Source organism: Sus scrofa, chromosome 13, assembly GCF_000003025.6.
Source record: "Sus scrofa isolate TJ Tabasco breed Duroc chromosome 13, Sscrofa11.1, whole genome shotgun sequence".
Lineage (NCBI taxonomy): Eukaryota > Metazoa > Chordata > Mammalia > Artiodactyla > Suidae > Sus > Sus scrofa.
The window spans coordinates 134005069-134248861 of record NC_010455.5 but is presented as its reverse complement, the minus strand read 5'-3'; the positions used below and the strand labels follow the sequence as shown (position 1 = coordinate 134248861).

The 243793-nt window shown below is 46.0% G+C and overlaps 2 protein-coding genes, 1 long non-coding RNA gene and 3 pseudogenes across 38 annotated transcripts; 2 read left to right on the top strand and 4 right to left on the bottom strand.

Annotated features, from left to right (window-relative positions):
- MUC4 (mucin 4, cell surface associated) lies at positions 427-56450 on the bottom strand. 4 transcript variants are annotated; one of them, NM_001206344.1, is given in 25 exon segments: positions 427-1040; positions 2060-2222; positions 4961-5199; positions 5284-5348; positions 7101-7174; positions 7584-7766; positions 8967-9126; positions 11161-11342; positions 12955-13092; positions 14401-14634; positions 15014-15115; positions 16161-16328; positions 16760-16850; positions 17284-17492; positions 17874-17993; positions 19029-19154; positions 19337-19516; positions 20972-21060; positions 22604-22734; positions 23911-24066; positions 24811-24972; positions 25850-25983; positions 44007-44019; positions 53369-53378; positions 56243-56368. In NM_001206344.1, coding segments are annotated over 25 exon segments (3417 nt in total). In that variant the 5' UTR covers positions 56329-56368; the 3' UTR covers positions 427-838.
- On the top strand, positions 63233-124041 carry LOC100155748. Of its 2 annotated transcripts, none has more exons than XR_002337860.1 (3): positions 63233-63298; positions 76605-76743; positions 123930-124041. It is a non-coding gene; the product is annotated as an uncharacterized LOC100155748 (long non-coding RNA). The 2 variants fall into 2 exon arrangements; XR_002337862.1 differs by lacking the exon at positions 123930-124041 and adding an exon at positions 107302-107412.
- Positions 71393-72454, top strand: LOC110255276 (annotated as a pseudogene).
- Positions 124036-166596, bottom strand: TNK2 (tyrosine kinase non receptor 2). 32 transcript variants are annotated; one of them, XM_013982356.2, is made up of 16 exons: positions 166121-166596; positions 143332-143512; positions 142282-142352; positions 140170-140391; positions 138920-139072; positions 138160-138437; positions 136425-136551; positions 135901-136047; positions 135724-135818; positions 130642-130836; positions 129027-129118; positions 128407-128451; positions 126314-127659; positions 126119-126214; positions 125822-125949; positions 124036-124849 (listed from the first exon to the last, which is right to left on the bottom strand). In XM_013982356.2, exons 2-16 carry the CDS (start codon positions 143492-143494, stop codon positions 124843-124845), a joined length of 3165 nt encoding a protein of 1054 aa, XP_013837810.1. In that variant the 5' UTR covers positions 143495-143512; positions 166121-166596; the 3' UTR covers positions 124036-124842. The 32 variants fall into 32 exon arrangements, with proteins under 32 accessions (XP_013837810.1, XP_013837804.2, XP_013837803.1 ...); XM_013982350.2 differs by lacking the exon at positions 166121-166596 and adding an exon at positions 150211-150437 and having other exon boundaries at positions 125799-125949; XM_013982349.2 differs by lacking the exon at positions 166121-166596 and adding an exon at positions 150211-150437.
- LOC106505774 lies at positions 167549-201880 on the bottom strand (annotated as a pseudogene).
- LOC100512923 lies at positions 215851-217252 on the bottom strand (annotated as a pseudogene).

The following is a 243793-nucleotide window of genomic DNA, read 5'->3' as shown; positions in this document are numbered from 1 at the left end:
AGCAGCTGCAGCTCTGATTTGACCCCTAGCCTGGGAACCTCCATATCCCACAGGTGAGGCCCTAAAAAGCCAAAAAAAAAAAAAATTTATCCTCTTGAAACTGATGGGCAGAGACCAGCAAGCCAGGAGGGGTTACTGGGAGATGGTTGGGAAAACTCCATATGGGGGTGTCTTTATCATCCTCCTCAGAGGGCCAGGCCTTGGCTTGTGATGGGGGGAGTGGAAGAAAGTGAGATGGAGGAGGAAGCAAGGATCCAGGTCTGGGCTGGAGCAACCGAGCTTTCCAATATGCAGTAACTGAGAGCTGATGCAGGGCTGAATCCAGCTCACCTCCGCTCTTCTACCCGCTGTGCCAAGCCCTTCAGCCACCAGAGGAAAATCATGAATGAAATCCATGGCTTTGGGAGACACAAAAAGTCAGAGGGATTTTTAGTTAAATAGACTTTAATTAGAAGTAAACCAGAGAGTTTTGTGTGTAAATGTATTCTGGTTTTTAATTTAGAGCCATCACCCCTTCAACTCTGGTGTGTGCACATACGTGTTCTGTAGGTGTGTCTTCTTTGTGTGTCTGTGTGAGAACCTACCATTTATGTAGCAGGCCTATATGGCCTCTTCCTGTCAGCCTGTGTCTATTATACTGATAAGGTATGGCCTTGTTTTTATGACTGTTTTTATTCATTCCTGTTTTTCATTCTTCTTGAAGAATCCTGAACTGCCATCAGTCACTTTTCTCTTTCCAATCTGGACCAAACCAAGGCGCCTGAAAAAGTGTGTGCGGGTGGGACTGGGGTGGGCCCTGAGGTATCCTAGGACAGAGCCACCTGTGTGGGGCAAGGCCTCAGCTTTCAGGCCTCAGGTCTCCGTCCAGGGAGTAATGGGTCCCAGAGAAGTATCTGAAGTGCAGGAACACGAACAAGGCGACCCCCATCAGCAAGAGGGCGCCCAGAGCCCCAAAGAGGATTCCGAAGAAGGCGCCAAGTTTCATGCTCAGGTGCTCACAGCGCTGGCCCCAGGGCGTGTAGATGGAAAAGGGCACACAGCTGGAGACAGAGAGAGAGAGGACCGGTCAGCAGCGGGGTGTGGGGATGGGGAGGCTGGCCCTTAGCCTCCCCACCCCTGCTCTCAGCCCAGCCAGAGGAGATTTTTCTACAACAGGCTGGGTCCCTCTCTGGGGAAGGGATGGGGTCAGTCCCCCTGCAGGCAGGCAGGCAGCAAGCGGTGCTAAACCGAGGCCACTGAGCAACCTAGGTGGGCTGGTAGTGAATTCACTTGGGGTCAGCTCCACCCCTACAGCAGGGCATGGATGGGGGGTGGAGGTGGAGGCGGAGTTGGCCGCAGGTGAGCACACCTAGCTCCCAGAAAGCTGCACCCAGCCCCCAACGCTGTGCTCCACCCGCTGCCTTCTTAGACCTGGGAGGTGAGAGGGCTGAGCCCATCTGCGACTGTAGTAGGGCCATAGGTAGACGGAGGGCACCGATGTGACAAGAGCGCCAGGAGGCACTGCGCTTCTCCTTAGCATGCCCAGAACTTAGTGCCCTCCACTCACCGGAGCCCCTCAGACCAGTTGATGAACCAAGGGGACAGAGGGCACCAGTTTGAGAGGGCCTCCCCTTTCTGGGAATCTTAAGGTGGGCCAGGACAAGGCCTAGATACAGGACAGTGGGTTCCTTTTCCACAAGGAGATAGTAGGCTGTCCATGACCCGAGAAGCAAAATCAGGTGGAAGAGTTTGGCTTTGGAACCCACTATCCTGTAACTTAAATTACTGGGTACCGTAGTCAGATTCCTTATCATTTCTAAGTTGCGTTTTAAAATGGTCATATCTATCTATCCATTTGCTGGTTTGAGGTGCAAAGGTTATATAGCATCTTTATTCTCCACAAATGTAGGCACTCATATCTTCTTTTCCTCTGTCCCTTTTTCTCTGATCCCCTTTCTCTCGATTACAGAGGGAACCACCCTACATTTTCAGGCGCTGTGAGGTACCATGGCATTTCCAGACTCCTTGCAGCTTGGATTCTCTGGCACTGCCCTCCACCTCCTGCCCCCACCCTGCTCACCTGCATTGGGGCCCCTCGGGTAGGTGCTGGCACTGGCCTCCATTCTCACAGTAGCCCCTACTGCACGGGGACACACAGGTGAAGCCTCTCTCCGGGCTGAAAACCAGGTTGTAGTCCTTGTAGCCGTTACATTGGAAGTAATTTTTCAGTGTGCTCACATTCACTGTCAGATAGGACACAAGCAAAATGGAAACCAATGGATTTACACCAAATCTATACCTTTTCTGTCAAGAATTCCATTTTAGGCACTCATCCTGAGAAATAGTTGGAAATACACAAAAACTACATATATTCATGGAAATCCGTAGCAGCATGGTTTATAAGAGCAACAATAAGCAGAAGTGGCTTTGTTTTTTTTTTTAGGGCCACACTAGTGGCATATGGAAGTTCCCAGGCTAGGGGTTGAATTGGAGATGCAGCTGCCAGCCAAAGCCACAGCCACAGCCACAGCAATGCCAGATCTGAGCTGCATCTGCAACCTATACCACAGCTTGCTGCAATACTGGATCCCCAACCCACTGGGCGAGGCCAGGGATAGACCCCGAAACCTTTTGGATACTAGTCAGGTTCTTAACACGCTGAGCCACAACGAGAGCTCCCAGAAGTGGTTTTGTTAAATAAAGAATATTGTGCAATGGATGAGGACCACAGTATGAAAAGTGCATTGGTTAAGAGCATATGCTTTGAACTCTACTAGACCTGAGTTGAAATTCAAACTCTACTACTAACTAGTTGTGTTATTTTGGGGAAGTTTCTTAACTCTTTCAGCCTCAATTTCCTTATTTTTTTATTAAAAATCTTTATTGGAGTTCCCGTGGTGGCTCAGTGGTTAATGAATCCAACTGGGAACGATGGGGTTTCGGGTTCGATCCCTGGCCTTGCTCAGTGGGTTAAGGATTCGGCATTGCTGTGAGCTGTGGTGTAGATTGCAGACACGGCTCGGATCCTGCATTGCTGTGGCTCTGGTGTAGGCCGGCTCGGATCCTGCATTGCTGTGGCTCTGGTGTAGGCCGGCAGTTACAGCTCTGATTCAACCCCTAGCCTGGGAACCTCCATATGCCGAGGGAGTGGCCCAAATGGCAAAAAGAAAAAAAAATTTTTTTGTTTAAATTTTGGTCTGCCTATAGCATGTGGAAGTTCCTAGGCCAGGGATTGAACCTGCACCACAGCAGCAACCTAAGCCTCTACAGTGACTACACTGGATCCTTCACCTGCTATGCCACAAGAGAATTCCTTCAGTTTCTTTATTTCTTTATTTTATATTTTACGTTATTTTATAAGTTTCCTTATATTTTTTATTTTATATTTCCTTTTATTTTATTTATTTATTTTGCTTTTTAGGGTCACACCTGTGGCATATGGAAGTTCCCTGGCTAGGGGTTGAATAGGAGCTATAGCTGGCAGCCTATGCTACAGCCACAGCCACAGCAACACAGGATCCAAACGTGTCTGCGACCTACACCACAGCTCATGGCAACACCAGATCCTTAACCCACTGATGGAGGCCAGGAATCGAACCTGCATCCTCATGGATACTAGTTGGGCTTGTTACTGCTGAGCCACAATGGGAACTTCCTTCCTTATTTTTAAAAGGAAACTACCTTACTGTAAAGTTTAAATGAGGTAATATATGCACAGTATTTAGCACATAGTAAGCCTTCAGTTTAACAGTCACCATTCTATTTAAAATATTTAAAAATATTTAAAAACATTCTATTTAAAATATATTAAAACACACTATTTAAGACATAAAATAATATATCAAATCAGAATGTGAATACAATGTACAAGGTAATATGTTCACAGTTAAAGTAATGGAGAGGTTATCAAACATTAGGTATGATTTGATCCCTTTATTGATATATGAAGTGTCCTATGCATAAAAGAGAATTTAGCAGAGTATGTGCAAAGGGGATTTGTCTCTGGGGATTAGAATACAGGTGATTTTTTTTCTGTTAACTTCTGTGTCCTAAACACAAAACATATTGTACTTGCATAATAAAAATTGTGGGGGTTTTGTTGATTTGTTTTCTCTAAGAAAAGGCACAGTCAAGTCTGGAGTATTTATTCCCTTATCCCCAACACTGCCTCCCTACCACACATACCATAGTAGTTTGGAGGATTTCTCATTGTTGCCCCTGGAAGGGAGGGAGCTTAGCCTGGATTCTAGAAGAAGCTCTTGCTTGGCCCTAGGCTCAGGTAACACAGCACCTTCTGTGGCATTTGGCATGGCCACTGTCCTGTTCTCTGCCCCACTCATAAGACAGGGTGGGCTATTCCTTTCCTTCGCTGGCAAGTTTGCCAACCTACCTCATTCCCCTTCTGGGATAATTAGAGTCTGTCAGAGCTGAAAGGGACCTCAGACATCCCACCTCCTTTTCCAGATGAGCGTGTTGAGGCCTTGACTGGGGATGGACTTTTGCACAGGGTCACGCTCTTTCAAGGAGGTGATAGTTCTGCCCCTGGGCCAGGTCTCCAGCCTTCAACTTTATATCTCCAGGTGGAGGCAAAGGCAAAGGCAAAAACAATGTCCTTGTTTATATTTATAAAATAAATGTTAACCAAATCATTAACAATTTTATAGAAAGAAAACCATTAGCAGCAATGGTCAGGAAAGCAGCAGTTGGAGCAGTTGCTCTGTGAAACTGTACACGTGGGGATTCATCAAGCAGTACTTTGTGCTCCTGTTCCTGAATCTAGAAGGCTGGTGGGTAAAAGGTTCCCAATTTCTCTTAAAAATGACAAACAAAACCCCCCTAAATTTACTTCCTTCTTATCTGTGGCCTGCTGTAGAATACACTTCAGCCATGGGTTTGTGTGGGCCTGAGATCTGTGGCAGGCTCCCTCTGCTTACCCGCTCCCTCAGCTATCCTTGCTGCTGTCCAAGAGATAGTGACTCACCAGCCATCACACTGAGCACATCTCTCCTGGAGATGGGTTGGAAGACCACATTGTTCCTGGGCTCCTCACTTCTCTTCCACCTCCTCTGTGAGGCCTGGGATAAGAATGCCTCCACCACTGCGTCCAGCAGCCTGGTATTCAGGAAGTCAATGACAGGGCCCCCAGGGCGGTACTGGAACTCCGAGATGACTTTCCAGTATTGAAGGAAGTTTCCTGAGGCCGGTATTGCTGGGAGTTCACTGTGTGAGAGGGGCACAGTGAGGGGCCGAGGGGTGAGGGGTGTAGGGAAGGACCGGGGCCCAGGTGGGGGCAGTCCCACTTACACTCGTTCCACTTGTCTGTTCCGGAGAAAGGCCCGCACATCCAGGTTCCCCAGTCTATAAGCCACCTAGGGCAGAGGGTGGGGGTTGGGGTGGGGGTGGAAGTGGGGGTGAGGTCCAGTCCAGAGAGGAGACCTTTCCCACTTTTGTGTATGTATTCATCCGTGTTTCCTCCTCCTCCTTCTTATTCTTCTTTTTTTTTTGTCTTTTTTTTTAGGGCCACACCCATGGCATATGGAAAGTTCCCAGGCTAGGGGTTGAATCGGAGCTGCAGCTGTCAGTCTACACCACAGCTCACGGCAACGCCAGATCCTTAACCCACTGAGTGAGGCCAGGGATCAAACTCGCATCCTTATGGATACTAGTTCAGTTCGTTACCACTGAGCCACAATGGGAACACCCCTCCACCCCAGTTTCCTTCTTTGAATGTGAGCCCCAGGACCACCAGAATTTTTTTTTTTTTTTCGTCTTTTTGCCATTTCTTGGGCTGCTCCCGCAGCATATGGAGGTTCCCAGGCTAGGGGTCGAATGGGAGCTGTAGCCACTGGCCTACGCTAGAGCCACAGCAACGTGGGACCCGAGCCATGTCTGCAACCTACACCACAGCTCACGGCAATGCCGGATCCTTAACCCACTGAGCAAGGCCAGGGATCAAACCTACAACCCCATGGTTCTTAGTCGGACTTGTTAACCACTGAGCCATGATGGGAAATCTCAGAATGTTTCTTATCTATTTCTGCATCCCTGCCCCACAAGCCTCGACTGGTGACTGGCATGGGTCCCTACTTAATAGAAGTTTGTTGGTGAGTGTAGGACTTTACATAACCTCACCCCAGTTCCACTCACAAAGCGAGAATATGAAATGAACAGCCCCTACCTTGCCTCTGATCCCTGACTCACCCACTCACCCTCTCCCCATATCTGAATGAACATCAATTATATTTAGCCAGACCTGGGGGATGGTCAGATGTGTGCGTTGGGGTGGGGGGGGTGTGTGTGTCAGTGTGAGTTAGAAACAGCCCATACTCAAAGATCCATGTCAACAGCCTTTACCATAGAGATCCCAGAATGCTGCCCATACTCAAAGATCCATGTCAACAGCCTTTACCATAGAGATCCCAGAATGCTGCTGTTGTAGTAGTAGTAGCAGTAGCAGCAGAAACAATAGTTATTTTGGTAATTTTTGAATGTATTGTGTTTCAGGCACTGTGCTAAGTGCTTTACATATATTATCATTTCAACTTTGACACAACCCATTGACATGAGTACTATTATTACTTCTGTTTTTATATATGGGAGATCAAATAATTTGTCTAATGATCATACCTGCTCTAGTGAGTGGTACTGCCAGGATGTGAACCCAGGTAGGATTCTAGAGCCTCAGTAACTCAACAATTGTGCTACTTTGCCTGTGACTGCAGAATCAACAGGGGTGTGGGAGCCAAGAAGAAGGAGCCCCCAGTTCTCTTGGGGAATTCAGGGAAGGCTTCCTGGAGGTGAAATGCCCTCTTGTGTTTCTTCCATATAGTGCCCAAGAGCAGGTCTCGAGGGATGCTCAGAAGGAGAGGCGAGGCTGTGTTGACTTGCCCCCCTCTCCCTGCCCCCAGATTCTGTTCATTGTGAGATGGTCATTCACAGCCCTTTGGAGGTCTCTGTCCTGCGCCTCCCTGCCTCCCTCACCCCCACCCCCCTGGGGCAGGAGGCTCTAGCCACCTCTGGCAGTTGAGTCTAGATGGATGATGAGATGCAGAATGTACAAGCCATGGATAAGAATCTGCCAAGAACCGCCTCCCCACCCAGAGCTAGCCTGCAGCACTGACCGTGGCATTGACATCTGCTTGGGAGGCATTTTCTTTTTCACTGAGCAAGAGCTGGATGAGCCTTGGGGGAAGCTCTGGAGAGGGAAGAAGCAGATTCATAGTCACCTCACAGGTTTACCCAGACTTAGCCAAGGAGGACAGCCCAAGAAGACTGCCCTCTTCTACAGTCATAGAAGGTCACCAGAAGAATCAGAAATGGCCAGGTCTGCTGACCTCACCCTGTGATCAAGGCTGGCCTGACTCTTGTCTCGCTGAGCTGTGAGGTCCCCTTCAGTCTTTTCTCAGCAGACTGCTCAGACCTGTGGTTTGTGGTGTGACAGCTGCCCCCCACTCACTCCCACAGCCTACAACTTACGAGCACACGAGAGAGATTTGGAGTTCTGTCCTGTGAGTTTGAGGGACTGAGCCTGGCCCCCAGAGTCCCCCATCTTCCCCCAAGTTAAGAGACGTGTGGAGTGGGGATGGCAGGGCATCTGGCTGTACCTGGAAGGATGGTTGGAGTGAAATTTTTTCCAGCCAGGAAGCAGCGGGTGTCTTCCATGAAGGCTGGGGGGCAGGTGCAGGCGGGCTCGCAGGTCAGAGACTGGGAGATGTAGCAGCGACCCTGGTTGTAGCAGTAATTCTCAGGACAGGTCTTGTTCCAACAGTTGAAAAAGCTGTTGAGAGCTGCAGAGGGAACAGACAGTCTGCTACACCACACTGGCAGCCGCCAGCCAGAGAAAGCTGCTCCCAGGACAGGGTTGGCTTTTTCCCTGCAAAGCTCACTTAAACTGTGTTCTGCGGGTGGGCCACTCTGAACCCCAAACCATCTTTCTCCCTTTTCCAGACATTTCTTTGCCAGACAACCCTTTTTCCTCTGCCAGGTAGGGGTTCTCCCACTTCTGCTGAGGGAATGGAGTGTTGTTAGACCCTCCCCATCAGGAAAGGACCCAAAAGGCTGGGAGGAGAAAGGCCCACCAGCCTGCTTTCCTCACTTCCATCCCCTTTTTGGCCTTTATAAGGCTGTGCTTCTCCAATCTGGGCTGTGCTCAGAAGATGCAGTGGTTTCTAGATTTCATTTGAGTGTTTTAGGGGGCTCAGTGAAGATGTCACCATGATGCCACCCATGACTCCAGTGGCTCAGAGGTCAAGGAACAGATGGTGGATGGAGGACTCAAAGGGAAGACAAGGCATTCCTGCTGCTAGATGCCCATGGCAGACCCCCCCACCCCACCCTGCCGCCAGTGTCCTGACTGGAGAATGCAGAGGCCCTGGGCCTTGCATCTCTGGAAACCTCCAGGAGCCAGCTTACCTCTGGTCCCCTGGGTGCTGCTGGAAGTCCCCTCCTGTCTCCAGTCTTTTTTTTTTTTTTTTTTTTTTTTTGGTCTTTTTGCTATTTCTTTGGGCTGCTCTCGCGGCATATGGAGGTTCCCAGGCTAGGGGTCGAATCGGAGCTGCAGCCACTGGCCTACGCCAGAGCCACAGCAACGCAGGATCCGAGCCGCGTCTGCAACCTACACCACAGCTCACGGCAACGCTGGATCCTTAACCCACTGAGCAAGGACAGGGATCGAACCCGCAACCTCATGGTTCCTAGTCGGATTCGTTAACCACTGCGCCACGACGGAAACTCCCTGTCTCCAGTCTTTTGCCCTGGTTTCCCCCATCGTTGCCTTGGGACTGCTGTACTCTGGCCCCTCCCCCATGCCTGGACCATCTCTCCTCCTTTGGCCTCACACCCTCCCCTCCCCTGTTTACCTCCTTACCATAGCCCCCTTTATCGAACATTCTAAAGACTTGCTGGAAAGGGGGGAGAAATGGTTTTTCCTGGCTGTTTAGGCCCCATCCCCAGAACCTCCTCCTGCCAAGGCCCTGTCCCCAGCTCACGTGCACAGTGACGTCCATCCCCAGTCAGGGTTGTCGGGCAGGCCTCGCAGCCCTTCCCGGAAATGCACTTCACATTCGGGAAGCACGGCTCATCACAGGGGTCCTTGGAGTGGTTGCAGTAGCGGCCAAAGGTGTTCCCGTCACACTTGCAGCCGGCCATCTGGAATGGGTTGTTGATCACTGGGCCGCCAGGAAGCCGAACCATCAAGGGCTTCTGGGTGTAGCTATACCAACTCCTCTGGTCTGAGAACCCATGGACTCAGGTCCTTGTCTTCTGTCAGTATCACTGAGCACCTTTTGGATCAGACCCTGGGCCTCCACATCCCTGCCCAAAGGCCGATCATCCTCCAAGCTGGGTGGCCTCCCTGGGCCATCATTTCCCCGGAGCCCTCTGCCTGGCCCCTGCCCTGGGACCTCAAGCCTCTTCCCTCTCACACCTTCTCTCCTGGACTGAATTCCTTTCTAGAATAAGGCAGGGGCGAAATAAATAAATATTCTATTCTTTCTGGAGAGCTGTATCCCACACAAGCTGTAGTGTCCTGCTCTCCCTTCCCTTGCTGACTTCAAAGAAGACAGAGCCGCCTTCTTCTTCTTGTGTTTGTTTGTTTGTTTCTTTTCTTTTTTTTTTTTTCGTCTTTTTAGGGCTGCATCTGTGACATATGGAGGTTCCCAGGCTAGGGATCCAATCAGAGCTACAGCTGCGACCTACACCACAGCTCAGGGCAATGCTGGATCTTTAACCCCATTGAACAAGGCCAGGGATCGAAGCTGTGTCCTCTTGAATGCTAGTCAGACTCGTTTCTGCTGAGCCACAATGGGAACTCCAAGATAGAACCTTCTGAAAGAGCACATGGCCACCAGAGCAAGGGCACAGGGAGGGAAACCCTTCGGAAACTTTACCAAGCTCCGGGTCTCTCTAACTCCTCTACTGAGACGGCTCTGGAAAGCTCCCTGAAATGGAGCCCTTCAACACTTCCTACTGCCAAGAAGGGATATCTTGGGAAATCCAAAATAATGTATTGATTTTAATCCCTCCTTTCTCCACTCTGATTTTTTTTTCTTTTTCTGCCTCCTGGATTCCCCCACCTCTGTCCCTTTCAAGTCAGAATTCTGTGTTCATGTTTCATAAGGAGGGTGTGTGTGTATGTAAGGGGTTGAAGAATGGGGTGCAGTATTGCCAGTCAAAACCTGTCTTTTCCAGCTCCCCTTTCACAACAACAACAAATTTTTTTTTTTTTTTTTTTTTTTTTTTTTTTAAGAAGCAGGTAGGGGGAGTTCCTGCTGTAGTGCAGTGAGATAAGAATCTGGCTGCAGCAGCTTGGGTCACTGCAGAGGTGTGGGTTCAATCTCCAGACAGGCACAGTGAGTTAAAGGATTTGGTATTGCCGGAGCTGTGGCTCAGATTCAATCCCTGGCCCAGAAGTGTTTTTTTTTTTTTTTTTTTTTTTTTTAATGGTCACACCCATACACTGTGGGCATGGCCATTAAAAAAAAAAAAAAAGGCAGATAGGGCCAGATTCATGGACTTAGGCCAAGTATCTTGGCTAGAAACTTGAATGGAGAAGGATTTTCTCCAAACTGCCAAAGAGATGCTTCGTTTAGTTGGAAGAGAGTAAAAAGGAAAAATAGGATTTTACAGGTGTTAAAATCAGAGGGGGCCTGTACCTCTCTTCCCAAGATGACGATGAGGCCCCAAAGAAATGGCTGTGCACTGCTTCTAGGCACATGGGACCCTAAGCCACTTTAAAGGAGGTTTCCTGTATCCAAGTAAGGCCCAGAAGCCACAGAGCATCTCCCTACATCTGATGGGATGAAGAAGCTGTGATCCATGGAGACTCAGGCCCCCCAGGGGCCACATGGACCTCCTCCCACCCCACACTTCATTGTCTCGTTCCAGAACCATGGAGCTAGAAACCACTGAGCAACTCAAAGAAAGGCTGAGGTGGAAGTTTCCTGCTAGCTTGGCTGGATGGGAGCTGGGAGGTAAAAATTCAGTTGACCTATAAGCACTAAAGAAAGTCCTATTTCTTATGTTTGTGGCCCAAAATTGGTATCTGCCCTACTCACCTACCACAGCTCCACCCACCTCCCAACACACACATTAGGACAGAGGGGCTGAATGACAACATCCCTTCAATTCCCACTTCCCTTCCCTCAACACAGAGACCGACCTCCCACCCTCTCCCACACTCACCTCCAGGGAGGAATTGCCCACCCGATCGTTCTGGTTATATAAACACTGGCTCTCTGCCTGGCAAGTGCAGACCACCATTCTTGGCTTGAGTACAGATGACAAGTCATCCTTGGCACTTCTTGCCAGAATCTCCAGAGGACATGGTTTCAGTGACTGTGGTGTCCATAGCAACGTCCCATTCTCTGCCCCCAGGGAAGACAGATCATTTTGAGAGCTGGGAGCCTCATCTCCTCTGCTGCCTGACACATCCTGGCATCTAATACCCCAAGTGCTGATGCTGGACGTCCCCCACCCCTGTCAGACCACCCCTCCAATCTTACTAGGCATTTCCTTGAGCAAGGCTAGTTTCTAGTTTCTGTTGGATCACACTCCAACCTGGAGGTGGCACCAGCCCAACTAAGTGATTCTAGGGTAGAACTCCATGAGATGAAGGTGGTTGCCCCCCACCTCCCCAAAGCCCCCAAAGGGTAACCCTGCCTGGACCTGCACTAGGATGGGATATGGGGGGCGGGGAGCCATGGAGGGTGAAGGCCAGGATCTTCCCAACACTTACTCAGGCTACACTTCAGGCCAGACTGACCTCAGCTTCACAGCAGCCTCATCCCTCACCCACTTGCTCTCATTTCCTGGACCTTTGACCAGACCCCAGGCTACAGGGAAATACTGCTGTGTATCAATAAGGACTCTTCTGATTCAACCTGTCTTATGTTTTTCAAGAAAATAGGGAAGTCTCCTTAAAACAGTGGATTGAAAAGAGCTGATGGGTGGGAGCAGATGAGAGTCACTTCCAGGACCTCCCTCTTCAGGATAGGAGCCCAGTGGAGGAGTGAGTCTCCTGATGCCATTGATTAGGCACTAGGGAGCATGCCACATGGAGCACAGGGTGCAGACAATGCTGTCTCTTCTTATGCACAGAGAAAGAGAGGCAGAGAGGTGCTCAGAGCAAGGTCCCTAAGGGCTCTGGCTTAGCAAAGAGCAGTCACCAGCTTAATTAGGGCTGGCCCTAAAAGGCAAGCTGTAACCTGTGTGCTTTGACTCTTGACCCAGATCATGGTTCCCGTTCTGAAATGGGGTCTCCACACCATCACTGAGAGGGAAAGTGAAACTGCTTGGGCCCAGTACAGAAAAGCAGGCAAGGAGGGGCAAAGTTAGGTAAACATGGTTGACAAACATCAAAATTGTGAGAAAGTTACCAAATGAAGGTATTTGTATTTCTTTAAATCTTGTTCCATATGATATCCTTCTTTTAATAGATGTGCAAATATTTTAAATTAGTACTTTTTAATTGCTATATTTATTCTAGGAGTTCCCGTTGTGGCGCAGTGGAAACGAATCCAACTAGGAACCATGAGGTTGTGGGTTAGATCCCTGGCCTTGCTCAGTGGGTTAAGGATCCCATGTTGCTGTGGCTGTGGTGTAGGTTGGCAGCTACAGCTCTGATTTGACCCCTAGCCTGGAAACCTCCATATGCCACCAGTGCAGTCCTAAAAAGACAAAAAGACAAAAAAAAATTTATTCTAATAACTTGGTGATTGCATAAAGATGATTTTGCAATATTACAAGAATGAGAAGAAATGATCTTTGAATCAGCCTGGAGTCAGTCGAGCTAGCTGGCCAGATCACTATTAATCTCTGGGGGGAATCTATTTGATTTATATGGATCATTCCTGGGTAATGTTGGTCCTGATATTCCAATGAAAGGTGACATGAAGTTGCACAGAGTATAATAACGCAAAATTACCCAAAGCTTGACTCAGACCTCAACCACTAACTGCCCCAGCCGAGCATTCTTACCAGAGAGCTTGAAGTCAGTGCAGTTGTGTCTGAGAGTGAATGTGACGTTCTCAGAGCTGCTGGTGTAATTAACAAGGCTGGCCTGTCCCATATAGGTTTTCACCACATCAGGACCCTTGATGGAGGGCGGGTACTGATCTGAGACACAAAGAAGGGGTCAGGGTCTGGGGCAGGATATTTCCTGCCTTCTGGGCCTCCTTTCTCTCTCTCTAGTCTTCTCGCTTGTGTGAGGCATTCCCAGGGCTGGGACCCACCTCCAGAAGCAGGAAATAATCTATGCACCTGCTCTTGCATCTATGCAGAGCAGGTCATTGTTGTATTGCCCACCCAGCCAAATCTTTACTCTCTCTTTATTTTCTCCCCAAACAAGATTCATTTCAGGTTCTTTCCTGGTGAGAAAGTTATGCAGGGCATGGTATGAAGTGATCAGAGGACAGAGCTGTTCAGGCCATTGTGGAATTTTACCTTTGGAGGAGAGCTGGAAACACTGAGGGTTATATCTAGGTGGATATTACATTGTCAGGAAGTAGAAAGAGAGAGTAAAAGTTTTCCACTGGTCTCTGGATTTGGAGCCCTGGTATTTCCATTCTGTTGTTCATTCATTCATTCAGTTAGTCACTTAGCAAATATTTATTGAGCACCTACTCTATGGCTGGCATTGTTCTAGGTCGTAAGGGCATAGCAATGAACAAATAATAAAAAGACCTGCTACAATTAGAAAATACGTTAGATAGTTATAGATGCTAAAGAGAAAAAATAAATCAGGGAAGGCAAATAGGAAGTGTGAGTGAAGGTGAAACTTTAGACAAGTTAGCCAAGAAAGGCACTGCTGAGAGGGTGGCATTTAATAGAGACTTGAAGGAGGTGAGGAGCGACCTGTGGGTGTCTGGGGGAAGGTATTCTAGGCAAAGAGAACAGAACATGTGCAGAGTCTCAGAGTCGGGGGCGAGCCTGGCGTGTTTGAAGAACATGAAGAAGCAGTGGGGATGCAGTGGAGGGAGCGAGGTTCTAGAAGTTCTAGGAGAAGAGTGTGGAGAGGCAGTGGGGCTGGAGTGCACAGGGCTTTGATTTGAAGGTTGTCATAAGGATAGAGTGAGCTGGGGAGTCAGGGGAGGATTTGAGCAGAGGGACAACATGAGCAAAATAATCGGCTAAATTAAAAAATGTGTAGCTTAGAAGTTCTCTTGGTGGTGCAACAGGTTAAGGATCCTGCATTGTCACTGCAGCAGCTTGGGTCACTGCTGTGGGGCAGGTTCGATTCCCCGCTTGGGAACTTCCACATGCCATGGGTGTGGCCCCCCAAAAATTTATGTTATGTTTAGGAGGGGATTAAAATGTTGAATAACTTTAGGAAAAAAATGTGTAGCTTAAGGGGTGTCTTGGAAGAGGGGCTCCTCATCTGCCCCCTAACTCTGCACACACCTCCCCGAGCCTCACGCCACTCACTCAAGGTAGCATTCATTTGCTGGTAGCTTCGAAAGAGCCGCATAGTGTGCTCTCCAAGGTTTGCATTTTCTGTGGCCAGGGCATCATAGATGCATTGTTCATCTCCATTACACCTGGAAGTCAAACTTTTATTCAAGGACTTGTTTCCCCGAAGTTGTGAAAGGAAGACAGGGGTGAAGTTATAAGACACATGGTCATTCCTCTTGCCAAGGAGGCTGGTTCCGTTGATCTCCCCTAAAACACACAAGGCATGATGGTGGTGTTACCAGGGTGGGCCTCTGGCTGTATTTCTGTTGTGTCCACCCCTTACCCTTATATGGTTTGGGGTTGGGGCAGGGGACGTGGAGAGACAGAGTGACTTCCAGCTTCTGAGTCTGGAAATCCTCACTCTAGTGACTGAGGGCCACCCACCTCCCTTGTCCCCTCTCCCAGGTAGAGAGGCGCAGGTGGGTTGGGGACAGAGGGGACAAATCTGGGGGTAGCACCAGCATCTTTAGATCTCTTCCTTTCTACCCCTCTCTCACAAAGGACAGAGGTCTGGTTCCCACAGGCCTGAGGGAGACCATGCAGCAGCCCTGCCCATCTACCCGAGGACTCTGAGGACCAGACTCACAGGTCATTCCATACTGAAAAAGGGTCTCCTCGGAGCTCCGTGGGGAAAGAGTAGAGCCATTGGGCATCCTGAAGTCATCATCTGGGTTGCCGTTCCAGAACCCTGAGGGACAGAGCAGGCGTCAGCCATCCTGGGACTGTGGCTTTGCCCTTCCCTGGGAGCATCCGGCTGATCACATGGAGATGCGTGCAGGAGTAGGGGGCCTCCGTCCATTGTATCTCTTCTCCATTCAGTCCTCCAGGAGGAGGGGAACGGGCTGTCACCTCAGAACCCACCCCTCCGCTTCAGGAAAGAAGGAAATGAAGGAGGAAAGGAGAAAGAAGGGAGGGAATGCGGAGGATGGAGGGAGGGTGGGAGGTATAAAGCCAGAGTGGGGGGTGGGGTGGCTGCTGGTCCCATGATTCCCAGAGCCCATTCTTTTTTTTTTTTTTTTTAAATTAGCATATAGTTGATTTACAGTGTTGTGTCAATTTCTGCTGCTCAGCAAAGTGACCCAGTCACACATACATAGAAACAGTCTTTTCTCATACAATCTTCCATCATGGTCTACCCCAAGAGATTGGATATAGTTCCCTGTGCTGTACAGTAGGACCTCACTGCTTATCCATTCTGAATGTGATAGTTTACACCTACCAACTCAAACTCTCCATCCGTCCCCCTTCCTCCTCCCCGCCCCCGCCACCCAAGGCAGTCAGAGCCCATTCTTTTTTTTTTCTCTTTTTATGGCCACACCTGCAGTATATGGAAGTTCCCAGGCTAGGGGTTGAATAGAATAGGCGCTGCAGCTGCTTGTGGCAATGCCAGTCCTTAACTCACTGAGTGAGGCCAGGGTTCAAACCCGCATTCTCACAAGACAACACTGGGTCCTTAAACTGCTGAGCCACAATGGGAACTCCCAGAGCCCACTATTGATTCCTTCTTGGCTGCCCTGGAACCAGAGCTTCAGAAGGATGGGAAGTGAGCCTCAAAGGTAGCTGAAGGGGTCCCCCCTCCCTCCCTGCTGCTCTGTACCCTCAGGGCTCTGCTCCCAGGAGGCCGAAAAAGGAAACTCCACCCGGAGTATCCGCAGACCCACGGGAGGGGGAGCTGCCTGGAGGCTGGGGGTCTGAGCTGGTGCTGCAGAGGCAGGGGCCTGCCCGCTCCTTACCCATGAGGCCCTCTGTGTGGTTCTGATACTCCTTTGGGAGGCCGCAGGAGGCATGGAGGATTTGGGCGAGAGCGATCACTGAGATGGTCACCGCCCCATCAAAGCTGGCTGACACCGTGGAGCCATTGCGGATCATTATGACTCCAGAGGTGTTGAACATCTCCTGGCCTAAAAGGTGGGGAGGCAGATGATGAAACAGCCAGTGTTGGAGTCCTAGAGGCCCAAGACTTGGCAGTAGTGAAGGTTCAAGATGTGGAGAGGAGGCTGAGAGCAGCTGGGAGATGCCCTGCCAGGTCCTACACCAGTAGCCGCAAACCAAGCTCACAGGACACCCTCATGGCACCCCCCCCCCAACCAGTTCTCCCTGGCATGCCCAGAGAGGCCGTCACAGCCCTGGAGGAAGGAGAGAAGTGCGGAGGAAAAGCTCAATGCTCGGCTCCAGTGAAGAAGCTGCTCAGGCACAGCTGCTGGAAGGACAGCAGGGGTGGCGACCACTCTGCTCTGCCCGATGCTGCTGCCTCTCCACCCCAGCACCCTGCTCCCCAGTGACCCGACCCAGGGAAGCAGGAGAGGGCAGCTGACGGCCATCCCCAGCCTACCTTCGGCACCTGCATGGTTAGTCTCAAATGTTACAGTCTGGTTATTGAGCAGAACCTGGATTGTGTCATTGGGCTCAAGGAGCCATTGAACCTGGAAGGGAATTGGCAGAGGCCTAAGCCCGACCTGCAGGTGGGTCCAGAGGCCAAGGAAGAAGGCTTCCGAGAGCTTAGAGCCTGGGGCTTGGATGAAAGCAAAGGTGACTGGGAGTGTGACGATGAGGTGATGCTAGCCACTGTGTAAGAGGCCCTTGGCACGGGTTCTTAGATTAGCTTTTAAATCTCACAACAGCCCCGTGTGTAGGTAGTAGTATCGTCCCCATTTTACCCTAAGAAAAACTGGGAGGCACTGAAAAGTAGGTCCTTTCTTCAGTCTCACAGCTGGTGGAGCCAAGACCCTAATCCTATGTTTCCAGGGTTGACTCTGGACTGCTGTGCCAGCAGGATGCATCCTCCCTCACCTCTGCCCCCTGCCCTTCTTCCTTCTCTTTCTCCTCCTGGGACTCAATTGCCAGCTGAAGGCTCACCGTGATGGGGTCCAGGCTGCTGGAGCTGTATTCTGCAGCAAAGGCAATGAAGTTGGTGGCCCGGGCTGAGAGGGTCTGGGCAGTTCGACCCTGCAGCTGGAAGGAGGAGTTTCTGTCCTGGGCCCGGACCAGCAGGAAGTCCCCCAGCCCATTGAAGGTGTAATTGGCACCATCCAAGGTGGTGATGTGGGGGTCCCCAAACATCCAGGCTGGAAAAGAGGAGATACCACATTGGCAGAGTGGACCAGGGAAGGGCCTGGGATTCCTTACTGGCCCCAGACAGGATGTTTGCTCAGGAGACTCCAGCCTGGGGAGGTGCTCATGGAGCACAGACCCCTCCCCAGAATTCCTCCTGCCCTTGGGCGCCCCACCGCATCTTCATTTTCCCACCCCCAACACCTCCCCTCCCCCAAGGCCACATATAAAATTTCTCGTTTGCCATCTCCACACACTGGACCCATCTCCATCCTCCCGTGTGGCCACAGCCCTGCCCCAGGAAGCTTGTGCTGCCTTGGTCAGGTCCTGAGAGGCTACCCTTCCCCTGATGCTCTGTCTCTGCCCTGTCCCGGAGCCAGGCTCCAGCAGCTCACCAGGCCTCGGGGGCTGGTACCCACTGCAGCCGATTCGGGGCCGCATTAGCTCATACAGGGCACAGAAGGAGGGCTTGTCATTGAAGCGGCAGCACCAGTTCTGGGGCTCCAGTTCTTGGTCTGTGAAGAAGAGCAGCGTGTTGGGGGAGATGGAGAACCTGCAGGAAGTAGCACTGGGCAGTTCTGGCAGGATGAAACGGTGGCAAGGGTATGGTTTAGGAATCGGGCACACCTCAGTTCAGAACCCACCCTGCTCAATGACCTGAAGCCATTGACCAGTGACTGTCTCCCTTGTGGGTATTTGGAGCCATGTGTAGCAAAGCCCCTAGTGGGCCAGGCACAGGACCCTTCCTTTCTTTCTTTCTTTGTTGTCGTTGTTGTTGTCTTTTTAGAGCCGCACCTGCGGCATATAGAGGTTCCCAGGCTGGGGGTCAAATCGGAGCTGCAGCTGCAGGTCTACACCACAGCCACAGCAACACCAGATCCAAGTCGTGTCTGCGACCTACACCACAGCTTACAGCAACACCAGATTGTTAACCCACTGAGTGAGGCCAGGATTGAACCTGTGTCCTCATGGATACTAGTCAGGTTCATTACCACTGAACCACAGTGGGAACTCCCAGGGCCCTTCCTTTCTTGAAGGGTGGGGTGCTGAGTCTCAAAGTGCTGTGGGAGCAGGAGGGCATGGCTGGTGGTGTGGGGACTAAGGAGGCTGTGATTACAAGGAGGAGGTGAGAAGGACACGCATGACCCTGGCCCCCCAACGCTGTCCTCTCTAGCTGCTTTGGAGGGTCTCTGCAGGAGGCAACTCCAAGTCTTCCCCTGCACAGCTGCTAATCTGGGTTCCGATGGACAGGGCCAGACCAGGCCCCTTTCTTCCCTAGAAGATGCCCGACTCTGGGCTGGGGCTTTTGGCGAAGTGGAGATGGGACAAGAGGGACTCCATCATAAATCCCTAGGGTGTCAGCTGGAAGGGATGTTGGAAATTTCCTCATGTTACCAGATCAGGAAATTGAAGGCCAGAGGGGGAAGGTAGCTGGGAGGAAATGGGACAAGAGCCTTCCTTCTGTGGGTCTCACTGCTGGCTGGTCTCTGACAGGGAAGAACAGAAAGCTCCAGAAAAGCTGGGCTCAAGTTCTCTGTGGACACACATACCAAACTGCCAAGGACTCTGCAATCTCCAGCCTTCAAGAAGCTCTCCCCAGGGCCCGTAGCTGCAGCACACACTCCCACGCCAGGAGGAGAAGCTGCACAGCTGCCTGTTGACGATGCCCCACCAGCCTGCAACAAGCCAGACACACTCAGGCCCAGGATGCCTTTGGTGTGTGCATCAACGGTAGGGGGTGCTTCTGGGGAGGAACTGAGGGTGCCCTGGAAGAGACGGGTCAGGCAAGGCCAAAGGGAGGGTGGGCAGGCTTGTGAGGGACAGTGGGGCACCACAGGAGACAGGAAGGAGGTGTCACCTATGTTGATGGGCTGAAATCTTAAGTCCCATAGTCCCTGCTGCCAGGAGCAGGGGCAGGAGACCTGGTTCCAGCCCCAGCCGGACCAGTGAGACTGTCTCTTCAACCACCGCAGGCACCAGAGACGATAGTTGGGCTTGTCTTCCTTGTGTAGCTTATAGATCTGCAGCCCCCGGAGGCCTGGGGAGCAGAGGAAAAGGGGGTGATCTCAGGGCCTGGGCCACAGGCTCTGCTTTAGTTTTGGGAACAAACAAAACTCATAAATGCACCCTCTGTATGTCACTCCCCCTGCCCTGGACAGCTCTTCTAGGAATGGACCCAGTCAGACTGGCAGTAGTGCCTCCCCAAAGGCCCTTTGATGTGACATCCAAAACCTCAAGAGTTTGGATCTTACAGCGAAACCTTGAGACAAGTGCTGGGCAGGAGGGCCTCACCTGTAATCCAACTCAGAGCCAAACCCTGAGTGTGGGCTCCAGAGTCCAGTAAAATACAATAGGATATAATGTATTTGATTTTGACCCTGACCCCGTGTAAAAGAAAGTATCAAGCTAACTACAGTTTTGATGAGGTTTGGAAAAGAGTAATCATTGTTTATGATCATCTGTGCATTGTCTCCACTGTGGCCTGGTATCAGGGGAAACACACCAGATACTCTCCCCCAACACACACACACACACACACACACACACACACACTCCTATTGCATCCCCACGTCACAAGCAGATGCATCTGGATAGAGGGGCCTTACATGCACGCTCATGCACACACACACACACACACACACACACACACACACACACACACAAACACACTATCCTATTGCGCCCCCTACATCACAAACTGGATAGAAGGGCCCTAGTCTAATAGGACAGCTTTCTCCACAAGATGGCACCCATGATTTGACTTAACTTCTGTTTATCAGAAGTTGTTGCCACAGAGCAATCAGAACTGGATTAATGCTTCATACTTTACATGGCAGATTTTTAATGCCAGAATATCCTTTGTTCTGTCACATTTGGAAACTGAAATTTCTTTTCTTTAGGGGTCACCGGACAGTAATCAAATCATGGAGGAGGCCCGTGGGGCCTAGAGTACTGGCCTTCTTACCAGAGGGGGAGCTCTTTGACAGCAAACATAGTCTTTTTCATTTCTCATACTTCTGGCTCTTAGCACAGTGTCCTACACCCAGCAGGTACTCAATAAACGAAGACTGAATAGATGTCAGATCCCCTGGAGCTCCTCTTGGTAGATTCCATTGAAGAATGAAGTCTCATTACTGTTCTGGGACAGGACACTTGGAGAATTGTCCTAGCTGCCCATTCATTCCTCACCTCCTGCCATGCCCCTGTCCTCACTTCCAGGATCAGGGCCCCCACTCATAGCTCTCCTGTGTTTGGCTCCGCCCAGGGAGGAGAAGCAGCCTCAAATGACTTTGTGCTGTGTGAGGGCACGGGAGGTAACCACTCCCTGGGCAGTGCCACATCTGGATTGCACCATGGGAAGTCAGTTGTGCTGGAAACACCCTTTGGGATGGTGGAGATGCAAGGGAGCTGCCCTCTGGGACTGTCATGGCACATGGAGGGGAGGACAGAAGGGGACTTGGGTCCCTCAAGTGTGATAAGGTGGTGCTTTTACCTGATGTGGGATCCAGGAACTGGTCTGGACGATACTTCTCCCACACTGGCTGCAATGTCAGTTGGCTGTTTTTGAAATACCCATCTCCACTGTAGGCAAAAGGAAGAATCTTCAGCCACTGTCACACAGTTTTTCCTCTCAGTCAGCAAGTTACTCATTCATACAGCTGGTCAGTCAGCTGGTCACCCACTCAGTCCAGCCAGTCATTAGTTATCAGCTGTTCAGTCGTTTCGTCAGCCAGCCAGAATCATAGACCCGGTGCCAAGCAGGAGTGGGGAAGGGAGGCTTGGGGCAGGAATAGGAGACTCTAATTGATTCCACATCTGATGGTGAACTGTAGGAAACGGGTCATGAGACAGGGGTGTGAGAACAACAGGTCAGGCCCCCTTCCTGTTAGTTTCCCTTCAACTAGGAATTGGAGAAGGGGTGCTGCAGGGCACAGCTGGCTGTGAGGGTTAAAAGCCAGTCTCTCGGTCATGGATTCAACCCCCAGTTCCACTACTTAGTAGCTTGGTGATCATGGGCAAGTTAATTTAACCTCTTTGATTCTTAGTTTTCACCTCTGTGTCAAAGGGGTGACAGTATTGTGAAGATTCAAAGCAGTAACACTGGTAAATCCCTCAGCACTGAGTGAGGACCAGGCAATGGGTGTGCCCCACCCCCACCCCTGGAAGGAAGGAGCAAAGCCCACAGCCTCAGGGTGCACGCCTCAGAGCAGCCACTCCTGATCTTTTCTCCTCTCTGACACAGGACAGATGACGCACTTGGGTGTGACACCTTCCGTGGGTGCACTCAGAATGGTGTGAAATTCCTAGCTGGTCGGATAATTCTACTTCTTTTTCCTTCAGGGCTCATCACTAAGCAAGTGAAAGCAATGTAATTACAGGCGCAATCCTGAATACACTCTAAGAGAAAAACATTTGTAGCAATTAGCAGTAACAAATTACATGCGACCTTCACAGCCAGTGGCGCACATGGCAAGGTTGAGAACTGTTGTGTCAGAGACTGAGCCACCTCCTCCCTTGGGAACCCACGTCCCCATCCATCTCTCTGTTCTCCATCTTTGCCACTGACAGACGCTGCTGGTGCCTTGGGTGAGAGGTTAATTTCCAGCCAATCGAAAGTCAGGAAGGCAGATTTCAACCTTATATTTGGGTTCAGCTTCCCACTTTGCCACATCCCAGCTCTGTGACTTTGGGCAATGACTTATCTATTTGTACCTCAGTTTCTGTATCTGTAGAATGGGTAATAAAATAGATCTCCTTCATGGGGTTGTTGTAATATACAAAATAATGCATACTGAGTGCTGGTATAATAAATGTTGGCTGTTATTGTTAAGCTCTGAAAAGTCAAGTGAGGTCAGCTACTGTCAGTGGAAGTCCTAGAAGTCAAGGCTCTGGGGATTATTATCACATGCACGGAGACCTTGATAGGAAAGAGAACGGCAGAGTGAATAGGGGTCTTTTAATTTGAAACAGCAAGAAGTGGGAACTGGAGTCAGCGTGAATCAGAAGCATGGGCAGGGAGGATTTTGGCGTATCCTTGGGGAATGGAGTTCGTGTGCAGCTGCAAGCCCTGCTTTGCACCGCCTCCTGCTGTCTACTCAATGCAGACAGCCCCACTCTGTCCTACCTGGAGAAGCCCATGACGACGGGGTTGCCTAGGTGTTGGGTCACATCCCACTGCATGCCACCGCTTTGGTAGAGAAACAAGGCGTAGGACCTGCTCCCATCCGTGGAAAGGATGGCCTGGTAGGTGTTGGTCTGGGGATTGGTTGGAGACAAGCATAGGGATGCCCGTGAGAGATCTGGTATGTCCCATTACCTGTCACACAGCCTGGGCATGACACCCATATCACTGTTTCCTGGCCTACCCAGAGCTAAGGTGTGGGCTTAAAATATGGGCAAATTTGGAATTATGCAGAGATTTCACTCTGACTGTCCAAGCACCTGCCATGGTGGATTTGCCTTCTTTGGGACTTCTTCCCCAGGAAGGGAGCCAAAGGACTCTAGGCCAGAATTCAGTGAGAAGAGGGTTTGTATGAGAAAGCTTCAGCAACCTGAGTGATCAGCGGACGTTGGAGAGCTGGGGGAGGCCTAAGGAACTTCCTCAGGGATATTTAAGGATATTGTCCAAATGTCCCCTCCACCTGGATGACGTGGAGGACCACACAGGTGAGAGTGGAGGTTCTCTGAAGGCCGGGGCCAGCACTGTGCTTGTGCAAAGTAGGTAAGCAATGAGCTTGTTGAGCCAATGAAGAAATGAGTGACTTTAGACCAGACACAAGGAAGAACTTTGTGACTATCAGGGTGGTGAGGCCCCAGATAGGGGGGGACATGTGGTGTGCCTGCTTCCAGTGGATGCGTTTTGGTCAAGAGCTGGAGTGCAGAGTCAGAAAAACCTCTGTTTCAGGCCTGGCTTTGTCATTTGCTAGCTGGGTGACCTTGAAGCAAGTCACTTAACTTTTCTAACCATCATCTTCCTCATTTCGTTCTTTTAAAAAAATATGTATTTTGACTACCTGATTCACAGTTATATTTTCTGGCTATTTTCTTTCTATTTCTATTTATTTATTTAGGTTGTACCCTTGGCATTCAGAAAGTTGTCAGACCAGGGATCGAACCTGTGCCACGGCAGCAACCAGAGCCACAGCAGTGACAATGCCAGATCCTTAACCTGCTGAGCCACCAGGGCACTCCTCGTTTCTAATATGTGGATAAAAATATTAGGTTGAGCCATATAGAATTGCCAATTGCCAGCCATTTTTGACTTATGGACATTCCACGTTCTATGTTTCAACCTCCTAATACCCAGTGCTCTGGGCTAGTGTGAGGTTCTGTAAGAGTCCGAAAGGATTTTAGAAGAGTGGCCCCTGCCTAGGATTCTAGGATGTCTGACTTCCAGATGGTTCCCAGGGAGCTGCCCACTGGTCCACTCACCCTGAGGGTCTTCTGGGCAGGATAGGCAGGGGCGTGGACCCACGTGACCTTTAGTGTCCACCTGGCTTTGTAGTTCCAGGTGTTTGTTAACATTTTAATCCAATACTCCACCTCCCACACTAGCTGGTTGTATTCATCATAGAGCGTCTCATACTCCTAGAAAAGAAGGCAGATTCAGACAAGAAACAAGGATCCCAGCTCAACACTCCTGGGCGACCCCCCACTTTCTGCATGGTGATCCTGCTCATTTGAGTCTGCCCATATCTTCCATCCTCCCCCGTCCCAGGCCCACATTTTCACAGTTAGCACCTCTGACCTTAAGATCAAATCAGGTTCGGGCTGCAGGGAAACCTGGGGTATGTGGAGTGGAGAGTCGAGGCCAGTAACTTCTGGACTTGAACTTGTGCCTCGCTTAGCGCAGACTGGCTTGGATTGTGCAGCCACCTGTGCCCATCTGTACCACCCTGTATCCCACTGGAGGCTCTTTGAGGACAGGCACATGTTTCTCCATCTTTGGACCTTCTACAGTGCCTGGTCCTTGGCAGGGGCACGACGTACCTTTGCCTGTGGTAGCTTTCATTACACAATAGCTCCCACTGAATGGAATCATCAGCCCAGTGCAGGGGCCTTGCTTAACTCAGCCTTGTTAGGAGGGACCTTGCTACAACCTCATCCTAAAATCAAACGATGGATCCCCAATCCCCATCCCTGGCACCTTCAGTCTTCCCATGATTTTGTCCTCATCTGCTTCCTCCTCATCCTCACATTTAAGTTTTAGTCCCTGCCCACACTGAGCCTAGGCTCTGACAGCAGTAACACTTGCAAGGCCCTCCACACAGCCCTCTGTCTGTCCTTGCTGGCTGCTGGAGGACCCTGAATGCTGAGCTTTGAAAGGCCCACCTGGTAAAACGTGGTTCCTTGCCTGGAGAAATCAGCATCATCCCAGAATGGAGCCACCAGGGCCACAGGGTCCTGGCCTGTAAAGCCTCTGAGGGGAGGGTTGGAGTAGGAGAAAATCTGGTACTCTGACTCTGGGAAAATGATTTGGCCGTTATCTGTGAACTGAACACAAAAGTTCTCCTGGTTAGCATTCAGGGTGGGAGGTGGGGAAGGAGCCTCGGCTTGGGGCCAGCTCCTGGACTGATGCAAGACCCTGAAGGGCCCTGCTGGGTAGAACCAGAGAGATGCCAACAACCTCTGGAAGGTCTCATCCATCTCCCTGCATGCTGGGACAGCCTCTGTATATAGTTCTCACACAAATACTCTTCACCCTCAGCACATTTTTTTTATGTCCTGAGTCTTTCCTAAGGTGGTAGTTTTGTCCTGTCTCAGTGGCACCCGTCTAGAGACCAGCCCATCCCAGAGCAGAGTAAAGCCTCTCAGCCCACCCTGAAGCTTGTGCCACATCAATTAGGGCTAAAGGATACCCTGACCCCATTGCTGAGTCACCCTTTTGTAGTGTGTCCTGACCAGCCCTCTCGAGGGCCACGACTGCTGTTCTGCTCTCCCCCCAGAGACATGGGCTACTTGGACTAGGGAACCAGGAAACAATGAGAGACCGTGTGAACAGCATCATACAGGTTTCCCCAGCAGAGCTTCCTACTTGTAAAAAAGGACCCATGAAAACAGTGGAGAGCTTACTGGGCCCCAGGACCTCTCTACTGAGGTGGCCACACTTCTGTCCACGTGGGTAAGGGGCCTCGCCTAGCTCCCTGTCTTCCTCGGCTGGTGCCCATCGTTAAAGATGGTGCAAACTGAGGCAGCAACTGGGGCACAGCAGGTGCCTGACAAGCGTTGCTTCCGTTCTCCCTGTCAATCACAGTCACAGTTATGGCCATGATCACAGGGCCATCTCTGAGCCCTGGAGGGAGAAGAAAGGCCTGAGGAATGCAGGTCATGCCCCCCGCCCCCCGCCTTCGGGCTGCAGCCAAGGACTCACGTAGAGGCAATCCCGGAGAGAGGAACCGAGGGGGAAGCCAATCTGGGGCTTGAAGAGTGGCGAGGTTAAGTCCACCGTCCTTCTCACAAACTGCCAGTCTCCAGCCTGCGGCCCGTAGGGGAAGAGGGGAACGCCTGGGCCAGTACAAAGAGAAGCAGGAAGTTCTCATGGGCCCTGATGTCATTAGGGCTGGCAGGGGTCCCGCAAGAGTGTCCCCAAGCTGCTCCTCCACCCTTGGACCTGTTCGCTTAAGCAAGAGCCGTCAAGGACTTCTCTCTCCCCCTCTCCACTTGCATTTAACCCATCTCCTCTTTCACTCCCTTACATGGTACTCTCCGCCTTCCCCAGTTTGAAGAAAAACAGCTATCAGAACACCCCCACATTATTCTGCACCTATTACGGTACTCACAATTCTGTGAAATGTTAAAAGACAAAATGCCTCTAATGCAGTAAAGTAATTGCAAGATCGTTTCACAGAATGAGACTTGTTTCCTAAGATGTTATGTCTCTAGGTAAACTTGAAGACCGCCCCCGCCACACACACACACTGCCCCCTGCTAGAATTTGTCATAAGATCCCCTACCGAGGCCCTTGGGCTCCGGTTTGAGAAACTTTGTCCCAAACATTTCTCAAAGGGGCCTCCTCCTTTCCATACTGGCAGCCTTCGCCTGGTCTTGCTTGGAAAACCTCAGTGATATCTACCCTGCTGCCCTGGCCTCCTGCAAGTTCATCCTCCATCCCAGCCATGAGGACACTGTTCCTAAATGCAAATCTAGCCACATTCTCCCTGGTTCCTGTCATCTACAAGATTCCTTCACATAACAACCTTGCTTCTCAACACCTTTCACCTTACTGCTGGCAGCCCCAAATGCTATGGGGATCTCTGTCCCATGCAATACTAGGACTGCTCTTCCTGTCCGAGCCTTTATTCTAGCTATTCAGGCCCTCCTGCCTGCTTGGGGCACTTCCCCTCCCCGCAGATCCTATTCACCCTTTCCAGGGAGACTCCTTTTCACCTTGAACCCACACCCCAATATTCCCTTGGGGCCTTCCATTGTGTGTACCTAATACCCTGGGTTTATGCCTCTAATTGCACCTACTGAGGCAGCAAGGCTGTCTCACTAAACAGTGACTCAATCATTTTTTTATCTCCAGCTCTTAGCCTAGCACCATGTGCAAAGCCAGCCCTCAGCACCCAACACTGATGATGTCACATTGTTCACTGTAAGGCCTTTCTGACTCGAGAGTCTGTAAGCAAGCAGGCTGAGACAAAGCACTCAGTTACACCACCCCTATCAAGGGGACACAGAGAGCAGCTGGACTTGCCACACCCAGGGCAGTGGAGCGATCCACAGAACTGGTCCCCCTACCTCCCCACAAAGATCCTCATTGGTAGATCCAGTCCAGCTGCCACAACTATAACCTCCACATATAGCTCCATCCTCTTTGACCCAGGGTGAAGAGGACCCAGCTCTATGGATTCACTCACCTTTCTTCGGCTTGGGAGGGACTGGGGCAGCTGTTGAGCGAGTGCCTGTGGAAGTGTGAGCAGTGGAAGTTGTAAGAGCCTGGGAGGTGGTTGAGGGTAGAGATGCTGCTGTGCTTGTCTTGCTGTCTGTCTTCTGCAAGGTGGTGATTGTTCCTAGGCAGGCAGGGAGAGAAGACAGGAGTGAGTCTAACAGTCAGGGGGTAGCAGAGTTAAACAGAGTCATAGACTTTAGAACCTGGAAGAGACAGCTAGAAAACTGTCTTCTAGTCACACCAAAACCACTGCCTGAGGAGAAGCAGCTGCCACCTGGGGTAAAGAGGATGGTGAGGCTATCACCCACCAAACCCCAACTGATTTCATAACCTTCTGGACCTGACCTCCAGCCTGGAAGTGCTAATTGAATGTCCTCTCTCAAGCACTCTTCTGCACTGAATTGAGCCAAGTGGGCAAGTGCAAGAGACTAAGACCCCAGGGTTACGACCTACCTGATGTCCCAGCCTTCACTGTGGATCTTGAGGACACAGTGGATAAGGGAAAAGGGCTCATGAGAGACAGAGAAGTGGGGTGACCTGTGAATAGGGCAGTGGAGCTCAAGGTGACTTTGTGGCCAGGGGCTGATGCAGAAAAAGAAGAAATACTGGTTTATGTATGGAAACACGACACAGATATGGGGGTCGGTCTAAATGTGGCTGAAGTGGTTGTTTCACCTGAAGGGGATGTCTCCCGGGAAGCGCCTTCTGTAAGAGGGTGTCCACTTGTGGAAGATAAAGGTGTCGAGGAGCTCACAGCTGCGATGGCGCTGCTGTGGGTTTCTCTGGTGGTCTCCATGCTCTGAGTCTGGTGGACCAGAGAAGATGCTGCTGTCCCCTCAGCAGAGGTGGTGGAAGAGGGTGAGGTTGACTGGGGCCCTGGTCCAGTTGTCGCTGAGACTGATGAGGTGCCTGGAGTGATGGTTCTTGTGCCGGGTGGGGACGTGTCCCCTGGGCCTCCCACAGTGGTGTCGGTTGTAACTGGGGATGTGACCACCCGTGATGTTGTTGGGGGTGTGTTGCTTAGGCTGGAAGTGGGGAAGTGCCATCTGTAGAAGCAGGTGCTGTCGACACGGCTGATGTTGTTGCAGGTGTGGGGGTGGGTCTGGACGCGGATGAAGAGGTTGGGTCCCCCGAAGGGGATGTCTCCCGGGAAGCGCCTTCTGTAAGAGGGTGTCCACTTGTGGAAGATAAAGGTGTCGAGGAGCTCACAGCTGCGATGGCGCTGCTGTGGGTTTCTCTGGTGGTCTCCATGCTCTGAGTCTGGTGGACCAGAGAAGATGCTGCTGTCCCCTCAGCAGAGGTGGTGGAAGAGGGTGAGGTTGACTGGGGCCCTGGTCCAGTTGTCGCTGAGACTGAGGAGGTGCCTGGAGTGATGGTTCTTGTGCCGGGTGGGGACGTGTCCCCTGGGCCTCCCACAGTGGTGTCGGTTGTAACTGGGGATGTGACCACCCGTGATGTTGTTGGGGGTGTGTTGCTTAGGCTGGAAGTGGGGGAAGTGCCATCTGTAGAAGCAGGTGCTGTCGACACGGCTGATGTTGTTGCAGGTGTGGGGGTGGGTCTGGACGCGGATGAAGAGGTTGGGTCCCCGAAGGGGATGTCTCCCGGGAAGCGCCTTCTGTAAGAGGGTGTCCACTTGTGGAAGATAAAGGTGTCGAGGAGCTCACAGCTGCGATGGCGCTGCTGTGGGTTTCTCTGGTGGTCTCCATGCTCTGAGTCTGGTGGACCAGAGAAGATGCTGCTGTCCCCTCAGCAGAGGTGGTGGAAGAGGGTGAGGTTGACTGGGGCCCTGGTCCAGTTGTCGCTGAGACTGATGAGGTGCCTGGAGTGATGGTTCTTGTGCCGGGTGGGGACGTGTCCCCTGGGCCTCCCACAGTGGTGTCGGTTGTAACTGGGGATGTGACCACCCGTGATGTTGTTGGGGGTGTGTTGCTTAGGCTGGAAGTGGGGGAAGTGCCATCTGTAGAAGCAGGTGCTGTCGACACGGCTGATGTTGTTGCAGGTGTGGGGGTGGGTCTGGACGCGGATGAAGAGGTTGGGTCCCCCGAAGGGGATGTCTCCCGGGAAGCGCCTTCTGTAAGAGGGTGTCCACTTGTGGAAGATAAAGGTGTCGAGGAGCTCACAGCTGCGATGGCGCTGCTGTGGGTTTCTCTGGTGGTCTCCATGCTCTGAGTCTGGTGGACCAGAGAAGATGCTGCTGTCCCCTCAGCAGAGGTGGTGGAAGAGGGTGAGGTTGACTGGGGCCCTGGTCCAGTTGTCGCTGAGACTGATGAGGTGCCTGGAGTGATGGTTCTTGTGCCGGGTGGGGACGTGTCCCCTGGGCCTCCCACAGTGGTGTCGGTTGTAACTGGGGATGTGACCACCCGTGATGTTGTTGGGGGTGTGTTGCTTAGGCTGGAAGTGGGGGAAGTGCCATCTGTAGAAGCAGGTGCTGTCGACACAGCTGATGTTGTTGCAGGTGTGGGGGTGGGTCTGGACGCGGATGAAGAGGTTGGGTCCCCCGAAGGGGATGTCTCCCGGGAAGCGCCTTCTGTAAGAGGGTGTCCACTTGTGGAAGATAAAGGTGTCGAGGAGCTCACAGCTGCGATGGCGCTGCTGTGGGTTTCTCTGGTGGTCTCCATGCTCTGAGTCTGGTGGACCAGAGAAGATGCTGCTGTCCCCTCAGCAGAGGTGGTGGAAGAGGGTGAGGTTGACTGGGGCCCTGGTCCAGTTGTCGCTGAGACTGATGAGGTGCCTGGAGTGATGGTTCTTGTGCCGGGTGGGGACGTGTCCCCTGGGCCTCCCACAGTGGTGTCGGTTGTAACTGGGGATGTGACCACCCGTGATGTTGTTGGGGGTGTGTTGCTTAGGCTGGAAGTGGGGGAAGTGCCATCTGTAGAAGCAGGTGCTGTCGACACGGCTGATGTTGTTGCAGGTGTGGGGGTGGGTCTGGACGCGGATGAAGAGGTTGGGTCCCCCGAAGGGGATGTCTCCCGGGAAGCGCCTTCTGTAAGAGGGTGTCCACTTGTGGAAGATAAAGGTGTCGAGGAGCTCACAGCTGCGATGGCGCTGCTGTGGGTTTCTCTGGTGGTCTCCATGCTCTGAGTCTGGTGGACCAGAGAAGATGCTGCTGTCCCCTCAGCAGAGGTGGTGGAAGAGGGTGAGGTTGACTGGGGCCCTGGTCCAGTTGTCGCTGAGACTGATGAGGTGCCTGGAGTGATGGTTCTTGTGCCGGGTGGGGACGTGTCCCCTGGGCCTCCCACAGTGGTGTCGGTTGTAACTGGGGATGTGACCACCCGTGATGTTGTTGGGGGTGTGTTGCTTAGGCTGGAAGTGGGGGAAGTGCCATCTGTAGAAGCAGGTGCTGTCGACACGGCTGATGTTGTTGCAGGTGTGGGGGTGGGTCTGGACGCGGATGAAGAGGTTGGGTCCCCCGAAGGGGATGTCTCCCGGGAAGCGCCTTCTGTAAGAGGGTGTCCACTTGTGGAAGATAAAGGTGTCGAGGAGCTCACAGCTGCGATGGCGCTGCTGTGGGTTTCTCTGGTGGTCTCCATGCTCTGAGTCTGGTGGACCAGAGAAGATGCTGCTGTCCCCTCAGCAGAGGTGGTGGAAGAGGGTGAGGTTGACTGGGGCCCTGGTCCAGTTGTCGCTGAGACTGATGAGGTGCCTGGAGTGATGGTTCTTGTGCCGGGTGGGGACGTGTCCCCTGGGCCTCCCACAGTGGTGTCGGTTGTAACTGGGGATGTGACCACCCGTGATGTTGTTGGGGGTGTGTTGCTTAGGCTGGAAGTGGGGGAAGTGCCATCTGTAGAAGCAGGTGCTGTCGACACGGCTGATGTTGTTGCAGGTGTGGGGGTGGGTCTGGACGCGGATGAAGAGGTTGGGTCCCCCGAAGGGGATGTCTCCCGGGAAGCGCCTTCTGTAAGAGGGTGTCCACTTGTGGAAGATAAAGGTGTCGAGGAGCTCACAGCTGCGATGGCGCTGCTGTGGGTTTCTCTGGTGGTCTCCATGCTCTGAGTCTGGTGGACCAGAGAAGATGCTGCTGTCCCCTCAGCAGAGGTGGTGGAAGAGGGTGAGGTTGACTGGGGCCCTGGTCCAGTTGTCGCTGAGACTGATGAGGTGCCTGGAGTGATGGTTCTTGTGCCGGGTGGGGACGTGTCCCCTGGGCCTCCCACAGTGGTGTCGGTTGTAACTGGGGATGTGACCACCCGTGATGTTGTTGGGGGTGTGTTGCTTAGGCTGGAAGTGGGGGAAGTGCCATCTGTAGAAGCAGGTGCTGTCGACACGGCTGATGTTGTTGCAGGTGTGGGGTGGGTCTGGACGCGGATGAAGAGGTTGGGTCCCCCGAAGGGGATGTCTCCCGGGAAGCGCCTTCTGTAAGAGGGTGTCCACTTGTGGAAGATAAAGGTGTCGAGGAGCTCACAGCTGCGATGGCGCTGCTGTGGGTTTCTCTGGTGGTCTCCATGCTCTGAGTCTGGTGGACCAGAGAAGATGCTGCTGTCCCCTCAGCAGAGGTGGTGGAAGAGGGTGAGGTTGACTGGGGCCCTGGTCCAGTTGTCGCTGAGACTGATGAGGTGCCTGGAGTGATGGTTCTTGTGCCGGGTGGGGACGTGTCCCCTGGGCCTCCCACAGTGGTGTCGGTTGTAACTGGGGATGTGACCACCCGTGATGTTGTTGGGGGTGTGTTGCTTAGGCTGGAAGTGGGGGAAGTGCCATCTGTAGAAGCAGGTGCTGTCGACACGGCTGATGTTGTTGCAGGTGTGGGGGTGGGTCTGGACGCGGATGAAGAGGTTGGGTCCCCCGAAGGGGATGTCTCCCGGGAAGCGCCTTCTGTAAGAGGGTGTCCACTTGTGGAAGATAAAGGTGTCGAGGAGCTCACAGCTGCGATGGCGCTGCTGTGGGTTTCTCTGGTGGTCTCCATGCTCTGAGTCTGGTGGACCAGAGAAGATGCTGCTGTCCCCTCAGCAGAGGTGGTGGAAGAGGGTGAGGTTGACTGGGGCCCTGGTCCAGTTGTCGCTGAGACTGATGAGGTGCCTGGAGTGATGGTTCTTGTGCCGGGTGGGGACGTGTCCCCTGGGCCTCCCACAGTGGTGTCGGTTGTAACTGGGGATGTGACCACCCGTGATGTTGTTGGGGGTGTGTTGCTTAGGCTGGAAGTGGGGGAAGTGCCATCTGTAGAAGCAGGTGCTGTCGACACGGCTGATGTTGTTGCAGGTGTGGGGGTGGGTCTGGACGCGGATGAAGAGGTTGGGTCCCCCGAAGGGGATGTCTCCCGGGAAGCGCCTTCTGTAAGAGGGTGTCCACTTGTGGAAGATAAAGGTGTCGAGGAGCTCACAGCTGCGATGGCGCTGCTGTGGGTTTCTCTGGTGGTCTCCATGCTCTGAGTCTGGTGGACCAGAGAAGATGCTGCTGTCCCCTCAGCAGAGGTGGTGGAAGAGGGTGAGGTTGACTGGGGCCCTGGTCCAGTTGTCGCTGAGACTGATGAGGTGCCTGGAGTGATGGTTCTTGTGCCGGGTGGGGACGTGTCCCCTGGGCCTCCCACAGTGGTGTCGGTTGTAACTGGGGATGTGACCACCCGTGATGTTGTTGGGGGTGTGTTGCTTAGGCTGGAAGTGGGGGAAGTGCCATCTGTAGAAGCAGGTGCTGTCGACACGGCTGATGTTGTTGCAGGTGTGGGGGTGGGTCTGGACGCGGATGAAGAGGTTGGGTCCCCCGAAGGGGATGTCTCCCGGGAAGCGCCTTCTGTAAGAGGGTGTCCACTTGTGGAAGATAAAGGTGTCGAGGAGCTCACAGCTGCGATGGCGCTGCTGTGGGTTTCTCTGGTGGTCTCCATGCTCTGAGTCTGGTGGACCAGAGAAGATGCTGCTGTCCCCTCAGCAGAGGTGGTGGAAGAGGGTGAGGTTGACTGGGGCCCTGGTCCAGTTGTCGCTGAGACTGATGAGGTGCCTGGAGTGATGGTTCTTGTGCCGGGTGGGGACGTGTCCCCTGGGCCTCCCACAGTGGTGTCGGTTGTAACTGGGGATGTGACCACCCGTGATGTTGTTGGGGGTGTGTTGCTTAGGCTGGAAGTGGGGGAAGTGCCATCTGTAGAAGCAGGTGCTGTCGACACGGCTGATGTTGTTGCAGGTGTGGGGGTGGGTCTGGACGCGGATGAAGAGGTTGGGTCCCCCGAAGGGGATGTCTCCCGGGAAGCGCCTTCTGTAAGAGGGTGTCCACTTGTGGAAGATAAAGGTGTCGAGGAGCTCACAGCTGCGATGGCGCTGCTGTGGGTTTCTCTGGTGGTCTCCATGCTCTGAGTCTGGTGGACCAGAGAAGATGCTGCTGTCCCCTCAGCAGAGGTGGTGGAAGAGGGTGAGGTTGACTGGGGCCCTGGTCCAGTTGTCGCTGAGACTGATGAGGTGCCTGGAGTGATGGTTCTTGTGCCGGGTGGGGACGTGTCCCCTGGGCCTCCCACAGTGGTGTCGGTTGTAACTGGGGATGTGACCACCCGTGATGTTGTTGGGGGTGTGTTGCTTAGGCTGGAAGTGGGGGAAGTGCCATCTGTAGAAGCAGGTGCTGTCGACACGGCTGATGTTGTTGCAGGTGTGGGGGTGGGTCTGGACGCGGATGAAGAGGTTGGGTCCCCCGAAGGGGATGTCTCCCGGGAAGCGCCTTCTGTAAGAGGGTGTCCACTTGTGGAAGATAAAGGTGTCGAGGAGCTCACAGCTGCGATGGCGCTGCTGTGGGTTTCTCTGGTGGTCTCCATGCTCTGAGTCTGGTGGACCAGAGAAGATGCTGCTGTCCCCTCAGCAGAGGTGGTGGAAGAGGGTGAGGTTGACTGGGGCCCTGGTCCAGTTGTCGCTGAGACTGATGAGGTGCCTGGAGTGATGGTTCTTGTGCCGGGTGGGGACGTGTCCCCTGGGCCTCCCACAGTGGTGTCGGTTGTAACTGGGGATGTGACCACCCGTGATGTTGTTGGGGGTGTGTTGCTTAGGCTGGAAGTGGGGGAAGTGCCATCTGTAGAAGCAGGTGCTGTCGACACGGCTGATGTTGTTGCAGGTGTGGGGGTGGGTCTGGACGCGGATGAAGAGGTTGGGTCCCCCGAAGGGGATGTCTCCCGGGAAGCGCCTTCTGTAAGAGGGTGTCCACTTGTGGAAGATAAAGGTGTCGAGGAGCTCACAGCTGCGATGGCGCTGCTGTGGGTTTCTCTGGTGGTCTCCATGCTCTGAGTCTGGTGGACCAGAGAAGATGCTGCTGTCCCCTCAGCAGAGGTGGTGGAAGAGGGTGAGGTTGACTGGGGCCCTGGTCCAGTTGTCGCTGAGACTGATGAGGTGCCTGGAGTGATGGTTCTTGTGCCGGGTGGGGACGTGTCCCCTGGGCCTCCCACAGTGGTGTCGGTTGTAACTGGGGATGTGACCACCCGTGATGTTGTTGGGGGTGTGTTGCTTAGGCTGGAAGTGGGGGAAGTGCCATCTGTAGAAGCAGGTGCTGTCGACACGGCTGATGTTGTTGCAGGTGTGGGGGTGGGTCTGGACGCGGATGAAGAGGTTGGGTCCCCCGAAGGGGATGTCTCCCGGGAAGCGCCTTCTGTAAGAGGGTGTCCACTTGTGGAAGATAAAGGTGTCGAGGAGCTCACAGCTGCGATGGCGCTGCTGTGGGTTTCTCTGGTGGTCTCCATGCTCTGAGTCTGGTGGACCAGAGAAGATGCTGCTGTCCCCTCAGCAGAGGTGGTGGAAGAGGGTGAGGTTGACTGGGGCCCTGGTCCAGTTGTCGCTGAGACTGATGAGGTGCCTGGAGTGATGGTTCTTGTGCCGGGTGGGGACGTGTCCCCTGGGCCTCCCACAGTGGTGTCGGTTGTAACTGGGGATGTGACCACCCGTGATGTTGTTGGGGGTGTGTTGCTTAGGCTGGAAGTGGGGGAAGTGCCATCTGTAGAAGCAGGTGCTGTCGACACGGCTGATGTTGTTGCAGGTGTGGGGGTGGGTCTGGACGCGGATGAAGAGGTTGGGTCCCCCGAAGGGGATGTCTCCCGGGAAGCGCCTTCTGTAAGAGGGTGTCCACTTGTGGAAGATAAAGGTGTCGAGGAGCTCACAGCTGCGATGGCGCTGCTGTGGGTTTCTCTGGTGGTCTCCATGCTCTGAGTCTGGTGGACCAGAGAAGATGCTGCTGTCCCCTCAGCAGAGGTGGTGGAAGAGGGTGAGGTTGACTGGGGCCCTGGTCCAGTTGTCGCTGAGACTGATGAACTCACCATAGTTGATTTGTAAGTACCAGAATTTGAAGTTTCCCTCTTTTTTCTTTCAGTTTTGTTTGTTGATGTTACTTCTTTTGAGAGGTTTTCTTTTGTGGGAGTTATGTAGCTGATATTCGATGGGTATTTCTCCTCAGTAATAGTAGTTGTCATAGTGTTTCCACCTGTAGAGGATTAAAGATATGATGATGCATATGTTTCAATAGTGCCGTTAAATATAAGATACAAGGACTCGTTGACAAGACAGGTTCCTTCTGTGAAGTTGTAGCATTAAGAACACAATTTTGGAGTTCCCACTGTGGCACAGTGGTTAATGAACCTGACTAGGAACCATGAGGTTGTGGGTTCGATCCCTGGCCTCGCTCAGTGGGTTAAGGATCCGGCGTTGCCGTGAGCTGTGGTGTAGGTCGTAGATGTGGCTCAGATCCCATGTTGCTGTGGCTCTGGCGTAGGCCGGCAGCTGCAGCTCCAATTTGACTTCTAACCTGGGAAACTCCATATGCCGAGGGAGCGGCCCTAGAAAAGGAAAAAAACAAAAACAAAAACAAATAAACAAAACAAAACAAAAAAAACAGTATTTTGGAGTTCCCATCGTGGCGCAGTGCTTAACGAATCCGACTAGGAAGCATGAGGTTGCGGGTTCGATGCCTGGCCTTGCTCAGTGGGTTAAGGATCTGGCGTTGCCGTGAGCTGTGGTGTAGGTTGCAGACTCGGCTCGGATCCCGCGTTGCTGTGGCTCTGGTGTAGGCTGGCAGCTACAGCTCCGGTTAGACCCCTAGCCTGGGAACCTCCATATGCCATGGGAGTGGCCCAAGAAATGGCAAAAAGACAAAAACAAACAAACAAACAAAAAAAAACAAAACAAAACAAACAAAAAAAAGAACACAATTTTTTCCCGCGTGTACCACTGTATATCATGGTGGGTCAGAATAAGTGGCTGCAGGATTACCCCTGTCTAATATTTCTACGGCCACTGTGTAACCTCATCATAAATAATACTTCAGTGAATATCTTTGTGCTAATATGTTTTCAAGTGTCATTTATTGTGTGGGTATAATTGAAAATGACCCAGCACACTCCTACTTTCTCCATATAAGCCATATATGGAAGGCAAGATACAAGAGCTTCAGTCTCAAAACAGTTTTTTAATTAAAATACACAGACTGTCCTTTCAAGCAAAACATACACAAATTTTTATTAAGCAGGAATTGCTGGGAAATGTGGACAGCTGCATGCAAATCATGAAAATAAACTCAAAATGGCTTAAAGAGTTAAGTATAAGACAAGACACAATCAAACTCCTGGAAGAGAACATAGGCAAAACATTCTCTGACATCAACCTTACAAATGTTTTCTCAGGTCAGCCTCCGAAAGCAACAGAAATAAAAGCAAAAGTAAACCAATGACACCTAATCGAACTGACAAGCTTTTGCACAGCACAGGAAACCAAAAATAAAACAAAAAGGCAACTTACAGAATGGGAGAAAATAGTTTGAAATGATGCAGCTGATAAGGGCTTAATCTCTAGAATATATAAGCAACTTTTACAACTCAACAGCCAACAACCCAAGTGAAAAATGGGCAAAGGACCTGAATAGACATTTCCTCAAGAAAGAGATACAGATGGCCAACAAGCTCATGAAAAAATGCTCAACATCCTGATTATCAGAGAAATGCAAATCAAAACTACCATGAGCTACCACCTCACACCAGTAAGAATGGCCATCAGTAAGTCCACAAATAACAAACACTGGAGCGGTTGTGGAGAAAAGGGAACCTTCCTGCAGTGTTGGTGGGAATGTAAGCTGGTACAGTCACTATGGAGAACAGTATGGAGGTACCTTAGAAATCTATACATAGAACTACCATATGATCCAGCAATCCCACTCTTGGGCATACATCCAGACAAAACTTTCCTTAAAAAGGACACATGCACCCGCATGTTCACTGTGGCTCTATTCACAATAGTCAAGAGCTGGAAAAAACCCAAATGTCCATTGACAGACGATTGGATTAGGAAGATGTACATAAACACAGTAGAATACTACTCAGCCATAAAAAAGAACGAAATAATGCCATTTGCAGCAACATGGATGGAACTAGAGACTCTCATACTAAGTGAAGTCAGTCAGAAAGAGAAAGACAAATACCATATGATATCACTCATATCTGGTATCTAATATACAGCACAAATGAACCTTTCCACAGAAAAGAAAATCACAGACTTGGAGAATAGACTTGTGGTTGCCTGGGAGAGGGGGAGGGAGGGGGAGCTTGGGGTCCATGGATGCAAACTATTGCTCATGGAATGGATTTACAATGAGATCCTGCTGTGTAGCACTGAAAACTATGTCTAGATACTTAAAACACAGCACGACAATGGGAGAAAAATTATGTATACATGTATATGTAACTGGGTCCCCATGTTGTACAGTGGGAAAAAAAAAAAGTGTGTTGGGGGAAATAACAATAAAAAATAAATTTAAAAAATTCAGATTTTTGCATATCCTATACATACATTTCTCAAACACGTTTCTCACAGCCTTTTAATTTTCCTTAACCCAATGCATATCTCAATCAGTTTTCCCTCTCAACTCCTCTCCTAATGCCATCTCTAAAAATCCTTCAATTTTAACCCCTTGTGATAATCTTGTGATCTTCTTTCCTCCCTCATTTCTCTCTTGTACCCCATCTCAAATACCTAAGATTTTTGCTGACATATCAGGACCTTCTTTGAAGAGCAAGAAAAGGGAAATGTTGTGACTTTGTGTATAGAATGCCTGACCTGACTAGATGCATGCACTGCTTTAATAATTTATTCAAGACTTTTTTCTTTTTTTTCTGGCCATGGTGTGCAACAGTTGATATGGAATCTCAGTCCCAGACCATGGATTAAACACAGGCCACAGTGGTGGAAAGACTAATTTTAAACTATTTTAAGGTCTGGGGTGGGAAAGAGTGTTAACTCTTTCAACCTGAATTATTGCATTTTTATTTAAATTAAATTAAATTATACTTCTTTTTACAGCCACACCTGCAGCATATGGAAGTTCTCAGGCCAGGCGTCAAATCAGAGCTTCAGCTGCTGGCCTATGCCACAGCCACAGCAACGCCAGGTCTGCATCTTCGAATTGCACTGTAGCTTGTGGCAACACCAGATACTTAACCCACTGAGTGAGGCCAGGATCAAGCCCACATCCTCACAGACTCTATGCTGGGTTCTTAACCCACTGAGCCACAATGTGAACTCCTATAGCAATTTTAAAAATAAATGCAAATTAAATTTCTACCTTTAAATTTTTTATCTTTAACATTTGTCCCAATCTAGCAGAAATCTAGTGAATGAGTACACACATTCTAGCCCTGGTCACATCATAGCATGATGTTAATTTAATTGATCATACCCTTTCTTTTCCCATGTACTTGCCAGGCAGAGTGTTTAAATGCCAACCTGTTCTATTTGAATTGCTTGACTGCACTCACACTAGCTACAGATGAAGCCTCAGTCAGCCAGGAGACCATACCATCCTCCCAAACTTTAAGACCCTTGAGTCTTTGAAACAAAGAGGAAACCACAAAATCTTGTCTTTTTTTTTCCCTTAGGAATTTATTTTTTTGGCTTTTATTAGCTCCCTGGCTGTTCTTAAACAAATTTTAAGCTCCGTGATCACAACTAGTTGGAGGGAGGTCATCCCCAGAGAGACAACTCCCAGAGAAGAATTTATTTTAGTTTGAGTGCAATTCTGGGACTTGACTATAATCCCACCATTTTCTCTTCTTAAGAGAACAATTTCAGCTTTCGAGTGAGCGAGAGTGATTATGAATCAGCTATAATTTGTTAAAAAGAAAAGTGACTCACCTGCAGCTCTAATTTATTAAAAAGAAGTGACTCACCTACTATGTATTAATAGTAACTAATTACAGGTGACACGCTTCCTAGCTGGTATGAACAAATGCATGGATTGATCTGCAGAGCTGTTAGAAAGTCCTTGGGCTTTAACCCAAATAACACTGCTGTAACTTTAAAGGGGACTTTTTTTTATTCAGAATTATGAATAGATTTGTTTCTAGGACTCTAAGTCCTATACCTGCTCCCTCCTCAGTAAAGTTCATAAACTTCGTTTCTCTAGCTAAGGTTTAGATTGGAAGACATACAACGTGAAATTATTATTAAGCTTATTTCCTCTTCCTAAGAACATAAATAAAAGCAACGCTCTGTCTTCTGGCTTTGAGTCACCAGATAGAAGCTAGTTACATGCCAAACTTACTAATAAACTTATTATAGATTCTTGGCAATTAATATACTTTTGGAGCCTGCATCACCTCTGTTAAAATCAATATTAGCAGCAAAAGTTTCATGATTGCACAGTCCAAGTTTTTTAAAGTAAAGATTTGTATTTGTTTGTTCATAAAAGTAGTACAGCTCTACTCCCAGCAATATGGCAGAAGAGACAAACCTTTAACTAGAGAACATGCAAATGCCAGATAATGTGTAATAAATATTTTCTGAATGCTGAGCTGAGATCCGAAGAAAGAAAGGGAGACGCTCAGGAGTGAAGGAGTTGAAAACTAAGATGATAAGTAAGTGCTCTCATACAATTTGGAGATTTCTGAGATCTAGAGTTTGGCATTTTAATGGCTGCATGGAGAAAGGAAACAATCTTAGATCAGGACACTGTAGACTGAATATTTTCTGCATAAAGCTGGAAACCTCAGTGAAAAGGTGGTCTAGAAAAATCAAAAAGAAAAAAGAAAAAGGAGGAGTTCCCTGGTGGCTCAGTGGGTTAAGGATCCAGCGTTTTCACTGCTGGGGCTCTGGTTACTGCTGAGGCACAGGTTTTTTTTTTTTTGTTTTTCTTTCTTTCCTCTCTCTCTCTCTTTCTTTCTTTCTTTCTTTCTTTCTTTTTTTTGTCTTTTGTGTTTTTCCAGGGCTGCTCCCATGGCACATGGAGATTCCCAGGCTAGGGGTCCAATTGGAGCTGCAGCCGCTGGCCTATGCTACAGCTACAGCAATGCCAGATCTGAGCCGCATCTGTGACCTACACCACAGCTCACGGCAATGCTGGATCCCTAACCCACTGAGCAAAGCCAGAGATCAAACCTGCAACCTCATGGTTCCTAGTCGGATTCGTTAACCACTGAGCCACGACGGGAACTCCAGAAACCATACCTTTTTCAAAGTCTGTGAGTTAGCGTCTGTTCTGCAAAGAAGTTCACTGTGTCCCTTTTTAGATTCCACATGTAAGTGATAGCATATGATGTTGATGTCTCACTGTCTAACCACTTAGCATGATATTTCTAGGCCCATCCATGTTGCTGCAAATGCCATCATTTCTTTTGTGGCACAGGTTTGATCCCTGGCTCGGGATCAAACTTCCACATGCTGTGAGTGCAGCCAAAAACAAAAAACAAAACAACAACAACAGCAAAAAACAGAAAAAAGAAAGGAAAGCTGAATAAAAGATAAAATTAAGAATATAACTTAACTTGGTTTTTTGAAGATAAAATAGACATTCCTAACAGAAGAAAGGAAATAATAAAGATTAGAACAAAGATAAATGAAATAGAGAGTAGAAAAATAATAGAGAGAATCAAACCAAAAATTGGTTCTGTGAAAAGATCCAAAATTGACAAACTTTTAGCTAGATGGACTAAGAAAAAAAGACTCAAGTTATTAAAACCAGAAATGGAAATAGGAATATTACTACTGATTCTACAGAAATTAAAAGGATTATGAGATTACTATGAGCAGTTATATACCAACAAATTGCATAACCTAGATGAAATAATCTAGGTATGTTTCCTAGAAATGAATAAACAAAATACCAAGACTAAATCATGAAGAAGCAGAAAATCTAGAGATCTATAAACTTGTAAGGAGATTGAACCAGTAAAGAAAACCACTGGACCTGATGGCTTCATTGGTGAATTCTAAAGAACACTTAAAGAAGAACTAACATCAAACCTTCTCAAACTTTTCCAGTAAATAAAAGAGGAAGAAGCACTTTCTAACTCATTCTTTTAGGCCAGCATTATCCTGATACCCAACCCAGAAAAAGACACTATAAGAAACAAAAATTTTATCCCTTGTGACAATATTCCTTATGAGCAATGATGAAAAAATCCTCAACAAAATAGTGGGAAGCCAAATTCATCAGCATATTAAAAGGATCATACAGCATGACCAAATGAGACATTCCTGATATGCAATGATGATTCAACATACAAAACCTGATCAAAGTAATACACCAATTAACTAATGACGAGGGGAAAACAATGACATGATTATCTCAATTGATGCAGAAAAAGCATTTGACAAAATTCAATACTGTTTCATGATAAAAATATTCAACAAACTAGGAGTAGAAGGAAACGAACTACCTCAATATAATGAAAGTCATATATGAACAACCTACAGCAAATATACTCAATGGTGAGACACTGCAAACATTTTCTCTAAGATCAGAAACGAGGCAAGGATGCCCGCTTTCACACTTCTATTCACCATAGAACTGGGAGTTCTAGCCAAATTAATTATGCTATAAAAAGAAATAAATGTCATCCAAACTGGAAAGGAAGGAGTAAATTTTCTCTGTTTGCAGGTGAGGATGTGGAGAGTTTGGAACCCTTGTGCATTCTTGGTGGGAATGTAAAATGGTATAGTCCGTATGGCAGGAAGAGTATGGCAGTTCTTTTAAAATAGTTAAAAATTAAAAAAATAAAATAATTAAAAATAGGAGTTCTCAATGAGGTGCAGTGGGTTAAGAATCTGACTGCAGTGGCTTGGGTCATTGCAGAGGCATGGGTTGGATTCCTGGCCCTGGTGCAGTGGGTTAAAGGATCTAGTATTGCCACAGCTGTAGCATAGGTCTTTGGCTGTGCCTTGGATTCAATCCCTGGCCCAGGAACTTCCATATGCCATAAAAAAAAAATTAAAAATAGAATTACCGTATGATGCAGCAAGTCCACTTTTGTGTATATACCTGAAAGAATTGAAAGAACTAAAAATAGATAACTCCCTTAAACCGTTAAAAAATATCAATAAACATCATAGTAAACAGCATAATTAAAGATGAAACATTGACGATATTTCCTTTAAACATCAGAATGAATCCGAATGCCAGCAATGCCTACTTCTACTGGACATTAGGCTGAAGGTCTAGTCAGTGCAGTAAAATAAGAAAACTAAACAGAAGTATGACAGCATAGAGAAGTTCTTTTCGGTATGGAAGCTTGTGATTATTTGCAGATCATGTTACCATTTACATAGAAAGCCCCCTAAATTTATAAATTATTAGCAAAGTTTTACATATATGGTCAAAAAATTTTAAATAACTGCATTCTATACATCAGCAAAAAAACTTTTTTTTTTCTTTTTTGGCTGTCCTGCAGTATATGGAGTACTCGGGCCAGGGATCAGATCCAAGCCACAGTTGTGAGCCACAATGTCGCTGTGGAAATGCTGGATCATTTAACCCACTGTGCTGGGGCTGGGGATCGAATCTGCGTCCTGGCACTGCAGAGACGCCATCCATCTCATTGTGAAACAGCAGGAACTCCAGCAAAAAAAAAATTTAATGACATTGTTTGTGACAGTGATGAATATAGAGTACCTAAGAATAAGTCTAATAAAAGCTGTGCTTAATCCTTATGGACAAAGTTATACAACATTGAAATGATTAAAGAAGGTATACTCATGATGTAAAAATTGCAAAATATAGATCATTGAAGTACTCACTTCATAAAAATCTCACCCCCAGACGACCTCATTGTCAGGTGTCCTTCCAGGATTATTTCCTTTTTTTTTTTTTTTTTTTTTGTCTTTTTGCCTTTTTTTTTAGGGCTGCTCCCGAGGCATATGGAGGTTCCCAGGCTAGGGGTCTAATTGGAGCTGTAGCTGCCAAGCCTACGCCAGAGCCACAGCAACGCGGGATCCGAGCCGCTTCTGCAACCTACGTGATAGCTCAGGGCAGCGCTGGATCCTTAACCCACTGAGCGAGGCCAGGGACCAAACCCGCAACCTCATGGTTCCTAATCAGATTCATTAACCACTGAGCCACGACGGGAACTCCCAGGATTATTTTCTATGCTTACAAAAATACACAGTTTGAGTCATCTAGCATATATAATATGTGTACTTTTAAAAAACTTTACCTGATATCATAAGCATTTCTTCATGCTTTTACTCTTTGAACATATAATCTGAAGAAACAGATCTTTTCTGTCTTAGCTGGTAGTTCTTTCTCCTCCTCCTTTTGCAGGCATGGAAGAGCTGACTCAGAGGGATTAGGCCAGCTAAGGTCAACAGCAAGATCTTGGGTGTTGTATGTAAATACTGCTTGCTGAGCTCTGGAGGCCCCCTTTCCTAACAAGGCCATTCCATCAACCTGAAAACTTGTACTGTTCCTATTTCCACTTCCCTGTAAACAGCACCTGGGGCAGGTCTCTCTCCTAGAATACTGCCTTCATTGGCTCCTGTTATAACCACCTCTCTGTGAGATAATGAGAGTCAGGGATCATGCACACTTTACTGTTTATTTGCTTTCACTGTTTCCTTAATAAACCTTATTTATGTTTGTTCCATGTGCTGCTAGTATGTGGTGTGTGGGGGGGTGTGAGAGAGAGAGAGGGACAGAGATAGAGACAGAGAGAGACGGAGGGACAGAGAGAGAGAGAGAAAGTCTGTGCTCCTTATGGAACATTGGACATCGCCTTTTTACATGAAATGACATTCCCATAATTAACTTACTGTTGGACACTTTGGCTGTTTCCAGTGTGTTGCTGTTAGAAATAAAGCTTTGATGATTATCTTTCTGTATGATATTTTGTTTTATTTTCATTATTTCAGCTCATTTCCTCAACATAAATTTCTGTACGTGGAATTACTGGTTAACGCTGTTATAAAAGTCTTCGTGTCATTAAAACATCCTGCCAAATTTCTTTGTGGAAAAGTCGTGCCTATTTACAGGCCCACTGGCGGCATGTGGGAGAGCGCATGCTTCCCAATACCCTCTCCGTTGGAGAAAACCTTGGCTTGGTAGTACCGGTTTTCAATCTTGTCAAATGGGGTTGTGTCTCTTTGAACCTTTATTTAAAGAACTTGTTAACTGTGGGCTGAGGTGATTAGAGTCTCCTGCTCCAGTGGACAAGGAAGGGAGCCCCTTCACGCTGATGAACAAGTTTGTGCGGAGAAGTAGGTGCAGTCTTAACAAGTTTCTCAATCCGTTGAACTTGTTGTTAGAAGAGATTAGCATTGGTTACATCAAAGCCACAGTACTGTATTTGTCTTTCACCACCATTTAAACAATAAATCTTTTTTTTTTTTGTCTTTTTGCCTTTTCTAGGGCCACTCCCACAGCATATGGAGGTTCCCAGGCTAGGGGTCTCATCAGAGATGTAGCCGCTGGCCTACACCACAGCCACAGCAACGTGGGATCCAAGCCACATCTTCGACCCACACCACAGCTCAGGCAACACCAGATCCTTAACCCACTGAGCAAGGCCAGGGATCCAACCTGCAACTTCATGGTTCCTAGTCAGATTCGTTAACCACTGAGCCAGGACGGAACTCCTAAACAATAAATCTTAAGCCACAGATTATTCAGCTATATATGAAAACAGTTTGCAGATAACCCAATCTGCCGAACTTGAGTAGGTTATCCTTAGGCATGAGATCCTGTTTGTTGGGTGTGGTGAGAGCTATAGAGAAGGTCTTTTGGGGTAAGAAAATAGTTCTCAAAAGAAAGGGTGCATCCTAATCTCTGGAGGAGCTGGTAAGAATGCATTCTGGGTTCCAACACCTGTTCCCATTTCCCACATGTGGGGCGGGATCCAGGAATCTGCATTTCAACACGTGTCCAGGGTGACTCTGATCCAGGTGGTCTCTGGGCCACATTTTAAGAACCCCTGACTTAATATAAAATGATTTATCTGCTCTTAAAAAATTTTTGTAAGCCAAAACCATCTTACTGAAGTTGTAAGGCACAGATATTTGGGGTCTTGATCGAGCCTTGTTCTAAAGAATATCCCCAGCCTTATTCTTGCTGTTCAAGCTTTGTTGGAATGAACTGACCTTGCAGAGAGCTAAGGATTTGACTGTGAAGAGTTGGTATTTGAGAGAAATAGGTTTCTCCCTTCCCCTCCTCTCTCGTTCTCTCCTTTCTCTATGACACTTCATTGAAAAGACCAAAGCCATCTAACTTGATCTCCTTTGATGTCCTAGGACCCTCTCCACCAAGAAATGTCTCTGCCTTCTCCAGGCACATTATCCTGCCCCCAAAGAGGCTAAACCTTCACTGAAAGGCTGAGTATGTGTACACAAATGTACCTGCACAGTGACCTGTCTGTCCCCTCCTCCCTCCCTCCTTTGCCCATTGCTTCTCTCTGTCCTAGTGTCTCTTTCTACATTGCTCCTTCTCTTCTGCTGACAATCATGGCAAGGTTTTTCTTTTTCTTTTTTTTTTTTTTAGAAAAAGGTTTTTCTTTTTCTTTTTCCATACCCACGGCATATGGAAGTTCTCAGGCTAGAAGCTGAACCAGAGTTGCAGCTGCAGCCTGCATAACAGCTCAAGGCAATGCTGGATCCTTAATCCACTGAGTGAGGCCAGGAATCCAACCTGCATCCTCACGGATACTAGTTGGGTTTGTAACCCACTGAGCCACAACAGGAACCCCAAATCATGGCTAGGTTTTTCCTGATCTAAAGAAAAAGTCTCATCCACATCGTGTCCTCCATATCCCCATCTTGTTTAACTGAAAGCATCCTGAAAAAGGGGTCTACATTCTCCACTTCCTTTTTATCATCTACTCCTTACATCTCCTCCACCTCTATCACCTCACCAAAAATCCTTTCCCCCAAAGTTACCCCCAAACTCCTCCCTAAGCACCAAGACCAATTTCCTTCTCAGTTCCTATTCATTTCTGTAAAATTTGGCACCGTCCATTCAACATACATTTATTGAGCATCTACCTCAGTATTCTCTCCTTGACCTTCCCTTTGACACTGGCACAGGATTGCCCCCCTGGGAGCTGAAGGATGCTTCTCCCCGCCCCCGTCCCTGCCCAACACATTCCCTGTCCCTTCTGTACCCTTTGCCTCTTCTCTCCTCAGCTCCCAGATGAAGTCAGGCTTCTGGGGGCATCTCCTTCTCTCTCCTTTCACACTTTCTCTCTGGCTAAACTGCATCTACTTTCACACTTTACAAATACATAACTCTACCTATGGAGACCTGTTGTGTAGCACAGAGAATTCTACCCAATATTCTGTGATAATCTATGTGGAAAAAGAATCTGAAAGAGAATGGATGTGTGTATGTGGGTAACTGAATCACTTTGTTGTACAACAGAAATTATCACTTGTAAATCAACTATACTTCAATAGAATTTTTAAAAAACCCGCAAATACATACTTCTACCCTGACATGGCATCCCTTTTCCAGACTCACCCTTCCAGCCATTTCCTGGCTGGTCCGTCCAATGCAACATGACCAATGTGAACTTTCACATTGCTGCTTCTATCTTCTGGCTCTATGTTAATTGTAAGCCCAGCTCCCCAGATATTCAGGCCAGAAACACCTGAGTCATCTTTGATTCCTTCCTCTTCCTTGTTGCCAACAACAGAGTCTGGCATCAACTATAATTCCTCCCAATTATTTCTCCCCTATGGTCACCTGTTCATTTTGCTGTGTTATCCTCATTACTCTTAACTATTGCAGCTGCCTCTTAACCGCTCTTCTCAATTCCTTCATTTCCCATCCTGATGCTTGGCTTCCACCACTCCACTGATGGGCTGATTTTCTGCTATGGGGACCAGGAAGGAGAGTTTCTCCAATCGCCTCTGCAGCAGAGATAGCTTTAGAAAATGGCTGGATTGCCTGTCCTGGAAGGCAGCTGCTTGGATCCTAAGGGCCTGGGTCTACTTGTTTTATCAGAGCCATGGATACTGGTGGCTGGACTTGTCCCTGTCATCCCCTTACATCCGATAAAGAAACTTGGGTCCTGAAGCCTGTGTCCTCAGAGGGAGGCTATTTGGTGCTGGCTGACTTTCCTCTGGTTGCGGCTAAGAAGAGTGTTCGAGAGCTCTGTCAGTGGGTCTGTCTGCTCTGCTGAATGGTTTCTATAATAAAGAATGCCCGTTGCCAAGGCACTTCTACCCCATAGGCAGATTCTGCAAGAGACATTGTCTTTATTGCCAGTTCTCGAGTGTCAATTGACTTGTGATTAACTGACCCACACTGGTGGGAATAGGAATTTCTTTCATATTTCTCTCACCAGGTGTATTTTTTTCCACCGGACATATTTTGATGCTATAAATAACTAAAGTTTTGATACCTCATATTTGTATAGTGCGTCATAGCTTCTCTCAGTTAACAGCACCCCTGTTTCACAGATGAGGAAAGTGAGATTTGGAGAGGCTGAGTGACTTGCTCAACACTGCATACTTTTTAAGGGATGGGGCTGAAACTCAAAAGTAAGAGTCAAGACTTAGAAGGTGTGAGCTATTGCTCAGCTGTGACACTGTCACTGAGTGTATGGTCTATTCACAGTCTAGGCTCTTATAACCCTACCTCAGGAGGGCTAATTTAAGGAGTGGTGACTGATCTGCTCTGAGTTCTTGGCATGCCACATGCAGAGTGATCTGAGCCTGGGACAAGTCTGGCACATTTTCAGAGAGGCAAGTTACAGCAGGATATTTCTGCCAATTTTCCTGGTCTCTCCTTATCTGTGATGATATCAGTGAATTATGATGGCTGTTGACTCCTAATGGTGACAGGTGTGTGGTATCACCTAAAAAGGATTGTTTTAAAGAAGTCCTTCCAGAGGAGGAGCCTGAATCTGGGGAAGGTGAGGATACCTGGGCTTGCACTGAGGTGGGGCATTGCTCACTCCGAGTCCTGGAACCCCCCATGGATTTCTTCACTACCGCTGTGGCCAGAGGGCGCCCAGCAAGGCAGTTATTCTTCTCCCCTTGAACTATGTCTGGTGGGGGATGGCCAGCAGTGGTCCTAGTTCTTTCAGGGCTCCAGGGACAGCAAGTGTGATAGTGTGGATAGGCATCATTTTTCCTGTGTGGCCTTTGGGTGACTCCACAGGTATGAGGAGGTGATGGGCGTACTGATGACTCAGGTGCAGGAGTGGTGGCAGAAGGGGTGATGATAGAGGGAGATAGCGTACCCATGGAGCGGTGAAGCCACTCCCTGAAAACAAAGCCTGTGTTTTGCTTGTGTGCATTGTGAGCAGAAGCTTACACTTAGTGCCTGGTCTGTTTGTCTCGAGCTATTCCTGGAACTGGAGGTGAGGAACCCATAAGCCATATTACCTTCACAATTTTCACCTTCTGCTGTTATTTCCTGATTTGTGAGGCTCTTCGCCAGGCTCTGCCTAGGGCAGTGTGGAGCCAAGGAAATCACTCAACTGAAAAATTCACCTTGAAGAGAAAATTGACTCACAGATGGGTGGCAGGTGTCCCAAAAGATGTGAAGAAGTTGGAGGGAAGAGGCGGAATCACCGGCCTTGCCACCCTAAGTAGGGAACCCAAGGCCATTTGTGTGTATCTATTTCAGAATCAACACATCCCCCTATCCTCACTGGGATGCAGACTTGGTGCCTCTCACAAAGGAAGAAGGAACTTCCAGGAACTCTTGCTCACGTACAGCTTGGTCTGCACATCCCAGGATCAAGGATGAAGACTGTTGTCTTCTCAGAAATTCTTGGTGACCAAAGCCTGGCATTTCTGAGATGTTCCTGGGCTGTGAGTGGCTTCAGGCTTCTGCCCCTCTGTGATAAGGGCTGGGGAGCTGGAGATGTTCCAAGCTGCCCCTCGGGGATGATGATGGATGAGATGGCTGGTGGAGCACCAGCTGTAGGAACTGTGATGGGTGACAATGGCAGGGGAGTGGTGGTGGCTGTGCTTTGTATTCCTGCTGTTATCTTAGAGGAAACAGAAACTGTTGTATCTGCTGGGGTTTTTTCCTCCATTGTTCCTAGAACTCGAAGATGAGGAAAGATGCTAACTCAAAATGCCCTTAGGATAACTGATCTCATGATAGCTCCAGCACCTGGAAAGATGGCCAGCATCCAGGAATTATTGCATGGACATCTGTTGCATGAATGAGCTCAGGTGTGCCCACTCCCTGGTTCCTTCAGCTGAGGTTAGAAAGAAGGTGAAATGGCACCTATTTCTCCTATGACTATCATGGGGGTCCCAGGGCCAGGAGGAGGCCAACATGATGGCCACAGCCTGGGAGGTGTGAACACTCCTGTGGCAGAAGGTAGCCAGACTCCTGAGGGCCATCGAGGCCAGGAGGGTGTGCCTACATCAAAAGGGGCCAGGAGAGACAAGCTGCAAAACTTAGACGGTGGAGGCTGGAGATGGGAGGAGAGGAAGGCTTGGGGGAAAGAGACTTAGAGCTATGCTGCTGAGCAGATGATGGTCAAAGCTGAGTTGAGATGCTTCTTGACTTGGTTCTAGAGCATCTGGAGTTATCACCAGGGTTACCTTGGTGCAGCCACACCAGATGCTGGGAGAAATTGGGTCAAATGACCTGTGGTGATAGTCAAGGTGAAGAAATGGTTGGCCAAGAGGCATTGCTTGGGGTGTGACTTTGGTGGGTACAGTAGGAAGGGAGAGAGAAGATTCTTGCTTTGGAGCCAACTGTGAAGGGTGGATTCTAAATTATTTTCCTCAGTGTTGTTGACCTCATTTTTTCATGGTCAGCTCAAAGGAAGTGGTACCATTTACTGATGAGGAAAAGGAGGGGAGGCCTGAGAAAGCCTGTAATGACGTCAGTGACTTTTCTGATACCCTGGTTCCCTCAGAACACAGGTCAGCTGCGCTTTGACTTGGGGGAGAAAGGGATGAAATGGGAAAACGATATGGTTGTAACTGTTGTGATTTGGGGGTTTGTTTGGTTGTTTTAGCTGTGATTCCAGACAGACACAGTGCTTTTGATACCCCCTAACAAAGTCCTTTCTAAGACCGACATGGACAAGTCAACAGAGACAAGGCCACAGGGTGGTTAAGAGTGTGGGTTCCACAACTTACAGATATAGAAAACAAACTTTTTGTAACTAAAGGGGAAGGGGGGAAAAATTAGGCGTTTGGGTTTAGCAGATACAAACTACTATATGCAAAATAGATAAGCACAGAGAACTGTATTCAGTATACTGTAATAAGCCATAATGGAAAAGAAGATGAAAAAGAATAAGTATATATATATATATATATATATATAAATATATACTGAATCACTCTGCTGTACACCAGAAACTAATACAACATTGTAAATCAACTATACTTCAATTTTTTTGTCTTTTTTTTTTTTTTTTTTTTGTCTTTTTAGGGCCGCACTGGTGCAGCATGTGGAGGTTCCCAGGCTAGGGGTACAATCAGAGCTGCAGCTGCCAGCCTACGCCACAGCCACAGCAATGCCAGATCTCTGACCCACTGAGCAAGGCCAGGGATCAAACCTGCATCCTCACGGACGCTATTTGGGTTCGTTAACCTTGGAGCCACGACAGGAACTCCAACTATACTTCAATTAAAAAGAAAAAAAGACTCTGAGTTCCAGAGTCAAACTGACTAATGTTTGCTGTGCGACTTGGGCAAGTTACTTGACCTCTCTGAGGCTTGGGGTTTTTATCTATGAAAGTGAGATGATGGTAGATAATAGTCATACCAATGGGGTAGTGGATGTAAAATACTTAACTCAGTATCTAAGCTCAGTAAACAGCACTCTGTGCTGTCTGTTATCTTGGTCTCTACAAAGTGCTAAGATCCTGGCAAAGGCAGCCATCCTTCCAACTGTGTCCTTATTAAGGTAGAAGCTCTCCTGGCTGGTGTTTTTCCAGTTAAATATACCCCTCCCAGATCTCCACTGCTCCCACCAGGCCAAGCCACAGCACCTTTCGCCGGGACACAGTCCCCAGCCAGCTCCTAACTGGTTTTGGTTTCACTCTTGCCCCCCTTCCAATCCATTTCCTTCCACAGTATCCAGAGCAGCAAAGTGCAAACCTGGTCACATCACTCCTTTACCTAAAACCACTTACTGTCTGCCCATTTTAGCTCCTTAAAATCCACAATCCATTCCACAGCTTACAAGACCCTGCATCAGCTAGGCCTGCTCACCTCTTTCACGTCCTCCAAAAGGTCAGGCTCTTTCCTTACTCTGCACATCTCCCCCTGCCTGGCCCAGGCTCCCTCATGACCCCACCCCCTCTAATTTCCACCCCACCTGCTACTTAGTCTTGGAGTCTCAGCTCATAGGTACAACTCTTTCTCAGAGAGGCCTTCGAGGACTTACTCATCTAAATGAAGTCTCCATATTTTACTCTCACTATAACACTTCAACAAAACACCACATTTGTGGCTGGGAATTTTTCTGTAATTATTTTATGTCTCCTGAATGTTGGATCTCAGCTCCAGGAAGCTGGGCCCCATCTGTTCCATTTTTCACTGTGTTCACACAGCACTGCCCTAGAACAATGTCAGGCATATAGGAGACACTCTTTACAGAGTTGTTTCACTAACAAATGTATGGATAAATGAATGCATGAATGTGTGCTGCAAAACAAATGCAGTGACTGAAGATCAGGGGACTTGCCTTCTAGACCCAACTGCCCTATTTATGGGCCAGGAGACCCGACACAAGCTTTGGAGGCAGGAATCATGACTTCATCATTCTAGTGTCTCGGGTGCTTGGCATGAGTAGAAATTCAGCACGTGAACAAATAACTCCATAGTCTTTCCTATTCTTAATTTCCCCAAACCCAGTGTCAAACTCAAACTGTCATTTTAGTTGAGGGCATCTATATTGAGTGTAGATATCTCTACAGATCTTAAAAATGCATTCGTGGAAAAGAGCAGAAGCCAGCAACCGCCCCCCCCCCCACCTCATATGAGCGTGGCCATGACCGTGGAGGCCTCATGCGCAAATACGGATGCCCAGTTCCTGCAGCCACTTTGGAGTCTCAAGGAAAATGTTGAGTATTTAAACCTCTATGAAGTGCCAACAAATTGTGCTCATTTCAACCCAACTCCTTGGCTCTGTGCTGGGAAAGGGGACACAACAGTGACTAGATGTCTGCTTGCCATGAATTCAGCCTGGCAGAGGTGCAAAGGCTTGGAAATAGGAGGAGAGATGGCCTGGGAAGTCCTCAGGCCTGGCCTTGGGAGAGCGGCTTGGCCCACTCCACGGCGTGCCTCTTTGAAGCATTCGGCAGCACCTTGGAACCCAGTAGTAAACCATTTATTGAGCACATAAGCCCAGCTGCTTCTTGGCCTCTCCTGGCAATGAAGTCATAAATTGCAGGCAAGTCAAACTCTGCCAGGGCAGCCTCTGCCTCCAGAGCTGAGCCCAGAAACCAAAGGCATGGAGGAGATTGCTGCGCAAGGAGCCATGCAGCTGCAGTGCCCGAGAGCAGGGCCCCTGCCCCATGGTGGAGCTGGCGTTTGGCGTCGGTTCATGCGAGAAGCCACATTCTGAATAAACCAAGCTGGCCCTTGCAAAACCCTCAGGGAGACTGCGGGTGGCTTTTTAGAGCTGGGTAATCGTAGGATGATGGGAGTGTCTCTGATCCAACAGAGGTGCCCTTTCCATTCTGCCTCCATCACCCTCCTGCCCCCAGTCTTCCAGCTCTAAAATACAGTGGTCCCTTTCTCAAATAAGATGTTATAATTATCCTACTTTTATACCAGATACTACTTTGTTTTATCGTCACCACAACCCATGAAATAGCTCCTTTCCATCTGACTAATTTTGCCATCGAAGACACTGAGCTAAAGGTTTTTTTCTCACGTCCCCTGGGCTGGCAAGTGGCAACCTTAACTCGGAGTCTTCTGATTTGAAGTTCCTGCTTCCTTTCTTCCCCTCTCTCCTGCTCTTTGCCAAGCCATGGCCTCAATTTGATTGATTTTTCCTGTTAGGACCTCTTATTCAGGGTTTTTCTCCTTTTGGGTGTCCCGAAGCATAGAGAAGTTTTCCTGGGGTGGGGCAGCGTGGTGCAGATGGCCTGTGGAGAATCTGGGTGCCCTCAGTAGCAAGTTGAAGAGGCCTCTCCCAGACTGATAGACAAGTCAGAGGTTCTCTGAGAGAGGGGGAACAGGAGAGCCCTCACTCTGGGACCCTCTGTGACTGTGGATCCCCACTGCCTGCACTTGCTACAGCCTATCACCACCCAGGAGCTGCACAGGGTGGTGGCCCCTCAGTTACTGGGCTGCTGACAGTATTGGAGATGGAGGCTTATTTCAATTTATTTGGTCTCCTTGCCGGAGGGTGTGGAATCAGAGTTTCCAGGTTTCCTTCTGAGCCATTCCTGCCAGGAGCCACCAGTAGGTGCCAAGTCTTTGCTGGCTCCCTGTCCAGCCCACCTCTGTCCACCCTTCTTTTCCCCTCTCCCCTTCGAGATCCAGGGCTTCTTCCTAGGGAAGCCCTTACACGGCAGCACCTTTGTGGAAACCTGGGGTTTTTCCCTCCAACCTGCAGCAGAGAATCAGGCACCTGTTCCAGGGCTGACCCAGGCCTGGGCAAGGATGCTGGCAGCAAGTCTGGAAACAGACCCTAGGTTCGAACATAGGCAGGTACCCATAAGCTCCCTGTCAGGGATCCATGGGAATGGAACTGACCAGCTTCCCTTTCCCGGAACCCATACCCACCGCAGCAGATGTAGGGGGCTCACCGCCCATTCTATAGGGATGACTTTTCCCTCCAAGGTCCTCAGGGTTCTTGGCCACATCCCTTGGGCACACCTCTCATCCCACTCCCCTCTCCTTTCCTGGTCCTGCTGCACTCTGTGCCCCCTTTTTTAAAAATTATATTATTTTTATTTATTTATTTATTTATTTTTCCTTTTCTAGGGCCGCTCCCATGGCATATGGAGGTACCCAGGGTAGGGGTCTAATCGGAGCTGTAGCCACCGCCCTACGCCAGAGCCATAGCAACGTGGGATATGAGCCGTGTCTGCAACCTACACCACAGCTCACGGCAATACCAGATCCTTAACCCACTGAGCGAGGCCAGGGATCGAACCCACAACCTCATGGTTCCTGGTAGGATTCGTTAACCACTAAGCCACGACGGGAACTCCTACTCTGTGCCCTTTCACAAGGCACAGGACTCAGCTCCAGGGCACCTGTGAGGGGCTTCAGGACCATAACGGTTACTCCCTTCCACCTTCAAGGTCCTCCTCTTGCTCATACCCCATCGCTCCCTACTGCCTTCCCCTGGCCACTCCCATCCCAGTCCTTGCCCCTTTGGGCTCCTCTCCACACACTTCCTGGCTCCTCCTGGGCTTGACCACCCTAATGCAGGGCCAAGCGAGGAGCCAGTACTGAACAATTTTAGTGATAACGTTAAATCACAGAACATCAAAACCTAAGAATTTAGTAATCCAGAGGTCATGCAATCCACCACCCTGCTTTTTCCACAGGGGAACTGAGGCCTGGACAGAGGTGCGATAGAACCTGGTCATGGGACCAGATCCCTTAGTGGCAAAGCCAAGACTGTGCCCAAGGTCCCTAAATCCAAGCCACCTTCTCCTCATTGCCCATCGTCATGACTCCCACAGACACTCTTTAGTCTACATCTTTCTATTTTACCCCCAGGAATAGACCTGAGGGATTGGCTACTGCAGTTCTGAAGGCGCCTTCTGGCTTCCTTTTCCTCACTGTGCAATGAGTAGGGAGGAGGGGGTGGTTGGGTTCCAGGCTGGTGGAGGCGGTGGGTGTTCTGTTTGCCCTTGGCTGGGCCCTTAAACATTTCAAGGAAGGCAGAATCCTCCACGTCCCTGACATTGTGCCCCTTACTATCTGTAAGAGAGTGAATTTCTCTGACTCACTCCCCTGGAAATGATTCGCCAGGCCTGCTGAGGAGCCGGAGGAGCTGTGATTTTATCTTTGGTTTGGGTTCCTGACCGCTCACCCTCTCCTGGGCCCCCAGAGACTTCAGAAGACTCAGACATCCAGAAACATAGAATGAACCCCGGTCCTGGGGCCCAGGGCCGCAGCTTGGAAGGTGGCGGGGAGAGAACTGGAGGACCTCGGGGTGGGGGTGGGGGCTTCTCCAAAGGGGTCTTCCTTCTGGCTCTGCTCCCAGCTCCACACCCGGGGAGGAAGGGGATGTAGAGGAAGCCGAGGCCAACACTGGGGCTGCCAAGTTTCTGGTCCTGCCTTGTTTCTCCAAGCCCGGCCATTCTCTCCTCTCCTGCTCCCTTCCTTTCAGTTCTGCCTGTCTCCTCTGATTTCTTCCTCTCTCTGTATCAATTTTGCTTTGGTTCATCTGTTTCTCACCTGTCTTGACCTCTGACTCTACATCTGTCTATAAGTTTTTCTTCCCAGTTCTCTTCCCCAGCTTTCCTCTTTTTCTGCTTCATTCCCTCTCCTCAGTGCTCTCTCTTTCTAGTTTTGCCTACCCATCTCTTTCCACAAAATAAGCCCTGGTTGCCCTAATGGGGTTTCCCCAAACTAGGCCACTCCTGCACCCCGGCATCTCCCTGCTTCTCTCCAGTCTCTACCTTCTCCTCCTTCTATTTCTCTAGCGTCCCCCCACCCCGCCTTGTCCCATCTCTGTCCATTCACACCCCCCCCTTTCTCTTGATGCCAGGCCTCAGCTCCCCAGAGGCACTCTGTGAAGTCAGCCACCCTCACCCCCAGAAGGCTGCCCCGGGTACATCACTTACCCAGGACCTCTGGCCAAAGGAGGCAGGAACATAAGCAGCTCAGAAACACCCAGGGGACCCTCCTCTGGTGGACCCCCCTCATGGCTCCAGAAAGAGTCCCTCAAGCTCCCCCAGGGAGGCTCCTTAGGACTGAAGTGGTGGTGTGAGGAACACAGGTGAACCTGTCCCCACGGGCTGCTGGTCTGAAACAGGTGTATTTCCCTGAGGGGCCCAAGTACCTGGGAAGGAGGACAAAAGAAGGCGGGGCCTTGTGCCAATCACCCTTACGTGTCTTTTCTTTCCTCAATCTCCACCCCCTTCCCCCACCAGGAAAAAATAAAATAATAAAAATACCGATACACCCATTGCTCTGTTCCTAGTCAGCCTGTGCCAAGTTGGGGGAGGGATGGGAGAGGCATGCAGAGGAATAGAAACCAGGGCATCCTGGAAATGAGGGGCCTCCCTCGCGCCTGGGATCCTGGGCTGCCCCGTCAGACTGCCACAGAGGGAATAGCTGGGTCATTCCAGAAGAAAGGGCAGGGCAGCATGGGGAAGAAGGGGGTCAAGAGGGAGCAATTTGGGGGCTGTATGAAGAGGAGAAAGAGTGAAATCTGAGGAGACCCTAAGAGACATGGGAAGTGGGGGGAACAATGTAAGGCGAGGGGTGGAAATCAGAACCCCCCCACCCCCATACGCAACCTGTGGGATGGAGTGTGGGGCTCCGCTGAGTACAGGCTAGACCGTCACCGAATGGTGGATTTCCTCTTTCCAGTAGGGGGCGCAACAGGGCAGGGGCCAGAAAGCCGGAGGCAACCTGGGAAGTTGCTGAAGGGAACTGAGGTGGATAGTGGGGTTGAGAGCAGAAGTTGGGGAGGAGAAATTGTGACCCCACGAGGACGTAAGGGCTGCACCTGGAGACTTTGGAGCTCAGGTCACCCATTTTGATCTCTTGGGAATCACAGGCATAATCAGGAAGGAAGAGCAGGGCATGCAGGCAGAGTTTGAAGGGGAGAGAAGGAAGCTCGCTGGTGTGGCTTCGCAAAAGAGAACATCAGGGTGCCTCCCCGCCCTTTGCCACAGCTCTAACTCCTGCTTCTGGTTCCTCAGGACTGGCTTTGCCCAGCGTGGGGTCTGTGGAGTGACTGCTCCCAGAGCAGGATGCTCAGTCTCTCAGACACCACACAGCCCAGGATGAGGAATCGGCATTTCTGCATTCCCAGGCAGAGCCAGCCTTGCCCAAAGAGGTGTAGACGGCTGACTTGGGGTGCTGTCTCAGAGGACAAGGAAGGCTCCACCACCACCCTGTTGGCCACTTGCTTTCTGAAGCTGCAATTCCAATTATGGCTGAAGCCCTAAGCCTGGACTTCAGAGAGAAGTAGTGTGGTCCCCCGCCGCCCGGCTCAGTCCCCCCATCTCTAAATGGACGAGTTGATCCCATTGTTTCCTGGGTGCAGGAGTATCATAAAGTTAAGAGGAATTTTAAGCATAGAGCAGTGAGCCAGGATACAAGGAAGATACTACTGAAGAGAATTAACCTAGACACCAGGGCCAGCTTGGTCTTCTTTTCTTCCCCTCCCCCCAACTTTTTAGGGACACACTTAGCATATGGAAGTTCCCAGGCTAGGGGTGTAATTCAGAGCTGCAGCTGCTGGCCATAGCCACGGCCACGCAGGATCTGAGCTGCATCTGTGACCTACAGCACAGCTCATGGCAATGCTGGATCCCCACCCACCGAGCGAGTCCAGGGATTGAACCCACATTCTCATGTATACTAGTGGGATTCGTTTCTGCTGCGCCACAAGAGGAACTCCAGCTTGGCCTTCTTAATCATTTTTCTGAGTCTCTTCTTGCTCATGAGTTCTTTCTATTAACATTCTGTGTGTTTTGTTTGGTAATATTCTCTAGGCTACAGTTTTCTACCTGTAGAGGAGAAAAAAGGCATTCCAGGTTAGACCAAAGTAAGAGTTGGACATCTTGTCGACCTAACACAGCTAACTTCCCACTTTCCAATGCAAGGAAAGCCAGAGGTGCAGAGCATTCTCCAGAGGCCACTGTGGTAACCCAGGCTCCAGCTGGATATTAGGATACCTGAACCTGAATCCCAGCTCTGCCACCCAAGGCAAGTCACAGCCTGACCAGACATTGAGGGTGACCAGATATTGATGGGACACTCTGGCTAAACTGGCTTGTCAGGGCTCTTGCTGAAACTGGATTTTATGATGAATGCCACAGATGAGTCTAGGAGAAGGTTCAGAGACCAACTAAAGTTTGGTCAACAAAGACTTTTTGTCAGATAACACCTACCCAAACAGCTGGGAAAGTAAAATGAGCTCAAACAGGTAAAAATGCTTTATAACCATAAAGATACCTGCAGAGGGCACTTGGCCCCTTATTTCATCCTGATATCATCCCTGAAGAAAGTGAGAGAAGCAGGCGGTGGGGAAGGAAAAGAATTTCTAGGAGTTCCCACTGTGGCCCAGTGGGTTAAGGACCCCATGTTGTCTCAGTGAGGATGTGGGTTCAATCCTTGGCCTGGCTCAAAGGGTTAAGGATCTGGTCTTGTCACAGCATAGATTGCAGATGCTGCTCGGGTCTGGCGTTGCTGTGCTGTGGCTGTGGCATAGGTCACAGCTGCAGCTCTGATTCAACCCCTGGCCCGGGAACTTCCGTATACCACAGGTGTGGCCTAAAAAGAAAATAAATAAATAATTTTTAAAAAAGGATTTCCAGGCCCGTCTGCATACTGACGCCTTTCCTGCATCCCTTTTGGATTTTAGGATGTGGCAAGAGCGAATCTAATTCACCTTCTCCTTGCCCTCCTCCAGTTTCATTCTTATTTCCCACTTGAGCCCAGCTACTTCTCAGCTTGCCTATTTTCTAAAGTTGGGATGCCTCTCTTCATCTGTTTGTGCTTCCTTCTCCCCTCCCAAGGCATCTGATGGGGCCAGTGCAGGGTGAGCGAGAGGGGAGCAGATGGGTGGATACCCTGAGTCCTGTCTGGTGGATACCTCCTAGGCCTGCAGACTGCTGGGCTTACCCAGGGGCAGGAAACTGAAACCAAGTTTAAGTGAACATTCTGTGGGAGGTCAGAGAGCTCAGGCTGGACTTCAGGTACAAGTATGTTGAAGCGAAGATAAGAGTATGATCTTTTCACATGGAAGGAAGACACAGACGCGGTTGGACAGGCTAAGCCTGGGTTCTAGGTAGCTTAGAAGACAAATCTGAAAAGGAGGTTTCTCTTTTAAGCTAATTAAATGGGAGACTCTCATTTGGTGGGAGTGGGGGGAATAAAATTGCTTTCTTCCCTATAATTCCTACCCTGATAGACTATCACACTGCTAATAAAGTCATTCCTGGTCAAACTTAAGATACCTAGACTAAGATGGGGCAGGAAGTCAGATATTTATTAAGCCTGATGTATTAAGCCTTGAATTTAGACTTGTAACTAAAGTGCAAGGCCCTGTGTATGTCCCCGTAACCCAGCAAGGGACCCATCACCATCCCCACCCCACATCTGAGAAAACTGAGGTTCACGGAGATGAACATGCACTCTCGTCATTAATGAGTCACAGAAGGTCAGGGTTGGGTGATCACTGCAACCCTTGGGGAATGATAACTGCCTTGAATCACACTTGCCCTGGTGACACAGGGAGTCACATAGCTGGAATTCAAGACTAGGTCTGCCTAGCTCCAAAGTCAAAGTAAGGAATTAACATGCTCTGAGGGCTTATTCTATGCCAGTGGGCGCTCACATCCTAAACGGTGATTTCCCTAAGGCAGATGCAGAGCTAAGCCTTTAAGAATGGACTTGCTGTGGAGTTCCTGTTGTGGCTGGCTCCGTGGTAATGTACCCAGCAAGTATCCATGAGGATGCGGTTCGATCCTTGGCCTTGCTCAGTGGGTTAAGGACCCAGCATTGCTGTGGGCTGTGGTGTAGGTTGCAGACATGGCTCAGATCCTACGTTGCTGACACTGTGGTATAGGCTGGCCGCTGCATCTCCAATTCGACTCCTAGCCTGGGAACTTCCATATGCTGCAGGTGCAGCCCTAAAAAGACAAAAAAAAAAAAAAAAAAAAATGGACTTGCTGTCCAACTGCAAGGAGAGTGATTAGTTGGCATCCACTGGCTATTAGACAAGACCATGCTCTTCTCGCAGCACCCTCAGGCCAATGACCAAGCAAGGCAGTGGGGCAAGGACTTGGCTAGTTCTAGCCCCAATGGACTCCTCTAAGAGACAGTCTGCATCCCAGAGCACCCCAGAGAAGAGGTAGGGACTTTGTGGCTTTGTCAGCTGTGTCGGCTCCCTTTTCCAATCCTGTGCCCTCCCTTTTCCTTTCACAGATGTTATTCCCCAATAAATTTTCTGTTTCACTCCATCTCAGCATTCACTTCCAGAAGGATCTGACCGTGGATACCCACTTAGGAGAGGAGGACCATTTTACAGACATAAAGACTAACCGTCTGGTCTGGGTTTCAAACCCAGATCTGCACAACTCCACGTTCTCTGTCCACTGCTCCGCACTCAACAGTTTACCAAGTGGGGTGTGGGCTCGGTGGGCCAGGCTCCTGCTACACACAGTTCCTGGCCACGAGGAGTGCAAGATCTGCTTGCCATGACTCTCACGCTGCAAAAGACACAGGCAATAGGATTGACAGCGATGGGGTGGGGGGGGACTCCTCCGTGACTGGACCCGCAGTGGGAGTGTGCTACATGCTGGTGTCAGGCCACTGCACAGGAGGGGGCTCAAGTGATGAAGGGGAAGCTCTGCTCCTGAGGGGTGAAGGGGGGGCTGGTGTTTGGGCCACACAAAGGCCAAACAAAGGGCCTTGTCATTCTCCCAGGATTGAGTTTCAAGCCCCTTTCTCTAAAAGTGCCCTGCATTTTCACGCCAATTAGTTCATTTCTCTTCTCATTTTTCCTCTGAGGCAGAGGGGAGCTAATGCCTGCCTAAGCAACATCTTCCAGGCCTGGGGTCCCCAAGAGGAGAGGCCATGCTGGGTAGAGAGGCAGAGGTGAAGGTGCAGGATTGACATGAGGCCCAGGAATCTAAATGTATCCATTCACTCAACTTGAAGAAGACTCCAGCCTGGAAATTAGCAAAGTGCTCAGTCAAAAATCCAGCACCCAGGGGCCCAGATTCACTAGCTGTGACTATGGGTAGGCTTCCCTTTGCAAATTGGAAAGCAAAAAAGAATCTCAACATAATTTTAAAACTGGAAGAGACCTTGACAATCATGCAATCCACACTCCTCATTCTACCACAGACAAAGCACAGGGCTGGAGAGAAGGCAGTGTCCCAGGTCACACAGTTGGTCTGTGACAGATGTAGGCCTTGTTCCCACAGCTCCAGTGCTCATTCTGCTCTGCGCTGTGCCTCCCATGGTTATTAGGTTGTCTTTGCTCACCCTGAGTACCCTGTCAGAACTGCTGCCTCTAGCCTAGACTTCTGTCCATAGACAACACTCAGTTAGTGTTTCATGATGAGGCCTGAACGATGATGGCCTGCTTTCTCAGACAGGGTGGCCCATAGAGACCTCTAACACAGGGTTCTGACAGAGAGCCCAGCCTAGTCCTTACAGAATCTTTAAAAATAAATTTCACTACCATATGACCCAGTAATCCCACTCTTGGGTATATATGCGGACAAAAATTTCCTTAAAAAAGACACAGCACCCACATGTTCATTGCAGCTCTATTCACAATAGCCAAGACATGGAAACAACCCAAATGTCCATTGACAGATGATTGGATTAGGAAGATGTAGTGTATATACACAATGGAATACTTCTCAGCCATAAAAAAGAACAAAATAATGCCATTTGCAGCAACATGGATAGAACTAGAGACTCTCACACTGAGTGAAGTTAAGTCAGAAAGAGAAAGACAAATACTATATGATATCACTAGTATCACTTATATCTGGAATCTAATACACGGCACAAATGAACCTTTCCACAGAAAAGAAAATCATGAACTTGGATAATAGACTTGTCATTGCCAAGGAGGAGGGGGAGGGAGTGGGGTGGTTGGGGAGCTTGGGGTTAATAGATACAAACTATTGCCTTTGGAATGGATTAGCAATGAGATCCTGCTCTGTTGCATTGGGAACTCTGTCTAGTCACTTATGATGGAGCATGATATTGTGAGAAAATAGAATGTGTACATGTATGTATAACTGGGTCACAATGCTGTACAGTAGAAAAAATTGTATTGAGGAAATAACTATTAAAAAATAATAAAAAGTAAAAAAAAAAAAGTTCTCCATTGCTGTTTTTTTTCCCATTATGAAGATAAGACATGTTCATCATATGGAAAATACTTAAAAGCAGAGAGAAGAAAAACATCATCAATATGTTTGAAAAACCCCTCTTTTTTTCTTTTTTCCCATTTTTTTCTTTTTAGGGCTGCACCTGTAGCATATGGATGTTCCCAGGCTAGGGGTTGAATTGGAGCTGCAGCTGCAGGCCTATGCCACAGCCACAGCAACACGGGATTCAAGCCACATCTGTGACACAGAAGCTTGTGGCAATGCCAGATCCTTAACCCACTGAGCGAGGCCAGGGATTGAACCCACATCCTCACAGACACTGTGTCTGGTTCTTAACCCACTGAGCCACAACGGGAACTCCTAAAAAACCCCTCTTAATACATTGATAAATTTCTAGCCACTTCTCCAGGAATAACTCATAAAGTTGAATTCCTACTTTATCAGGTGGCTCTAAACCTAAACATTTCTTTTCATTACAAAATGCTTCATACACATATTTTAAAAGTCTGAATAATATTCCATTGAGTGGACTGCCATCATAATTTAATTACGTTGGACCCTTGGGTTATTTCCTATTACAAGTACCATAGAGATTGTGTATTCAAGTTCATTTCCTTTAGCTTGAATCAGGCCTGGCATGTTTTGCTACACTGCTCTGAACTTCCTTTTACAGCAGGAAGTCAATGAATGTGAATTAGCTAAGATGTGGGCGTATTCTTGGACACTGAGGGTCTATTAAATCTCTAAAGCTGACAGTCTAATGGCAGAGGTAAAACCTACCACAGAATAAGATCATTACTCAGGTAAGCTAAAAATGGTGGGTGGGTTAAGGATCCTGCAGGTAGATTGGGAAACAGGTGAGGTCCCTCAAGGATGCCTTCTGGGTGATGGTTCCCAGCCTGGATCCATAACCAGCTGCCAGACCTCTCATTTGAAAACCTGAGCCTTGATACATAGTCCAGGTGATATTCTAGAGAAAGTAATCCAGGAGGCATTTGAACGAGAAAAGGGTGGGGGAATTCAGCCAGAAGGTTAGAGCAGAAGAAAACGGAAACAGTCCTGGAGCAAAACCTAGCTGGGGAGAGTAAGGTCCTCTTCTTCTCCCTGGCTCCTTGGGGAGAGGAACCAGCTGAAGCCACAGGGCCAGGCTAAGGGGAGAAGGGGAGCAGAGCCAGGAAGCCCCAGCAAGCCCTCTGCCCAGGGTACAGTGAAGGCAACAGAACTCAGGGTCAGCCTGGCAATCCAACAGCCCTGTTGCTCTGTGAACCAGGGTCAGCCTGACACCAGAGATGCTGAGATGAACAAGATATAGCCCCTGCTCCCACAGGGTCACAATCCAGAGGGATCTAGACACGGCAGGAGTGGCATTTACTGCCAGGTCCTCTGGGTCTGTGGCCCTGAGGTTTGGGTGTATGTTAGGCAATGGAGCAAGGGCGCTGAGGACGATCCAAGAGGATCTCTCTTGTATGAAGTACAACAAACTTAGTGGCTTAAAAAAATAGAAATGTATTCTCTCCCGGCTCTGGGGGCCAGAAATCCTAAGTGAAGTGGGCGGGAGCACGCTTCCTCCAAAATCTCTAGGGAAGATGCCTTCCCTGCCTTCTCTCACATCTGGTGATGGCTGGCATCCTTGGCCTTTCTTGGCTTGCAGCTGCATCACTCCAGTTTCTGCCTCCATCATCACACGCCAGTATTCCCCCTGCGGGTCTGTGCCTGATTTCTCTTCTTATAAGGATAAGGACAAAAGTCATTGGAGTATTGCCCACGCTAAGCCAGTATGACTTTAACTGAATACCTCTGCGAAGACTCTCTTCCCTAATACGGTCACGTGCTGAGGTTCTTGGTGACATGAACTTGGGGGGACCGCTTATCCACCCCAATACAACCTCTTTGAAGAAGTTAGGGAAAGGTAAGCATGAGTCATCACAACAGATGACGGCCTCTACAGGGAAGCGGGCAGGTGAGCCTGCTCCCCGCCCCTGCCGCCCCCACTCCCCCCCTCCACCCCCCCTCCGCTCGCTCTCCCCGCCCCGCACCCAGGGCTGCCCCGGGAAATCCCCAAATGCCTGCTCTCGTCACCGCTGAGCCACCTGCCAGAGCTGGGTGACCAAGGGAAATGGGCTGGACTAATCCCTTGATCAAATTGCCAAAGGGAGGTGGAAGCTGAGCAGGCAGCGGACCCAGGAGCTCCCAGCCTGGTTGCCTCCTGCCATGCTGTGACCACCCTCCACTGCCCAGGGAAGTGGGGAGAGCAGGAGGGCAGGGCCCAGCTGGAGCCATAATTTCAGCCTTGTGCTTTCAGATGTGGACTTGCTACAGCTGAGTGAAGGTGTCACACTTCCTGGTTTCCTTCTGAACAAGAGGTGAGGGACGGGACAGTATATTTAAAAATAACCTCCCCTCCCCCCATCCTGGGGCATTCCACATCTGGGCTTGTTAGCCAACCCCCAACCCCCCAGAGTGACCACCCCCTCCCACCACTCTCCAAAGGGTGGGGAAGGACTGGACCCAGACATTTTCTCTTTCGCCTACGCCATCCAGACTCTCCCTTGATGGGAAAAAGTGACTTCTTACCTTGCCCTGCCCCTTTGAAATTACGTCTTCAGGCGCACTTGGAATGTTCTCGCTCCTCAGCCCTCAGGTCCTACCCTCCCCACCCCCAACCCCCCCCCACCCCCGCCGCCCCGAAAGCCCTGGAGCGCTGGGACGTGAGAGGGAGAGGGGGGCAAGAGGATTATGATTAATCAGTCTGTTCCCCACGCGGCTGCAAGGCAGGCCTGCAAGATGACGTTTTCCCTGAGATGAAGTCCAGCTTCTGTGGTCTAGAGATTGCTTTAGTTGTGAGGTACCAGGTCCAGAATAAACTGCCCAGGACCTGGTCCCAGGTCTGGGAGAGGAGCCTGAGGGAGGAGCCACCGGCTTGTTTTCCTCTGGGGAATGAGGGTGTGAGAAGGGCTGATGCTGAGCCCCGGGAGGCAGAGTGAGTGCTCCGGGGGAAAGAGCAAGGCCTTTGGAGTCACCAAGGGCAAGCTGCTTCCCAGATGAACCTCAGTCTCCCCATTTGCACAATGGGAATAATAATAATGCCTATGGGCTTAGCACATAGAAAGTTCTTAGCAAATGTTGGGGTCCCCTAACAACAAAGGTTAGTTAGGGCAAGTGGACAGAAAAAGAGCCAAAAAGTTATTTCAAGTGAGAATCTGGGGTTGTCCTCAGTAGAGAGGCCACCTCATGGAAGTGAGGGGGTATGATTCTTGCTGGGTGGAGAGTTCTGGAAGGAAGATGGGGGGAGGAGGTGGGCAGGCCCAGCCACAGGACTTGTGAGGTTACTGAGATCGTCAGCTGGGCTAGATCAAGTGAGCTGGTGTTGAACATAAGCAGATAAGCTCATTTTATGCACTGATTATTCATAAGTCAGTAAAGTCTTCAAGGATGTTGGTTTAAAGCCTGGTCTTTCTCCCTGGTCCCTTCTGGACTGGCCTGCACATCATCACTCGCAGTCTATTTACTGAGCTGAAAAGACAGACCTTCCTAATGTCCAAAGCTGTGAAGGGCCTGCTACAGGTTCATGAATTCAGGCAGAAGACAAGGAGACCAGTGGGTCAGAGACAAATGACTTTCTTAATCAAGGTGCACGAGGAGCCTAAACTTCACTTTCACATTGGCTTTCCTTGCCCCCAAAGTCCCACAGGGCAAAGCAGAGGCAGGGCCAAGTGGATTCTGGGACACAATGGATATGCATCATAGCTGAGAAACCCTGACCCAAGGAAACCCCAATCTTTTAAGGGGTTGCAAGAAAACCTGCCCAAACCTTTCCCCAGAGGTAGACTTTATTACATTGGACAGGAAATAAATTAGCCTTCTATTCCTGTCAGAGACACGACCTCTGTCTTCCTAGGCTGTTCACATTTTATAAATCTCCTTGAAGAAATAATGTAGAACAAAAGGCTCTCACTGCCTCTGCTCCAAGATTTGCAGAAATGCGAGAGACGGATAGAGAACTGACTCCCAACATCAGAGCCTGGGGGGTCAGGTGGGGTGGGGTGGGGTGGGGGGAGGGCACCCAAGTTCATCTGGCCCAGCTTGTTGGCTCTTTCCCCTGCCTTGGCTTTACTGGCGTGACTCATTCAAGTGTCACACATATACTCCCTTCCCCCAGGTCTCTGTGCCCAGCACAGAGTCTGACCCCTAATGATTCTCAATAAATGTTTGTCAAATGGATGAATAAATGACTGGGTCTTTATAGAATTTCTGCTTTACAGTGTGAAAATAGCTTAAACATTAAAGAAATCACAATAGGAATGAAACTAACATTTATCAAGTGCTTACTGCAGGCTGGCATAGTTAGTTCCACTATAACTGGAGCTGGCTTCATGGGTATGTCCCCGTGCAGCCAAACAGGATCTCAGGCTTAGGAGGGCGCTGAGCTTGTTTTAATGCTGTGCTGCCATTATTCTGAACTTCTTGTTCTTTTTATTTTTTTTTAATTTTTTTTTACAAGGGGCCCCACAAATTATGTAGCTAGTCCTGGCTGAACTCCTACATAGGCATTCCTAAAATTCACAGTGCTCTGTAAAATCCTGGAATAAACATCACAGGGCTTGTGGATAAAATGGGGTTGGGGCCCCACATTCAAAAACTGTGTCAATGACACACAAAAATTCACCTAGTTAAAATGGTAGCAGGGTTTTGCACATCAAATGATTAAGAAATACATTAGTACAACAATAAGTATGGCACTTTGCTTCAAGAAAGATCTGAAGTTGGCTCCTGGAAATGGGTGTTGGAAGGGATGTTGGCTCCTGGACCTGGGTAGCTGTGTGACAGTGGAGGGTAGGTGGTATCAGTTATCTGATACCAGATGTGGAAGGATGTGATGAGCTGAGATAACTCTGATGTCTGTGGCCTGGCTACGTGTGCGTTTTTTGTTTTGTTCTGTTTTGTTTTTTGTATTCCTAGGTGGCTTGGTGCGACTGGGTGCAGTTTTCTGCTTTCAGCTAGTGTTTCTTGAAGATGAAATCATTCATCAGCAAATGTGAAATTTGCAGTAGGTTCAAATTGTTCCCTCATCTATCAAATGCATTGGAACAAATTAGCATTTCTGAGACAAGCATTATAGCAGACTCGACTCTACTGTTCCGACCTTTGTGGGTATTGACCCACATAGCCGTCACAGTTCTAACCCAGGAGGTGGTTACTAGGAGAGATTCCCATGAGGGAGTAGAGATGACCCCTAAATGAGGGGCCTGGAGGATCTCACAGGGTCTGTCCCCCTATATACCTCATGCTAAACTCTCAAGCTTCCCTGAGAATCCACAATGCAAATTGCTGCTTTCCAAGGCCCAGCCAGCCTGCTTAGGGCCAATGGCCCAGCCACCTGCTTCTCAACTGACAAAGAAAATATAGCATCAAAATCTTAGTTCCCAGATGAATGTTTTCCTCTCCTCTCTTTTAAAAATTCTGTTTTGCTTTTGTTCACTGCCAACGGCCTATTGGTTGTTCTGCCTCATACATGTAAATAGATTATTTGTATGCAGATAACTACCTAAGTGTCTCTGAGTGGCTCAGAGGTTAAGTAACTTTTCCAGGATTTTGCAGCTAACCAGGACCAGAACCGGAATTAGAACCCAAGTCTGTCTCTCTCCAACACTTTTTGCTCTTTTTTTTTCACTCTTGCTACTCAGCTTCCCCCAATGGTGAAGCACAAGATTCCTCACAGAGTGGAAGAGAGTGTGCTGGTGGGGAGGTCAAGGCTGGAAAGGCAGGTGCAGGTTGGGTGTTTGCAAGAGGTCCATCCCTGGTGAGAAATAGCTGTCCCTGACCCAAGAAGCATGGCTTCAAAGGGCCTTTCCACCCTGAGTGGAGACCGGTCAGGGGTGGGGGTGAGGGCCCCAGGAGGAAAACAGGCCATATGGGGCAGAGATGGGGTGCCAGGCTTTGTGCCCAAGAAGGAGAGTGGGACTAGAAACCTCAGTTTACAGTTGGGGATTATAGGGATGAGTAATCCAGGACATAGAATATTCACAGTTGGATTTTCTCTTATGACCCTTCTGTTTAATTATATAGTCATAACCTGACCATGACCTAGACAGCGGCAGAGAAAATAAGAGATTGGAAAATGAGATAAGCCTCACCAACCATAAGGAGTTCTCACTTATCTGCTTCTGGAGCGTGCATGGTAGGGAGGAAAGCGGCAAAGAGGGCAGTGAGGAGAAAAGAATAACATGCAAAATCCAAACATCATCAGTTTTGGCTTTCAAAAGCATTTGACAGTATTTTAAAAGAAAGTTAACTCTGTCTGTAAAATGAAAGGTATAAATCAACTTGAAAAGAAAAAATGTTTGCAACATAGTTGAAAGATATCCTTAATATAAAAATGTTACATGTTTATATATTAAATATGTTTATACATATATATTTACTGTTTGCATATTAAATATTATATAATATATTTTTATTACAAAGTCACAATACTACTTTATTTTTTTTAAAATGTATTTACTTTTTAAATTTTTTTGATTTTTAGGGCCGCACCTGTGGCATATGGAGGTTCCCAGGCTGGGGGTCAAATCGAGCTACAGCTGCCAGCCTACACCACAGCCACAGCAACGCAGGATCCAAGCTGCATCTGCGAACTACACCATAACTCACAGCAACACTGGATCCTTAAGCTGCTGAGTGAGGCCAGGGATCGAACTCGCAACCTCATGGTTCCTAGTTGGATTCGTTTCCGCTGTGCCATGACAGGAACGCCCCACGATACTACTTTAAAATAAAATAAAGATGGGGGCAAAGGACATGAATAAACAAAGAAATACACAGAGATTTTCAATCCCACGAGTATTTGTTGTGGTCTCTGCACGTGGGTGGAAAAAGAATGTTCCAGATTTAAAGCAAGGTGTAGAAAAGACAAGTTTATTGAGGCAAGAGACACTGTCAACACAGTGGGCTGACTTCCTGGTAATCCAGGAGAGCCCACTCTGGTCACATTGTCCAGTCTGTTTTTACAGCCCAAAGACAAAGGAGTGCGAGGAGTGGTCTTGCTATACACCTGTAGACCTGCTGATTGGCTGGGGAAGGGTGGGGTCTTCTGTTACACTTGCTGCTTGGTTGGGGGCATATGTTGCCCCTATAGGTGCAGGGTAAAGAGTGGGCCACATACCCACATACCTAGTAGGGGGCAGGAAGGAATAGGCCAAGTTGCTGGGGTGGGGAGGTCCTGAGGAACATTGTAACAATTACAATGAGCCAGGTGGGATGATAAGGGTCGGGCAATTCTTATCTTGGTTGCAGGCTTTTGAGTTTTGGCTTTTGAGTTTTTTCTCCTTGGAGACATCTTGAATTCCCATAGTATTTAAAGAAATGCAAAATCAAAACAAGATATCATTTTTAAAAAAATCACATTTGTAAAGATTTAAAATAAATGACAATAACCAGGATTGATGAGTACACAGACACACATTCATAATTGCTCTTGGGATTATAAATTGGTATATTTCCGGAAAGGAATTTATTAATACAAAATGAAAATCTTAATATTTTACTTCCATTCTTCAAAATCCACTTCTCAGAATTTATCTAAAGGAAGGAAAAGTAATCAAAGACTTATGTCCACAGGAAAAACTGGAAACTGCCTAGTGGATAATCACCAGAATTTGGTTAAGTTCCTATGGATGCATTAGTGCAGTGGAATACAACACATTCACTAAAAATAACTTTGTGGAAGAATATACAGCAGTGAGGGAAAAATTCATAAGAGAGGAGTTTCCTGAAGGATCAGTGGGTTAAGGATTCAGCGTTGTCCCTGCTATGCCTCTGGTTACTGCTGTGGGGGTTTCTATACCAGGCCTGAGAACTTCTGCATGCTGCAGGAGTGGCCAAAAAAAAAAGTTCATAAAACAGTGTGAAGTAAAATGTTTACAAAATGGTTTAAGCCATGTGATCATGTGATCTCAAAAATTTTAAAAGAGCTATACACAATGAAAAAAAAAATAAGCCTAGCATTAAATATATCCAAATATTACTATTGGCATTCTCTGAGTGGCAGTGACTTTTACTCTTTTTGCTTGTTGATACATTCAACGGTATTAGTTTATAATAAAAGAGTAAATGTTTTGTGAGTTTTTAAGATGAAGATTTATCTTCCTAAATGAATTTTTCTCAGGTGGTTATCAACAGGAGTTTAAATTCCTTGAGAGGACAGCCACAGAATCCCAGACCTGATAAGACCTTCTGGCCAACTAGTGCAATGCTTTCCCTAGGCTTATGCTGATCACTGCCCAGTTGGGCCTCACGCCGGTGGAGTGGGTCAGCACTAGAACTTTAAAAAAACTGTGTGCATATATGTACAGAATTATAACATGAACTGTATTTTTATGTGGGTGGTAGTCTGGAAATAAAAAGTTTGAGACACACTACAGCAGTCCCACCAAGTGCCGCCCAGCCCGGCTGAGCCCTTCTAGTGATGGGGAACTCACTGCCTTTTGCTTGTTTTGACTGTACGTACTGTCAGGCAGCTTTCCCTATACTTAATGAGCTCTGGCTTCTTATCATGCCTGATCACTTCCAACTCCTTCCTCCTGGGCAGCACTTCAGAAGGCTGAAGGCAGCCACCAAGTCAGACCTGAGCCTGGGTCTGCCTGCCCCCACTCAAATCCGTAACCAGCCGCACTCCCAAGATCTAGAACCCTTGCCTTCCCTGGTTCTTCTTATGTCATCCTCTCCCAGCAATCCCTCCAATAACGTGACAGCACGTGCGCATGCGCACTCCCGTCCGCCGCACGCACGCACGCACGCATGCACGCACTTGCACACACACCCCACCTCCAGGACGGAGGCCCTCGTGCCAGGCCGTTCTGCTCATTAATTAATCCATAGAGTCATTCAGTATCTTTAAAGGAGCACCCACTGTGTGCCCAGCTCTGTGCCGGTTGCCGGAAAGAGACACCCCTCGCCTCCTGCCCCCAGAGAATAAGACCTGACGGAATAAGATCTTGCGGGCACAGCTCGGTCCGCCCCTCCACTAACACCTCAGCCGCTTGCTTCATGGGTCAATCCCTCCAGCACACGGACTCCAGGTAGCCACAGCTGCTCTCTGAGCCCTTCCGGCCTCTCGGGTCTCCTCGCCCGGCCTGACTCAGCCTGTGGAGATGATGGGCCGTGAGCACCTGGTGCAGGAAGCCCGGCTGGGGGAGCAGGAGGAATGCTACGACGACTGGGCTGCGGCCATGAGGAATATGACAGAGCTGAATGAGCCGCTGTTTGGTGAAGACAGAGACTGTCTCTCCGAGGCCTGCAAGAATGGAGTTGGGGCACGCCATTCTTCCTGAAGGGTCACGAGTAGCATTGAGCAGAAGACATCTGCAGATGGTCATGAGAAGACAGGGAAGGTCCATGCTTACCAGGAAGAAATAGAGAAGGAGTTGGAGGTGTTAGGTCAGGATGTGCGGAACCTGCTGGCTAATTACCTGATCAAGAACTGCAGTGAGACCTAGTATGAGAGCAACATGTCTTACCTGAAGATGAAAGGGGACTATTACGGCTGCCTGGCAGAAGTGGCCCCTGGAGAGAAGAGGGCGAGTGTCGTGGTGTCATCTGAGAAGGCCTGTTGCGAAGCCCATGAGAACAGCAAGGAGCACACGCAGCCCACTCATCCCATTAGGTTAGACCTGGCTCTTGACTACTTCGTTTTCTACTGTGAGAGCCAGAACACCCTGGAGCAAGCCTGCCACTTGCCCAAGATGGCTTTTGCCATCTTCGAGCTCAACACTCACCAAGGACTTCTATCTACCAGGACTCCACGCTCGTTGTGAAGCTCCTCCTTGATAACTTCATGCTCTGGACAAGCGATCAGCAAGACGACGACGGTGGACAAGGCAACGATTAAGGTAGCCAGGCAGCGCACGCTGATGCTACTACCGCAGGCTTTATTTTTTTTCCTCCAGGAGTTGGGGGTCCTGTGGGAGAGGGAAAGGGAGGGATGACCTTCCTACGGAAAAACGCATGACCTGTCCTATCTTTGACCATCTCTGACATTTTCACCAAAATACCACTAGTGGAAAGTCAAGGCTAGCTGTGCTGCTACTGGAACAGCAGCCTCAGACTGGCACATGGACTGATATGTAGATTAATGCACATGGAGCTGTCTTTAACTTATTGCTAGAAAATAGGGTTTGAAGATGAAAAGAAAACTTGTTTTTGTTTTTTAAGATGAAAAGAAAACTTAAATGGAGTGGCCCTCACTCAGTAAGTTCTATGGTTCTAGTAAGGATTTTTATGTACATATGTTCTTGTTTTTTGAGTTTTGGGTATTTCCTTCCTATTTCATCTGTTTTAGCTGTGCATTTTTTTTTCCAGGGTGTACTCTACCAGACATGAAACAGTTTAAATCCCAATCTGATAGACTTAGAACATATGATATATCTATCCTTATGGTTTAGGCCTTGCCAGTTTTCAGAAGTTTCTGATTAGTTGACAATATTAATACTAAATTGCAGTTTACAGTATTTCCACATTACAGCCATATGTAACATCAGACCATTGATTGTGTATTTTCTTTATCTTGGCTTTTACATCCTTATTCGGCTGTATCCAGGTTGGTTTTGCAGTTATCTATCTCCTAGGCCAAAGGGCTTGCCTGAAGAGAAGCAAAGCTGCTTTAGGTTTTGTTTAATAAGTGCTTGGCAGTAGCTGTTGGGTTTTTGCCCTTTCTTCTTGAGTTAAATCCACCGTAAAAATTATTGATCACTTTGATAGAAATGTTAAAATCCACAGAAATAGAGAAAAGTCTGTATGTCATCTATTGTATTGATATTATCAGAGAAATCCTGATTTTTAAGCTGCCACAGCTCCTTCTTTGGGGATTACACTGCCATTTCCTTCTTCACTTGAGTCGTCCCCACTCTACATTTTGCCACCGGCACTCATTCGGATGGGTTGAAAAGCCGTTGGGTTGTAGAAGCTAGTGGTCGTTTTGAGAAAGCGCATGATGCAGTGTATGAGAATTCAGGTGCTAGGAGCTTTCTGGTGGAAAAATTCTAAAGCTGAGTTCCCACTGTGGCTCAGCAGGTTAAGAACATAGTGTCCTTGAGGATGTGGATTTTGATCCCTGGGCAAGCTGCGGCGTGGGTCGCAGACGTGGCTTGGATCTTGCATTGCTGTGGCATAGGCCTCAGCTGCAGCTCTGATTTGATCCCTAGCCAGGGAACTTCCATATGGAAAGTTCCATATGGAACTTAAACGTGGAAAAATAAAAATCCTAAAGAAAGAGCTCTAGTCATAAACATTCTGCCCAACTTCAGGAACCTTGTAAGTGTATCAGTTTTTCCTTCCTGAAAACACTCCTTCCCCAGATAATCATTGTTCGGAAAGTCATTATCAGATGATAACATCAGATAATAAGTACTGAACTCCTCTTTGACACAAAAAAAGAAATCGAAAAGACCCAGCCACCTGCCGTGGGGAGCTCCTGTTCTGGTGGAGTAAGATGAGTCAGCACAGATCATCTTTGTCATGACTAAGCTGTGTTGCACCTGACGGCCATCTAGACTTACATGCCTGAGCAGAGAGATGCCAGCCTCTATGTATCATACTGGCAATGCCTGCTACCTGCCCACCAGCTCCTCTGGGCCTTGGCCAGCTCCCACATGAGGCTCGTTCTCCAGCAGGTAGCCCAAAGCCACACAAACCTCTGCCCTTCACATTCCCCCTTCCCACAGAGGCTCGAAAGCCTCCTGAGGACTGATAACCTGTGCCAGTCACCTCCTGCACAGGTGGGAGAATAAAACAGAACCATCCACTTGGAATTTACTTGCTTCTAAACGTAGAGCTCTATGCCAGCTATTTTGTGCTGGTTATCTGATTCGTCTGTTTTTTTTTTTTTTTTTTTTTACGGGCCGAACCCTCGGCCTATGGAAGTTCCTAAGCTGGGGGTCGAATTGGAGCTATAGCTTCTGACCTACGCCACAGCCACAGCAGTGTGGGATCCAAGCCTCCTCTGTGACCTACACCATAGCTCACGGCAACGCTGGATCCCTGACCCACTGAGTGAGGCCAGGGATCGAACGCGCATCCTCATGGATACTAGTCGGATTTGTTTCTGTTGCAGCACAGCAGGAACTCCTGTCTGGTCATTTTTTTTTTGAAGCTATGATTTACTAACTATACACTGTGTTTGGCATTTTGACGTATTCTCTCTAATCACTGAAACTTCCTAAAGTAGGTGTTATTATTCCTGTTTTATAGATAAGAAATTTAGACACAGATGTTAGTTTTTTGTACAAATACTGTCTACTGAGCACCAGTCTGTGCAAGGTATGAGGCTAGAAACAGAGTTACAGGCGATGGGGAGCGAGACTGCTAGTCTCTGCCCTCCTCAGTCTGGTCAAGAAGCAGATATTAAACAGAAAAGGCAAGCAAATAATTATAATTGTGATAAGTGCTTTGAAGGAACGTAGAGAGCATTCTAGGGACTAGAGCAGGAGCAGTTACTTGAGTGGGGCAGGGGACATGCAGGAGCTAAGGGAGGAGCAGGAATTAGCCAGGTAGGGGTGGGGCAAGACAGCTGTGAGCAGAGCAATGGCACATGCTAAGGCCTGGAGGTGGTTAGAAACCTGGCCTAATCAAGGATCTGTAGGTGGGTTCCCCCTGTGGCACAGTGGGTTAATGATCTGGTGGTGTCTCTGTGGCATCTTGGGTTTGATACCTGGCGCAGTGGGTTAAGGATTAGGCATTGCCGCAGGTGTGGCATAGGCTGCAGCTGCGACTCAGATTTGATCCATAGCCTGGGAACTTCCATACACCGTGGGTACAGCTGAAAAAGAAAAGAGGTAAAAAAAGAATTTACAAGAAGGCCAAAGAAGGCCAGAGAGATTGGGGCCAAGCCAGACAGATGAATGTAATGAAGCTAGAAAGCTGGGGAGGAGTCAGATCCTTCCCGTTTTCAAACTCTTCTGGCATAAGAATATCCTGGGGGAGCTGATTTCAAGGCTGGCTCTGGAGCCCACTCTCCACCAAGTCTCACCCAGAGCACCTGCACTTTGACTTATTTCCCTAAGTTATGCTGAGGCAGGTGGCCAGAAGAGGACACTTCAAGAAGTATAGATGTACATCTTATCACTCATTTGAAGGATCTGGGACTTTTCCTAAAGAGGTGAAGCTATTGAGACCAAGACCATGTGGCAGGCTACCTGGCACAGATTTGAACCCAGTTTCATCTGATTCCCAAACCGGGGGGACACTGTCTCTTCCTAAAGGGAAGGTGGTATCAGGTGGGTACACTGAGGGCTGGCGGAAGGATCCTCCAGATGAGGGAATGGTGTCAGCCAGAATCTTTGTGGCTCAGAAGTGGGTGAGGCAAGGCAGCCACAGAGCTGCTGGCCTGAGCAAAGACTAGATGCAGGTCTCCTTTCCCCAAAATCTCATAGGGGCCTTGCATGTTTCCACCCCAAGTGCTTTTTCATCTCAGTATCATTTTGGCTTTACAAATACTGTACCACTGTGAAGAAGAGTTTATTGGGACCATTTTCCATCTTTCCCAATGAATACACTGAAGTTTACCTAGATAAAGCCACTGTGAAAGAATTTCAATCTACAAGGGAACCTGAGGACATAGTGTGGAAAATCTCATGTGTATGCCCTCAGGAAAATAAAACTTAAGGACTGAGAGACTAATTTTTTATAAATGCCTGATTAACAGAAAACTAGTAATATTGGAATTTTCTTAAATAACAGTGAGTTAATCAGGGATTGCTTCATATCAGCCTTGGGCAATTCTGCTTATGGTTTCCAGAGTCATGAAGAAGAAATGACCCAGTTATGTTGGTCTTGCAAAATGAACTGCATTGAACTTTGTATGATGACTATTTTTTTATGTGTACCCAGGAAATTTTCAGAACTGATCTCTGTTTTTTTTTTTTTTTTCTTAGCAGACTCTGAATTCTTCCTTCTGTACATTCCCTGCTCATAAATACAGCCTACCCCAAACCCTTAGCCAGCTTGCCAGTAGCTTGCTATAGTTTGCATATCCTGAATTGCACTTCTTCTGCCATTCTGGAATAAACCCATCTTTTTGAAAAATTTGAGCTTGTCTCATTTTACATTTTCATTTAGGTCAATATTCCTTGGGGTCAGAGATGGAATCCAAAGGCAATGACTGCTGAAGGACTGTCACCCTTGGAATTCAGCCAGGTGCTTGAACTGAACCCCTTGTACTCATAATTTCCATGAGTTACTGATGGCTTCCAGTTTGGTGAGTCTCCCCTTGGTTAAACTCTCTGACTTTATTTGGGATGTATTCAAAGGCTCTGTCCTTTTTGGCAAGTGCTCATTTGTTTTCTTATTGGGATTATGCTAGAACTTTGGTATAATTCCTCTGGAATTCTTGAGAGCAAAAATGAATGAATGAATGAAGTAAATAATCATTGGGCACATGTCAAGCAAATAAACACTCCTAGAGCACCCCCCCCCCGCCCTTGTTATGAGAGACTTTGGTCTTGAAGCAAGATTCCCACGAGAGGATAAATTGGTCATGGACAAGCCAGGTTGACATTAGGTCATCTGCCAACCGCAATATAGTTTCTGTGCAACAAGGGACACCTGGTCACGGGTCGAACAACTAGGACAAAGGCCCTGCCAGGGGGGAAAATTTTTTAAAAAGGAAAGAATCCTATGAAAGGCACTATGTGAAACAAAATACAACTCCCAACCCTGAAACCACCTCCTTGAGGCTATTTAGGAATTTTCTTTTGCTCTGAAGAAAACCTCTGAGATCTGTGCTTCTAGTCATCTCAGTGTTCTAAAGGTGGCCCTCCTTCAGGAACTCTGGCTTGATTTATGTTCAAAAATTATGGTTTAGATGCATTTTCGATTAAAGGGACCAACCTTACTAAAGATAATTTAGAACTTCAGTGGCCAGCCTTAGATCCCCCCCAAACTTGTTTTTCTATAAATCGAATTGGAAGACCAAGGCAATAGAACTAAACAAACAAATGAAATAACTGTTTTATCTGATAACTGGAGGCTTCTAAAATATTCAGAATTCTAAAATTGCCTCTTTATAAAATACTATTTCTAAGTTAACAGAAGCACATAATCGAAAGATTTTTTTTCTAGGTTTATTTTTAAAATTTTTTATTGAGATATAGTTGATGTACAATATTATAGAAGTTACTGATGTATAACATAGTAATTCATGATTTTTTTTTTTTTTTTGTCTTTTCTAGGGCCGCTCCTGCGGCATATGGAGGTTCCCAGGCTAAGGGTCTAATCAGAGCTGTAGCCACCAGCCTACGCCAGAGCCACAGCTACACAGGATCCAAGCCGTGTCTGTGACCCACACCACAGCTCATGGCAACGCCGGATCCTTAACCCACTGAGCAAAGCCAGGGATCAGACCTTCAACCTCATGTTTCCTAGTCGGAGTTGTTAACCACTGAGCCATGACGGGAACTCCAGTAATTTACAATTTTTAAAGGTTATACTCTGTTTATAGTTACTGTAAGATAATTGACTGTATTCTCTGTGTTGTGCAGTATATCTTTGTAGCATATTTATTTTATATGTAATAGTTCGTATCTACTATACAAACTACTCTTACTTGCCCCTACTCCTATCTCTCCCCCTCCCCGCACCCCTGTAACCATTGCTTTATTCTCTATATCTGTGAGTCTGTTTCCTTTTGGTTATATTCAGGAGTTTGTTTTATTTTTCAGATTCCACATATGAGTGATATTATACAGTATTTGTCTTTCTCTGACTTACTTCCCTTAGCATAGTTTGTTTTTTGTTGTTGTTGTTGTTTTGGTTTTTAGGGCCACACCTGCAGCATATGGAGGTTCCCAGGCTAGAGGTCTGATCGGAGCTACAGTTGCCTACACCACAGCCACACCAGATCTGAGCTGTGTCTGCGACCTACACCACAGCTCACAGCAACACTGGATCCTTAACCCACTGAGTGAGGCCTGGGATTGAACCTGCAACCTCATGGTTCCTAGTCAGATTCATTTCCTCTGCGCCACTACGGGAACTCCCTTTAGCATAGATTTTTAAAAAGCATTTGAGGCTTCTTATTCAGCAGCACCAGCCAAGGTTTCCCCTAATCCCATTGCTCTACCTCCTCTATATCCACCTTTACCCTCTTCTAATCTCCTTCCTATAGCTGAACGCCCCTTCTTTTCTAGTGCTGAACCCTTACCAACTGAGCCTGTTAAAACTCTCCTTTTTATTTTTTTAAAAAGACATGATGCTAAATATATAATTTATTGTTATAAGGAAATATATAGTACTAATAGATTATATATTTCAATAGCATAAATGATCTCTACGTGATATAGACATTTGATAGAAGAAAACATTAAAAGGAAAATTAGAAGGGGGTTAATAGGATGAAAACAGGAAAATAATTTTTTTCAAACCATTGTAAAATATAAGAAAATAACTGTCTTATGTACAGCCATTTTAATGATTCCCTTGTTCATTTTTGCTGTGAAATGCACTGAAAATCTCAAAGTGAGTTATAGTTCATGTGTTACAAAGATTAAAATAATGATAAAACTAGAGAACAAAGAAAAAAGAGGTTAGGAAGATTAACACAAAGTAAACACCAAATAAAAGTCATTAACATTGAAAGGGAACATCGCAGATACTGAAAGTTATTGTTCTTAAAATTAAATGTTTTGTAAAATTTTTATTGTAGTTTATAATGTTATGTCAATTTTTGCTGTACAGCAAAGTGACCCAGTCATATGTGTGTGTGTATATATATATATAAAATGTATATATATATAATGTGTATATATATAATGTGTATATATATTATGTGTATATATATAATGTGTATATATATACATTTTCTCATATTATCTTCTATCACAAGTGATTGGATATAGTTCCCTGTGCTATACAGCAGACATCATTGCTTATCCATTCTAAATGTAATAGTTTGCATCTACTAACCCCAAATTCCCAGTCCATCCCGCTCCCTCCCCCTCCCTCTTGGCAGCCACAGGTCTGCTCTCCGTGTCTGTGAGTCTGTTTCTGTTCTGTAGATAGGTTCATTTGTGCCACATTTTAGATTCTACATATAAGTGATATCTATGTATGGCATTTGTCTTCCTTTTTCTAACTTACTTAGTATGAGAATCTCTAGTTGCATCCATGTTGCTGCAAATGGCATTATTTTGTTCTTTTTTATGGCTGAGTAATATTCCATTGTGTATATGTATCACACCTTCTTAATCCATTCATTTTTTGAGGGACATTTAGGTTGTTTCCATGTCTTGGCTATTGTGAATAGTTTTGTTATTAACATATGGGTTCATGTATCTTTAGAATTGTGGTTTTGTCCACATATATGCCCAGGAGTGGAATTGCTGGATCATACCATAGTTTTATACTGAGTTTTCTGAGAAACCTCCACACTGTTGTCCATAGTGGTTGTACCAGTTTCATTCCCACCAACAGCGTAAGAGGATTTTCTTTTCTTCACACCCTCTCCAGCATTTGTTATTCGTGGACTTATTAATGATGGCCATTCTGACTGTGTGAGGTGGCGCCTCATGGTAGTTTCGATTTGCACTTCTCTAATAATTAGTGATATTGAGCATTTTTTCATGTGCCTTCTGGCCATCAGTATGTCTTCTTTGGAGAAATGTCTATATTCAGGTTTTCTGCCCATTTTTCAATTGGGTTGTTTGCTTTTTTGCTGTTGAGTAATATGAGTTGTTTGTATATTTTAGAGATTAAGCCCTTGTCCGTTGCATTGTTTACAACTATTTTCTCCCATTCTATAGGTTGTCTTTTTTTTAAATGGTTTCCTTTGCTCTGCAAAAGCTTTTAAGTTTGATTGGGTTCCATTGGTTTATTTTTGTTTTTATTTCTATTGCCTTAGGAGACTGATCTAAAAAAAAGCATTTGTACTGTTGTCAGAGAATGTTTTGCATATGTTCTCTTCTAGGAGTTTTATATCTTGTCTTATGTTTAGGTCTTTAAGCCGTTTTGAGTTTATTCTTGGGGATGGTGTGAGAGTGTGGCTAGTTTCATTGATTTACATCCATCTGTCCAGTTTTCTCAGCACCACTGGCTGAAGAGACTGTCTTTTTCCTATTTGATATCCTTGCCTCCTTTGTTGAAGATTAATTGACCATAGGTATCTGGGTTTATTTCTGGGTTCTCTATTCTGTTCCATTGGTCTGTATTCTGTCTTGTTACCAGTACCACACTGTCTTGATTACTGTAGCTTTGTAATATTGTCTGAAGTCTGGGAAAGTTATGCTTTGTTTTTTTTTCCTTAGGCTTGCTTGGCAATTCGAGGTCCTTTATGGTTCCATATACATTTTTGGCTTCTTTGTTCTAGTTCTGTGAAAGATATGATGGGTAACTTGATAGGGATTGCAATAAATCTTTAGATTTCTTTAGGTAGTATGGCCATTTTAATGATGTTAATTCTTCCAATCTAGGAGCATGGAATATCTTTCCATTGCTTTGACTCCTCTTTAATTTTTTTGATTAATGTTTTGTAATTCTCAGTGTATAAGTCTTTCACCTCTTTGGTCAGGTTTATTCCTGGGTATTTAATTTTTTGGTGTGCAATTTTAAAAGGTATTTTTTATATTCCTTTTTCTGATATTTCATTGGTAGTATGTCTTTTATTTTTTATTTTTTTTTTTAGGGCCACACTTGCAGCATATGGAGATTTCCAGGCTAGAGGTCAAATCAGAGTTACAGCTGCTGGCCTATGCCACAGCTACAGCAATGCAGGATGCGAGCCTCAACTGCAGTCTGCACCATAGCTCATGGCAACACTAGCTCCTTAACCCACTGAGCGAGGCCAGGGATCGAACCTGCAACCTCATGGTTCCTAGTTGAATTCATTTCTGCAGCACCATGACAGGTACTCCAGAAGTGCAGCTGATTTCTGAATATTGATCTTGTTTATCCTACCACTTTGCTGAAATTGTTGATAAGTTCCAGTAGTTTTTGTGTGAAGTCCTTAGGGTTTTTCTATATGTAGTATTGTGTTATCTGCATATAGTGATGGTTTTACTACTTCTCTTCCAATTTGGATACCTTTTATTTTTATTTTTATTTATTTTTTGTCTTTTTGCCTTTTCTAGTGTTGCTCCCGTGGCATATGGAGGTTCCTAGGGTAGGGGTCTAATTGGAGCTACAGCCGCCGGCCTACGCCAGAGCCACAGCAATGCAGGATCTGAGCCGCATCTGCAACCTACACCACAGCTCATGGCAATACCGGATCCTTGACCCACTGAGCAATGCCAGGGATCAAATCTGCAACCTCATAGTTCCTAGTCAGATTCGTTAAACACTGAGCCACGATGGGAACTCCCAATTTGGATACCTTTTATTTCTTTTGTTTGTCTGATTGCTATGGCTAGGACTTCCAATACTATCCTGAATAAAAGTAGTGAGAGTGGGCATCCTTGTTTTGTTGCAAATTTGAGCAGAAAGGCTTTTAGCTTTTTTCTTTTGAGTATTATATTGGCAGTGGGTTTGTCATAAATGGCTTTTATTATGTTAAGATATGTTCCCTCTATACTGACTTTGGTAAGAATTTTTATCATCAATGGATGGTGGATTTTGTCAAATACTTTTTATGCATCTATTGAGAGGATCATGTTGTTTTTGAGTTTTGTTAATGTGGTGTAAGACAGTTGATTTGCATATGTTGAACCATCCTTCTGAACTTGATATAAATTCTACTTTGTTGTTGTGTGTGATCTTTTTTTTTTTTTTTTTTTTTTGTCTTTTTGTCTTTTGTCTTTTGTTGTTGTTGTTGTTGTTGTTGCTATTTCTTGGGCCGCTCCCGTGGCATATGGAGGTTCCCAGGCTAGGGGTTGAATCGGAGCTGTAGCCACCGGCCTACATCAGAGCCACAGCAACGCAGGATCCGAGCCTCGTCTGCAACCTACACCACAGCTCACGGCAACGCCGGATCGTTAACCCACTGAGCAAGGCCAGGGACTGAACCCGCAACCTCATGGTTCCTAGTCGGATTCGTTAACCACTGCGCCACGACGGGAACTCCTGTGTGATCTTTTTGATGTGTTGCTGGATTGGGTTAGCTAAAATTTAGTTGAGGGAGTTCCTATTGGGGCTCATGGGTTAAGAACCTGACTAGTGGGAGTTCCCATCATGGCTTAGCCCTGATGAACCCGACTAGGATCCATGAGGATGTGGCTCAGTCCCTGACCTCACTCAGTGGGTTAAGGATCAGGGATTGCCCTGAACTGTGGTGTAGGTTGTAGACGTGGCTTGGATCCAGAGTTACTATGATTGTGGCATTGGCTGGCAGCTCCAGCTCCAGTTTGACCTCTAGCACTTCCATATGCCGTGAATACGGTCTTAAAAAGACAAAAAACAAAAACAAAAACCTGACTAGTATCCATGAGGATGCAAGTTCAATCCCTGGCCTCACTTAGTGGGTTAATGATCCAGTAATGCCAGAAGCTGTGGTGTAGGTCGCAGATATGGCACAGATCTGGCATTGCTGTGGCCTAGGCTGATAGCTGCAGCTGTGATTCAACCCCTGGCTTGGGAACTTCCATATGCCACAGGTGCAGCCCTAAAAAGAAAAATTAAATAAATAAATAAAATTTTGTTGAGAATTTTTGCATCTATATTCATCAAGGATATTGGCCTATAATTTTTTCTTATGGTAGTATATTTGTCTGATTTTGCTATTACGGGGATGGTGGCTTCATAGAATGTCTTTGGGAGTGTTCCTTCATCTTCAGACTTTTGGGAAAATTTGGGAAGGATGGGTATAAATTCTTTTTTGTATGTTTGCTGGAATCGCCTGTGAAGCCATCTGGTCCTGGACTTCTGTTTACATATTGGTCTGTTCAAATGATCTGTTTCTTATTGATTCAGTTTTAGTGGGCTGTATGTTTCTAGTAAGTTGTCCATTTCTTCTGGGTTGTCAAATTTGTTGACATATAATTGTTTGTAGTATTTTCTTATGTTTTTTTGTATTTCTGCATATTAGTTGAGATTTTTCCTTTTTTATTTCTTAGTTTGTTTGGGTTCTCTCTCTCTTCTTGGTGAGTCTGGCCAGACGTTTGTTAATTTTGTTCACCTTGTCAAAGAACCAGCTATTGTTTTGTTTGTTTGTTTGTTTTCTAAGGCTGCACATGCAGCATATGGAAGTTCCCAAGCTAGGGGTCAAATCAGAGCTACGGCTACTGGCCTGTACCATAGCTCACAGCAATGCCAGATCTTTAACTCACTGAGCAAGGCCAGGAATTGAACCCACATCCTCATGGATGCTAGTCGGGTTCTTAAGCCACTGAGCCACAGCAGGAATTCCAACTAGCTCTTAGTTTTACTGATTTTTTTCTCTATTGTTTTTTCAAATCTCTATTTGATTGATTTCCTCTCTGATCTTTATAATTTCCTTCCTTCTGACTTTTAACATTTGTTCTTCTTTTTGTAATTCTTTTAGGTGGTAGGTTAAATTGTTGATTTGAGATTTTTCTCCTTTTTTGAGGAAGGCCTGTATCACTATGAACTTCCCTCCAAGAACTGCTTTTGGGGCATCCCAAAGATTTTGAATGGTTGTATTTTCATTGTCTCGAGATATTTTTAAATTTCCCTTTTGATTTCCTCATTGACCCATTGGTTTTTTAGTAGCATGTTGTTTAGTCTTAATGTAGTCAGTTTTTCTTATTTCTTTTCCTGTGGTTGATTTCTAGTTTCATGCCATTATGGTCAGAGAAGATGTTTAAAATGATTTCTATATTCTTACATTTGTTGAGGTTAGTTTTGTGCCCCAGTATGTGGTCAATCCTTGAGAATGTTCCATGTGCACTTGAAAAGAATGTATATTCTGGATTTTTGGATGTAACGCCCTGAAAATATCAATTAAGTTTAACTGTTCTATGGTGTCATTTAGGATCTCTGTAGCCTTGTTGATTTTCTGTCTAGAGGATCTGTCCATTGATGTGATTGGGTGTTAAAGTCTCCTACTATTGATTGTATTCCTATCAATTTCTTCTTTTATGTCTGTTAGTATTTATTGTATGTATTTGGGTGTATATAAGGAGCATATATATTGATGATTATAATATCCTCTTCTTGAATTGGATCCTTTTATCATAGTGTCTTTCTTTATCTTTATGGTTTTTGTTTTAAAGTATATTTTGTCTAATATGAATATTGTGACTTCACTTTCCTGTCATTTCCCATTTGCATGAAATACATTTTTCCATCCCCTCACTTTCAGTTTATGTGTCCTTTGCCCAGTGATGGGTCTCCCATAGACGGCATATTGTAGGATCTTTTTTTTTTTTTAATCCAATCTGTCACTCTATGTCTTTTGATTGAAGCATTCAGTCCATTGATATTTAAGGTAATTATTGATAAATATGTATTGTCATTTTAACTTTTTTTCCAGTTTCTCCTTTGTTCCTTTTTCTCTTTCTTTCTTTTTCTTTTTCTTTTTTTTTTTTTTTTGGTTGCATGATTTCTTTTTATTTTTTGCTTGTGTCATCTTCTTTTTAGTTTTTGTGAATGTATTTTTTTTTAAGGCCACCAGAGCTAAGTGTCAAATCAGAGCTGCAGTTGCTAGCCTACACTGCTACAGGAACTCCAGATCAGAGCCACATCTGTCACCTATCCACAGCTTGCAGATCCTTAACCCACTTGCCAGGCCAGGGATTGAGCCTGCATCCTCACAGACACTGTCAGATACTTAACCCACTGAGCCACAATAGGAATTTCATATTGTTTGGTTTTGATTTGTGATTGCTCTGTTTTTCAAGTATTTTAATCCCTTCCTATATTTGCTTACTTTAGACTGAGAGTCATATAAGCTCAAACACATTGTAAAAAAAAAAAAAAAAAAAGTCTAGATTTTCATACTCTCCTTACTCACATTTTGTGACTTCGATGTCCTTTTTTACATCTTCATATTTATCCTTTTGCTCCATATTTATCCTTGTGTTTATCATCACTTTCACAAATAGCTTCCTTTTTCTTTTTCATCTGTATACTGGCTTTTTTAAGTGATTACTTTCCAATTGTGATTTCCTCCATCCCATATCTTACTTCTTTCCTATTTAGAGTAGACCTTTCAATATTTCTTTTAGAGTGAGTTTAGTTTTTCTGTATTCTCTTAGTTTTTGTTTGAGAAATTGTTTCTCCTACTTTTTTTTTGTCTTTTTAGGGCTGTACCCATGACACATGGAGGTTCCCAGGCTATGGGTTGAATTGGAGCTGTAGCTGTGGGACTATATTACAGCCATAGCAACACAGGATCTGAACCGTGTCTGCAACCTACCCCACAGCTCACGGCTACGCTGAATCTTTAACCCATTGAGCAAGGCCAGGTATCGAACCTGCGTCCTCATGGATGCCAGTCAGATTCGTTTCCACTGAGCCATGATGGGAACTGCTATTTCTCCTATTTTAAATGATAACCTTGCTGGGTAGAGTATTCTAGGCTGCAAATTGTTCTCTTTTAAAACTTTGAATATATCTTGCCAGTCTCTTCTGGCCTGTAGCTTTTCTGCAGAGAAATCAGCTGATAGCCTTATGGGGGTCACCTTATAGTTAACTCTTTATTTTTATTTTGCTGCCTTTAGAATCTTCTTCTTTAGCTTTTGACATTTTTATTATGTCTTTGTGTAAGTATGTTTGGGTTCAACTTGTTTGGGGCTCTCTATGATTCCTGTACCTGGATATCCATTTCATCTTTAGATTTGGAAAGTTTTCAGCCATAATTTCTTCAACTGTGTTTCCAGTGCTTTTTTGTTCTTCTTCTCCTTCTGGAATCCCTATTATTCATAGATTGGCATGCCTTATATTAGCCCATAGGTCTCTTATATTGCTTTCGCTTTTTTTTTTTTTTTCATTTGGTTTTCTGTCTGCTGTCCTGATTGGGTGATTTCCATTATTCTATCTTCCAAGTCATTTATTTGTTCCTCTGTATTATTCATTCCTCTGTTCAGTGCCTTTAACTCAGCTTTCATCTCTGCAGATTAATTTTCTAACTTCTCTTGGCTCCTCCTAACAGTTTTTAGTTCCTTTTTAAAGTAATCTGCATTACTGTTAATATCAGTTTTTAATTCCTTCAGTATTTTCATTACCTCCTTTTTTGAATTTGCTCTCTGTTAGAGTACAGAGGTCTGTTTCATTATTTGCTCCTTCAGGGGAATTCTTTTAACTGAGAGTAGTTCCTATGCTTCTTCATTTTGCTTATATTTTTCTTACTCTGTGAATTTAAGGAAAACAATGATCTCTGGTTTTGAAGGCTGTTTATATGTGGGAGCATCCCTGGGTAGCTTTTGAGGGCTTACTTTTTTTTTTTTTTGACATGAGGGGTGCTTTTGTTTTGGATGTTTTCTGTCTCTTTCTTTAGTCTGTGTAAGCTGTTATCCTCTTCATAGGGGATGTGCCAGTGTACAGCCTGTGCATGCCCCCGGGGAGGCAGGGGCAATGGGTAACACCAATAGGCCTTTGGTTGCTGGTCCCTTGACAGTGGTGTGGACCTGTGGGGAGATGGGGGGAACAGGCTGCTCCTGGTTGCAGGGCCCCAGGTGGTGGAAGTTATCCTCAAGGAGGTGGGGGCAGCACACAGAGCCTCTGGCAGTAGTAAGACGGGGCATTTGCATTCCCAGGGGTGTGAAGGCAATGGGTGGCCCTTGGTGGTAGGGCTCCTTGCAGTGAACCCTAAAGGTGACGGGCCACAGGTGGTGCCTGTTCATAGGACCTTTAGTGGTGGTGAGCTGAGCCCACTTCAGGAGTCCAAGATGGCTGCAAAGGTTTGTACCTGCCCCCATAGCCTGAGCAAGAGGCATGTGCAGAGAAAGATGTTACTATGGAAGTCTTGCTTCCCCTCCTCTCACCCTTCCCAGCAAGGGCACCTTACTTCTCCTGCAGGTTCAGGCCTCCTCCCATGCTCCCTTGGCTGTGGTGTATTTCTCTCCAGTGCTCTCTGGCTGTTTCCGCACAGCCAACCCTAGTCCTCTTCCCAGAATTGACCTCTGTAGCCTGAGTCTCAGCACCCATCCTGCCCGAGTGTCTTAGGCTGTGGGCCTCAGCAGTAGAACCAATGGTCTATGCAGCTCTCTCTCTGCTTTTCCCTCCTCTGACCAGCTGCTGTACTTTTCTCTGAGGGTTTGAGGCTTCCCCTCTTTCCTGGCTGATCTCCCTGTCAGTTAGGTGGCCTTCCAGTGAGGAGTCCTTTCCTCTTTCACAGCTCCCTCTCTGGTCCTTTCTTGATTCCTTTTTCTTTTTTCCCTTCTCTCTCTCTTTTTTCCTTTTTATTCTTCCAGTAATGTGGAGGGTTTCTTGCCCCATTTGGAGGTCTGAGGTCTTCTGCCAGTGTTTAGTAGATGTTCTGTGCAAATTGTTCTACATGTCAGTGGGTTTTTTTTGCTTCTTAGGGTCACACTCGTGGCATATGGAAGTTTGGAAGTTCCTGGGCTAGGAGTTGAATCGAAGCTGCAGTTGGTGGCCTATGCCACAGCCACAGCAATGCCAGATCCAAACCGTGTCTGTGACTTACACCACAGCTGATGGCATTGCCAGATGCTTAATCCACTGAGTGAGGCCAGGGATCAAACCCGCATCCTCATGGATGCTAGTTGGGCTCATTATCACTGAACCATAACGGGAGCTCCTTGACAGATTTTTTTTAATGCGTTTGTGGGAATAGGTGAGCACTACATCTTACCCCTCTGCAGTCTTGATCCCACCTCTGAAAGGTCTTAATCAAAAGGGGGAAATGTGAAAGAACTTCAATCTAAAATGGAACTGGAGGATATTAAACAGAAAATACCATGCATGTGCTGTCAAGAAAACAAAACTTATGATAAACTGATTTTTTAAAATGCCTGGTTTACAGAAAACTGATTATATTGGAATTTTCTTAACAGAGTTGGCCAGGGGTTGCTTCATCTCATTCTTGTGATATTTTTCTTATGATTTCCAGAGAAATGAATAAGAAATGACCCAAGTCAGATTGGTCTCATAAAATGAGCTGAATTGAGCTTTGTATCATTGGACTGGCTTGTATTTTCAAATCTGGTCTCTGTTTGTTTTTTATTTTAATAAACTCTAACTGAATTCTTTCCTCTTTACATTCCTGCACATGTGTATCCTAAATTGTAATTCCTCTGCAATTTCTGAATAAACTCATCTTTTTGACAATTTTGAGCTTATCTCATTTTACCTTTTTATTTAGATTGACAACATTTATTTGACGGCCTATGTTAAGTCAATGAGTAGAAAAATGTGATGCAGGGGACTGGGGAGGGAGCAGGACTGGATTTGTCAGTGGGCAGTCAAGGTTGTCCTTGCAGTACCAGAGGCTATAAGATAGCAGCACCCCTGTTGTCATCAACCCCTTGGAGGCAGGAGGCAGAAAGAAATGAGCTCTGGGTTTTGATCACAGGGGCTGTCTGTGTGGGTGCTGCTTTGGTTCAGGAAGGCCATGGAGATACAAAAACCTGGACAGTCTCACCACTGTGTGACCTTGAGCAGCTGCTCCCACTTTGTACCTTGGGTTCCTGTTCATGAAATGTGGTTGGACTAGTCAGTTGCTGTGGTCCTTTTTAGCTCTGACACTGTGGGACTCTGAGTCTGTTTGGGTGGGTCCCTGATTCTGAAGGGTGCTGGCACCATGGATATTTGGGGCTGGGACAGTAGTGACCCCAGTGCCAAGAGGAACAAGGAAGTAAGGAAATGTGTAAGATTCAGTTTCAATCTGAACTGCTATGAGAACTGGGTGGGGAATGGGGTGCAGGGTGAGGATGTCACAGGCAGAGAGGGAATGGCTGTTCACTCAGGCTCCAAGGCCAGGCAGAGGAAATGGAATTGGCTATATGGTATCCTGACAGAGGTGGGGGCACAGGTCAGGGGGGTCCCTTAGAGAGGGGTCTTGCTAGTCTTCACAGGCTTACAAGAAGTTCCAAGTCAGAGGAGTAGGACCAGAGCAGTGGCTAATGAAAGGGAAGATGGGGCATGGGAGGCTTTAGCTTCTCAGTTCTGAGTTTTCATTTATTTTTTTTTCTATTTTTTTGTTTATTTGTTTGTTTGTTTTTTAAGAGCTGCGTCTGCAGCATATGGAAGTTCCCAGGCCAGGGGGTTGAATCAGAGCTTTAGCTACTCGCCTACACCACAGCCACAGCAATGCCAGATCCAAGCCGCGCCTGTGACCTACACCACAGCTCACAGCAACACAGGATCCTTAACCCACTGAGTGAGGCCAGGGATTGAACCCACGTCCTCATGGATATTAATCGGGATCATTACCACTAAGCCATGACAGGAACTCTAGTTCTGAGTTTTCTTGCCGTCACTTAGCACCCCAGTCAGGCCCTCACCATCTGCCTGCCCTTTCTCCCCAGGAGAGAGGAGATGCCTCCACCAGGGTTGGACTCCATGCTCTGTTCACCTGTGCAGAACTTCACTGCAGTTGTTCAGACACACAGCCATCTCTTAGCCTTCCCGGGCTATGAGATGCATCTCTTCCTGGCTTGCTCTCCTGGGTTCAGCTGGAAACTGCTCTGAACGCTGGCCCACAGCAGTCTAGTTTTTCCACCTTCCTGCTTTCCACACCGCTCCTCTCCCACTGCAGGGTTGGGTGCCTACTAGATCGCCTGTCCGTGTCTGATTGTGAACCTCCCTGACTTATCGCTCCTCTTCCTTGTCATCCTACCCCTCTTTCTCATGTCTCTCCTTCCTCATACACCTCAGGCCACTAGCTGGCCTTTGGCCATTGCTAAGATGGTCAACTCATGATGACCCCCTTTGGCCCTCAGCAAATTTAATGTTTATAAAAGACCCACATTTCCTAAAGCCCATAATTCTAGGGTTGAAAAAAGTACTCCATGGGAAGTGACAAGGAACCTACTGATCACTTTTGCTGGTCCCATCCTCTCAGCCCAGCAGCTAAGAGTAAGGTCTTGTCAGTGCTCCAGCCTGTGGGGAAATGTGTCCTGCTAACTATACCCAGTGGAGGACACCTAATATCTAAACCGGAATGCCAGTTAGTTAACTGAAAATACAAGATAGAACTCCCAAAGTGGCAGAATGCCGATGTCTGTTGATTTATTCTCCCCTGTTCTAGTCTGCTCATCTTCAGTGGGGGCCGTCCCTTTCCAGGGATTACAGTACTCGTGTCTGATGACAGGGCATTTCCTTTACAACTTCTGCGTGTCTGAAGACTCAAACTAAGAAGCCTGGTGAGCCTAGAATCAGAATTAACGGAGAGAGGAGTGTTAGGCTGTTAAGCGGAACACGCTTGCATGAACAACTTTCCAAAAACAGGGACTCTTAAGGCCAATTGTATTTGGCTGCAGACTTCACCCTGCTCTGGGGAAATCACAGTGTGTATTGGCCTATTCAAGGCTGTGAAATAAATAATGTTAAGAAATTTCCCAAATTTATTTTCTCCCATACTCCTGAATACCATCAGATAGCTAACACTGGGCTAGTGCTGGGGATGGTTTCTGGGAAGTAGAGAACTGTGTTCTTGTCCCCAGCCTCTCCCTCCCATCAGGCCTCCCCACCCAGTTCAGGCTCTTGGGTCCCCTTTCTTGCTGTCCTTGTTGACCAGCTTTTGCTGGCAAATTCTTTCTTTATCCATGTTGTTTGGCTTGTCAAGGATCTGACAGCTCTTCTATGCCTTGATGATAGCTTGGGAAGCCTTTTTATGTTTAAGATGACTCCTATACCAGCAACAGAAGATGAAAGTGCTATTTAGAAGATCAAGTTGAGGAGTTCCTGTCGTGGCACAGTGGTTAACGAATCCGACTAGGAACCATGAGGTTGTGGGTTTGGTCCCTGCCCTTGCTCAGTGGGTTAATGTTCTGGCGTGGCCGTGAGCTGTGGTGTAGGTTGCAGATGCGGCTCGGATCCCGCATTGCTGTGGCTCTGGCATAGGCTGGTGGCTACAGCTCTGATTCGACCCCTAGCCTGGGAATCTCCATATGCTGCGGGAGTGGCCCAAGAAATAGCAAAAAAAAAAAAAAAGAACAAGTTGAAGGAATTCAAGAAAAAAAAAACAAAAAACTGCAGGTGCACTGAGCTATTAAAGGAGCAGCTGTTCTTGAGGGATTCAGAAACATAGGCATGCACCTGGGGTGAGTTTGGGGATGAGGTCTGGGGAGACCAGAATTGCTCTGATTTATACAGTGAAGAGAATCTGGAGTGTCAGGGGTGGTCTTAGAGGGAGCGGTGAGGAAAAGCCTTAGAAAAGGAGAGGAAGCCGGATTTCACAACTAAAATTATGGAATGTCTAGTAAAATTTGAATTTTGCGTGAATAACAGCTAATTTAAAAAATATATCTCATGCAGTATTTGGGACATACTTATACTAAAGATTATTTGTTGTTCATGTGAAATTCAAACTTAACCAAACATCTGTATTTTATCTGGCCACTCTGTGCAGCAGGAAGGGGAAGCCTGGGTAGCTGGGGGTGAGGAGCTGGGAGCAGGCCTGGGGCAGGTGACAGGAAGACTTCCTGCCCCTCTGTGACAGCCCAACTGTTTGCTGAGTAGAGTGGCCAGTGACCTCGAGACCACAGTCAGTGTTCTGCCTCAAGGGGGCACCTCAGGGCAGTGGGGCATGGGGCCAGGATGAAGGAGAGGAAGGCTGTGTCTCACATTTTGGTTGGCACAGAGAGAAAAGCAGACCTGCTTTGTGCAGGGTAGAGCCCAAGAAGCCACCAGGCAGGAAATTGGAGCAGGGGGTCAGAGGAGGGGAAGCTGGCACAAGAGCGTCTCTGCCAACCCCTCACCGCCAGAGGGTTCTCATTGTCTGGGAAGAGCACTGAACTCGAGAGAGGTGGGACAGGATTTGATCCAACCTCATCTGTAGACTCCAAGGAAAGGATGATCCCAGTTGACATTTGGACCACGTGTATTTGAACATGTACACATGTGGATGTGTCCGAGTATATGATCTTGCCTATTACATGTTAGATTTTTTCCTTTTTTAGTACACGTTAGTTTTGTTAGTCTAATTCTTAGAATCCTAGAGATACTTTATTGTTTCCTTAGAAGGGACCTCAAATACTGGTTATTTCAGTACCCTCATGGTAGACATGAGGAAACTGAGGCCAGAGGAGTGAAACGGTTTGTCCAGAGTTATACAGCTGAGTTGGAACTAGAACCTCCTGTGGTAACCGCAGCTCTTTCTACTTTTCTAGATTCTCTCTCCACATTCAAAGGAGTTAACATTTCTGTGCCTTGGTTTCCTCATCTATAAAATGGGGACAAAAAATAGTATCTCGTAGGGTTATTGTGAGGACTAACTAAAATGATATGTGATTAGAAGTGTCTTCCATTGTTGCTTGTCATCTGTCGACACCTGTGTTGTTTTAGTCCTCTGAAAAGCTGATGCTATGACAGGATTAGACATACAAAAGATGAACAGGAGGAAACACCTCTGAAAGAAAGGGAGTATATTAGTTATCTATTACTTCAGAACAGATTACTCCAAAACCTAGTGGCTTAAAACAACAAACCTGTTATTTCAAGCAGTTTCTAAGGGTTGAGAATCTGGAGAGACTTAGCTAGGTGATTCTGGCTCAGGGCCTCCTGGTAGGTTGCAGGTGAGCTGTCAACCAGGCAGCGGTCAGCTAAAGGCTTACAAGCTCACTCGGGTGGCTGTTGGCTGGGGCTTGAGCTCCTTGCTTCACAGGCTGGAGCATCTTAACAACACGGCAGCTGGCCTTCCGCGTAGTGAGAGACCTGAGAGGGGGGAGAGATCTACCAAGACAGAAGCTGCACTGCCTTTTCTTATTTTATCTCAGAAGTGACATTCTATCACCGTAGTCTACTGGTCACACAGACCGACCCTGGTACAATGCGGGAAGGGGCTGCATGGAAAGGTGGGAGAGATCGCTGGGCGCCTCCTTGGAGACTGGCTACCACAGGGAGGGAACCAGAGAGGGTGAGAGCAGCCTTCATACCACACAGGGCAGGGAAAGAAGGAAGGAGGACTTGGTAAGAAGAGTCTTAGGTTTCAGCCCAGTTCTGAGAAGGTTCCCATCAGGGCAACAGGGTGTCCTCCAGCCAGTAACCCATTGGAGAAGTCCCATGGTTTGGGGGATGTGCCTGCATTATGCCCTCACTGCGCTCAGGCATTGGTTGGGAGTAGCCCAGGGTGGGGGGAGGGGAGGAATGATCTCTAGGCAAAGGTAATGGTAGATGCAGAGGGGCAGCAGCTGGGTTGTCAGTCATTTATAACCTTGCAGCAGGAGATTTGAGCAGTGCATTTTCATGGTTGTCACAACACCACCCCTGCCCCACAGTACATAAATACAATCAAAGAAGCTATTCTTCAAAAGATATTATGTGTGGTGGGCCCAGGGAGTTGTGAGGCTAAGCACCCATAAATCAGTTAGTGATTTTCTTTTCAGTGAACAAATATCTTCTAAGTTTCGACTCTGCCTAGGCCTGGAACGACAGTCTCTGTCCTCCTGGTGTTCCCAACTGAGCCAGCCTGACAGGGAAGCACATACCTCAGGGGCCTTCCTGTAGGAGGTGACACCTTAGCTGAATCTTTAAGATTGTAGGGATTAGCCAGGCAAAGAAAAGAGAGGGCTCTCTGGCAGAGAGAGCGCAGGGTGAGGCCTGTGTAGTCCTGACAGTAAGGACAGTCTGCAAGTCCCTTCACCAGAGGCACATACCTGTCAGGTCTTAGGGAGTGTAAGGCCAGGTGGGTGGATAGTGTTGCTGACTATAGCACAGCCAGTGGGTCAGTGTGACGCAGGTGCTCACAGCCAGAGAAGCAGGGCCAAGAGTGAGATCTGAGGGGTGAGCTGAGGCCAACAAGAAAACAAAACTCAAGAGCAGAAGCTGGGAAGTTACATGGAGGTGGATCAAGGCAGGCTACAAGTGATGGGAAATTGTGGGGGTCCAGTGGCCTGTGGGGCCAACAGCATGGGACACATGGAGCACCAGCCTGCAGAGGCACACAAGCCAGGAAGCCACCAAGCAAGAGAAGTGAGGGGGATGTCAGAGGCAACCGGGATAGGACTGGAACTGGGGAGGAGCTGAGGCTGGCACTAACACTCAGCAGTGTCCCACTGGGAGGACCAAACATGAGAGTAGGTGCGCATAAAAAAAATTGTGTCGATTTGTCCTGAGTGCCCAGAGTGACAAACCAACATTTAAAGAAGGCTTGAGAGAAGGCGAAAGGGAAGGGGGAAAGATGGCTCTGAGGATGTACCAGAGGAGGAAGGCCATGGAGATGGCACAAGCCCACGTAATGGGGCAGGAGAGGCAGAGGGGGTGGAAATGAGGGAGAAAGGACACAGAGGAAGACACTGAACAAGAGCAAGGGTCGAATTAAAATTGGAAATAGGTTGGTTGTCAAGAACTTCTGTGCTGAAGTTCTTTTTGTTTAATGTTTTCATTGCATTTTTGTTTTTGTTTTTGTTTTCGTCTATCTTTTTAGGGCCGCACCCAAGGCATATGGAGGTTCCCAGGATAGGGGTCTAATCAGAAGTGTAGCCTCCGGGCCATGCCAGAGCCACAGCAACGCAGGATCCTAGCCAAGTCTGTGACCTGTGCCACAGCTCACGGCAATGCCAGATCCTTAACCCACTGAGCGAGGCCAGGGATCAAACCTGTATCTTCATGGATGCTAGTTGGGTTCACTAACGGCTGAGCCATGATGGGAACTCCCTCATTGCTTTTTTAAAATAAATTTTCTTGGAGTATAAGTGATTCACAATATTATGTTAATTTCAGGTGTACAGCAAAGTAGCTCAGCCATACATATACATATATTCATTCTTTTTTAGATTCTTTTCCCATATAGGCTACCCAGAATATTGAATAGATTTCCTCGAGCTATATAGTAGGTCCTTGTTACCAACAGATTCTGTATATAGTTGTGTGTATATGCCAGTTCTAACCTCCCAATCAATCCCTCCCCTTCAGTGTTTCCTCTTTGGTAACCATAAAATTGGTTTCAAAATCTTTGAGTCTGTTTCTGTTTGAATAAATTCTTTTATGTCATTTTTATTAGATTCTTCTTATTAGTGATCTCATATGATATTTGTCTGACTTATTTCACTTAGTATGATAATCTTTAGGTTGATCCATGTTCCTACAAATGGCATTACTTCATTCTTTTTTATGGCCTAGTAGTATTCCATTGTATATATGTACCATATCTTCTTTATCCATTCCTCTGTTGATGGGCATTTAGGTTGCTTACATACTTGGCTATTGTAAATAGTGCTTCGTTGAATATAGGGGTATATATATCTTTTTGAATTACAGTTTTCTCCAGATATATGCCCAGGAGTGGGATTGCTGGATCATATGGTAGTTTTATATTTAGTTTTTTAAGGTACTGCTACACTGCTCTCCATAGTGGTTCCACCAATCTACATTCCCACCAGCAATGTAGGAGGATTCCTTTTCTCCATACCCCTTCTCCAGGATTTATTGTTTGTAGACTTTTTTTTTTTTTTTTTTTTTTTTTTGTCTTTTTAAGGCTGCTCCTGCAGCATATGGAAGTTGCCTGGCTAGGAGTTGAGTTGGAGCTGTGGCTGCAGGCCACAGCCACAGCCACAGCCCGTGCCAGATCCGAGCTGCATCTGCAACCTGCACCATAGCTCAGGGCAACTCTGGATCCGTAACCCACTGAGCGAGGACAGGGATCAAACTTGCATCCTCACAGGTATTAGTTGGGTTCATTACTGCTGAGCCACAATGGGAACTCCTATTTGTAGACTTTTTTTAATGATGATTTTTATTTTTTCCATTATAGCTGGTTTACAGTGTTCTGTCAGTTTTCTACTGTATAGCAAGATGACCCAGTCACACATACATGTATACATTATTTTTTCTCACATTATCATGCTCCATCATAAGTGACTAGATATAGTTCCCAGTGCTGTATAGCAGGATCTCATTGCTTATCCATGTAGACTTTTTAATGAGGGCCATTCTGACTGGTGTGAGGTGATATCTCATTGCAGTTTTGATTGCATTTCTCTAATTAGTGATGTTGAGCATCTCTTCATGTGTTTTTTTTTTTTGGCCATCTGTATGTCTTCTTTGGAGAAATGTCTATTTAGGTCTTCTAACCATTTTTTGGTTGGGTTGATTTTTATTTAATATAAAGCTGTATGAGATGTTTATATACTTTGGAGATGAAGCGCTTGTTAGTCACTTTGTTTGCAAAGATTTCGTCCCATTCGGTGCGCAAAAGTTTTTGGCCTTGGAGTCACATCACGTCCAGGAGGGAGCTTCCCCTCCTCTACTCTTTTCTGACTAGGATCTGGGAAGGAGGGATTGAGGGTGGGAAGCAAGGGGCAGTTATAGACTATTCACTGGAAACAAAAAATTTTTTGAAAAAATTTCACAAAATTTCAAAATTTTTTGAAAAAATGAGCAATTTGTTTCAGGAGATAGTGATTTGAAGATGCTTTCAGGGAAATTGATAAATTTCACAAATGTTTGACTGAAATGTGAAGGATTGGCTCACAATGGCCCACAGATCAAATACCACTGATGCCTATTTTTGTAAATAAAGTTTATTGGAACACAGCCATGGCCATTTGTTTTCATATTGTCAGTGGCTGCTTTCATGTTACAATGGCAGAATTGAGTAGCTGTGACAGAGACTCTATGGTACCCTCCAGAAAATGTTTGCCAACCTCTGCTCTGTATAATTGAATTAGAATAAATTAAAAGTTAGATGAAGGGTATCTATGCAATAATTTATTTTTAATCAGAAAAGATACTCTAGGCAATCATTGTGTACTTATAATCATAAAAATAGTTGCAGTTATACCCTACCAATTGATAACTAAAAAAATAAAATAAGCGTATTATTTAAAATTTTGAGGTTAGTATTTTACAGTCTTTGGGTTATATGTTTCATTTTTCTAGTGATTCTCTTTTTTCTGATGTTTTCCTTCCAGTTTTATTGAGACCTATTTGACATACAGCATTGTACAAGTTTAGAGTGTATAGCATGATGATTTGACTTATAAAAATGGTTACCACAATAACCTGAGGAGTATTCATCATCTCAGATAATAAAGAGAAAGAAAAAATATTTTTTCCTTGTGATGAGAACTCTTAGGATTTACTCTCTTAACTTTCATATACAGCATACAGCAGCATTAATTATATTTATAATAATGTATATCATATCCCTAGTCCTTATTTATCTTAAAACTGGAAGAACCGGAAGTTTGTACCTTTCGGCTCCCTTCCTTCACTTCTCCTTTCTTGCACCCCTCATCCTCCTACCTCTCTTGTACCCCGTGAACCTCCTACCTACATCTCTGGTGACCATAAATCTGATCTCTTTCTGTGAATTTATCTGTTTTTGAAGTATGGTTGTCCCACAACACTGTATTAGTTCCTAGTGCACAACATTGTGATTCCTTATTTTTATACATTTCAAAATGATCCTTAAAACAAGTCTATCTGTCACCATTCAAAGATGTTACATGATTATTGATGATATTCCCCACACTATACATTTCATTCCTAGGACTCATTTATTTTGTAACTAGTTTATACCATCTCTCGCATCTATTTCTCTCATCCCCCTACACCCCTCCATTCTGGCAGCCACCTGTTTGTTCACTGTGTCTGTGACTCTGTTTCTGGTTTTTTTTTTTTTTTTTTTTTTTTGTCTTTTTGCTATTTCTTGGGCCGCTCCCACGGCATATGGAGGTTCCCAGGCTAGGGGTCGAATCAGAGCTGTAGCCGCCGGCCTACGCCAGAGCCACAGCAACGCAGGATCCGAGCCGCGTCTGCAACCTACACCACAGCTCACGGCAATGCCGGATCGTTAACCCACTGAGCAAGGGCAGGGACCGAACCCTCAACCTCATGGTTCCTAGTCGGATTCGTTAACCACTGCGCCACGATGGGAACTCCTGTTTGCTCTTTTTTTTGTTGTTTTTTGATTCCACAAATAAGTAAAATCATAGTTATTTGTCTGATTTATTTCACTTAGTGTAATACCTTCTAGGTCCATCAGTGTGGTTGCAAATGATAAGATTTTATTCTTTTTATGGCTGAGTAATATGCCATTGTATATGTATATACCACATCTTCTTTATCCATTCATATATATGGATATGGATATATATTTGGCCACACCTACAGCATGTGGAGGTTCCCAGGCCAATGATCAAACCTACACCACAGTAGTGACCCAAGCTGCAGGACAACACTGGATCCTTAACCTAGTGTGCCACAAGAAAACTCCTATCCATTCATCTGTTGATGGTCCCTTCCTTACTTTCTGCATTTCTGTAAGATGCTCCAGTTCATCTTTTATATTTCTTGCCTGAGTCCTAGAATTACTCATTTCTCCAAGGAGCCCAGGATCCTTTGTATTGGAGAATGGCTTAAAATTAAAATCTTGACACTGTTGTTTCTCGTGGAGGTACATGTTAACAATTTTGAAGTAAACTGGAATCGAACAATTAAGTACATGCAGATGACAGCAAACAAGTACCTCCCTGTTGGAGTGGGAGGTTACAGGTAAGCAGGGAGGAAGCTAGATTTATCTGTGTGGAATGGACCGGAGTTGGAGACATCAGTGTGAACTCATGTTTAGCTTAATATATAGGTACAGATGATTTATTAAAAATATTTATAAACATGTGTATGTATATAGGTTAGCATATACATATATTTCCTTGCTCTGTCAGCTAAGAGACACCATGGTAGCAATGACTCAAATGCCACATCTCCCTCCGGGGCAGTTCCCCTGGTGTGTCTCAGACACTCCAGATTCACCTCTCCCAAACCAGTCATTGTATCTCGAACCTGCTCTTTTTCTTTTAATTTTTTTGTTAAGATAAAATCACATAAAATTCATCATTTTAACCAATTTAAAGTGTACAATTCAGTGGTTTTAGTATATTTACCATGTTGTGCAACCATCACCACTAATTTTGAAGCATATTTATCACCTGGTAAAACAACCCTGTACCCATCAAGGAGCGACTCCCCATTTTTTTCTCCCCCAACCTCCAATAACCATTTGTCTCTATGCACTTGCCTATTCTCTGGCATTTCGCATAAATGAAACTACATAATATGTGGTCCTCTATATCTGACTTCTTTCACTTAGTTTAAATTTTCAGTGTTCATCCAATGTTGTAGCATTTATCAGTACTTCATTTCTTTCTGTGGTTGAATGATATTCCACTGTGTGTGTGTGTGTGTGTGTGTATAGTTCCTTTATCACAAACCTGCTCCTGTGCCTGTCTTGTGTACTTAGAGAGTAGCACCCTTCATCCTGTGTTCCAGACAAAAAATTGGGATGTCTCCCATAATCTTTTTCTCTTCATTTGCCCTCATAATCCAGTCAGACTAGGTAGAAATCTTGTCAGTCCTGTCCCTCTCTAAATATCTCCTGCCCTCCCTTCCTCCATCATGGGCCCTACCCCAGGTGAGGACTTCCTCTTCTCTCACCAGATGACTGCCACACATCTGCCTCCAGCTCTGGCCCTTCTCTCCATTCTCTCCATTGTGGTGGGAGTGGTCCTTATGCTCAGAGCTGATCATGCCTCTGTCCTGCCTGCAATCCTTCCATGCCTGCACACTGCTCTCAGGATAAAGTCCAAATTTCTCGTTATGGCTTACAAATCCCTCCAGGACATGTGCTCTGCCTGGCTGTCAGCCTCATCTTGCATTCTGCAGTCTTCCAACTCAACTCTGTCCTGAGCCAGCCAGGCTGTCCGCCAAACAAGTGGGAGCACATCAATCAAGACTCCTTTTGGTGGTCACATTCTCTCTTAATCACTTGCCCCCCTTTCCAAACTGGACTAGACCCCTTCCAGTCCTCCCAAGACAGTTAGAACACTGGGTTTCACTCACATTTACCTCTCTCTCAGAATGGCCACATGGCTGACCCGTTCTCCTTCCAATCTCTACTCAGTGTCACCTCCACAGAGAGGCCTTCCTTTATGACATCATGCTACCACCCACCCCTGTCACTCTATCACATTTCATTTCTAGCATTTATAACTACCTGTAGACTTTTTAATTTGCTTGTTTATTACCTATTCGACACTAAAATATAAGCTCCCTGAGAGCAGTAATCTTATATCTTATTTACCTCTGAACCCCAACCTCGGAACAAGGCCCTGACACACAAAAAGGACTCAATACATCTTCAAGGTAAAATAGTTTTTATTTTTAAAAACGCAATCTGAAGACTCCTTGCAGAAATTAAAGGCCTCGAATCCCCGCAAAGCACAGCTATCCTTGACTGCCTCCTCCTTTAGGAAGTGCTTTTCATTCTCTGACCTCTGTGGTCCCAGGCCGTCCTGGCTCTTCTCTCACTCTGACTGGTCCTTTGTGTACTTGTTTCCCGTTTCCTCCTCCTCTTCATTCCCCTCCCAACTTTGAGCTGTCCTCCACACCCGAGTCTTAGTTCTCTCCAGCATACGACACAACCCCTCAGTAGCATCTGGGTCTCTGTGTGGAGTGGACAGTTCACCCGTCCATACCTCTGACCCTAAGTCCTCCCACCACCTGTAGCCTGCAAGGTCCCACTTGGAATTCCTTTTGTGCCTTTAAACTGTGTAATGACAGTCTTCCAGCTCGGAGCAGTGAATTCCTGAGGATTTTGTAATCTCTGCAAACATACCATGTCAAAACCTCATTACAATAAATCAGTTCTACTCTAATAAAAAAATTTTTTAAAAAACCTCATTACAGTATCTTTACGCAGTTGTATACCATGTGGCCCTTGGAAGGAATGAGAGAGCTCTATATGTATTGATTTGGAACAGTTTCTACAACATGGAAAAAAACAATATGTGCAGTCGTGTGCAGGGCGGTGCTATCCAGGAGAAATATAATGCAAACCACACATGCAATTTTAAATTTTCTAATAGCCACATTAAAGTAAAAAGCAGGTGAAATTAATTTTAACGATACAGTTTATTTAACTCAGTAATGTGCAAACAGGATCATTTCAACATATCAATATGAAAAATTATTAATGAGATATTTAATGTTTTTTCTCATACTATGGCTTTGAAATTCAGTGTACTTTATACTTACTATACATCTCAATTTGGTCTTGCCAGCTTTCAGGTGCTCAGTAACCATGTGTGGCTGTTGGCTGCCCTATTGGACCCTGCAGGTGTCCCCCTTGAAGAGTATGTGCATGGCCAGCACACAGCACATGCCAGAGAAGCATATGCTCTATGGGATATTGGTGACTGGCTGTGGGTCACAGGATATGTTGAAGTTACCTCTCTGAAGTGCATATTCTAGATCCTTTCCGTGCCCCTGCTTAGACTTCTTTTTCAAAAGGACTGCCATTCTGCACAAAGACTCTGCCATTTTTGCCCAGAGGCCATGTCGCTCCCAAGAAGGAAACCAGCTCCTCTCATTCCAACTCTACTTTCACCATCCTTTGTGCAGGCCCTCTAGATAAACTTGGTCAAAACCAGTCAGTCAGTCCATCAGTCATTGAACATTCATTGTGTGTTTGCTATGTGCCAGTTGCTTGCCAGGCCCTGGAACGTGACGTAAACCTGCTCCTGCCGTCATGGAGCTCCCAGGCCAGTGGGTAATCTCTCTGCATCCTTCCTCACCCACCCCTTCCTTCTCACCCGCAGCTCCCTCCTTCCTCTCCCTGGGCCTCAGATCTCTCTCCTGGCACCCATGGGCAATGACAGGGGGCTCAAACCACACCCCTTTGAGCTTGGTTTCCATTTCACAGGTCAGCCTGGTCTTGGTCTTCCTGGGGAGTTTTCTGTGCATTAGTCACTGTGCTCAGAGAGCACAGGATGGCAAGATGCTGAGGTCATGAGGAGGACAGGAGGAAGTCTGTCAAGGCAAGAACTTGGCCTGGGGGTCTGCTCTGGAATGACCAAGTCCAGGCTGTCCTGGAGAGACAGCAGAGACCTCCAGGTCTAGTTGAGACTGGATCTGGGTGTGGGGTCCAGCAGGGCACACAGCCAGAGGAGGGAAGTACTGGCTCTGAGGTGTCCTGTCCTGCACTGCCTCTCTCCTCCCCTTCAAGCCTCCATACCTCCTGCTCAGCACCGTGGCTCAGGCCCTCACATCTGCTCCCTGGGGCCCTGCAGGACCCTCTTTCCTCATCATCTCTCTAGGCTCCTCAACTCCAGTTTCCCCACCACCACACCGCCCTTTGCATGGCCCTCCTTGGTGGCTCCCACTGCTGCCAAGTAGCTCTCCAGAGCATGTTGCCCCAGACTCTGGGTTTGACCACAGTCGTACCTTCTGAGATGTTTCTCCTGCTGACCCATGAACAGTGGGGCAGCGCAGACCACTGTTCTCACCCCAGCTCACACTCTTCCTGGGAGAGGCTCTTTAGCAAGATGGAGAGGGCAAAATAGAGGTGTTCTCAGCATAAGAGTACACCAAAGTGGGTGGGAGAAGAAAACTTTTTTGGTTTTGTGGATGTACCTTTCTGAGGCTGGACATGGCGAGCTGTTTTCTTTCTTTTCTCCTTCTCCTACACACTCCTGAAGTCTCCTTACCAACTCTAGGAGGAGGAAAATCTGACAGAATCAAGCCCCTGGGTTGATGGAAGTGTGTGTGTGTGTATCCTTGGGGTCAGAGCAGAAAATCCCCAGTGCCCTCAACTCCCAGACAGTGGCTGACTGTGGCAGGGATATTAACCCATTCCTGAGAGACACAGGTCTAGGATTCCCTGAAGGCTTTGTCCACGCTTCTGTAGGCTGTTGGGCCAGGTGTCTAGGATGCCCCACTCGGCCTTTCCCCCACTTCACTCAGGTTCAGACTGCATGGTGGCCTGGAGACTCTCCCAGCATCTCCAGCTCCCTCATTATTTTCTCTCACAGTCACTTCCCCAAATAAAGTCCCTGGGTGTTTGATCCCTACCCTTGGTGACTGCTTCTTGTAGGTTCTTGGAATCACACAATAGGGCTGTACATTTTTTCACACACCCTCAAGCCCAGCCAAACCCAACTCACTGAAGAAGTGGAACAGGATTCTACCAACAGGGTGCATAGATTTACAGAGAGAGTGCCTCTCAGCCCTCCTGCACCAGGTGGCTGGGGAGAGCCTTCTTGCTCCCATCTTGGCCCCTCCGTGACTCTGTCGGCTCCCACTTATACCTGCCCAATGTAGCTGTCCTTCAGAGCCTCACTCAGGGTCAAGTTAATTCCAGGTGGAAGGCATGGCATCTGAGCTAGATATCAGGGCAATCTCCACTCCACACCTGAGGTCAGGAGTGGGGGTGGGAGGGACCCACAGAGACACTCTCACCGACACCTCCCTGATCTGGGCCTGCTGGTGTCTTTGGGGGTCTCTTTGTGGTATATGGGGGTGGACAGCCACTTAGGGTGCTTTTTTTGAAAATTTCAACTTTATTTGGCCAGTGTGTTCAATAGTGTGGCAGAAATGCCTGAAGAACTGTGAACATGTGAGGTTCAGCTCAAGCATCCTTGGCTGTCTCTTAGCCTAGAAATGGAGGATCATGGTTTTGCCTGGTGCACACCTCAAGCCACCTGTGGGTCACAACGCAATGAGGCTCAGGGAAGGAGGGGACTGCCTGGCCTATGATGACATCTTCCCACCCAGGCTCTGAAGGCATTTCAGGTGGGGTTCCCCGGGGAAGCCCAGCTGCTCTCAGCCTCAGGTTCCTATAGTTGCCCTGCATCCAGATGAAGGGTTTATTTTGTGTTATAAGCAAACCTGGTCATGCCGTGTTAACTATACAACTCTTGATAGACTAAACACCTGCAAAGCAACCTATAGGGAGAAACATGGACTTTGGTGACAGGCAGACCTGGGTTCAACTTTGCTCCCCCAGTTACTAGCTGCGTGAATATGGACAAGTTGCTCAGCATCTCTGAGCTTGATTTTCTTAGTGAAGGAGAGGGAATAGTAACACTTACCTCCTAAGGTTATTGGGAGGAGTGGATGAATAGCATGTAAAGTTCTAAGCCCAGGGTTTTCTCTTGGGGAGCAGTGAGGACAGTAATGACCCCTAGGGGACAGTTTGGGAAGTACCGGGGTGTTTTCAGTGGTCACTGTGCCAGAGGCCACCGGTGTAAAAGTCAAGGGCCAGGGATCTCCTACCCTCCACGGGCAGTAATGCACAATGAGGAAATGTCCTCTATTCTTCATGGTGAAGGAGGGTTTTTTGCACAATTTTAAGATACACAGAATTTTCCAGGAGTTCAACTACTAGGTGAATTGAGGAATTTTATGTGTTTTATTTGGCATTTTACATAGCGTTATTCACCAGTTTAGAAAATCTCACCACCGACAGCACCACCACTTGTCTTTGAGTGACTGTGAGATTCATACGTGTCAGTGCACATTTATAATCACACCTGACCCATGTGATGTCTCTTAGCGATGTGTTCGACTCCATGCACATGCATCCCCAAGGGACGGAGCTCAGGTGCAGGTTGGGATTCCAGCAGGTCTGAGGTAGGAACTGAGATCTGTGTGTCTTACAAGCCCCCAGGTACTGCAAGGTCCTGTGCATTCATACCTGAGCAGTCACATACAGGGAACATGCTTTATTATAAATTCTACTTCCTCCTTTGTGTGACAGTTGGGGCATTGTCTTAGGTTGAGTTTCCCAGGAAACACCCCAAGAGGGAGACTCCTGTGCGGTGGTTACCTGGGGCGTGCTGTTGGAAACCCCTGTGAGGGGTGGGAAAGGCAGGGTTGGGCAGAGGGAGCTGAGTTTCGAGGCAGTTACAGCAGTGGCCTCATCAGATCCCTTGAGGAACCTGAGACCTGGCTGGCCCTTTAGAGCTGTCTCAAACTGACACAGGCGCTGAGCTGCCATGCTGACTGAAGGGTCTGGTTCCCTGTTTGCCTATCCTTTAATTCATTCATTTGCTCATTCATTTATTCATTAAATTCCTACTGAGTGCCTGAACCCACTTGGGGCCTCTTTCCTTCTGTGACTGTCCCTCTACCATGCCCCTGCCCCCAGGCCCTCACTGACTCCTTCCTGGGAGAGATGTGCAGAGACCAGGGCCAGGGAGTCTCTGGGTGTCAAGGAAGGGAGGGGCTGGCCCCGAGCAGAAGACCAAGTGCTCCCTCCACAGCAGCCTTTTCTGCCCGCAGTTGCACTGGCCCTTCCTAGGGGCAGTCCCCACTCAGTCTCAGCCCCAGAGCCCCTAGGAGAACCAGGTGAGGGCCCAGGTTGGGGGACAGAGTAGTTATTTTCTGTACAAAAGGATGTGTGCAAACTTTTCTGTGTTTTTACAACTGGGAACCTAGAAGCCTGGGTTTCCTTCCAGACTCCTCCACTGACCATCTGGGGAATCAGAATCCATCAACCCTGAATAAATAGCCTAACCTGCTAAAAACTACAGTTATTGCAAGGGGTTGTTTCATAATGTTGTTTTCCTCTGAGTATAAAATCATACACACATGCATACATGGTACAGAAAATCAAAAAACTGAAAAAAATATTAAGAAGAACTGAAGATCAATTTTGTTACCCACAGTCAGGCACTGCTAATTCAGCATGGATAACCTGGGTTCTTTTCTCTGCGGAGTCAGAGTCAGTAACCTCTACCATTATGGGTGCCTATTATTAAGGCCTTAGCATTTATTCAAGGAACATGTGTTTCAGCAGCATTACTTTCCACTGACTAGGAGAGAGTATCCCATTGCAGTGCCCTCTTTTGCATCCCTATTCTCCAGCTTCTTCAACCAGCAAAAGGAGAAACAGCCATCTTTGCCAAGTGCTTTACATTCTTTTTCTCATTGAAGCCTTACAACCACCTTAAAATTTATGTTTTATTATGCCCATTTTATGGATGAAGAAACTAAGGTTCAAACAAACAAAATAATTCACCAGGGGTAGCCAGTAGAGAACCCAAAACTCTGGGTTCCAAAGCTCATGCCCTTTGCACAGCAGCGTGCAGCCTGCCAGAAGGCCTCTGGGACTCTCCAGGCTGGAGAAGAAGAGGCCAAGGGAAGATTCAGGAAACCATGTGGAGGTTTAGTTGGAGGAGCTACTACCCGTGCTGAGAAAAAGGCTGAGCACATGGTCAGAGGCATGGCTGAGCGTCCCTCAGTGGTGAGCCGACACCCTTATAATCTAGGATCTGTCCTGGCACACATTTGAGAGTGAAAAGGGATGCTGTTAGCCATACACGGGAGCAATGAGCATGAATGGACTGCTCCAGAGAAACCTAGAGGGATGGTCACTTTGCTCAGTGCAGGCAGAGGGTGGCAGAAGGACTCTCTAAGGGGATTTCTCAGAGTGGCCAGAATGTACAAGCTTATCCTCTGGGCAGCAGGAGAGGTTCTGGGGAGTCACGTGGTTTTGACTCTCACACTCCTCAACCACACTGGGTGTTTATGCAGCTGGTTGCTGTGTGGGATCTGGGGTCACCCAGATCAGCATTTGGGTTCCAGTACCATCTCCTTCTATGCCTTTGGGAAAGTTACCTAACCTCTCTGAGCCTCAGTTTCCTTGACTGTAAAATTCTAATAAATCCTAGTCCATTGTATGATACAAGATAAGGTCTGTGAAAGTGCCGACTGCTTAATAGGTGCTCAATAAAAATAGTGCCAGCCTCTGAAGTGGGGTTAGTCTGTGAGTGGGACTGGGGGTGTCAGGGTGATGTTAAAAAAAGTGTCAAGGCCAATAGCACTTTTCTAAGCCAGGGTAAATCTCTATGGTTTTCTCCTGTATGTACACCCTCAGAAGCACTGGCCTTGGAGGCCAATCCTCGTTTTGTTCTGAGGCCTGCGATTTGATACTATGAGAAGTAAATGGGAGCAGGTGGATAGGGAAGAAAACCAGAACCTGGAGTAACATCAAACCAGCAGTGAGTTTTCCTTTTTTCTCCTCTAGCATCTCCAGGCCTGGACTAGGACAGCGGACTTGGATCTGTGGTCAGAAGGAGTGCCAAAGAAGCCCTCTGCTTCTGATCAAAGAAGCAAAAACGGCTCCTATGGGTTAGAGTGAGTGGAGGATGGTTCCTACATTTTCTGTTTTTTTTTTTTTTTTTTTTTTCATTCTCTTCCACCTCAGTTCCCCAACAAACCTGCAGCAGTAGCCACAACAGCTGGATAAGCACCTAAAGCTCCAAGAGAGAGAACTCATCTCTCTGACCAGAGAATCTGCTTTCCCCACCTCTCCTTTTTCTCTGTGCGTGGTCAGAGGCAGTTGCCGCATAGGAAGTGTAGGGTAGAGCAGGGAAGCTAAAGCCCTTGAAGGCCAGAGAACCTGAAGGGGGCCTCTGGGAACCAGAAAGTACCAAGGAGATTGTGAGGAGGAGGGGGCTCCAGAATTTGATTCTGTACAGTTATAAAGGGACTCCTGGGCTCATGTCCAAACTGCGCATGCCTGTATCTGTCCCTAAACAGCACACCAAAGGAAAGGGGCAGTCTGCCAGCCAGGTCCCAAACTGGCCACTGGATGATGGATGATGCACATATGGGCAGATCTGAACAGCACTACAAGGCCCTAGCAAAGATTTGAACTGATACTGGAACTGCAGCTCACAGGAGGCAAGCCAGAACTTGCAGTTGTAAATCAATTGCCTGTTAAAACAAACAAAACATTCTCCATAGGTCTCACAACATAATATTCAACCAAAACAAAAAATTCACTGGAGGGATACACTAGGAGGGGCCATAGGCCATGGACTCCACAGGCAGCCCGAGATTTCTGGTGGGGTGGGGCAGTAGAGCCAGTAAGAAACCAAGTGGCTTTGGCTCCAGAACCATCTGTGCTGCTGCCCTGAGGGCTGCATATGTCTAAATCTGTCCAGTCCTTCCTAGACCAGCCACTAGCTCCCACTCAGATCCTGGTTGTGCTTGCCCTCCAGTCCTCCACTATATTTGCTTAACCACCTCCCCTAAGAGCCCCCTCCTTGGAGTTCCCGTCGTGGCGCAGTGGTTAACGAATCCGACTAGGAACCATGAGGTTGCAGGTTCCACCCCTGGCCTCGCTCAGTGGGTTAAGGGTCCAGCATTGCCATGAGCCGTGGTGTAGGTTGCAGATGCGGCTCAGATCTGGCATTGCTGTGGCTCTGGCGTAGGCTGGCGGCTACAGCTCCGATTAGACCCCTAGCCTGGGAACCTCCATATGCTGTGGGAGCAGCCCAAGAAATGGCAAAAAGACAAAAAAAAAAAAAAAGAGCCCCCTCCTTGTATAAGCTCCCTGTGGGAAGGGACTGGTGGTTTTCCTCTCTTCATGATGCTCTGCACACAGTGGAAGCACAGGAGGACTTATCTCCAGCTAGGACTCTGCCGGGAGAAGCAAAAGTTAACAGGTAATAAGATCTCAAAGCTGGAACCCCTGACATGTTGACTCCCTCACAATTGCTCACTGCCATTTCAAGATGAGAAACCAATGCTCCTGAGACATTAAAAGCCAGGAATTTATTGAATGTGAGTAGCAGAGCTGAGGTTCAGAGGAGGGCTTCTGCTTGTAACCTTCAGCTCTTTAGACAGAGAAAGCAAGAGGGACAAGGAGAGGAACACACACAGCAGCTGTGAGCAGAGTTAAAGCATCTGCCTTCTCCTCCCAGGGACAGAACATAGACTAACAGTTAGGGATGAGGAGCCTCTCAAAGGTGCGCCACTATGAACCCTAGGTTGTAATAGAACTGCACTGATGTGGCTGTGTTACAGGCCGGCAGCTGCAGCTCTGATTTGACCCCTAGCCTGGGAACTTCTATATGCTGCAGGTGTGGCCATAAAAAGAAAAAAAAATGCTGTTATGATTAAATTCCTTGTATATATTTTTTCCAAATTTTTACTTTTTATTTATTTTATTAAAATATGGTTCATTTACAATGTTTCTTCAATTTCTGTTGCAGAGTGATGCAGTCACACACAATTGCCTGTGCTGTACAGTAGGAACCCATTGCCCCTCAATTCTAAATGTTAGTTTGTATCCACCAACCCCAAACTTGCTGTCCATCCCGAATTTTTTTTATTGAAGTATAGTTGATTTACACTGCTGTGCCAGTTTCTGCTATACAGCAAGTTGATCCAGTTAAACACACACACACACACATATATATTTTCCCTTTCTTGTACTATATTCTATCATAGTCTGTCCCAAAGACTGGATAGTTCTCTATGTTACACAGTAGGACCTCATTGCTTATCCATTCTAAATGTAATAGTTTGCATCTACTAACTCCAAACTTCCTGTCCATGCCACTCCCTCCCTCCTCCCCCTTGGCAACCACAAGTCTGTTTTCTATTTGAGTCTGTTTCTCTTTTGTAGATAGGTTCATTTGTGCCATATTTTATTTTATTTTATTTTATTATTTATTTTTGTCTTTTTAGGGTTGCACCTGCAGCATATGGAGGTTTCCAGGCTACGGGTAGAATTGGAGCTGTAGCCACCAGCCTACGCCACAGCCACAGCAACATGGGCTCCAAGCCACATCTGCGATCTACACCACAGCTCACGGCAATGCCGGATCCTTGACCCACTGAGCGAGGGCCAGGGATCGAACCCAAAACCTCATGGTTCCTAGTCAGATTTGTTTCCGTTGTGCCTCGACAGGAACTCCTGTGCTATATTTTAGATTCCACATATAAATGATAGCACATGGTATTTATCTTTCTCTTTCTGATTTACTTCACTTAGTATGAGAGTTTCCAGTTGCATCCATGTTGCTGCAAATGGCATTATTTCATTTTTAATGACTGAGTAGTATTCCATTGCATTTTTATACCAAATTTTCTTTTTTTATTTTATAATGATTTTTATTTTTTCCATTATAGCTGGTTTATAGTGTTCTGTCAAATTTCTACTGTACAGAAGGTGACTCAGTCACACATACACATATACATTCTTTTTCCTCACATTATCCTGCTCTACCATAAGTGACTAGATATAGTTCCAGTGCTATATATAACAGGATCTCCTTGCTTATCCATTCCAAAGGCAATAGTTTGCATCTGTTAATCCCAAATTCCCAGTCCATCTCACTCCCTCCCCCACCACCTCCCCCACTCCCTCCCCCTTAGCAACCAGAAGTCTGTTCTCCATGTCTATTATTTTCTTTTCTGTGGAAAGGTTCATTTGTGCCATATATTAGATTCCAGATATAAGTGATATCATATCATATAAGTGGTATTTGTCTTTCTCTTTCTGACTTACTTCACTTAGTATGAGAGTTCCTAGTTCCATCCATCAAGTTGCTGCAAATGGCTTTATTTTGTTCTTTACATACCAAATTTTCTTAATCATTCATCTGTTGATGGACATTTAGGTTGCTTCCATGTCTTGGCTATGGTGAATAGTGCTGCTATGAACATAGGGTTGGATGTATCTTTTAGAATTGTGGTTTGTCCGGATATATGCCCAGGAGTGGGATTGCTGGGTCATATGGTAGTTTTATATTGTTTTCCGTGGAACCTCCATACTGTTCTCCATAGTGGTTGTATCAGTTTGCATTCCCACCAACAATGTACAGGGGTTCCCTTTTTTCTACACCCTCTCCAGCATTTGTTATTTGCGGACTTGTTAATGATGGCCATTCTGACCGGTGTGAGGTAGTACCTAATGGTAGTTTTAATTCTCATTTCTCTAATAATTAGCAGTGTTGAGCATTTTTTCATGTGCCTACTGTCCATCTGTATATCTTCTTTGGAGAACTGTCTATTTAGGTCTTTTGCCCATTTTTTGATTGTTTTTTTTTTTCTGTTTCTTTCTTTCTAGTCATATGAGCTATTTGTGTATTTTGGGAGATTAAGCTGTTGTTGGTTGCATGGTTTGCAACTATTTTCTCCCATTCCCTAGGTTGTCTTTTCATTGTTTTCTTTTTTTTTTTTTAATGGTTTCCTTTGCTGTGCAAAAACTTGTAAGTTTGTTTAGGTCCCATTTATTTATTTGTTTTTATTTCCATTGCCTTGGGAGACTGACCTAAGAAAACATCTGTAAGGTTGATGCCAGAGAATGTTTTGCCTATGTTGTTGTCTAGGAGTTTTATGGTGTCTTATTTTAAGTCTTTAAGCCATTTTGAATTTGTTTTTGTGTGTGCTGTGAGGATGTGTTCTAGTTTCATTGATTTACATGCTGCTGTCCAGTTTTCCAAGTACTGCTTCCTAAAGAAAGTTTTTCTCATTTTATATTCTTGCCTTCTTTGTCAAAGATTAATTGACCCTAGGTGTCTGGGCTTATTTCTGGGTTCTCTGTTCAATTGATCTATATGTCTGTTTTTATACCAGTACCATACTGTCTTGATTACTATAGCTTTGTAATATTGTCTGGAGTCTGGGAGAGTTATGCCTCCTGCTTTGATTTGGTTTTTTCCTTAGGCTTGCTTTGGTAATTCTGGGTCTTTTATGATTCCATATAAAATTTCGAATTATTTGACATAGTTCTATGAAAATATCATAGGTAATTTGATAGGGATCACAGTAAATCTTTAGATTTCTTTGGGTAGTATGCCCATTTTAATAATATTAATTCTTCCAATCCAGGAACATGGCGTATTTTTCCATTTCTTTGAATCCTCTTCAATTTCCTTGATTATTGTTTTACAGTTCTCAGTGTATAAGACTTTCACCTCTTTGGTCAGGTTTATTCCTAGGTATATTTTTGAGGGTATGGTTTTAAAAGGTATTTTTAATATTCCTTTTCTAATATTTCCCTGTTTGTATACAGAAATGCAACCAATTTCTGAATGTTAATTTTGTATCCTGCTACTTTGCTGAATTCATTGATCAATTTGAATAGTTTTTGTGTGGAATCCTTAGGGTTTTCTGTATATACTGTCATGTCATCTGTGTAGAGTAACAATTTTACCTCTTCTTTTCCCACTTGGAAACCTTTTATTTCTTTTGTTTGTCTTATTGCTGTGGGTAGAACTTCCAGTGCTGTGTTGAACAAAAGTGGTGAGAGTGGGCATCCTTGTCTTGTTGCAGATTTTAGTGGGAATGCTTCAACTTTTCTTGTTAAGTCTTATATTAGCTGTGAGTTTGTCATAAATGGCTTTTATTATGTTAAGATATGTTCCCTCCATACCCACTTTGTTAAGAGTTTTTATCATAAACGGATGTTGGATTTTTTTTTTTTTTTTTTGTCTTTTTGCCTTTTTTCTAGGGACGCTTCTGCGGCATATGGAGGTTCCCAGGCTAGGGGTCAAATTGGAGCTGTAGCCACTGGCCTACACCAGAGCCACAGCAGTGCAGGATCCGAGCCATGTCTGTGACGTACACCACAGCTCACGGCAACGCTGGATCCTTAACCCACTGAGCAAGGCCAGGGATCGAACCCATAACCTCACGGTTCCTAGTCGGGTTCGTTAACCACTGCGCCATGATGGGAACTCCGGATGTTGGATTTTTGTCAAATGCCTTCTCTGTATCTATTGAGATGATCATGTGGTTTTTGACTTCTCTTTTGTTAATGTGGTGTATGATGTTGACTGATTTGCATATGTTGAACCATCCTTGTGAACTTGGGATGAATTCCACTAGGTTGTGGTATATGGTCTTTTTGATGTGTTTTTTGATTCGTTAGCTAAACTTTTGTTGAGAATTTTTGCATATATGTTCATCAAAGATATTGGCCTGTATTTTCCTTTTTGGTAGTAACTTTGTCTGATTTTGGTATTAGGATGATAGTGGCTTCATAGGATGTCTGTGGGAGTGTTCCTTCTTCAGTCTTTTGGAAAAGTTTAAGAAAGATGGATACGGGTATCTTTGTATGCTTGGTAGAATTCACCTGTGAAGCCATCTGATATTGGACTTTTGTTTGTAGGGAGTGTTTTTATGACATTTCATTTCATTCATTTCATTCAATTTCGTTTCTAGTGATTGGTCTACAGATGATCTATTTCTTCTTGATTCAGTTTTGATGGGCTGTATGTTTCTAGAAGTTGTCCATTTCTTCTAAGTTGTCACATTTGTTGGCATATAATTGTTCTCTTATGGGCTTTTGTATTTCTGCCAGTGTCATTTCTTTTTTTGTTTATTTGGTTCTCTCTCTCTTCTTGGTGAGTATGGCCAGAGGTTTTTCAGGTTTTTTTACCCTTTCAAAGAACCAGCTCTTGGTTTTATTGATTTTTTTTTTTTTTTTTTTTTTTTTGGCTATTTCTTGGGCCGCTACTGCGGCACATGGAGGTTCCCAGGCTAGGGGTCCAATCGGAGCTGCAGCCACCGGCCTACGCCAGAGCCACAGCAACGCGGGATCCGAGCCGCATCTGCAACCTACACCACAGCTCACGGCAACGCCGGATCATCAACCCACTGAGCAAGGGCAGGGACCGAACCCGCAACCTCATGGTTCCTAGTCGGATTCGTTAACCACTGCACCACAACGGGAACTCCTGATTTTTTTTTCTAATGTTTTTCAATCTCTATTTGATTGATTTCCTTTCTGATATTTATAATTTCCTTCCTTCCACTGACTTTAGGGTTTTTTTGTTCTTCTTTTTCTAATTCTTTTAGGTGGTGGTTAGATTGTTGATTAGAGGTTTTTCTTATTTTTTGAGGAAGGCCTGTATTTTATGATATCTAGGACCTGTTTTTATGACATCCCATAGATGTTGTATGGTTATGTTTTCATTATCATTTGTCTCCAGATATTTTGTAATTTTCTTTTTTATTTTCTCTTTGACCCATTGGTTTTTTTAGTAGCATGTTGTTTAGTCTTCATGTAATCAGTTTTTTCTCATTTCTTTTCCTGCAGTTGATTTCTCATTTCATGCCATTGTGGTCAGAGAAGCTGCTTGAAAGTATTTCTATACTCTTAAATTTGTTGAGGTTAGTTTTGGGCCCCAGTATGTAGTCAGTCCTAGAGATTGTTCCCTGTGCACTTGAAAAGAACGTGTATTCTGATTTTTTTGTATGTAATGTCTTGAAAATATCAATTAAGTCTAACTGTTTTATTGTCATTTAGGATCTCTGTTGCTTTGTTGATTTTCTGTCTGGAATATGGAAGATCTGTCTTCCATTGAAGTGAGTTGGGTGTAAAGTCTCCTACTATTATTGTATTCCATTATTTTATATATATGATTTTTATATACATTATTTATATATATATGATTTACTGATTTTGATTTTTTTAGGGCTGCACCCACAGCATTCATTTTATTCTCATCAATTTCTCCTTTTATGTCTATTAATATTTCTTGTATGTATTTGGGTGCCCCTATAGTAGGGGCATATATATTGATGAGTTAATAGCCTCTTCTTGAATTGATCCTTTTATCATTAAATAGTGTCCTTCTTTGTCTTTCTTATGGCTTCTTAAAACAGAAGTCCATTTTGTCTGATACAGTATTGCAACTCCTGCTTTCCTATCATTTCCATTCGCATGAAATATCTTTTCCATCCCCTCACTTCAGTTTATATGTGTCCTTTGCCCTCTTATAGGCAGCATATCATAGGCTCTTTTTTTTTTTAATCCAGTTCTGCAAATCTCTGTCTTTTGATTGGAGCATTCGGTCCATTGACATTTAAGGTAATTATTGTTAAATATGTATTTACTGCCTTTTTTTTTTTTTATTTTATGTACAATCAGGTCATCCTTATTATACATTGCATTCAGTTTTAAACCCTGTTTCCCAGTTGATTCTATGTTTCTTCTTTGTTTCTTTCTTTTTCTTTTTTGGTGGGATGATTTCCTTTTATTTTATGCTTGTGTCCTCTTCTTTTTAGTTTTTATGAATGCATTGTTTGGTTTTGATTTGTAATTGCCTCTTTTTTTCAAGTATATTAACCTTTCCTATTTCTGCTTGCTTTAGGTTGATAGTCATATAGGCTCAAACACGTTCTAAAAAAGAGGCTAGATTTCTTACTCTCCTTCCCCACATTTTGATGTCCTTTTTTTGTCTTCATGTTTATCCTTTTGCTGTTCCTTGTGTTTATTATTGCTTTCACAAATAGGTGGGCTTTCCCCCTTTTTAATCTGTATGCTGGCTAATTTAAGTGATTGCTTTTCAGTTTGTGATTTCCTCCATCTCATATTTTCTTGCTTGTTTCCTATTTAGAGACCTTTCAGTATTTCTTTTAGAGTGAATTTAGTATCGATGTATTCTCTTAGTTTTCTGTTTGTCTGAGAAATTCTTTATTTTTCTTTCTATTTTAAATGATAATCTTGTTGAGTAGAGTAGTCTAGGCTGCAAATTTTTCCCTTTTAGAACTTTGAATACATCTTGCCACCATCTTCTGGCCTGTAGCATTTCTGCAGATAAATCAACTGATAGCCTTTTGGGGGTTCCCTTATAATTAAGTCTTTGTTTTTCTCTTGCTGCCTTTAGAATCCTCCTCTTATCTTGAACTTTTGCCGTTTTTATTACAATATGTCTTGGTTTCAGCTTGTTTGGGGCCCTCTCTTCTTCCTGTATCTTGATATGTTTCCTTCTTTAGATTTGGAAAGGTTTCAGACACAATTTCTTCAAATATATTTTCAATCCCCCTTCTTTTCCATCTTCTCCTGGAATTCCTATTATGTGTAGTTTGGCCCCCTTTATATTATCCCATAGGTCTCTTATATTGCTTTCATTTTTTTTATTTTGTTTTCTGTCTGCTGTCCTGATTGGGTGATTTTCATTATTCTATCTTCTAAGTCTCTTATTTGTGATTCCACATTATTCATTCTGCTCTTCAATGTCTTTAAGTCAGACTTCATCTCTGCAAATGAAATTCCTAATTTTTCTTGGCTCCTCCCTATAGTTTCTAGTCCCCTCCCCTTTTTTTTTGCATTTTAGGGCTGCACCCGCAGCATATAGGAGTTCCCAGGCTAGGGGTCATATTGAAGCTACAGCTGCTGGGCTACACCACAGCCACAGCAATGCAGGATCCGAACCACATCTGTGACCTACACCACAGCTCACAGCAATGCTGGGTCCATAACCCACTGAGTGAGGCCAGGGATTGAACCTGCATGCTCATGCATACTAGTTGGATTCAGTTCTACTGCACCACAATGGGAACTCCCTCTGATTTCTTTTTAAAGTAATCTGCATTACTGTTGATATCTGTTCTTATTTCCTTCAGTATTTTCATTACCTCCTTTTTGAACTTGATACCTGTTAGACTGCCGAGGTCTGTTTCCTTGTTTGCTCCTTCAGGGGAATCCTGTTCTTTTAACTGGGAGTGGTTCCTATGCTTCTTCATTTTGCTTATATTTTTCTTACTCTGTGAATTTAGGGAAAACAATTATCTACTGTAGTCTTGGAGGGCTATTTATATACGGAGTGCTTCTGGGTAGCTTGTGAGGGCTTACTATTTTTTTGCCGTGAGAGCTGCTTTTGGTTTGGATGCTTGCTGTCTCAGTGTGTGCCGATTGTTATCCCCTTAATAGGGGGTGTGCAGATGCATGGCCTGCCTGTGCTGAGGTGGGTGCAGAGGGACGCCCTGCATGTGGTACCTGATTACCACGTCCTTGGCAGTGGTGGGGATCCATGGGGAGGTGGGAGATGCAGGCTGTTCCTGGTTGCAGAGCCCTCTGTGGTGGCAGTGACTCTGAGGGAAGTAGGGCCCACACCCAGAGCCCTTGGTGTGGCCACAGCAGGATGTGTGCATTCACAGGGAGGTGAGAACAACAGTTGGTGTTCGGTTGCAGAGTCCTCCATGGCAGTGACCCCTGAGGTGACTGGGGCTACAGGTGGTGCCTGTTCTTGGGACCCTTAGTGGTGGCAGGCCTTAGCCACCTCTGGAGTTTGAGATGACTGCAGTGGTTTGCACCTACTCCTATAGTCCACATAAGAGGCACCCTGCTGCCTGAGAGCCCATTTGTGTGTAGAGAAAATTCCCATGCTGGTCCTGCCCCTCTGCCTCTTATCCTCCCAAAAAGTGGTGCCTTGCTTCTCTCATGGTCCCAGGCTTCCTCACACTGTGTCACACCACTCCCTACCCCACTCAGGCTGTTTCCACACAGCTAACTCTAGTCCTCTCCCCGATAGCCCTAGTGTCGGTGCCCAGCCCCTTCCCGAATGTCTCAGGCTGTAGTGTGCTAGGTGGTGGTACAGGTGGTCTCTGCCATTCGCTCTCTGCCTTGCCCTCTTCAGACCCGCTGCTGCTCTTTTCTCTGAGGCGTTGAGCCTCCCCCTCTGTCCCAGCTGATCTCCCTATCAGTTAGGTGGCTTCCCAGGCCCCAGATTTCTTTTAACAGCTCCCTCTTAGGAGTTCTGGTCCTGTCCTGATTCCTTTTTTTTCTCTTTTCTCTCTCTTTTCCCCCCTCTTGTTCTACCCAGTTATTTGGAGGGTTTCTTGCCCTTTTGGCAGTCTGAGGTCTTAGGCCAGTTCAGTAGATGTTCAGTGAAAATTGTTCCACATGTAGATGGTTATTTTTGATGTGTTTGTGGAGAAGGTGAGTTCCACGTCCTACTCCTCCACCATCCTGACCCTGCTCCCTGTGTTTATTTGTATTGAAGTATAGTTGATTTACAGTGTGTATTAATTTCTGCTATACACCAAAGTGATCCCATTATATTTATGTGTATACACACACATACTCTTTTTAAAATGTCCTTTTCCATTATGATTTATCATAGGACATTGAATATAGTTCTCTGTGCTGTATAGTAGGACTTTGTTGATATATATGTTTAAATGATTAATTGTTTATTCAAGAGGGGGATGTTACAGTGGCGATGGTTCATCAGGAAGGATGCATAGGGAGGACATCCCCTTCTGGGAGAGGATCAGGGGTCCTTGGACCCAGGCATGGCCACCCAGGGCCCACCAGCTCTTTGGGATTAGAGTGGAGCTGCCTTACTTCCAGGCTTTACACTCTTGATCATGTGATAGGCTCCCCTGGGAATGCTGGTGAATGGAGATTCCAGTTCAGGAGGTCCAGGGTAGGGCCTGGCTTCTACATTTCTAGCAGGTTCCCAGATGGTGCTAACACTGCTCTTCCTACCTCATGCCACCCTTTAAGTAGCAAGGATAATGATACCTTAGGATAAAGGGTGAACACACAAGATGCAGCCTGTGGTGAGGCTAGTGATGATGGGACTAGAGATGTTTCCCTCAGAATTTGGTCTAGTGGTTTGTAAAGCTCCACCTTGTCTCTCCCTCACAAAGGGCAGCAGCAATTCTCTCTACCTGGTGCCAGAGCCATAGAGGAGGAAACCATGCATTCTGGGAGCCATCCTGGTAGTGGCAGCAAGAACCAAGGGAGAAAACTCCAAAGAGACAGCTTCAGAGAAGATAGTTGGGACAGTGAAAATGTCCCTACCTGAAGAGTGCATATATTTTTGTTTAGCTTTTTATCCTGGAACAGTTCATTCACCCTCTTAAGTAGAATGAGCCCTCATATTCCATCCCCAGCTCCAACAATTATCAACTCATGGCCTATCTCTTTCAACCATCTGGACTATTCTCAACAGGTCACTTCATTCAGAAGTATTTTTAAACAAAGCTCCAAAATATAAGCCCTCTCTTTAAAAACATAGGTTTTGGAGTTCCTGTTGTGGCTCTGTGGTTAACAATCCAACTGGGAACCATGAGGTTGTGGGTTCCATCCCTGGCCTCGCTCAGTGGGTTAACGATCCGGCGTTGCCGTGAGCTGTGGTGTAGGTTGCAGACGTGGCTCGGATCCCATGTTGCTGTGGCTCTGGCATAGGCTGGCGGCTGCAGCTCCGATTTGACCCCTAGCCTGGGAACCTCCATATGCCACAGAAGCGGCCCTAGAAAAGACAAAAAACAAAAACAAAAAACAAAAAAAAATAGGTTTTTTTTAAATAAGGGAGACAAATCTTTCTGAAAAGCCATTTAGCAATATCTATAATTTGTCACAAAACAAAAATGTTAACAAAATAATGTGTTAATAGAGAATTTTTATATTTAATTTTGATAGAATGAAAAAACGCAGTGTTTAAGTATCCTTTGAGAAAATGAATTTAAAGATACAGAAAACTGTTTGTGGGAGTTCCCATTGTGGCACAGCACGCTAATTATCCAGCTTGTCTCTCTGAGGGTGCCGGTTTGATCCCTGGCCTGGCACAGTGGGTTAAGGATCCAGTGTTGCTACATCTGTGGCTCAGATTTGATCCCTGGCCCAGAAACTTCCATATGCCACGAGGTTGGCTGAAAAAGAGGACGGCTTATGGTATCAAACGTTAAGTAAAAAAGGCAGGTATATAACAGTACAAGCCAAATTACCTTATTTTTATAAAACCACAATAAAGACAATATATATGCACAGGAAAAAAAAACTGGAAGAAAATACATCAAAATTTCGAGTGGCTTTCCGGGTAATTTTAATTTTCTCATGCTTTTCTGAAGTCTTAGTTCAACAATGCACACATATGACAATCATAAAAACAACATTAAAAAATACAGTGAGGGGAGTTCCCGTCGTGGCGCAGTGGTTAACGAATCCGACTAGGAACCATGAGGTTGCGGGTTCGGTCCCTGCCCTTGCTCAGTGGGTTAACGATCCGGCGTTGCCGTGAGCTGTGGTGTAGGTTGCAGACGTGGCTCGGATCCTGCGTTGCTGTGGCTCTGGCGTAGGCCGGTGGCTACAGCTCCGATTCAACCCCTAGCCTGGGAACCTCCATATGCCACGGGAGCGGCCCAAGAAATAGCAACAACAACAACAAAAGACAAAAAAAATAAAATAAAAATAAATAAATAAAATAAAATACAGTGAGGGTAGGGGCTTCCCAAAGGGCACCTGCATCCTTCTCAGAGTTTTCCTTGAGCCCCCAGCATCCTTCCAGGTAGCCCAGAGTTTCTTTCCTTGGTTACAGGTAGGCTCCTTCAAAGCCCCCACTTGGTCCCTTTTCCTGGCATTTAATCCTAGGTGGCCGCTGTTTGGCTCCAGATGTTGGGTAAACTGTTCTTTCCCTTGAAGCTTTTCTGGAATGAGCCCTTTAAGCACCCAAGAACCTGGGCCAGGACCTTTTGGACCTAATTGATTTATTGGGCAATGTCTATACAATCTTATCCCTCTGTCCCCTTATCATGACATTTAGCCCAAGAGACTGTAATGTCACATATTGCCAATAGGTGGTGCTCCCCAACACAAAAGCACTCTTGCCCAGGCGTTATGAAGATAGATTTCAGGCATCATGGTTTACACAATAATTTCTTGAGATGGTGTGCGGACATAGCATTGCTATGTAAGGGCACGGAGACAAATTTACCACCTACCATTTCCTCTACCGTCACCACCAAGAATAGCCATTCCAACACCAAAAATGTAGGAAGACAAAACGATCTCAGAATAAAGATAGTCCTTGCAATTTTAAGAAAAACCCAGTTTCTTGGTTCTTATCATTTCACCACAAGCCAGTGAAAATTCGACCCTAGTCCAGCACTGGCCCTGGACTGGCTTTCAGGAACCCCTGCTTTACCCAAGGATTCCAGGAATTAGTGGTCCCTCTATTCCCAAAGTTCAGATTTCTGTAAAAGTTAATTTGCTTCAGATTAAGAACACCTTTATTTTCCCAGTGTGCAGTAAGGCACATATGCTAGATCTTCCCTCCACTTGTAATTGCACTGGAGAGGCAAGCCACTTTTAAGCACAGCCATCTCTCTTCAAAACACAGGTCCAACCACATTATTCCTCTGCTGCTGCTTCTCTGCCATCTCCCTTTGTCTATAAATTAGGTAACTCAGCATTTCACACCAGCGGCTTCATGATCCAGGCCTGCCTCACTCACCAGGATCACACGAAAGCTCCCTGCAACCACTCCAGATGCTTAACAGAAGGACTGGTGCTAGCCTTGCCAACTTGAGTACCCAGGACAGGCCAGTTTGTCTCCACACCTTTACATGTGCAGTTCCCCACACCCGCCATGCTTTCATACTGCCTCACCTTCCCGGCACATGCCTGTTCTTCTCCATCAGGTCAGCACAGTGTCACCTTCTCTGGGGAGCCACCTCCTCTGATCCCAAGGCACTTGGCACATAATGATCTGAGAGCACTCATCATCTTGCTGCAGTATCATAATCCCCTGGGACATAGACATTGTTCAACTTGTATCCCCTCTTCAGGGCTTGACACAAAGAAGGTACCCAATGAATTCTTACTGAGTTATTGATTCTCCATGTTGGCAAACAAACCTGGGTCGACTTTTTAGTATTTTCCCTTACCATCTTTTCACTAAACCTAGGAGATGCTGGCAGAGCTGGCAGGCTGATGAGGAGTGAGAAAAACAGCAAGAAACCCTAGGGTTTAGGGAACTGTGTGTTTGACAAGAAAAGTACCTTGGGTCTCCTGACCCCCTGAGAAACCCCCAGATACTTCCATATCCCACTTACAAAAAATATTTTTGAAATGTGTTAGCTCTGCTTTCGTCCACCAAAAAATGACTTTTTTTGGCCATGCCTGCAGCATTCTCAAGTTCCCAGACCAGGAATCAAACCCAAGCCACAGCAGGGACAATGCCAGATCCCTAACCCACTGTGCCACCAGGGAACTCCCCCAGTGACATTTTTTTTAATGGGGTAAAAAATGCCCATGATCTATAAATAGGAATGACTTTGTAGCAAAAGAACAAATTGTTTCCACAAAGGGGGTGGGTCAGAAAAGAAGACAGTTGTACACACAGAACTGTTCTGTGTATAATGTAAACTACTGATTGGTAGGGACAGGCAGGAACATGAAGAAATAGAACGTATTATGATTATAATTTATTGGGTGCTTATCATGGCCCATGCACTTAGCAAAATGTTTTACCTATGTGACCTCACTTAATCCTCACAACCATTCTATAAATACTCTCCCCCAGTTTACAGGCTCAGAAAGGTTAAGAAACTTTCCCAAGAATAGAATCCAGGTCTAATAGCAATGCCCAAAGGTAACTTAATACTTTGCCCATTCTATATCACATTTGACTGATTTTTAAAAATTGCAGCTAAATAGAATTTAATTCCTGCCTGATGAACAGTGTACACAAAACACATTTGGATCTGAAGGCTAAAGTCCTCCCAAGCCTCAGGACCACCATGTAGGCCAGCTTTGAGCCCCAGATACTGAGAGCAACCCAGACCCATCCTGAATGGTCTTTGTTTTTTTTTTTGTCTTTTGCTATTTCTTGGGCCGCTCCCTCGGCATATGGAGGTTCCCAGGCGAGGGGTCGGATCGGAGCTGTAGCTGCCGGCCTATGCCAGAGCCACAGCAACGTGGGATCCGAGCCATGTCTGTGACCTTCACTACAGCTCACAGCAGCACCGGATCCTTAACCCACTGAGCAAGGGCAGGGACCGAACCCGCAACCTCATGGTTCCTAGTCGGATTCGTTAACCACTGTGCCACGACGGGAACTTCTGGTCTTTGTTTTTAATAAACCCAAGCTGTTAGCATCCTTTCTTATGATTTATCTCTTTTCCTAAAGTTCAGATGATATGGCAAAGCACAAAAGGCTAAATGTCTTGATCCAGTAAATTCCTAAAAACCAGTAAGAAATGGATTATTAATTTAACTTTTTAGTAGGTCAGGGCTATCAATAGGTATCTCATAGAAAGGAAATATAAATAGCACAACATTTTTAAAAAAACGTTCATTCATTCATTAGAGGGATGCAGATTAAAAACTACAGACACACCATTTTCCACCTGTCAGACTATCAAAAGTCAGAAAGTTCTGGTACCATGTGGAAAGCTCTCACATACTCTGGTGGCTGTGATACTGGGAACAGCCTCCTCCATGGGGAGAAAGTTGGCAGGATCCCTTATTACTACACACTCTGACTCAGGAGCACCAGTTCTGGGAACTCATCCTTCAGATTGCCTTCCAAATGAAGTATAACCCACATCTGCCATTTATTGCTGAAATGGCTGTAACTGCAGAGGACTGGAAACCACCAAATATCCATCAAAAGAGGCCTGGTTAAATAGGTTATAGTACATCCATATCCATGCAACCCTAAACAAGAATGGGGAAGATCTTCCAGTATGGCTACAGAGCTCTTCAAAATACTGTAGGTGTGGAGTTCCCGTCGTGGAACAGTAGAACGAATCCGACTAGGAACGATGAGGTTGAGGGTTCGATCCCTGGCCTTGCTCAGTGGGTTAAGGATCTGGCGTTGCCCTGAGCTGTGATGTACGTCGCAGACGCGGCTTGGATCCTGTGTTTCTGTGGCTGTGGTGCAGCCGGCAGTTGTAGCTCCGATTTGACCCCTCGCCTGCGACCCTCCATAAGCTGTGGGTGCGGCCCTATAAAGCAAAAATAAATAAATTAATTACTATAAACAGAATACTGTAGATGAAAAAAAATAAGAAACATACGAGAAACTGATGAGAAACAGCCTCTGGAGAGGGGAGCTAGCAGCTGGAATGGGAAATGTCACTGTATAGTTTTTGGTACTTTTTGAATTTTGAATCACATGAATTATTAGAAAAAGAAAATACTTATACATATTCAGGCCTTTCATGTTATGGCTTAACTCCAGTTAATTGTGCTAGTGTACTCTGTCATGCAGTATATCCTGCCTCAGGGAAACTCCAGAGCGAAAACCTGGGGATTCTGAGTCCATGACTCCATCAGGCCCTCTGCCAGCCCCTTACGGTAAACTAGGCATGCAATCCCTCCCTCTGTCTATACAGGTGGTGCTACAGAGCCTGCTGTCCAGGACAAATGGCAGTGGGCTGGGGAGCCCAGGAGCCTCAGGTGACTGGACAAGAAGGAAAGAAACAGGCAGACACAAGTAAGTAACATAAAATAGAAACTAACTTTATTTCTCTGGGAGAAGCAGATATTCATGGCTGGGGCAGCAACTTTGGCGACAAAGACTGGTGGGAAAACATGTAACAGCACAGGGGAAAAGCTGGGTCAAGAGGAAGCACTGGTGTCCCTCTGGGGCAGCTGCCCCCTTGGTCTCCTTCCAACCCTGGGGCCTTGGGCCCTGGTCCCTGCCAGAGAATGATCTGGCACCCTTTCTCTGTTACCTGAGCCACCTCAGGCTATCTCCAGGCACAAGATCCTAAAACCAGCCATACCAATCCCATACCATGTCCATAGTTAGGCCACAAGTCACATTCTGTCTGACAACCCCTCTGCCTGCCAGGGGCTCCCTGGAAAAGGCCCAGCCCTGGGCCTGGTACTGGCCCACTTTTCTGTGTGGCCAACACATCCTTCTTGCCCCGGATCAAGCCTGGCGTCCTCGCCAGCAGGGCTTGGTGACATACTCCAGCCACAGGCCCCACCAGGGACTGAAGCCAGAGGCAGGTCAGCTGCAGGGTCTGCTGAGGCTGCCCCCAGGCCTGCCTTCTAGAGGCTCCTTCTTGTACCTCAGCAGGGGGGCACTGAGGGCTCTGAGGTTGTAGGGACAGCGCCAGGTGAGGAAGGGACAGGCAAGGCAGGGTTCCCAGCCTCCTGCTGCCTTAGCCTCACTCTGCCACTGGGAGCAGCAGGTACAGCAGGTCCTTCAGACCTAGGCAGGGCATCTCCCTGCCCTTGTGAGATGGACAGGCTCAAGTGATTTCTTCAGGGCAGAGACCCTCTGGCTTTCCAGATATCTCAGCGCCTAAAGGAGGGAAACAACCAGAAAGCCCTCCATCAACAGGGGGATAGTGCAACAATCTTGGGTGTGAGAGGGCCTCTCAGTGCCAGCCAAATTCTATCGAAAACTGGCGGTTCTAGGCAATGATTTTAGAATTTATCATCCTAGAATGCCTTCTTTACTTTGATAAACTGAAAATAAGAGAATAACATTATAAATTATTATGCACAATGTTAGCAGTAACTAATCTGTAGTTACTGATGCAGATTCATAAGAATAACCATGAGATAATGGCTAACTTCAGTGATGGTCTCCCTTGGGCCAAACATTTGCAGTGTGGTGTCAGATGCCACCCTCATTCACTCCTCTAACCACTTCTGTGAGGTAGGCACTATCATTTACACACATTTTACAGATGAGGACCCTGAGAGATCAGGAAAGTAGCATTAGCTGATGCCACGTGGGAGCAGAAGGCTGGTCCTAACTCAGGCTGTCTGCCGCCAGAGGACTCTGAAAGCCCACACCCTGCTGGTGCCTCCCGGGGGGATTTCACCACTTTCTGACTTGATAAAACATTCATTTTTATGTATTTATATTCTATATTCCATATGTTATTTACATTATATATTTTGTTATATATAAATATATGAATTTTTATAGCAAAGTAATAGGATTTTTTAAATTAGACATTTCAAAAGGCATTAGAACCCTGTTATTTTAAAGTGAAATAGGAAATGAAGACGGAAGCCATTTCTGTTTAAATCAGTGAGTCCTACCTATACTGCTGCTCACTGGAGCCGCTCTCAGGAAGCAAGCCCCTGCACCCAAGAGAGGCTCCAGTTCCTTTTACCATTACTGTTTCTGCAAAGAACTGCCCATCCTGGGATCAGGCCCCTCCCTCCTCCTGGCTGGGGACCCCTGAGTCTCTGGCCTTGACACCCTCAGGGACAGGAGGTGGCAGGTGCAGGCTCACTTGTGGAGGGTGGGGCTGCTCACTTGTGGTGGGCGGAGCCGCAGGAGCCCAGCAGGTGACAGCCCGCCTGCTCCAGGTTCCAGTCGAACATCTCCAGCACTTTGTGGCACTCGCCTCGGGGCCGCAGACCCAACCCAAATAGCTGCTCCACCTGAAGAGCAGAAGGTGGTGCCATGGGACACGCTGGGGCTGCGGGGCGCCAGACAAGGGCAGGGCCGAGGAGAGCCAGGGAGCGGGGTCGGGAGGGGGTGAGTGGGAGGAGAGCTGCAGACCCAGTCTTCAGGGTCCCTGAAAGCCAGAGCAGGCAGGAGGTATGGTACCTTCAGATACTGGGCAGCCCTCTGCACGCTCCAGCTGTGGCTCTGCAAGGCCGCCTGGCACTCCTCTGTGGTCACCCCATGCACCATGGCCTGTAGCTGGGCACACCCACCCACCGTCAACACGACTCAGGCCCCTTCTGCTGGGTCCCTTGGGCCCCTGACCCTCCTCACCCTGCAGCCAGGCCCACTACTCACCATCTGGATCTTGTCTGCTGGGCATCCAGCCTCTGGCCCTTCCCCGGGGCAGACCCTCTGTGGCAGACGAGCAGTGGCCCTCAGGGCTGGTGGCCGGGCCCCTGGGTTGCTGTTGTTGGTGGAGAAGTTGGCCTTGGGGTCCGGGGCCGCCTGTGGCATTGGTCGAACAGTGGCAGTGGGGGCAGCAGGGGCTGGGGTGCTGGGAGGGGGCAGCAGCAGGGGCACAGGCATCGGGTCTGCCTCTTCAGGGCTCTGGGCCTCACGTAAGAAGCGCTGGTAGCGCTCCAGGTAGGGTGGGCGCTCAGGTAGCAGGTAGTAGTGGGTGCTGCTGACCTTCTTGCCATCTCGGACAATGGGTAAGATGCAGGGGCCGGCCCGGGGGCCAGGTGCCTGGATCACCTGGGGTGTGGCATACTTGGGGTCTGAGGCAAAGCTTTGGGTGGTGGGCATGGTCTTCCCAGGTGAGCTTGAGAGCCGGGGTGGCAGCGGGGAGCTGCCAGGTGGCACCAGGGGACTAGGGGTCCTTGAGCCTTGTGGGGACAGGGGCTCCCGCGGAGGCACCCGGGGAGGGGAGGCAGGTCCAGGCCACCGCCCCATCTCCTCCTCACTTGAGGGGGCTGGAGACAGCTCACCACGAGGGCGTGTGGGCCTTGGGGGGATGGGTACCCGAGGGGGCACCTGGGGCTTGTCATCAGCCCCAGGGCTGGGCAAGGGGACAAGAGAGCTGGCAGGGACCTGTAGTTGCCGCATGCACTCCTGCTGCAGTGCCTGGAAGATCTCTGCTGTCTGGGCTGAGTTGGGTGGCTTGCCCCCACCCTGGGGTGGGAGGAACAGATTGTCCTCCAGGGGAGGGAGGAGCTGTGCCGGCTCAGGCACGAAGGCATAATTGGTCTCACCCTGGCTGGACCCAGCAGAGACCTCTGCACCCACCAGGGTGCTGTTGATGGAGCAGACCTCAAAGTCATCCTCATCTTGGGCCACGTCATCATAGGCGGGAGGTGGGGGCAGCGGGCGTGCATCCCAGTCCACCACAGGCGTGGGATGCAGGGGCCGGGGCAGTGCCCGCGTGGGGCTCTGCGGCGGGGTCTTATCCAGCAAGGAACAGGCGTCCATGGCCAGCTGCGCCAGTGAGGGTGCACAGGGGCGAGGGGCCGGGGCTACAGGCTCCTCGCTGAAGTCAATGAGCGTGATCTCACCGCTGCCACGGCCTGCCTTGGTACCCGGCACCCGGGCTGAGGGCTTCGCTAGCCACAGCCCACGGGGCAGCCCTGGCTTCCGCAGGCTCAGCCTCTTCAAGTCACTTGACAGGGGGTCTTGGTCTTCACTCACAGGGTCGTAGGTTGGTTCTGCGATGGAAGGGAGGCCCCAACAGGGAGGCAGGGTTAGGTGGGGGGATAGGAAAAGGTGGGGTGTGGGGAAGGCATCCAGGTATCCCCCACCAGCTCCCCACTCCCAGTTCCCCTGGAGGTCAGCCCTCAGCTGCCAGTGTTCTCTATGCTCACAGACCCTTCTCAAACAGGAGGGCAGAACCTACTCTGGATACTGGCAGCCCTCTAGGGGGTCTGGTGAGCTCCTGCCTCCATCTCCGCTAGAGCAGGGAACACCGCACACCTGCCAGCCTCTGACACCCCCTGTCAGCACAAGACCCCAAACACCCCTGCTCCTGAGCCCTAGTTAGTAATCCCTACCCGATTACGGCACACCGTTAGTGCAGGCAGGGGACCGTGGGCAGTCTCCCACCATCAAGAGCAACGGGAGCTATATCCTTAAGAGAGGACGGAGCTCCTGATCAACTGGCACGAGAGCCCACACAGCCTCTGCAGGTCCCACAGGAAGTGAGGCAGGGCCAGGCAACAGTGGACAGAGGCGAAGTGGGCGCCAGGATCATACACTTGTTCCAGAAGCCCAGACGTTTGGGGGTGGGGGGAGAGGCAGGCATGCCGGGCCAGGTCAGCAGCAAAAGCTCACAGCACACACCCGCTTCCCCTCCCAGCCAGCCGGCTGGCCAGGGCTCTGTACCTTCCAGGAGGAGAGGAATGAGAAGTGAGAGGGGGCGGGACGGGGGCCAAGGCACCGAGAGCAGCCCCACTTACTCTGAGTGAAGATGGCAGGCTGAGGAGGGCGAGGTGGAGGCTCCCCTGTAAGAAAGGCCATGCGGAGAGTAGAGGGGGAGAGCAGGAGAGACAGGACAAGGGAAGGGAGACAGCCAGACGAGAGGGCAGAGTGTGGAGAGAGAGGGAGAGAGAGAGAGAGATGTGAATAGGGGCGAGTGCAGTACAAACTCGGCAGCAATGGGAAGCAGTGGGGCGGCAGGATGGGAAAACTGTGTTCCGGAGCGACAGGCCTGGGATCCGGGAGATGGATGAGGCTCTGGGCCAAGATGGAGCCCGTGGGGTGGTTTTGGCTCAGGAGAGGCGAGCAGAATTAGGGGGAGTGAGGAGAGCCAGGATCTGAGCAGGGCGGGGAGGGGAGGGAGGAGGGAAGCCGAGCGGGCAGGCCAGCGCAGGAGTGCCCAGGGTGCCCACTTCGGCGGATACAGCTGCCTCTCCTTGTCCGCCCCACCCCCAGCCTGAGCAAGGGACACAGCTGTCCCCCTGCTGCCCCGACCCAACCGTCCCAGAGCAGGAACAGTCGGCTCAGGGTTGCCTGAGGAGACAGCACCCCTTCCTAGCAGCTGATGGACTAGGGGACCCAGGGGTGTGGAGACCCTTACTTTTCACCCTGCCCAGGTGCTGGGGGGGTCTGGAGGCGCTTAGTTCCACGCTCAGCAGGTCGGGAGGGTCCATGGGGTTTCCCAGATAGAGTCTGTGAGGAGAGAACTGAGTCAGAGGTGGGGAAGAGTGTGGTGTTGGCAGTGACACCCTGGAGAAGGTGCTGGGCCTGTTCCTGTAGGGTCAGGCAGAAGACAGAACCATTTCATCCAAGCCCTTTGCAAGCATGGTTCTGCGGCACAGGACTTCCCCCTCCCAGGAGCTCCCTTCTGTAGATCTAGCTGTGACTGGGAGGGGTACCATGTGGAGGGAGAGGGGGCAGAGAAAGAACGAACTGATCGCAGGTTGAAAAGCCTGGGACTGTAGGGGCTCCAAGAATACCCTACAAGGGCAGAGCTGGCCCTCTACAACTCCCACGGCACCCCAACCCACGCCTGGCAGCCACCACCTGCTGGCACACTCTCTTGTCTCCCACCAGGCCTGTGGCATCTGGGCCACACTGCCCCAGTCAGGATCGTAGGAGGCATCCTTCTGTCCCACTGCCAGGAGGGGAGTAGGGGCTGGGCCACTGCCTCACTCCCAATTCACCTGCAACCCTTGTGCTGACTGTTAGGATCTATAGGACTTAGTCACTGGGGCTGATTGAAGCTGGGAGGAATGGGGCTGGGCTGGCCACCGCACGCCAGGAGAGGGCAGAGGGCACCGGCCTCCTGGAAGGGCGTCTGTGCTCGCTGCCCTCACCTGGCTCTTAGGAGGCAGCCATGGGCACCCTCCCAGGGCTTAGTGCTCTGGTGTGCGGGGGCAGGGATGCAGGGCCTGCTGCACCAAGTCCCTCAGGGCAGAAGTGTGTCAGAAGTTAGAGGAGAAAACGCTGCTGCCGAGAGCCCTGTGGGGCTGGCAGAAGCTTGGAGGCCCTGAGGGAGGAGCTCTGGGTGGCTCCCTGGGGCGGGACACCCAGGAAGTGACTAATTCTCCTGTGTGCTATCCCTAGATACCCCAAAGATGTCATCCTTTCACTTAAAGGAGACTGAACCCCCCCACCCCATGTCCAGACTGAGCAGACAGGCAGGGTGCAGAGCTGCTGCCTAAATCCCCTCTGAAGTTTCCCCACAGGGAGCTTTTTCTGGGCCTTGTGCCCCTGGGCCTGAGCCAGCAGCTCTGGGACTCTGGTACTACCAGCCGGAAAAGGGAAGCTGCCTAAATGCTGGGAGTCATGAGAAACTTTCCTACCTAACTACTTCCAAAGCCTGTTTCCTAGTCCATTTTCCTAAGACCAGTGTGCTAGGGGGCCTTTCCACCCAAAGAAAGAGTGGGCCCATCCTTTGAAGCTCCAACCCCAGTTCTGCCTACAAGGAAAAGCTGCTGGATGAGAGACCCTTGGCCCAGAGTTAGGACAAGGACCTTGGAAGCCTGTTTCCTAGTCCATTTTCCTAAGACCAGTGTGCTAGGGGGCCTTTCCACCAAAAGAAAGAGTGGGCCCACCCTTTGAAGCTCCAACCCCAGTTCTGCCTACAAGGAAAAGCTGCTGGATGAGAGACCCTTGGCCCAGAGTTAGGACAAGGACCTTGGAGGCCTGGAGAGCCTGCGTGCCTGAGGAGGAGCCCTGCTGGTACTCACTCATCAATCTTGTCGGGAAAGCCCCAGCAGTGGCGGGGGTCGCTGTCGCCATGCCCTGTGTGGATGAAGCTATTCTGCAAGGGCTGGCTGATGTCCTGGGCTGAAAGGCCAGCCACGGAGGTCACCACGTTGCGAGGGAAGGGCCCCACGCACAGCGTCCGCGTGTTCTGCCCACGCCACCAGTAATTCTCAGCCCTGCTCAACAGAAGAGACATGGTGAACCAGGGTGTTGTAGGATGGCCCCAAGGATTGGGACCCTTTTCATATCAAGCTCTCTAAGCCATCATATCTGACCATCTTGGCAGAAGGGAACACGAGGGCTAAGGCCCCCGGATCAGAGTAGGCTCCCATGCCTGCCTCCTCCCAACCGCCCCCCAGGACCCCCAGGTTCCCCAGTACAGGGCTTGGCATTTGCACACAGCCTTACCCTGAACCACCTTGGTGGGTCAGACAGCTTTTCCTACAGTTTACAAATAAGGAAACATGTTCAAACAAGTGAAATGAGTTGCCTAGTTACCAGAAAGAGTGCAGCAGACCCAGGATTCAAACCCACTTGTCTGTCTGTGAAACCAGCACCCTTTTCACAATACTGCCTCACCTCCCTCCCCCCGCAAGGCCTAAGCCCTGATCCTCTCCTGGCCACCCAATCTCACTCTTCAGCTCAGTTCCAGAGGTTCTGAGCTGTAAGGGTCCAAGGGAACACTATGGCCTTAGCACTAGGCTTGGGGCCAAGCCCTCCAACCAGTCTATCTCCTGCAAGCAGCCCTTCATGGGTTTGGAAGCACCTGGGGCAACCCAGCTGTCACATTACCAGCTTACGTATCTCTAGTGCCTTCCACCACCTCCAGGCACCATCGAGGCCCCTGCTCCCCGCCCCGTCCAGGTCCCTCCCATCCACCTCCTTGGGAGGAGAGCTCTACTCTTGTATTAAACAAAGGGTCAAGAAGAGAACTCAGCCCCCCAGTGTGGCTGGAATATGGGACCACCAGCCCCTGGCTCTGATCTCATATGCAAAATCTGTTGACACAGCCTAAGTCTGAGCCTGGGGTTGGGGTGGGAGCCAGGCCAGGTGAGCATGAAAGAACAGAGCGCCCTCCTGGATGCTTTGAATGCCAAAAAGCCAAGAGGCCACAAGGATCCTATGTCTGCCGCTGGGATCACTCACACCTGAGGACAGGTACAGACTCTGGGCTAAGGCAGGGGTGATGCAGCCTCGTGCTGCTGTGGCGGATACCTGTGGCACCAAGCTACATGCTCCTGACCCGTACATCACCTGTCCAAACAGGAGTGTAAAGAAAGGCTTCCTCTAAACTGCAGCCAGACAGAGGAGGCTAGAAGCAGCAGGGAGTCTCCAACACCTGGATCCTCCTCTGTGAGGTGATGTGGCCACTGGGGCAGCATGACCCCCTAACAGCCTGTTTCAGAGACTAAATGTTGAACCCCAGGAGCACAGCAATCCTTGGGGAGCCAAGAGGTGTGGCAGGGGAGGGCTGGGAGCCCAACCTCATTGTCAACAAGGCTGCTGACCGGCCACCACAGACACTGCAACCCTGTGATTACCACCCTGCCCTCTGGGTGGGAAGGGCAAGAAAGGAAGGAAGAAGAGAGGACAACACCCAGGAAGGGACAAAGCCCATCCAAAAATAGGGCCATTCCAAGGAGAGAAACGCCTCCCCACCCTCCACCCCCAGGCTGGCCGAGGCCAAGGAGGCAGGGTGGGGAGTGCCTGGCACCCGGACCCTGCTGCTGCTGCTCTCCCCCAACACCCACAGGCCCCCTGGGGCTGGCATGCCCCTCCAGGGACAGCCTCAGACACCAAGCCCATGGCTGGACGCTGGACTCTGCTCTCCACACCTCTTCCGAGATGCTCATTAACTGAGGTGGAGAAGCCGAGCAGAGTGGAACAGACTCACGTCCAAGGCCAGGATTACACTGTGATGGTGCCCTCCCAGTGGATTCCAAGCAAGGCCAGATGGGCAGGAGGTCACTCCTTCCACTCCTTCCCCTCCCCCAACACAGCCAAGGCCCTCACTCACAAGCCTCCTTTGGACCCCCTTCTGGGATCAGGATCAGAGCCAAGCCCACCTCCCTTTGTTATAGGTGACCAAAGCAAGAGCCAGGTCTAGAAGAAAGGATTCCCTTTATCACTGCTGGGAGTCCTGACACCAAGTCATAAAAAATGCTTTGCTACTAGAGGAGGGGGAGCTGGGAGTACAGTGTATGTATCAGAAAGAAAGACCTCCTTGGAAACAACATCCCAGGCATGGAAGCAGCATCCTCCCAGCAAGGGTCAAACATAACCCCAAGATGGCCAGTGCTACGTGTATCATGCTGTCCACCGGTCTCCTTCCAAGGCTCAGGGGGTAGAGGTACCTGCAGCCCAGAGAGGACCAGGCCAGCCCTTTTCCCAGCCTGCTCTGGCCCTATCTCCCTTCCCCCTCCAAGAACAGCCCAGAGTCTCCATGGCAACAGGAGAGCACAGTCCCTGATCAAAAACAGGCTTCTCCTGCAGGTGCCTGTCAGCATCCTGGGACAGGCAAGATGTGAAGCACCTCCTGGGAAACCAGGACCTGGGTTAAAAATCACCTATGGCTGCCCCAGCACTACTGGGGACTAGTCCCTGGAAACCTCAGCACCCCCACTCCCAAGTCCTGGCCAAGGTTGTCCACAAATGGCTGACAAAGGTGGATGAAACATACTGCTCAAAATACCACCCCACGCACTTCTCTCTGGGTGTTCCTGGGAGCCTCTGGCCTTGAGGAAAAACACACACCCTTTGTTTCCCCCTCCCCCACCTACCACAGGAAGCAGAGGCTCCAGGGATCAGGCCCGGCCAAGGACCTGCATGCACATGGATTTCAAAACTCCTGTCCTCCTTAACCAGTTTGTGAAAACAGAATATCAAAGTGCTGTCAGCCATCCCAGCCTCCAAATAAGAGCCTCCTGGAAAAAGGTCAGTCATCACTGGTCTCACAGCCTAGACAGAGCCTCGCAAGCTTGGCTCACAGAATATCTAGTGTCCTCTCTCTGTCCACTGCCTGGTACTGCAAGAAGCACTGAGTCTGAAGAAGGGGGCTCTCTTGGACTAAGAGCTTCCACAAGAAAGAATCACAAAAAGAGCACAGATATAAGAGAGCCAAGAACCAAGCTAAAGGAAAACAGAACCAGCCTGAGACCCACACATACGAACCCAGACCCAAAGGAACACCCACGAACAGACAGCCCATCACCCGGAGACATGGAGACGGAGCAGGACAAACAAACACACTTCAAGCACTGAGGAAGCAAGGCGGCAGTTGGAGCTCTGGTACCACCAACACGGAGGCCCACTCCCAAAGCCCCAGCGGCTGTCGTGCCTCCTGCCCCTCACCTTCCACCTCCTGAGCCGCTCCAGGCACCAAGGGCAGGCACTGTGGTCCAAGTTGGTGGCCCTGGAGGAGGAGCCCAGTGAGCCCACACTGGCAGGTGGCAGCCGTGGAGCCAGCAGCTGGGCCAACCCCTGCCTGTGACGCAGAGCAGGGCAGGGCCTGCCCACAGTGGCCTGCCAGGAGGAGTGGCTTCCCTGATGCCCCTGTTCCTCGCCTTGCTCCAGCGGTGACCCAGGCCACCAGCTGGGGACACATGCCCCAGAAACACATGAAGCCTCTGAGCCACACCCTGCACACAGACCCCCACTGAGAGTAAAGGAAGGGGGAATGGAAGGGCCTGGGGCCTCAGGTCCAAGGCCCTCTGGCTCAGGGAGGTGGGAGTGGTTAGAGGCTCAGGCTCTAGCTGAAGGTCCTGCCATGTGCCCCCCAAAGAGCCCTCACCCTAATCTTCCTACTTCCAGAAAGCTCCCAGCCTGCCCTGCCTGCAGTCCTTTCCCTGGCCCCTCAGCTCCAAACCACAGACTGCACCTCCTCCCTGTCCTCCAGGCGTCTCTCCTTCTAGAAGCTGTTTTTGGCCACCACCACTAACTCCCCCTTAGCTCCCCCTCCCAACTTCTTGGTCTGTCATCCTTATTTACAGATCCTGGGCCCAGAGGTGAGGGGAGCCCTGGCCTAGGGAGGAGGTGCTGGGGCCACGGCGGGTGCAGGCCATGCTGCTTACCAGTCAGCTCCAGGGCCTGCTCCATCACTCTGACTCAGACCCAGGGGTGCTTCCTCTCATCGAACCCCTTGAAGCACAAGCTTTAACCAAAGGTCCCAGAACCCCAAACCCCAAACCTCAAGTCCAGGTAGAAAGGGCTCAGTGTCCCCCATCCCTGCCTGGCTCTGAGTCAGAGGAGTGGGGAGTGCAGGGAATTTCCTTGCCCTCGATCCTCTTCCTGGTCCTCCAAGCCCACCCCCTACCCCAAAGGCACCTCTAGCCCGCCTCAACCCATTCCTTAGACACCCTGGGGATCAGATAACAGGGTGGGGTGAACAGTGGGTGAGGTCTCCACAGCAGGCAGGCCAGAACTGCGGGGCTCAGATAGGAGATGTGACCCAGGAGATGCTACCAGCAGGCAGAGGAGGGTTGCCAGGTGAGGGGAGGGAGGGGTCAGGAATGGAGGCCCTGCTGAGGGCAGCCTCAGGACCAAGGGGCCAGAATGGGAGGCCCAGCAGAGGATGGAGGGGAGTCCTGGGAGGGAGCAGTGGGGCTCAGTGGGAGGGCAGAAGCTGCCACGAAGAGGCAGGGTGGCTCTGGGCTACTGAAGGGCACCCAGGTGGGCGTCCAGAGTCCTTACCCGAGGGGGAGGAGGAAGAAGGGCACGGAGAAGATGACTCTCCGGAGTCCCAGAGTCCCCGCTTGGCCCAGAGGCCAGGCTGCTCTACTTCCTACCTGGCCGTAAAGGCAGTTTGGCCCTGACCCACACACCCAGGCTGGAGCCTCGTGGGGAAAGGGTGACAGGAGGCGCTGGGCAGGGAAAATCCCCTCTGAGCAGCGGCAGCTGCATACTTGACCCCAAGCACTCGGGAGTGGACCCAGGCCTGCCCGCCCCTCTCGCTGTGGGAGCCTGTGGGTTGCCCTGGAGACCCGGGAGGCAGAAGGGCTCTTGGCCCTGGGCCCCTCCAGCCTGCGCCCTTCGAAGCGGTGCCGGCGCAGCCCCGCGCTCCCTACCTCCCCTCGATGACGGTTATGACGTCATTCATCTGGATATGCAGCTTGTCCGGTTCCTCAAAGTCCTGAAGGGCCCGCATATCCGTGGGCTGTGCCTGGAGGCAGAGACAGGTCACTGCCTGTTCTGGGATGACCCCACTCTGCTCCCCCTGCCCCCACAGGCAGACCGGCCTTCACCTCCAGCAGGAAGTCCCTCAGGGCCACAAAGGTGGGTCTGTCCTCCGGCTTGTGAGCCCAGCACTGGACCATGACATTGTAGACGTCCTGGGGGCAGTCCTCAGGCCGGGGCAGACGCTCCCCTTCTTTGTCAATCTTATGCAGGATCTGGTGGTGGGATGGTGCAGTTTGAGGACAAGCAGAGCACCCAGCTCTTCACTCCCCACCGTCCCCCCAGCCCACAGAACAGCTGGAACTGCAGGCTGCCATGCCTGCACCCCAAAGAAGAGCTCTGCCTCTGCCCCAGGTCTCTGACCCTTACCCCCAGGTCTGGGGCCTCCAGAATGGGGCCACAGCAAAGGCAAGACTTCAAGCAAGGCCCAGGCCAGCCCACTCCTAACCACTGCGAGCCCATCTTTGCTCAGCTGTCTGAGGAGTCAGGCAGACACAGGCTATGGCAGACAGGGACACCAACAGCTAAGAGCCAGTTCCAGAAGGGCCAGGTTGGGATCCAGGGTCCAGATCACCCCCCAGGGCCCTCTCACCTGACTGCCATTGAGGCCAATCCAGGGCTCCTGGCCGTAGGTAAACATCTCCCACAGCGTTACCCCAAACATCCAGGTGTCGCTAGCGTGGGAGAAGGTGCGAGTCTTCAGGCTCTCAGGGGCACACCTGGCAGAGACAGGGGTCAAAGAGCTGGCCTCTCGGAGCCCCCTGCCCCCTGTACCAAGCGTGGTGTTGCCCCACATGCCCAAATTCACAGTTAAGTCCTGGGGACATGGTGTGAAGTGAACAGGGCAGGACTTCTCGCTCTGGGTGCAACAGACTCAGACAGCTTCACCCCCACTCAGCCTGGGCTGGGAGGAGGGAGAAGAAGGGCAGAGGCTCCTGGAGAGGTAAGGTGGGGTGGGGGCAGGGATGAGATCTTAGGCTGTTTTCTAATCGTGGGAGGATGACCATTTCCAGATTTGGGGCAGGATCCTAGGACTTGGGTCATTTCAGCAGGATGGTGTGGGTGGGAAATTTGGATAAGGCCTGGGAAAGAACCAAAACGGGTGAGAACAATCAAAGTGGCTTCCCCCCACACTCCCCATGGGGCTCCCTCTTGGGTGAGGAAGACAAATGCCACTGCAGTGAAGCTGGCAAAGGGTATGCACTCCAGAGGAGGCTGAGGCACAAGGAGTGAGGAGGAAGCCGTCCTAGATGGAGAAGCAAGGATCTCTCGTGGGACTGGAGAGTTGGCCTTGCCATTCAGAGGGGGTGGAACCAAGAGAAATGAACTCTCTAAGCCCTGTTCCTCATCTGCCCAATGGGAATAACAGTAATCTGCTCATTTCATGGGGCTTACAGGGGCTGCATTTGAAAAGGTGACCTTGGAGTTCCTGTTGTGGCGCAGTGGAAATGAATCCGACTAGGAACCTTGAGGTTGCGGGTTTGATCCCTGGCCTTGCTCAAGTGGGTTAAGGATCCGGCGTTGCCATGAGCTGTGGTGTAGGTTGAGATGTGGCTTGGATCTGGTGTGGCTGTGGCAGAGGCCAGCAGCTGTAGCTCCAATTGGACCCCTAGCCTGGGAACCTCCATAAGCCATGGGTGCAGCCCTAAAAAACAAAAACAAAAAAAGTGACCTTATAATTGACCGTTCAGACCAGCATGCTTGAGTATGAAAGGGGGTGCTATTAATGACTCCAGGACATGAGGCATAATCCAGGATGTATGGTCACCCTAGGTCTAAAGTCAGTCAATTAGGGTGACCGTACATCCTAGATTAGAAGGGTTTCTGACAAGCAGAGCTGGACCAACTCCTCCCACCCCAAAGCAAGGAGACCACGCTGCTTTGGGTGCCTCTGACAGCAGAGACCACGATGGTCTCGGCACGTGATCAGCTCACACAGGGGCTGGCACAGCGCCCTGTACTTCGCCACGTGCAAATGAACACTCTCATCAGTCTGCAAGGCCCTGCCTGCCCCCAGCTCTGCCTGGAACATGCTTACTACGCAGCCTCTGCCTGGCTCACTTCTGATACTTCAGGAGCTTAATACTGGGTCCTCCGGGAAGCTTTCATGTGTCCCCATAGCACTTAGCCCCATGTTCCCAGCACCTGGCACACAGGCCCTCAAGAAGTCCTGGGTGGATAAGTGAATGGCTGGGCCCTCAAGAACAGTACCCCCAAGCCCAGAAGGGACAAGAAGGCCCCAGAGGCTCTGAGGCCTTGGGTGTACAGGGACTAGGTGGGGCAGGGTGGGGTCCAGGCCCCGGAAGCTAGCAGCGCCTGCCCCTCACCAGGCAAAGGGCACCTTGCGATGCTCCTGCATGACGTAGTGGTCGTCATTCTGGGGTAGTGCTCGCATCAGCCCGAAGTCCCCGATCTTGACCAGGTCACGGGTGGCCAACAGCAGGTTGCGGGCGGCCAGGTCACGGTGAATAAAGCGCTTGGACTCCAGGTAGCCCATGCCCTCAGCCACCTGCACAGCATAGCGACTCAGAGTACCTAGGAGGAAGTGGCCCTGGTGCTTGCGCAGCCGGTCCAACAACGATCCCAGAGGTGCCAGCTCTGTCACCTGAGGGCACAGAGGAAGGAGGAATAAGCTTGGCTGTGCCCTGCCCCTCCCTCACAGCCCTCCCCTGCCGCCGAGGCCTGCCAGAGCCCTGCTGCACACTCCTTCCTGGCCTGTCCCAGGACCTCCAGGAGTCCTACAGCTTCCCAAGCCTCTTCCTCCAGGCAACATGGGAAACTGAGGCCCAGAGAAGCAACCCATAGAGGCTCAGATTAGCAATGCCAAAAATTAAACTCGGGCCAGCCCCTCCGGTGGGTGCAACTCTCAGCCAGTGAACACAAGCCAAACCCAGAGGTGGATGTGAGTTCCAGCAGACACAGTACCAGGGTAGGCCTGAGAACCCCTCTGCCACATGAGGTGAGAGACCAAAGCAGGACCGGAAGACCTCTAACCCTTGTCAGGACGGAGGGAGTAACCGCAGCACAGGCAGGAGGCGGGACCCAGTGGTCCAAGACCACAGGCCCCTCCCAGCCCAAAGCACTCACCATCTTCATGGGTGGTGTGAGCACCACACCGTAGAGGCGAATCAGGTTTCGGTGGTCAAGCGAGTGCATGGCGTTGACCTCCCGGATAAAGTCGTCCATGGCCTCTGGCTGGCTCAGCACATCGGGCTTCAGGCACTTCACAGCTACACTCACCTGGCCGGAGCAGGGGTTGCAGGGAGTTAGGACAGGCCCGCCCCACAACACTCTGGGCCAGCCTGCTCCTCTCCAGCTGGGCTCAAACATCTCTGCCTCAGCTCTGCTCATCCAGGTGGGTGAGCGTGTCCCAGGTGCCCGTGGCCTGGCTGAGGGAGGGCAGCGGCTGACCCACAAGGGTCATGAGCTGGGTCTCCCCTTCCTGAGGACATGCCCAGGTTAAGTGGTAACCAGAAGGCAAGAGATGACCGGTATGATGATGGAATGTTAAAATGTCACAATAAAAAAATGTTGTGGCATAGAAGGAAAATGCTTTAAAATGTAATACCATAAAACATCTATGGTGACAGGAATCAAAATAGTGGCTTCCCTTGAAGGAAAGGGATACTCAGTAGAAGAGACCTGAGGGCGCTTTTGGGGGGCTGGGGGTGCTCTCTGTATCCTGACCTGGGCCGTGGTCACACGGGCCCATGCATATGTGAAAATGCACTGAGTGGTACACTCAAGAACTGTGTGCTTTACTGCACACATGCTGTCTAGCCCTCTGAGGAAAACTGTTTAAATAGAATACATTAAGACGAAAGGGCGAGAGTTAAAAAGTTGTGTCCAAAATTTCCGTCTAAAAGAACTTCAACAAAATACCTGAGGGAGGAAGAAGGCAGAAATGCTAACTTTGCTTCTCTGAGCAGTGGGATTACAGGCATTTTTTTTTTCTTACTTTTAAAATAGCTTCCTAACTTTTATGATAAGTAAATCAGTTTTTTTTTTTTTCAGCCACACCCTTGGGATATGTAAGTTCCCAGGCCAGGGATGGAACTGGAGCCACAGCTGTGACCTGTGCCACAGCTGCAGCAACACTGGACCCTTAACCCACTGTGTCATAGTGGGAACTCCAGTAAATTAGTTTTGTAATTGAAAAAAGAAGTGTATATATGCAGTTAAACCTGAGCATGGACTCCAGGGAGAGCTACTCTTGACCTGTCCCCAGCCCCCTTCACATCCCAACAGAGGAACAGATCCACCTTAAGGGGCAGGGCAGGGCAGGGCCTCTCAGGAGCCTGCCCCTCTGCACGCATCACAGGACCCAGAGAGCTCACCGTCTTCCCCGACGGGGCGTCCCACTCGCCCCTGCGCACCACGCCAAAGGAGCCATCTCCTAGCTTCTCGAAGAGATGCAGGTCCTTCTCCCCAATGAGGCAGGTGAGGCTCTGCAGGGACCCCTCCCCTGCTGGGCCTCCCGGGGTGGGCGAGGTCTTCCGGAAGGTGCTCTGAGAGTGATGAGGGGGGAACTCAGCCTCCAGCCGCTTTCCACTGAACACCTGTTTGAAGGCAGCCAGGGGCCAGATGGAACCCTGAGGCCCCAGAGCTAGCCGCTCAGTCCTGCCCCACTGGGTCCTCGGCTAGGCCGCCAGATAGGTCCTGGCTTTGCTAAATTTCCAGGGGGCGGCCTGCCTGGAGCTCTATGCCCCCTCCTGACCACACTTCAAATGAGAACCCACAGCCTCAGTGTGGCCTCAGGATATGTGCCAGAAATGGACTGCCAGGCATATAGCTTGTGGCTGCTGTGGCTCCACACCCAGCTGTGGGGTCACAGAGAGCCCAGAGCCACTCCAGGCACCACCTCCTGCCTCACCCATCCCTCTCTGTACCCCCTTCCCCAGCACAGACTCCAGCCCCTCATTCCAGCAGATGGGCAAGAGCCTGAGGGGCCCTCACAAACACCTCCTGTCCATTTTTAGCCCTGGCCCCTTCTCTGGGTTGCCCATTTGGCGCTGTCTGTCTCCACCCTCCCCAGGGAGTCGGCTGCCCTTCATCCTGCCAGGGGAGAGGATAATTTGAGCCTGAAGTTGGACCGTGAGTATGTGTAGGGGGTGCAGATGCAGCAAGGCCGTGCTGGGGAAGGGCCTGTAAAGACAGCTGGGCTTCTGGAGGGAGGCCTAAAGCTGAGGGCTCAGAAAGAAGGCAGGTTGGAGGGGATTCTGCAACTTGGGCTGGAGAGGGAAGGGGCCAAAGGTCAAGGGACAGAAGGGAAGCCCTGAGAGTCAGTGTCCCATCAGTTTGACCTGCCCCCCCGATTAGGACTTGCAAAGCCTTGACCTCAGGCTGCAGAACCTGCCCAGTTGGGCCCCTGGCCTATAAGCTTGGCAGAGGCTTGTCTCTTTGGGGCAGGGGGCTGTCTAGTCTGAGGGCTTCTTCTGGCCGCTGCTCTGTCCTCCCTCCCAGCAACTGGAATTGCTTACACTTGGAAAGCAAAGTTCAGCTGACAAGGTCCTGCACAGCCTTTTCCTCCAGGGACCCTCCCCATGGCCCTGTGAGGTGAGCTGGGCAAGTATGGCCAGCATCATTTTACTGACAACATCCTCAAGTCTGGAGAGGTTCACCAACTGGCCCTGGGACCTCCTCAGAGTCAGTGGTAGATCCCAGACCCCTGAATCCCTCCCACTGCACAGCTCTTGCTGCATGCCTTCACCCACCCCAACACACCACTCATCCTTCCTTAAAACCTGGGCAAGGGACCAGGACAGTGTCCCCAGAAAAGGCCACAGGATCCCAAGAGACAGCTCCTTTGCCAGATCACAGCCAGGAAATCTCTGCTGCCCAATCCCAGTCCAGCTGTTCTGCCCGGACCGTCCCCCACCCCAGCCCAGAGGCCAGAAGTGGGGAGGGAAGGCCCGGCTGGTTCACTTCCTCTGCATTGTCTTCCAGACAATGGGCAAAGTTCCACTGAGTCAGAACAGGGACTCAACCACTCCACAGACCCAAATTAGGGCAAGGGGGGTGGGGGCAGGCTGTGGGGAAGGAAGCTGTCCGTGGGGCCCAGTTGGCCAGAGAAACCCTCCACAGACAGGGAGGTGGGGGAGGAGGGAAGCAAAGATGTCCTAGGTCCAGACAGTCTCACCGCCCTACAGTGGTCACCGGCCCCAGCAGACAGGGCAGGGGCTCAAGTTACGGCGCACTTGTCAACTAGTGCCTGTTCCATGCCCCCCTCCACCACCGCTCAGCGGGAGGGGACGCAAAGCCACTGCTGTACACAGGCCACTGGTGCCGTCTCTGGCGGAGACAGATGCTTAGCCAGGCAGCTCTACAAGTGCCCTGTCGGATGCTAAGACCCGGAGGGGGGAGGTCTGTACAAAGTGCGAGATCCTGCTATGGGGGATAGGGGAGGCCCCCCACGGGTGCCCCTCCCACCTCACTCCCCACCCACCCACCTTGCTCATCCAGGACCTGCGTTTGCATGCAGCCTTGCGCCTCTTCACAGCCTCCCACAGCCGCCGCTGGCCTGCGGGAAGGAAGGGGACCGTGCTGCTCAGGTGCTCACACCCCCACGGAGGCTGCTGCCCATCATGGGCTTCCTTGGTCTCCCTGGGGGGGGGGAGTCCGCTACCACACACTGCCTGGCACAATGCCACCAAAGAAATGCACCATCCCCACAACCGGGGGCCGCCATGAACCAGATGGTCCCTGCAATCCACTTCTAGGCAGTGCTTATTGAACTGGATGGAGATGTTTAATCACCACAATTGAACAGGAGTGTTCTTATGCCAACTCTCAAGAAAAAGAAAGAAATCGAGGCAATGGACAGAATTTTCCCAATTTTGAATTTTTCCTCCCATAAAATTGCATGATGTTACTGGCATCAGATACCGACTCTCTAGGCTAAAAGCAGCATAAGTCAGTGTCTAATGTAGCACGTTATTATTTAACTGTTTTAGGCTGAATGCACTAAAAAGTTTCTTCTAATATTCCAAGGAACACTAGGACCTCTAGATGCTACAGCCACTACTTTTAGGATAAATACGTAGAAAAGAAATGAGTTCAACTTATAGAACAGATCTTTGTGAGAGAGACAGAGACAGAGAGATAGGAGAAAAGCAGCAAACCGGCTGAGGATTTTTATCGTCCCTTCTCTACACAGACCTCTGGACACTGACCCCTCTGGGATGGAATGGTGAACAGAACAGACTCAATTTACATTTAAAAAGGAGGAGGAGACGGGAGAAATACATCCTACAGACGTCTGCACAAACAAAACGGAGTGTGTAGTTAGCCCTGGCTAGACTCCGCAAACTCCGCTCCCCCCTCACAGCTGCAAACTGTTCTCACGCTCACTGTGCGCAGCCTCTACTGATGCCCCACTGCCCGCCGCGGGGGCTCTCGGACAGGCAGGCAGAGTTCTCGGCCCTGCCACCCCACCGGTCCTGAGGACAGAGGAAATGGTCAGTGGGGCGCGCAGAGGCGAGGCCAGCGCCCCCACCTACCAGGCCGGCCCATGCCAATCTTCTCCAGGTCCTCATTCTTGACGTACTCAAAGTGGGACAGGCGGGTAACGTTGAGGTCGTCACGGAGCCGCAGGAAATACTGTTGCAGCTGCACCTCGGACAGCAGCTCCAGCAGCCAGCCTGTGCCCTCCTCCGGCTGCATGCTGCTGCTCCCCAGCCTCTGTGGGGACAAGAAAGCGGCTCAGGGACCACAGGATGCAGGGAGGTAACAGGTGACCCTGCCTTAAGCGCTGCCTCCCCCCCCCCAATCCTACTATGTTGCTGCAAAGAAGGACTCAAACCACCTTCTTGCTCTCCAAAGCATATGTACAAAATAGCCTGTACCCACCTGGTCCCGCTTCCTGTGGCAACAAGGGTAGAATTAGGGCAGCTGGGATACAGCCCAGGCACTGGAGGGGGTGGTCTTAGCCCCCAAATCTGTCATCCATGGCTCGTAGCCAGAGATCAAATTCTGTTGTCAGGTTCCCCACTGGCTTTTTTTTTAAATTATAGTTGATTTACCATGTTCTATCAATTTCTGCTGTACAGCCACCCCCACTGGCTCTTAAACTCTCCTGGTGTCACAAAGCTTTTGAGAATCTGATGGAAACTATCAGTTGTGCCTCCAGGAAAATACATATTCTCATTCATAAAGTTTTATTAAAAAAATATGTGGGGGTGCAGTGTCCTTTGAGACCCATCCTGAGTGCCCCAGACCTGACCGACCCCACAGGGATTAGATGAGCTCGAGCAGCATTCCTCCCGATGCCTGACATGGCAGGGGTCTCTCCTCCAGCCCAAAGACCCTTCCACAGGCCGCCACCCCAGCACCTCCAGGACCACACCTACAGGAGGGTAAAAAGAGAGGGAGGGGTGGAGGCTGGGGCAGGCTTTCAGATGGGCCGAGGAAGCAGCACTGCTCAGCTGCAGTCAGCGTTTCTCACAACAGACCGTGGAACAGTGCTATTGTCAAAGCTTTCAATTTTTTCAAGAAATAACAAAAACTTAAATCTATGTGTGAAATCTCACCATTAAAAATTTTTTGAGGAGTTCCCATAGTGGCTCAGTGGTTAACAAACCCACTAATATCCATGAGGAACGTGGGTTTGATTCCTGGCCTCTCTCAGGTGGGTTAAGGATTCTGGCGTTGCTGTGAACTGGGGTGTTGGTTACAGACTCGGCTCAGATCTGGCGTGGCTGTGGCTGTGTCACAGGCCAGCAGCTACGGCTCTCTCCCCTAGCCTGGGAACCTCCATATGCTGTAGGTGTGGCACTAAAAAGACAAAAAAAAAAAAAAAAAAAAAAAAAAAAAAAAAATTTGAAAAGGTAACATGCACATAGTGAAATATTCCAAAGGTACACAGAAGCCATAAAGTCTCATTCCCTCTACTACACAGCCACCTCACTCCCCATCCCCAAAGCCAGCTGCCATTAATGACTTTTACACATCCCTCCAGACATGTCTTCCCCACACACATACTCACCCATTACCCACACCATTCTGTTCCTTGTTTATACTAGACATTTGATCCTTCTGACTTCTGAGCTATGTTCACTAATTCAAGTTTGAAATACACACACGCGTGCACATGTGTACACTGTGCTGGCCAAACAAAACTATGTGCAGGCCATCATCAGCCAATGGGCTACCGGTAAGTGAGCTTGACCTGCACCCTCTGGGGCCCAGAGAAAGAGGCTGGCGGCCCCCTCAAAGCTAGGCAGCCTGACTCAACAAATGCCAAAACCATCCTTGTCCCAGTAAGACCCCTCAGGGCTGAGGGCTTGGCCAGCCCCTGACCCATGTGCAGTCCCCACTGAAGAAGACAGGCTTGAGGGAAAAGGCCAGTTACACCGTGATCCCCTCCTCCCAACTCAGCAGCAGCCTTGTCCCCCAACTCTCATCACAGGCTGCACTAAGTGAAGCAGCTCATAGCCTGGGCCCAGCTTCAGCCTCCTGCCCCCTCAGTTCCCAGGGGTGCTGCCAACCCAGTGCCAGGAGCTCAGACTTTCCCAGGAGGCTCAGGGCAGTACAAAGAGTGACAAATGGGAATGAGACACCCTCGGTTCAAACCCTGGCTCCTCCACTAAGGTGGCTGGGCCAGAAGGGGGTTTCCAAACTTTAAGCCATAATTCTTCATCCGATGGTTCTCACAAGGGCTGTACAGTCCCCCGGGGCATTTTTAGTTATCGCAACGTTGGGGGACCATGAGTGGCATTGAGTGGATGGTTAAGGGACTCACACACTATCCCAAATCTCACACAACATAATTCATGCGGTGAGAAATTTGTTTATCATCATCTGAACTGAGAAGTGCCCTCCACTTTACACGTGAACCAGAAAATATTCCTGCAGTTTTCACACACACTGAATTTTCCTGGATTGGAACTACTGTGCAATTGGAACGGAGGGAAAACTGGCTTTTTGCTTTGCTTAGGACTTAGCAGAAAGTTGTCCACTATTCAGGAATGTGTCACTGAAGGCAGCCCACCCTTATTATTTCAAAACTCTCCTCTCAGTCAGCATTTGTAGATGTTGTCTTCATGGTGATTCCACCTGAGGTCTTAGCATCTGACTACTTCATAATGTTAAAGTGTAGTGACGTGTTAGAATACATGAAGTGTTAAATTTATTTCCTTTTATTTCTCCTTTAAATTACATGAGGCGTTATGTTGACTATACACACACACAAAGTAAACAGGTTATATTTCTATTAATTTTATTTAAGAAGAATATAAACAACTCTGATATTTCAACTACAGTTAACTATGTGCTGGGCGCAGTTCTAGGCACTTAGCTGCCTTAACTCATCCCCAACAAAGCCTTGTTACAAACAAGGGGGTGTGGGCTTAAGAGGGCAGGGCACTCCCGCTTTCCAGAAGAAAGCCCCAGAGTTGCCCTGTGAAAATCACCAACCTAGGCAGCATCTCTCCGCCGCATGACCAGCTATCACGTCCACCATCACTCTCCCTGGAGCAAGGTGATCCCACCCCCTACCCAGCTCAGCCCAAGAAGGAGCTGGTCACCAGGGCAAGAGGTCTGAAGACCCCCCACTGCTTCGTCCTCAGCCAAGTCCAGGCTCCAGGCCCCTCATTCCCACCACCCCCATCCCCACCCCTGGGGCTAGGAGGCAGCCACTCCTGCGAAGGGCTCAAAGCCCTCCTGCCATGTGTGGAGGGGCCTGGGGGAGACCCAGAGGCACCTCCCCTGAACAAGCTGCTTAAATAGCACCATCTGGCCTGTTCCTTTCCTCTGAGACACCAGCTAACAAATCTCCCAGCTCGGCTGAGTTCTCCCCTCCCTGCTCCTCAAGCCCAGGAACAGGGCTGCTCTGCGTAGGGGTGCGTGTGGGAAGACCAGCTAGAACACTGGGATCCCAGTGACAAGAAAGCAGCCTGGCTCCCAGTCCCGTCTCTACCAACAGCCCAAGGCGACCCTGGACCAGTCCCCCCGCCCCCAGCCCGTGTATTTGTTGCTGAAGCCCAGAGCGCCCCTGCGGCTTCCCCCAGCCCTGCCCGTCCGCACACCTGTGTCTGACACGTGGGGCTCTCGTGGCTGGCACGCACACTTCCCGCACGCGATTTTCTGACACACGTGCCACCAAGAACACAGCCGCCACTGGAGCGAGGAGGCCCTGCACCCCTGTGGAGCCTGCACTCAGCCGTCCCCAGCCCTGCTCTCCAGCCCTCAGAGAAAGGCTGGCTGCGAGGAGCTGACTCAGTCCCGGTCAGTTGGACTCCCGCCCCCAACCCCCCACTCACTGTGTACAGTCTCCGCCGGAGTCTGGCCAGAAGAGGGAAGGAGAGCTCTAGGCCAGGGAACCGACGAGCTGCTGGCATCTCCGCGGAGCTGGACCCTCTGGTGGGGTCACAGAGGGGCTGTGGCCCGAGAAGTGGGGAGACCGGGATAGGGGACAGTGGTCTCAGCTCCTGAATTCAGGTTCTTCCCAGAAATGAGGCTGGGCAGAAGTCTGCCCCAGAGGTCCCCCAAATCCCACACCAGGGGTGGGAAATGGGACAGAAGAATAGGGCGCTCCCCCTTTCTCTCCTCCACAGCTGTTGTCACAGCTGGCGAGCCTGGCAGGAGCGAGTTAGTCTTCTCTCGGTTGGCTGCAGTCTGGGCTCTCTGTCCTGCTTCTCTGTCTTCTCTCCAGTGCAGTGGTCACAGCTCCAGCCCTACTCCCTGGCTCCCCCCACCCGACTGCCCGCCCTCCCTCCTCCCTCCAGGCTGCCTCCCTCCCTCCCCAGCTGAGCAGCTCTGACACTGGCTGAAAAAGGACCTTTCTGAATCACTGCCAAGAGCTCGGCAAGAATGGGGGGAGACTCTTCCTTCCAGCTACCCCCACTGCCCCCGCCACCACCTCCCCATACACAAGGCCCCTGTCTCTGGCTTCCACCCCAGCCCCCATGGTTGCAGACAACTCCTGGGATTTTAGGGTGGGGGCTATGTCAATCAAGCGGCAATATACAAAGAGGGGTTGCATGCCTCTATGTGTTTGTCTGGGCTCCGAGGGCTAGTGCACAGTCTGAGTTGGGGGCTTGGACACCAGAGAGTCATTCCTAGACCTTGCAGGCCGACCCTTCAGAGACCCTCCCCCTTCTCCTAGTCTCAGCCTTGGCTGGGCGTCTCCTGGCTCAGGCCCTAATGTGGCCCTGTTACCCTGGTGCCCGACGGAAATAGGAGTCCGGCAGCCTGCCAGAGCAGGGCAGTCCAGCCAAGAGTGAGGGGGGTGAGGAATCTCCCCCTCCCCTAGGGATGCCTTGTCTGCTGCCCACAACGCCCAGGGTGCCTCCCCCCTAAACCAGCTGGCCAGATCCAAAGCCCCCTCAAAACAAACAAATATGCCCCTAAACATTGCAATGTCCCCACCTTAAAGCTATAGGATTCCAGGCTATAGGATGTCTCCTGAATAGCACCTACACACAAAGACAACGGCCCAGCTAAAGAGAACTGGAAACACTCCACAAGCCCCTGTGGGCCCCCCCCACGTTCCTAGAGCTGACAATTGATCCCTCTGCCCCTTCTCAAGGGCGCCAGCTGCTCTCACACCCCCCTCACTACAGCCCCCAGACACACCTGACAGCTGCAGGAAGTCCTCTCAGGCTCCCTCAGCCCCCCTCCTGGTCATGCCCAGGGAGCCCCTGTTTCTTACACACTGCTCTCTTGTCCCTATCCAGCTGGCCACCAGCTCTGGCAGTCCCAGCTGGCTGGTGCAGTAGGCAGCTGGGGTGAGAATTTTGGGGAGTCAGCATCCCAGGCTCTTTCTAGGGCCTCCTCTCAGTCCTTGACCTCCCTGGCAGGGAGGTGCCTGAAGGGACAGCCGTTTCCTAATGTGCCCTGGGGGTGGGAGGGGGGACACCCCCAGCAGTCAGTCTCTCCTTCCTATCCCTGTCAGCTGCCACCACCCAAAGCTTGTGAGGTCAGCCAGGTGCAGCCTCCTTTCGGTTCCAGTGAATCACCAGTCTAAGAGCGAAATCAGAGCTAATGGACAGAATGAGGTCAGGCTGAGGTCACACTGGAGCTGACTTTCCTCCCAATCCCTGGGCACAATGCCCACAGCACAGAGATGCCCACTGCCTATTCCTACCAAGCACCACCCCGAAGGAGACTCAGGGACCTGGCTTCAGGGGACAATTTAAGCAAGTTTACCCCCTCTACCAAGTTGGGGGATGGGGGCTAATGGATTAGAATAGCCAGATTGAAAATTACAGCCACCCCCAGAAAGATGTGCCCCCAATTCATCAGAACCTCATGCCTGACTTTTCCCTTGGATGTCAGATCAGAACAAGCCTCAGCAGCTTGCTCAGCAATCCAGCTGTGGGAGGCTGTGAAGAAAAGCAAGGCATGGTCAGGGTCAGAGAGCTCAGGCCAGCTCCTGACCCCCTTCTCCCAGCCCTGGAAAACAGCGGCCTTTCTCCCCACTTTAACCTATCAGTGACTGCCCTCTACTGGCCAAGAGAGAAAATGTTTGATGTCCAAGGGGAAGGGAAGCAACCCCATAAACAGGGTGATCCAAAGCAAACAGGGACATTTGCCTTAATATGCAGATTCATAAAGCTGGTAAAAGGAAAAGTCCAGGGCACAGGCACTCAGTGCCCATAGAAGACTAAACCCACATCCTGGCACTGCTTCCGGGGCTCCGAGCCATGCAGCATTGAAGCAAGCCCAAAGGGCAGCTTAACTGGGTCCCAGGGGACTCTGAGACACAGAAGCAGATGTCAGCATCAGAAAATCACCCCACTGACTCTCGCCCCACCTAACCCCACACACAAACACACGATCCTTCTTTACCCAGCCTCCCAGCCCCCAGGATCTGTCCTGGAGACCAGGATCATAGCCATCCCTCACTTCTCAGAGGCTGCCCTCAGCGCACCGGCAGACGATGAGGTGGGTCTAGGGCCCGGCTACCTGGCTATCCCCCAGGTTTCCCCTATTACCTGCGGTCCCTCATCTGCCCCAGTCAGGCGCTGATATGCAGATCTCTCCCCCATGGAACCCAAACTCCCTCCGTTAGGGCCAGGGAGGGGAACAGAGCCCTCCGCAGCCCCCGCCCCTCCAGCGCTCTGGCAGCGTCACTGCCCTGCGTCCTGAGGGGCCGGGCCTCTGAGCATCCTCCAGAAGAGCAGGAGCTGTTAAAGCGCCTCAACTGCGGAAGGCCCGGTGTCCTCCCCGCACGCACTCCACAGCCTGCATCTACCACCTGCAGCCAGAGCGGAAAGGGGGGGGGGTCGCAGTCTCTCTTGCGGGGCCTGCGGCTGCCCCTCCCCCAATCCCGCGCTCAGCCTCCATTCCAAGGAGCCGCCTCTCCGCAGAGCAGCGCCACCTGCTGCCCGACCCCCGCTCCCCGCGAGCGCCAGGTGTTGGACCCCACCTTCACTAACCAGAGCCACAGCTCCTCTTGGTCTCTGGCCACGGATCAGATCCTGGGGTTTAAGGGCCCCCATATTCCATGATAAGAGGGTCCATACAAGAAGCTCACAGAAGAGAAGCCCCCATCCTGATTCCACCTGAGACCTCTCCCTCCATAAGTGGGGCCTGAAGCCTTTCCTTCCACCAGCCCAGCATCCACCAGACTCCAAAAAGGCGTCCACCTGCCGGCTCTCGGGGCTCCGCTCCAATAAACTTGCCCAGCACCGCCCCCCCCCCCCCCAGCAGAGTGGAAGCCACGCCTCCAGCATCCGACCCAGGAGGGAGACCGCAGCCCGCCCAGCCAGCAGCAGCAGCCCTTGCCTCTCGCGGTGACATCTCCCAGCCTTCGTCAGCCCCGCCCCGCCCCCAAGACTGCGGAGGCCCTGCGCACCAGATCAAACTCAGGGACAAGCAGAGTAAGGGGGCTGACCTCGCCAGCCTCAGAAGTGTGCCTCCAGGACACACACCTCTCCCTGGAGGAGCTGCTTCAACACGTGTCCACAAAGGGCTGTCACCCAGAGCCAGAGTGAGGACATTGCTAGTGGAGGAAGTCCCACTGCGGAGGCTCTTCCTCTCCCTCCAGCCCCCAGGGCCCCAAGGTGCCACAAGCACATCCTCTCATTCTGATGGCATCTGAAGCATCCACTGACTCCTCAGTACCAGGTATTTAGAGCTGAGCTCGTAGCACCCTCACCCCTTGGGGGTTTGGGGCAGAGGAGAAGGGAGATGCTGAGACACCTCCTGCCCTCTTCCCTGCCCCCACACTCAACGGCAAGCTTGAGGAAAGAGACCCTGGGAGGGGCACTAGGTGAGTTCCCATTAAGGCTCACCCTCTTCAAAAGCTCCTTCTCCACCATGAACAGAGCTGGGCTAGGGGATGACCTTGCCAGGCAGGGTGTCTATTCTATGCAGAAGCTCCTCTGCATCTCACTGCAGCTATAGCAGAAACTTGTTTGGGGAGCAGCTGCAGAACCCACAATCAGGAGGCTGCGGAGAAAGACAGGCTGCAAATGCCAGGCCCACCCATTCCTTCTTCTCTTGGCTGGATAAAGGGTCTGATCCAAACCAGTCCCCCCTCCTGCTTTCTCCCTACCTCCTCCCTCTGTAAGCCCCAGTGCCTCCTAATGCCATCCTTCCACAGGACATTCACAAGATCCTAACCGCCTCTAGGATTTGGGGAATCATATACACCCACATGTACACCCTCTAGTCTACAACTTGCCCCTTCTCTCTAAAGGAGCCTGTAATGGCCAGGAACCAGCCTGCCTCTGCTGTCCACTCCCCTCCCCCAGGCTCTCCAACAGCATCAGTGAAGTGACAAATCCACACTGAGGAGCAGACGTGACATGTAATTTCCGGCCAAGAGGATTTTTCCAAAACAATCTACCGTATTTTCGGGAATATATGCCAACCCCACCTCCAGGCCAGTCTTCTCCCACCTCTGCCCTCCCTTTTCTCCAAAACCTGTAGGGAAAACAACATGTTGGGGAGGAGTCGGTGGGGGGGGTGGGGGGGGGCAGGGGGAGCTTATGGCTCCTCTCCCAACCAGAGGATTATCTTGCCTCCACATGAGGACCCCATCAAGCCCCGTCAACCTCAACTCACCCCTCTGTGCGCAGGGCTCATGCTTCAGGACCAAGGCCAGGCTGGTTCTCCTTGGGACCTCATCCCAGAAGGCACTGCACTAGCTAATCCCACACCTTCAGGTCATCCCAGGTCTGAAATCACACTGGTCTGGGGAGGAGGCTGGCCAGGGGCCAAGGGAGAGAACAGGGTGATTCAGACACACACCATGGCTGTCCACACCCTCTCCATCTCCAGGACACAGAGGCCCACTCCCTTTCAGGGGACCTTAGCAGCTGAGGTCTTGAGGACAGTCAAGGCTGAGGCACATTTGCCAGCAGTGCCAAGTCTAACCCTGAAAGCTCTTCCCCTTCTCCGTAACTATTGTTTTACTTAAGGCTTTGGAACTCGCCCTTCCTTCTCTCCCTCTCTGGGTGTTGCCTCCCTCCTCCCAGGGCTCGTTACCTCCAAGTGCTGTCCGTCTCCATACCTGAGCTCCTGAAGCTCCAGACCCACATTTCCAGACATTTCCAGCCAGTTCTGCCAGGAGGAGGATGCCCAGGTACCACAAATTCTGCGTATCCACACTGAGCTCATTACCCTCTGCTTAAACCTAGCTAATGTGTGCTCCTGTGCCAGACTGAAAACACTACAAGCCAACACCAGCCACCTAGGCTAGAAACCTCCCCCCTGGTTCCCCAATGATAACTCCCTACTTTCCCCACTGGGCCGGCCCCCCAAATCTTGCCTTTTCTGCCTCCCCACTACCCCTCCCATCAAAACCATTGGGACAAGAGTCAGACAGACCTGGGCTGAAATCACGGCTGTACACTCTCCAGTCAGATGACTTCGGGGCAAATGACTTAACCACTAAGCCTCAATTTCCTCATCTCTAGAATGGGGGTAAATAATAAAGTACAAATTCAATGAGATCATGAATCAAGCAGCACAGCATCTGGCACAGCTGTTTATCGCTGTCATCTGAACACAGACCTTCAGTTCCTCTCCTGCTCATGCCCTTCGGCAACTCCTCAGTGAGCCAAAGACAAGGCCCTTCAGCACCACCTTTGCCTGTTTACCCACCCTCAGCTCTTTTCATATCCTTCAAATGTCTCCACACTCCAACCACGTCAAATACTCGCACCTCCCTAGACACACCCTCTTCTTTCACTTTAGCGTCCTGGGGCCTTTCTTTGTGATCCTCTTCCTCTTGGTCTGCATGATGACCTAGGCATCCTTCAGACCCAAAGAAATATTAGCTCCTTTGTAAATTCCCGTTTCCTAGTCCCAAATGGTTCTTTCTGCCATGTTTTCCATGTTATTTTGTTAAAGTATGTTTGAAAACAAGAGGAGTATAAACGCATGACTGTACTTGTGGAGAACAGCCAAAAGAATGAAAAAAAATTTAATTACCCGTCGTGCTCTGATCCTTAAAGGATCACTATTTCTGTAGCACTCTGTATTAATACATAATTCTACTGTATTCACCTCTACTGTGGTCTGTAAATGACTGTCTGGTTATATCTGTCACCTAGAAGGCAGAATGTGGCAAGGCACCTGGTCGAGAGAGTTTGCTAAAACGGACATCAAGCCTTTGTGATGGACACTGGAGAATGGAGGCCTGTCTCATTTCCAGTGAGCTGGTGACTACCAGGAATAAGCCTGAATGCCTTCCTTAGTCCTGGTTTTGCTCCCCGCCCCCCCCATTATTCCTTATCTGGAAAAGCAAGCACATTCATGGGGAGAGGGGCTGCCAATCTCGTTACAGCTACCCCTGTCTGAGACCCACTGAGCTATTTCAGCCCTGGGGACAACATGGCCAGTCCCTCAGGGCAGAAGAAAAGCTCTGACTCTGCCTTCTCCAGGAAGGCTGCCTTGATGGAGGGAGAGCTAGGGTACAGGATACCACAGAGTGGAAGGGAAGGAGGGCTGGCTTGTCAGGCACCCCAGCCTTACAGAGAAAGGAGAGCACAGTGAGAGAGAGTGAAGAGGAGTGGGAAGGAGGGGCAGACCCACCAGAAACAGGGACCCTCCTATGCCTCATCTCCTTTGACGCCAACAGAGAAGGAGGTTTAACTTTCAGAGAGCAAAGAACCTGACTCGACAACACAGGCCTCACTGAACCTAACATCTCCCCACATCTACCAACTTGGTCTTGCAAGTATTCTGCAGCTGTTTCGTGCTCCACCCGCTAAAGACTGGCGTGCCGGCCCTGACACCCAGAGACAGGACACTGACAGCCCTAACACATTCCTGGAGCATCCCGCCCCCGCACATAAACACCACTCATGGATGACAGAGGGTCAATTCCTGCAGCTGCCTGGGTCCTGTGCACATGCGCTCCACACGTGCCTGAGTGTCAGGGCTGGGATGCAGGGTACGCAGTGCACCACCTCTCACCAACCCTGTGGCCCAAGCATCGTCACAGCACCAGGGCCCGGCAAAGACTCCCGGGAAGGGAGGGAGGATGTGGTGTGGCTTCCAGCAGCCGGCCACTCCTGGAGCTCTTCCAGGGCCCGGGCAGAGGCCGCCCAGCAGGTCACCCTGCCTGCAGCTCAGGCCTCGCTCCACCCCCATCCCCTCAGCCTAGAGCTGAAGGGGCCTATTGTTGGGCCCTGGAGGTGGGGTGGGGAAGGAAGCCAGAGCTGTGATTTGGACAGCATTTACTCTTCGAGAGGGACTGCTCATCCCCTTGGGACCTAGTCCTCACCAGAACCCCGGAGCTAGGAACAGCCAGCACAGGGTGGGCCCCTGGGCCAGGGAGAGGGAGGGTCCAAACTGGCACTGAGAGAGAGGTCAGAGACTTCAAAATATTTAAGATATCTCAAATGCCACCTATTTTGGCGATAAAGACACTGAGACCTTGAAAGGGAAGACATGCCTGGTCTGAGGCACCTAAGAAGCTGTCAGAGGGAATGGATCCCTGGGAGCCAGGAGAGATCAACAGCTCAGAGCAGTGGTGATTCCTCTCTGGCCAGGGAGGGGCAGCCCTGCCAAAGTCAGGGACTAACAAAGGTTGGGGGCCTGAGAGGAGAACCTGTCTCAGCAGGAGACACAACATCCAGGGGAGAGGCGGAGACAGGAACCACCCAGAGTTTTCACATCCAGATGCTGAAGGGAGAGCCCAGGCCCCACCTCTCAGCCCACCCTCCTCTTCAGTCACTCACAATGCGACTATGAGCTCACCCTGTAGGGTCTGCAGGAATATGGGGGAGAAGCCACAATCCGGGTCCTCAAAACAACAACACGCGAGTTCTTTACTAAAAGCTTTATCTTTATTGCCTGCTTAAACTCCCCCCCCCACTAACCTACATTATCCCCATTTTTCAGATAAGGAAACTGAGGCTCTGGAGAGGTGGCCAGGGTCACCTAGAGAGCAAGAGGTGAACCAGATTTCAGCCCACATACAACTGGACACTAAATTCTTCGACTCGAGGATTCAGGCTCATGGAGGCAGAACTGGAGTCTTATTTGTTAAATACATACTGGATACTGAATGAACTCATGGAGTCCAGAGGTTTCAGGAAAAGAGAGCACACAGGCACATAATGTCACTCTTTTCAAAGCCCCACCAAAGCTACGATTCCCAAAAGAGCCATGCTGTGAATGGCACAAGTCCCTAAGGATGGGAAGAAGAGTAGAGGAGAAAACCACAACGAAGCTTTGGAAGCTGGAAAGCAGATGAGCCAGTGACAACAGAGACCTGAGAAAATCCCCAAACCCAAAGTGAAAAGCTCCTGTCTGGCCCCACAGGATCCTTAAAAGGCCTTGGGAACTAGCAGCCTCAGAAACCTCTAGAAAAACTGGTGACAAGAGATAAGCGCTAAAAATACACGGGATTAGTCAAAAGCTATTTAAGAAGCAGTAAGACCCCACCCCACCCCACCCCGGATTCCCTCCCCAATACTAAGCCCCTGGGTGGCTGCCCCAGTACCACCTGGCAAAAGCAGGATTTGCCTTCAGGGGTAAACCGCAGGCCTCTGCACTGGCACTAGAGGCGTAGCTGAGAACAGGGTGCCACGTCCCCAACAAGGAAAGCACGCACTGATGGGGAGATCCCTGTCCCCTTCTTGATTCCCTCCAGGAACATGGAGCCTGGACTCCATTTCCCGGCAGAAGACAAGAATGTCCTTTCTGGGGACTCTGATCAGGCCAAGAAAGATATAAAGTAACCAATACCGGGAGTTCCCAACAATCGGCCCAGCCAGGTCACCAAACAAAGAAGCTCTGTCAATAAGGCCACCCAGTGCTGTGATCTCTCACCCTCACTCAAGAGCAGAGGACAAAAAATGAGCAGATACTCAAGGAACAAAAGAGAGTGTAAAACACAGAAAGAAAGCAACTGAGAGGAAATACACTATGCAGGAGAAAAAAAAATTCAGATAGAAAATCATTAATATCCTCAGAGAGACAAGACGCTGTGTCTACAAAGTAAGAACAGGATACTATCATTTTTTTTGTCTTTTTTTTTTGTCCTTTTAGGGCTGCACTGGTGGCATATGGAGATTCCCAGGCTAGGGGTCCAATCAGAGCTACAGCCACCAGCCTACACCACAGCCACAGCAATGCCAGATCCGAGCTGCGTCTGCAACCTACACCACGGCTCATGGCAAAGCCAGATCCTTAGCCCACTGAACAAGGCCAGGCATCAAACCCGCTACCTCATGGTTCCTAGTCAGATTCGTTTCCGCTGTGCCACAATGGGAACTCCAGATATTGTCATTTTTAAATGGGAGAGAAAAAATTACAAACATGAGAGGAGACATAAAAAATTCAACAGACCTATTGGCACCCCACTAGGCCAAGTCTAGCCCGAAGCAGGTGTTCATAAATATTTGTTGAATGGATCGATGAGACAGCATTTCCCAAACTTTAATGCCCTACAGATCACCTGGGGAAATCTTGTTAAAAATGCAGATTCTGGCTCCATAGATATGGGTAGGGCCCAAGTCCCGCCTTTCTAACAAGTTCCTGAGGCACCATACTGGTCCTGAGACCACATTCTGAGAAGCAAGGGTCTCTGCTAAACTCTGGAGCAGTGGTTCTTTGTCCTGGTTATGCGTTCAAATCACCTGGCAGGAAGGAAAGGTCAGTGTGTGGACCCCACCCACTGAGATTCTAATGAACTTGGTTTAAGTGAGACTCAGACATCAAGCCTTGAAATCTCTTCAGAAGAATCCAGACCAGAATTGAGAACTGTTGCTCTGGAGAAACCCTGTCATGGCTGTAACTGGGCCAATCACTGGTCCTGGCCAGAATAGTCCTGTTTTCAAATATTCTCTCTCATTGTCAATACTGACCACTCTTTCAGAAGGCCCTTCTCATCATGGCCATGAGCATCAGTTTATGGGACGACTTATTACACAGAGGATAATTCTCAGGGCTAAGTCCCATCAATGTCAGTGGATGGAGCAATCATTCTACTAAATAGCCAAGAAACTCATGCCGAGAATTTTTTCCTTATTAAATTCACACGCTTATTCTTAGTTTTTCTAATTAAAAAATGTAGACCTTAAAACTTTAGCAGTCCTCTAAAAAAAAAAAAAAGAAGAATTTTTTAGTGAAATATGGATATTTCCCTAGCCAGAAATCCTAACCCATTTTCCCAATGTTTCTGTTAAAACTTGAGTTTAGCAGTTTTGTGTCTATCTCATCCATGCCACACATGGGATAAAATAGTACCAACATTTACTGCTATTAAAATTGCTAAAAATCACCACAGAAGGAATGGAGGATAAAATTCAGGGAATCCTCCACACAAAAAGCCCACAATAAGCTATAGAATTGGAAAATCATTAGGAAAGAGATTACTGAAGAAAAGAAGCTACAAACTCTTCAACAAGGGTGCAATACGAGTCCCATACGAAGGATTCAGAATGATTTTAGACTTCGGTGTTAACTCTGGAGCCTAAGAGCAATGTCCTTAAGATTCTGAAGGAAAGCCATTTTCAGCCCAGATCTCTATATTCAGCTAATTAACTGACTACCAGACTGGCAAGGCTCAAAATAATCTATCACCCTTTCACCCTCTCTCTCTGGAAGCTATTAAAGGATGTGCTCTACCAGACTTGAGAATAAACCAACAAAGGGGATGACAGGGGCTGCCACGCAGAAGGGGAAACAGGGGCTGCCACGCAGAAGGCAGTGAAGAAAACATCCACGATACTGATGGGAGATCCCAGGAGGACAGCTAAGCATCAGTGATAGAGAGCAATTAGCCCATGCAGCTGCAGGGCACAAGGCTCTGAAAGAGACTTCTTCAGAAAGATGAATTTGACAAGATGAACTGACACCCTGAGAAATTCAGACAGTTACTGGAGAGTAGGACTAATTCAACAGCACACAGAAAACTAAGCAAATGAAAAAAGCAACTCCAAGAAGAAGAAAAAGGTGTGCAGGAAAGGAAAAATCATCACAGTTTACTACACTATAATAATATAAACAACAAGCAGTAGACTAAGTTAAACACGAGACACATCCAGAGCAGATGGACTGGAAGGCGGGAACAGTACCAGGGTAGGAATGAGGGAATTAAAGTAAAATCCTCACCTTTGGCCAACATCACACAGACGAGACTTACCCTCCTGACTACGACAACAACAACAACAAATGGACAAAATACACAAAATGGTTTGGAAGCCACCAGACATCAAGATATAAAGGATAGTGATAGCTATGAGACAGGAAACAAAGGAGGTCAGCCTTACGGTTGCGTGTCCAGGCTACAGAACGGAAGGGAATCAGATGGAACCCAAAAGACTCTGAGATGAGAAGATGGAGCTGAGACTCGGGCAATTCAGGTGGTCAGAATTCATAGAACAGAGCACCACAGAGGTCTGTAAAAGCTCTCCCTCGAGCAGCCCACTGAGTCCTAATCACCACATGAAATGTACAGAAACTAGCCAGGGCTGGGGAAAAGAACCACCCAAAAGGATTAGATGTAATAGTGCCTGGTACTCATAGGGCTGGGAAAAGTGGCACTGGTTTGAATAAGCAGGTGGGGCTTGCCTCGGCAGTAAAGGATTATTAGCCCTAGACTGAGCATGGCTCTGGTCTCATCTAACAAACCTCAAAGATGAGACCCAAGAGGCTCAAACTGTTCCCAAGTCACTTCGCTGCATTCCAGAACAAAACTCAAGAATATTTACAGGAATGCAACTAATGAAGTAAAATGCATTGTCTAGCATCCAAAAAAAAAAGCACTAGGCACAAAAAAAAAAAAAAAAAGCAAGAAACTGATACATGAGGAGGTAAAGCAAATCAAAACCAACCCAGAACTGACACAGACATAAGAATTAGTATAACTACATTTATAAGACTATAGCTGAACTTTTAGAATAAAAACTAGACTGTAAGAAATGAAAAAAAAATAAAGTGAATGAAATTAGTCAGATTAGACAGTGCAGAGGAAAAACTGGGCAAATCTGAAGACAAAGTAATAGCACTATTGCTGTAGTCATATTACACTATCCAAAATGAAACACAGAGGAAAAAAAGATTCTTTTTTTAAATGAAAAAAGCTTCAGTGTGCAGTGGGACAATTTTAAGTCACCTAATATATGTATAATGGATTTCCCAAGAAAAGGACAGTTGGGAACAGAAAACATATTAAGAAATAATGACTGAAGTTTTCCCAAATTTGATGAAAACTTAAGAGCTCACAGATTCAAGAAGCTCAAGGACTCCAAACACAAGACACATGAAGAAAGCTACACCATTGCACATCATAATCAAATTGCCCCAGATCAGTGATAACATCTTAAAAAGTAGTTGGGGAGGGCATAGGAGACATGCTACCTACAGGGAACAAAAATAAAGATGACAACAGATTTCTTGTAGGAACAATTAAAATAATAGGACAGTAGCACATCATTAAAGCTAATCTCGAATTCTATTCCAATGGAAATACCTTTTTAAAATAAAGACTAAATACTATGGAAAAGAGTATGGAGGTTCCGCAGAAAACTCAGTATAGAACTACCATGTGATCCAGCAATCCCACTCCTGGACATACATCCAGGCAAAACTTTCATTCGAAAAAATACCTGAACCCCATGTTCATAGCAGCACTACTCACAACAGCCAAGACATGGAAACAACCTAAATGTCCATCAATGGATGAATGGATTAAGAAGATGTGCTACATAATACACAATGGAATACTAGTCAGCCATAAAAAAAGAATGAAATAATGCCATCTGCAGCAACATGGATGCAGTTAAGACATTCTCATACTAAGTGAAGTCAGAGAGAAAAAAAATACCATATGGAATCACTTATATGTGGAATCTAAAATATGGCACAGATGAACCTATCTACAAAACAGAAACTGACTCACAGACATAGAGAACAGATTTGTGGTTGCTGGGGGTGGGTGGGGGAGGGAGTGAGATGAACTGGGAGTTTGGGGTTAGTAGATGCAAACTATTACATTCAGAATGGATAAGTGATGAGGTCCTGCTATATAGCACAGGGAACTGTATCCAATCACTTGCGATAGAAAGTGATGGAAGATAATATTAGAAAAAGAATGTATATGTATGTATGACTGGGTCACTCAGCTGTACAGCAGAAACTGACAGAACACTATAAATCAATGATAATAAACTTTTAAAAATATACAGAAGTTGAAAGAATTCAGGATCAGCAGACCTGAACTATAATAAAGTTAAAGGAAGTCCTTCAGACAGAAAAAAAATAATAGCACATAGAAATAATACATAAAGAAATGAACAGCACTGGAAATGACAACTATATGGGTAAACAGCTATGATATTTTTCTTACTATTTTAATTACTTTAAAAGATAAATTGCTTAACAAAAAGCATACCAATGTAGCATGGGGTTTATAGCAATGTATAATTTTTGTAATAATTGCATAAAGGAGAAAAATGAAAATATACTATCTTAAGGTTCTTCACACACTTGAACACAGACTATGATAATTAAAGATGTATGTTATGAGTCCTACAGACATTACAAGAAAACTATCCTCATGAACACAGATGCGAAAGTTCATAAATTCTTTTTTTTTTTTTCTGTCTTTTTAGGGCCACACCTGCAGCATATGGAGGTTCCCAGGATAGGGGTTGAGTCGGAGCTACAGTTGCTGGCCTATACCACAGCCACAGCAATGGCTGATCCAAGCCGCATCTGCAACCTACACCACAGCCCACGGCAATGCTGGATCCTTAACTCACTGAGCGAGGCCAGGGTTGGAACCCGCAACCTCATGTTTCCTAGTCAGATTCATTTCCACTAAGCCATGATGGGAACTCCGAAAGTTCTTAAACTCTTTAGCAAACAGAATCCAACAATATACATAAAGAATAATAATCGTGGAGTTCCCGCTGTGGCACACTGGGTTAAGAATCTGACTGCAGCAGCTCAGGTCGCTGTGGAGGCAAGGGTTTGATCCCTGGCCCTGTGCAGTGGGTTAAAGGATCCGTTGTTGCCGCAGCTGTGGCTCGGATTCAACCCCTGGCCCAAGAACTTCCATATGCCAAGGGTGCAGCCATTTAAAAAAAAAAAGGAATAATAATAATCATGATCCAATTGTTTCAGGAATGCAAAGTTGGGTTAGCATTTGAAATAAATCTATCAATGTAATTCAACATGTTAACAAAGAAAAAAGGAAATCCTATGATCATTATGATAAACAGGAAAAAAACATTTGACGAAAGCCAACACCCATTTCTATTAAAAATCTCAGTAAAATAGGGACAGAATGGAGCTTCTTCAACTTGATAAAGATCCTTTATGAAAACCTATAGCTAAATCACTCAAAACGGTAAAATACTGAATGTCTTCCCCCTAAGGTCAGGAATGAGGTATCTAATCCTCTATTCAACATACACCAGAGAGTTAACGAGCGCAGTCAGGCAGAAAATGAATAACAGACATAAAGATCGGACAGGAAGAAGTAAAACTGTCCACTAGCAGATGACATGACAGTCTAAGCATAAAATCCAATGGAAATTACAAAAAAAGCTACTAGAACACGTATGTTTAGCAAGGTGGGAGAATATAAGGTCAATACACAAAAGTCAACTGTATTTATATGTATATAACAACAAACAACTGGAAATTGAGATTTAAAAAAAACAACACCATCTTCCAGCAACATTATTGGCAACGGCAAAATAGTACTAGCAACCATAGATGAATGAAAACATGGTATATTCATACTGTCGATTACTATTCAGCCTTAAAAAAAAGGACATTCTGAGACACGGCCACAACATGGATGAACCCCTTGAATACTTTATGGTAAGTGAAAAAAGCCAGTCACAAAAGACAAATACTGTATGAGTCTACTCCCATGAGGTATTTAGAGTAGTCAATTTCATAGAGCAGTGGAATGTGGTTGCTAGGGGCTGGGGTACAAGGCAGAATGGGGATTTATTGCTTAACAGGCACAGAGTTTCAGTTTTGCAAGATTAAAAAAAGTTCTGGATGATGATGACTGTTGCATAACAACATGAATGTACCTAACACTAGTGAACTAAACACTTGAAAAAATGGTAAATTTTATGCTGTGTCTATTTTACAATTAAGGTAGGTAAATTCTTTTAAAAAAAAAAAAACCCCGAATTCCATTAAAAACACCATTTACAATAGGCATCAAAAAAATGCAATACTTAAGGATATATCTGACAAAAGATATAAAAGATCTGTACACTGTAAACTATAAAATGTCAATGAAATTCTTAAAAATTGAAATAAATACAGAAATACACATTCATGGGTCAGGTTCAATACTGCTAAGATGTCAGTTTCCCCAGACTGATCTATAGAGTCAATGCAATCTCAGTTAAAATCCCAGCAGGCTTTTTTTGTAGAAACTAAAAAACTGATTAAAATGCACATGGAAGGACAACAAACCTAGAATAACTCGAGTGGCTTTGTAAAGGAAGAACAAGTTCAAGATCTTCCCATGATTTCAAGACTTACTATAAAATCTACAGTGATCAAGATAGTGTAGTCCTGGGATAAAGACAGACAACAGATCAATGGAATGAAACAAAGTCCAGAGTTAGATCTACACAAGTTCAAATGATTTTTGACAAAGGTACAAAGGCAATTCCATGGAGAAACAAGCCTATTCAAAAAATTCTGCTGGAACAACCGGACCACCACATGCAAAAAACTGAGCTTTGATTCATACTTTACACCACACACTAACCCAAGAATTAACCCAAAATAGATCGTAGACCTAAAAATGTAAAACCCATAACTATAAAAGTTATAGAGCAAAACCACTGTGTTTTGTGTTAGGCAGAGTTCTCAAACACCAAAAGCACAATCCACAAAAGAATGAGTTGGTAAAACGGAGCTCATTAAAATTAAAACTTCTGCTATCCAAAAAACACTGTTAAGAGAATTAAAATGCAAGCCAGAGTCTTGAAGAAAATATGTGCAAATCACATATCCCATGGAAGGCTTGTATCCAGAATACAAAAGAACTCTCAAAACTTAGTATGGAGAAAAAAAAAACACACACACAATTAAAAAAATGGGTAAACAATTTGAACAGACACATCACCAAAGATATACAGATGGCAAATAAGCACATGAAAAGATGCTCAACATTGTCTCTACAGAAATGCAAATTAAAACCAAAACAGATACCATTACAGACCTACTAGGATGTCTAAACTTAAAGAGACTGATCATACCAAGTCCTGACCAAGGAGTGAACGGCCTGGAACTTTCATACACAGCTGGTGGGTACATAAAATGGTACAACCACTTTGGAAAACAGTCCAGCAGTTTGTTAAAAACTAAATGTACACTTACTATATGACCCAACTATTCCAGTCCAAGGATTTAATCCAAGAAAAATAAAAGCCTATGTCCATACAAAGACTGACACAAATATTCAAGGTAGTTTTCCATGTAATAACCAAAAACTGAAAACAACCCATTAAAAGGTGAATGGATATACAGACTGTAGAATGTACATACAAGAGAATACTACTCAGCAATAAAAATGAATAAGCAGTTGTTACACAACATGCATGAATCTCAAAATAATTGTGCTGAGTGAAAAAAAAAAAAAAACAAACAGACAAGAGCACATGCTGTATGATTCCAGCTACATAAATTTGAGATAATGCAAACTCATGTATAGTGACAGAAAGCAGACCACTGTTACCTGGGGAAGGGGGGTGTGCAAAGGAGGAGTAAGATGGCGGGATTACAAAGAGGCACAAAAAACTTTGGAGGGTTTAGGAATAGTGGGTATGTTCCTTATCCTGATTGTGGTAGTAGTTTCACAAGTATACACATATGTTTCATTATGTTTTAAATATGTTCCATTTACCATATATCAGTATACCTCAATAAAGCTGTTATGAAAAACAAAAAAGCAGAGTTCCTTTTGTGGCTCAGCAGTAATGAACCTGAGTAGTATCCATGAGGTTGCAGGTTCGATCCATGGCCTCGCTCAGTGGATTAAGGATGGTGCTGCCAAGAACTGTGGTCAGACATGGTTTGGATCTGGTGTTGCTGTGGCTGTGGCAGGCCAGCAGCTGCAGCTCTGATTCAACCCCTAGTCGGGAACTTCCATATGCCGCACTTGCGGCCCCAAGTTTAAAAAACAAAACAAAACAAAAAATCATCTTCCAGATTAGAGCAAAGGGCAGGAGGATAATCATGGGCTTAAGAGCCAGAGGAAAAGGTCTGGGGGCACCGACCCCTCCTCCCCATTATCTGCCAGCCTCAGCTCCCAGGAAGGTGGACACTAGGCTGGCAAAGCAGGGTCTGAGCCCCCTGCACTCAGGACAGTGGAGGGAAAACCACAGTCCACCTCACAGATAAGGAAACTGAAGCCCAGAGACATTACCCTGCCTTAGAAGGTTACACAGCTACTAAGTGGTCTAAATCCAGATCTGCCAAAGTCCTCCTTCTCTTCATCTACCACAAATTCAAGAACCAACCTGAAATAGGGTGAAGATGCGTGCTGTGTTCAAAACAATTCTCTCCACTGAAGCCCAAGTGCCAGAACAAGTCTGGCCATCCCAGAAGAGCCAGACACCGTGGACACAGCAGCTGAACTTCCGGTGCCTGAGTGTTTGGCGTGGCAGGATGACAGGCAGGCGTGGGAAGAAGCTGTCGGTCAAGTTTGCGTATGCATGGGAAGCAGGCTAACCGGCTCCTCCAGCAGAGTCGCCACAGCTGCCTGCCTAGAATGCCACCACCACTGTCTCTGGCCCGAGAGAAAAGGACCAGCTCCACCCAGTCCAGCTGGGACAGGGGTCTGGGTCCATCTGACTCAGAGCCACTCCTTGGGCTGGGGGAGAGATGGGTCTCAGCTAAGGCCCTGAGACAGAGAGCAACTCTGCACCCACTCCTCCCGCAGGGCTAGAGAAGCAAGAACCCAGACAGGGCCAGGTAAGAGGTGAACAGCCCTAGGAAGATGAGGCCCACAAGTGGCCGACCAAGCCCATATGGGGCAGGAGCGAACAGGCTTGGCATCCAGGCCATGAGGGTCAAGAGGAAGCCAAATTTAGCCCCCACTCCTGTAAGCCCCACCTCTAAGCTGGGCTGGGAGCTGGCCCTGGCTGGTAAGGAACCCATAATGCCACAGCTGTCCATGTGGCCACCTCTACGGGGGTGGGCTGGGTCTGAGCCACAGAGGATGCCCAGAGTTGAGCACTGCAGATACCCTTTCCTCTCCCACACTTTCAGGTTGTGGTCCTCACCACCAGCAGCTCTTCGCCCTTTGGCCCACTATTCATCCTTGGCTCTGGGCCCTCAGTATTAATCAAATGTGACAAGAGGTGTGGCGGGAGCAGGTCAGGCTCGTGCCCAAGTCACTGGCTGCCACACTCATATCTCAGCTCACGTGGCCGACAGGGTTACAAGATAAGGTCCTCATAATGCAATGCTGCCCCTTCCCTTTTTTGGAACGTGTTTTGAGGACCTGAGGCAGCCTGTGCTGATTGCACCACCCCAGCTATGGCATGGAGGCACCCCTACCTCCACTGGTAGACTGGTGAAGGGGTGACTACCTCCTCTACAGCCTCAGCCTGGGGCTACTCCTCTCTTCCTCTGCCCAGGCCTGGCAGCCACCCAGACAGTCTCGCCACCAGTCTAGACTCTAAGGAAATGTCCCATCACTCCAGTTGGCATATACAGTACTGGGGGGAGGGGTCCTGCCTTGCTGTTGAAAACTGCACTGCTTCCTTCCTTGCCAGGTTTAAACACCGAGAAATAAAAAAAGGCAGTTTGGAGACCACGTTCTCCTGAGATAACTGCAGCCCCCTCCTTCCAAACACAATAATTCCAGCTGAGAAGAGAACTGGGCTTCCTTACCTGCTGCCTTCCACTGGCTCTCTTCAGACACAGCTTCTATGATGACCCGGCTGAGGCAGAAAAGGACCCAGCAGGACACTGCCTGCTATCCGACAGTGGCTTCCAAAGCTCCGAGGTTCTGCTGCCCACTCCCCAAACCCCTACATTCTTCGCTCACTTCGGCCCTGCCCGACCCTGGTGCTGAGCAGCCAGCCTCTGGGTTACCACCTCTCCTCCTCCTGCGCCTCCGGATTCTGTGTCCCTCAGGGGGCTCTTCTCCCTCCTGAGACCCCTTTCCGTCCAAGTATGTTTCCTGGACAGCCCGCACCACCTGCCCCTCCTGCACCCCAGGCAGCCAATTTGCTTCCTGCACCCCGAGGCGTCCCTCTCCCTCAGGCCCCCGGGGCCCCACTGGCCGGGCCCTCCCCACCACCTCCAGTCTCCTGCGTCGTGCCGGGGCTGCTCCGAGGACCACTGCCTCCCGTCTGAGATGCCCGCAGCTCTCCCAGTTCTGCTCCCCCAGCTCTCCGGAACTTTCAAGCTCCTCTCTGCGCTCCCAGGAGCGGTCCCCGAACTCGGACAGCTGCTCGGGCTGCTGCAGCAGCCTGCGTGGGCTCCCCTCCCCCCGTTCCTGCACCCCGGTGCGGGCCTCCCCCCGCTCCTGCACTGCGGGGCTGCCTCCCCCCTTCTCCTGGTGTTGCTTGCGGGGCCCCAGCCCCTCCTCCTGCACCACAGGCCAGCTCGCGGAGCCCGTCCACCGCGGAGGGTTCCTCCAGTCCGCGCCGTCCGGCGGCCCCCACACCACCCCAGGCTGGGCTCGTGGCCCCGGCCGCCCCGCTCCTGCACCCCCGGGCCCACCCCGCCCTCCTCCTGCACGACCGGACCCACGCCCCCCTGCTCCTCCACGCCGAGCTTCAGCCCGCGAAGCTGCTGCGGGCCCCAGCTAAGAACCCCGACCCGCTGCGGCTGTTGCTCCGGCAGCGCCGGGCTAAGCCCGCCGCGCTCCTCCTGCGCGCCCCGCCTGGGACCCCCCGCTGGCACTGCCCAGCGCACTCGCCTGCCCCCCAGAGGCCGCGCGGTCCCGCCCCTCCAGATGGTGCTGCCCTCCGCGCCCGCTTACAACGGCCCCCACCCGCCTCCTTCCGCCCCGTCCCCCGGGGAGGGGGCTGCGGGGCCGCGTTCTCTCCCGCTCAGCTCCCACGTCCCGGTCCCGGCCCCCAGCCCTAGCTTTTGGGCGTCAACGTCCGCCCGCCGGGCGCAGCGCCCTGCGCCGGCCCCCGCAGGTGCTGCGGCCCCGCGCGCCGGCCCGAGAGCCAGGAGCGCCCGCCCTCCTGCCGGAGTTCCTGGAGCCCGCCTGCGCCTGCGCCGCCCCAGGGGGGCGGAGCCCCGAAGGGTTGGCCCTCCCCCTTAAGGGGCCCTGTCCAGTTTACGCCTCCCTCTCCCCGGTCCCTAGTCCGCTCCCGCTCCCGCTTCATCCCTCCAGAGGTCCTGCTTGAACCTTCCTGTGGAGCAGAGGGAGAAGAGGTGAAGGGAGGAGTTCGCATTGAGAGATGTAGTCAACCAGGCCTATCGGAGGAGCACTGAAATAGGAGTCTCGAATTCTAAGTAGTTCAGCTACTGCTGAGTTGCCATTTGACAGTATAAAAAATTACTTCCCTCTGGCATCAGTTGCCTTGTTTTCCAAAATGAGAAGGCTGGATTGAAGAGTTTCCAGGGTCCCAATCCAGTGAGTGTTTTACTGCAGAGAACTCTAGTCCTAATCTCTCAGCAGCAGCCCAGAGGCTTATGAACCTGGGCTGGCCCTACTCTTTCCCTGGGGCCCAGGGAGAGGCCTATAACAGGCTTAGGCCTGGGGCACTTCCTGTTGGGTATACAGGTAGAAAGAGTCCCAGGCAAAGGGGGACTTCCTCCCTCCTCACTGTGTCCTCTTGGGCCTATGCCCTGAAAGGAGGAGAAAATTCAGAGCTCCTCTCTGGGAGAGTGAGAGTGCAGCCTGCAGGCTCAGATCCTAGCACAGCTGGAGGTGGTGAAGCTTCGAACCCAAAGGCTTAGGGCAACTTGGCCCTGTTATTATTTGTACCTTATCTATAAAATGGGTATAATAAACACCTCCAGAAAGGACTGTCCCATATATCAAATATCAGACAGCTGTGTGAGGGTGACACATTCTGCACTCCTGTTTTCCAGCATTTGGTCCAAGCGCCCTGACCTGACCACAGTAGAGCACTTAAAAGGGGGTGGGTTCCAGACAGCCGGGGGAGGGGGTAGGGGGGCTGGACTGGGTGGATTTGGACCATGGCATCTTGCCCTATGAGGTAGGCAAGGCACCTTTCTACCAAATCCTCTGATAACTGTGTATAAGGGTTGCCCTTCACGGTGGAGCCAGGGCCAGTGAGCAGGAGGTTGAATACACCCCACCTGAGCCCAGAGTCTATGGCGAGCAGGACTCTGCAGGTAATAGAACTGAGGCTCTACATAATTAAGTAATACCTGGTAGTAGTGAAACCAGGATTCAGATCAAGTTTTCTGACTCCCAAGTCTGCTCTAACCACTAAGGCACAACAAAGCAACACCAAACCCAGGAGCTTTGGGAAGCATCAGATCTGACTAGATTTGGGGGATAATAGATGCAAACAACTGATTTGGAGCAAGTTTCTCAGCTGGTAAATCAGGCTCTAAATCAAACAAAGCAAGGAGTCCGAGTGCTGGTCGGGGTGATTCTCTTAGGAGAATTGACTCTGGGCCATAGACTCTGGGCTCAGGTGGGGTGTATTCAACCTCCTGCTCACTGGCCCTGGCTCCACCGTGAAGGGCAACCCTTATACACAGCTCCCCATTCTCCCATCCCCCCTCCAGTTGCTCAGACCCGAGCCTCTGACATCCCTAGTGCAGGATTATCTGGAGCTTTAGACTCACAGGAAAGAGGTCTTCTGCTTCCTTCCTCCATCCTGCCTGATCCCAACTCCTGGACCTTCTCCCCACCCCAACCACAACCACCACTCTGTGCACTGGGGCAGTGATGGGAGTTGTCCCAGAGGATGTCTCTTCTCTGCACTGTCTGTGACTCTGGTACTAGGAGCCGGGAGACAGCTCTCCCCTAAGGGGGCTGACAGCAGAATGGAAGAAGTGAGATGCAGTCTAGAACAAGGCTCAGGAGATTCAGGAGGTGGCTGCAAGGATAACCCCAACCCTCCAACGTGCCTGTGCCAGTCTCTTCCCAGATGTGGAACTTGAAGAGAGCTGCCGACAGCCGAGTGACTCTGCGGGGAGAAGGGCTTGTCAGGTCTAGTTCTAAGCAGAGGCGGTGGCCCGAGCTGCTTGAGGGAGGCCGGTGGCGATGCCCTTAAGAATCTCACCTGTGAGATGGTTGAACGTAGGGTAAACGGGAGGGCAAGGAAGGCAGGTGTGGGTGGTGAAGGCAGCCTGGCTCATAGCTGCCAGCAGGTGCTTGGCCAATAGTGGTGGATATGGCAGAGTGATTGCGCTGAAGGTATTCTGGTTCTGTTTTGTTTTTTTAAATGTTTTTAAAGCTACCATTGCAACCTATTAGGAGGCGAACTGAATTTAGTGGGTTTTAACCGGATTTTTTTTTTTTAAGGAAAGAAAACAACAATAGAAAGTAGCCGAATATAATTTTTTGAATTTTTCATTGAAGTGTAATGTATATCCAAAGATGTACAAAGATGGGCATTTTTTGTCTATTTGGGGTCTGCACCCGCGGCACATGGAGGTCCCCAGGTTAGGGGTTGAATCGGAGCTACAGCTGCCCGCCTACACCACAGCCATAGCCACGCCACATCTGAGCTGCCTCTGCGACCTGCACCGCAGCTCATGGCCACGCTGGATCCTTAACCCACTGAGTGAGGCCAGGGATCGAAACTGCGTCCTCATGGATACTAGTCAGATTCTTTCCACTGAGCCATGACGGGAACTGCCAAGATGGGCATTTTACAGAGTGCATATACTCAGCATCCAGATCAAGAAACACCAAAACCAGCATCCAGAAGTTCTCCCAAATCTGTTTTAAACTAGACTTTATTAATCTTTGAGCATGCCCTTCATATTTATGATTCACTTTTAATTTTCAGACAACCCTCCCCTCTTCCCACCCCAGAATGTAAACTGTACAACAACAGGGAGTTCTGTCTGAGAACCGACTAGCACAGGCATCTAGAACAATGCCCAGCACACAGTAGGTGCCAACAACATCTACTGAATGGATAAGAGTGCATCACAGATAGTGGAACCAAGCGGGGCTAGAGAGCCTTCCCCGGACAGACCCCCTCCACCCTACCATATCTTCTACCTGCCTCTTGTCTGCAGACGAATTTCAGCCTCCTAGGCCTTCCCCAGTTTCCAAAGAATAAGTTTAATTTGAGAAGTGGAAAAAATGCAGAAAGAAAGAAAACAGTCATGCAAGACAGAATAGTATTAGTTGAACCACCAAAGTCAAAGACCTTTAGTTCCTCCTCAAGACCTATAGATAATAACCTGAGCCATAGCCTTTGAGCTGTTTTGCAGACTGAAAGCCCCACCAGGTGGAAGAAGTTAACTCTCTGCCACCGACAAGCAGGTAGACACTCACCCCAGACCAGCTGAAACCAGAAGGTTGATGATGTTGACTCCCAATTACATCACCACCGACCAATCAGAAGGATGTCCACGAGCTGATCACGCACACGGCAACCCCGCCCCCAACTCTGTCTTGAAAAACCTTTCCCTGAAAGCCATCAGAGAGTAGGGTCTTTTAAGCACTCTGTGGGGGCTCCTTGCTTGGCACCCATCAATCAAGGCTGCGCTTTCTCTCACTCCAACCCAGCGTCCGTAGGTTGGCTTTACTGTGCATGGGTGAAGGGACCCAAGTTTGGTCCAGTAATTAGTAAAGATCTGGTTTTTGTGATATTTTTGTTTCACTATATAAAATGTGGGCACCCTACGTCTCGATATAAAATCTGTTTCTTTCTCTAGGTCTTAAGCTAAAACTTCTGAAGGCCCGTTGTCCAACTGGAGAAAGTTGTGGAAGCTGTGGTTCAAGCCAGGGCAATGAGCATGAGTGAAGCAGAACAATAAATAGGCTGACTAGACCAGACCAGCGCTTCTCAGCCTTCAGCATGCCACTGAACGACTGGGGCATCTTGTTGAAAGGGAGGTTCTGATTCAGCAAGCGGAGAAGGGGATGCTGAGATTCTGTGTTCCTGTCAAGTCCCTATGCTTTGAGTAGCAAGGCTTTGAATCCAAGAGATTCTCAATAATGCTGCACAGGAGAATCACGTGGGAGGCTTTTAAAAACCCTGCTACCCAGGCCCCACACCAGAACAATTTAATTGGAATCTCTGGGGTGGGGCTCAGCATCTGCAGTTCTTAAAAGCTCCCCAGGTGATTGCAATGTGCAACCGGAAATGGCAGCTGCAGGTTCCCCGGAGTAACCTTAGTGCAGAGAACAGTGCCTGAGCTGAGGTGGGAGGGAAGTGAGGTGTGGCGTCAGGGACTGGTGTCTGAGGAAAGATTTGACCAAGGGCAAAAGATTTCCTAGGACAAGACAATTTGCCTCTTAGTGGAGGTGAAGGGAGGGGTCTCTGATGGAATTCCTAGGCATGGGGCTATCTGCTAACCCAGGTCACATGTCCTGCCAGGACCTAGAACAGACCGTGCCTTCACCCTAATGAAACAAGTTAGAGCTCCCAGGAGCTTACTGGCAGCAGGGTTGCGGGTGGGGGTGGCTGGGCTCACATGCCCCGGCAGTTCAGACAGTTTCAAAACCTTCCTAGGGCGTTCCGAGAAGGTGCTGCCAGCTGCTCCCACGCGCCTCCCCCCTCTGCCCAGCCGGAGAAAGGGCCAGTGAGCCAAGAGATTACAAGCCCTTGGATCAACATGAGCGCTTCAGCATAAAGCGCCAGCGCCCTGGGTTCTGACGCCCCCTGGTGGACATCTAGAGTTGACATCGGTAACGGACAAACACGACCCTGTCCAGGTACACTTTTTTTAAATATAATTTTTAAAGGTTCCTTTACATTTACAGTTATTACAGAGTATCACTATATTCTTCATATTTACAATACACCCTTGAGCCTATATTACATCTAGTAGTTTGTACCTCCCTTTCCCCCACCTCTGAATTACCCCTCCCCCTCCTTGGGTTCTGTATAACCATTAGTTCTGTGTATCTGTGCGTTGGCTTCTTTTTTGTTTTATTCACTAGATGTATTTTTTAGATTTCCGCACGTAAGTGATATCATGCAGTATTTGTCTTTATCCATTTATTTGTTGATGAAGGTATTTTTTCCTTTTTTCGGCCTTGCAAAATTGGTAATTTATTATTAGTTTATTGACTATAGTTGGTTTACAACGTTAGTCTCCAGTGTGCATGCAGCAAAGTGATTCAGCTATACATACACATGCATTCTTTTTCAGGTTCTTTTCCATTCCAGTTTATACAGAATATTGAGTATAGCTCCCTGTGCTACACAGTAGGACCTGTTTATCCATTCTATACATAGTAATTTGTATCTGCTAATCCCAAACTCCCAATCCATCCCTTCCCCTACCCTTTCCCCTTTGATAACCATAAATTTGTTTTCTGTGTCTGTGAGTCTATTTCTGTTTCCTAAGTTCATTTGTACCATATTTACAGATTCCACATATAAGTGATACCATATGATATTTGTCTTTCTCTGACTTATTTTACTTAGTATGATAATCTCTATGTCCATCCATGTGTTACAAATTGTATTATTTCATTCTTTTTACTAATGAATAGTACTCCAGTGTGTGTGTATGTGTGTGTGTATACCACAACTTCTTTATCCATTCCTTAGTATGACAATCTCTAAGTCCATCCATGTTGTTACAAATGGCATTATTTCATTCCTTTTACTACTGAATAGTACTCCATTGTGTGTGTGCATGTGTGTGTGTGTGTGTGTGTGTGTGTATACCACAACTTCTTTATCCATTCCTCTGTTGATGGACATTTATGTTGCTTCCATGTCTTGGCTATTGTGAACAGTGCTGCTATGAATGTAGGGGTGCATGTATCTTTTCAAAAAAATTTTTAGGGCAGCACCCATGGCATACAGAAGTCCCCATGCTAGGGGTCAAATTGGAGCTACAATTGCTAGCCTACACCACAGCCAGATTGGAGCTGCGTCTGTGACCTATACCACAGCTCATAGCAACGCCAAATCCTTAACCCAGTGAGTGGGGCCAGGGATGAAACCTGCATCCTCATGGACACTAGTCGGGTTCATTACCACTGAGCTACAACAGGAACTCTGCCTCTATCTTTTCAAATTAGAGTTTTTGTCTTTTCCAGATGTATGCCCAGAGTGGAATTACTAGATCATATGATAACTTTATTTTTAGTTTTTTAAGAAACCTCCTTACTGTTTTATATAATGGCTGCACCAATTTACATTCCCACCAACAGTGTAGGAAGGTTCCCTTTTTGCCAAGCTCTCTCTAGCATTTATTTGTGGACTTTTTGATGCTGGCCATTCTGATTGATAGGAGGTGGTACCTCATAGTTTTGATTTGCATTTCTCTAATAATTAGCAATGTGGAGCATCTTTTCATGTGGTTATTGGCCAACTGTATGTCTTCTTTGGAGAAATGTCTATTTAGGCTTTATGCCTATTTTTGGAGAATAGGGTTGTTTGGATTTTTTGTTATTGAGTTGTATGAGCCATTTGTATATTTTGGAAATTAAGCCCTTCTTGGTAGCATCATTTGCAAATATTTTCCTATTCTGTAAGTTGTCTTTTCATTTTGTATATGGTTTCCTTTACTGTTCAAAATGTTATAATTTGATTAGGTCCCAGTTGTTTATTTTTGCTTTTATTTTTATTGCATTGGGGACTGACCTGAGAAAATACTGCTGCAATTAATGTCAGAGAACGTTTTGCCTATGTTCTCTGAGAGTTTTATGGTGTCATGTCTTTAAGCTGTTTTGAGTTTTTGGTTTTTGGTGTTTTTTGGCCCCTTTCTCGCCATACTCACAGATATGGAAGTTCCTGGGCCAGGGATAGGATCCGGTGGCTATGCTGGATCCTTAACCCACTGAATTAGGTCCAGGATCAAACCGTCATCACCACAGAGACAACACCAGATCTTTAACACTCTGTACCACAGCAGGAAATCAAGAGTTTATTTTTGAGTATGGTGAGAGAGTGTGTTCCATATTCACTAATTTACATGCTGCTGTCCTGCTTTACCAACAACAGTTGCTGAAGAGACTGTCTTTTCTCCATTGTGTATTGCCTCTTGGTTTAAGATTGATTGACCGTAAGTGTGCAGATTGATTTTGGGCTCTCTATTCTGTTCCATTGATCCATATGTCTGTTTTTGTGCCAACACCACACTGTTTTGATTACTGTAGCTTTGTAGTACTGTCTGAAGTCTGGGAGTGTTATGCCTCCAGCTTTCTTTTTCTTCAGGATCGCTTTGGCAATCCTGGGTCTTTCATAGGTCCATATACATTTTACAGTTATTCTAGTTCTGTGAAAAATGTCATGGGTGATTCGATGGGGGTTGCATTAAATCTGTAGATTGCTTTGGGTAATGTGGCCGTTTTAACAATATTTATTCTTTTTTGTAACTGATTGCTTTATTGTCAGTTTTTTTATGTCATGCATTTAAAAATACTAATATTTTAATATTTTTCTTTGTTTAAAACAGAGGGACTGTTAAAACAATTTTATTGGAGTATAGTTCACTTACTATGTTGTGTTAGTTTCAGGTGTACAGCCAAGTGCATCAGTTACGCATATACACATATCCATTCCTTTTCATATGCTTTTCCCATATAGGTCACCACAGAGTATTGGGTAGCTTTTCCTGTGCTATACAGTAGGTCCTTGCTACTAATCCATCTTCTCTATAGTAGTGTGTATATAGTTCCAACCTCCCAATTTATCCCTTCCCACAACTTTTCCCCTTTGGTAACCATGTTTGGTTTTGAAATCTTTTGAGTCTGTTTCCGTTTTGTGAAAAGTTCTTTTTGTATCATTTTTATTAGACTTCACATATTAGCGATCTCATAGGATATTTGTCTTTCTCTGTCTGATTTGCTTCACTTAGTATGATAATTTCCAGGTCCATCCATGCACAGAAATAAACTTGAAGTGGATTAAACACCTAAATGTAAGGCCAGATACTGTAGAACTCTTAGAGGAAAACGTAGGCAGAACAGTCTTTGACATAAATTGCAGCAATATCTTTTTTGATCCACCTCCTAGAGTAATGAAAATAGAAACCATAAAAAAAAAAGACAACCCACAGGATGGGAGAAAAATTTGCAAACACTATTTATTCTTGATGGGAGACTCTGATCTGTCACGTGTTCAAACCATTGTCAGGTACAGTCATGGAAACCATGGCCCAATATGCATAATCAAGAAACCGCTAGTGAGGGAGGCAAGACTAAACAAGTAAAGGACTGGCTCCTTTTATTCTTTATCTGCTTCTTTATATCCCCAAATGCGATTCCCACCCTGGGACTCACTGTGCTAAGTTTGAAATGAGCAGCTGGGGCCTATTGAGATATTTTTTCACTTAACGATTTTATTTTTATTTTTAATTTATAATTTTTTGTTTTTGTTTTGTTTTTATGGCCAAACCTGTGGCATATGGAAGTTCCCTGGCCAGGGATTGAATCTGAGCCTCAGCTGCAACAACACCAGATCCTTTAACCACTGTGCTAGCCTAAGGATCGAACCTGTGCCTCCTCAGCAACCTGAGCTGCTACTGTTGGATTCTTAACCCACTGCTCCATAGGGGGAACTCCTGTTTTTTCACTCTTGGACCTCCCTGCTGCTCCTCTCTCCTTTGTTTTAATCTCTCCATTGGTAGTATAGACATAGCAGAATCCTTACCTGACTCTTCTTCCTCCTTCTGCTCCAGTGATGACCATCCCAGGGAAGCTCATACCTGTGGCTCTTTTTGGCCACCTCTCTAGCTTGGTCAGCTCATTTGCACTCACTGCCACCAACCTGCCCCCTCCCACCAACACACTTAGGCTCACAGGATGAGGCTCCCTGCCCTCCTGAGCCACAGTGGTCACACACTACTAGTCACTTCCTTTTGGTCACACCAATCTGAAGAAGTAGCAACAGAAACCAAACTCTCAAGTCCAGCCCTCTCCCCTGGACTCCTTGGCTCTCTCATTTGCCCAGGAACTGGATTCAGCTTCTGGTCCCCTCCTTCCCCATCCCCTCCTTTGGCACTGGCCCTGTACACAGACTCGGACAGCACAGGGCTCCATCCTCCTGCCTCCTCCCCTGACTCACTTCCTGCCTTTTTACCACACCGGTTCCTCCTGTAAATGGTGACTCCGCCCCCCTTTAAATGCCACACACCAAACTGAATTTACTTCTTTGTAAGATGGGACAAATCCTTTCATCATCGGGCCTCTGTTTCTCCCTGCACTGGGAGATTTTAAGGATTAGACTAGATAATGCTGTGATGTTTATGCCCTTGAATTGTTTTAGCTGTCAGTGTTCTTTAGATGACCTCCCTGACTTCAGTCTCTGTGCCTCCTTGTTAATTCCCCATTAATCTTCCTAAAACATCAATCCACCATGTCACTCCCTTCCTCAAGACTTAAATTTGCTCTCTAGTTCTCCTTAGCTGTTCCGTACCTAGGAACCTAGGTACCTCGCTGTTCCCTACCTAGGAAGGGTGGAAAATTGGGTCCAGAGGGGCCAACAAGCTGAAACTAGATATCAAGATAGGTCTGGGGGTTAGAACTCAAGGAAATTCTGTTTCTGGAGGACAAGGCCGTCAGTATGTAGAAATTGGAAAGCCGCCAGGTAGCAGAAATAAGTCACCATCAGCAAGGATACTGATGTATAGCTACTGCAATAGTGGGCTCTTTTTTTTTTTTTCCCCCTCCACATCAAAACTCTCAAATGCTATCTTTAAAAATTCTGAAAACTGAAGTAATTCTATTTTAAAAGTCAGAAGACATCTGCAGTTGTTGAGAGAGAAAAGCAAGTGATGGATCCACTTTGGCAAATGGAATGCAGGATTGTAAAGGGGCCCTAAAAGAATAGGCTTGAATCTGGGTTTGGAGGAGGAAACTTACATTCCCAGCGGGAGAGGGAGTTTATGTTGGAGCTAGAAATGATCTTGGAGAACATCAGGCCTCCCCGCCTCATTTAGAAAGGAGAAAACTGAGGTCCCGAGAGGTATAGCCAGTAAGCCAAGGATGTCCAGCAATTTAAGGGTGGCGTTGAATTGGATTAAATCTCCATGACCCAGATACACATCCAGGGCTCCTACTCTAGCTTTCCCCCCACCCCATCTCCCTAACCTCTCCAGCACATACATGTGTATACGATACCAAAGCTGGGCTGCAAAAGAAGAGAGTAAAAATATTTGAGTGAGTCCTGAGGATTTATAGAAAGACATATTTGGGCCATCCAAGCAATATAACATGCTTGGTTGTGATTGATGAGAAAGCACCTTAGCGAATTAGTTGAGAGGACCAGCCGGACATGGTGGAAAGCTGGGGCTAAGTTCGGGGTGGGTTAGACCGTCAGGCCTCCTTACTTCCAGCTCAAATGTGCGTGAATGCGCCCACACATGCTTTCCCCCTGAATACTCATGGCCTGCGTGGATAATAGCCAGACACACTTTGAGCTGATGAGGTTCCCGGTCCTTTGTGTGAGCACTTGACACAGGATAGACCCTTCAGCAGCAAGAGGAGCAGGAAACCGGTCAGGAATTAGAGAAGTGAGAAGGGGCCACAGGAATGATGGTGCATCAGAAAGGTGTTACAAGATCTCTTTAGGTATTAGTGAAGCCCTTTATGCATGGAGAAAATATTCTTATTAGTTTGTCAGTTACCCTGTGATTTGGTTTGGGTTTTTGGTTTGTTTGTTTGTTTGCTATGCACCAATGTGTATGAAATCAGTTTATCAATCTTTTCCCAAATGACAGCTAGGGGTTCTTTGGTCTTGCTTCGAAAGGCCTTCCCTCCCCCCAAATCATTCTAAAATTCTCTTGTATTTTCTTCTATAGTGTTTTATGGTTCCTTCTTATTGTTTTATTTATTTTTTCTTTTTATAGTCACACCTGCGGCATATGGAAGCTCCCAGGCTAGGGGTCGAATAGGAGTTGTAGCTGCCAGCCTACACTACAGCCACAGCAGCGCCACATCAGAGGCACATCTGTGACCTACTCCCCAGCTCATGGCAACACCAGATCCTTAACCCATGGAATGGGGCCAGGTTTGTTACTGCTGAGTCACAACGGGGACACCTATTGTTTTGTTTTAAATCTTTAATTCATATGAAATTTATTTTGTAAGAATAGAAGAATCTATTTTATTTTTCTATATGGCTACAGTCAGCTCTGCTTTATTTTAGGGTTAGAAACTCAGAAGCACTTAAAAATTTTTTTAATTGAAGTGTAATTGATTTACAATGTTGTGTTAGTTTCAGGTGTACAACAAAGTGATTTAAGTTATATATATATGTATATATAAAATCTCCTTCAGATTCTTTTCCATTGTAGGTTATTGTAAGGTACTCAGTATAGCATAGTTTCCTAGGTTATGCAGTAGGTCCTTGTTGTTTATTTTATATATAGTGGTATGTATCTGTTAATCCCAAACTCCTACTTTATCCCTGCCTCCCCTTTTCCCTTTTGGTAACCATAAATTTGTTTTCTATGTCTATGAATCTATTTCTCTTTGATAAGTAAGTTCCTTTTTTTTTTTTTTTTCCTGGCCATACCTGAAGCATATGGAAGTTCCCAGGCCAGGGATCGAATCCAAGCCCCAGCTGTGACCTGCGCCACAGCTGCAGCAACACCAGATCTTTAACCCACTGCACCAGGCCAGGGGTTGAACCTGAGCCACCCCAGAGACAATGCTGGATGTTAACCCACTGCCCCACAGTGGGAACTCTGGTAAATAAGTTCATTTGTATCATATTTTAGATTTACATATAAATGATACCATAGGTTATTTGTCTTTCTCTTTCTTACTTAGTATGATAATCTCTAGGTCCATCCATGTTGCTGCAAAGGACATTGTTTCGTTCTTTTTTTATGGTTGAGTAATATTCCATTGTGTGTGCATAAGTATGTGTGTGCATATAATACACACACACACAACACACACACCCCGTTGTCTTTATCCATTCATCTATCAGTGGACATTTAGGTTGCTTCCATGTCTTGGCTATTGTAAATAGTGCTGCTATGAATATTGGGGGTACATATATCTTTTTGAATTAGAGTTTCTTCCTTTCTGGGTATATGCCCATGAGTGGGATTGCTGGATCCTATAGTACTTTATTTTTGTTTTTTTAGGGAATCTCCAAGTGTTTTCCACAATGGCTGCACCAATTTTCATTCCAACAGTATAGAAGGGTTCCCTTTTCTCTAGACCCTTTCCAGCATTTATTATTGTAGACTGTTTGGTGATGGCTGTTCTGACTGATGTGAGATGACACTGCATTGTAGTTTTGATTTGCATTTCTCTAATAATTAGCAATGTTGAGCATCTTTTCAAGTGCCTGCTGGCCATCGCTCAGAAGCACTTTCTAATCATTATAGAGGGGAAGATGACACCATAGTTGACAGAAACCAGAAGCTACACTGAGGTCTACACAGTGTTCGAGAGCAAAAGGGTTTACTCAAATTGGACAGAAATACTAAATTCAGGATATGCAAGTTGGTGAATAGTCTTTGCCAAGAACCTTTAGCTCTGCAGATTCGTTTCTGCATTCCACCTACTCAGAAGACAAGACATGTACTATCCAGAGAGGCTGAGAGGAGCTGCAGTTGGGGACACCAAGCACACCTCAGTGGGAGTGAGGCAAACTATTCAAAGTTGAATGAGTATGTGCAGATGGAATGGTCATGCACCAGCAGTCCCTTCTTGGGACTTGGAATGCTAGGAACCAGGCTGATTGCAGTCCTGATAAAAAGGAAGTTTCCCTAGAAACTCCTCTCTGAAGAAACGGACTAGATATAGAAATTAGTCTTACAGATAGTACCCTATGGGAGATACCCCAGTGAAATGTCAGGGTCCCTGCCTGACAAGTGCCACACATGCACACGTAGTATGCTTTACTGTCTTTCTCTTAAGTATAAACAGACCCCCTACAAGTCACACCATATATTTGGGGAATACTTCAATGTGAAAGATTTGAAAAGAGTTCAGAGGACGCAGGAGAAGAAATTTAAAAATACAATAGTATTTCATTAGTTAAAACAATGCATCTGTGAAACAAGAACATGAGGCTAAGGAAAAACTCTTTGGAGAGCAAGTCGTTTTTGGAAATTTTAAAATGTCATATCAAGAAATTCAATGGGTGGGTTTAAAAATAAAGTTGAGGAAATTTCCCAGGAAGTAGATCAAAAAGTCAAGGAGAAAAGCCATAGTCAGTAATATTCCATCATCGGTCTGGAAAAAAACATTTTGTTGCTTTAAATGGATTAAAGTTACTTATTTGCAAGCAGAAAAATAAATGTTTTTTTTTTTTGTTTGTTTGTTTTTTTTGCTATTTCTTGGGCCACTCCTGCGGCATATGGAGATTCCCAGGCTAGGGGTTCAGTCAGAGCTGTAGCCACCGGCCCACACCAGAGCCACAGCAACGTGGGATCCGAGCCGCGTCTGCAACCTACACCACAGCTCACAGCAACGCCGGATCGTCAACCCACTGAGCAAGGGCAGGGACCAAACCTGCAACCTCATGGTTCCTAGTCGGATTCGTTAACCACTGCACCACGACAGGAACTCCAAAAATAAATGTTTGAATAGCAGATAAAGCCAAGGAGATAGAAAGTTGCAGAGGAAAGGTAACATTATTGAATCAGTCCAGAAGTCCAGTATCCAAGTAAAGAGTTCCAGTAGGACAAAATAATGGAAGAGAGGAAGTTATCACATGAAAAAATGTCCCCCAAATAAAAGCCATATTTTTAAAATTTATTTTCTATTGAAGTATAGTTGATTTACAATGTTGTGTTACTTTCTACTACACAGCAAAGTGATTTGATCATACATATATATGCATTCCTTGTCATATACTTTTCCATTGTGGTTTATCATAGAATACTGAATATAGTTTTCTGTGCTATATAGAAGGAACTTGTTGTTTCAAATAAACTCCTTTTTGAACATTTTTTAAAGTTTGTTGAAGTATAGTTGACTTAGCAGTGTTATGATCATTTCTGCTGTACCACAAAGTGATTCAGTTATACATGTATGTACATCTATTCTCTTTCAAATTCTATTCCCATGTAGATGATCACAGAATATTGGGTCGAGTTCCCCGTGCTATACAGCAGGTTCCTGTTGGCCAATCATTGCATATACCTCAGTATGCATACGCCAGTTCTAAACCCCTAGTCCATTCCTTCCCCCATCCCCATCTGTTCCCTTTGTTAGCCATAAATTTGTTTTCAAAGTTGGTGTGTCTGTTTCTGTTCTGCAATAAGTTCATTTGCATCCCTTTTTTTTAAAGATTGCACATATTTGTGATATCATACAATGTTTGTCTTTCACTGTCTAACTTCACTTATTATGATAATCTCTGGGTCCATCCATGTTGCTGCAAATGGCATTACGTCATTCTTTTTTTATGGTTGAGTAATATTCCATTATATATATGTACCACATCATCTTGGTTCCTATATATAAAATGGAATATATATGGACATTTAGGGTGCTTCCATGTCTTGGCTACTGTAAATAGTGCTGCAGTGAACATTGGGGTGCATGTATCTTTTTGAAATATGGTTTTTCTCCAGATAGGTGCCCAGGAATAGGATAGCTAGATCATCTGGTAGTTCTATTTTTAGTTTCTTGAGGAACTTCCATACTGCTTTCCATAGTGGTCATACCAATTTACATTACCACCAGCAGTGTAGGAAGGTTCCCTTTTCTTCACACCCTCTCCAGCATTTGTTATCTTGTAGAGTTATTAACAATGGCCATTCTGACTGGTGTGAGGTGGTACCTCATTGTAGTTTTGATTTGAATTTCTCTAATAATTAGGGATGTTGAGCACCTTTTCACATGCTTGTTGGTCATCTGAATGTCTTCTTTGGAGAAATGTCTATTTAGGTCTTCTGCCCATTTTTGATTATTTTTTTTTTTTGATAGAAGGTCTGTGAGATGTTTGTATATTTTCAAAATTAATCCCTTGTAAGTCATTTGCAAACATTTTCTCCCATTCTGTGGCTTGTCTTTTCATTTTGTTGATGGTTTCCTTCGCTGTGCAAAACTTTTAAGTTTAATTAGGACCCATTTATTTATTTTTGATTTTACTTTCATTACTCTAGGAGGTGGATCTGAGAAGATATTGCTGCAACATATGTCAGAGAGTGTTCAGCCTCTTTTCTTCTAAGAGTTTTATTGTATCTGGCCTTAATGTTTAGGTCTTTAATCCATTTTGAGTTTATTTTTCTGTATGGTGTTAGAGAATGTTCTAATATCATTCTTTTACATTTTGCTGTCCAGTTTTCCAGCACCACTTACTGAAAAAACTGTCTTTTCTATTGTATATTGCCTCCTTTGTCATAGATTAGTTGACCATAGGTTCATGGCTTTATTTCTGAGCTTCTATCCTGTTCTACCAATTTATATTTCTGTTTTTGTGCCAGTACCATACTGTTTTGATGACTGTAGCTTTGTAGTATAGTGTGAAGTCAGGGAATGTGATTCCTTCAGCTCTGTTTTTTCTCAGGATTGCTTCAGCTATTATAGGTCTTTAGTGTTTCCACAAATATTTTAAAATTTTTGTTCTAGTTCTGTGAAAAATATTATTGGAAATTTGATAGGGATTGCATTGAATCTGTAGATTGCCTTGGGTAGTATAGTCATTTTGACAATATTGATTCTTAGAGTTTCCATTGTAGCTCATGGGATTAAGGACCCAACATAGTGTTCATGAGGATGGGGGTTTGATCCCTGGTCTTGCTCAGTGGGTTAAGGATCTGGCATTGCTGTAGGCTGCAGCATAGGTTGCAGATACAGCTTGGATCCTATGTTGCTATGGCTGTGGTACAGGCTGGCAGCTGCAGCTGCAATTCAACCCCTAGCCCTGGAACTTCCATATGCTGCAGATGCAGCCATAAAAAGAAAAATTAAAAAAACAGTATTGATTATTCCAATCCAAGAGCAGGGTATCTTTCCACCTGTTTGTATCATCTTTGATATTTTTTCATCAGCATCTTACAGTTTTCAGAGTACAGGTCTTTTTTTCTCTTTAGGTGGGTTTATTCCTAGGTATTTTATTCTTTTTGATGCAGTGGTAAATGGGATTTTTTCCTCAATTTCTTTTTTCAGTCTTTCATTGTTCATATATAGAAATGCAGTTGATTTCTGTGTGTTAATTTTGTATCCTGAAACTTTCTTGAATTCATTGATGAGCTCTAACAGTTTTCTGGTGGAATCTTTAGGATATTCTGTGTATAGTATCACATCATCTGCACATAGTGATAGTTTTACTTCTTCCTTTCCAATTTGTATTCATTTTATTTCTTTTTCTTCTCTTATTGCCATGGCTAGGAATTCCAAAACTGTGTTAAATAGAAGTGGTTAGAATGGACAGCTTGTCTTGTTCCTTATCTTAGCAGAAATTCTTTCAGCTTTTCACCATTGAAAATGATGTTAGCTTTGGATTTGTCATATATGGGCTTTGTTATGTTGACATAGGTTCTGTCTATGCCCACTTTCTGGAGGGTTTTCATCAGAAATGGGTGTTGGATTTTTGTCAAAACTTTTCCTGCATCTATTGAGGTGATCATATGGCTTTTATTCTTTAGTTTGTTGATATGGTGTATCACACTGATTGATTTGTGGATACTGAAGAATTCTTTTATCCCTGGGATAAATCCCATTTGCTCATGATGTATGATCCTTTTAATATATTGTTGGATACAGTTTGCTGGTATTTGGTTGAGAATGTTTGCATCTATATTCATCAGTGATATTGGCCTGTAATTAATTTTTTATGATATCGTTGTTTGCTTTTTGTATCAGTGTGGTGGTAGCTCATAGAATGAGTTTGGGAGTATTCCTTCCCATGCAATTTTTTGGAATAGTTTCAGAAGGATAGGTGTTAATTCTTCCCTGAATGTTTGATAGAATTCTTCTGTGAAGACAATTGGTCCTGGACTTTTGTTTTTTAGAAGTTTTTAAATCACAGTTTCAATTTGAGTACTTGTAATTGGTCTGTTCATATTTTCTAATTTTCCTGGTTCAGTCTTAGAAGGTTCGTCCTTTTAAAGAACCTGTCCATTTCTTCAAGGTTGTCCATTTTATTGGCACCTAGTTGCTGGTAGTAGTCTCTTATGATCCTTTGTACTTCCTTTTTTTTTTCCTTTTGTCCTTTTAGGGCTTCACCTGTGGCATATGGAATTTCCCAGGATAGGGGTTGAATTGGAGCTGTAGCTCCTAGCCTACACCACAGCCACAGCAACGTGGGATCCAAGCCATGTCTGCAACCTATACCACAGCTCATGGCAATGCTGGATCCTTAACCCATTGAGCGAGGTCAGGGATTGAACCCGCATCCTCATGGATACTAGTTGGGTTTGTTAACCACTGAGCCATGACAGGTACTCTGATCCTTTGTATTTCTGTGGTGTCAGCTCTAATTTTTCTTTTTTTCATTTCTTATTTTATTGAAATGAGCCATCTCTTTTTTCTTGATGAGTCTGAAGGTTTATCAATTTTGTTGATCTTGTTGAAGAATCATCTTTTGTTTCATTGATCTTTTTTTATTGTTTTCTATTTCATTTATTTCTGCTCTGATCTTTATGATTTCTTTACTTCTAATTTGGGTTTTGTCTATTCTTCTCTCCTTGCTTTAGGTGTAGGTTTAGGTTGTTTGAGGGTTTTTTTGTTTCCTGTGATAAGATTGTATTGCTATAAACTTCCTCTCAAAATTGCTTTTGCTGTCTCCCATAGGTTTTGGATTGTTGAATCTTCATTGTTATTTGTCTCTAAATATTTTTAGAGTTTCTCTCTGATTTCTTCAGTGATCCATTGGTTGTTTAGTAGCATATTGTTTGGCTTCCAGGAGTCTGTGTTTTTTGCTGTTTTTTTTTTTTTCCTTGTAGTTGATTTCTAGTTTCATAGTGTTGTGTTGGAAGAGATACTTGATATAACTTCAGTTTTTAAAAAAATTTACTGGAGTTCCCGTCGTGGCGCAGTGGTTAATGAATCCACTAGGAACCATGAGGTTGCGGGTTTGGTCCCTGCCCCTGCTCAGTGGGTTAACGATCCAGCGTTGCCATGAGCTGTGGTGTAGGTTGCAGACGTGGCTCGGATCCTGCGTTGTTGTGGCTCTGGCGTAGGCCAGTGGCTACAGCTCCAATCCGACCCCTAGCCTGGGACCTCCATCTGCCGCGGGAGCGGCCCAAAGAAATAGCAAAAAAAGACAAAAAAAAAAATTTACTGAGGCTTGATCTGTGGCCCAAGATGTGATCTATCCTGAAGAATATTCCATGTGCACTTGAGGAGAATGTATATCCTGCTTCTTTTGATTGGAATGTCCTATAAATATCAATTAAGTCTTGTCTAGAATATCATTTAAGTCCTGTGTTTCCTTGTTGATTGGGGGGTGATCTGGTATTAAAGTTTCACACACTTTTAAAAAATTTTAGTTTATTATTATTATTTATTATTATTATTTTGTCTTTTAAGGGCCTCCCCATGGCTGTGGAAGTCCCAGGCTAGGGGTCTAATTGGAGCCATAGCCACTGGCCTATGCCACAGCCATAGCAAGGCCAGATCCAAGCCACATCTGTGACCTACACCCCAGCTTGCAGCAATGCTGGATCCTTAACTCACTGAGCAAGGCTAGGGATCACACCTGTACCCTCATGGATACTAGTCAGTTTCCCAAACTGCTGACACACAATGGAAACTTCCTAAAGTTCCCCCACTCTTACTGTGTTACTGTCAATTTCTTCTTTTTATGGCTCTTAGCATTTGCCTTATATATTGTGGTGTTCCTATGTTTTGTGTATATATATTTACAATTGCTATATCTTTTTCTTGTACTGATCCTTTGATCACTAGGTAGTGTCCTTCTTTGTCTCTTGTGACCTTCTTTATTTTATTTTAAAGTCTATTTTGTCTGATATCGCTATTGCTACTCCAGCCTTCTTTTGATTTCCATTTGCATTGAATATCTTCTTTCACCCCCACCCCAACTTTCAGTTTGTATGTCTCCTTAGATCTGAGTTCAGTCTCTTGTAAACAGAATATATATATAGGTCTTGTTTTTGTATCCATTCATCCAGTCTTTTGGTTGGAACATTTAATCCATTTATATTTAGTGTAATTATGGATATGTATGTACTTATTGCCATTTTCTTAATTGTTTTGAATTTGTTATTTTAGGCCTTTTTTCTTCCCTTCCTCTTCTTTTTTTTGTTTTTTTGTTTTGTTTTTTGTCTATTTGTTTTGTTTTCTTTTTAGGGCAACACCTGCAGCATATGGAAGTTCCTGGGCTGGGGGTTGAATTGGGGCTGCAGCTGCTAGCCTATGCCACAGCAACATTGGATCTGAGCTGCATCTGTGACCTATACTGCTGCTTATGCTGGATCCTTAACCCACTCAGCGAGGCCAGGGATCAAACCCCCATCCTCATGGACACTATGTTAAGTTCTTTGCCCACTGAGCCACAACAGCAACTCCAGTGTTCTCTTCTCTTGTGATTTGCTGACTACTTTTAGTATTGTGATTTATTAACTATCTTTTGGTTTGATCTTTCTTGCATATATGTATGTCTATCATAGTTCTTTGGTTTACAGTTACCATTAGATTTTGTTATAGCAGTCTCTATATAGACACAGAATTTTTTTGGTTGCTGCTCTCTTAATTTGAAATGCATTTTCAGGAGTTCCCATCATGGCGCAGTGGTTAACGAATCCGACTAGGAACCATGAGGTTGCGGGTTCGATCCCTGCCCTTGCTCAGTGGGTTAACAATCCGGCGTTGCCATGAGCTATGGTGTAGGTCGCAGACGCGGCTCGGATCCTGCGTTGCTGTGGCTCTGACGTAGGCTGGCAGCTATAGCTCCGATTCGACCCCTAGCCTGGGAACCTCCATATGCCGTGAGAGCGGCCCACGAAATAGCAAAAAAAAAAAAAAAAAAAAAAAAGAAATGCATTTTCAGTGTTGTGCATATGTCCTCTCCTCTTCTCACTCTTGCTAGTTTTGAAATCATATTTGTCAGTGGGTGATTTCCTACTTTTATTTTTGCCTTTACTAGTAAGCCTTCTCATTTATAATTTTCTTGTTTCTAGTTATAGTTATGGCCTTTTCTTTTCCACCTAGAGAAGTTCCTTTACCATTTGTTGTAGAGCTGGTTTGGTGGTACTGAACTCTTAGCTTTTGCTTGTCTGAAAAGCTTTTGATTTCTCCATCAAATCTGAATGAGCACCTTGCTGTGTAACATATTCTTAATTGAAGTTTCCTCCTTTTCATCACCTTAAATATATCCTGCCACTCCCTCTGGCTTGCCAAGTTTCTGCTGAAAAACAAGCTGTTATCCTTATGGGGATTCCCCTGTATGTTATTTGTTGCTTTTTAATATTTTTTCTTTGTATTTTAATTTGCCAGTTTGATTAGTATGTGTCTTGCTGGGTTTCTCCTTGGATTTATCCTGTATGGGATCCTCTGTGTTTCCTCAACTTGAGTGAGTGTTTCCTTTTGCATATTGAGAAAGTTTTCAGCTATATTCTCTTCAGATATTTTCTCTAGCTCTTTCTCACTTCTTCTTCTTGGACCCCTGTTATACAAACATTGGTGTGTTTAATGTTGTCCTAGAGGTAGACTTCTTAAAACCATGTGTAAGTGTTATTTTGATAAAAATAGAAATTTAATAGAAAAATAAATCTCTTCACCTTGATATAACTGGCATTAGCATTGAATAAACACCATTGTGGATATCTTTCTGCATGTATACAGGTAGAAGAATGGATTGGTAGGATATAAGGTAGCTAAGGTGAATTAGAAATATACAGTTTTATAAAAATGGTTTTGAGAAAAGATAAATCCCAGTTACACTAAATCTCATTTTCTATCCCCTTCTGGAAGCTTAAAGAACTCAGCTGATGTCCTGTAGATAATGGAGAATGCAGGGACTATTCTGTGACTCACACCTGAAGAGGCAGGATTGCAGAGCAAGTAAATGGCAACAGGAGCCAGGGGTAGAGCCTATTCAGAGGGAGCTGAACTTGAGTTGTCTTGCTTGTTTCCTTGTCCAAGAGGCCCAGGAGCAGGAGGGCCAAGGACTAAGGAAGAGACATTGCCTGCATCAGAGTGCCATAGTTAGAGGGCTCCATCAGGAAAGCTCTCTGAGGAATGTGCAAAAGCCTCCCACCTCCCCCACCACCACCATGAAAAGACTGTTGGCATTTGCACATCTGCCACCCTGAGGGGGAGCCAACACAGCACATTACAACTGCTCTAGTTAAGTAAGACTTTTTGCTCCCTTTCCCTTGTCCCCTGCATCTCTGATGGAGCCAGAGGCAGCAAAGTGAGTCAGATGGAGACATAACAAAGAAGCCAAGGACACCTTGGGAATGAGATCTTAGTTTTGTTATTGCACTGGACTTAAAAACCTCCAAAAGAAGATAATAGTTTTTGTTGGTAACCGTACATACCTGGAAAAGGTATGACATCTATCTAAGATACTCTAAAGGCAAGGAGGGAAATTTATCATAGAAAAGAACTTTTCTATGATAAATAACTCTGCTTTCTGGCTGCACTATGAGTCCATCTCATTTAGCTATAAGTTATGTATAACTGTAAATACATGGTATATTCTTTTCTAATGTTCTATCATGCAAATGGCTTTTTAGTTTGATGTGTTCTTGAGATCTATCCTCGTTCAAACATATAGATGTAATTTTAAAATCTGTGCATATGCCATTGAATGAAAACATAATTTTCTCAGTCTTCTATTCATGGACATTTGAGATGTTTCCAATTTTTTTTTTCTATTGCTAACAATGCTGTGAGGAACATCTTGTATACACACATCTTCTTGTGCAAACATGGAAGACTCTCTCTTAGGTACATAGCTGGCAGCGGCATTGCTAGGTCAAGGGTATGAAGGGCATTTTCAAATTTCCTGTGCAATGCAAAACTCCTTTTCACTTATCACTCTGTCAGGCTTAGAAGCTTGTGGACAATTCCCACCCTCTGAGACTATCTGAGAGTGGTATGATTTTTTCTGTCAGAAACATTAAGGGCCATTGTAATTGTTACTTCATATACTTCTTCCCACAGCCTGAGACCACTGAATTGGCATTGAGAATAGAATGCCATACCCAGGCCAGTTCACACTGTTAAAGGGTTTTTACCAGAGTTTACACCACCTCGTCGGGGATGAGTGAGGGCTGCAGGCCTCTAAACCATTGTATGCAGTAACAAACATTATTTCTGATCATTAGTCCCAACGTTCCTATTCTTATTTCTCTTTTCCTAGAAGAGGGGAAATTTTTCTCTTCTCCATGATGAACTCAGCATTTTGATAACTCATCATTTTGCCTTATGGAGAGGGAGGACAGGACCTTCTTGGTACCTTGCATTCATCTCCAGAATTTTTTTTGTCAACTTGAAGACCACTGCAGGATGATTACAGCATCAAATTGTACCTGCTTGTTTAGTTGCTGCTGGTAAATCTCTTTTGCTGGTTATTACCTACCTCCTCATCCCCTTCCAACTTTGTGGGTATTAGTAAAGGACCTAATTTTTCACCTCTCCATATTGTTGATAAAAAAATCAAATAACAATCAAGCTAAGATAATTTTATTCAAGCCAAACTGAAGACTATAACCCAGGAGACAGAAGCCCAGAAGCTCTGAAAACTGTTCTGCTGGTCAGGAGTTAGAGATGCAGTTTTTTATACATTCTTTTGGTGTGTGTGTGTGTCTACTTAGGGCCTTAGCCGCAATATATGGAAGTTCCCAGCCTACACCACAGCCACAGCAACATGGGATCTGAGCTATGTCTGCAACCTACACCATAGTTCATGGCAACACTGGTCCTTAACCCACGGAGCAAGGATAGGGATCAAACCTGCAACCTCATGGATACTGGTCGGGCTCATCACTGTTGAGCCACAACGGGAATTCCTATACATTCTTTTTTTTCCATTTTTTTACAGTTTTATTGAAGTATAGTTGATTTTAAGTTTTTGTACATTCTTGAGATACAAAGTTTATTTTTCATATTGACAGGTTAGCATTGTTTATGAAGTTCATCAAAGATGTTTTTGTCAGATAAACATGTACAGAGTAAGCCTTTAGGTCAATGCCATTCTCTGTTTGGTGTGAAAAAGAAATATTAATCTTAAAAATTACAATACTGGCATCTGAAGATATGGAAACAACCTAAATGGCCACTGACAAATGAATGGATTAAGAAGATGCGGTATAGGAGTTCCCGTTGTGGCTCAGTGGTTAAGGAATCCGACTAGGAACCATGAAGTTGTGGGTTTGATCCCTGGCCTTTCTCAGTGGGTTAAGAAGCTGTGGTGTAGGTTACAGATGTGGCTCAGATCCCAAGTTGCTGTGGCTCTGGTGTAGGCTGGTGGCTGCAGCTCTAATTCAACCCCTAGCCTGGGAACCTCCATATGCCGTGGGAACGGCCCAAGAAATCATAAAAAAAAAAAAAAAAGATGTGGTACAGGAGTTTCCGTGGTGGCTCAGTGGTAACAAACCCAACTGGGACATGTAAGGACATGGGTTCAATCCCTGGCCTTGCTCAGTGGGTTAAGGATCTGGTGGTGGTGTGAGCTGTGGTGTAGGTTGCAGTGCAGCTTGGATCTGGTGTTGCTGTGGCTTTGGTGTAGGCCGGCAGCTATAGCTCTGATTTGACCCCTAGCCTTTTCATGGCTGCACTTCCATATGCTGCAGGTGTTGCCCTAAAAAGACAAAAAAAAAAAAAAAAAAAGAAAAGATGTGGTACACATACACAATGGAGTACTACTCAGCCATAAAAAGAACAAAATAATGCCAGTTGCAGCCACATGGATGGAACTAGAGATTCTCATACTAAGTGAAGTAAGTCAGAAAGAGAAAGACAGATAACATATGATATCACTTACATGTCAAATCTAAAATATGGCTCAAATAAACCTATCTACAGAATAGAAATAGACCCACAGACATAGAGAACAGACTTGTGGTTGCTGAGGGAGAGGGAGTGGGATGGACTGGGAGTTGGGGGTTAGTAGTTACAAACTATTTTATTTATAATGGATAAGCAATGAGGTCCTGCTGTATAGCACAGGGAACTATATCCAATCACTTGTGATAGAACATGATGGAAGATAGTATGAGGAAAAAAATTATATAGATGTATGACTAGGTCACTGCTGTACAGCAGAAATTGACAGAACATTGTAAATCAACTGCACTTTAATAAAAAAAATTTTAAAGACCCCAAAAATACGATAATGGCATCTAAAGAAAGGGGTTATTTCTTTCAAAGCTTGATCCTCCTGCTTTGAACAGGTCTGGTTATTACATAATGTGCATGCACACTGCACACTGTGAGAGGCCCATCACAAAAGGGGGCACATTGGAGTATTGGTATGTGTTTTTCAATTCTGACTTGGTTTGATTGTTCTGCCACAGAGAAATTTATTATTTTTCCTCCATCAGTCTTAACCTGGATTCCCTCTGCATTTTAAATATGTACCCAGACACTTGATAACTCCTTGTTTCCAACAATGTGTATGTAAAATGCTTCATCCACGAATGGAAACATTAGCGACACATAACAGAAGGCTCATTTCTGTCACGTAGGAGAACTAGTCTATCAAGAAATTCAAGAACCCAACAGAAAAGTATAAAAAAGAAAAAAGTTTTATACCTTGATTTGGGTGATGATTACTCAAATGTATACATTTTTCTTTTTTAAAATTTATTGAAATATAGTTGATTTACAGTGTTGTGTTAATTTCTGCTGTATAGCACAGTGATTCAAATGTACACACACATTCTTTGTCATATCTTTTTCCATTATAGGTTATCACAGAATACTGAATACAGTTCCCTGTGTTATACAGGAGGACCCTGTTGTTTATCCATTCTGCATATAATAGTTTGCATCTGCTAATCCCAAACTCCCACTACATCCCTCCCTCACCCCCTCTCCCCTTTGGCAACCATAGTCTCTATGTCTATGAGTCTGTTTCTATTTTGTAGATAAGTTCATTTATGCAGTATTTGAGATTCCACATATAGGTGATATCATATGGTATTTGTCTTTCTAACTTCCCTTAGTATGAGAATCTCTAATTCCATCCATGTTGCTACAGATGGCTTTATTTCATTCTTTTAATGGCTGAGTAATATTCCATTGTATAGGGAGTTCCCATTGTGGCTCCCCAAGTTATGAACCCTACTAGTGTCCATGAGAATGTGGACACAATTCCTGGCCTTGCTCGGTGGGTTAAGAATTCAGCATTGCCTGTGTGCTGTGGTGTAGGTTGCAGAATTGGCTCAGATCCTGAGTGGCTGTGGCACAGGCCAGCAGCTGTAGCTCCAATTCAAACACTAGTCTGGGAACTTCCATATGCTGCAGGTGCAACCCTAAAAAGCAAAAACAAACAAAAACAAAAAATCTATTGTATATATATACACCATATTTTCTTTATCCATTGATCTGTTAATGTACATTTAAGGTGTTTCCATGTCTTAGCTACCATGAATAATCCTGCTATTAATATAGGGGTGCAATATCTCTTTGGATTATAGCTTTCTCCAGGCATATGCTTAGGGTTGGGTTGCTGGATCACATGGTAGCTCCGATTTTAGTTTTTTGAGGAACCTCCATTCAGCTAATTGGTGTATTTGGCTGCACCAATTTACATTCCTACCAGCAGTGTAGGAGGCTTTGCTATTCTTCACACCCTCTCCAGCATTTATTATTTGTAGACTTTCTGATGATGGCCGTTCTGACTGATGTGAGGTGGTACTTCATTGTAGTCTTTTTTTTTTTTTTTTTTTTGCTATTTCTCAGACCACTCCCGCAGCATATGGAGGTTCCCAGGCTAGTGGTTGAATCGGAGCTGCAGCCACTGGCCTACGCCAGAACCACAGCAACGCTGGATCCGAGCTGCGTCTGCAACCTACACCACAGCTCACGGCAATGCCGGATCGTTAACCCACTGAGCAAGGGCAGGGACCGAACCCACAACCTCATGGTTCCTAGTCGGATTCGTCAACCACTGCGCCACGACGGGAACTCCTCATTGTAGTCTTGATTTGCATTTCTCTAGTAATTAGCAGTGTGGAGCATCTTTTCATGTGCTTCTTGGCCATCTGTATGTCTTCTTTGGGGAAATACCTGTTTAGGTCTTCTATCAATTTTTTTAGTTGGGTTGGTTGTGGGTTTGTTTTGTTGAGCTGTATCAGCTGTTTGTATATTTTGGAATTTAAGCCTTTGTTAATTGCATCATTCTCAAATATTCTTTCCCAGTCCATAAATTTCCTTTTCATTTTGTTTATGGTTTCCCTTGCTTTGCAAAAGCTTGTAAATTTGTAAATATCATGTTTACTTTTGCTTTTATTTTTATTGCCTTGGGATACAGACCTTAGAAAACATTGGTACAATTTTTTTTTTGTCTTTTTGCCATTTCTAGGGCCGCTCCCTCGGCATATGGAGATTCCCAGGCTAGGGGTCGAATCGGAGCCATAGCCAATGGGCCTATGCCAGAGCCACAGCAACTCGGGATCCGAGCCGTGTCTGCAACCTACACCACAGCTCACGGCAACGTCGGATCCTTAACCCACTGGGCAAGGCCAGGGATTGAACCCGCAACCTCATGGTTCCTAGTTGGATTCATTAACCGTGGGGAGCCACGACGGGAACTCCAGAAGACATTGGTACAAGTTATGTCAGAGAATGTTTTGCCTGTGTTCTCTTCTGGGAGTTTTATGGTGTCATGTCTTATATTTAAGTCTTAAAGCCATTTTGAGCTATTTTTGTGTATGGAGTGAGGTTGTGTTTTAACCTCTTTGATTTGCATGTGGCTGTCCAACTTTCCCAACAACACTTGCTGAAGAGACTGTCTTTTCTCCATTGTATATTTTTGCCTCCTTTGTCAAAGATTAATTGTCTGTAGGTGTGTGGCCTTGTTTCTGGCCTCTCTATTCTATTCTTTTGATCCATATACCTGTTTTTGTGCCAATAATAATCTGGGTTTTTTTTTTGGCCACTCCCACAGTATGCTGAAGTTCCAGGATGAGGGATCAAACCTATGCTACAGCAGTGGCAATGTCAAATCTTTAACCTGCGGAGCTACCAGGAAATCCAATACCATGCTGTTTTGATTACTATAGCTTTGTAGTATTATCTGAAGTCTGGGAGGGTTATCCACTCCTGCATTGTACTTTTTCCTCAGGACTGCTTTGGCAATGCTGGGTCTTTTATGGCTCCATATAAATTTTAAGACTATTTATTCTAGTGCTGTGAAAATTTTGATAATGTAGATTGCAGTAAATCTATAAATTGCTTTGGGTAGTATGAACATTTTAACAATATTGGTTCTTGCAATCCAATAACATAAGATATCCATTTCTTTGAATCATCTTCAGTTTCCTTTATTAACGTTTTATAGTTCTCAGCATATAAGTCTTTTACCTCCTTTGGTTTATACCTAAGTATTTTTTATGTGATTTTAAAAGGGATTGTTTGTTTACATTCCCTTTCTGATATTTCATTGTTAGTGTAAATAAATGCAACAAATTTCTCTCTGTTAACTTATATCCTGCTACTTCGTTGAATTCATTTATCAGTTCTGGTAGGTTTTTTTTTTTTTTTTTTTTTTTTGGTCTTTTGTCTTTTTAGGGCTGCACCCACAGCATATGGAGGTTCCCAGGATAGGGGTCTAATTGGAGCTATTGCTTATGCCAGAGCCACAGCAACGCCATATCTGAGCTGCCTCTACAACCTACACCACAGCTCATGGCAATGCTGGACCCTTAACCCACTGAGCGAGGCCAGGGGTGGGATCTACAACTTCATGGTTCCTAGTCAGATTTGTTTCTGCTGCACCATGATGGAAACTCCCAGTTCTGGTAGTTTTTGTGTGAAGTCTTAAGGGTTTTCTATATATAATACCATGTCATCTGCATATAATGACATTTTTACCTCTTCCCTTCCAATTTGGATACATTTTATTTCTTTTCTGATGGCTGTGGCTAGGACTTCCAAAACTATGTTTAATGGAAGTGATAAAAGTAGACATCCTTGTCTTGTTGCAGATTTTAGCAGGAAGACTTTCATCTTTTCACCCTTGAATATTATATTGGCTGTGGGTTTGTCATAAATAGCTTTTATTTTGTTATGTTCCCATTATACCCACTTTTGGAAGAGTTCTTATGATGAAAGAATGAAATTTTATCAAACACTTTTTCTGCCAAGAAAACCAGGGGTTTTTGTCTTTTCTTCTGTCGATGTTGATGTATCACATTGATTTTGCACATGTCGAACCATTCTTCTGACTCTGGGATAAATCCAACTTGGTCAGGGTGTATAATCTTTTCTCTTTGTTGTGGATTCAGTTGGATAATATTTTGTTGAGAGTTTTTGCATCCGTATTCATCAAAGTTATTGATTTGCAATTTCCTTTTTTGCAGTGTCTTTGTCTGGTTTTGTATTAGGGTGATGGTGGTTCTATAGAATGTCTTTGGGAATGTTCTCTCCTCTTCAGTATTGTGAAAAAGTTTGAGAAGGATCCATAAAAGCTGTTCTTTGTATGTTTGGTAAATATTGGCTGTGAAGCCATCTGGTCTTGAACTTTAGTTTATTGGGAGTTTTTAAATTACAAATTGTATTTCACTTATAGTGATCGATCTAAGTAATCTATTTATTTTTGAGTTTTGGTGGGCTGTATGTTTCTAAAAACTTGTCCATTTCTTCTAGGTTGTCAAATTTATTTGCATATAAATATCCATAGTATTCTCCTATTTTTTTGTTTATTTCTCTCTCTTTTCTTATTGGTGAGCCTGGCCAGAAGTTTGTCAATTTTCTTTACCCTTTCAAGGAACCAGCTCTCCATTTTTGGTTTTTTTTTTTTTTTTCTATTTTTTTTAAATCTCTTATTTCCTTTCTGATATTTGTTTTTTCCTTTCTGCTGCTGATGTTAGGTTTTCTTCTTCTTTTTCTAATTCTTTTAGGTGGTAAGTTAGGCTCCTCCTTTTTCCTGGCTCCTTTTTATAGTTTCTAGTTCCTTTTTACAGTAATGGGCATTTCTATTAAGCCTTTCTTAATTCCTTTAGTATTTTCATTATCTCCTTTTTTTTTTTTTTTTTTTTTTTTTTTTTTTTTTTTTTTTTTTGCTATTTCTTTGGGCTGCTCCTGCGGCATATGGAGGTTCCCAGGCTAGGGGTCGAATCGGAGCTGTAGCCACTGGCCTACGCCAGAGCCACAGCAACGCAGGATCCGAGCCGCGTCTGCAACCTACACCACAGCTCACAGCAACGCCAGATCGTTAACCCACTGAGCAAGGGCAGAGACCATACCCGCAACCTCATGGTTCCTAGTCGGATTTGTTAACCACTGCGCCACGACGGGAACTCCCCATTATCTCCTTTTTGAACTTGGTGTCTGTTAGACTGAGAGGACTGTTTCATTGTCCTTTCAGGGAAATTCTCTTGATCTTTTAATTGGTAGTGGTTCCTCTGCTTCTTCATTTTATTTCTATTTTTTTTACTGAGTTTGGAATGAACAATCTACTGTGGTCTTGGAGGGCCTTTTTGTTTGTTTGTTTGTTTTTGTTCGTTTTTTTTTTTCATTTGTTTGTTTCTTTGTGAGACCATCCCTGTGTAGCCTGCATGGGTTTAATATTTCTGGTGCAAGGGCTGTTTTTGGTATGGATGCCTGCTGTCTTTTTCCTCAGTGTGTGCTGGCCATTATCCCTTTGATAGGGGGGTGTGACTAGTGTTGAGGTGACCAAAGCCTGTACTGGTTGATAAGTTGAGCCTCTGTTTCCCAGCCCTCTCAAGGGCAGGGTCTGCTCTCTAGTTGTTGGAGTAGAAGTCCCCAGATCCATTTCTGAGCTGCAGTGTGAGGTAGTTGGGATTGGAGCCTCCAGGGGAGAGAAACCAGTAGGTAATTCTCCACAGAAGCTGCCTACCAAGAAATGCCATCTTTTGTGTCACCTGCCACCTATTTTTGGGCTCACAAAGTACATTGCTGTTGGCACTGCCCTCGATCCCACCTCCACTGTGAGAATTTGTGCAATTGGCCCTGTGTCCCTCAGGCACTATGTTCACAAATCCACCAGAGCAGATGCTCCAGGAAGACCCACTGAAGTCAGGTACCAGGACTGCAGTAGTCACACACCTGGACCTGCTGTGTGAGCTATGGAAGCAGCCCATACCCCTGCCCAGATTTCATGTACACATGCTCCCAAAGCCCATAGCTCCCAAAGCCAGGCCATCCATGGCCTCATCCTTTGTCCACTAGGATGTTCTGCAAGTTCTGAGTTTACAAAGCTGGTGATGGTGTAAATCTGCACAACTGTGGGAAGAGGGCTCAGATTTCAGCCCTGCCTCTGAGTGTGGGCAGCCTCTTGGTGCACTCTCAGAGCCTGTGGAGGTGGCACTGAGTCAGCTGAGGTGGGCAAAGAAAGAGGCTGCTATGGTGGGCCTCCCCCTTCCATTGCTGGTGCGTGCATTAACAATGGAGTTTCGATGGCAGGGCACAACCACTGTGAGCACCCCAAAAGTGAGGCTATGGTGGGCCCACCCTTCCCTTGTGAGTTCCTTAACAAAGGTGCTTCATGTCTATCCCAGGCCTGAGCCTCCAGCATCAACCCCAGCTGCGGTCCATACCATGCTTCAGCCCCTTCAGGCTCTGTCCTCACAGCCAACCCCAGTCCTCTCCCTGAGTCTGTCCTCTGAAGTCTGAGTTTCGGTACCCAGCACCCACATCTCAAGCTGGAGAGTGCAGGGCAGTGTGGCCCAGACCGGCTGTCTGTGTAGGTCTTTCTGTTCTGCCTACTGCAAACCAGCTGCCATGCCCACCTCTGATCCTCTGGGGCTCTCTTTCTGTCCTGGCTGATCTCTCTCCTCGCCTCTGGGTGAAGTGGCTTCCCAGGGTGCAGGAACCTTTCTTTTTAACAGCTTCCTCACAGGGGTGCAAGTCCCTCCTGATTCCACTTTTCTGTCTTCTACGCAGTTATGTGGAGAGCTTTCTTGAGAATTTGGGTATTTGTGAGATTCTGCCAGGGTTCAGTAGAATGTATTCTGTGAGGATTGTTCCACACGTAGATGTGTTTTTTGATGTATTTGTGGGAGGAGGGGAGCTCCATATCCTTCTAGTCCACCATCTTGATTTGGGTCTTCCAAATGTATACATTTTCCAAGACTCATCAAATTGTATGCTTAAGATCTGTTTGTTTTATTGTATGTAAATATACTTCTATTTCTTTCTTTCTTTTATGGCTGCACCTGCAGCATGTGGAAGTTCCTGGGCCAGGGATTGAATCTGAGACACAGCTGCAACCTACTTTGCAGCTCTGGCAATACTGGGTCATTTAACCCACTGCACTGGGCTAGGGAGGAGGGAACTCGCACCTCCGCAGCAACCTGAGCCACTGCAGTCAGATTCTTAACCCACTGCACTACAGCAGGAACTCCCAATTTCTTTTTTTTAGTGTGGCAAGGTGAAAGCATATAGGCAGAGTAGTGGCACATAGTATATGCTTAATAAACATCAGTTTTCTGGCCATCTGTATGTCTTCTTTGGAGAATTGTCTGTTTATATCTTTTGCCCATTTTTTAATGGGGTTGTTATTTTTTTGGCATTGAGCTGTAGGAGGTGTTTATAAATTTTGGAGATTAATCCCTTGTCAGTTGATTAATTTGCAAATATTTTCTCCCATTCCATGGGTTGTGTTTTTGTTTTGTTTAGGGTTTCCTTTGCTGTGCAGAAACTTTTAAGTTTAATTAAGTCCCATTTGTTTATTTTTGTTTTTACTGTCATTACTCTAAGAGGTGGATCTGAGAAGATGTTGCTGTCATTTATGTCAGAGAGTGTTTGGCCTATTTTTCCTCTAAGAGTTTTATAGTGTCTGGTCTTATATCTAGGCCTTTAATCCATTTTGAGTTTATTTTTGTGTATGGTGTTAGGAAGTGTTCTAATTTCATTCTTTTCCATGTGGCTGTCCAGTTTTCCCAGCACCACTTACTGAAGGGGCTGTCTTTTCTCCATTGTACATTCTTGCCTCCTTAGTCATAGATTAGTTGACTGTAGGTGTGTGGGTTTAATTCTGGGCTTTCTATCCTGTTCCACTGATCTATATGTCTGTCTTTGTGCCAGTACCATATGGGTTTGTTTTTTTTTTTAATTTTTATTTATTTATTTATTTATTTATTTTGTCTTTTTGCTATTTCTTTGGGCCGCTCCTGCGGCATATGGAGGTTCCCAAGCTAGGGGTCGAATCGGAGCTGTAGCCCCCGGCCTACGCCAAAGCCACAGCAACGCGGGATCCGAGCCGCGTCTGCAACCTACACCACAGCTCACGGCAACGCCGGATCATTAACCCACTGAGCAAGGTCAGGGATTGAACCCGCAACCTCATGGTTCCTAGTCGGATTCGTTAACCACTGCGCCACGACGGGAACTCTCCATATGGTTTTGATGACTCTTGCTTTGTAGTATAGTCTGAAGTCCAGGAGCCTGATTCTTCCAGCTCCATTTTTCTTTTTCTTTCTTTTTTTTTTTTTTATGACTTTCTCTTTTTTTTTTTTTTTTTTTTTTTTTTTTTTGTCTTTTTGCCATTTCTTGGGCCACTCCTGCGGCATATGGAGGTTCCAAGGCTAGGGGTCGAATCGGAGCTGTAGCCACCGGCCTACACTAGAGCCACAGCAACGTGGGATCCGAGCCACGTCTGTAGCCTACACCACAGCCCATGGCAACGCTGGATCATCAACCCACTGAGCAAGGGCAGGGACCGAACCCGCAACCTCATGGTTTCTAGTCGGATTCGTTAACCACTGCGCCATGACGGGAATTCCCCATTTTTCTTTTCCAGGATATCTTTGGCTATTCTGGGTCTTTTGTGCTTCCAAGCAAATTTTAAAATATTTTGTTCTAGTTCTGTGAAAAATGTCCTTGGTAATTTGACGGGGATTGCATTGAATCTGTAGATTGCCTTGGGTAGTATAGTCATTTTGATAATATTGACTCTTCCAATAATCCAAGAGCATGGTATGTCTTTGCATCTGTTTGTGTCGTCTTTGATTTCTTTCATCAGCATCTTATAGTTTTCAGAGTTCAGGTCTTTTGTCTCTTTGGGTAGGTTTACTCCTAGGAAAAAACACATGAAAAGATGTTCAATATCACTCATCATTAGAGAAATGCAAATCAAAACCACTCTGAGGTATCACCTTATACCAGCCAGAATGGCCATCATCAGAAAGTCTATAAACAATAAGTGCTGGAGAAGGTGTGGAGAAAAAGGAACCCTGCTACACTGTTGGTGGGATTGTAAATTGGGGCAACCACTCTGGAAAACAGTATGGAGATTTCTCAGAAAACTAAAAATAGAACTACCATTTGATCCAGCAATCCAACTTCTGGGCATCTATCCAGAGAAAACCACGACTCGCAAAGACACATATACTCCAATGTTCATTGCAGCACTATTTGCAATAGCCAAGACATGGCTACTAAATGTCCATCAACAGAGGAGTGGATCAAGAAGATGTGGTACATAGACACAATGGGATATCACTCAGCCATTAAAAGGAACAGAATAATGGCATTTTTAGCAACATGGATGGACTTAGAAATTATCATGCTAAGTGAAGTCAGTCAGACAATGAGACACCAACATCAAATGCTATCACTGACATGTGGAATCTGAAAAAAGGACACAATGAACTTCTTTGCAGAAGAGGTACTGACTCACAGACTTGGAAAACTTATGGTTTCCAAAGGAGACAGGTCGGGGGGTGGGGGGACGCGCTGGGGGTTTGGGACGGAAATGCTATAAAATTGGGTTGTGATGATCATTGATCATTGTACAACTGTAAATGTAATAAATTCAATGAAAATAAGAAATTCCAAGCTAAATAAATAAATAAACATCAGTTTTCTTCCTTCCAGCTAAAGGAAGTTACAAAAACAGAGTCCTAGGCATTTTGAGGAATAGCAAGTAATAAAGTAATAATAGTACAGTCTCTCTATGTGCATTGTTTCACTTTAATCCTCGATAAAATTTTGTTTTGTTTTTTATTTTTATTTGGATTTTTTTTTGGTGGAATTTATTCCCAGGCCGTATGTTTTTGTTGAGTTTCTTCTGGGATATCTTCTTCTGTCTAACCTTCTCTTCTGGCTTAGGAACAGTCTGCTCTTTTTCAGTTAAGTATCATCTCAATGTGGCAGGGAGAGCTCACGTAAGGGTTGATCTGACTGTGAGCTCTGTAAGTCCTGCACTGCATCTTGGGGGCTTGTTCACCTGGATGTGCTCAATGACCAGAGAATCTACCTCTAAGCCCTTAAGTTCAGCATTACTCTCTCCATTTTTGAGCATGTGCAATAAAAATCAGCCCTCTTTTTGGGCTTCCCAAGTCTGTGTCCAGCCCCACTGTTTGGTCTGGGCACACCTACTAGTCCTACCATTGTAATGACAGAATGGCACACATTTCTTCTCTAAAGTTACACCCTTCAGATACTTGGTGGATTTTTGGGTATGCATACGCCTAATGGCCTGGGCAGGTTTACAAGTGTTCTTAAAGTGAACATGAAGATTTGAACCTCTTTTTTTTTTTTCTTTTTCTTTTTAGGTCCACATATGTGGTATATGGAATTTTCTAGGCTTGGGGTCTAATCAGAGCTGCAGCTGCCAGCCTATGCCACGGCAATGCCAGATCCGAGCCGCCTGTGCAACCTACACCACAGCTCACAGCAACACTGGATCCTTAACCCACTGAGCAGGGCCAGGGATCGAATTGGCACCCTTCTGGATACTAGTCAGGTTCATTACCACTGAGCCACAATAGGAAATCGAAGATTTGACCCTCTTGATTTGCATCATTTTGTGGGGTTTTCTGGGTCAAGTGAATAGCGAACCATTTTTTAGAGGTCTCCTCAGGCCGCTTACCTGAAAAGAAAAATGATTTTTTAAAGAAGTTGTTATTGGAGTTCCTGTCATGGCTCAGTGGTTAACTAACCCAACTAACATCCATGGGGATGTGGGTTCAATCCCTGGCCTCACTCAGTGGGTTGAGGATCTGGCATTGCCATGAGCTGTGGTGTGGGTTGCAAACTCAACTCAGATCCTGTGTTGCTGTGGTGTAGGCCTTCGGCTACAGCTCCAAGTGGACCCCTAGCCTAGGAACCTCCATGTGCTGCGGGTGTGGCCCTAAAAGACAAAAGACAAAAAAAAGGGAGTTGTTATTCATTTAGTAGTTATTGACTCTCTGCTATGTGCTGAGCACTGAGAATCTAGGAGTGAGCAAGTCGGGCAGAGTGGCTGTTTCTAGGAAACTTGACTTGTCTATTCTATAAATGAAGAAACCAAGAGAACTTAAGTAAATTGCCCAAGGATACACAATGATTGTGTGGCAAAGTCATTGCTTTTAAACTAAGTTCTGTATAACCTTATAACCTCAGAGTTTTCTTTCTCTTTTTCTTTTTTCTTTTTTTTTTTTCTTAGGGCTGCACATGAATGTTCCCAGGCTAGGGATCAGATTAGAGCCACAGCCACAGCAATGCAGGGCCCAAGCCAAGTCTGTAAGCTACACCACAGCTTATGGCAACGCTGAATCCTTAACCCACTGAGGCCAGGGATTGAACACACGTCCTCATGGATACTAGTCGGGTTTGTTAGTGCTGAGCCACGATGGGAACTCCTGCATTTTTTTTAACTGAATATTGTACATCTTGAAATCATAATCACTTTTTCCCAGTTTTATTGAGATATAATTGGAGTTCCCATTGTGGCTCAGCAGGTTACAAACCTAACTAGCATCCATGAGCATGCCGGGTCAATCCCTGGCCTCACTCAGTAGTGGGTTAGGGATCCAGCATTGCCATTAGCTATAGTGAAGATCACAGATGCCGCTTGGATCCTGAATTGCTGTGGCTGTGGTGTAGTCTGGCAGCTGCAGCTTCAATTCAACCCCTATCCTGAGAACTTCCATATGCCACAGGTGCAGCCCTTAAAAAAAAGAGAGAGAGGAGTTCCCGTCGTGGCGCAGTGGTTAATGAATCCGACTAGGAATCATGAGGTTGCGGGTTCGGTCCCTGCCCTTGCTCAGTGGGTTAAGGATCCAGCGTTGCCGTGAGCTATGGTGTAGGTCGCAGACGCGGCTCGGATCCCGAGTTGCTGTGGCTCTGGCGCAGGCCAGTGGCTACAGCTCCGATTTGACTCCATATGTCATGGAAGCAGCCCAAAGAAATAGCAAAAAGACAGAAAAAAAAAAAAAAGAGATAATTGACATACATCACTGTGCAAGTTTAGGGTGTCCAACATAATGAAATGGTGACCCCAGTAGGTTTAGTGAGCATACATCATCTCACATAGATATAACATTAAAGAAGTAGAGGTTTCTTTCCTCGTGATGAGAACTCTTAGGATTTACTCTCTTAGCAACTTCTTTTTATAGAGTATAGCAGTATCAGTTATCTTTATCAAGTTGTATATTGTATTCCTAGTACTTTTTTATCTTAGAACCAGAAGTTTGTACCTTTTGACTGCCTTTATCTCATTCCCCCACTCTCTAGCCCCTGCCTCTGGTAGCTCCAAATATGATCTCTTTTTCTATGAGTTCGTTTTTGAAGTATAATTGACCTACAGCACTATGCTAGTTCCTGATACACTAAATAGTGATTCAGTGTTTCTAGATGTTTCAAAATGATCATGACAGTAGGTCTGGCTGTCACCTGTCATCATACAAAGACATCATGTAGTTATTGACCATATTCACCACACTGTACATTTCACTCCTGTGACTCATTAATTTTGTAACTAAAGGTTTTGCCTCTTAATCTTCCTCACCTATTTCACTCTTCCTCCAAACTCCTCCACTCTGGCAGCCACCTTTTTGTTCTCTGTATCAATGAGTCTGCTTCTGTTTGGTTATGTTTGTTCATTTGTTTAGGTTTTCAGATCCCACATATAAGTGAAATTATACCATATCTGTCTTTTTCTGTCCGATTTATTTCACTTAGCATTATGCCTTCTAGATCTATCCATGTTGCTGCAAATGGCATGATTTTGTTCTTTTTATGGCTGAGTAGTACTCAGAGCTTGTAATCTTTTTTTTTTTTTTTTTTTTTTTGTCTTTTTGCCATTTCTTGGGCGACTCCTGCGGCATATGGAGGTTCCCAGGCTAGGGGTCGAACTGGAGCTGTAGCTGCTGGCCTACGCCACAGCCACAGCAATTCGGGATCCGAGCCGTGTCTGCAACCTACACCACAGCTCACGGCAATGCCGGATCCTTAACCCACTGAGCAAGGCCAGGGATCGAACCCGCAACCTTATGGTTCCTAGTCGGATTCGTTAACCACTGAGCCACGACGGGAACTCCCAGAGCTTGTATTCTTAAACATTCTGGTAAAGCAGTGGTATTTGCTAAATACTCCATCTGTTCCTCCATGTGTTAGAGAGTCCTTGCAGTTAGTCAGGGCCATGGGCCAGTTCTGGCCAGTGAATCATGAGATATGACATACATCACTTATCAGGCTGAGGTGGTAAAAAGTTCTCAGTGATTCTCCAGTTGCTCCTTTTAAGACGGTGACTGAGAATACTTGTGTTTCAGATGCAGCTGTCAGAAAATGGTGGAGCTTTGGTTGTCAAAAATGCAGACTGACAGTTTGGAAAAGAGCTACTACCAACCCACTGTAGAATAGGCGGCATGAATAAACAATAGTCTTTTTGTTGTGTTTGAGAATACAATGGATTGATGAGCTTAGGGAGAAAATGAGAACTCATTCCTATGTTACTTGTAGGAATAGAAGATGGCCCAGTATCTTGGTGATCAACCTAACAATCACCTACCAAAAGTTTAAGAGCATGAGCCGTTTGATCTAAAAGTTTTATTTCTAGGTATTTATCCTACAGATAAATCTTCTGGTTGTCCATAAAAGTAGATAGATGAAAGATAGATTCCCAGTAAGGATAATATGCAGCAGCAAAACAGTAGAACTAAGATGTTCCTTAGAAAGGAACTGATTAAAAAGGCATGGCCTAGGAGTTCCTGGTGGCCTAGTGGTTAAGGATCTGGCATCGTCACTGCTGTGGCTTGGGTCAGTGGCATGGCATAATTCAGTCCCTGGCCCGTGAACTTCTACATGCCATAAGCATGCCTAAAAATCCTATATATAGTGTATAATATATAGGATCCTTTAAAAATACTTTAGAAGATATATAATATATATGCTTTTTAAAGAATAATTTATTTGTATAGATGTGGATTATTCAAGATCTATAGTTAAGTGAACAGAGCAAGATACTGTGGTGTCCATTGTGCATTTTTATTTTACAGATTTATTGAGGTATAATAAATGTATACTATACTGCACAATTTAAAGTATATAACCTGATGAATCTGACATAAGTCTAAGTTATGAAACCATCTCCACGATCACATTTCCACCATCCCCAAAAGTTTCTTCAGAGCCCCTGGCAATCCTTCTCTTCCACTACTACCACCCCCATGCATCCTCTAATTCTTCCACACTATCCCCAAACAGCCAGTGATTTTTTTTTCTGTCGTTATCAATTAGTTGGCATTTTTTCAGAATTTTATTTAAATGGGGTCAGTCATTCTTTTTAAACTAAGTAGTAGTTCATTGTATAGCTATAATACATTGTTAGAGTTATTTCCACCTTGGAGTTACTACAAATAAAACTTCCAAGAACCTCTGAATACAAGCCTTTGTGTGGTGACATGTTTTCATTTCTCTTAGGTAGACCTAGGAGTCACATTGTGGGTGTTTATTTAACTTATAAAGAAATTGACAAACTGTTTGCCAAAGTAATAGTAACATTTTATGTTCCCATCAGCAGCATGGAAAGTTCCAGTTGCTCAACACCTCACCCTCACATGGTATAGTTGGTCTTTTACATTTCAGCCATTTTTGGTGAACATGTGGAGAGATCTCACTGTGATGTTTATTTGCATTTTCCTGGTGACTAATGATGTTGAGCATCTTTTCATGTGCTTATTCACCAGTTCTGTGTCTTTTTTTGTGAAGAATCTCTTCATGTCTTTTGTCCATTAAGAAAATTGGATTGTCTTACTATTATTGAGCTATAGGAGCTCTTCATATCCAAAGTCTTTTATCAAATAAATGATTGGCAAAGGTTTAGTTCCAATCTGTGGTCTGCCTTTTTGTTTTTTTAAATACTATTTTTTGAAAAACAAAACTTCTAAATGTTGATAAAGTCCAATTGATTAACTTTTCTTTCTGTGTCAGGCTTCCTATATTCTTTCTCCTTTGCCTGCCTCAAGGTTTTTCTCCTTTGCATTTTTCCCTAGAACTTGTAGGATTTTATATTTTGCAAGTATGTCTATGATCCATTTTGAATTCATTTTTGTCTGTGGTATGAAGCAAGGATCACTGTTCATTTTTTTCCTTGTGTGGATATCCAGCACCATTTGTCAGAAAGACCTGTCTTTGCCTAGTTGAATTACCTTAGCACCTTTGTCAAAAATAAGTTGTCTGTATATGGGGATAAGTTTATATCTGAACTCTAATCTGTATATCTGCCTTTATATTTTATTTTATTTTTTTTTTTGTCTTTTGTCTTTTTGTCTGTTGTTGTTGTTGCTATTTCTTGGGCCGCTCCCGCGGCATATGGAGGTTCCCAGGCTAGGGGTTGAATCGGAGCTGTAGCCACCAGCCTACGCCAGAGCCACAGCAACGCGGGATCCGAGCCGCGTCTGCAACCTACACCACAGCTCACGGCAACGCCGGATCGTTAACCCACTGAGCAAGGGCAGGGACTGAACCCTCAACCTTATGGTTCCTAGTCGGATTCATTAACCACTGCGCCATGATGGGAACTCCTGTATATCTTCCTTTTTGCTTGTCTTAACTCCTACAGGTAGGTCTTGAAATCAGGTTGGGCAATGGCTCCAACTTTCTTCTTCTTCTTGTTATTCTTATTGTTCTAAGTCTCCTTCTCCTCCTCCTTTACTATGTATGGTTCCTGGAAATATTGCAGTACCAAATCAAGGAGTCAGGTCAACACATAGATAGAAGCTCTTGTTCTATCTCCTTGCCCACAAAACACATTTAATATCTCACCCTGGGTGGAGGACATATCAGATATCAAACTAATAATAGCAGATACTACACTTGAACTTAGCCAAAAGGCTAAGAAGAGACTCTTTTAAAAAATGGCTTCTCATAGTTACTGTTGTGGCTCAGCGAGTTAAGAACCCAACATAGTGTCCATGAGAATGCCAGTCAATCCCTGGCCTTACAGTTAAGGATACAGCGTTGCTACAAGCTGCAGTGAAGGTCACAGATGTGGCTTGGATCTGGCGTGGCTATGGCTTGTGGCATAGCCTGGGAGCTGCAGCTTCAATTCCATCCCTAGCACAGAAACTTCCATATGACACAGGTGTGGCTGTAAAAAGAAAAAAAAATAAATATTGCTTCTCTAGGTGCTCTATATTTCCATTTTTTTTTCTTTTTTTTTTTTTCTTTTCCCACTGTACAGCAAGGGGGTCAGGTTATCCTTACATGTATACATTGCAATTACAGTTTTTCCCCCACCCTTTCTTCTGTTGCAACATGAGTATCTAGACATAGTTCTCAATGCTATTCAGTGGGATCTCCTTGTAAATCTATTCTAGGTTGTGTCTGATAAGCCCAAGCTCCCGATCCCTCCCACTCCCTCCCCCTCCCATCAGGCAGCCACAAGTCTCTTCTCCAAGTCCATGATTTTCTTTTCTGAGGAGATGTTCATTTGTGCTGGATATTAGATTCCAGTTATAAGTGATATCATATGGTATTTGTCTTTGTCTTTCTGGCTCATTTCACTCAGTATGAGATTCTCTAGTTCCATCCATGTTGCTACAAATGGCATTATGTCATCCTTTTTTATGGCTGAGTAGTATTCCATTGTGTATATATACCACTTCTTCCGAATCCAATCATCTGTCGATGGACATTTGGGTTGTTTCCATGTCCTGGCTCTTGTGAATAGTGCTGCAATGAACATGTGGGTGCATGTGTCTCTTTTAAGTAGAGCTTTGTCCGGATAGATGCCCAAGAATGGGATTGCAGGGTCATATGGAAGTTCTATGTATAGATTTCTAAGGTATCTCCAAACTGTTCTCCATAGTGGCTGTACCAGTTTACATTCCCACCAGCAGTGCAGGAGGGTTCCCTTTTCTCCACAGCCCCTCCAGCACTTGTTATTTGTGGATTTATTAACGATGGCCATTCTGACTGGTGTGAGGTGGTATCTCATGGTAGTTTTGATTTGCATTTCTCTTATAATCAGCGATGTTGAGCATTTTTTCATGTGTTTGTTGGCCATCTGTATATCTTCTTTGGAGAAATGTCTATTCAGGTCTTTTGCCCATTTTTCCATTGATTGATTGGCTTTTTTGCTGTTGGCTTGTATAAGTTGCTTATATATTCTAGAGATTAAGCCCTTGTCGGTTGCATCATTTGAAACTATTTTCTCCCATTCTGTAAGTTGTCTTTTTGTTTTCTTTTTGGTTTCCTTTGCTGTGCAAAAGCTTTTCAGTTTGATGAGGCCCCATGGGTTTATTTTTGCTCTTATTTCTATTGCTTTGGGAGACTGACCTGAGAAAATATTCATGATGTTGATGTCAGAGAGTGTTTTGCCTACATTTTCTTCTAGGAGTTTGATGGTGTCCTGTCGTATATTTAAGTCTTTCAGCCATTTGGAGTTTATTTTTGTGCATGGTGTGAGGGTGTGTTCTAGTTTCATTGCTTTGCATGCAGCTGTCCAGGTTTCCCAGCAATGCTTGCTGAATAGACTTTCCTTTTCCCATTTTATGTTCTTGCCTCCCTTGTCAAAGATTAATTGACCATAGGTGTCAGGGTTTATTTCCGGATTCTCTATTCTGTTCCATTGGTCTGTCTGTCTGTTTTGATACCAGTACCACACTGTTTTGATGACTGTGGCTTTGTAGTATTTCTTGAAGTCTGGGAGAGTGATGCCTCCTGCTTGGTTTTTGTTTCTCAGGATTGCTTTGGCGATTCTGGGTCTTTTGTGGTTCCATATAAATGTTTGGATTGTTTGTTCTAGTTCTGTGAAAAATGTCATGGGTAATTTGATAGGGATTGCATTGAATCTGTAGATTGCTTTGGGTAGGATGGCCATTTTCACAATATTGATTTTTCCAATCCGGGAACATGGAATATCTTTCCATTTCTTTACATCTTCTTTGATTTCTTTGATTAAAGTTTTATAGTTCTCGGCATATAGGTCCTTTACCTCTTTGGTCAGGTGTATTCCGAGGTATTTGATTTTGTGTGGTACAATTTTAAAAGGTATCGTATTTTTGTATTCCTTTTCTAATGTTTCATTGCTGGTATACAGAAATGCAACTGACTTCTGAATGTTAATCTTATATCCTGCCACTTTGCTGAATTTATTAATCAGTTCAAGGAGTTTTGGGGTTGAGTCCTTAGGGTTTTCTAGGTATAGAATCATGTCATCTGCATACAGTGACAGTTTGATCTCTTCTCTTCCTATATGGATGCCTTTTATTTCTTTTGTTTGTCTAATTGCTGTGGCTAAGACTTCCAAAACTATGTTGAAGTGCAGTGGTGAGAGTGGGCATCCCTGTCTTGTTCCAGATTTGAGTGAGAAGGCTTTCAGTTTTTCCCCATTGAGGATTATATTTGCTGTGGGTTTATCATAAATGGCTTTGATGATATTCAGGAATGTTCCCTCTATACCCACTTTGGCGAGGGTCTTGATCATGAATGGATGTTGAACTTTGTCAAATGTTTTTTCTGCATCTATTGAGATGATCATATGATTTTTGACTTTTTTTTTTGTTAATGTGGTGTATGATGCTGATCGATTTGCGTATGTTGAACCATCCTTGTGAACCTGGGATGAACCCAACCTGGTCATGGTGTATAATTTTTTTGGTATGTTGTTGGATTCGGTTGGCTAAGATTTTGTTGAGAATTTTTGCATCTATATTCATCAATGATATTGGCCGATAGTTTTCTTTTTTGGTGGTATCTCTGCCTGGTTTTGGAATGAGGGTGATGGTGGCATCATAGAATGTCTTTGGGAGTATTCCTTCTTCTTCAACCTTTTGAAAGAGTTTAAGGAGGATGGGCACCAATTCCTCTTTATATGTTTGATAGAATTCACCTGTGAAGCCATCTGGTCCTGGACTTTTATTTGTAGGGAGTGATTTTATGACCTCTTCAATTTCATTTCTAGTGATCGGTCTGTTCAGTTGGTCTGTTTCTGCTTGATTCAGTTTTGGCAGGCTGTAAAATTGTCCATTTCTTCCAGATTGTCAAACTTGTTGCCATATAGTTGTTCATAGTATTCTCTTATGGTTTTTTGTATTTCTGCTGTATCCATTGTGATTTCTCCTTTTTCATTTATAATTTTGGTTATTTGGGTTCTTTCTCTCCTCTTTTTAGTGAGTCTGGCCAGGGGTTTATCAATTTTGTTCACCTTTTCAAAGAACCAGCTCTTGGTTTTATTAATTTTCTCTATTGTTTTTTGAGTCTCTATTTTATTGATTTCTTCTTTGATCTTTATAATTTCCTTCCTTCTGCTGACTTTAGGACTTTTTTGTTCTTCTTTTTCTTTTTTTTTTTTTTTTTTTTTTTTTTTTTTTGTCTTTTGTCTTTTTTTTTGTCTTTTGTTGTTGTTGTTGTTGCTATTTCTTGGGCCGCTCCCGCGGCATATGGAAGTTCCCAGGCTAGGGGTTGAATCGGAGCTGTAGCCACTGGCCTACGCCAGAGCCACAGCAACGCAGGATCCGAGCCGCGTCTGCGACCTACACCACAGCTCACGGCAACGCCGGATCGTCAACCCACTGAGCAAGGGCAGGGACCGAACCCGCAACCTCATGGTTCCTAGTCGGATTCGTTAACCACTGCGCCACGACGGGAACTCCTTGTTCTTCTTTTTCTAATTCGTTTAGGTGGAGGGTTAAGTTGTCAATTTGGGATCTTTCTTCTTTTTTGAGAAAGGCCTGTATTGCTATAAATTTCCCTCTGAGCACTGCTTTCGCAGCATCCTATAGATTTGGAGAGGTTGTGTCTTCATTATCATTTGTTTCAAGGTAGTTTTTAATTTCCTTCTTGATTTCCTCATTGACCCATTGGTTTTTTAGTAGCATGTTGTTTAGTCTCCATGGAGTAGGTTTTTTCTCTTTGCTTTTCCCATGGTTGATTTCTTATTTCATGGCATTGTGGTCAGAGAAGATACTTGAGATAATTTCTATGCTCCTAAATTTATTGAGATTCGCTTTATGTCCCAATATGTGGTCGATTCTTGAGAATGTTCCATGAGCATTTGAGAAGAATGTGTATTCTGCTTTTTTTGGATGTAGTGTCCTGAAGATATCAATTAAGTCTAACTTTTCTATTGTTTCCTTTAGGATCTCTGTTGCTTTATTGGTTTTCTGTCTAGAGGATCTGTCCATTGATGTGAGGGGGGTATTTAGGTCTCCTACTATGATTGTATTCTCATCAATATCTCCCTTTATGTCTGTTAATATTTGTTGTTTGTATCTGGGTGCTCCTATGTTTGGGGCATATATGTTGATGATAGTAACATCCTCTCCTTGGATGGATCCCTTAATCATTAAATAGTGTCCTTCTTTGTCTTTCTTTATGTCTTTTGTTTTAAAGTCTATTTTGTCTGATATGAGCGTTGCGACTCCTGCTTTTCTGTCATGTCTATTGGCGTGAAATACTTTTCCCCACCCTTTCACTTTCAATCTATATGTATCTTTTGTCCTAAGGTGAGTTTCTTGTAGGCAGCATATTGAAGGTTTTTGCCTTTTTATCCACTCAGCCACTCTGTGTCTTTTGATTGGGGCATTCAGTCCATTGACATTTAAGGTGATAATTGATAGATGATTATTTATTGCCATTTGAACCTCATGTTCCAGTTGATTCTATGGTTCTCCATTCTTCCTTTTTTTTTTTTTTTTTTTTGGTTGGATGGTCTCCTGTTATTATCTGCTTGAGTGTATTTTTTTTTTCATTTTTTGCAAATGCAATATTTGGTTTTGACTTGTGGTTGCCCTGTTTTTTAAGTATGCTAACCCCTTCCCATAATTGTGTGTTTTAGCCTGATGGTCCTGTAAGTTCAAACACTTCATTACTATATTAAAATTAAGAAGAGAGACATACATACAAACAAAAAGGGTTATTTACCTCCTAACATCCCTTGCCCACATTTTATGGTTTTGATGACTCTTTTATTTTTTTCTTTTTAATTTTATTTTGTTTGAAGCATGTTCATGATTAAATCTGTATGCTGGCTTATTTGAGTGACTGCTCTCTGATTGCGGTTTCCTCAGTCCTAGTTCTTCCTCTTCTTCTTCTTCTTCTTCTTTTTTTTTCTTTTCTTTTTTCTTCCCTTTCCTTCCTTCCTTTTTGGTTTAGAGAAGCCCTTTCAATATTTCCTTTAACCTGGGTTTTGTGTTGCTGTATTCTTTAAGTTGTTGTTTGTTGGAAAAAATTTTTATTTCCCCTTCTATTTTAAATGATATTCTTGCTGGATAAAGTATTCTAGGTTGTATATTTTTACCTTTGAGCACTTTAAATATCTCTTGCCATTCCCTCCTGGCCTGTAGTGTTTCTGTAGAGAAATCAGCTGATATTCTTATGGGGGTTCCCTTGTAGGTAACATTCTGTTTTTCTCTTGCTGCCTTTAGGATCTTTATCACTAACTTTTGCCATTTTTATTATGATGTGTCTTGGTGTGGGTCTGTTTGGGTTCAGTTTGTTTGGGGCCCTCTGTGCTTCTTGTATCTTGAATCCAGTATCCTTTAGATTTGGGAAGTTTCCAGCGATAATTTCTTCAAATATATTTTCCATTCCCTTATCTTTTTCTACTCCTTCTGGAATTCCTATTATGCGTAGATTGGCCCGCTTTATATTATCCCATAGGTCTCTTATATTGCTTTCCAGTTTTTTGATTCGGTTTTCTGTCTGTTGACCAGATTGAGTGATTTCCATTATTCTATCTTCCATATCACTGATTCGTTCTTCTGCATTATTCATTCTGGTTTTTACTGCCCCTAGTTCAGTTTGCATCTCTGCAAATGAATGTTCTAGTTTTTCTTGGCTCTTCCTTATATTTTCTAGCTCCTTTCTGAGGGTATCTGCATTACTGTTCATATCTTCTCTTAATTCCTTCAGTATTTTCACTATTTCTCTTTTGAACTCCAGGTCTGTCTGACTGCAGAGATCTGTTTCATTGTTGACTGTTTTAGGTGAGTTCTCCTGTTGGTTTGACTGGGAGTGGTTTCTCAGCTTCTTCATCTTGCTTGTTGTTTTCTTTCTTCTGAGGGAGTTGTACTCTCCGTTATCGGGTAGTGTTTGCCTTGTCACTGCCGTGGAATATTTCCTGAGGGCTGGCGTTGTTGGTCAATCTTTTTTGAGGCAGTGTGGCTTTTCTGGAGTGTTGATGGGGCTAACAGTGTTTCTTTGAAGCAAAGGAGGACTTCCTGAGGGCAGACAGGACTGGGAGGTCCACACCACGATGGTAGCAGATTTCACTTGGTCATGCAGAGCTTGCTCTGGTGTTTTTAGGCTGTGGGGTTCTTGCAGGGAGTTGGCGATGTTGGGCAGCTGCTCTTCAGGGGTGCATCACCCCCTGGGGGCTGGAGCAGCTATCTGGGTCACTGAGAACTTAAGAGGCTCTTCCCTAGAGCAGCCCAACTCAGAAGGACAGCCTGAGAATGTAGGCGGATCTTTTCACAGTCTGGCCGAGCTTGTTGCAGCTTTTCTGGGCTGCAGGGGCTCTTCCAGGGGGCTGGTGGTGCTGAGCAGTTATTTCACGGGAGTGGGGCACCCCCTCCCTTTGCGGGTAGCAGGGCCCTTGGAGACCCAAGAGGCTCCTCCCCAGGGCAGCCCAACTCAGAAAAACCGTCTGAGATCTTTTCCCGACTCGGCCAGGCTTGTTGCAGCTTTTCTGGGCTGCAGGGGGTCCTACCTGGAGCTGGCAGTTCTATGCAGCTGGTCCACTAGGTCTCAGAACCCCCTGGGGGCTTGGGCGGGTAGCAGGGCCCTTGGAGACCCAAGAGGCTCCTCCCCGGGGCAGCCCGTCTCAGAAAAACCGTCGGAGAATTAGGCCGATCTATTCACGGCCTGGCTAGGCTTGTTCTAGCTTTTCTGGGCTGCAGGCCTTTTCTAGGGGGCTGGTGGTGTTTGGTGCTGCTCTGCGGAAGTGTAGCCCCTCCAAAGGGCAAGCAGGCCTGTGCAGGGACAGCCCCTGCAGTGGTAGGCTTCAGGCAATTGTTGAGGCCAGCCCTCCTGGATGGCAGGCAGCCCCAGGTTCGCCGAGAGCGTAGGGGGTGGCGGGGTGGGGGAGGGAATGCACTGGGAAGCACAGCTTTCTGCTAGCTAGCGGGCCTATAAGCTTGTTGTGGCATGGGGGGTATTCTATGGGGACCCACCCCTTCTTCTCTCCCCTACCCAGCACGGGCGCAGACCAGGCTCTTCTCCCAGGTTCCCTCTGAGGCGGCTTTCCACTTCCCCGCCCCTAGAGTATTGTTCTCTTCCTCTGCAACAGCTTTGTTTTCTAGTCTCCCAGGCAGTCTCTGCCCTGTCAAATGGTTTAGAGACCTCCCAAGCAGTTTCCGCTCTGCCCCGCCCCCCTAGCCCGGGGACTAATCTCTGGAGCCGAGGTCTCGGTGCCCAGCCCCCCACCCAGGCGTCCCCCGGCCCCCTCTCGGGGACTAACCTTCAGAGGCGAGGTCTCGGTGCCCAGCCCCCACCCAGGCGTCTCAATTTTTGGTGACTGTGCCCATAGTTCAGATGGTCCGTTGGGTTCTTGATCAGTTTTTCCGTACTCCGACTTACTGCTACACTCTTCTCTGCATCTGGGGATTCCTCCGGTTCGTTTGATCTTTCCCCCGGTAGGTGACTTTCCAGGGTGCGGGATCCCTTTCTCCTCCACAGTTCCCTTTCGGGAGCGCCTGTCCCGCTCGGATTCACCTTCTCTCACTCTCCTCTTTTCTCCCGTTCTGCCCAATAATGTCACGAACTTCTTGCCGTTATTGGAGTTTAGGTTCCTCTGCCAGCGATTGGTTGCTGTTCTGTGCGAGTCATTTATTCTGTAGATGTGCTTTTTTTGTTGTGTTTGTGGGAGAGGGCGAGCGTGTCCCCCTACTCCTCCGCCATCTTGTCCTCTCTCCTCCCATTTTTTTTTTTTTTTTATTATCAGCTTGTCAATTTCTGCTGAAAGGCTACCAGAATTTTTTTTTTTCTTTTGTCTTTTTGCCATTTCTTGGGCCGCTCCCACAGCATATGGAGGTTCCCAGGCTAGGGGTCGAATTGGAGCTGTAGCCACCAGCCTGTACCACAGTCACAGCAATGTGGGATCCGAGCCATGTCTGTGACCTACACCACAGCTCACAGCAACACCAGATCCTTAACCCACTGAGCAAGGGCAGGGATCGAACCCGCAACCTCATGGTTCCTAGTCGGATTCATTAACCACCGCGCCACGACGGGAACTCCAGAATTTTTTTTTTTAAACCATTAAACAGGCTTTATTTGCAAAGCTAAAGCTGCAGGGGAGGAATAGCTGGGGCCTCTCTGGATAAGGCTGTCTTTGTGAATCAGGGGCCAAGATTCAGGTCTTCCAAGTCCTTTTCCTCTGCCCTGAAGCCTGAGAAGTTGATGGGCTGGCAGGCCAGGCTGTGCAGGTGGTCTGTGTGTGCTGAAGTTTGGGACAGCTACCAATAGCACTGTCTGGTCCTCAGGGCCTGGGATGATTTTGGAGCCAAAGCTGGGGGGGGGGCGTTGCCGCAAAAGTGGATGTGGGGGTACTCCAAAAAGATGAACCATTCAGTTTTATAGAAAAGGTAATAATCTAGGGTTGGGGGACTGACGTGATGAACTTGCAGGGCCCACTCCAGGATCTCCAAGCATTCCTCCATGCCCTTCCAACAGCAGATGTCACTCGCATTCTGTCCCGATGTCCCCAGGAATCTGACTCCACCAATAGTATAACTCCACTGTTATAGTAATTGGTGACCAGCTATGGTGTGGAATAGGCAGTGGCCAGTGGGAATGTGCAGGGGCTGCTGGAGAAGTGTGTAGTCAGTTGGGTCAGATTCACCTGGGATCACATTTATGGGCCCGGAGGCACTCCACTGCTGCAGGATCTCATCCAGCATCTTGATGGCCTCCACTCTGGCTGCCTGGGTTTTCTTGGTTAGGTGCTTGGCCTTATTGATGGAATCTTTGCTCTGCATGTTGTGGCTCAGGAGGTTCCTGGTGAGGATGACCAGGGAGATGTGAGCAGCACTGCTCCCCTTCTTCCCCAGGCTGCCCCGTCACCACATCCACCAGCAGCTGGGTGCCCAGCAGGCTCTCACCCCTGTCTCCACCGAGGCCCAGGCCGGACACTAGCAGCACAAACTTTTCTGTGTCAAGGAGGCGTGTAGGCTTCTGAGGGGCGAGGCCTGCAAAACAGTGGTCCTCCATCAGGAACTGCCTGTCACCTCCTGCCTAGCCCAGCATGTCCAGGACCATCCCTGTGCCCAGCTTTGGCACATCAGTGGTGCCTTCTAGTTTGCTATGTTGCAGTTCCTCTTCCACAATCAGTCTGGGAGGATGTATTTGCTCCAGGGAGGCTGGGGGAACAGATTGTGCTCTACACTGACCTCCCTCAGGGTGGAGGGCTGGAGCGGCATGGCCTTGAAGAGGGTCCCCACCATACAGCACTTCTCCTCAGGTTGCAGTTCACACAGTTTATTAGGATTCCACTGCCCCAGTGCTGCTGGGCCCACCTTACCAGGAAGGGCTCCATCTGGACAAGACAAGTGGTATAAATGTGGGCATAAGGCTGGCTAAAGCTTGTGCACCCCTAGTCGGAAGGGCTGCAAGGAGAGAGTGGAAATCAGCACAGTCAGAGGTGCTGTTGCTGGCTGAGGCTGGGGACAGCAGAGTGTGAGCCTCTGCACAGTCTGCTTAAAAAACATGGCCATGCTCTTTGTGTTTGCACCTTTGTGGCCAGGCCAAGGAGGAGGAGGCGGACTCTCACCACACACTGGGGCCCACCCCATGTACTATGTTTCTTGAGGTTGTGCTGATAGTGTGGGGACAATTGACATCTTAACAATATGGAGTCTTCCAATACATAAACATGGTATAATATTAATTGAAGTCTCTTTATTTCTCTCAGCAACATTTTGTAGTTTGCAGCATTGAAATTTTGGACATCTTTTGTTAATTTTTTCCCCTGAGTATTCTGTGTATTTTGGTGCTATTGTAAATGTTTTGTTCTTTTTTCTTTTTAAGCAGTTGTTTGCTGCTAGTCACTAAGAATACCACTTGCTTTTAGTATCTCAATCTTAGTATCTTGTGACTTTGATAAATTCACTTATTCTAGAAGTTGTGTTTTAGATTCTCTAGGACTTTCTATGTAATCATAAACTCTACAAATAAGGACAATTTTATTTCTTTCTAATCATATTCTTTTTCTTGCCTTACTGCACTGGCTAGGGTCTCTAGTGTAGTGTGGATATAAGTGGTGAAAATGGGCATCATTTCCTTGTTCCGCATCTTATGAGTCTTTCATCCTTCATAAAGTATGGATGTTAGCTATAGGTTTTTCATATATGCCCTTTTATCTGTCTGAGGAAGTTCCCTACTATTCCTAGTTTTCTGAGAGGATATGAATCATGAAAGGATGTGAATCTCTCCAGAAGTTTTTCTGCATCTATGGCATAATCATGTGGGTTCTTTCCTTTATTCTATTATATGACGAATTATCCTGATTGATTTTTTTTTTCTTTTTTAAGGCCACACCTGCAGCCTATGGAAGTTCCCAGGCTAGGGGTTAAATCAGAACTGCAGCTGCCATCCTACACCACAGCCACAGCAATGTGGGATCTGAGCCGCATCTGCGACCTACAGCAATGCTGGATCCTTAACCCGCTGGAGTGACGCCAGGGATTGAACCTGAATGCTCATGGGTACTAGTCGGGTTCATAACCTGCAGAGCCACAACGGGAACTCCCTGATTGATTGAAAGTATACAATTCAGTGGTTTTTAATATACGCACAGAGTTGTGCTACCATCACCCCTATGTGATTTTTAGAACATTTGGATCACTGCAAATAGAAATCCCATACCCGTTAGCCATCAATTTCCATACACTCTTCACCTAGCCCCTAGCAGTCACAAATCTACTGTCTCTATAGTTTTGCCTATCTATTCTGAGTGTTTCATGTGAATGGAGTGTTCCATATATGGTCTTTTGTGAATGCCTTTTTTCACTTAGCCTAGGGTTTTCAAGGTACATCCATATTATAGCATGTATCAAAATTTCGTTCTTTCTTATAGCTGAAGAATATTCCATTGTATGTATATACCTTATTTTGTTTATCCATTCATCTCTTGATGCACTAAAGGTTCTTTCCACCTTTTGACTCTTGTGAATAACACAGCAGTGAACATTGTATACAAGGACTGGATTTGCTGGATCTTATCATGATTCTATGTTTAACTTTCTGAAGAACCACCAAACTTTTCTACAGCAGCTGTGTCATTTTATACTCCTGTTAGCTTCCAGTTTCTCCTCTTCCTTAGCAACATTTCTTATTTTCCTTTTCAAAAATAACCATAATTTTAAAGTATGAAGTGGTAGTTCGTGGTGGTTTTGATGCATTTCAAATGACTAAAGATAGTGAGCATCTTTTCATGTGATTATTGGCCGTTTGTATATCTTCTCTGGGGAAATATCTATTCAAGATCTTTGACTATTTTTAATTGGGTTTTGGTTTTTTTAATACATTCTGGATATTAATCTCTTAATAGATACATGATTTACAAACATTTCTGTTATGTCAGTTTCCTTTTATTCTCTTAATACTGCGCTTTGATGCACAAAAGCTTTTGTTTTTTTATAAAGTAAAATTTATCAATTTTTTGTTTCCTGTGCTTTTTTGGTGTCATGTGCAAGAAGTCATTGCCAAATCCAATGTTATGAAAATTTTCCCTATGTTTTCTTTTAAGGGGTTCATAGTTTTAGCTCTTAAGTTTAGTTATTTAGTTTATTTTTAGTTAATTTTTGTATGTGATGGAAGGTCAAGGTCTAACTAGTACTTTTTTTTCTGCATGTGGTTATATAGTTTTCCCAGTACTATTTATTGAAAAGACTTCTTTCCTCATTGAATAGTCTGGGGCAACATTATTCAAAAAGCGTTTGACCAGGGAATTCCCTGATGGTCTAGTGGTTAGGATTTAGTGGTTTCACTGCTTCAGCCAGGGTTCCATACCTGTTCTGGAACCTGAAATCCCACATCAAGATACTGGGCAAAAAAAAAAAATCAGTTGACCAAATACATAAGGATTTATTTTGGGGCTCTCTATTCCATTGGCCCATGTGTCTATCCTTATGACAGTACTATATGGTTGTGATTTCTTTAGCTTTCTAGTTAGTATGCTTTGAAATAAAGAACTATGAACCTACTAAATTTGTTCCTTTTTTTCAATATTGTTTTGGCTACTTGGGTAACCTTGAGAGTCCATATGAATTTTTTCTCATTTCTCAAAGTTTTATTGAAGTATAGTTGATTTACAGTGTTGTGCCATTTTCTGCTGTAGAGCAAAGTGACCCAATCATTCATATATATATTCCTTTTCTTATATTATTCATATATATATATTCCTTATATCATTCATATATATATATATATATATATATACAAATATATATTCCATTTCTTATATTATCTTCCATTGTGATCTATCCTGAGAGACTGGATATAGTTCCCTGTGCTATAGTGTAGGACCTCATTGCTTATCCATTCTAAATGTAATAGTTTGCATCTGCTAACCCACAAATCCCAGGCCATCTGCTCCCTCCCCCCGCCCCCTTGGCAACCATAGGTCTGTTCTCTATGAGTTTGTTTCTGTTTTGTAGATAGGTTAATTTGGCCATATTTTATTTATTTTATTTTTTAAATATTTTTATTTTTTTATAGTTGATTTACACTGTTCTGTCAATTTCTGCTGTATAGCAAAGTAGCCCAGTCATACACATATACATATACACACACATATGTGTATACATTATTTTTCTCACATTATTTTCCATCATGTTCCATCACAAGTGAGTAGATATACTTCCCTGTACTATACAGCAGGATCTCATTGCTTATCCACTCCAAATGCAATAATTTGCATCTACTAACCCCAAACTCCCAGTCCATCCCACTCCCTTCCCCCTTGGCAACCACAAGTCTGTTCTCCAAGTCCATGAGTTTGTTTCTTTTCAGTAGGTAGGTTCATTTGTGCCATATATTAGATTCCAGATATAAGTGATATCATTTGGTATTTGTCTTTCTCTTTCTGACTTACTTCACTCAGTATGAGAGTCTCTAGTTCCATCCATGTTGCTTAAAATGGCTTTATTTTATTCTTTGTTATGGCTGAGTAGATGTTCCATTGGGTATGTGTACCACATCTTCTTAATCCATTCATCTCTCAATGGACATTTAGGTTGTTTCCATGTCTTGGCTATTGTGAGTAGTGCTGCTATGAACATGGGGGTGCACGTATCCTTTTCAATGAAAGTTTTGTCCAGATATATGCCTAGGAGTGGGATTGCTGGGTTATGTGGTGGTTTTTTATTTATTTCTGAGGTACCTGTATGCTGTTTTCCCCAGAGGTTGTACCAATTTACATTCCCACCAACAGTGAAGGAGAGTACTGTTTTCTCCATACTCTCTGCAGCATTTGTTATTTGTTGACTTATTAATGATGCCCATTCTGACTGGTGTGAGGTGATACCTCATAGTAGTTTAGATTTGCATTTCTCTAATAACTAGGGATGTTGAGCATTTTTTCATGGGCCTATTGGCCATCTGTACATCTTCTTTAGAGAAATGTCTATTTAGGTATTCTGCCCATTATTTGGTTGGGTTGTTAGTTTTTTGGCTTTTGAGTTGAATAAGTTATTTGAATATTTTAGAGATTAAAGCCCTTGTCAGTTGCATTGTTTGAAACTATTTTCTCCCTTTCTCTTGTCTTTTGGGGTTTTTTAATGATTTCCTTTGCTGTGCAAAAACTTGTAAGTTTGATTAGGTCCTATTTGTTTATTTTTGTTTTTATTTCCATTGCCTTGGCAGACTGACCTGAGAAAACATTTCTAAGGTTGCTATCAGAGAATGTTTTGCCTACGTTCTCTTCTAGGAGTTTTATGGTGTCTTGTCTTATGTTTAGGTCTTTAAGCCATTTTGATTTTATTTTTGTGCATAGTATGAGGGTGTGTTCTAGTTTCATGATTTACTTGCAGCTCTCCAGTTTTCCCAACACCACTTCCTGAAGAGAATATCTTTTTCCCATTTTATATTCTTGCCTCCTTTGTTGAAGATTAACTGATCATAGCTGTCTGGGTTTATTACTGGGTTCTCTATTCTGTTCCTTTGGTCTGTATGTCTGTCTATTTTGGTACCAGTACCACAGTCTTGATTACTGTAGCTTCATAATATTGTCTGAAGAGACAGTTGTCTGGGAGAGTTATGCCTCCTGATTTTTTTTCCTGAAGATTGCTTTGGCAATTCTGTGTCTTTTATGGTTCCATATAAATTTTTGATTTGTTTGTTCTAGTTCTATGAAGTGATAGAGAGTGCACTGAATCTATAGATTGCTTTGGGTAGTATGGTCATTTTAACAATATTAATTCTTCCAACCCAGGAGCATGGAATATTTTTCCATTTCTTTGAATCCTCTTTAATTTCCTTGATTAATGATTTATAGTTCTCAGCATAAAACCCTTTCACCTCTTTGGTCAGGTTTATTCCTAGGTATTTAGTTTTTTGGGGTGCAATTTTAAAAGGTGTTGTGTTTTTATGTTCCTTTTCTAATATTTCATTGTTTGTGTACAGAAGTGTAGCCAATTTCTGAATGTTATTCTTGTATCCTGCTACTTTTCTGCGTTCACTGATCAGTTTTTTGGTGTGGAGTCCTTAGGGTTTTCTATGTATAGTATCATGTTATCTGCATACAGTGACAATTTTACCTCTTCCAATATGGATACCTTTTATTTCTTTTGTTTGTCTGATTGCTGTGGCTAGGACTTCCAGTACTATGTTGAAAGTGGTGAGAGTGGGCATCCTTGTCTTATTCCAGATTTTAGTGGGAAGACTTTCACATTCTCTGAGTTGAGAACTATATTGGCTGTGGGTTTGTCATAAATGGCTTTTATTATGTTGAGATATATTCCTTCTATACACACTATAGCAAGAGTTTTTAATCATGAATGTATGTTGTACTTTGTCAAATGCTTTTTTTGCATCTATTGAGATGATCATGTGGTGTTTTTTTTTTTTTGACCTTTCTTTTGCTAATGTGGTGTATGATGTTGATTGATTTGGGTATGTTGAAACATCCTTGTGAACCAGCCATCCTTATTGGACCATCCTAGTGAATCCCACTTGGTCAACATTTTTTATATGTTGTTGGATTCAGTTGGCGAAAATTTTGTTGAGAATTTTTCCATCTATATTCATCAAAGATACTGGGCTATAATTTTCTTTTTTGGTAGTATCTTTGTCTGGTTTTGGTGTTAGGGTGATGGTGGCTTTATAGAATGTCCTTCTTCAACCTTTTGGAAAAGTTTAAGAAGGATGGGTGTAAGTTCTTTGCATGTTTGGTAGAATTTTCCTGTAAAGCCAGCTGGTCCTGGACTTTTGTTTGTAGGGAGTATTTTTATGACATATTCAATTTCATTTTTAGTGATTGGTCTGTTCAAATGATTTATTTCTTCTTAATTCAGTTTTGGTGGACTGTGTGTCTCTAGAAGTTTGTCCATTTCTTCTATGTTGTCAAATTTGTTGGCATATAATTGTTCATAGTATTCTCTTATGGTTTTTTGTATTTCTGTGGTATCCATTGAGATTTCCCCTTTTTATTTCTTATTTGTTAATTAATTGTCTTTTTTAGGGCTGCACCTGCAGCATATGGAGGTTCCCAGGCTAGGGGTCAAGTCAGAGCTGTAACTATGGGCCTACTCCACAGCCATAGCAACGCCAGATCTGAGCCATGTCTGTGACCTACACCACAGTTCACAGCAACGCAGGATCCCTAACCAACTGTGCAAGGCCAGGGATCAAAGCTGCATCCTCATGGATACTAGTTAGATTTGTTAACCACTGAGCCACTAGGGTATCTCCTCTTGTTTTTGTTTATTTGAGTTCTTTCTTTCCTCTTCTTGGTTAGTCTAGCCAGAGGTTTGTCAAATTTGTTTACCCTTTCAAAGAACCAGTTCTTGGTTTTATTGATTTTTGCCTATTGTTTTTTGAATCTCTTTTTGACTGATTTCCTCTCTGCTCTTTATGATTTCCTTCCTTCTGCTGACTTTAGGTTTTGTTTGTTCTTCTTTTTCTGATTGTTTTAGGTGGTGGGTTAAATTGCTGATTTGGGATTTTTCCTCTTTTTTGAGGAAGGCCTATATCACTGTGAACTTCCCTCTAAGCACTGCTTTTGTGGCACCCCATAGATGTTGTATGGTTGTGTTTTTATTATCATTTGTCTCGAGGTATTTTTTAATTTCCTTTTTTATTTCCTTGGTGTCCCATTGGTTTTTTAGTAGCATGTTTAGTCTCCCTGTAGTCAGTTTTTTCTCATTTCTTTTCCTGTTGATTTCTGGTTTCATGCCATCATGGTCAGAGAAGATACTTGAAATAACTTCTATACTCTTAAATTTGTTGAGGTTAGTTTTGTTCCCCAGTATGTGGTCAATCCTTGAGAATGTTCCATGTGAACTTGAAATGAATGTATATTCTGATTTTTTTTTGATGTAATGTCCTGAAAATGTCTTTTAAGTCTAACTTTTCTATTGTGCCATTTAGGATCTCTGTTGCTTTACTGATTTTCTGTCTAGAGGATCTCTCCATTGATGTGAGTGGGGTGTTAAAGTCCCCTAAATTATTCCCATCAATTTCTCATTTTATATCTGTTAGTATTTGTTGCATGTATCCGGGTGCTCCTTTCTTAAGGGTATATATGTATTGATGATTGTAATAGCTTCTTCTTGAATGGATCCTTTTATCATTAAATAGTGTCCTTCTTTGTATTTCTTTATGGCCTTCATTTTAAAGTCTTTTTTTGTCTGATATGAGTATTGCAACTCCAGTTTTCCTGTGTTTTCCATTTGCGTGAAATATCTTTTTCCATTCTCTCATGTTCAATTTATATGTGTCCTTTGCCATAAGGTGAGTCTCTTGTAGATAGCATATTGTAGGATCTTGCTTTTTTATCTAGTCTGCCACTCGTGTCTTTTGATTGGAGCGTTCAGTACATTGACATTTAAGGTAATTACCTATAAATATGTATTTATTTCCATTTAAAACCTTGTTTTCTAGTTGATTCTATGTTTCTCCTTTGTTCCTTTCTTTTTTTGGTTGGATTATTTCTTTTTTTTTTTTTTTTTTTTTGTCTTTTGTCTTTTGTCTTTTTTCTTTTGTTGTTGTTGTTGTTGTTGCTATTTCTTGGGCCACTCCCGCGGCATATGGAGGTTCCCAGGCTAGGGGTTGAATCGGAGCTGTAGCCACCGGCCTACGCCAGAGCCACAGCAACGCGGGATCCGAGCCGCGTCTGCAACCTACACCACAGCTCACGGCAACGCCGGATCGTTAACCCACTGAGCAAGGCCAGGGATCGAACCCGCAACCTCATGGTTCCTAGTCGGATTCGTTAACCACTGCGCCACGACGGGAACTCCGGATTATTTCTTTTATTTTTATGCTTGTGTCCTCTTCTTTTTAGTTTTTGTAAATGTAATGTTTGGTTTTGATTTGTAGTTGCCCTGTTTTTCAAGTATGTTAACTCCTTCCTATATCCTCTTGCTTTAGCCTGATAGTCATATAGACTCAAACACATTCTAAAAAAGTCTAGATTTTCTTACTTTCCTTCCCCACATTTTATGATTTTGAAGTCCTTTTTTTAACATCTTCATTTTTGTCCTTTTGTTGTTCCCTATGGTTATTGTCACTTTTACAACAGTTTTTTTTTCCTTTTAGATCTGTATACTGGCTTATTTAAGTAATTGCTTTCCGATTGTGATTTCCTTCATCATATTTTTCTTTTTTATTTAGAGGCACCCTTTCAGAATTTCTTTTCGAATGGGTTTAGTATTGCTGTACTCTTTTAGTTTTTGCTTGTTGGAGAAAATCTTTATTTCTTCTTCTATTTTAAATGGTAATCTTACTGGGTAGAGTATTCTACACTGCATGTTTTTCCCTTTTAGAACTTTGAATATATCTTGCCATTCTCTTCTGGCCTGTAGTGCTTCTGTAGAGAAATCAGCTGATAGCCTTATGGGGGTTCCCTTATGATTAACTCTTTGTTTTTATCTTGCTGCCTTTAGAATCCTCTCTTTATCTTTAACTTTTGCCATTTTTATTATTATAATATGTCTTGGTGTGGACCTGTTTGGGTTCAACTTGTTTGGGGCCCTGTATACTTCCTACATCTTCATATACATTTCCTTTAGATTTGGAAAGTTTTCAGCCATAAGTTCTTGAAATATATTTTCAATCCCCTTTTCTTTTTCTTCTCCTTCTGGAATCCCTATTATGCCATAGATTGGCCTACTTTATATTATCCCATAGATCTCTTATATTGCTTTCATGTTTTTTTCATTTGGTTTTCTGTCTGCTGTCCTGATTGGGTGATTTACATTATTCTATTTTCCAAGTCACTAATTCGTTCCTCTGCATTATTCATTCTGCTCTTCAGTGCCTTTAACTCAGCTTGCATCTCTGCAAATGAATTTTTTAATTTTTCTTGGCTTCTCCTTAAATTTTCTAGTTCCTTTCTAAAGTAATTGGTATTACTGTCAATATCTGCTATTAATTCCTTCATATCCCCTCTTAATTCTTTCAATATTTTCACTATCTCCTTTTTTGAACTCAGTGTCTGTTAGAATGCAGTGGTCTTTTTCATTGTTTGCTCCTTCAGGTGAATTCTCATGTTCTTTTAACTGGGAGTGTTTGCTGAGCTTCTTCATTTTGCTTATATTTTTCTTATTCTGTGAGTTTAGGTAAAAAACTATTGTAGTCTTGTAGGGCTGTTATATGCATGAGCACACCTGGGTATTTTTTCAGAGCTTTTTTTTTTTTTTAATTTTTAGTGTGCTGTGTGTGTGCTACCAGGGAGGAGGAGGCAATGGACAGAACTGGTAGCTAGTGCCTGGTTGCTGAGCCCTTGACAGTGGCAAGGACCTATGGGAAGGTGGAGCAGGCTGCTCCTAGGTGCAGGGCTCTGGGAAGTGACAGTGATCATGCAGGTGTAGGTGGTCCCAGAGCATTTGGCAGTACCAGCAGCAGGGCGGGTATGTTCCCAGGGGAGTGAGGGCAACAACAGGTGGTGCTTGGTTGCAGTGCCCTCTTCTTTGCTGACCTTTGAGGTGACTGGGGTTGCAGGTGGTGCCTATTCACAAACCCCTAGTGGTGGTGGGCCACAACCACCTCTGGTGTCTGAGATGACTGCTATGGTTTGCCCCCAATGCCTGTAGGGAGGTGCCAAGTCACGCTTAGCCACCCCACCCCATCCCACTGCCCTTAGCCAATATAAGAGTTGCCTGGCCACATGTAGCACAAGAGGCACCCAGTTGGCTGTAGCCCATGCAAGTGATGCTTGCTACCCGTACCTGTACCAGAGGCACCCCACCCTCTAAGAGTCTGCATGTGCACAGGGAAACAGATTCCCTTGGCAGTCTGCCACTTCTCCTCTAATGGCACCTTGCTTTTCCTGCAGGGCCAGACTTCCTTACAGGATCCCTCAGTTGTGATGCTTGGCTCCTCAGCCCATGGCACCCCAATCCCTAGCCCCTCAGGCTGTCTCCACACAGCCAATCTTAGTCTTCTCCCCAGAATTGACCTCTGGAGCCTGAGTCTCAGTGCCTAGCATGCGCCCAAGCATCTCAGGCTGTGGTGTCCAGGGATGGTGGTACCAATGGTCTGTGCAGCTCTCACTCTACTTTACCTTCCTCAGTCCAGCTGCTATGCTTTTCTATGCAGCTTTGAGGTCCCTCTGTCTCTGCTCATCTCCCCATCAATTAGGTGGCTTCCCAGGGTGTAGGCTCTTTTCCTCTTTAACAGCTCCCTCTCAGGAGCACTAGTTCTCTCCTGATTTCTTCTCTCTATCTTTGTTTTTCCTTTTATTCTACCATGTTATGCAGAGGGTTTCTTGCCCTTTTGGGAGGTTTAAGGTCTTCTGCTAGTGTTCAGTAGAATTCAGTAGATTCAGTTGAGTGTGAATCGTTCTACATGTAGATGGGTTTTTTCGGTGTGTTTATGGGAGAAGGTGAGCACAATGTCTTACTCCTCTGCCATCTTGATCTTTCTCCCATTTTGCCATATTTTAGATTCCACATATAAGCAATATCATTTGGTTTTTGTCTTTTTCTTTCTGACTTACTTGGTATGAGAATCTCTAATAGCATCCATGTTGCTGCAAATGGCATTATTTTCTTCTTGTTTATGGCTGGGTAATAATTCCATTTTACATATGTATCACACCTTCTTAATCCATTCATCTATTGATAGATACTTGGTTGTTTCAATATCTTTGCTATTGTGAATAGTGCTGCTATGAACATACAGGTACATGTATCTTTTTAAATTGTGTTTAGTCCAGATATATGCCCAGGAGTGGGGTTGCTGGATCATATGATAGATCTATATTAAGTTTTCTGAGGAACCTCCATGCTATTCTCCATGGTGGTTGTACCAATTTACATTCTGACCAATAATGTACAAGAGTTCCCTTTTCTCTATACTCTTTCCAGCATTTATTTGTAGACATATTAGTGATAACCATTCTTTTCTTTCCTTTCCCTTTCTTTCCTTCCACTCTATCTCTTTCCTTTTTAGGGCCACACCTGTGGCATCTATAAGTTCCCTGGCTAGGGGTCTATTCTGAGCTACAGCTGCCAGCATACACCACAGCCACAGCAACTTGGGATCTGAACCACTTCCTCAGCCTACAGCACAGCTCATGGCCATGCTGGATCCCAAACCCACCAACTGGGTCCAGGGATTGAACCTGCATCCTCATGGATACTGGTTGGGTTCATTACCACTGAGCCATGATGGGAGCTCCATGATAACCATTCTGACTGGTGTAAGATGGTACCTCATTGTAGTTTTGATTTGCATTGATCTAATAATTTGTGATGTTCAGCATTTTTTTATGTGCCTGTTGGCCATCTGTACATCTTCTTTAGAGAAATGTCTATTCAGGTCTTTTGCCCATTTTTCAATTAGTTTATTTGCTTTCCTTTTATTTTATTTTGAATTGTATGAACGGTTTGTATATTTTAGAGATTAAGCCCTTGTTGGTTGCACCATTTGTAATTTGTTTCTCCCCTTCTGTAGATTGTCTTGTTGTTATTGTTGTTGTTTATGGTTTCCTTGCTGTACAAAAACTTGTAAGTTTGATTAGGTCCTATTTGTTTATTTTTGTTTTTATTTCCATTGCCCTGGGAGACTGATCTAAGAAAACATTTTTACAGTTGATGTCAGAGAATGTTTTACCTATGTTCTTTTCTAGGAGTTTTATGATGTATTATGTTTACGTCTTAAGCCATTTTGAGTTTATCTTTGTGCATGGTGTGGGGGTATGTTACAGTTTCATTGATTTACATGCAGCTATCCAGTTTTCCCCATTCCACTTGCTGAAGAGACTGTCTTTTTCTCAGTTTATATTCTTTTTTTTGGGGGGGGTCTCTTTTTGTCTTTTCGGGGCCACAACTGCGGCATATGGAGGTTCCTAGGCTAGGGGTCCGATCAGAGCTATAGCCGATGGCCTACGCCAGAGCCACAGCACCACAGGATCCAAGCTGAATCTGTGACCTACACCACCGTTCATGGCAACGCCAGATCCCTAACCCCCTGAGCAAGGCCTGGATCGAACCCTCATCCTCATGGATGCTAGTAGGGTTTGCTAACCGCTGAGCCACCATGGGAATTCCCCATTTTATATTCTTGCCTCTGTTGAAGATTAACTGATCATAGCTGTCTGGGTTTATTACTGGGTTCTCTATTCTGTTCCTTTGGTCTGTATGTCTGTCTATTTTGGTACCAGTACCACAGTCTTGATTATTATAGCTTCATAATATTGTCTGAAGAGACAGTTGTCTGGGAGAGTTATGCCTCCTGCTTGGTTTTGTTTGTTTGTTTTCTAATTCTGGGTCTTTTATAGTTCCACATAAAATTGTGGATTATTTGATCTAGTTCTGTGAAAAATATAGTAGGCAATTTGATAGGAATTGCTTTAAATCTGTAGCTAGCTTTGGGTAGTATGGTCATTTTAACAATATTAATTCTTCCAACCCAGGAGCATGGAATATTTTTCCATTTCTTTGAATCCTCTTTAATTTCCTTGATTAATGATTTATAGTTCTCAGCATAAAACCCTTTCACCTCTTTGGTCAGGTTTATTCCTAGGTATTTAGTTTTTTGGGGTGCAATTTTAAAAGGTGTTGTGTTTTTATGTTCCTTTTCTAATATTTCATTGTTTGTGTACAGAAGTGTAGCCAATTTCTGAATGTTATTCTTGTATCCTGCTACTTTTCTGCGTTCACTGATCAGTTTTTTGGTGTGGAGTCCTTAGGGTTTTCTATGTATAGTATCATGTTATCTGCATACAGTGACAATTTTACCTCTTCCAATATGGATACCTTTTATTTCTTTTGTTTGTCTGATTGCTGTGGCTAGGACTTCCAGTACTATGTTGAAAGTGGTGAGAGTGGGCATCCTTGTCTTATTCCAGATTTTAGTGGGAAGACTTTCACATTCTCTGAGTTGAGAACTATATTGGCTGTGGGTTTGTCATAAATGGCTTTTATTATGTTGAGATATATTCCTTCTATACACACTATAGCAAGAGTTTTTAATCATGAATGTATGTTGTACTTTGTCAAATGCTTTTTCTGCATCTACTGAGATGATCTTTTTTTTTTTTTTTTGACCTTTCCTTTGTTAATGTGGTGTATGGCAATCAATGTGTATGTTGAACCAACTTTGTGAACTTGCGATGAATCTTACTTGGTCATGGTGTGTGATCTTTTTGATGTGTTGTTGGGTTCAGTTCGCTAAAATTTTGTTGAGAATTTTTCCATCCATACTCATCAAAGATAATGGCCTGTAATTTTCTTTTTTGGTAATATCTGTCAAGTTTGTGTATTAGCATGATGGTGACTTCATAGAATGTCTTTGGGAGTATTCCTTCTTCAACCTTTTGGAAAAGTTTAAGAAGGATGGGTGTAAGTTCTTTGCATGTTTGGTAGAATTTTCCTGTAAAGCCAGCTGGTCCTGGACTTTTATTTGTACGGAGTGTTTTTGTGACATATTCAATTTGCTTTTTAAAATTTTTTTATTATTTAAAAATTTTTTTATTTCCCAAATACGTGATTTTTTTTCTACTGTACAGCATGGTGACCCAGTTAAACATACATGTATACACTCTTTTTTCTCATATTATCATGCTCCATCATAAGTGGCTAGACATAGTTTCCAGTGCTACACAGCAGGATCTCATATTTAGGGATCAGTCTGTTCAAATAATTTATTTCTTCTTGATTCAGTTTTGGTGGACTGTGTGTGTCTAGAAGGTTGTCCCTTTTTTCTAGGTTGTTAAATTTCTTGGCATATAATTTTTCATACAATTCTTGTACGGTTTTTTTGTATTTATGCAGTATTAGTTGAGATTTCTCCTTTTACATTTCTCACTTTATTTGTGTCCTCTCTCTTTTCTTCTTGGTGGGCCTGGACAAAGATTTGTTAATTTTGTTTACCTTTCAATGAACCAACTCTTTTTTTCTTTTTCTTTTCTTTTCTTTTTTTTTTTTTTTTTTTTTTTTTTTTTTGTCTTTTCAGGGCTGCACCAGCTGCATATGGAGGAAGGTTCCCAGCTAGGGGTGGAATTGGAGCTGTAGCCACTGGCCTGCACCACAGCCACAGCAATGTGGGATCCGAGCTGCATCTACAACCTACACCACAGCTCACAGCAACACCAGATCCTTAACCAACTGAGTGAGGCCAGGGATCCAACCCACAACCTCATGGTTCCTAGTCAGATTAATTTCTGCTGCACCATGACAGGAACTCTCAATGAACTAACTCTTGGTTTTACTGATTTTTTACCATTGTTTTTTTAATCTCTGATCTTTATGATTTCCTTCCTTCTGCTGACTTTAGGTTTTGTTTGTTCTTTTTCTAATTCTTTTATGTAGTAGCTTACATTGTTGATTTAAGATTTTTTTATTTTGTGAAGAAGACCTGTATCTCTATGAGCTTCCCTCTAAGCACTGCTTTTGCAGCATCCCATAAATGTTGTATGGTTTTGTTTTCATTGTTGTTTGTCTCTAGGTATTTTGTAATTTCCTTTTTTATTTCGTTGTTGACCCATTGGTTTTTTAGTAGCATGTTGTGTAGTCTCAATGTAGTCAGATTTTTTCTCATTTCTTTTCCTGTAGTTAATTTCTAGTTTCATATCATTTTGGACAGAGAAAATGCTTGAAATAATCTCTATACTCTTAAATTTGTTGAAGTTAGTTTTATGCCCCATTATGTGGTCAGTCCTTGAGAATGTTCCATGTGCACTTGAAAGGAATGTGTATTCTGGCTTTTTTGGATGTAATGTCCTGAAAATATCAGTTAAATCTAACTGTTCTATTCTGTCATTTAGGATCTCTGTTGCTTTATTGATTTTCTGTCTAGAGGATCTGTCCACTGATGTGAGAAGGGTGTTAAAGTTTGCTACTATTGTATTCCCTTCAATTTCTTCTATGTCTGTTAGTATTTGTTGTATGTATTTGGGTTCTTCTATATTAGGGGCATATATCTTGACAAGAGTAATAGCATCTTTTTGAATTGATCCCTTTATCATTAAGTAGTGTCCTTCTTTATCTTTATGACTTTTGTTTTAAAGTCTGTTTTGGGGGTTCCCATTGTGTCTCAGTGGTAACGAACCCAACTAGTATCCATGAGGACGTGGGTTCTAACCCTAACTTTGATCAGTGGTTAAGGATCTGGAGTTACCATGAGCTGTGGTGCAAGTTACAGATGGGGGTCAGATCCTGCAATGCTGTGACTGTGGCATAGGCCAGCAGCTTCAGCTCCAGTTTGACTCCTACCTTGGTAACTTCCATATGCCACAAGTGCACCCCTAAAAAAAAGACCAAAAAAAAAAGCCTCTTTTGTCTGAGATAAGTATTGTGACTCTCACTTTCCTGTCATTTCATTTTGTATGAAATACCTTTTTCCATCCCCTAGCTATCAATTTATATGTGTCCTTTTCCCTACGGTGTGTCTCTTGTAGGCAGCATATTGTAGGCTCTTGTTTGTTCATCTAGCCTGCCACTCTATATCTTTTGATTGGGATATCCAGTCCATTGACATTTAAGGTTAAATATATGTTTATTGCCATTTTAAACCTTGTTTTCCAGTTTATTTCTATGTTTCTCCTTTGTTCCTTTTTCTGTTTTTGGTTGGGTGACTTCCTTTTATTTTATAGTTGTGTCCTCTTTTTTTGGTTTTTGTGAATGTATTATTTGGTTTTGATTTGTGGTTGCCCTGTTTTTTTCTGTAATAAGTTAACCCCTTCCTATAGTACTTGCTTTAGACAGTCTTATAGGCTAAAACACATTTAAAAAAAATAGTCTGGATTTTCTTACTCTTCTTCCCCACATTTTATCATTTTGATGTCCTTTTTTTTTATAAGTTATGAGAATAATTTATTGAGGTGAATTGCACATAACTTAAACTATTGTTAAAGTCAGTGATTTGGTGCATTTAGTATATTCACAATGTTGTTCAAGTACCTCCTTTACCTAATTCTAAAACATTCAACACTCCAAAACACTCCAAAATAAACCCTTTATTCATTAAGAAAATTTTCCCAACCTCTTTTTTTTTTTTCTCATTCTTTCCCTTTTTTTTTTAATAATTTTTTTATTTTCCCACTGTACAGCAAGGGGGTCAGGTTATCCTTACATGTATACATTACAATTAGTTTTCCCCCACCCTTTCTTCTGTTGCAACATGAGTATCTAGAGAAAGTTCTCAATGCTATTCAGCAGGATCTCCTTGTAAATCTATTCTAAGTTGTGTCTGATAAGCCCAAGCTCCCTATCCCTCCCACTCCCTCCCCCTCCCATCAGGCAGCCACAAGTCTCTTCTCCAAGTCCATGATTTTCTTTTCTGAGGAGATGTTCATTTGTGCTGGATATTAGATTGCAGTTATAAGTGATATCATATGGTATTTGTCTTTCTGGCTCATTTCACTCAGTATGAGATTCTCTAGTTCCATCCATGTTGCTGCAAATGGCATTATGTCATCCTTTTTTATGGCTGAGTAGTATTCCATTGTGTATATATACCACTTCTTCCGAATCCAATCATCTGTCGATGGACATTTGGATTGTTTCCATGTCCTGGCTCTTGTGAATAGTGCTGCAATGAACATGCGGGTGCATGTGTCTCTTTTAAGGAGAGCTTTGTCCGGATAGATGCCCAAGAGTGGGATTGCAGGGTCATATGGAAGTTCTATGTATAGATTTCTAAGGTATCTCCAAACTGTTCTCCATAGTGGCTGTACCAGTTTACATTCCCACCAACAGTGCAGGAGGGTTCCCTTTTCTCCACAGCCCCTCCAGCACTTGTTATTTGTGGATTTATTAACGATGGCCATTCTGACTGGTGTGAGGTGGTATCTCATGGTAGTTTTGATTTGCATTTCTCTTATAATCAGCGATGTTGAGCATTTTTTCATGTGTTTGTTGGCCATCTGTATATCTTCTTTGGAGAAATGTCTATTCAGGTCTTTTGCCCATTTTTCCATTGATTGATTGGCTTTTTTGCTGTTGGGTTGTATAAGTTGTTTATATATTCTAGAGATTAAGCCCTTGTCGGTTGCATCATTTGAAACTATTTTCTCCCATTCTGTAAGTTGTCTTTTTGTTTTCTTTTTGGTTTCCTTTGCTGTGCAAAAGCTTTTCAGTTTGATGAGGCCCCATGGGTTTATTTTTGCTCTTATTTCTATTGCTTTGGGAGACTGACCTGAGAAAATATTCATGATGTTGATGTCAGAGAGTGTTTTGCCTATGTTTTCTTCTAGGAGTTTGATGGTGTCCTGTCGTATATTTAAGTCTTTCAGCCATTTTGAGTTTATTTTTGTGCATGGTGTGAGGGTGTGTTCTAGTTTCATTGCTTTGCATGCAGCTGTCCAGGTTTCCCAGCAATGCTTGCTGAATAGACTTTCCTTTTCCCATTTTATGTTCTTGCCTCCCTTGTCAAAGATTAATTGACCATAGGTGTCAGGGTTTATTTCCGGATTCTCTATTCTGTTCCATTGGTCTGTCTGTCTGTTTTGATACCAGTACCACACTGTTTTGATGACTGTGGCTTTGTAGTATTTCTTGAAGTCTGGGAGAGTGATGCCTCCTGCTTGGTTTTTGTTTCTCAGGATTGCTTTGGCGATTCTGGGTCTTTTGTGGTTCCATATAAATGTTTGGATTGTTTGTTCTAGTTCTGTGGAAAATGTCATGGGTAATTTGATAGGGATTGCATTGAATGTAGATTGCTTTGGGTAGGATGGCCATTTTCACAATATTGATTTTTCCAATCCAGGAACATGGAATGTCTTTCCATTTCTTTACATCTTCTTTGACTTCTTTGATTAAAGTTTTATAGTTCTCGGCATATAGGTCCTTTACCTCCTTGGTCAGGTGTATTCCGAGGTATTTGATTTTGTGAGGTGCAATTTTAAAAGGTATCGTATTTTTGTATTGATGTCATTTTTTACATCTTCATATTTATCCATTTGTTGTTTCCTGTGTTTATTATTGCTTTCACAAATAGGATTTTTTTTTCTTTTTGATCTATATATTGGCTTATTTAAGTGATTGCTTCCTAGTTGTGATTTCCTCCATCCTATATCTTCTACGTCTTTCCTATTTAGAGGACACCTTTCAGTATTTCTTCTATAATTGGTTTAGTGTTGCTGTATTCTTTCACTATTTGTTTGAGAAATTCTTTTTGTCTCCTTCTATTTTAAATGATAATTGTGTAGGGTATTCTAGGCTGCAAAATTTTCCGTTTTAGAACTTTGAATATATCTTGCCACACCCCTCTGGCCTGTAGTGTTTGTGTAGAGAAATCAGCTGATAGCTTTATGGGGGTTCCCTTGTAGTGAAGTCTTTGTTTTTTCTCTTGCTATCTTTAGAATCCTCTCCTTTTCTTTTAACTTTTGCCATTTTTATTATATCTTAGTTTCAGCTTGTTTGGGGGCCCTCTGTGCTTCCTTTATCTTGACAATATCTTTCCTTCTTTTGATTTGGAAAATTTTCAGCCATTATTGCTTGAAATATATTTTCGATTCCCCCCTTTTTCCTTCTCCTTCTTGAATCCGTATTATGTGTAGATTGGGTTACTTCATATTAGCCCATAAGTCTCTTATATTTCTTTCATTTCTTTTCATTTGGTTTTCGGTCTGCTGGCCTGATTGGGTAATTTCCATTATGCTATCACCAAGTCATTTAGTTGTTCCTTTGCATTATTCATTCTGCTGTTTGATGCCTTTAAATCAGCTTTCATCTCTGCAAATGAATTTTCTAATTTTTTCTTGGCTCCTCCTTATAGTTTCTAGCTCCTTTCTAAAGTAATCTGCATTACTGTTGATATCTGTTCTCAATTTCTTCAGCATTTTCATTACCTCCTTTTTGACCTCGGTGTCTCTTAGACTGCAGAATTCCATTTCGTTGTTTGCTCCTGTTTTGTTTTGTTTCATTTTGTTTTGTTTTTTGTTTTTCTTTCTCTTTAGGGCCACACCCATGGCATATGGAGGTTCCCAGGCTAGGGGTCGAATCGGAGCTGTAGCCACCAGCCTACACCAGAGCCACAGCAACGTGGGATCTGAGCCACGTCTGCAACCTACACCACAGCTCACGGCAACACCGGATCGTTAACCCACTGAGCAAGGGCAGGGATCGAACCCGAAACCTCATGGTTCCTAGTCAGGTTCGTTAACCACTGCGCCATGATGGGAACTCCTTTAACTTCTTTTTCTTGCCCAATTAATCTGCTTAGAACTTACAGTACAATGTTGAATAAAATTGGCAATAGTGAGCATACTTTTCTTGTTCCTGATCTTAGGGGAAAACCTTTCAGTATTTTACCATTGCATATGATATTACCTGTGGGCGAGTTTTTCATAAATGATCTTTAGTATATTGCAGAAGTTCCCTTCAATTCCTAGTTTATTCAGTGGTTTGGGTTTTGTTTTATTATGAAAAGTTATTTGATTTTTTTCAGTTGAGATAATCATATGGAGTTTTTTCCAATTAATGTAGTATATTATACTAACTGAGTTTCATATATTGAACCAGGCTTGCTCTCCAGGAATAAACTCTACTTGGTCATATTGTTTAATTCTTTGAATATGAGTTGAATTCACTTTGTTAGTATTTTGTTAAGAACTTTGCTTCAATAATTATAGGGTGGGATGGGATTAAGATGGCAGAATAGAAGGACTGGAGCTCACCTTCTCTCCTAAAAACAACAAAATTCCCAACTAAAGGCTGAGCAATCTTCAACCGAATGGACCAAAACCTTCAAAAAGATATCCTACTCCAGAAGACAAAGAGGAGGCCACATCAAGAGGTAGGAGGGGCAATTATGTGACATAAGCAACCCCATACCTCCTGGGTGGGAAGCCCCACAGACTGGAAAGTAACTGGTTCACAGAGACTCACCTACAGGAGTAAGAGTTCTGAGCCCCACATGAAACTTACACATGTGGGGATCTGGCACTGGGAGAAAGAGCCCCGGAGCATCTGGCATTGAAGGTCAGTGGGGCTTGTGCACAGGAGCTCCATAGGACTGGGGGAAATGGAGACCCCATTCTTAAAAGGCGCACACAGACTTTGATGTGCACTGGGTCCCAGGGCAAAGCAAAGTCTCCATAGGAATCTGAGTCAAACCTGACTGCAGTTCTTGGAGGACCTCCAGAGAAAACAGGGGTGAATGTGGCTTGTTGTGAGGGAAGGACATTGAAAGCAAAGCTCTCGGGAATATTCAGCAGCAGTGCCTTTCTCTGGAGGTGGCCATTTTGGAAAAATCTTGCCCCACCCATCAGCACTGAGAAGCCCCAGGACAAACAACAATCTAGGTGGGATCACAGCTCTGCCCCTCAGTAAACAGGCTGCCTAAAGGCCCCGCTCCAGGCACACAGCCACCTCTAATCCCATCAAGAGACCACCCACCAGAGGGGTAGGAATCAGCTCCATCTACCAGTGGGCAGGCATCAGTCCCTCCCATCAGGAAGCCTATAGCAATCCCCCATACGACTTCAGCCACATGGGAAGCAGACACCAGAAGTAAGAGAGGCTACAACTCTATTATCTGTAAAAAGGTCACCACACCAAAAAACTATAAAAATGAAAAGACAGAGAACTATAACTCAGATGAGGGAGAAAGAAAAAAACCCAGAAAATCAGCTAAGTGATTTTCAGCCTCCAGGAAAAAGACTTTAGACTTGATGCTGAAGATGATGCAAGACATTGGAAATAAACTGGAGGCAAAGATGGATAATTTACAGGAAACACTGAGCAAAGAGATGCAAGATATATAACTGAAACAAGAACAGATGCAAAATATAACAATCGAAATAAAAAATTTACTAGAAGCAGCTAACAGCAGAATACAGGAGGCAGAAGAACGAATAAATGAGGTGGAGGACAGATTAGTAGAAATTAGGGATGCAGAAGAGAAAAGAGAAAAAAGATTGAAAACAAATGAAGAGAGTCTCAGAGAACTCTGGGACAACGTTAAATGTACCACCATCCATATTATGGGGGTGCCAGAAGGAGAAAAGAGAGAAGGGGACAGAAAAAATATTCCAAGAGATAATAGCTGAAACTTCCCTAACATGGGAAAGGAACCACTCAATAATTATAGTGTGTATTGGTCTGTAGCTTTCTTGTAATATCTTTGTACGGCTTTAGTATCAGGATAATGCTGGCTAAATATAATGATTTAGAAAGTCTCTCCTCTCTCTCTCTTTTTTCTTTTTATGGCCACACCTGCAGCATATGGAAATTCCCAGGCCAGGGGTCACATCAGAGCTGCAGCTGGGGCCTACACCACAGCCACAGCAGCATTTGATCCAAGCTATATCTGTGACATATGCTGCAGCTTGCAGCAATGCCAGATCCTTAATACACTGAGTGACGCTAGGAGTTGCACCCACACCCTCAGACAACTTTGGATCCTTAACTAGCTGAGCCACAGTGGGAACTCTAGAAAGTCCCTCCTCTTCAATTTTTTTTTGAAAGAGTTTGAGAAAGATTTGTATAAACTCTTCTTTGTTTGGTTGTGTACATCAGTAAAGCCAACTGGTCCAGGGCCTTTCTTTGTTAGGAGGTTTTGATTACTAATTCAGTTTGTTTAGTGGCTATAGATCTATTCAGATTTTTTCTTTCTTACTTTCTTTTTTTTCATTTTTTTTTTGTCTTTTTGCCTTTTCTAGGGCCATTCCCACAGCATATGGAGGTTCCCAGGCTAGGGGTCAAATTGGAGTTGTAGCCACTGGTCTACACCAGAGCCACAGTAACACAGGGTCCGAGCCACGTCTGCAACCTACACCACAGCTCATGGCAACGCCAGATCCTTAACCCACTGAGCGAGGCCAGGGATCAAACCTGCAACCTCATTGTTCCTAGTTGGATTCATTAACCACTGAGTCATGACTGGAACTCCAGATTTTTTATTTCTTAATGAGTCAGTTTTGGTAAATTGTGTGTTTCTAGACATTTGTCCTTTTAATTTAGGTTATCCTGTTTGTTGGTGTACAATTGTTTTAATATTCTGTTATGAGCTTTTTAATTTCTATTAAATTGATAGTAATGTTCCCATTTTTATTTCTGGTTCTAGTAATTTGTGTCTTCTCTTTTTCTTAGTAAATCTAGCAAAAGACTTGTCAATTTTGTTGATCTTTTCTAAGACTTTTTTATTTAATTTTTTATTTAAGTATAGCTGATTTACAATGTTGTTAGTTTCAGGTGTACAGCAAAGTGATTCAGTTATATATACATATATGTGTATTTTTTTAGATTCTTTCCCTTTATACATTATTACAAAATATTGAGTATAGTTTTCTTTTATATAAAAAAAGGTCTATTTTGTTCTAGTTCTGTAAAAAATGCTATCAGTAACTTCATAGTGATTGTTTTGAATATGTAGATTGTCTTGAGTAGTAGTCATTTTGACAATATTGATTTTTCCAATCCAAGAGCATAGTATGGCTTTCCATCTCTCTGTGTCTTCTTCAATTTCTTGCAAGGATTTTCATCAGAGTATAGGTCTTTTTCCTCCTTAGGTTTATTCCTAGGTATTTTATTCTTTTTGATGTGATGGTAAATGGAATTTGTTTTCTTCAATTTCCCTTTCTGGTTTTTGTTTTGTTTTGTTTGCCTTTTAGGGCTGCACTTGCTGCATATTGCAGTTCCCAGGCTAGGGGTCTAATTGGAGCTGTAGCCTCTGGCCTATGCCACAGCCACAGCAACACAAGATCCAAGCCACCTACACCACAGCTCACAGCAATGCTGGATCCTTAACCCACTAAGCAAGGTCAGGGATCAAACCCGCAACCTCATGGTTCCTAGTCAGATCATTTCCACTGCACCAGAATAGAAACTCCTCTTTTGTTGTTAGTATTTAGAAATGCAACAGATTTCTGTGCATTAGTTTTGTATCCTGCAGACTTTACTGAATTCATTGATGAGCCCTAGTAGTTTTCTGGTAGCGTCTTTAGGATTTTCTTTGTACGGTATCCTGTCACCTGTAAACAGTGACAGTTTTATTTCTTCTTTTCCAATTTGGATTCCTTTTATTTATTTTTCTTCTCTGATTGCTAAGACTTCCAGAACTATGTTGAGCAAAAGGGATGAGAATGGACTTCCTTGTTTTGTTCCTGATCTTAGAGGAAATGCTTTCAGCTTTTCACCATTGAGTATGTTAGTTGTGGATTTGTCATATATGGCCTTTATTATGTTGAGGTAGGTTCCCTCTTTGCCTACTTTCTAGAGAATTTTTATAAGTGGATGTTGAATTTTATCAAAGCTTTTTATACATCTATTGAGATGATCATATAGTTTGTGTTCTTCAATTTGTTAATGTGGTATATCACACTGATTTGCAGATATTGAAAAATTCTTGTATCCCTGGGATAAATCCTCCTTGACCATGGTGGATGATCCTTTTAATGTACTGTTGAATTCAGTTTGCTAGTGTTTTGCTGGGGATTTTTGCATCTATGTTTATCACCTCTTTCTTTCTTTCTTTTTTTTGATATCTTTGGTTTTGCTGTTAGGATGATGGTGGCCTCATTGAATGAATTTAAATGTATTCCCTTCTCTTCAATATTTTGGAATAGTTTCAGGAGAATAGGTATTAACTCTTCTGTAAATGTTTGCTAGACTTCACTTCTGAAGCCGTCTGGTCCTGGACTTTTGTTTGTCAGGAGTTTTTAAATTCACAGATTCAGTTTCAGTACCAGCAGTTGGTTCTGTTCATATTTTCCTAGTTCAGTCTTGGGAGATTGTACCTTTCTAAGAATTTGTCCATTTCTTCTGGGCTGTCCATTTTATTGCCATATATTTGCTTATAGTAGTCTCTTATGTTCCTTTTATTTCTGTGATGTCAGTTGTGACTTTTTTCATTTCTAATTTTACTGATTTGAGCCCTCTCTCTCTTTTTCTTAATGAGTCTGGCTAAAGGTTTATCAATTTTGTTGATCTTTTCAAAGAACCAGCTTTTAGTTTCATTGATCTTTCCTATTGTTTTTAATCTCTATTTCATTTTTTCTGCTCTGAGTTTATGATTACTTCCCTTCTGCTCACTTTGGGTTTTGTTTATTCTTTTTTTCTCTCATTGCTTTAGGCGTAGGGTTAGGTTGAGATTTTTCTTGTTTTTTTGAGGTAAACTTGTATTGCTATAATCTTCCCTCTTAGAACTGCTTTTACCGGGAACTGTAGGTTTTAGATCATCGTGTTTTCATTTTCATTTGTCTCTAGATATATTTCAATTTTCTCTTTGATTTCTTTAGCGATCCATTAGTTGTTTAGTAACATAGTGTTTTGCTTCCATGTTTTGGGTTTTTTTTGGCATTTTTTTTTCATATAGTTGATTTCTAGTCTCTCCATGTTGTGGATGGAAAAGACACTTGATATGATTTCAATTTTCTTAAATTTACTGAGGCTTGTTTTGTGATCTGATGTGATCTATCCTAGAGAATGTTCCATGTGTGCTTGAAAAGAATGCATATTCTGCTGCTTTCATATGGAATGCTCAATAAATATCAGTTAAGTCCATTTGGTCTAATGAATTACTTAAAACCTGTGTTTCCTTTCTGTTTTTATGACTGGATGATCTGTCCACTGATGTAAGTGGGCATTAAAGTCCCCCACTATTATTCTGTTGCTGTTGATGTCTCCTTTTATGTCTGTTAACATTTGCCTTTTGTATTGAAGTGCTCCTATGTTGGCTGCATACATATTTACAAGTGTTATGTTTTCTTCTTGGGTTGATCTCTTTATCATTAAGTAGTCATCCTTCTTTGTCTTTTGTAACAGTCTTTATTTTTTTAGTCTATTTTGTCTGATGTAAGTATTGCTTCTCCAGCTTTTTTTGATCGCCATTTACATGTTTCTCAATCTTAAATGCATCTCATATAGGCAGCAACTATACACTAAGTTTGTATCCATTCAGCCAGTCTGTCTTTCAGTTGGAGCATTTAGCTGTTTATATTTCAGGTAATTATCAATATGTATGTTCTTACTGCCATTTTTAAACTGTATTGGATTTGTTTTTGTAGGTCTTTTGTCTTGCTTTCCTCTTTTGTGATTTGATGACCATCTTTAGTGTCGTTTAGATTCCTTTTTCTTTATTACATGTATATCTATTATAGATTTTTTATTTTTAGTTACCATGAGGTTTTTGTGTAGTAGTCTAGATATATCTACATGATCATTTTAAGTTGCTCATCTCTTAATTTCAAACAGATTTTTAAAACCCAGCAGGAGTTCCTGCTATAGTACAGCAGGTTAAGGATCTGGCATTGTCTCTGTGGCAGTGCAAATTCAATCCCTGACCTGGCACCGTGGGTTAAGGATATGGCATTGCTGCAGGTGTGGCATAGGTCACAGCTGCAGCTTGGATTCCATGTGCTGTGGGTGTGGCCAAAAAAAATCCTCTGCATTTGTACTCTCCTTCCCTTAGTCTTTAATATCATATTTCACACCTGATTATTTTGTGTAATACTTAACTGCTTATTGTGGGTACAGGTGATTTTTGCTACTTTTGTTTTTTAACTTACATGCTAGCATTGTCTATGGATGATTTTCTACTTTTCCTATATGTGTCTTTACCAGCGAACTTTTTTATTTTGTAAGTTTTTGGTTTCTAGTTGAGGTCTTGCTTTTTTGCCTAGAAAAGTTCCTTTAATATTAGTCATAAGCTGGTTTGGTAGTGCTGAATTAACTTTTGCTTGTCTGTAAAGCTTTTGATTTCTCCATCAAATTTGAACAAGAGCCTTGCTAGGTGGAGTATTCTTAGTTTTAGGTTTTTCACTTTCACCACTAAATATATTGTGCCACTCCCTTCTAACCTACAGAGTTTCTGCTGAAAAGTCAGCTGATAGCTTTATGGGAGTTCCACTGTATGTTATTTGTTGCTTTTCCCTTGCTGCTTTTAGTCCATCTCTTTACCTTTGTCATTTTGATTACAGTGTGTCTTGTCTCTTTGGGTTAATCCTGCATGGGACTTCCTGTGCTTCCCGGACTCGGGTGAATATTTCTTTTCCCATGTTAAGGAATTTTTCAGGAATTATCTCTTGAAGTATTTTCTCAGGACATCGGGCTCTCTTCTCCTTCTGGGATGCCTATATGAATATTAGTGCACTTGATATTGTCCCAGAATTCTCTTAAACTGTCCTCATTTTTTTTCATTTTTTTTTTTCTGTTCAGACTCATTGGTTTCCACTACTCTGTCTTCTTCCAGCTAACTGATCTGTTCCTCTGTATCACTGAGTCTACTATAAATTCCTTCTAGTGTATTTTCCATTTTGGTTATTGTATTACTCTCTGCTTGTTCTTTATGTTTGTCTTTGTTTAAAACTACTTACTTCTTCTCTATATGTCTGTTCCTCCCCCAAGTTCTTTGATCATCTTTATGATCATTGCTCTGAACTCTTTCTCTGGTAGATTGCGTATGTCTACTTCACTTAGTTCTTTTGGGATTTTATCTTATTCCTTCATCTGGAATTTGTTCCTCTGCTAACTCATTTTGTTCTAAGTTTCTCTGTGTATTTTTATGTGTTAGGTTAGTTATGTTTCTCAACCTTGGAGAAGTAGCCTTCTGTAGGATACGTCCTATGCATCCCAGCACTCCACTCCCCTCTTGTCAACCAAACTATATAGTCTAGGGTTGCCCCCTAAGAGGGCTGTGTGGGTCCT

Coding starts and splice junctions, on each gene's coding strand:
- TNK2 (XM_021070171.1), bottom strand. CDS start 147,168: ATGCCAGCAGCTCGTCGGTTCCCTGGCCTAGAGCTCTCCTTCCCTCTT. Junction 136,048..136,424: donor TTGGCCTCAATGGCAGTCAG/GTGAGAGGGCCC, acceptor TCCCACCACCAG/ATCCTGCATAAGATTGACAA. Junction 126,215..126,313: donor CAGCAGACAAGATCCAGATG/GTGAGTAGTGGG, acceptor GGGTGTGCCCAG/CTACAGGCCATGGTGCATGG.
- MUC4 (XM_021068272.1), bottom strand. CDS start 56,328: ATGAGGGGGGTCCACCAGAGGAGGGTCCCCTGGGTGTTTCTGAGCTGC. Junction 35,738..56,246: donor CCTTTGGCCAGAGGTCCTGG/GTAAGTGATGTA, acceptor AATCCTCTACAG/GTGGAAACACTATGACAACT.